Here is a 288,358-nt window from a genome sequence, read left to right as displayed (position 1 = left end):
GTTGTCATTTTCTTTTTGTTTTGATCTAAGATGATCTAAAATGATGTACCAGGGTACTTTGGATTACTTAGTCAGCAGCATTACAACACAATTTCGCTTTCAAAATATTTTGCATTGCCTAAGCATCTACGCTCATGTTGGATCAACCAGAGGATTCTATGTTATTCCTCTCTTACCAATTAATTTTACACTTAGTGCTAAATTTTAGTTTTTGTTATTTGTGTTCTTGTGTGTTTTCACATGTGTATTATTTGATTTGATTAATTTCATTCAGGATTGCATCTCAGTAAGCAAAGGATGAGAGGGTAGATGCACCCTAAATTAGTTGATCTCTAGATCATAACAGAGGCATTTAAGACAGACAACCTTATAGAGACACACAAGGCCAAATTGCTGCAACCAGCTAACCCAACATGGAGGCATTTGCACTTTATGATGAAATCAAGAGAAAGATTTGAAGGTCTCCCCTTTAATGGTACAGCAACACGTAAACAACCGACAGTCAATGGCTGGTTATACTCCCACAGCAGTGTGTGGGTGTGAGCTTGTCGCAGGTATGATGCAGATATTTTTGATTTATACCCCAATTTTGAAGCGTGGTCTGTGCTATGTTATTCCACAATGCAAGAGGGACAATCACGAACTAGCTGTGGGTCTAGATACGGTTGAGGTGCTCAGGAAATGGAAAATGGCAAGTTGGTACGACAACGGAGGGACATTAGGGCAAAAAAGAGCTGGGATCCAGGTGTAGAAAGGGTCACAGCGTTCAAGCGCATCCTGCTCTTCTAGCTGGTCCGTCTTCATTTTTTCGTTCATTTTTCACAATGGTGGTAGTTCAACCAAAACAAGCCGGTAACGTACCAAACAGGAAACATGCATAGTTTAGAACGCATGTAGAATTGACCAAACACCAGCGCTTTTCAATTCAAAGACGGCAGCATGGATTTTGTTCCGCTCCATTCGTTCTGATATTGGAATTCATGTTGACTTAAAGCCTAGGCCAATGCCTATGCTGTAGTGTGTGACTATAGTTTGTCAAAGTCTATGTTTCAACTTTACCATGGAATCCTTGAGACGAGGAGTGCATATTGTGTGATTAAAAAGTGGGATAAAATATCATAAAAACTATACTTAAAGGGGAACACCGTTTTTTTTTTTTTTTGCATTGGCCCCTTGATTTTAAGTTATTTCATGATGTTCTACTCACCCATATTAGTTTTGGGACGCGAGGATAATGTCATACAGACTCCGCTTTGTTTTAAAAAAATATAAATCTAAATAACATAACCGCAGATGTCTGGGGGACAGTGATTCGCCTACATGTTATGAATGCTGGCATACCATAAAGAATAAATTGTCAACAGTTTAGTTTGTGCCTTCAACTCATTGCCCATAGGAAGACCTTAATTGGATTACAAAACCGAATATCATCGGAACAGCTCCAAATGACACAAAACTAATATGGGTGAGTAGAACATGATGTAATAACGTAAAATTAAGGGCTCAATGTAAGAAAACCGGTGTTCCCCTTTAAAAATACAAAGTGGGTTTACATAAAATGATTGTTGTGGTAAGAGCGTTTTTTGGAAAATGGATCAAATTCATGCATTATGCGCTATTATCTCATTTGCAATAGTATGTGAAGTCACCTTTTTTAATGTAGTGTAGTGAAATAAATAATTAATTAAATAGGAAATAGGGGGCATCATGAATTGAGCTAAGTGTTACATTCACAGCTTGGAAGTTTAACAGCCAGTTAAGTAAGACAATACACATGTATCGGTCACATAATTAAATAAAACCCTGTGTGTCCCAGGGCCCTGGCATAGTTATATGAAGGAAAAATGTCAGTAAATGCCTTCTCCTGAAAATTTGAGCGGGCCTGGAGCGATTTCGCCGGAGCGACAGGAAAATGACGGTGAGCTGAGTGTCCTGGTGCAACTTTAAGTGGTGGAGCGAATGCGCAAACATCCTCCTGAGTGGGGAGGGAATGGCGCGGCACTCCACTCCGTTCACATGCTATTCTCCAGACCGACCAACAGATCATCGATTTCTGATTATTTTCCCTTTTTTTTTTAACAGGAGGGAAGAAATACGAAAGTGACTAAGTGTATTTAAATTGTCATCGTATATATTTTTCTGAATCAAATACATGCACTAAAGTCAGCACAATCAAAGTCGAGGGATAGCAGACGCTCACAGTGAAACAATTTTTTGAATAACTTATACGTTTTTGTTCAGCAGTCATTTTTTCGGAGGGCTTTTCCTGTCTCTCAACTGCCATCTTTTACATTGAAATCTATGTAAAATGAAGCAGGGGTGACAAACCTTTTTATTTGTTCTTCTCATTATGGTTGTGAATGAGCCACAGCCATGAAATTAGCCACAACTAAAGACAAGGGATGGCTGTCGCTCTGAGGGTTTTTTCCTATTCAAAAAAGCCTGATACTTAAGATCCCATAGTGTCTGCATCTGTAGCATCTTCTGCAACTGCACCCATCAAATGCTGCTTAGGTCTCCTCACGAACCAGTTTTGCTGGTATGCTTATGCACCGTCGGTCTGGAATTTCTAGGGACGGACAGCAGTTTCCCGCCAAAGAGTAAGGGCGACGACCACAGAGGCAGCCGGAAAGGCATAAAAAAGCTGCTTTTTATCTGTGCACTTCAGCTTGAGATCTGTGCGGGTTTGCGACGCGTAGTCAGGATTTTTTTTGAGGTGCGTGACGACGGTTATAGAACCTCTGCATGGGGGGGGCGTAGTCGCGCACACAGACAGATTTGACATTGCAGAGGCTATGAGTCAGAAGCATAAATTGGCCTTTACTCTTCGCTCGTTAAGCGTCGTCAAGGAGATGGAGCTTCAAAGGAATTCCTCCCTCTGCCCCTTTAATACAGCATACATTAATCTAATGAAGGGGTAAAACAGTGATTTAACATTTGGAAATGGATACTGTATCAGTGCTGGGCATTACCCTTCCCTTGACACACATCCAGGATAGACTTTCAAAATAAGACTCCATCACTCTACAAAAATAAAAGACTCTACATTATACTCATATATTTATTGCAGCATATTGCTCAGCATTATGTCACAAACTTAGCCCCTTTTTAGAAATTAGAATCTAGAGGGCCTTTCAAAACACACCCCATGGCAGATAATAAAAAAATAAAAGCCTCCCATTGCCACTTAATCTATTGACTCCAGCCGTTTCTCAATTCACAAGAATGCAAGTACGGACTCGTGTTCTTGGCAAATATGTTTTTTGAGAAGAACACAGGAAAGTATGGACTTGGTGAGAAAGGGAGCACGCAGAATAAATCTGGGTCAATTGGAACCGAAGCGTACTCGTGACGTCACCACATGCTCAGCTCGTTTAGAGCTGCATTTGACCTCCTGTTATTAATAGTCTCTAGATAATAATACATTCTGACTTTTTTTCCCTTTAGTGAGGAAATAATAATTAACGCAGTCAGATAAACACAAATCAAATGAACATTTTGCCAAATAAAACAAAAAAATTGCCATCATACTCGGCGGGCCTTCACACAAGGCTATGCCGTGGAGGGCTGCTGCAGACGGGCTGAGGTTAGCCCTGGCTGCCGTTAGCTTTGGAGCTCCGCTTGTTGCTACGATCTTCTCAACTTTGAAAATCTTTTTTTAAATTATGCATTAAATGGGTAAATGGACCATATAGTGATGCTTTAAAGCATAACATTCTCGCCTCAAATGATCTTAAAACATATTTTATTGAACAGCAACAGAAAAGAGAACTTTTAACTTTCAATGGAGCGCTCCATTGAAAGCTGCTGCTGCCGCAGTGCATGCTGGGGCAGTTGTCAATCTCAAGAACAGACAAGTCTGCTCTGATGCATACTCAATAAAGAGGGTGGTGCGTGAAAACATCCAGGGATTTGGCGCGTTCTCGGTCTGGCGTTCTTGGCAATTGGAACAGTGCTCTGGCTGAGTCTGATGACGTGTCACGAGCACAAAAGCACACAACAACGCTCAAGAATGCATATTGAGTAAAGACCCTAATAACAGGGAAAAAGACTGATTTAACAATTGGAAATTCTTTGTTTATCTTTACTGGGTCTGACCCTTTCCTTAATACACAACCATGATAGACTTTCAATGCAAGACTCCAGGGACTCTACAAAATAAAAGCATCTAATTTATGCACATATATTCATTGCAGCATATGGTTTAGCATTATGACCCAAATTCAAGCAGTTTCTTGAAATTACACTACCAAGGCCTATTTTTTACGCATCTGTTCCACATCTGAATGCACAGTTCTATATAAAACTCTCCAATTTCCTCTGTAATAAAGCATCCACTAGCCTATTAACAAGGAAAAAGGGAGATTAAACAATTGTAAACGGATTTTATATCACTCCAATGGCTGACCTTATGCTAAAGACACAGCCCTTCTAGAACTTCTAAAATAACACACAAGGTACTCAATAAACACTCAAAAACAAAATAAAAGCATAACAATGTACTAATCTATTTACTGTATTATAGGAATCTTTATCATGACCCCAGTTGTCACTAGGTGAGGCGACGCCATTCTCCATCAAGCATGAACAAGCAAGTTGCCCCCTGGTATAGTGACATATGCAGCCACAAGGTTTCAGGCTCTTACCCAATATCAGGTGAAGCTACCTAACCCCATGAAGCCTGTGGTACCAGTAGAAATATTACGCACACACAAATACGCACCAGGTGGCCTGCACCTTTTCTAATTACCTCTATACACTTTTCCATTTATGTTTCTTTTTCTTTATGTCATGTAAGGCACTTTGAATTGTCTTTCTACTTAAATTTGTCATATAAATAAATGACCTTGCCTTGCCTTGGGGTGGTGTCTTGATTGCATTATTAAAGGGACTTGCACACTGAAAAAAATATAAATAAAATCAACTTAAAAAAATATTAAATTTGTTACCTGTAATGTATTACTTTTTCTAAAATTTAATTTATGAGATCGTTGAAAGTATATATTTTGATTTGTTAGAAATATTTTTTTTTTTTTACCTTTAGAGAAAAAAAGAAACTGGATTCCTAAAAAGTAAAACTACAACTTATAACAGATTATAAACAAGTTTTATACAGTTTTATTTAGTTATTTTTTCAATTTGGGAAAAATATAATTTTTACTATTAAATAGTGTAAAGATTTACTTTGGAATAAAGTAGTGACACAAACTTAAAATTGTATTTATTTCTGTTGTCTAACTATATTTATTGATCCCAGAAACAGGGACAATGATTGTCTAATGTTATTGTTTTTTAACAAGCTAAAGAATCTGAAATGCTTCCGAGCTCTTAAAATTATCTAAGTATGATATCTGTGATATTTTCCTTAATGCCTGCCAATCATAAACATTTCTATTGTAAAACTGAGTAGATGGCTTTAGTTATAACGTCAGCCTTGCTCATGGTGTTGTAGTGCTGGCCACACCTATTTCGAATTAGTCAGGTAATTAGGTCACATTCAAGTGAGTTACAGCATGTGAAATGATAAAACCCTAGTGACACTATTACCTTTGACTTAAAGTAGATGTTTACTTGGAAACTAATTGTTTGGGTTGATTTTTACCATGATAAGGGATTTTTAATTCCAGGTAAAGTGAAATAATTGGTTTTAAACCACTAATACTTTTTTTTTGTTTGAACAATACAATATGGACATGGACATTTAACTTCTTTCAGTGCAGGAACCCTTTCAACTACAGCGACTGCGAGTATTCCAAGCTTTAAAATAGCAAAAGAAGCAAAGAATAAGACACAGTAGTAGATTGAAGATAATCACCTAGGAAGCAAATGTTGTTTGTGCTTGGTTGCTGAGGAAAGGCTTGAGCTAGATGGAGCAATCAATCTATAAAGAAAAACTATTTAAAGACTTCTCTAAGCAGATGAACCCAGACTATAAGGTGTTTATACTGTAACCAGAAAAACCTTATATATATATATATATATATATATATATATATATATATATATATATATATATATATATATATATATAGTGATGAAGTCACGGTCTGATTTTTTGCCTTCTGGTACAAATTCAGTGCTTATCTGATTACAAATCATCTTGAAAAAAACAGATGGTGATGCAAAGTCCAGTATGTGAATATCATGTTTAAAAACATATTTAAGCATTCAGGAACAATTCCACTGTTAGCATGCATTTTGCATTTATTTACCAATTAAAAATGCATTTAGTATGGATTTTAAAGCACTATGCAGAGCTGCAGTGCTCTTGTAAACAGATTATGGTCCTGGGGGACGGTGTGGTATTGAATGATTAAACAGGCCCACTACGATTTATGATAATGCATAAGCAAAAAAAAAGGGACCTTCTACCCTTAGTCCCTTACCTATACCAAAAGGGTCATAAAATTAGCATTTCCTACATTTCAATTTTCAGTAAATGTCTTTACTTTAATATGTCATGTGAGTCTAGTCTTTGTCCAAAATTGTTTAAGTTGATAGCTAATTCCATGGTCTGCTACTGTTATTTGAAATTACTTAAATAAGTTTGAAACAACATACATGAAAGGTTCGGGATGGAGTTTTTTGTTTTACGCACAAAAAATAAACACAGACATCAGGAAAAAAAATATTTTTGTACTCTGAATACAGTATATGAGAATCACCCTGCTTCTCAGTGGACTCATATGCCATGGATGGGAGCTATATAACCCATGTGGAACAAGCAATTGATGTAAGGCACTCCATGAGTGGGAGAAATGTTCATTAAGGCCTCTTTCAATTCTACTGACATGTTGAATGCTCTTAAGAGCAAAGGGAGATTTGGGGCTTCGCTTTATGTGACAGAGGAGATTACAGAGGTAATCCAACTATCTCACAGGGGAATCATGTAGTCTTGAATTTACTCATATCAAGTGCTTCTCATTCACAGTTGGTATAATTAAGAAATCTCTTAATTTGCAACTATTTGGTTCAGTTTCTGTATTCAGTAGAGCAATTGGACTTAATATATTTTATTCCATGGCTCAGCTGTGTCTCATTCTAAGGCAGAGCTATTATCCTTTTAGCTTTAGGTTTGCTAGACTTTAGAATAAGTAGTCTTTAGTTTTGTATTATAAAAGGCCTCACGAGCAGTACACCTAATTACAAGGGTTTCTATTAGAGCAAAAGTGTTTTCTTTTTTTTTTTCAGCCCACAGTCACATCAGACAGCTTAAGTGGTAAAAGTTTTTGCTTCACTGAGACTCTCAATAATTTTTTTACCTGATATTCTTTTAAAGCACTCTTAGGCACATATCAATATATTATCTCTAAATCCAGAACCGTGCTGCCATATTATTACTATAATACATGGGTGTTCTACTCCTGCTGGCCACGCTTTAGAAACCTTTGAAATGTAATAAGATTTTATCAGCCAGTAAAACAAACCCTCTTGTACAGATCAACAGTGCATATCATATGATTACAGTACCATGCTCTGATAAGATATATTAGTATGAATGAACATGTGGCCTTTGGTCCTGTGTGTTTTTGTCACTATGACCGTTTGTAATACTGTAGCAGGTATAAGAAGCAACTTCAGACAGCGTTAATATAAATTCAATTATATAGAAATAAAGACAGATTAGATGTAAACTAACCTTAGTTTTATTTGTTTGGATATCATTACTGAAAAAGTGAATGATCAGTGTTAAATACATTAAAGTAAGGCATGTTTGTTGTAGGTGGGTTACTTTAGATGAAAAAAACCAACAAACAAAAAAACAACTTAACAAGTTTAAAAAATAAGTTAATTTCCATAATGGTCAAAGATGGGGCGCATGGTTCTGGGTTCAAGTCTTGACAGGAGCATTGTGCAACAGACCAAGAAACATCCACCCTGCTGTCACTTTGAGATGCGATTAAAGTTGGTCTAGCATTACTTCAGGCTTTGAGAAAACCCCAGGTGCTTCCTGTTGTGTTCTCTTCGAGGACCTTTGGAAGTTTAGCCACGTGCTGTGTTGCTTAAAGGCACATTACTAAATAGTTTTGTAAATTGAATAAAAGTCCTACTATGTTCCTGTCTTTGAGGTCCATATATCTAAAAGGAGAGGAGATATCATAAAAGAACAAGTCAAATGACATAGGACAAAAAGGAAACAGCTTTACATATTTTGAGCTGCAATATTTAATTTTTTGACAAGCATTTCTTAAAGCCCTTAATAAAAAATCCAATATTTTTTTTCTTTTTTTTTTTTCTTTAAGAACTAGTTTGTTTGGAAGATGTTAACAAAATAATACACATTAAACTTCAGCGTCAATTATTTCTTAACATTATTGAATCCTTTATATTTCTTAATTAAAGTAGTCTTCTCCTCCCCACTTTCCATCACAGTTCTAAAACCCCTGTGTTGCAGGATTATTGGATTACACCAGATGGGTCCATGCCTGTGAAAGTCTTGTGTAGCAACCAGTCCACTACTTAGATTCCTATAGGACAAAGAATTCCAAGGTGGGATTCCTTATTTGACCAAACAGAGCCTTGGCCTTTATAAGCAGCACAGCAGGTCTCTGATTACATCCAGTAGCATGTCTTTGCTTGTCTGCCAAAGAAAAACAAAAAATAGCAAGGCAAAAAAGAAAGCTAATTATCATTTGTTTTATAATAATTTTATGAGGTTCAGAATTACAACTTGCATCTATGAAGATAATGTATAAGTGAGTATGTGTGCGTCTTCATTATATAGAACAGCTTGGTTGCCTTGGTGCCAAAATGAATAACACCATTACATCAGCACCTACAGCCCTGCACAGTACCTCAAATATATTTTTTGGGATATCTAGTGGTACCAAATAAAACTGTTATAATAATGTTCTTACTGTGTTGTAAGAAGGAAAACTGAGAGGAATCATTTCAACAAGCCTAAAACGATTTCTATAAAGAAAAAGCCATGGCCTGTCTGATGTTAGGGTTGTTTCCATAAGCAGAAAAAAGTGTCAAAGCAACCAAATGAGAAAAGTAATTTACCTTTTCGCAAGGTTGTAAATGAGGGGATGATCACCCTCTACTGTTTATTATATTGCTCCCATTAAAGGGAAGCCTGCTAAGAAGAAAAAGTCACAGTGGAGAAGTCTTCCACCAGTCAGAAGTGAGAAAAGGGAGAGTCGAAACCTAAATGCAGGTGTCAGGAGACTGGACACCAGGTTCACTATAAAATTTATAGTCTCTACAGTTATAATTTTCAACTGAAAAATAAATAAATTCATAAGCAAATTCTCAATTCATTAGGTGAACATTATTGAGGGTGACTCCTACTTGATAAGCTTTAAATGAATACATTGTTACAACTGGCTCCACATTGCAACAAAGCAAGGGAGATTAGACAAGGAACGCAAACTGGCGATAATACAAAGACAGAAAAAAACACAACCTAATAAAAAAAAGAATGAAGATAACTTAGAGGCGCATGATGATCTGAAGTCAAGGTGGGGACTGCAGCAGACGGCAGACCTGACAGAAGCTCGGAGGAGAATGACCGAGGCACACAAAGCCTCCTGCCACAGCCAGCTTTATCCTTCAAAAACACAGGCAGTAATCCGCATGCTCGCCCAGCAGGAGAGGCCAGCATAGGAACATGTAGTACCACCATGACCATAAAAATATTGTTTAATGTCTTGCTCCTAAACGATAACATCCAAAACCAAGATTCCTCTTCCTTATTATTACTTACCAAACTATAAATAAATGACCATAAATAATATGTGTATGAGTATGTAAATGTACATATCATACAGTTTCACATCGTTGATTAGACATTTATTAGGGGTTAAAGAATGTCTGAATAGATTACCCAGTCCTGCAGTGTATTAATTTAACAGGCAGTTAGGAGTAATTTGTAAGTTGTTGGTGAAGGAGAATCATCTCCCGTCTTTTGTTTTATTTTTTTCCTTTTCTGACTTTTTTTGCATTTTCCATATTCTCCTCCATAAGGCGTCAGTGGCTGGGTGGAGGAGCAGATATTTCAAATCTATCTAGTCAGGAATGGTGTTTCAAGAGAAGCCTGATACCAGGCTGTCTTCAAAGCTCTAGCCTTTCAGAGTGTGATTTGTTTCTAGTTTTCTTGTTGCTTTGTAAACATTGATACTCTTTTTCTTAGGTTCGGTCTCTCAGAGCCCTGGATTCTGTTCCAACTTTACTTCTGGTTCAGGTTCTCACCTACAAATGTCCAAGAAGCTGCTTGGATTCCAAGTTCCTGATGTGCCACTAGTGTGATTGTGTCCTGCCCACCTCCCTTGTGCTCCTTATATATAGTTATTCACTGCAAGATGTCTAGAACTCTTTATCGTTCTGGATCAAGTTATTGTTCCCCTCGGCAGATTCTACCTCGTGGATCAGATCTAAACGACTCTGGCTACACAGTCCTCCTGGACCTCATTCATCTCCTCCTGGCAGATCACATTGATCCCCCTCTAAGTGCTCCTTCAATAATCATAATTCAGAAAGCTTTCCCGATTTTCTAACCTGCCATCTCACTTCAGAACTACTGCTGCCAACCCAACCTGAGTTCCTGTTTCTGGAGTCCTGGATTCTTTTCATACTTTTCACAGTAAGGATTAAAGCAGATTAAGTTTGTCCTTAAATCCATGAAAAAAAAAAACCCTTCTAAAGTGAAAATTAAGTGAAGTATCCACAATTTATTTTTATACCTGTGGATATCAGATTGAATTCATCTGATCTGATTTCCACTGGCTCAGTGGAGCCAGGACAGGAACAGGACTCCTGGATCTGAGCCTTCCTGTTCTGAACCCTTTTCCTGACCTGGCTTCGATTCCTGCTTGTGCACTGGGGCTACAACATCTGGTTCACTGTGGGCGGCGCCCACAGGATCTCATTGGCTATCCACTGGTTGGATCCTGCCTCGCCCTTAGGAGATGGACTGAACTGTTAAACCAGGGAAGGGACTCACATGGATAATCATTCTCTGTCAGATTATCATGGTCACTTACCTGTGTTTTTCTCCTACCAGAATTTTTCAGTGATGGGCGGTGCCCCGACACAACCACAGCCTCTGCTGATCCACAGATCCTTGATCCTATGTTTTAATAAATGCTTTGAATTTTCCCGCTGTCTGTCTCGCCTTGAATATTGGGTCCTATGTTCTGAGTTAGCTTCAGGGACTGGAAGTTATGCAGCCACCATACAAACTATTATTTCCTCAGAAAAGAAGCTGAATGGATGTACTATTTATCAGAGGCCCTGATTTATATTTGCTACCCGTTTAAGAATATTTTCAGAAAAAGGATCTGAATCTGTAGTATTCTCTGGTTTCTATGGCAATGTTAAACATGCCTTTAAAATAAGACACCACAAAAATGAGGTGTATGGAAACAGCTTATTAACTACTCATAATAGCAGTGAATCAGTGGGAGCCCAGAGGTTGTTTTGCTGCAATAAGACGGTGGGGGTTTAAAGCGGGAGGTATGTCAAGACAGTCCAAGACAGATGTAACAAAGAGAATCTGGTCATTTTTTTCAACATAAAACACCCTTGAAACTGGAAAAATAAATCAGTCTGGAATAATGGAACTTATTTATTCTTTTTCTGCTGCCCGGTACCAAATGACACATGTTGAATGTCTCTAGCTTCACATGATATAGATTCCACTATGTCAGCCATGTATGAAGAACCTTTAAATTTTCTTAGCAGTGCTGTGTGAAACAAGGGACAGGCAATGGTGTTAATTAAATCCCAACCTGACATATTACATTAACAAATGTTGGAAAACATAAAACACATCACTACAACAGGTGAAAATAGCTGCTGTTGAGCAATCTGGAATAATAAACTCTAGAAACCACAGCAAGAGTTCAGCACTAGACAACTTTTCTGACTTAATGATCACTTTTTCCTCTCTTGTCTAAGTATCATGAGGAAAACACTCCCTCTGTTTGACCAATGTCATTAAAAAATCTTTCAACATTTTCAGTCAATCAGCATTATATACCATAAGAGGCTTAGTCTCACTGGAAGTGAAGGATATTTGCTTGTTTTCCAATCAGGTCCCTTCTTGCCCCTTCTGGTTGCTTCAATACACGCAGACTCAAGCCTAAACAATAGAGAGTGGCATTCTATGTCCTGCTGTTGCACAGCAGAGGGGAGGTTGCATCCATGAGCGGACCCAACAGTTGATTGATGTGCAACATACTCATGAAATTAAGTGCAATTTGGTGCCGATTTAATGCAGTTTAATGAATAAATTTGTGAAGTTAACAATGCATATTTGGCCAATTATTTTTCAACACTTACAGGGGAGGTTTAAACTCCCTAGTATTTAATGGTAAATCCACACTGGCTCTTATATATTATGGTTTTAAACTGTAAGTATTTGTACAAAACTATTCCACATTATTTTAAAACATTAAAGGTCCAGGTGGGTTTAAGGAAAATTTACAGTGTATCATATACAACATTTGATACATATATTTGTAACACATATATATGTAAAACACTTCTCTCAAACCTTTGGTCCCAAGTTGCTTCTGTAGACTTGAAGGAAGAATCTTACAAACTGCAACATACAAAAAAAAATAGTTTTGGGATTTTGGAACCCTGTTAACATGCAGAAACACAGTTGTGCAGATGCTTTTCGCTGGAGAGGTGGATATTGAAAAATTTGCCCAAGAACTCCTTATTTTGATTTATCAAAATAACTATTTCTCTCCCTCATCTATCCTTCCAGATCTTTCTTAGAAAACTGTAAATGGGAACCACTCACTCAATTAAGATATCTAGATTTTTTATCGAACAATGTTTATTTAGAAAAAAAATTATATAAACATCATAATCAGTAATGCAGATGTACAGATCTAAGGCTTGTAGGTTCTTTGGAAGTTGAGCTAGACAAGAAATATGTTTCTTATCTTTTCTACCTTTTCTTTTACATTGTAGCACATATATTTTATAGTATTCTCTCATTGAGCTCCAAGTTTTTCCTGGATACAAACACTCCTTTTAACCCTTTAGCCTGGGGCGTTTGCATATAACAGGAACATTTCTACAATGTCCTGATAACTAGCAGACTCCTTGATAAATGGTATGGAATAACTATGGTAAGGCCATCTTGCTACCATGGTTTCCTTGTGCATTGCACATAATCCAGTGTTGGAAACCAAGCATGCATGATGAAGTATGCTTGGTTACCAGCACTGGTAGAAATGTGTTCTCCAAAACAACCTTTATTTAACCTCCCATTCCATGTCTGAGCCGTTCAGTTAATCGTTGGGCTTAAAATCCAGGTGTGGAACATGAAATAAAGGTATAATCTGAAAGACACTTTTGATGACTGAAATCAGTAACGCACTTACTCTCGAAAACTTGTGTATTTATTATTTGTCATTAGTATGTCTTGAGCTTCTCATTTTACCACTTACAGCAAAGTAATGTTAGACAAAAAAAACCCCCCTGAAATATTGGAGCATTATGATCTTCCTGCTGCAGTAAATTTAATGATTGCAATTTAATGTTGAAAAGTGTAAAAATATTGATACTTGACACTCTTAGAAATGGGAAGACCTATTTATATGCATACAGTAGGTGGGTTTAAACAGGTTTAACATCTAAAGCATTCTGGACACTGGTCCTTTAAAACCATGTTTAGATATAACTGGTCTAAAAAAAAAAAAGTTGTGTCTACCAGTAGATGTGCTTCACTCCAAAGGTTTTACTGTGATATCCCTGGGAGTCTAGGTGATTTACTGTCTCATGCACCTTATAATCTTATCAACTGTGATGTCAGACAGACCTTCCATGCTTTATGGAGCCTGGTAATTGGCCCCTGGTTAGATAGAATTCCCCGCTTCTGAGGATTCCTTCATATTGTGAACTCTTTGGTTCTCAGTTAAACACTGCTGACGGGATTCATTTACAAGGAGCTGGTTAATGGTGCTACAAAGGTGCTGCTAGAGTGCTGCTAGAGACAAGTATCTTTGTAAAGAGCTATTAAAAACAATATACGTTTATTTTTTCCAGTATCAGCTGTTTGCTGTAAATAATTTTATATTCTTGAAAACATGTATATTTTGTTTGGGTTTACATATTTTAGTGTAATTTCTATTGAAGTTCATGTATTTTAATGCAGCACATACATCAGTACCACTAAATGCAAGTCCTTAAAAACTAATTTCAGATATTTCTGTATCCGTGTAGTAACTGATTAGTTGAGATTGAAGCATTTATGATTACCATAGCAAAATCAATAAAAATCTTTGCTACTGTACATTTATGAACAACAATGCATAACAATAAATAAGAGAAAAATAAGGGAAAAATTGACAATTAACACATACAAAACATTTTGTTTTAAAAAGAAGCTATTAAAGTGGGGGTAGTGAGTGTCAAGTTATTCTTTAATTAACACGTAAGTATCACACGGGGCTACAGCTTGTGACAACCATGCACTTGACCTAATATTGAACTTGAGGGTGTGAGGGCCCGAAAAAAAAAACTCTATATTCTATTGTTTTCAAAATAAAAGGCATCACATACCATTACACCACAGTGAGATACCAAATAAGGAGCACAATATAGATTTTGAAATCCATGTTATGTGGTTCCCAGAGATGGCAAAAGTACTCACTTTCCGTACTTGAGTAAAAGTAGAGATACTTGTGTTAAAAAATACTCTGGTAAAAGTGGAAGTACTGATTAAACTTCTTTACTCAAGTAAAAGTAACAAAGTACATGCTTGTAATTTTACTTAAAGTATAAAAGTAAAAGTAGAAACCACTTTTTTCATGCCGTTGCCTACATTTTAAATGGATGTCTGCCAATAGGACTAGATCTCCGTTGTGTTCATTTTCAATCATCTCGTCGTCCATGCTACTATGCTAACGCCACCGCCACCAAGCTGCAATGATTTGCCGCCAATGAATACCGCCGAATCTGTCGATTCATCTTGTAGTGGTGCGTCAAATGCAACGTAGATTCCCATCCAATTAGATTGAATTTGGTATTGATGACGTGAAAAATAATAACGGTAACTCCATTGAAATGATTCACAACTAAAGTAACGAGACAATTTTTTAAAATGTAAGGAGTAGAAAGTACAGATATTTGAGTAAAAATGTGAGGAGTAGAAGTAAAAAGTCGCCATAAAAATAAGTAGTAAAGTAAAGTAAAAATATCAGAAAAATCTACTTGAGTACAGTAACGAAGTATTTGTACTTCGTTACTTCCCATCTCTGGTGGTTCCTGAGGTATTTGGACAAAGAAAATTCATTATAGAATAAATAAACGTGTTTGTCCCATGGAATAAAAAAATCTACCATGAAATAAGTAAATGCAACATTTATTGTTTATCTTAAACATTGTGTAAACATTATGTAAGATTTTAGTGAAAAATATCTATAAAATAGCTTTTTTTGACAAATGGGACTAAAAAGAAGAACAGGAAATTAAAAGTTTAGCTGTAAGCAGCAGAAAAATGAAACCTCTCAGTGTGGAAAACATATTTTTTTGCAGTAATAAATCATATCTAATTTTTAATTTGCATTTTTTTTCAGAAATTCTAAAAATAAAAAGATGAAAAAAAACAGCAGGAAGTTTACAAAGGTTGAGAAACTGGGCAACAGCAATGATTATATAAATACTTTTAGACCATATAAAACAAAAACAAAATAAACAAATCATCATTAGCATGTGATATGTACTGCTGCATACTATAAATAAAGTTTGGATTAACTAAAGCACATATACTGTGATGTAGATATGTCCCTGTAAATACCATACATGGTAAATAACCACGTATCAAACAGATTATTTTGCTCAATTTGTAGTCTTTTGCACATCTGGCTCTCAAATTACCACTAGTGAAAACAAGGAGAAATTTACAATGGTCTTGACAGGGTTTCAGACTGGGCAAAGAGCCCAGTCCCCCTACCTTGCACAGCCTTAGGGCCTTAAACACACATGGGGGCTATTAATCTTAAAGTAGCTGCAGTGGCGCAAGTGGAAATTCTGCACAGTGTGTATGTGGATGTGCTTAAAGACAGTCTTCAAAAGTTTAGTCTCTATTATTATGTTCGAACATCTTCAGCAAATGGCAAGGGAAAAAGTGTCATGCTGTTTAAAAATAGACTCCCAAAAGTCTCCTTCCAATCTATCCTTAAAATAAATTCTCCATTTGTCTTACTTCCTATTTGGCACTAAAACTGTGCCAGATGTGTTTATTAAAAAGGAACTTGATAATTATGCACCAATGTTAATAAAATAAAACACAAAAATTCATATGAAAGTAATTTTTACATTGAAAAAGAGCTGCAAGCACCAAGTAAGAGCTAAAATCAAGGGAGAGCAGTATTAAACTTTTATTCATTCATGCATTCACCCATTCATTCACCAATGAATGAATGAATGAATTCATTCATTCATTCCTTTGTACTCTATAACGCGTAGGTCCACGATAATATATCAAGGCTGTACCTTACAATAATACCAGTTGTTGGTCATAGCTCCAGGCTCTAGACGGACCGTCTCCTCTTGTTACTTCGTAAGTAAGGCTGTGGTCTGTCTGGGAGGCTCTGTCAACCTCAGCAATGTGCTAAACCCAGACATGACTAGCCGCAAGAGATCGGTCTTCGGTCACCGGACTTCAACAACAAAACAGAAACACAAACAGTTACATTTCAAGTATCAAGAATGAATAAAGAAAGCAGATGTTAAATAACAGCAGAAACACAACATAAACAGTTACTGTACTATGTCCATAGTGACTCAACGGCTGAAGTTTTTACCTATTTGTTGGTGTTTCTGTTCTCTGACACGCAGTGATATTGCCACTAAATGGAAAATATATAATGCTGATTTATCAAAAAAAAAATCAACTTTATAGTCATTAGTCATAATCTAAAGTGGTATTAACACATAAACACAGATTTTTAACAAACTAAAGACATTTTATCAAGTCAAATTATATTCTGAAGCATTGGGCTGAGTTTGGAAAGGATTTTTTTTAGGATTGTTATAAAAACTAAGAATTCTTGATAATCCCTAGACCTGAAAAAATCAGTTACAGGCCTCAAGGTCTAGTGTACTGTACATTTTAGACAGCTGAACAACCTCTTGCATGCAGTCAACTCCTCCAGTCCGTTTAAAGACCTGATTATTTCACTCAGGTGTGTAAAAGCAGATACACATCTAAAAGATACAGGACACCAGCCCTCGAGGACTGTAAGTGAGGAAGTCTAAACTGTCCAAATAATTTAACAATAGAAACCCCTTAGAGCCATAATTAGAATGCAAGAATCCCACAACCTATAGTTTTTTTTTTTTTGGTTAAAATATTGATGCCAATATAGCTTAAGAAAACAAAAGATACTTTTTTTATTTAAAGAGTTTATTATGTACTCCAATAGTATTTAGATATAGTGGAAATAAACTACAATGAGAATGTGATGAATTAATACTGACAAACAAAACTGAAAAAAAGATGTTATGGTTATGATACTGTTTTGCATTTTAAGTGTTAAAAGATGGAATGGTTTGTCTACTTTAAAGACTTGAGCACTGCTTAGCCATGGACAAAATACCAAATAAAATCCCAGCTAAAAATACTAAGGTGAGACCTCTTCATTATTTGTTATTTAATAAAAGAAAACTGAAAATCATGTATAGATGGCTTACAAGTTGTACTTATAATCCTAGATGGAAAAAAAACTAGCCAAATTTTATATACTGTAAAGTACATTGAAAAGGCAAGCTGCAGCTAAACATTTCGGAAAGAAAACTCATTCCTTTTATCTGAAAATAATATATTCCAGAGGCGAAGAAAGTGACTATTCATGACCTTGATCGTGGGCACATTAAAGGGGAGAGTGTTTGCTAAACGTGAAATTATATGCTGCAAGGAAGACATGGCTACATCACTGTAGTCACCCCAGAGTAAACAAATGAGTTCAGCAAGCATAAGGGGGATTAACATATCTCCACTTAACTTATTTCATCCTGTGAGAATCATCAATATTAAAGGGTAAGGAGAAGAAGAGAAACTGCTGAGGTGGGCTTTTAACAGCAGGGTGAACTACTGTATTTAAGCAGGGAGATACATTAGAGATCCCCCCCGAATCTGCAATGAGAGTAAACTGCTCATTAATTAATTTATTTATTTTTACAATGGAAAAACTTCTTGTTTTTAATATGGTTTTAAAACAAACTTGATTCTTGTACTCTTGAGTTTATGTAGCTCCTTATGTCCTTGTTGGTTTGTATTTATGTCCATGATTTGATTCAGACATGGGCACTGATGTTTCTAGTTATAAATTCTTAATGTATTTATAACTCTTTTTCCCAGAGTAATGTTAATGCTATTCTAAATCTCACAGCAGTTTCAACAGTTTCTCTGAGCAATTCAAACTAAAGTTTGACCTGTTTTTGAGTGCATTTGGGATAAAATCACAGAATATGTCCTGCATATGTCCTGCCACACTTGCGTAAAGACCATCATATGGAGAAGGATATTGTCTACAGCTGTGAGACCTCACATGATGTTGTGGTCAGGTAAATACAGTTTTAGCAAAGATAATAGATTGTAGATCAACATAACTCTGAACAAACAAAGCTTAAGCATTACGACCATGTATACATCTGCATTTACCTAATCTATTGAAAATATGCCAACTAGGGTGCACACAAGCTGAATATGGGTGTTTTATTACATACCAAATTGTAATCCTGGCCTCTCCATTATAGAAGTTATCAATAATTTATAGGCTGCTTAAACATTTTTAAGAGGCAACAATTAGACAGAGAAACAAAGGAGGACTTTCATGAAATGTGGTCAAATAAGGTCCTTAAGACGCCTTTGAACCATTTTATTTGCTCATATAAAAAACCCTTGTTACACAAAGCTGTGTGGTCGGATATGTTTCATGAAAAGACATGTCTTTGTTCTCTTTCAAGTTCCCATGCCCAAGGAATAGGTAGAGTTTGAGTTAGGATAGGGAAGATATTATACAGCAATGCATTTAGTGTTGAATAGAAGATTTTTTAAAGGAGAAGTCCAGTCAGCCAGAAATGATTAATGGATAATTATCTATACCTAAAACTAATACGTTCGCTGTGAGTAAAAAAAAAAAATGCAGTAAAAGAAATAAAAATTATTATTTTTGTTGCGATCGCTGAGTCAGGACAGACCATTATTGCCTAAATATAGTAAGACCTTACTCCTGACATCTTCCCGCAGTGACATCACGGTGCGGTAAGCCTAGTGCCATTCTCCCCCCTATACCAGCAAAATCGATGGGAACTACTACACACATCTGCAATCAACAACAATTAATTAAGATTTCGAGAGGACTTCACGATTGAAATTCACTAGAGCTATAGTTGAAGTGGTAATGCCTACATCCATGGCAGTTGGATGTTGTAATACATCGGGTAAAAGTAAAAAAAAAAACTGTTATTTACCTTCCTGATCCATGATCTACCACGGAATGGTTCATCATTGGATTGCCAACTTGAAGAGGGAGGATTTGCCATCGTATTTCTGGCCAGAGAAAAAAAACGTAATATTTAACCAACATTTAAAAGAAGGATGTTTTGAAGATGACTTGGTGTCTTGTGGCAAACACCAGACTTGATTAACAGCCGATGCTGCACCATGACATCACAAACCGGTAGGTGGCACTAGTGTTCTTTGACAAACATTGATGTCTCCAGTAAAGCACAGTCAAATGAAATTGCTCTTTATTTAAAACACTTAATTAATAATTTATTGGACAGTATGTAATCATTACTTTAAGAAGTTTCATTTCTGAATATGACGAGACTTTTCCTTTAAAACTTGTGAATATTTTTAATACCATAACAAATTTTAAATACATTTGTAACCATATTAAACTTTAATGTTACTAATGTGATTCGTTTATTAATGAATCACATAAGTGATCGGTCATGGTCAGCCTAGCTGACAGCTTTGGCTGGGTCTGGGAAAAGAAAACCTCATAGGCTCCAACCCATGACATTTTGTAAAATATAAAAGCCATGCAATGATACATTTCCATATTTTTTATTTATTCAAAGATTTATTAATTACCATCCATCCATTTTCTGTCACGCTTATTGTTGTGGGAAAATTTATATCTTTCTCTCATTATATATTAATATTCATATTTACTCACTATAAAAGTTTTCACTCAGTCTGTTTCTCCTCTCCAGGCCACACCATTCCCTGCAGAATGTTGTTTGTAGACCAGACATAGCTTCTTCCCATAACAATCCAGATTCTTTCTCAAGGTTTATTCATAACATGTTACTGTTAAGCAAAGTGTGTGTAATTTGTTATGACTCTGACTGCTTTCGATTGTTGTAAGTAGGGGGGAATGAACCCTGCCCAGATCAGAACAGAGCAGAATGCTGTGCCATGATGACTGTTCTCTCTTTGCAAAGATATTAATAAATGTGCCGACTGAGTGAAATCCATCGATCTCCGTTTATTTAACTAGGATGAATAGTTGAATACTTTTTTCCCACGACACTTATCCCAAGAGGGGTCGCGAGGGGTACTAGTGCCCATCTCCAGCTGTCTACAGGCAAGAGGCGGGGTACACCCTAGTCAGTCCATCGCAGGGAAACACAGAGACAAACAGGACAAACAACCGTACACACACACACTCACACCTAAGGACAATTTAGAGAAACCAATTAACCAAACAGTCATGATTTTGGACTGTGAGAGGAAGCCGGAGTACCCGGAGAGAAGCTCAGGGAGAACATGCAAAAAGAGTAGAAAGAGCCGGGCCGAGAACCCAGATCTTCTTGCTGCAAGGTGGCAGTGCCACCCACTTTGCCACTGAGCATTACCTGATTTATTTATTTAATAATAGAGTATTATTTTGGGATATTTTTATTTTGTAAAGCTACTTTCATTTTTACTTTTTAACTCAGTTTTTCATTTTAAGCTCCTTTTATTGCAATTTCTTATATTCAAATGAGGGGGTGGAGTTTTATCTGTCAGGCGGCACATTTGTGTTATTTTTGATGAGGACCTTTCATTTAAGTTACATACGGAAGAGGTTTCCAGAATTTCATCTTTCAACACCGAAATATTGCAAAAATGAGAAATATCTTGTCCTGGGGTGATGCTGAGAAAAAAATTGTTTTTTTAATGTTTGTGTTAATATATTTAGGAATGAGTGATTGGATATGTTAAAAACAGAAAACAGTAAGGTTAGGGTTAGTTAAGTGGCATAAGCCAGTTTGCTATGTGTTGTTATTTTTTAATTCTACACAGTTTCTATGTGGTAAGGCTATTGCTGAAAGTGTTTGCACTTAGGAAAGGACATTTATAGAGCTAAATATACTATGCTGTAATTTTTAAGTTGATTGGGTAAATCCCCAAGTGGCACATGCCTCCCATGTTAAGATTTTAGACAATAACAAGTAATGAAGGTAACTGATAGATCAAACTTTTTTATAGATGCTGGAGATTGGCCTGTTTTCCAGTGTGGTCCTGTTTCTCTGACCGTGACTGGCTGGATGTGTTCTCTTCGTCCTCTGGCATGGGAGCTGCCTCAGAGCTCGTCTGCCTGGCTGTGTGTTTCCTGGACGGGGCCGCCTTTTACAGCTGCTTTTTGTGTCTCAACTTCTGTCTCCTTGAACCCCAGTCGGCCTCGGCAGATGCCCGCTCACACTGAGCCTGATTCTGCTGGATGTTTCTTCCTGTTAAAAGGGAGTTTTTCCTCTCCACTGTCGCTACAAGTATGCTTAATGTGATGGATTGTATTTGAGTCAATGAGTTAATGCAATCAACTGGTTTTCCTTAGATAGAAAACTTTGTATCAAACAGACTGTATGATCTGGTTGAACTGTAAAGTGCCTTGAGATGACATGTGTTGTGAATTCGGCGCAATATAAATAAACTGAATTGAATCGAATTGAAATTGAATTACCAAATCCAGGAAGGAGGAACAACCAAAACATGTTCTTTCCACAAAGGCACAAATTGTGTCCTTCTTCAAAAAGCAATAGAGGGTATTCCATCTAAAACTGGCGCAGCAATGTTTTTTTTTACTCCAGCCTTCTGCCTCTGGTTGATGTGTTGACGCCATACACATCACTGCACTTTATGGGTTCAAAACATTTCTGTATTGAGGCTAATTCATCTGTTTGCTTCATGCAGGATGTATTTCTGAAGTTTGTGAATTCACAAATGTCAAATCAATTCAGTTTATTTATATAGCACCAATTCACAACACGTCATCTCAAGGCACTTTACAGTTCACCAGATCATACCGTCAAATTATTTTCAAAGTTTTCTAAGGAAAACCAGTTGATTGCAACGACTCGTTGACTCAAAGGCAATCCTGAAAACTAAGCTTGCTTTTAGCGACAGTGGAGAGGAAAAACTCACTTTTAACAGAAAAAAAGAAACATCCAGCAGAACTAGGCTAAGTGTTTCTCTCATGAAAAAGTAGCTTTCTTGCAAGGTAACAGATAAGTAAGGGTAATGTAAAGTTTAGCACTGGTAACTTCATTTTTATTTTAATGAATATTTTTGATATGTCTTATTAGATACGTTGTCCAGTCAACAACTGATATTAGAGATCGACCCAGTGTGAATGCAGTTACTGTGAAGAGGAAAACTCCCTTTTAAGATAACAGGACCTGCAGAAGAACCAAGCTTAAGGTGAGCATTTTGTTCTTTCAAGGGCAACTGGAGTTCAAGAAGACAAAGGCAGACACCGAAAAAATAAGGAAGAACATATCCATGAATATGTTATATTTTAGAGAAGATAATGGTGAACTAGCTCTATAGTTGCATTTTTCTAGGAAATAAACAGTTGAGCAGATCATCCCCAAGCCAGCTACTCGGTCAAAAAGACCAAAGAGAGTATATACAGTAAGAAAAAAATGCAGCAATTGTATCATTAATAGTTGAAGCTGTTGATGGCAGAAGCACAGCTGATGCCTCCCTCTGAGATATGTGTCACAGCAAAACAAAGCAGCAGGCCAGATTTGGCCAATGACTAGAGCAGAGACATAAATTTAAAAGTTGAACAAAAAAATAATGCAAAATTGGAGAACAGTAGCATGTTGATACAGAGTGTGGAAAATCATATTTGAGTCCTCCAGCAGCCTACCCATGGATGTAGACAGATAGACACTGGGTGGTGCTAGAGAACCTACCCTTTTTTCTTTTGATAAAAGAGTCCTCCTGAAATCATTTCTTCATTCATTTATACATTCATTCAGTCATTATTTATTCATTATATATTTATATAATTTTGCAGTGAATAGTGTGTGGCCTGAAGTAGCGGTTTTATATTTAGATTGTGTAATTTTGCCAGACAAGACCCCTCTCCTCTACTCCCCACATGAGATTCCCCAAGGCATACCTTTTTTATGTGAATGCAACACATGCAAAGCAGATAATTGGACACGCACTGGTGAAGCCGTTAACACCTATTCTCTGAATGATCCCTGCCCTGGTGACTAGCCTGCTAAACAATCCAGGATAGCATGTAAAACAAGTGCATTTGCCTCCTGAAGCTCATATTAAAAAAGTAAACATTTCACCAGCAGGCCAATCCCTCTTTCTACACATGTCTTCTCTGGCCACTACCAGGCGTAAGAAGAAAGTTCAAAATGTAGCCTTAAGATTAAAATTGAAATATACTAAGAATAATTGAGCTCTATCCCATAGATTGTATTACATTTGATATGATGGGTCCTGATGACTTTTACCTGACCCATGCTTACATTTATAGCAATTACAGTAGACAAGCTACATCTGCCTGTTAAACAATTCCTTTAAATGCATAAGGCCTAAGCTGGGTATTGTTTGAATTCATATTCTACTAAAACCACATATATAATAAAATGATGTTCAGTAGGTACAAGTGGGGAATGTAGACTACAGTGTATTTTCTATTGCTTTTTTGTACATTTTCATAGAATTTATATTTATAATTACTTTTGTCGGCTTCAGGTTTATTTCAACCTGGAGAGACTCACACAGAGGAAAGTGCAGTTAGAAAAATATTCAATGTATTTATACAGGTAACACATTCATATCTTCAAAATATTTTTATCTAAGAAAAACCAGCTGATTGCCGGGATTCACTGACTCTCTGCAATTCCTCGCATTGAGCATGCATTGTAACCAGTAGAGAGGAAAATTCCTTTAAACAGAAAGAATCCTCTAGCAGATCTAGGCTCAGTGTGAGTGGCCATCTGCCAAGGTCGACTGGGGTTTGAGGAGACTGAAGGAGATAAAAATATGAATGAAATAAGTTCTTTGGCGCCTGGGCCACGTCAAAAGACTGCAATGCTGTGAATCAACATTCACTTGGATGAGGAACCTAGAAAAGGATTAGGGTGTTCTTCCCCCGGGGCACAGAATATGTATATATAGATTTGAATATTTTTTTTTATAATTTTTTTTTTGGCACAAGTGGCCTTTATTTGATAGTATGCTGAGAGGAAGATACCATCTTGCTAACCAGCAGTCTACAGACTGACCAACTTCATCTCTCTCCACTCCACCACTAGTTTCAGGCCTGGGGGGAAACAGCCCTTTTCTTTGCTCCTGCTCATGAATATCTATCAAAAAGAAGCGCTATGTTCCCTGCAGAGGTCTGAGCGCCAAAGACAAAGTAATTGTATCAATAAATTTCTCCTAATTGTCCTTTCTCTTCGTGTGAGTTTTTCAGATTGAACCTGCTGACTGAGGACATAAAACAGCCATTTGATTCAGGTGCGCCAGACTAAGAAAGAACACATCTTAAAGTTGCAAGACACCGGCCCTCAAGGACTGCAGTTGTCATTTCCTGATCTAGACAATAGTGGCTATTTGAGGCTAAATTGAAAAAAACAAAACAAAACATGTATATATTGAAAGGTGTGCATTTTTATTCAAAGTCCAAAAATGAAATAAGAACAAAGCTTTCTGCAGCTTGAAAAGACAGAGACTTGACTTTTACTCATTTCCATGTAGCTTTCCATAACATTCTAAACAAACACTATCTGCAAGACATTTTAAACTTACCTTTCATTAATATTGAACGAAATGCTTTTGAATTTGTAATGCAATACTTAAGATGGTATTATAGAAAAGGCAAAAAGGTTTTGTATATATTTTTACGTAAATGTTGATTTATGTTTTTAAAATGCTTATATGTGGTCCTGGTGTTTCCAGTTCTACATATACTATGTAATTGTAATGAAATACATCAAGAGCAATAGATAGCTTGTGACAACAGTTTCATTAGCCACATCCAGTTCACAATCTCATTAAGACTGTCAATTACTGAACTGAAAACCCTTAATCTCTTACTCGAAAAGCTTCTCTGTGGCTTTCCTGTGTGAGGATTAAAAATGAGTTTGCTGTTTCTTGATAAACCCGGACTTTTTCTTGAGGTCTTACAATGAACACTTGTTGTAACTGCTGTACCGGATGTAAGTCTTTGATGTCTTCCTTTTCGACACACTTGTAACCTCAATGAAAGTACCATTTGGGGTTGTGCAATACACTACGTAAAAACAAAAAAAATACAAGACACATATTGTTTTTGTCTTGTCAGTTTGATGCAAGAAAGTTGTTGCATCTTGCTGAGAATTGCTTTTTTCAGGAAAATGAAACGAATTGGATGTTTTACCAGTTCAAGAATTTTTGAAACAAAAAAATCAACATAAGTGATTTAAATTTTTTAAAATATCCTGTTTATCACAGTATGGGCTAATCAAATTTAGTAATGTTATTACGGTTAATTGTAACAATCTGCTCTAATAACAGAAAATTAATTTTTTTTAACCCAGAATTTACCCAGAATTTTGCATTACAAAGACTTGGGGGACATGGTAATTTAGTTAAAAAGATATCTAATAAAAGGCCTAATGTTGTCAATGTATGCATTTCTTAAGCCTAAGTATTTATGAGATGGAGCTCATATTATTACATTGCCAACAATGAAAATTACAATGTATCTGTATAAAGGTAACATTAATTGCCCTGTTTTTTTTATAACGATTACATTGTTTGCCTGTTCATAACTTGGAAAACACTTGCGTACTTGATTATTGTAATAAACTTCAATAAACCCCAAAATACACTGCATCCAAGGCAGTGTGGAGTCATGGTCTACAAATATTCATACAAAGCCTAATAATATTTTGGATAAAAGGCCTGTTTTCACCTTCTTTTGTTGTACCATATTCTCTCACCTACTTTTTTTACTGCAAAAGACACAACTTCATTTAGAGTCAGTGTGATTGTGTCCTTTACTGTTCTTCGTCTGTCTGTGAAAGTGTGGGCTATACTACTGCTTTTATCTATTGCTACATTGAAATAACTTGCCTTAATAGAGAAACCAATTTGGTTGTTTGTTTTAAGCATAAAGATTGGCTGATAGCAATTGTCTTCAATATTTTGTTGTTAAAACTATCCTGTGTTTAACAGCTTTGCTTTCTCATTATGGTTGCTGTTCTTTAATGAGAGAAATGTAGATGTAAACTGTAAAGAGAAACTGTAAATGTAGCTTTTTATGATCTCTCTGCCTGTGTTGGATAGTACTAAGGCCATCTATCCATCCATTTTCTGTCACGCCTGTCCTTGCTGGGGTCGTGAGAGGTGCTGGTGCCTAATCTCCAGCTTTCAATGGGCAAGAGGCGGGTTACACCCTGGACAGGTTATCAGTCTATCACATGGCAACACAGAGACAAACAGGACAAAAAAAAAACATTCACACACGCACTCACACCTAAGGAGAATTTAATGAAGCGAAATTAACCTCAGTCATGTTTTTGGACTGTGAGAGGAAGCCAGAGTACCCGGAGAGAAACCAAGCATGCACAGGAAGAACATGCAAACTCCAGGCAGAAAGACCCCAGGCCGGGAACCGAACCCAGAACCTTCATTCTACCCACTGCCACACTGTGCAGCACACATCTAAGCAGTGTTGTGCCTGAACGTGTTCATTGAACAAAAGTTCATGAACTCTTTCATATTTTGGGCGAACGTGAACTGAACGTACCGTATTACTGCCTGATGAACGTTATTGTGAACTCGTTCATTCTGGTGTCTGTGAACGGCACGCTCTCTCAGTTCAACTCCATTCAATAGGTTGCCAAATTTCTCTAAAGCCCTCCAGGCGAAACCCCGGCTAAATCACACCGTAAACAAGCCTTAATATGTAGCGGGAAAAACACCCAATCTGGCAACACCAGCTACCAGTGTCGTAGCCTACAGCCGTGTGCGTCATCAAAACAAAGTGCAGCGCGGAAGCCACAGCAGCATGGAGGCGACCGTGGAGGCGACAAAGCAGCAATATGATCACTTAAAACAGTTTTATGACCAGGTGGTCGGTGAGGATGATGGCAACAATCTTACATTTCTCTGCGAACTTTGCCCGCCAGCTTTCAGTAAAAAAATCTGCACTTCAGTAACCTTAAATTCCTCCCTCAGCCTGGTCCCTCAGTTTGTGTTAGTAAAATGTTCTTGAGGGTTTTACTATTCATGTAACTTGTTTGTTAAACCTGCCTGGTATAATTTTCCAGGATTCCAGTATTCCTTTTTAGTATGTACTGAAATGGAATTGAAAAAAATATTAAAATTAAAAAAAAATTTGCTCCTTAAAGACTACTTTCCTGTTTTTCTTTTAATAATTCCTCATAAAAAAGACCATTCAAGCAGCACATTTTTACTGATGTTTTTGAGAATATACTGTAGGGGTGAAAGCTGCAGCTGCTACTAGTGTGAAGTGAATGGACAGCAACAAAGCGTTAAAGCAACAATGGGGAAATGCTGTCCCCTCAATGCTAATGTAAACCCTGGTTGGATAAGGATTCAAAACTGGATATGAAGATGAAATCTGACGCACAGTTTCAGTGTTACAACTGATAAAATAATTGCTGTCTGTGGTTCTACAGTAGGCTATGGTGTAATTGAGCAATACATGAAAAAAAAAAAAAAAGAACTATGAACTAGTTCATTTTTTGGAACTGTGAACTTAGTTCAAAATTTTGAATTATGAACTATGAACTGAACTAGTTCATTTTAAAATGTGTGAACTGAACTTTGAACTAGTTCACGTAGAAAGAGAACTTTCCCAACACTGCATCTAAGGCATATAGCCGGATATTCTAATAAGGTATATGTACGAGTTTAAGTTTCCTATTCTATACACATAGCTTACAGTGATCCAGATACTGTAGATAGCATCAAGCTATATGGTTTACCTTTGTGTCACTTCTCAAGAAGAACTGATCTATGTCGGACAGTAAGAGAGAGAGAGCGTTACTTTTGTATATGCCACACTTGATGGAACCTTGCAGCCAGATATAAACTAGATTACAGAAAATCAGCATTTAGCTCTTGGTGACTCCTTATAGTTGATATGTTATAGTTCTAAGTATTCAGAACCCATTTAGAAAGTATCTAGTTATCGAGCTTCTGGTAGTCAATACAAAAGGTGCACAAAATGTGACAAATATTTTTGTCAATATGTGAACTCTGAAAGTGTTTTACAATACAAAAAGTGAAGAGAGAGGAGGCTCATCAAAGGGAGCAGGGGGGGGCACAGTGCAGCTGGCCTCTCCATTGTAGATGGCTTTAATGGTGAGTAGAAGAATTTTGACGATGATGCAAGATTGGACAGGGAGCCAGTGAAGCTGCTGCAGGACAAGAATGATGTGGTTAATGAAGGGGTTTGGGTGATGACACAAGCAGACGCATTCTTAACACTCTGAAGCTGGATAAAATAATTTTTTGGGGAGACCACAAGGCAGGGAATGGCAGTCATCAGTCCAGGATGTCACAAGAGCAGTGTAGAGATGTAACAGCATTAGTATCGGCTTAGTTTTTCATTTAAAAAGTAATTAACTAATTACTTTTATAAATACTTTTCAGTGCCACTATTAAGTTACTTGCAATCTAAAGCAGCAAGTTACTTCAACTAAATCAATCAAAGCAATTTATAACCTCTCTCTGCTGTAGGGAGAGATTTTTACTGCAGTGATGAGCTGAGATCAGCACACGGATTGGCTAAGGAGCTGTAATGCATGTAGGTGTTCACATTTCTTCACATTTTTCACTTTTTTTCTGAAACTTTACCTACTGTTTATTGCAATGTTTTTGTTAAATTGTTTGAAAAGCATTTATTTTCCAGCTTCACACCTATTTTGTAAGGTGCTGTAAGACTAAACCCTTAAAAAGATAAATTATTCAGTTATTTGAATTCATGTTGTTGGATAACACAATTTAATCCAGCATTTTGAAAGTGTAAAGCAAACTAACATTAAAAGGAACTATCCATGATCTTGCACAGGATGAAGTGTAAGCCCTCACTCCAACTGTCTTCCCCCATGAGAAACTTTAATTCTCTCACTAGACTAAACACCCCCGTAAGGTTGTGCAAAAGCCTCTGGAGCACCATTTTACATATTTAACCATAACTGATAAGATATTACTGACGTAAAAAGTAACATTAGAATAGAATAGAATAGAATAGAATAGAATAGAAGAGAATAGAATAGAATAGAATAGAATAGAATAGAATAGAATAGAATAGAATAGAATAGAATAGAATAGAATAGAATAGAGTAGAGTAGAATCCACACAAATGTGGACCTTAGAAAAAATGTATAAGAATAACATAATAGAGAAGGGTTAAAAGATAAAAGAAAAAAATGTACTGTTAAGTGTTTGAACAGTTTAAGAACTGTGCACCTTGAAAATAATTAACCAATATACAGCAATATACATTTTTAAAGTAATGGATATTTGAAAATACCAGCAACATCAGAGATAATGCAAAATTACTGCAGCATGTTATTTGACTGACGAAAAGTAAAAACTGTGCAAAATCAGCATGAATGTAACATCTTATCAAGGTTGTTGGGAACAGCGGTGGTTATAGAGTCCTAAAGCTGCTGGGAGGAAGGATCTGTGATAATGCTCCCTGGTGCATTTAGGGTGCAGCACTCTGTCACTGAGTGAGCTCTCCACTTCTGCAACAGCTTCATGCATGGGATGGGAGACAATATCCAACAGAGATGTTAATTCAGTTACTATGGTTTTGTTTCCCACCTCCTGCACTGAGTCCCGAGGCCATCCAATCACAGAGCTGGCTTTCCTGACCAGCTTATCTAACCACGTTCTCTCAGCTACAGGTAAGCCCCAACAGTCATAGAAGGTCTTTAGGAGAACCTCCTGCACTCCAAGAGACCTCAGTCTCCTCAGCAGGAAGATTATCCTCTGATCTTTCCAATACAGAGCCTCAATGTTGTGAGTCCAGTCCAATTTGTTATTCAGATAAACACCTAGGTACTTGTGAGAGTCCACTTATTTCAATATCTGTTCTCTGGATGTTTACTGGTGTCAGTGGGGTGGATCGGCTTTTGCGAAAGTACACCACTAGCTCCTTGGTTTTCCTTGCATCAATCAGAAGGTGATTCTGCTGGCACCAGACCACAAAGTTCTGGGTCCACTGTCTGTATTCTGAGTCATCCCCACCTGTGATGAGGCCAATTATGGCAGAATCATCAGAGAACTTCTGGAGGTGGCACTATGAACTGCTAATATAGAAATAAAAATAAATTACATGTCTAGCAGAACTACAACCAGTTTTGAGTCCAAATCTGGTCCCAGTAGTTTTATTTTTTTGTTTGTTTGTTTTTTTTTTTTTTTAAATCTCTCCACTTAGAATATAATGTGCCATTATTTATGTGGTCATTGTCACTCTTACAGTCTTCTCGGTGTCTGGGGTTGTCCACATTTACTGGTTATTCTACATATAAAAAGCCTAGACTCTTCTTAACTCATAATACATAGCCTAAAAATATTTTTTTAACCACAACAAAAATAATATAATTTTAAACTAAATGTAACATCTCAAAATATAGCATAGTTAATAATTTTTAAATCATCTACTATTTTTGTAAAGCATGACATTCAATATTGCCCCAAATGATAGAATACTTTTTAGTAATTGGTAAAAAAAAAAAATAATTCATAACAAAGTATTTTGTTTTAGGTACTGTGAAATATTCTTTCCATTTCTATAATAAAATTTTGTGTTGCTGTGGTTTTTAAAGAGATCCCCAGTTTGGAAAGTAAGTTGAGAGACAGCAAACCTTCAGACTAAAATCATATAATAAAGAGAAATCCATATTTGTTTATTTCTGAATGCCTGTGCATATGAGAGTATGAGCTGTCAGTCATGTCTCATCTGCTGGTTTGCACTCCATCAGTCAACGCTTTAGTAGTTTTCTAACAGTACATTGACCTTGAGTGCCTGGTATTGATTTCCTGTGATGTCGAGCTAAGAGAGGTCGTTACCACTAGGCCACAACCATGGAATGTGATCAGGAACAGATCCAGGAAATCCCACTGCTCTGGTAATAGATCCTCAACTTCTTCGTTAAAGATAAAAATAATTTAAAAAAAACCATTCCGGTTTCACACCTATATTAAATTTATCGATAATCAACTGAAAAACAAGCAAAGTCATGAAATAAACTTTGATTTAGCCCCCAACATATATATGGGTGACTTTTAAAAAGAAAATTTTAATTTAACCTTTAAAAGAATTTTAAAATCATTGATTATTCATCCTCTTCTTGTTGCTCCGTTAATGGCCCTTGCCTTCTGCCACATCTGTATTCTAGCTACCCAGAGTCTCGCTGTAAACCTTTGCTGTCCACAGATGATCTTCAAAGCTGGTGTAGTCGGATCCGAGATGCAACTCATGTAGTTGCCCCAGAGACAGACTTGTTCCCCACTGAGGGACAGCAGGTTCTCAAACTGGATCTTGGATAGTCAGGAGTATAGCTGAAAGCAACAGTCATCCAAACACAGCTCCTTGAGCAGCTGGTGGAACTCTCCAAACTGGTTCCAACTCTGGAGAATCTGGTGAATCCAAGGAGGTTGATGCTCACTGATTTATTCAGCTTTATATGATAAATAAAAGATGTTGCAGAATATTTCCTTGGCCTCCTGACTACCACTAGTTAACATTTGTCCTCTGTGGAGGACATTTATAAACCTGAATATCTCCTATCCACTGAATATCACTGTTTACTCCTCTAGGTATCTACAGAGGACATTTAGGGCTTTTCAATGATACCAAATGTGAAGGGGTTGGGTCATGGGCTGGTACATTTCTCTTCCTCACTCAGAAAGATGGTGTCCATAAGTTCATGCACATTTTATGGGAAGAAGAATAGTAAGTGCAAAATAAAAAAAAAAAAATATATATATATATATATATATATATATATATATATATATATATATATATATATATATATATATATATTATATAAGTGTCTTAACAACACATTGTTTAAAAATTGTCCTCGGTAGTGGATGTTTGAAGTTTTTCTGCCATTTTGTGTGTTTCTTTTTAAAAGAAGGAGTAATTCTCAGAAGCACAGACCATTTTACTGCAGATTGTAGATGAAAACTCAGATACTGAGTCGTCTCATGAGAAGATCAAGATCCAATGTTTGAGGGAGAATCAGAGGAAGATCATTCAGAGAGTTCTGAGAAAAAATTCAGACAGGGAAAGCAGATGCCCTGTCTGAATCTCCAGAACTTGCTGTAAAAAAGTGGTTGGACAACAAGCCAGTTGTTATTGCATTCTCTACCTATGGCATTAACACTAAAAATCCCAGAGATACGAGAATTTTCGTCAGCCTCCAGTCCCCCCAACAGTATTTCACAACTCATGAATCCCTTTTCAGATGTAAATGCCCCATTAGAACTGTAGCTGAAAAAAAAAATTATCGTATCTTTGGACTTTAAACCTCAAGAGACACACAGAAGATGGTCCAAGAAGGAAAAAAGGTGTTTGTCCAGTTGTCAGTGCCACTGGTAGTTGCTCAGTACAACAAAAACACGGGTGGTGGGGACTTGATTGACCGAATGTGGAGTTGCCACAGTGTGGCATCTCACACTCGGAAATGAACAGTACGTGCAATTTTCCCCTATTTTTACCTGACGATCACCCATTCATGGCTTTAGTGTAAGAGTGACAGCCACTTTCTGGGGAGGAAACGAAATAAGTTCCTTGACTTCTAACTACTCCTTGGTGAAGAGATGATTACTCTGGCCCAAACTGGAATCACAAGTGACAGCGAAGATGACTACGCTCCCCCTTATCAAAAGTGTTAACCACAACCAAAAGTGGCTCTGAGACACCATCCATCTTCCAGAAATGGTGAATGAAACAGATGCAACAAGGTTTCACACATCTGGCTGCAAAAGCAAAACATATGTGATGTGCAAGAAATACAGGTATTCCTGTGCGTTTCAAAGAACGGTCCTTTCTTTTTAAAGTATGATACTAATTAAGCTCAGCAAAACTAAACTAAAATGATGATGGAAAGTTATGTTGATGTGAAACTCAATGCGGTGTTGAATTTTCAAAGTCTTTCTTTCTTAGTAAATTGTTACCATCCGGGCTCAGTTCGAATTTATGGAGTTCTGATGTCCACTGTTGTAGACGTAATATCTAAAAAATAAATCCTTTTTTTTTTCAAAAAGAAAAGTGTCTCACATAGATAGAAGAATTGTAAAATATATATAATTGGACATTTTTTTCCTGGTAGTCAGTGTGAATTCGCAATTACACCTAATGTCTGTACAATGTGAGTGTCGTAACTATTATAGCTGATTCTAATTTTGTTGCTAAGCTACGAAGACGTGTGCACAGAGAAAGCCTTTTCAGAATCATTTTTCTAAATTGTCTAATATTAAAATCCCAACACAATACAGAGATGCTACCTGATAAAACAACAAAACAAGAAAGTATATCATATACATACTGTATAACTGTACTGTAACAGGTTATGTTTGATAGGATGTTTATTGATATTTTAATCACAAGCACATGTCACTCACAACATAAACAACTTAACTGATTTTGAAAGAGACGTTCCCTCTTTTTTTATTCATGTCTCCATTATTGTCTTTTGTGAGTGCTGTTTTGTATCAGATATTTTCTGTGTCCCTCACTTTCTCTCTGGGCAACGAGCACAGCTATTACTAGCCTTGTCTGAGAGAGAGCAATCGCTGGTGCCATCCAGACCACAGCTCAGAGCCTAGACTGTAGGCCCCATGTGGAGGAGAGCAGCTTACAAGCTTTACCCACCAGGAGAAAACTCTCTGCACAATGCTTCTTTTCACAGAGTTCCTCTGGAGGCATTACACTAAACCCCCACCACCCCTCCCCCCACAAGATTTTGTTTTAAGGGGTGCAGACACACAAACACACACATGCATGAATCCATGTGTAGGATCTTACGTATACTATCTCCTTATTTCATTAATTCTGACAGCTAAAGGGATTATAGCAAACCCATTAATATTAGTAATAAGGAGTACCTAGAGTCCAAAATGTCTTGATATGCAAATGCAATACTCTTAACATTCTCACAATAAGACGCGGATTAGGTTGCATCAAAGGAAAGGATGATTCTTTTTTGTCTTAGATCATCCAGAGTTAAAATATATTATTGCATTACAATTTTATTTTCGTTTTAAACATCTAAAACTTTTTAAAATGAGCTACAATGACAGTATTCAATCCTGAGCAAAGTACAAAGACTGACAAATTAACTGACAAATTGGCTAAGGGTAAACCCTTCATTCTTTATTTTTATGCTTTATTATCATTTATCTCTTATGTAATTATCTGTGATAATTATTTGTGATAATTGCATAAGGGATTTATTGTCAATACTTTGAGTCATATCTTTTAATCTACTTTTTTCCTTTAATTGACTTATCTTTTTGCAATGAAATTTAACCTTAAACAGAATGTTTGTGAATGTGAATATTTAATATTCTAACTTAATGATTGACCAATGTTTAAAATCTGCCTTTATTATTATTTTCAACTAAGAATTTCCATCTTTTAAATTTAAAATGATTTTATATACCAAACTCTTAAAGAATTATAGTGATTAAGATATAACGGCCAAGATTGATTCTAACAAGAAAACTGATGGTAAACCATAAAAAAATAGTCTGTAGTGGCATCACTTTTCATAGTTTATAGAGATTGGGGTATTTCACCCTGTTTCAACTTGTGGTTTTCTTTTCTGTGGCCTTGCCTCTGGCTATCATTGGAAGAGACTCTCTTAAAATCTCTCTGCACCACAAACTTCAGCTTGGGTGGTAAAGATCCCCCTAAAGAAAACTATGGGTGACACATAATTAATATACCTCAAGTTTACCTTAATTTCAGAAAATGTACTTGCTGAAGTAAACTCTAAGACAATCCATACAAATTAGATTTTTTTTGGACCTTTAAATGTTTCCTACTCCAGAGCAGTATTTCTTTGCTTTGCTCTTTCAAACTTAGAGCATTGACAGCATTGTCATTTGAACTGTCTTTCCCCAGAGTCTAATCATGTACTGTGCTTGCAGAATATGCAGATATTGATTAGTAACCAGCCCCTAATTGGGGCACAATCATTCTAACCTAGGTGATTCAAATCTATGATAGAAATGGCAGATAGTTGATAGCCTAATAATACTTGTAAATTGTTCCGATCACTTGCCCTGAAAACAATAACAACTCTCCTCATAGTCAGATTTTCAAAATGATAAAAAAATTAAGAAAATATTACATGATACAAATTTGAAGGACATTACCTTTGTTCAAAGTATTTTACCCTGTTTAACTCCATCACAAACTCCAACTTTGTAATACTATGTAGATGTAAATACATCTAAATCAGAAGGAAATGGCATTTGGCTTTTACATGTTTTAAGACAAAAGACTAAAACGGTACCGTGTTTTTTAACATCAGAATTACTAATTTCTAGAGCTCAATTTTTACTGCAAGCAAGGCTGCAAGTCCTTTGAGGTTTTCTTTTTCCAGCTTTGCACTTTCAGTGAAAATTTTTGACCATTCTTCTATGAAAATTAAATGCCCAGAGCTTTTCTGGACTGCAATTTTCAAATAATTCCACAGATTCCTTCTCTGAATTAGATCTGGAGCTTGACTAGACCATTCTAACTAGGAATTTATTTACACAACATCCACTCTGTTCTGCCCAGCTGCAAATTGTTTAACAATATGCAACTATAAAAATCAATAAGAGCACTTGCAGTGTCTCGACATGTTGGCCAAAACAGCAGAAAATGGATAGCACACTGGCAAAATTCGACCAAATTCTATTTTTGCTTCATGCAGCAAAAAGACTGCAGTAAATATTTACAGATCACATTGTTGGGCCATAAACCATGATAATAATTTTGGAAATTGTGGATCAATTTCCATGCTTCATCTTAACATATTCACTAGAATAGAGGTTGTCCCACAGTGCTCTCAAGGTTTCTGCAACCCTCCCCCAACTTAGGCCTACTCTAAAAGACACTCCTTAAGGCTAATTTATGGTTCTGACACATAGTGTCATGGTGTCTGTGTGTGGCTGAGACTACAGGTTTCCAATCAGATCTCCAATTGGAGGGTGTGCCAACCCGACAGGTGATCCACCTGTTTCTCATCTGGTGCAGCTCTTATAAGGAGCAGCTGGACTACCCTTCACCGCCTGATTGTCCGACTAAGTTGGCTCCGCTGTCACTCCGTCTGCCTGCCCGCTCTCCACCGTTTGGTCTCCAGCCCACCTTTGCAATCCACAAGCCCCCTCCGGGATCGGCTCATCTTCTGAAACAAAGCAGCTGAAGCAGCTGATCAGTCTGAACCCATCTTGGATTCTGTTTTCAGTACAATAAAGAGATTGATCCTTTGAATCCTGCTTGTGGTTTCCTGCATGTGGGTCAGAAAAATCCCCTCGATCATGACACATAGCCTCTGCAACTGTCAAATCTGTCTCTGTGCACGACCATGACCCCCCGCGCATAGCTTCTACAACCGTCATTGCGCACCTCAAAAAAATCAACTACCCGCGCAGACCTAAAGCGGAAGTGCACAGACAAAAAGCAGCTGTGATCGGTCCTTGGTATGCCTTTCCAGCTGTCTGCGTGGTCGTCTTTCGCCGTTTTTGTTTTGGAAGATAAACACTTTCACCGGCACCACCGAAGTTCTTGCGAGTTCTTGAAAAGGCACCCCTTGCGCTTTCGCAGAAAACTGCTGTGCGTTCAAGACTGACGGTGCAAAAGCATAGGGCCTACCAGCAAAACTAGTTTGCGACCAGACCCAAGTGACATTTGATGTGTGCGGTTGCAGAAGTTTAATCTGCCCTTTAGAGGTGGGCTCCATCGTAGTGGAGACAGAAAGAGCGCAGCACACAAGATTTCTTTCTATTTCTCTGAAGCTACTCCAGGGGTTTACATTGGAAGAGGAAGCCATCATGGAAAGCCCAGGCCTAAGGTCCAGATATCTAGACTGACCAAGGCTAAGTCATGATGCTTGACATTTCAGACTGAACTGCTGCAAGATTTGTCTCTGAGTTTCAGCACCTTTAGATGCTGACTGGAGGTGGGAGGCTCCAAAGGCAGACCTTCCCCTGATGTGTGGCTGGAACAAAGGAAAACCCATGCCGTTTAGACTGCCATGCAAAGCTGCTAGATGGTGGAGAAAACTTTAGCTTTCCTAAAGGGATATGTTCAGTATTTGACTGGCACAGTTAGGGGTATATTATCCAGTTAAACAATATGTATTTTGATTATTTTGATCATTTTATGTGTTTACTGGTGAGTAAAGCCCAACCGATAAACCGCCCAATTTATCTGTGTACTTTGTGTGTGTCTAACATACACTTAAAATGTGCAAACTTGTGGCAGCAATGTGATGGGAAAAATGTTTAAGGGGTTTAAATTCTTTTCAAGGTTCCCTAGGTGGAGAGAATAACATCCTTAGTGTAAGATGATGGTTAAGGTATACCACCATCTATTTTGTACATCAATTTAAATGCTGGAGTCTCTGTGCATGGTGTAAAAGTACTGACCTACATGCTTTATAACAAAAGAGGAAAATGCACAGTCCTCCACACTTTACAGCCTAACTATGCTCTTGGCTTGCCTTGCCTTAGCCTCACTGGAATACTTTGGGTTGGTCTGGCCACAGCTCCTGTTGTGCCAGAGCACGATGCAGAGTGAGGCTGGAATGGGAGTAGACAGTTAATGGGCACTTAGAGGATGGTGAAAACATTTTCCTCTGGAGAAGCAGTGGTTTGGAGGTTTCTCAGTGGGACAAACTGCACTCATACCCTATCACTCTCTGCCTCTGTATCCATTTCTAGTTTTCAGCATACCCACTTAGAGATATTTATTTTTTGATTACCAGTGGTATATTGTGGTTAAGGTAGGATAGGGTATTTATGGCAGGTAGAGCTGTATGATGAACTTTTTTTTGTCCTTTTTTTATGGCGATGACAGAGTGAATACAACATCTCACAATCAGTAAATAACATTGTTTAAATTTAATAAATCCTTTTTTGGTTATTTTTGCATAACACTTAATTTGCTAATTTGCTAAGATTTGAAACTTTATATCAATCCATGAAATGCCTTAAAAAAGATTAGTTTGGCAGACATCAAAATTGTCTGCTTTCAGTTTTAAGCAAGGCTTTGAGGACAGGCAGATCCTTGAGCTCAGTGCCCGACAGCAGTGCCCAGTGATTGGCATTGGCCAGTCCCCAAGCCTCATGTCCTGTCCAGACATATGAGAATGTCATTAAGTGAAGTGTCATTTTAGGAAAATCTAGAGACAGCTGTACATTTTCCACTGCAAGCTTTTGCCTGAATTGATGCACATTTCTGGGTTGTTCCAATTCAGGCAACACCTCATTGGTTTTGGACAGGAGCTTCAATTTTTATCTCTTGCTTTTACAGAATATATGTTATTTAAATTTAATATTTTTTATATTTTATTTTTTGAAGCTATATAGATAGGAAACTGATGGAATATTTAGGTTATATTAAAATTGACTAATTTCATTTTCATTTTCTTTTACTTTGCTGTATGTAATAAGCACCGGTTTACAATGGTTTAAACTATTAACCTATACTTTAGCAGAGGATGTATTCTTTTTATTTTGCTCATTCATTACAACGTATACATTACACGATGCCTTGCATCTAAAACCCTGTAAAATACTTCTGACTTGTCAGGTTAGAAGGGTGTTTTTGTGCCTTGAATGCATACTCTGCCAAACAGGATCAGATGAGTGTAGGTGCTTATTCTCTGAGAGAGAAAGGGATGTACTGTATGCACTTATGGAAGGAAGGAAATCTGCAATGTAAGGCGGATGTAGCCAAAGGCTACCTTCTCAGTAAAACCATCTGACTCCTGAGCCAATATAATAGAGAGGCTCAGGGTTTCTTGCCTCGTCTTATCTTGTCCCAGGCCCAGTTGAAGCCTTTAGATTGGATATAAACACTGGTTCAATACCACTGAGACTAGTTAAGGGATAACAATTATGTAAATGTCTGCATCAGCACAGAGTTACAGTAAGGCTTGAGATGGTACCTGATCAAATAAAATTAATTAAAACCTCTAACCACAAATGTGAAACTAAAAAATTTTTTCTGCACAAAGAAGTTTCAAATTGCCACACTGGGTAAGAAACTGTAAAATCTGTTATTTCTAGTTATATGCTTATGATTAGGGATAACATTCTATTCAGTGAGGGCACCACATCAGTGGTAAAATATAATCTTACCTTTTATGATAAAACAGGCTTTATTTAATAAAAATATTTTTTTTATCACATTGCAGATACGATGTCACAGGTAATTTTACAGATCTACAGGCACTTTAATAAAAAATGTATAGATAAAAAGGAAAATTATGATCCTGACACAAAAAAGAAAATAATTCTCTTGACAACTTATTACTAAAGAGCACTGCTTAAAAAATGTTTTTATCTATGTTTTTAGGTTTTTGTCCTTTCCTGTGTGGCTATGATTATTTTTTTAACTTTGAACTTCATGTTGTGTCCTAGATGATTAACGTTAAGCTCTCCTTCCTTGTAACATGAAAAAAAAAAAATTTTTTTGGAAGTAAAATAGAGACAACTGATCAACTTTTAGGTCTAACTCAAGGTTTTTTTTTAGAAAAAAGTTGTGGCATTGAGGTTTTGCTTACATTGTAAATACTCTGCCTCTGTATGGGCCTGTTTTTGTATATAATAATATAGTATATGACCCTTCACATTGGTTGAAACTTTAGGTCAATTCCTCTGAGTGTTTCTGCTGTACATGCAAACTCTCACTGTTTGGCTGCATCAAACTTCCCTGCAAAGAAAGTAATGGAACGTTTAGTTTATATTGTTAAATAAAAGAGAAGTGTTTAAAACAGATCTTTCTGAATTTTTTCCTTCTCAATGAATAACTTTATATTAGTTCAAAGACAGAATAACTGAAGGAAGTGTTTGAGACCTAGAATAATCTCTTTTCCTTTATGCTTGATATCCTCAAAGGAATTATCACCAAACATGTATAGGCTTTGGATGACTATTTACCAGTATCTAGGACCCATTTTTTTGTCCTTTGTTCACCAAGTTTGTGTTATTCTTAAACTAGTGTAGGTTGTGGGCAATAGAATCTAAATTTATGTGGGAGAAGCCATTGTATGAAGCCAACAACTGCTCATTTTGTACATTCCTATTACAAGAGCATTATTTACCAATGACTGGTTCCCCAGGGACAGACATAAAACACCACCTTACTGCTATGTCTATGCATTAGTTAAGTCTATTAATTCCTTGTTATTAACTTTTGGAAAGTGGACACTGTCTTTATACTATGCCCGTCTTTTGACTAAATAAAAAAAAAAAGTATAAAATGCTTTGATTCTGACATTTCAGTTGTCCGACAGGGTTAAGAGGCTCTGTCTGAATTATCTTCTTCTCCTCCACACTCTGTGGGGCCAGGCAGGGGGAGGGAAAGAGGAGATGTATGTCCTTCTATAAAACAAGCTGCTCTAGGTTTCATGTTAGTGGAAAATCTGATGTATAAGGACAGAGAGAAAATAAGGACCATTTAAAAAGCTATGCTTGTAAGCGGGATGGACAGTGGGTAGCACTGCTGCCTTGCAGCAAGAGGGTTCTGGGTTCAATTTTCCGACCTTGGGTCTTTCTGCATGGAGTTTGCATGCTCTCCCTCAGCATGCATGGGTTCTCTCCGGGTACTCTGGCTTCCTCCCACAGTCCAAAAAACATGACTGTTGGGTTAACTTGCTTCTCTAAAAATTCTCCTAAGGTGTGTGTGTTTGCATGAATGGTTGTTTGTATCTGTGATGCCCTGTGATGGACTGGCGACCTGTCCAGGGTGTACCCCGCCTCTCGCCCATTGACAGCTAGAGATAGGCACCATCATTCCTAGCAATCCCAGCAGGGACAAACGTGACAGAAAATGGATTGACGGATGCTTGGAAGCCAATATGACAGTATTATAACTAAAGTGTTGTATAAATGTTGTTAATGATGTGACTATAACATATTATCAACAAAAAATATTAATGCCACATATACTACATATTCAAAGGGGTTTTCGGCATTTGAAAATAACTGAAATGTCTGACACTGCTGACAGCTGTTTACGTTTCCTAATTTGACAGAGATATCCAGATTGCAATATTGAAAAGTTTTATGTGAGGAACTCCCCCCGGGCTTTCTCCCGGTGGGATGTGCTTGGAACACCTCACCAGGGAGATGTCCAGGAGGCATCCTAATCAAATACCCGAGCCTCCTCAACAGGTTCCTCTCGATGTGGAGAAGCAGCGGCTCTACTCTGAGTCCTCCCCAGATTACTGAGCTCCTCACCCTATCTCTAAGGGAGAGAACTGTAGATCGCTCCCTGATGAAGCCAATAGAACCACAGACGCAATCCTAAGGCCACCAAGACAGATTCCCTCAACACCTTGGCTGTGCCTAAAAATTCTGTTCATAAAACTTATTAACTGAATCTGTGACAAAGGGCAACCTTGGCGGAGTCCAACCCTCACCGGAAATGAGTCCAACTTAATGCCGTCAATGCAGACCAGGCTCTGACACCGGTCATACAGAGACATAACACCCCTCATTAAAGTTCCCAGTACTCCATACTCCCAGAGTACCCCCGACAGGAACCCCTGAGGGAACACTAGGTCCATTTATCTTACTCATCATAAGAGGTCTTTAGGCTGCTCTTTGCCTGGTCCCTCACCTAGGACCTGTCTGCCTTGGGTGACCCTACTAGGGGGCATAAAGCCCCCAGACAGCTCCAAAAGTCATTGGGACACCCAAACCCCTCCACCACAATAGGGTGGCAGCCCAAGGATGGCAATTCATATATTGTTTGGACAATATATGAATTCAAAATAGACGACCAGCTTATCTTCCCACTGTCTTCTTAAACACTGAAATCACTGTCAGGAAAATAGGCCCAGAATGCTTTTACCTACAGTCTGTGGGAAAATGAATTGGGTCATAATTTTGACATCTTTTCCAAACTAGGAGACACAAGGCCACAGTTTTCAGCCATCACAGTTAGCCTTTGTCTATTCAGTCAAGCATTCCCATTATGCCCACATGTTTTAGATGCCTTCTTCTTCCATGTTTCTTCAATTCTGTACTTGTTTACTTTCTAAGTCACTCTCTCTGCCCTCTGTTTGCAGCTTTGCTTCCCACTGCTCGTAGGAGAGAAACAAAGACAGGCACCATTTATGAGGCCTAAATTACTGTTTAGCAATAGGCTCTTCATCATTTTACTTTTATTTGCTCATAACATGTAGACAATTGTCTCTTGTTCAAACATGTTCAGTTTAATTAAATTGATTTCACATAACAAACTTGTCAACAAATTAGAAAGAGTAAGTTGAATAAATTTTTTTGATTCTAGACGCATACATAACATTCTTTGGGGGCATACATCTGACGAAGATGCAATCCTGCTGTCATAACATCTCTGGTATGTCAGACACAAAAATTGTGTCTTTAATAACAATAACTTTAAGACGAATATTTGTCTTATATTGATTGATTTTGTAAACAAATTCACATTTTTGTGAGGGTCACTTCAATTTACAATTTACCGGTACAAAGAAAATTCCAACTGTGTGTAGATTTGACTAAACAGGTCAGAAAATCTTGATCTAAGGAACAGCCAAACCCATACATCAAAAACCCCAGAGTAATAGAAATACAGGAACACAGGAAAGCTTTACAAGTCTACATGGAATCCTAAACTCTGTGCTGAGTAAATGTGCAGTTTTTCCTCTTTCTAATAGAAGAACAGTTGAAACACAAAGCATATCAAATGAGGGGTAGTCATTAATTATTGTCAAGTATTGTTTGTTTTTTTGTTTTTGTTTTTTTGTTTTGCTCAATTGACCTCCGGATTTCACCTAATGGACAGCCTTTAGATCCCTTATTTTTTTTTTTTTTACGGGCATTTTGCTTTAAGGGTTTTAAACTTAGGGCAGTTTGGTTTGAATCAATTTTATTTTAAGAAAGCATATTTCGGAATGGAAGTCCTTGATTAATGAATTAATTACACAAGAATGCTGATTTATAATGTATTATTTTGATTTTTAATTCACATCTGTACACAGATAAGAATCCTTAAAAACACTTTGACTTTAGCTTTTATCAACTTTGGACTTAAATACTGTTCAATGCTACTTTATTTTCATCATCTAGCTATTCTTTGTTGTGCATTTAATTTTTGCTTCACCAGGTTTAATTGTTTTAGAACTGACATGCTACACTGACTCTTCCAGTATATACAAAATAATTTGAACCTAAATTTTGTCACAACTACTGAATATTCTTCTACATTTTAAATGCAGTTACACTATATTGCCAAAAGTATTTGCTCACCTGCCTTGACTCACATATGAGCTTAAGTGACATCCCGTTCCTAATCCATAGGGTTCAATATGACGTCGGTCCACCCTTTGCAGCTAGAACAGCTTCAACTCTTCTGGGAAGGCTGTCCACAAGGTTTAGGAGTGTGTTTATGGGAATTTTTGACCATTCTTCCAGAAGTGCATTTGTGAGGTTGCACACTGATGTTGGACGAGAAGGCCTGGCTCTCAGTCTCCGCTCTAATTCATCCCAAAGGTGTTCTATCGGGTTGAGGTCAGGACTCTGTGCAGGCCAGTCAAGTTCATCCACACCAGACTCTGTCATCCATGTCTTTATGGACCTTGCTTTGTGCACTGGTGCACAGTCATGTTGGAAGAGGAAGGGGCCAGCTCCAAACTGTTCCCACAAAGTTGGGAGCATGGAATTGTCCAAAATGTCTTGGGATGCTGAAGCATTCAGAGTTCCTTTCACTGGAACTAAGGGGCCAAGCCCAGCTCCTGAAAAACAACCCCACACCATAATCCCCCCTCCAACAAACTTTACACTTGGCACAATGCAGTCAGACAAGTACCGTTCTCCTGGCAACCGCCAAACCCAGACCCGTCCATCAGATTGCCAGATGGAGAAGCGCGATTCGTCACTCCAGAGAACGCGTCTCCACTGCTCTAGAGTCCAGTGGCGGCGTGCTTTACACCACCGCATCCGACGCTTTGCATTGCACTTGGTGATGTATGGCTTGGATGCAGCTGCTCGACCATGGAAACCCATTCCATGAAGCTCTCTGCGCACTGTTCTTGAGCTAATCTGAAGGCCACATGAAGTTTGGAGGTCTGTAGTGATTGACTCTGCAGAAAGTTGGCGACCTCTTCGCACTATGCGCGTCAGCATCCGCTGACCCCGCTCCGTCAGTTTACGTGGCCTACCACTTCGTGGCTGAGTTGCTGTCGTTCCCAAACACTTCCATTTTCTTATAATACAGCTGACAGTTGACTGTGGAATATTTAGGAGCGAGGAAATTTCACGACTGGATTTGTTGCACAGGTGGCATCCTATCACAGTTCCACGCTGGAATTCACTGAGCTCCTGAGAGCGACCCATTCTTTCACAAATGTTTGTAAAAACAGTCTGCATGCCTAGGTGCTTGAATTTATACACCTGTGGCCATGGAAGTGATTGGAACACCTGATTCCAATAATTTGGATGGGTGAGCAAATACTTTTGGCAATATAGTGTATATAAGGCCTTATTGAAAGAACAAATGACAACCTAGAAAGCATGGAACTGATACTTTCTTCGAATTTTGCCTCTAGAGGAAATACTTAATGCTGTGTGTACTGGGTGGCAGACAAAAGTACAACTTACCTAAGCATTGTGTTTGTTTCAAAACCACAAAAAATGTGTTATCGCATCTGTGTTGGCCTCATTGCCATCAGACTTGTAGTCGACTATTACAAGATGGTTATCTCAGTCGGACATCCCTGTTCAACATTTCAGCCCTAGTTTAACCTCATCATTAAACCAATCAGTAATACAATAATAGGGTTGAAAAAACAAACAAAAAACAGCAGCTTCTCTACCTTCTGAGGACAAATCCTTTACCCTTTGCTTCCTGTCCCAAAGATTACGAAGGATGCTATATTGAGAAGAAAGAGAATTCTCTAAGCTTATTGTTATCTTCTTTTTGTTTCAAGAGAAAGAATGAGACTATAGAGTTAAAAAGAACAGTTGAACTATAAAGACTAAAATAAATGACAGCAGGACTAACATGAGTATTGGTTTTGATAGATCAGTTTTGTAAATTGTTCTAATGTGTGCTCAACTATCTGGCAGCTTTTGGTTATTTACATGAATTAAAACAGACTTGTAAAAAAAAATTATTAGATGATACAATGTATGATTTTAAAGATTATATCCTAGAATTCATGTTGTGGGTATACCACACAAGGCTGCCCTATCAAATCTCATCAAACAACCAATATCATATCTCTCTGTTTGGCACTTCATAGAGATGCATGCTGCCTTATTTATCCAGCCTGGATGAGATGTAAAATCTTCATACTAAGTTTAAATCAGTGTAAAAAGATTTGGTCCTGGAGAGACATGCCTGCCACAACACATTGATCACATGTGGAGAGAAAGAAAAAAAAGGAGGTTAGGAACGAAATAACAGAGAAAATATAACCAAGCAGATGGAGCTATTTGGAGATTCTATGGCCTGGAAGAATATACCTCCTATGTTTAACTCCACTTAAGTTGACAGTTGCCCAAATTATGAGGACAAATGTTATGTCTTCTTTGATCATGCACAGTTTTATCTGTGCACTCAAAGCAGGGCCAAACTATTTAAAACAATGTTTGGTTAGAAAAGCAGACACATGACCAATGCCAGCTTTGAGGTATATGTCCCAGAATAAGGCTGCATTTATTTAGATTCATACACCTAGTCCTTAAGCTTGCAGCAAATTTATAAACATCGCATTGTTCAGGTAGATAAAATTAGTCTGAAATGTATTACCCTGTTTTGCATTTAGGGTAATTATTTACATTATAAAATAAGATGCATCAAAAGTAGTGCTATTTTATTTTTCAAGAATCTTTCTTTAGAAAGTGAAGACAAATAAAATATTTTTTATATCTTCTGACCCACAGTGGGGTACTCTTGAGCAGGAGTCACCAACCTTTTCAAGGCTGAGGGCTACTTAGGGCTACTTGATGAATACAGAGTCATTTGAAGGCCTACCATTACTGAATTATGTATGGAAGAGTCTGTGTTCACCTAAACTGCACGCATAATCAACATATTCTTAATGCTCTCCAATTTTCTTTTAGATATTGTCAAGCTGCCATTTTTCTGTTCATATAAGCATTTCCCTATCTAAACATCTAAATGTCATAATACCAGCTAAGGAAGATATCAACGTGTTTACACGGCCTCAAATATTCTAACTTCCACAAAATCTCTATAAATCCAAGTGTGATTAAAAAGAAGAACACCAAAATAAAATAAGACTTCAATCTTAGCCCACTGGTGAGTTGTGCTGTTGATCAGAAGATGATGAGGGCCCCCCACATGACCCTTGAGGGCCCCTTGGTGCCAGCGGGCACCCAGTTGGTGACCCTTGGTTTAGGTGACCCCTGCTTTTGAGACAGAATTTACTGTTGCAAACATAATTGTAAAAGTCTTTTCTGACTCTTGAAGGAGGCAATCACATTTTCCTTCTGCTCCTGCAACTCCCTGCTCTGTCCTTGCTTTGCTGTATCTTGTCTTTTCTGAGGCTTCTCTTCAAGTCACCCAAATTCAAACAATGAATCTGGTCATCCAGTCTCTCAATGCAATTGATCAAATATGCTCAACAGGAAGACAGGGAAAAGGGGACCCAGCCTGTCCTGTCGGGACATACTCCATGGGATACACCATGGACTCATGGCAGGCTTGGAGGATGGTGTGTTTTACGATGTTGTCAGTGGAGTATGTTAAAGATGTATGGATGTTTGGATTTATGATACTCAGATTTCTTCTGTTTGGATTTGGAGGATATCTGATGTATCTACAAGTACAAAGGATGTCAGTGGCAATTTAAGCATTGATCAGGCTGCTGGCAGGGGTTGACACGCCCACAAGGGCTGTGAACGAGCAGGACCGTGAGCTGAGCCATATGCTAGGTGCGATTGAACGCAAGCTCGCTGCGGTGGTTGAAGCACAACCGAAAATTGTCGCCACAAGCTCATCCAGGAGGAGCATGTCTTGCAAGTCAATAACTGGATGCAATCAACTGGTTTTCCAAACCAATCTGACGGTATTGTCTCTGTAAAGTGCCTTGAGATGACAAATGTTGTGAATTGGTGCAATATAGTATATAAACTTAACTGAAACCAAATTTTGGCCAACTTCTGTATGGTACTATAAATAATGCCCTTGCTATTGCTTCCTGAATAAAATGAACTAACCTTCCCTGTCTTGGCAGAAGTCCCACATTAGAACCTGCCTGAGCATGTAGAGGACTGGAAAAAAAAAACATCTGCAGAGAAGTAATATTACACAAGCCTAACATACTACTCAACAAGTAAACAATAATGAATGGGCAATGTTTCTTTGCCTTCACCATCAAAATTCAACAGCTGTGCTATTCTTGTAACATATTAGTTACTATAAACCGTAGTGCAATTAAACTATAGATCCCTAAAAGAGGTACTGTAAGCCCTTAAAAAGGATTAAATGGTTGTATCACTACATGTTTTCTGCTCAAAATTCTTACTAAAATGATTTATCTACATGTAAAACTAAAAGCCAGTTTGTCTATTTCATTTGCCCCCTTTTTTTGTAAAATTTATTTTAAAATAAAAGTCAATGGTTATATTTGCAATAGTTTATAAAAAGAATGTGCTAATAAGCAGGCATGTGCACAGATATCCCTTGTGGTGCCCTGGATGAAAAAAGTGCCCTCTCTGCTACAGCCAATTTCATTCTTTTTTTTTTTTATCAATAACCAAAGATAAACGTGACCCTCGTTGTATCTAGTTACAAAAAAGATTGAAATCATCTTGTATTAGAGATGTGACATGCTTGCTTGCATCTAGGTGAGAACAACGCTAGCAGAGATGGGACAAAGTCATTATTTAATAAGTTTTAAGTATTTAAAGATAATTCTCAAGTTAAGTTATCAGTCAAGACTGGTAACTTAATTAAGGTCTTAACTTAAGGTGTTAACAAGTTCTTTAGCTGTGTCACCAAGTCAAGAAAAATAAGTCCCAAATCAAGTCCAAGTCTTATGGTTAAAATCTTAAGTGATTTACACTACAAGCTGACATGAGGTAACAAACAATTCTATTTTATTTTAGGATTATCAATTTATAGTTTTTTTTGTTTTATATTATTGTGAGAATCATTTTTTTTTTTCAAGTAAAAGAGATTAAAGTCCAAGTCACTTGTAGAAAAAAAATTTAAAAAAAATCTTTTGTAATACAGTATAATATAACCATATAATATAGTCTAATGACATCAAATCTATGACTCAAGTAAAGGCCTGCATCTCTGGAAACCACACTAGGAAACAAGGAAAAAACAATTTTTGTTTAATCCATTGCTTCTTTGAATTATTTGGTTTCAAACATGATTAACTTTAGACTTTGCTTGTTCGTTTTTATTTAGACAGTTACAGCATTTACAAATGTGCTACATATTTAAATTTCAAACACCTCTTGAAACCACTGGGGTTAACACATGGTAAAGTGACTGTTACATTCTCTCTTACTTAAGACTCAGTGACGTGCGGTCAGGGGAGGCAGGTGAGGCAGTGCCTCACCAGCCATCATGGAAAGAAAGAAAATATATAATCATAAAGTAATTTAAATTGTTATATTCATCCGGTGGTTTGTACTAAAAAATATTCATTTTTCATGTAGCTTCACCAATTTCGATTTTTATTTGTTCAAAATCGCTGAATTTTCTTATTTTCCCATTCAAATGCTTGGAAGCGATGCCGGTGAGGCAGCAGCGAGCTCTGCCTCACCTTGGATTGCGCAACCCCTGGCTCTGCGCTGGCTGCAAAGCGGAGAGAGCATGTTGCTGTACGGCGTCAATAAAATGGTTTAAAACAAATGTAATATGTGAACTTATTTCTAATAATTTGGCTTATGTATATAATGTACAGAGCTTTTTGTCACCAACTGTGTTTGTGTAACGTGTTTCGTGTAATGAGCGATTATAAACGGCAGAGAACAAGTTCGAGGTGAGGCAGGCAGTTCTCTTGCCTCATGGCAGGGGGTGCTCAAGAGACTGAAAACATAAGGCAGGAACAGGACGGATCAAGGAAGGCTTTCTTCCCTGGCAGTGATCTCCATTGAGACAGAGAGACTTTTAAAACTGAAGGAAGATAAGGAGGACTTCTATTCATTTATAAGTAAAGGTAAGACAGTAATAACATTTATTTTGTTTTGTTTTTTAAGGAAATGTGTGTTTTGTGAGCTACAGTTTGTATGTGTAAGGATGCAGAAGTGAAACATAACCTGTAAACTGCTGTCAATCTATGCATCTATTTGCAAATCTGATTCTGATGACGTCAGTGCCTCACCAGCTATGAACCTCACCGCACGTCACTGTTAAGACTCAACATATCGTCTCAATGACCAAGACCAAGGGCCACAGAATGCCACAAAGAGGTTCAGTTAGAGGTGCAGAGTCCAGTGGCTTGCTGAGATGAAACTGAGAAATATGGGAGGTGTTTTAATACAACTATATCTTTCTCTTCCTATTCTTTACTAAAAAAAGTTGCTGGGTTAGTTTATGCCTGCAGGGGTAAGTAACATGGATGGAATTACTACCCTGACAGTGCCACTTGACACACTCATCTTCTGCTACAGGTGTTTTGTCTGATCTGGATGTCTGAGGAAGACAGTTTTTCACTTTGTTCTCTCCCCCCATTATTTGGACTCCTTCCAGGAAAGCTGTACGCTTGCAATGCCAGTAAAACATCTTGTAAAGAAGTCCCACCCCCATCCTTTGACCCGGTACATGAGCTGATGTTATGGTTCAGTGGCTTACAAAACTTTCCCAAAAACACTATCAGGTGAAAGCAAGCAAAAAACAAAACAAAACATATAATGCTAAATGACACAACCTGATTTCACTGAAGAGAAACACTATATGTTGTAATAATAATTATTTTGTTGTTTTTTCTTTTTTAAATGCTGAGCAAGCTCCTCAATAAAACCGTTAAACTAATGCAGTCTTTTTCTTATTTTGGAAATAAAAGGGCATTACAAGCACTATCAGACTTATGCAAAGCACAAGTTAAAAGATTGAGTGCTGTTTACAGGATCGGAAACCTTTCCCAAAGACTGCTACTTCAAGATTATTCTAAAGCTGAAGAGAACAGGAAATTTTGAGGTATACTGATAGAGTTTCTCTAAGTGAAAGCCTAGAATGGGGATCCCCAACATCACAGGATGTTATGTATGAATATGCGGCAGAACATCCTGTCTTCCTCTCACTGCTTCAGCATGTCAGATTCAAGAAAAGGCACACCTAGAGATGCTGAGGTAGAGTTCCCAAACCATGTATGTTTTCAGTAGTTTCCTGTGGTGTTTCGGTTTTATTTTCTTTGCTTCAGGTCCTTTCTAGGCTTTTGTACTGTAATCCTCCACTCATGTACTTCAGCTTACTCTTTTTTTGTTTTCTCAGGATGGTGTTTTCATATTTGCAGTGCTTGTGTGAGACTCAGTAATATAGAATTTCATAAGAAGGACATATCACTGGACAGAGAGAAAGGGGCTAACACCTCTCTCAAACTCATCCACACACTAATTGATGTCTGTAATTTGATGGTTACTGTAACAGAGTTAGAAAGCAATTAGTGTCAGAGTCCATCGGCACAAACAGCACATAGAGGCTACCTGTGGGTTACTTTTTAATTTGGTGAAGTGCTTAGTGCTTAGCAAAGGAGTCTGCTTTTGATATACTCAGTAGATGGTAAATCCTTTTAGTGCTAGCTCCACAAAGTATCCCGCAACCAGTATCCATCTAATCCACTGGTTAGATAACACACCACTAGCACAATAAATTATTAGGGTGTCACCTGGCTCCGGATCAAAATCCACACTTATTTGCAATAAGAGAAAGAACAATTAGAAATGAAAAAGAGGGGAGGAAATGGATGGAAACAGAAGCAAGGCAATCATGGGGATGGGTTTAATTAGGGCAGCTGATTTGTGTTGTTCCTTGATAGACTAATTGTCTTTTCCCCTGAGGAAGCTGTTCCCTAAATTACACTTCATAAAATAGATCCTTGTTGGTGGGGTATAACATTTTACCAGCTACAAAAAAAAAAAAGAGCAGAAGGAATGTTTATTTAAAACAGCAAATTCTCAAAAGAAAAGAAAAGGATTATCCGCTATGTCTTGTGTCTTATAATTGGTACTGAGACTGCTGATCTGGTCAGACAATGTGCCTTCCTTTTTACCTGAGGAGTCTGTTTAACATGTAGATTGCAAAGAAAATAGTTGACCCATAACGACCTTTAAACACAAATTAAATCATGCTTGATTGCCATTCATAGATTCCTTGGTCAGTTTATCCAAGTTTCGGAGTTCACCCCCTTTAAAAGTAACATGTCTTTTGAGGAAAGCCACTCCTTATATAGAATCACCAAAAGATTTAGGGTAGTATTCATTGCGTTAAGGTATTAGGTTAAAACCTTTTTAACATAGCTTATAATTTGGGGCATTTAAAATATTCTCTGAATTATTGAATACATATCTATATACATATACATATCCAAATGATTATTTTGTATCGGGTGGTATCTAGGTAGAGTATTATGTAGAGTATTATTATCTAAATGAAAGGTTTAATTTGAAATGTTTTCAGTCAACATGTAAGCATAGAATTTGTAATTATAAGAACAGATGGACCCAGAATTCAAACCAGACAACCAGTGTGAAAGCTTAACAAAGTATATGGAAATGAAACTGCTGCAGGTAGTGTCCGCAACTAGGGAAGGAACCTATAGAAACTTTGCGATGTGCATCAATCACAAGTGTAATGGTTACTAACCTTCTCTTAGTCCTAAGTATGGGTAGAACCCCAAGGTTAGGTTCGAGCTGGGTGACAGTAGGGCTGATTTTGCTATCACTGGTCAGGAAGTCCCAGAGAATAACTCCAGAATCCATTGATGGGGTTGAAGTCCATGGTCAATGCCAGGTGATCAGAAGTCCAATGAAGCACCAGAGGGAAATCCAGGTCCGAGATCGAGAAACAGTTCCAAGTTAGGCAACAGGCAGGCAGACAAACAGATCAGGGTCAGGTAGAACGGACAGGCAGTCAAGTCAGACAGGGATCAGGCAAGTTCTGAAACAGGTCGGAAGTCAGGAATCAAAATACTGGAATGAATCTCACCAATGGTTCACAATCATGTAGCACTGATGTTTATTCTGAAGTCTGCTTAAATACTTATAGGTGCAGGTGGATCAGATCAGTAGTAATGTGAATGGGGCAGAGCTGAGCAGGTGTGTCTTGTGAGGAATCAGACCAGCATCCGTCCTGAGATCATGACAGAATTAAAGTAGGATAAAAAGGTTTCCTAGAAATAACCCAAACCAAAGCTAGAACGTTTAAATCACATCTAGCCATTTGCGATCAGGTGGATTCTTTTTGTGACACTGGATATCTAAAGTCATGATTCAAACAGAAAGCAACCCAGATGAGTACTCACTTTTTTCAGATTTCTTTTAATTTTATGCAACCACATTTCCATGTGTGAATCAGTTCATACCATACTATCAGGTAAAAGTGAAAAGCAGGGTCCAAGGTATGTCCAGTGTCAGTTTTTCAAACTACACTTCCAACACAGAGAGACTTAATAAGTATGAACATATTCAATCAGAAATCAATAACCCAGAGGGCGAAGCCAAAGCCGATGACATGCTTTGTAATAAGAATCAGGAGGTCAGATATCTGGTGAGGTGTTGAGGGGGAATCCAGAATGGAGTCAGGTCAAAGTTCCAGGTACAGTACACAAGCAGGCAGATATCTGGCAGCAGTCAGAAGACATATTAGTCAAACAGATCAGACGGAAACATACAGATTCAGAGGTAAAATGGCTGAACAGGTCAGGATTAGGTACTGTACAGTACCAGAACAAAGGGAATGCTGGCATAAGTCTCACCAAAGGCTCAAAATAATCTGGCACTGATAACTGGTCTGAAGGCTTGTTAAACAGAGACTAATTTGGGTGGATCAGATAAGCAGATAATGATAACTGGACAGAGCTAAGCAGGTGTGTGAAATGAGTAATCAGACCAGACACCAGTGCCAAGATCATGACACCTAACACAGCACTCTTTTGTCTGCCTACATTTAAAAATAGCATGATAAAGCTTATAGTTAGAATGACTTGGGTTAACTTGAGCTTCCTCTATGCTACTATAAGCTTAGGCTGCTGGAGACCACTTGACCATATATTCCTCACTGTTCTACATCCTTCTGCTACTCTTGAAATTTCGTTTGCAGGTGACAAAGAAAAGTAAAGTTAAATTTGAAGTTAAAGTTATTTCCGATTTTAATTTTATATTCCTTTTTGCTTTTTTTGTTATGTCTGTTCTATTTAGCTTTGACACAGATATGTTAAGTATAAATATATATTTACAGCAGAGTAAAATTAAATAAGAATAAAGTTCTTCCCTTTTGTGGTAGTTAAGATTGCAATCTCTTTTCTATTTCAAAAGATTTTTTTCCAGTTTTTATAATTTCCTCAAAATCCAAACTTTATAAAAAAAAATATATAACTATATCTTTAATCTATAGAGATTACCAAAATGATCATATAATGAAAACTCAATGTTTCATATACTACTGTTACAGCAACATTACTATACGAAACACAAAAAAACTATTTTTAAATAAAAAAAAACTGCATTGATTATGTATAACCATCATATACAAATACACCACCTCTTTAGAATGATAGAGTCCTACTTTCTAACATTTGCAATAAATAGTAATTCTTGCAGATTGTTTTTGCATTAGAATTCACTTAATAAATGGTATGTTGAACAGTGTTATTCTGTTGCCATGTATCATTTTATTGGAATGAGTTTCAAGTAAGAAAATGTACATTTGTTAAGAAATTTGAGACTTAGAGATGTGTGTACTGCTTCAGATGAAGCAGCTATCCATTGTTTTTTTTTTCCAGTACATATCTAAAGTCAAAAAGTCAAGTAATCAATTTGTTTTAGGATGACTGAACTTTGGTTGTTTGCTATTGAATTTCAATTATCAGCATATATGATTATTAATGGATAGGAACAATGCAGGAGACATAACTTCAATTTGTGCATACATGTCTAACCCACACCTATGTTCCTGTCAGCAAATAAAGGTGGATTTGTGGATGAAGATGAGCACAGAATAAGTCATGCAGGCTTGGGATTGTTGCTGTAACACAGTAAGTTAGGAGCTGTTAAAAAAAAAAAAAAAAAAAAAAGCAAAACACCTACACATACAAAGACCAACTTCTGGCCACCACTTCACCAAACAAAAGAGGGCAAAAGCATGACCAATGACACATCATAGCTTGGACATGTATGAATGTTATTATGTAACCAACTGACATGAGATATGCCAGTATTAATCGGTCTGCAAATAGTAACAAAATTATGCTGTTTTTGAATAACTTTTAGAAAAAAAGATTGGAAGCTAATTGCTTTTCATTTTTACCTGAGCGATAACATGAGATACAGTGCTGCTTGAAAGTTTGTGAACCATCCAAACATGGCCATTGTTTTCTAAAGAAAAATTATAATAATCATGTAAAATGAACATCCAAAGCTCAAATTGTAATGCGGACCTTCCAGATAAGGAACACAAAGACAAAAAAGATGCATCTTTTTATTATTTATTCAACAAAAGTATTTTATCTGTCAAAGACAGAAAATATGCCAAGTGCAAAAGTATGTGAACTCTTTCAGTTCGTACCTTGTGGCACCGCCTTTTGCAGCCATTACTTCAACTAAACGTCTTCTGTAACCACAAACAAGTGTCTCACATCTGCTTTTTGGGATTTTTGTCCAGTCCTCCTTGCAGAGCTCTGCCAGTTGAGAGATGTTGGAGGGACATCTGGCATGTTCTGCCCGTTTCAGATCTTGCCACAGCATTTCTATGGGATTGAGGCCTGGACTTTGACTGGGCCAATCCAGAGTGCAAATCTTCTTTCTCTTAAGCCATTCTTTGGTACTTTTGCTGGAATGCTTTGGGTCATTGTCTTGTTGCATAATCCATTTCCGTCCCAGCTTCAACTCCCTGACTGATGGCAAGAGATTCTGATCAAGAATTTGTTGATAGCCCTGGGAATTGACGGTTCCCTGGATAATATGGAGTCGTCCAGGTCCAGAGGCAGAAAAGCAGGCCCAGACTTTCACATTTCCACCACCGTGCTTCACTGTTGGGAGGAGGTTCTTCTCTTTAAATTCAGTGTTTACTTTTCTCCAAACATGGCACCTGTGATTGGGGCCAAATAATTCAATTTTGGACTCATCCGTCCAGAGAATGGACTTCCAGAAAGCCTCTGGTTTGTCCAAGTGTTCTCTGGCAAACTTTAAACGTGCAGCTTTCTTCTTTCTTGAGAGCAGAGGCTTCCTTCTAGCAACTCTCCCATGAATGCCATGTCTATTGATATTTCGCCTGATTGTAGACGCATGTACATTTATCCCAGATGCTGACAGAGAGGTCTGCAATTCTCTGGAGGTGATGCGTGGGTTGGCCTTTACCTGCATCATTATTTTTCTGGTGCTTCTTTGTGAACGTTTTGACGGCCGTCCACATCTGGGCAGAGTTGTAGTGATGCCTAGTGCCCTCCATTTGTAAATGATTTGTCTTACAGTGGATGGATGAAGCTGGAATCTTTTGGAGATGGTCTTATAGCTTTCCCCAGTCTGATGGGCTGTCACCACCTTCTTCCTGACGTCCTCAGATGTCTCCCTTCCTCTCGGCATTGTTGATCTGGTCTTTATGCCTTGACACAACAGTGGTTTGTTTGGTTTCGTCTCCCTTTTAACCAGTGCACCTCCAAACTTTTCCCAAGGACATCTCATTTGATTGGTCTGCTTAATTGATTACTAAAGCACTAACATGTGGTTCACCTGAGTCTTTTACCTGATTGTCTTTACCAGTGCAGCTGTGGTTCATTTACTTTTGCAGATGCTCTGATTCCGTTTTTCATTTAGTTTGCTTTCAACTCCCACATTTTCCTCAAAACAAATAAATGGAATTGATGAACATAAACCTGACATTTCATATACAAAAACTGGTGATGAAAAAATAAGAAAATCATGGTAAAAATAAAGAAAAATCTAAACTACTCAACTAGTTCACAAACTTTCAAGCAGCACTGTACATGTTAGTAAAATATTAACTGTCTTTTGGTTTCTATAAAAAAAAAAAGTAATAATAAAAACAGTAAAAGCTGGATTTGATTCAATCTAAACTTCATTATAGTTACAGGGATATCAAATATTAGGTACTTGTCTTTATAGAATGTATTCTACTGCTGCTCTGATGCTAAGGGTTTTTTTGTAAGTGTGCAGACATGTGAGTCTATTTGGCAAAGCAACAATATTTCCAGTCCAGACTAATGCCTTTACCAGTTAAATGCAGCCTGAATGGAGTGCAGCAGGAAACACATAGCTGTCATCAAGACAAACTCCTGTGGCCAGAGGTCTAGATGACTAAAAAATATGCTTAAATCATGCATCGACTGAGCTTTCATGAGTCCCGAAAAGCCTGCCAAGTCGCAGTCATAAAATTAGTTATATTGTAGTATTCTAATCTTTTGGTAAGAGTGAGAACATAAAAAGAAAAAAAAAAACTCTGCTGCAACATATTTTGAGCACAAGTCAGTCTTAACTTCAGTGAGCTGCATTCACAGATTGAGAACAAATGTCTTTTGAGGCTGCATTGCACAAGAATGGGCTTGTGCACAACCCAGCAGTCAGCTCACTTTGCTGGAAATACTTTTAAAAAGCAGCCACCAGCAAACACACACACAAGACAAACATTATTTGTCCATCTGATTTGTGACACAACTCACCACACAGATTGGGATCTGTGTTTGCTTTATTGTATCTTTCACTTTGTTTGCAACTGAGCACTTGCCAAAGTATTTTACACATTGATCAGAATTGATCAAAGAAGCTAAAGCATGACCTACTTCAATGGGAGCTAATCAGCTCTAATATTTCAACATCGTCACTTTTAACTCTTTTAAAGAAGCTAGGGTTGTTATAAAAGCAATTTTATCTGCAATGCCTATTTTTACAATAAATCAACCCATGTCAAAGTGTTAAAGCAGCCAAATTGTGGAACGTAAACATATACTGTTAGTAAAGAAAAAACAAAGTCTGTTTAGAATAATATTTACAATCACATATTGGGATGATTCAATTCAAAATACAGACTTTTCATGTAAACATCTGTACAGATTATCAACACATAACTTTGTGCTGCATAATAATGGTTATGTTTGCAACCAGCAGGCAGTTCAGCAACTTTTTTAATTTTCTGAGTGCTTTTAAAAAAATTTAAAATAAATAGGGAATACAAGGAAAGAATAAATAGATGAGTATGTGAAAAGAAGTATCATTTTATATTACTTGGGAAAAGCGAGTTCTCGTTATTTGAAAGACATTGCTTCATGGATTTATATTTTCTTCCACATATCGTTAAATACAAATGTTTGTATAAACTATATAAAAAGACAAAGTCATTTTGTCCAGGTCAGTTTCATTTGCTGAATGAGCAGAATGTTTCAAGCTGCTTCCTTGCAGTAATGTCTTGATATTGAGTAGAAATTCATTTTAAACTGTACAACTTGGGAAAATCTTTAGGGTATCTGTCTAAGTAAAATTTTGGTGGATTTTCCACCCTTTCGTACTGATAGAACTGATCTGACCAAGTCATGTTTGCACACACTTTCAGAAGTGTTTTCTCATGGGACTGAGATAGGGGTTTTATGAACACCATAATAAATAATTTAGTTTACTCTTCCTTAAGCCACTTTCTTTTTAACTTAGTATGATTTAAATAATTTCATTACCTGTTTTCAAATTTCCTGGCCAGCCACACTGATTTGCAATGGGTGTAAGTCAATCTGGAAAGGAAACCACAGGGTTTAAAAGTTCACAGCTCACAATGTATAATCTACACATGGAAGGTAAGTCGGCCCATAGACGCTCATAGCTCTGCTTTAACAACAGGATTTGCCCATGAACTTCTGACACCGATTGAATATGAAACATGTCTGATTTTCCTCCCACCTTACAATTCCTGATCGGCACGTGGTCATGAGAGGCTAATTCCCCCTGGCTATCCCCTGTATACTACACAACGCAGGATGCAAGATGGTACTGAAACTCGGCCAATCCAAAAAATTCTTGCACAACTGGAGAATCGGCCTGACAAAGGCAAAAACTCGTACAGTGTATGCCCGCCTTTAGGCTTAGACTCTCCGTTCTAAAACAGATTAGACAAATCACATTGCCCATAATGCAGCAATGCTAGTCTGTAGCCGTAACAGTTAAGATTGCAAATGCACTGATGTGGTCTGATTGATTCTAACTCACACTGTTAGACCTGCCTTTGAAATCAGGCTCTTCCAGCTCCTTTCCAGACTAATGTGCCATGTAGGTCAGTCTGGCTGGCCAGGCTAGTTTTCCCAAGCTTTATTTTGCTGACTAGTGACGAGGTGTAGATTCATTATTTCTAGAAAAAAGTTCCCTCCATTTGTAGCAATATATTTTCCGAGGTACCCATACCTTTTATAGCAAAATAGGCGAGATTATTTATTACAAAAGAAATTCTTCAGGACGTGCAACTTTGTTGATTGTTTCAATATTCAATGACTGTGGATGTTCTAATGAACAATTTACAAATAATAACATGATTGCAGTGGGAGCAGAGGAGAATGGAGACAGAGGAATGAGAGTTACCCTTGTGTGTGAACACTGTTGCCATTGTTTTTGAGAGTAGGTGTTTCAGTCTAGATTGGACAGCCCAGTGCTGTAATTGTTGATTGGAATGTCAGGCAAGTTAGAGGATGTATTTCAGACTACTGGGAGTCATTGTCCATGAGCGCTTCAGCATCAGGACGCTAAGTTCATAAATTCCAATTTAGTTTATCAACTTTTCTTGACCAATTTAGTTCCTATGCAAGCATGGGAAGCACATCCAGAAACAGATAGACGCTTAACCAGTAATCTGAAGGCTGTGGATGTACAAAAGCCACGTGAAAGCTGTCTGAACAATAAGCTAAGTCTGAGCTTCATTCATACCATATGTATATTTTAAAGTGAAAGTTGGATGATTGAGATTTTATATGTGATTATTGTTTTGCTAAACATTCCATCCATGAAATAGGATGGAAACGCGTTTCCTCGTTTCATCTTCATATTATTATCTAAAACATCTTTTTTTATGTGTCTTTAATTATAAGGAGTCTGGCTTAAGCTAAAAAAGCTGCCCCGAACCATGACGCTTTCACCTTCAAAAGCTGGATGGATTAGGTGAGGAAACACTTTGTTTTGGGTTTGCACAAGCTTCAACAGTGGGGCCACTATTAGTCTTTATTTCTAAACACATATCGAGAGGAAAAACCTTTTAGTCTAAGCAAATATGGCTTCATCTTTACTCGTATTAATGGCTCCTTACTAACCCCTCCTTTAGAAATAATATTTTTAGAAAGCAAAATCTGACCCTGAGGATAACTCAAGGTGCATTTTGTGTTTGCACAACTGTCTGTGTCACCAACAAAATTTTATTTGTCATTTCAACTTATATTTGAATTTCTTATTAAACCAACTATTTTTTTTTTTTACTTCTCAGTCTATTCTGTGTCCTTACAATAGGTCTAACAACCAGACGCTACACAGGCTCCTCGGTTCTTATCGAGTCTTTCCCATTTTATCAGGAATTACTCTGCACTTCAGGGAAATGTTGAATTACATTCCACTGGTAATTAAATGCTCCATATATCAGTTCATTGAAATCATCTCAATTTGGACCTCATTTTTGGTCCTTTTGGTGAATTCAACCAGAGCTCAAAATAACATTCAGTGCTAGAACCATTGGGTATGTTTGAAGGCCTATGCAAACGATTACACTTACTGTACATGTAATTAGAAATACAATTTTAACAGTCTTAGCATGATGTCATCTACAACGCTACTAATATTAAAAGGTTATTCAGACTGCATATTTTTAACATGCTGAAGTTCACATATTGTTAACAGCTCACTGAAGTTGGTCATGCAATTTTGCATGTGTGAGGTGGTCAGATGATTCACATTATTCCATAACAATGCCTAGACTAATGCAGCTGAGCCTTTTGGCAATGATATGACATATATTGCATTAGTAAGCATGCAAGGCAATAAAAAGCTGAATCTAAAACCTCTTAAATTTCCTTAAAAAAAATGTTTTGCATCATGAGACTAACATTGCACAATAATGTGATTGTGTTTGTAAGATATATTATAAACAAATATTTATTCTTAGATTACAATAAAGATTAAATGTTTTGCATAAATGTAAGTTATTTATGCGGAGTACTTGTCCAGAAGATGCTTTTTTTTTTAGGAAATAATTTTCTGTCCTATGAAAGGTCAGTAACCAAGAGGTATCATACTAGATTTTGCTTAAACATGCCAAGAAGTCTTTCCTTCTGGCCTTTCTCTTTCATCTGTAGACTTGCTCTAATTAGCTTGCTGACACTGTAATTGTGAACACTGCAGTTTATTGTTACTGTAAGATCCAGGTGACAATAGCTGAAGGGCATCACCAGAGACTTACCAGAAATTTGAGCAGTGTAAACCTGAAAAAAATTGCTGTGTTTCTTTAAATGTTAAAATGTAAAGTGCACATGGTGTCCTGATTAGTGCAGCAACACAAATTCTATAAAATATGTTGTATCCTTCCATGAAATCTTTGTCTGTCAAAGAAATGTGAATTGAAACTGCACAGTAATATTTCTGTAACATTAAACAAAGGCACTGCACTATATATAAATCCATTATTTTTGTAAGTGCTACAGTTTGTACATCTAAACTTTCTAAAACCAGAAATGTCTATGCAAACACATCCAAAAATCCACGTAGAGAGATAAAGGAACCAACTAAGTCACTGCATGCATACAGGTAAAGATAAAAGTCTAAAATGTGTGAGAGCATCTTGGAGATAACCTGGGAAGCTTTCCAATAGTTAATATATAATTTAGCTGTGATACACATTAACCTTACACATGACAGTAAACCAATATTTTATGGTCATGCGAATGTAATTATGGCTAATATGCAAACCCTTCTGCCAGCTCTTGTGCAATATTAACCAGTCCTCGATTACGCTACATGAGAAGAACAGTATATACCACATATACAGACCTAATTTTAATTTAATTTAATTGTTTACCAGGGGCAATTCTAGGATCAAAGGTTAAGGGGTGATGAGCACCCAGGGAGCTGTCTGGCAAGGCAAGAGAAATTGCAGCTTTTTCTACATAAATCATACACATTATTTAAACTTGCTCAGTGCCTTTTACAAATCAATCACTAATGCATCCTCTCTGAGATTTTTTCCAGAAGTGTACTTTTTTGGGGAAGAATATTAAAACTATTTAGAGATTTTGAACAATTGCGTTTTGAGATCAAAGGGCAGATTTTTAGATACTTCGGATATATGGCTGCCATGCTGCCCTCTCTGTGTCTCCTCTTCTTCTTTACCTGCTCTGCTGTCTCATCAACCTGTTTTTACTCTCCTTGTATAATGAAATGAAGCAAGTAGTAAAGCAAAGAGATAACTATGAAAATATGAAAAACATGTATTGTTTCAACAAAGGTACACTGATATTTTAAATGTATCGGTGCTTCTGGAAAGCTTTTAATATCGGGCGATCACATAACTTTCATGAAATGATGTACTCAATTGAAGGGTTCTCTTTGTCAGCTTAACAACTGCTGTTTGGCATGCTGCTGTTCTGTTTGTTTTCTTACCTGTTTTTTTCTGACCTTGCACTTTGCTCACACCTTGCTCCTCTCCTTCCCCTTTCACAATTCTCCCTCTTTGGACTGGCAATCATAAAATGGATTGCATTTAACCAGATTAACATATACAGTTCTGCTTGAAAGTTTAGACACACTCCCATTAAAGAAAAGGGTTAATTCACAACACTATTTCAAATAACAAGAAACTGAAATAAAGACAAATAAAGGAAGTGATTCATTTAAAAAGTAAACAGGTGTGATGAGGATCGTAAACTAAAATGTTGAAGGAATCACTACATTCATAAAACCTCTGAGGGCCGGATTTATCAAGATCCAATTTTGCATGCAGTAATTTGCACTCGCAAACTGGAATTTTGCGCGAGGGGCTGGACCATGGTTTGTGGGTGATTTAACAAGAGCGATTGCGTAACTGGTGGCAGGTGCAAAACTGTTGGAGACGCCCTATTTAAATGATGGTTTTGCGCGTTTTGTGGTTTGCGGCAAAGTAGCTTGTAGTTTCTACAAACTAGTGCATTAAGAAATTTAAATCTTACAGTGATATATAAAGAAAAAACTTTGGCAACCTTTATTCCCTAAGGTGGTATGTGGCTGAATTTCTACTTCACTGCAGTAAAAAAACAACAACAACAAAAAAACAGGTGTTTTGTATTGGCCTGTAGAAAAATGCACATACCAAATGGCTCACAAGAAGTGACTGTGGATGAGATTACGCATCCCCGCAGCATTGGCATGTTGCTCCACAGGCGCAGGGGGAGAACCCCGACCCCGTCGGACAGCACTTCTTGAAAAACGAGATTGGGAGATCCCATCTCTCGCTGCAACTGTACGCTGGAATGACCCAGATGCAAAAAAGTGCAACGTTGCAAGGAGTTTTGTGATATCTGGTATTGCGTGGGTCCTCCTTGTGGCTGGCTCCAAATCCATTCGGAGTTCCCCCAACAGCTCCAAAATGGCAATGCTGGATAAACGATATGTTTTGATGATCGTTTCCTCGTTCATTCCAAAAATATTCACACGGAGTGAAAAAATGCGTTCTCTGCGTCTCCTTGCTTCATTTCGATGTCTCCTTCTTGCGACAATAACCGCTGCCATGTGTGCGCAATTACGCATACAGACCATTTGCACCTTCTTTTGAAACGTGTTAAATATAGAGTCAGATACCGTTAGCAAAATTGTTTTTAGGTTTGATAAATCACTTTGCGAGTGCTAAATTAATATATTTACATGTTCTCCTCCCACAAGACGCACTTTTGCGTGTAAACGCCCCATATTGCATATTCATTGCAGAAAAAGTACTAAATGGATAAGAGGCGCTATTGAGCACGTTTTAAAGACCAAATCCTTTTAGCACGCTGTTGATAGATCCGTTTGTAAATTTTTTAGCGTGCGCAGTGAAATAGCTCACGTTTTTATACACGCAAACCTTTGATAGATCCGGCCCTGAATGTAGTGATTCCTTTAACATTTTAGTTTAGGATCCTCATCATGCTTGTTTACTTGTTGTTGTTTTTTTGTGTGTTTGTTTATGATGAACATTCCAGGTAAACCGCAATTTAAAATTTGGTTATTATTACTTATGTCAACTTATTTCACTGGCAGCTGTCCAATCTTTAGTGGGAGAGTATGTCAACATTCAAGAACAACTTTACTCACACACTTAAATGCAAGATGAAGAATACCAATAAATGAAGTCGTCTCTCTGCTGCTCGAGGCACATAACCAAACAATATGTTTCAGATTTATTAGGAGACTCTTACGTTGATATAGGGTACTCTTACCTTACACACACTGCAGGATTTTATGGTTAATGGGCATCCAGTTATCTGGTCATCGTTAGCACCTTGGCTTTTATGAGTACATTCATACGACAGCAGCTAGCTTTTCTCATATTAGTTTGAAGGGACAACAGACAGGCTGGAAAACATGGCTACTTCATGGCTACTTCTAATCTTTGCAGCACTGTAACACATTTACTGGTTCACTGTTGCCCCTCCGCCTGGGAGCCGATTCTGGCTTGGTTTTAAACGTCAACATTCTCCCTTCAGGCCCACATTGGCTGCAGGCAACTACATTTTTTCCATCAGTCTCAGGGAGGCCATCCAAAATCGACCTCAGACTACAGATGTGCTCTCTTCCTGACCTTGTTTTGTCTGTTCTGTCCTCTGTTGCACCCTACCCAGCCTCACCCTGCTTCCAACTAATGGATTAAAGTAATTATGGCATGGCTGTGCCCACATTCTGTTAGTAGGGTGAAAATTGATATTCCTCTTTTGCTATTCTCACTAGACTGTTGATGAAATTGAACTGAGCTTTAGAAATACCGGATTTTCCTGTCTGTAGTAACATAAAGCAGAGATTTTGCTTATGTGTTATTTATTTATTTATTTATTTTATTTAAGAATAATACTAAGAATGAGACCATACCTCCTTCTGTTAACTATGTGCTGACAGGAGCTATCACTGTTAAGGAATGTGAGAAACCTGATAAAATTGACTCATCAGGTCCCAGCTGGAACTGAGTAACCCCCACAAACTGCATCCACACAAAACAATCTAAAAAGCAGATAACAACTTAGTGAACTCTGATCACATTTCTTAGTTCATCTTTTTTATTAACAACACAGAGATTCCTGTTGTAGCGACACCAGTAAGTTAACTACTGTACTTTTGTGTAATTAATGCAAGTATAGAATCAATTTCACAATTTACAAAAAATAATCATTTGAACCAATTAAATGTAAAACACATTTGTTTTTTCCAAGAATACTTTATTTTAAACAAGGATTTTTAAAATAGTTTTTAGCACCTTTCTAATTAAAGAAAGTGTCCTGGGCAGTTTGGAAGACAACTTCTTGTTGTTGTAGAATAAATAATAAAGTCAGAGCAATTTAAAACAACACATATTTGTAATAAAAGCCAATCAGAAAATATAGATTTGTCCATCTCTCTCAAAGCTCCTATTTCAATTTTATCGTTATGTTCTGATATGTTTGAAAGAAAACTAAATAAGTAACTTACATTACTTACAGATGAAAAAAGACCTTTTGTATTTGCTAAAGCGTATTATGGACCATATGTAAAGATATAGTTGCTATTTTTCACCTAAAACATACTTGTGTAAATTGATGTGAGCAAACATATTGTCATCACTTTCTACATAAGCGGCAAGAAAATTACTTGGAAGGAAACTAAGACATTTCTCTTCCTGGAGCCAGAACCAGCTACTCCTGTAGCCAGAACCGGCTACTTGAAATTGAAATATCTTCTTCTTTTGTGGTTTACTTAAAAAACATAAAAACTATCTTGACCCATGTACTAGAATTGTGTTATATTTTTTGAGATAGCTAACATTGGGCAATCATTATGTCCTCTCACGAGGTTTCACAAGTTCTCCCTTCTGCAGTTAAAATTTTCTTCAAGTAGATAGAGACTTAGACTAAGACAAACTTTATTGTCATTTTGTTTACACCAAATGAGTGTATACAAAACAAAATTCCCTTTACAGTATACAGATTTCAGACAGTGAATGAGCAGCAGCTTAGCAGTGAAAAAGAACATTTCTATCAATTTCCAGATCTCACACTTGTTTACATTAATAAATTCAAAGGCACAAAAGTAGCAAAGTAAGGTTCACCACATTCTTCTGCAATGACTAATGAGCTCTCCCTTTATAAGTACATTAGTCTTGCTCTGGTATAGCGATACCGAGGAGGACAGACTGCTGCTCTATGTTGAAATGAAATGGTAAGGCCCAACAGATAACATGGCAAATAAACTGAAATAAGAACAACTGTTGTCTCTTTTACTTTTTTTTTACCAGATCCTCATATGTTAGCATAAACATTCAAAAAATATAAATGGATCAACGGTATTACTAAAGTCCTTTACCATAGTATAAGGTGTGGCAGTTTCATGTCTGAATTAGTTGTCTTTCCCTTTGTTTGTCTATTTTTTTTAAGATCAGTTAAGTTTTAGAGTATCTTTTTATTTCAAATCATTTTATTATAAATCACAAACACGTTGAGTGGAAAATGTAAATTTTTTTTTTGGTCGATGTGTATTGTTTTTCTCAATGTTTAACCAGAGTTTTTTTTTTTTTATTTAACAGGATTTTGTATCCCAGGATAACATAAAATAATTTTTTAAGTACTTTTTTTAAAAATTTTTTTACACATAACAGCCTATGGTGTGGTGTGCATTTGTATTTAACCGTTACTTCCAGAGTTACTTTGAGCCTCTTTGCTATTTCTCTGATTTAGGGTGCTTTCTCACATGGAAAGTGCAAAGGACTTTAATTGAATTTGCCAAAAGTTTCACACCTTCGGTTTGTATCATTTTCATACCCCACCTTAGAAAGCAAACCAAACCACCAAACAAATGATATGCTGTTAAAAGACCCGTTTATTTATTGTGAAATAATTTGCCCAGTATGAGCAGCAGCTGAGGAAAAAAAGCTATGCCTTGCTTTGTACAGTGGAGACAGTGGAGATTGATAAACTGTGACTCTTTGATGTGGTTATATAGACAGAGCAATTATAAATATATATAAATAAAATTCAACGTTTTTTGATCACATATTTATCTGTAAGTGGTACCCGACTTTCTCTTCTTGGTCATCTGGACACATTGCTATCCTAGCTACAATCATACTGTACTACTGCCCATGTTTTCAGGTGGACTACCATAAGATTATTTGACTGCAACAAGTGTTTAAGTTGATCAAACAGCTTTTGGTTGTCCTTGCTAGGTCCAAAGTTGTGCCATACTCTTGATTTTACCTGTTAATGCCTGTAACATCCCAATTATATGTCCAATGCATTTTATATTGTTTTATTACTGGACCTTCCAAACGACTTATCAATTATTCTATCCGTGACTTTTCTGCATTAGTCTGTCATGATGCTGTTTATTCATTAATGTTTAAAAAACTAAGGAACAGTTGGAATTAATCTGCATTTAGATTACAAACCAATGGGTTCTTTTCACAAATTCACAGGCTTCTGAATGCAACTGGTCAAGTTAGATTTTTATTAATGTGCATTAGAGTAATAGGGGGCTGAATTCAGGTGTACCCCATATTTTTCAGATACTTGGTAAAGAATTTCGGAAGGAGGAGAATGAAACAATTTTGCAAGGCCCTTTACACTGTACCTTTTATACTCACCTTAAAGCAATGAAAGCATTGATAGTTAAATGAAGTTTCTACAAATCTTAAGGTCAGAAGAAAAGAGCTTAAAACCTTAGATACAAATGACAAATAAAGTCCTTGTGATTGTGAACAGATTCAGAAATATCTTTCTAAGGCTTTGGCAGTGTTCACGTTTGACTATATGATCAATCTAAAAAGCTGCAAAACAACAGGTAACTTAAAAAAATATTTCCAGCATGTAATGAGAACCAAAACATCTCAATTTCATGTTATCCCTTCACATAGAATTAAGTTCAGCCATAAAAAGATAACAAAATAAATACTTTATAGCCTTGTCTCCGGATCTTTACCAATGCATGCCACTATAAAGAGATAGGACACTCAGAGATAGGGTTTGCATAAAAGATCCCATACTGTCTTATTATCCTGTTGTACACAAGCAATTTTAAGTTTGCAACCTCTGAACAGAGATAAAGTTCAATATACTGGAAAGGTTTATATGACACCTAAAGCAACGCCTGGGCCAAAGCTCAGATAAAGTGAGATTTTATTACTGTTGCACATAATGACTGTTTGAACCGAACACCGGGGTCACTGGAAATCATTTCTTCGGACATGACGTCTTGCACACAATAAAACTTTGTCTTAAAATTCATAAACCAATGCTCCTGAATCACCTGTTTGTAAAGGAAGAAAGGCAAATTGAAATAAAAAAAAAGGTATTTAATACTATTATTATAATTATTTAATAACACATATGGTCTTCCATTCGAATTACTTTTATCCCGCTGAAGACGTTAACCGACTGCAGGAAGGGTTAACATGACCAAAAGGTGGCAGTGTTGAGTTTTCTAAAACTGACGGGACAAACCTCAGACTTCAGTCTTTACATTATTTACATGACAGATTTAGAAATAATGCTCAGAAAAGAATCCCCATGTCAAATCTAATTAATGTCTACTCAGTTTATGGCACGATACAGACATTTAACTGAGAGAAACATATTATTAAAACAAACAGTATTTAATAGCTGTAGGTACAGAATGCTGCAAAAAGCCTCCTAAAATACAAAATATATGTATCTATCTATCTATTTTTTTTTTCTTTTAACCATCAAATTGTTAGTTTATTCATACAGAGGGTGCTCTTTGGATGCTTAATGTCAAAATTTACTTTCTTTAAGACCAATGAAAAAAAAGTTTCTGCTTAATTAAAAATAAATGTCATTCACAAAAGCATACACGGGCGTACAGTCAGCTGGTGGCCTCTGTCATTTGAAAAAAAAAAAAAAAAAAAGAAAAAAAAAGTTTGTTTCTGAGTGCTCCTGATATGTTAATTAGCTTTGCGAGTGTGCGACCCTATTGGCTCTTCGTCCGAGTCAATTTCCCGTTCCCAGCTTTACGTCAGGGCGGCTACAAAGCTCTTAAACTCATCTGCTGTGTGATCCCAGTAAAAAACCGTCCCACTAGGTACTCCGCGGCATCAAACGTCCGAGGCAGACTCTCGGCTTCCTTCCCCCTCCACCTCTCTTCGCTCGCGTAATGTATTCCTAAAGAAGGCGCAAAGTGTTAAATGTTTGAAACACCAAACTGCCGTGTTTCTCATGCTGAAAGAGGACTCCGCTGCTCGTGCGCGCGGCACCGCTGCGTCTGAGCAATAGGTTGCAAAGAAAAACTCTTCTTGCACGTGGCTGCGCAAAAAGGGAGGCTGCAATTCTTCCTTTTTTTGTTTTTGTTTCTTATTTTTAGTTTCCAAACAAACGCTTAACAAAAATCAAACTGGCTCACGTCCTTCACAACCAGCCCAGTTTGACAGCTGCTCTTCACCCCGTTTGGAGGACTGTCAGCAGCAGCAGCAGCAGCAGCAAGAGGATGGCATCAGAGCTGGCAATGAGCAACTCCGACCTGCCCACCAGTCCCTTGGCCATGGAATATGTTAATGACTTCGATCTGATGAAGTTTGAAGTGAAAAAGGAGCCGGTGGAGCCCGATCGCAACATCAGCCAGTGCAGTCGCCTTATCGCCGGGGGATCCTTGTCGTCCACCCCGATGAGCACGCCTTGCAGCTCGGTGCCTCCTTCCCCAAGCTTCTCGGCGCCAAGCCCGAGCTCGGGGAGCGAGCAAAAGACACACATAGAGGATTTCTACTGGATGTCCGGTTATCAACAGCAACTGAATCCAGAGGCGCTGGGTTTCAGCCCCGAAGACGCAGTCGAGGCGCTCATCAACAGCAGTCACCAACTTCAGTCCTTCGATGGCTACGCAAGGGGCCAGCAGTTTGCCGGGGCGACCGGAGCAGGAGGCGCCATGGCCGGAGAGGAGATGGGCTCCGCCGCTGCCGTAGTGTCAGCTGTGATCGCTGCAGCAGCTGCCCAGAACGGGGCACAACACCACCACCACCACCATCACCACATCAACAGCAGCCACCACCAGGCGCCGAGCGTCCAGTCCAACGGCACCTCTGGGACGAATCACTCCCACATGCGCCTGGAGGATCGGTTCTCAGATGAGCAGCTGGTGACCATGTCGGTGCGGGAGCTCAATCGGCAGCTGCGGGGGGTCAGCAAAGAAGAGGTGATCCGACTGAAGCAGAAGAGGAGGACCCTAAAGAACAGAGGCTACGCGCAGTCCTGCCGGTTCAAGCGGGTCCAGCAGCGGCACGTCCTGGAGGGGGAGAAAACGCAACTCATGCAGCAGGTCGAGCATCTAAAGCAAGAGATATCCAGGCTGGTCCGGGAGAGGGACGCGTACAAGGAAAAGTATGAGAAGCTCATCAGCAACGGCTTCAGAGAAAATGGATCCAGCAGTGACAACAACCCTTCATCTCCGGAGTTTTTCATGTGAGTTTCGAGCTTAACGCGAAAAAAAAAAGAAAGAAAAGTCACCCCTATTAAAAGTTTTCATTAAGAGACTTTTTTATTGTCTTTTTGCGCAAAGCCAAATAGACTAAGAACTCATTTGTCACGTTTTTGTTATGATTTTATACTTTTTGTTTGTTTTTTTTTTTTGTTTTTTTTAATAAACATCATGAAGCCTGTGACTCTTTCAGATGTAAAAATGGTTTGCATCCGTTTTTTTATTATTATTATTATTATTTCAAAGAGTCAAAATGAGAAAACTTTCATCTATTTGTTTGTACTTTTATTAGCAGTATGTAGTGCATAAGCTGTTTGTCAAGTTTTTTTTTTTTCCATCGCTGTTCATCAGATTAACATTTTTTTGTTTGTTTTGTTTTTTGAGGTTGACCCGACATCCCACAGCACATGAAGTAGCCTATGCATGCATGCACTAAGTATAAAAGTTCATCATTGTGCCCTTCTACATCATTTTAATTTTATTTCAGTGTAAAAATTGCTGTCAAAGTTGCATACATGGGCTATTTTTTATTTTATTTTTTTCATCTGCAAACTTGGAGGATCGCAAGTCTGCCGTTTGACGCCACTCCATCTCATGCGGTTGTTTCTCTTTCTGCTGAGAAACGAAAATGACTGTATCATTACAAACTGAACGCTGTTTTAGGAAAATGTATTGAACTGCCCTGCATGCTGGACATGTATGGATTTTTTTTTTCTTTTTTTTTTCTGTGTTTGAAGATTTCTATTTTCCTTTTATTATTTTTGGTCGGATGTATGGCATTCATATCTTAATTTAGGCCTCGTCACTTTTTTGGGGGGGCGACTCAAGAAAAAAAGTGACATTGCCACTCCACCCCTTCAAATCTATACAAGTGCATTTCAGCTGTGTTGAAATGTTTCTCCATGGGCTGCCATTCTAGGCTGCGCAGAGCATTACTTCATGGGACTTTTATTTGCGGGGTCCTGCTGCGAGAGCAAGACAAAAAAAAAAAAAACAGAAACAACTTTACATTTATAAGAAAACCACCAGTCCATTCAGTCTAGTCTGTTGCTATAAACCTGCATTATTATTTTAATATATATCCCACCGTGCGTATGTCAACGTTTGCATTCTTTTACAAACTTAATAATGATATTTTAAAGTTTTATTATCTGAGCTGCAAACTATATCAGGTTGTAACATAGATTGCGGAACAAAGGAGATCTTTTTTCTTTTTTTTTTAACAATCATTTAGAGAAATTGGCTCGTTTCCAGTGTATAAAGTGATTAGGATTGTCCGGGTTTGAAACCACGCTTTTGCAGCATGCATTGATGAAGTGAATTGTGCGCTCTGGCCTCAGCCGCACAATTAATTATTGTATTTTAAGAGTAATTATTAAGTTAATAAAATTAGACATACAATTTAAACTGTATGTAATTTATAAAGAAATCTGTTTCTTAAACAAACCGAGGTACTGAAATGCACTATAGAGGATTTCGCCTTTTGTCATGGAAGTCGGAAATAAAAAGTTCATCCACATCCCTCATAAAGATAAGATTGACTCCCTATTATGACCTAATTGTAATGTTTTAATATGTAAGGATCAGTCAGGGAGGGAATGTTGTTTGTCTTAAGATGAAGTCAATATTTGCAAAGCAATAACTAATTATAATTATTATTCGAATCGATGATGTCTGGACATTGTTGGATCTTCAGGGATTGTTACCCTGCGTGTAAAAAAACACCATTCGCTAATAAATCTTAAAAAAAAAATGTTAATTATTCTTTCCTCTTATATAAAGAATATATATATATATCTAAATATATTTTGCTGTGCAAAATAATACCACTCACTAACCATATGTGATGTTGATATGTGCTGTTTTGTTTTCATTTCATACAATTAAAAGATATGCCATAAATGTATGTAACTGTCTTCATTCAGTTTCTCTTATTTTTGTCTTTTGACTTGTTTAGAGAAGTTTTATTTTTTGTGACTGAGGCATGAATTGCAGAAATAAAATGGACCTAACAACTGCCAATTTACTAAACGGCCATTTCAAATCAAAACATTGATCATTATTTAACCTCAGAAAATAGTATTCTGAAAGGCACATTAGGCTGACAGAAGCCTTGCTTTCTAGTACTAGTAAAAACACTAATGTTAGGACACCACATCATACCTCTTATCCTTGTTTCATTTGGGAATTTGAATACATATTTCAAATGAAATAAATAGTGGTGCCCACACCCTTAGCTTCTAATCAATTAAAGAATAAACCCTGCAATATACTGTGTTCCCATTTGACAGTCATCATCTTATTTTCTACATACAGTATTATATGAACACATCTATTAACTCCATTCTAAACTAAGGCATATTTCATTGTTTTCTTCATTTTATGCGTTCTTAGCTGACAGTTTCTATAATTTTTATAGAAAACTGTGACCTTTGATATAAAATGTGTGTGTGTTTTTGTGGAGTCTCTCTTATTGTCTTTGTGCTGTGCATTTGTGTGCTTCGAAGTGTTCATGTGTGTAAATCTCAAGCCAGCATGTTGAAATTATGGATCCAAATGTGGGTGCATTTCCCTGAATGAGAGTATATTTTCATTACATCTTTCATGCAAGTTTCTTGTGGTTTTGCATGTTTCAGATTTGCTTCTCCCTTTTGTTCTTTCTCATTGTCCTGTTTGCTCCTGTGTGGTGCCCTCGCTTCAGAGTATTTGTCATGAACATGTCATCACTTGGCCTACCCAGTTTCACTCAGCCTTGTTCTGTTTGTCAGTGGCTCTGAATGTTGGCCTCACGCGGACGTGCTCAGGTCGAATGGTTGCAATGAGGGCATAGCTGTTACAAGCATGTGAGGGGGCGCACTAGAAGGTATCACTATAAGTCACCACTGTGGTGTAGCAGGAAAAGCTTCTGCGCTGCTCGACCAAATCTTTTCCATTTTTGCTATGTTTGTACATCTTTTGTTGACCTCCTTCAGCAAAGCCATTTTACTGCACCGGTTCCTTGGCTGTAAAGACGTGTTTTCAGATATACAAGAGGAAAAGTTATTTTGGAAGTTCTGGAATAAGGAGTAGACATGTGTGTGCATCTTGTTTTACTGTTCCAGAACAATCTTTTTTTTCGAAACTGGATAAACTTTGTGCCAAGATAAACTTTGATGAAACACAAAAGGTGTCAGAGAACAGGTTCAGACTGGGGTTGTGAGCTTTTTTGCACTTTTAGTAACAGTCTGACACCTACTCTGAGTAAAGGACAATCACAAAACAAAACTTTCATGAGTGAACTGCTCTTTCAGGGTTAACAAAGCGCATAATGAGCTACTTTTGTTCAAATAACGTAGAGTTTCCAAGTACAAAGTTAAATAAAGACAAAGACATAGACAATGAAAAAAAAAAAATTCTCTCCACCACCTGCAGATTGTGTCACACCAACATACTGTTCCTCGCCAAAAAGCAAGAGGAGGAGAAAAAGAGGCATTTTTAACCCACCACTTGTATCTCATTTGAGACGCGTGTGCTGCTGCTGTGGTAGCTGATTTGCCCCAAGTGAGCAGAGAGACTGAGACAATAGTCGGTCTTGGGCAGAATTAAATGATTTTGTTGATGATTAATAGTGGTGTGGGCCACTGGCTCCTGCGATGTAGAGATGATAAATCGTGAGTGCAGCTCTGTGCAGCTGTGCCCGTTTTGGGTCTTAGCGTGCACACACCATGCAATTTACAACCAAGCTGCTCTCCTTCTTCCTCAATTTATCTAATTACATCTATTTGATATAAGCTTTAGGACTGCTGTATTTTGATGTTTCATATTAACCACGAGACTGAATTAAATCAGTTCAAGGATTCTAACTCTGGTCTTTGTTGTTTTCCAACTTAAGAAGACTTCTCTGTTTCTTATTGCAATTTAAAAAGTCAGTTTTGCCCAGAGGTTTGGCTTTGCTCCTCTGAATGTCATACATATTTTTTCTTGGCACTTTTAAATTGCATTAAGTAGTATAAATAAAATAGTAAAAACTATTTCTTTATTATAGATTCTTTTATTTTTTAAATTTATCTTTATTGGAATAGAGAACAGGGCAGCCGAAAGAACTTAAACAGTACCTTTTCCTCATTACGTTTGGACATATGTGAACGTTACATTATATCTCAGTTAAAACAAAACTACATGGCAGAAACACCCCGTCTTTAATCAACCTTTAGATTCTTCAGAAATTTGCCCGTATGTAACTTTGGGGATTTGCAACCTGACTTTACAAAATGTAACACAGTTGAAGTAAACATAGGTCAGTTTAAATGTGTATTCTTATTGTTTAAATTTTGATTGTACTAAAAGTACCAAAATAAATCTTATTATTGCTGTTTTTCTTAAAATGCTTTATAAATTTGTTCTTAAGTTCTTTTTAAATTGACCCTGTCCTGTCTGAAAGTTTACTTGCTTTTATACAGACAAAACATGTGAATGTGTGTGTAAACTTCTATGACTGAGTTTGCTTGTATGTGTCTACATAAAAAAAAAAAAAGATGAGCAAAGGTCATAAGTTTCAGTACACAAGGCTGCTCTTAAAGACATCAGAGCATCCCCTTTCCTGGGGATCTCATGCTTATTTTCTCTGCACATACCCCACTGACTAAGATGTGTACACATTTTTGGCATGGCACAGGGTGAATTCATCCACTCATACAATTTCTTTTACTCATGTCCTGTTTTAGACCGATTTTGTAACTAATTCATCCCCTTTAAGCATCATTGAAGTTCATAACATTTCTGAACAGCTTTTCTCTAAATGTAACACCGATATTACAGGGATAATTTCGTCCACCTGGATGACAGGTATTGAAATTAGATTAAGGCTGATCAACTGCAGTATTCTGTCCAACTTTTCTTAATTTACTTAACTAAATACTGTGTAGTTTAGTTTTATCCTGGCTGATGTGCTTTTCTCTCTGCAAAATTCAGCAGAAAAGAAACAGCGTCACTGTCGAGCAGGAAGAGCACTGGGGATAACTCATAATGAATGTTTTGTCCTCACAGCCACATCCTTTTTGAGAAGAAAACAAAAGAAAGAAAACTAATTTAACCCCCTAAACTGGCACTAACCATCACAGAGTGACTTGAACTATTTCTGGTGTCCTGTTTTCACACTTCAATTAAACTTAATCAAGATAAACATAGTGTGATAAAGCTATCAAACACTTCAGAACATTTTCAGTTTAGTTAACAGTGTTCTCTGTTATAGAAATAACAGAGAACATTGTTTTATTTATTATACGCTTAATATTTGCTTTTAGATTATGTTTTCATTCCATCAAGCTCTTTGAAAATCAGATAAATCAACATCTGATTTAAATAAGCAAATGTTTGGCTTGCTTTTTGTTATGTGGAATGGTAAATTCCCAAGGAAGATTCCAGAAGACGTTCAAATGCCTACCAGTAATATGGTACCATACATAAAGACAGCATTTACATCAGTAACTCCAGTGCTTATAGAGACAGCACAAATTTATAACTTATACCAGATATATTATTTGAAAACCTTTTTGAATAATAAAAATTAAATGATTTCCATGCAGCAGTTAAAATCTGTTTGTCCGATCATCAGAGTTTATTTTGTACACCTTTTTCCTTTGTGGCAGAAAGCTTGCCTCAATTAGATATTAGGAGGTAATGTGTGGTGTCATTAGAGAATTGTCCTTGAAAGACTAGCTGGCGGTTATGTTGTTAATGAGGTGGTACAGCTACTTGCAGGAGTAATTTTATATGTCTGTAAATAGAGTCAAGCTAAGAGCCTGTGACTTAAAATAATTTCAAGATCATCTGTCAAATGTCGAAATACTGTAGGTGAAAAAATAAAGACGGAAATTATATTATCACTATATCTTATTAAATAGTTTTGAATACTATTCAAATCATGAAAGAAAATAGCTCAATTCAGTAACTCCAAAATAGTCTCAAGCCTTTTTTATATAAAATGATTGTTCAGTTACATGGTATGCTAACACAAATTTTAACATTAGAATGTAACATAATAACAATAGAATAGAATATAATTGAATAGAAAATCAATTTATTGTCCCACAATGGGAAAATTGTGTTGTTACAGCAGAAGTAGTCACACACTATGGACCTTAGAAAAGTGTATAAAAATAACAGATATGAAAATAAAACAAAACAATAAATAATAATAATATATATATATATATATATATATATATATATATATATATATATATATATATATATATATATATATATGTTTATATATATATATGTTTACATACATGTATATATATATATATATATATATATATATATATATATATATATATATATATATATATATATATATATATATATATATATATATATATATATATATATGGGCATAATAAAAACTATATTCAACTTTGACCAAAAAAAACATTGTGAGAATGCATGTTCTAATAATGTAAGCCTGTTTGAAGTGTGTCAGAATTTGTAGGGGAAAAAATACACTGCATTCGATGTTTACAGTATATAAACTTGAAAACCTAAATTTGAAAACATCATATAAGGTGTAATAAACAAGTAAGAGACAAGACTGGATTAAATCTTTTAAAATATTATTAACAATACTTTACACTATCTGTGTCTTTTTAATCCGATGAGCTGAAGCCCTGCTGCTTCTGTTTATATGTCTAGGCATGAATTGTGTGGCATTTATTTGAAACTCCAGTGATTTAAACTTTCCTTCACTGCAGTGCTTTGGCAAAGCATCTCCACAACAGTCACTTTCCTAAACTGTTTCTTAGGATCCTGCTTTGGCATTAGTGCACATAAGCAAAAAGCTACGCCTATGCTGTTACTTCATAGCAACATTTATAGGGGTTATAAATAACTGTGTTAAAGCCCACCTTACACCACATGCTTGCTCTGTGTGTTTTACTGGCGAGGCGAATTAAAGTTCCAGTTTCAAGTTATTAGTAGAATTTAATCAAACCACAATTTGCTGGTTTTCTTTTTGAGAAAATGTTAGATTTTTAAAGCAATTACTTATATCAATTTTGAAAGTGAGCAGATATAAAAACATTTTCTTTTTTTACTTTGTACCTTTGTTCTGATAGAGCATTGCACAATAATTTTTTTCTTATGTGCTTCCAGTGTTTCTGATGCATGGCTCGTGCCTGTAGAATCTATTTGAATGCAAATGTTTACATTCCCCTACATCTCCTATGCTACATGCACTGTTTTTAGCAGACAGACATGGTGAGAGTGAATTTCACCCATAGTGTTCCAATGTGATTGTTTATGTGGGTCTGTATGTGCACCAAACAGGATGGCAGAAGGAGCGGACTAAGGTCAGAACTCAAAGTAACACAGTGTGCGTTTGTAAAGATATTAATGTATCCATGCTGATGAGTTTTGATCTATCTTATCTGCTTCTTTAGGTCATCAAGAAAATTCCTGCATCTGTGATTTCATGCCTCTCCCGTCATCTTTGACCTGGGTTCTTTAAGGTAAAACAACCATTCCAATTCTCTCTTTGTATTTGTTTAAACTTAAATGCAATTATTTACAAAAAATTATGTAGAATAATATAGAGTAGTCCTTGTAGGTTTATACAATTCTAATGTATTGCTTTTCATATTTTGGAAAGTCATTTTGGTATTTTTCCTTCATTAAAAAAACATTGATTTCTTAGTGTAATGGTGTTAAAGTGTATATCATTCTTGCTGTGCATAAAAAAACAACATATAACATATATTACCATGCCTAATATTAATTAGCAAAGGACATTTTGAATTTCTGTGAAATTTTTCTTAGTCATGTTTCACAGTTGTGAAAATAATACATGACAATGTATCCAGCCGTCTTTGCAAGTTCGCATAAAGTGAAGCCCCACACATTCACAGACTACATGGCTATCAAATTTTGCCACCCTACTTCAAGAGGACAGCTAATGGATTATAGCCACCATTCAAATGTAAATTGAATATTAAGATTTCTCTTTTATCTTGGACTACAAAGGAAAGGAAGAGTGAAGAATAGGCTGCTTGGATTGAAATCAATGCACTGTGAAAAAGAAGCTGTGTGTAGCTAAACGAGGAGAGATAAAGTATATGTTTAAGTAGAGAATATGTGACCTTAAGCAATATTTTTCACTGAAAGTGCAGTGATCTTCTAAACTCATGGTTTATATCCATTCTCAGTTTGTGAGCTATAGTTAGATTGAGAACCCATTTTGTATTTTTTTATTGTTTTAATTTTTTTCTCTTTTTTTAAGAGTTTAAGATACAAAAAGTAAACAAATTTAGCCTCTAGATTAATTAATTTTGAAGTCAATATTTACATTTTCTTTAGTGTGTTTTTTTTATTCAACATAAGATATTAAACAAAATTCAGAATCAAATAAATAAAAAATGGGTAGGAACTGTCCTCAATTTTTGGTTTCCCTTATGTACTTTTTATGCGAACTACAGAGAAAGTAAATCAATTAAAAATACCTATGCCATTTTTTTTAACAACATATGGAAATCTTAATATTTCACTTGATGACTTTTCATTCTCTTTAGATAATAAATTACAAGTATGTATACTTTTTAGTCTCCTGAGTACTGTTAACTACAGATTACCAGTTAGCTTGGAAAGTTTATGAAAATCTTCCAATGACAAGTATTAGTAGATATAGTGAAATAAAGTCAATATCTCTTAATCCCAGTTAACTTGAAAGTCAAAGTTAGGATTTGGTGCCACTAATCTCTTAATCATGCGGTAGTTGCTGGTCAGATAAACACTAGATTATTTCCTTGACTTTGCTATAGTTGGCAAAGCAGGTCAAGATCGATTAGTTGATCGTCATGTTTCAGACCTAAACAATATAAGCAACTTACTATGATGTTTTATAGCATTATGCGTTGGATTAATCTAAAATTAAATTTTTTACCATAGTATTTCTATACATCTGGTTTTGCTTTTGTTTTAACTGCAATTTCTAAATGTAACACACTATCTTCATGCATGCTTTGCTTTCCTTTCAATCAAACTGCCTAAATACTTTAGTAATGTTGTGTTCATACTAATTGCTATATGGACACATATAGGCCTTTTTAAACAGTAAGAAAGTGTGGAAGGATCAGGTAGATGCACCTCTAGCACAGTACCAACTAATTGAAAATAAAATCTTCATATCTAAGTGGGATATTTTGAGGAAAATGGGTGTTAGGCTGGGTAAGATAATTGAATATAAAATCTTTTGAGATCACTTGCTACATTTCTTTCTCATTGTTACCTTAAATGGGGAGGAATTTATATTTTGGTGTTTTTCTTTTGTGAGAAATTAAGATACTATATTAAACGAGATGATTTAGAGCTAAGAATTTTTGTGGGATAGTTACACTATAACATCACCATGACTCTTTAAATTAGTAAAGAAATGGGCTCCAAATAATATACAAATGTCAAAGAGATTTGTAGACTTTCATACAATGAGTATTTCTTTTAACCCATCAACTTCATCTCCTGTAATTATTTGTCACTCACTCTCATCCACAAATAACTGGATAGAATAGAAATTACATTTCTAGGATTAGAAACTGTAATATAGTTAAAATGCTTTCTTAGCCTAAAATAGAAAATTTTTCACTTACCATCCTTATCAGCCTTATTTATTGCTGTATTAGTGTTGAATTCTCACTTCTAGATTTTTTTCTGATTTATTATTAAGCATTATGATATCAAATTCTCCAAGTTTGTTTAAATCCATTCTCACTGTTATGCAAACCTAACTTAGTTGCAATATACAGTATGTTTTCTTTATAAATATTTTTAGACACTGTAACCTTTTTAACAAAAAAATATCAGATTTATTTGCATAAAGTAAACTTCACAAAATTCTAGATTGTTTGAGGGTAAGTTAAATGTGTTTGGTGTTGGAGTTCAGTTTCCTGAAGTCCTTGGGAAAATGTCCAGACTAAAGAGCAAGACAGACTAACAATATTTCATTACTGTTTTTGAAAAGAAGGGATGAGTGTAACGCATTCATGTTTGTCTCAATTCATAAGTTTAAAACACAATTTAAAGGTCTTCATAAAACCAAAGATTTTAAGATGCTTTGTCTTAGAAGCATACATATTAGTAACAATAACAAAACTGTAATTTTTATAAATACAATAATTGTGCATGTCACACCACTGGACCCCCTCATATTAAGAAGATGTCACACTTCCTAACCTTAACTGTAACCATGTTAGCTAAATGAAAAAAAAAAACCTAAATATAAAAAACAACAGACACACATAAAACCTATTAACTAAAGGGATGCTTAGTGTTACATAAAAATTTTGTTTAAGTTCTTCCTTTCTGATTGTCATCTTTATCATGGCATTAGTGTTATGAATGGCTTGACAGGATCTATGGAAATAAAATTCTTTCCATTTTTATTTAAGGAGTATAACTCTTCACACACAATGTGAAACAGCATATTTTATCCAGAATTTCTGTGCGATCAGTGTGAATATCAGAGAGTATTTTCCCCTGGTGTATTTCTAAAATATCCCATCTGAGATATTTTAGTTTTTTGTAAATGATAAACTAGTATTATATGAGTCATGAAAAGAGGGAAGACAGTGTGGAGACATGTCCATGTATTTGGGTTGATCATCATTTCCATGTGGGAGCTGTGGCTGGCCTTATCCCAGAGCCACTTTATCAGAAAGGAGAGTAGGACAAAAGCCATCCAGAAATACAAGGACAAATCATCTTTAGATTAAGTGTTTGAAGTGCCCTCTGTTCACTGTTAAGGAGTGTCAAATATAAACAGTGCCAGGAGAAGGGATGTTAAGCAAATGGAAGTGGAAAACCATGAGTGTGTCTATCTTAGTCAGCCTCATAAATCTCAGTCCCCAGCCATTCCGCAGCACTGTTCTGATGAAGCACGTTGACAGCTTTGGCTCACTTTCATCTGAGCCAAGGCAGGACAAGTGCAATGTGGTTTGGTCTGTCCTCTTGGTGAAGATTTTATCCATAACGGAAGCAGCTGGGAATAGCCCTCTCTTTTTTTATTCACATCCTAGAATATGAGAAGCGAGGTAAGGAGGTAGTGAGTGATGAGCAATCAGACCACGTCTCAATGTAGAGATCCAGCTGTCCTTGCCTGGAGAAACAATGCTGACCCCAGCCTGGACAACTGAGAACCCACCAGGACACTGTATCACCATACCTCAACTACACCCCACAAAAAAATGAAAGAAATGGATAAAGACACAGCTAACAGTGGTGTGAAGCTGTCATCATATTTCACCTGCCAGTGGTTTAGAAGGTGTTGTAAAGGCAGACTCACCTAGGGGGGTTGCCACTCTAAGCAACGGGACTCTAGGCTTCAGAGCCCTGAAGGGAGTTGAAAGACCCAGAATATGCTGACAAAGACAAAACTCCAAGAGTACTGCAGGAAGCCTAGCATATATATAGATATACACATTTTCTGGTTAGGAATGCATAAGTGAGCTCCAGTGCACTGCACATGACAAAAATCATAGTGAAATCTATGGAACCAGACACCAATCTGATCAGGAATGAATTTGAAGTCTTCAGAAATGCATTTTTATCCCTGCGGTTAATTTAAACATGGTGTAAATTAAGTCCTGTGCATTTTTTTCAAATGGGCTAACAGTAATATGTGCTCTAGAACACTTTTAGAACAGCATGCTCTATTTCTGGGTACCAGGATGTTGGTCTCAGTCATAGAGGGCAGATGAAAATTGATCCAGATTGAACTGTCATTCGAATGAGAAAGAGAAGAAGGTAGAGGAGGGGTTTAAATACCATATAGAGTAAGGGGCAGTGCAGAAGTCTAAACACCCCTATGAGTCCATATGGGTCAATGTAGAGAAATGATTTATTCAAGACTCTGTGTTACACCTCCTCTTCCTTTCCTCGTCATTGCTCCACCTGCCTCTGGGAAAGGAGCGAGAAATTGGAGACTGCTCAGGAAGAGATTACTATATTTAGCCTTAGTGACCAAAGACACTGTGGTCTAAGTTTAAAATAAAAAATACAGATATCCTTGTTCTGTCAGATGATGCTGTCTTTATATTGCAGAGGCAACAGAGCGGTTCCCTGCTCTGAACAACTAAAACTCCAAAAAAGGTGCAAAACTTTATCTAGGCTCCGTTCTAAGTGTAATTCTAATTATACCATCTATAACTTTTATGAACATTCAAATGACTAAGGTTTAACATGCAACCATAAGTGCAGAATTTTAAAGTATAGAAATACAACTCTTAGATTTAGTTATTATGGTAATTGTAGCAAAAAGGTTAAAAAAATGGTAATAAATAAATAAATAATTGGAATTATTTTGTCTGAGATTAGACTGAGCAGCTCTGTTAATTATATTTTTGGGGCAGAGATCTCAGCTTGGTGCTACTTTCTCAATTGGTGAGGAAAGGCTCAGTGGGAAGTGCTTAGTCAGCTGTGCCCTGGGGTGTGAGATACTGCATGGCCTTTGGTGGACTGTAGGGGATGCAGAGCAGCATGGGACAAAAGCTTAAGGTTAAGTCCCTCAGATGAGAGTGGACCCACCCATCGGCCATTAGTGAAAGGAAGCAGTGTAAAGAACCAACTTTTAGCACCATGGACAATTTCTTGTTTTGTTTTTGTGTAATCAGAAGTAACGAAAGGTTAATACTATGGTACTCTTTCATGCATTTTTATAGGTTATTGTTTGTTAGGGGATAACTGGAAGCCCTCAGCAGAAGCTGCTCTGATCAACTCATAGCTGGTGATTATTCTGTGATATCCAACACAACTTCTTGAGTCACGATGATACTGAAGAAAAGTATCTTTCTTAAATTGCTATTTATGTATGCTCCAATGTCAAACAAATTGTCTTACTGTTACTTGAGATATTTTGCTATCATCCAAATGCTTCGTGTCCTTCTATTTTCTTTTTTAATCACCAGGCTTATTTTTTCAAACCCTACCTTCACCTCATGCTGCACCTGCTTCCCTCCTTTTCTTTACTCCCTCTCCAAACGTCACTTTTCCCTTGCTTTCCTCCCCTGCTTTATTCTTCCCCTCGTTAGCTTGATGAATGGCTTCACTGAGGGGAAAGTGCTGATTTTCATTTCTCTGTCTGATTTCTGCTGGCTGTTATTAATTTCAAACACTCTGAGAAAAGCAAGTGAGTCAATAAATAAGGAAATGAACACACTTCATTCTGCCATACTGCAGCTCTCACAGTCATTTACTTCGGTAGTCGGTGCTCAGGTTTGTGCAGGCAAGGTTTGCAGTTACACACCGAGTTGAATCCAAACACAGTATGCTTTATGATTTTCTACATTGCACGTACAATTTTCTAAGTATCTGGAAAATATCAGATGTTTCTTGCAAATTTTTTGTGTCCTGCTTTTAAAAATATGCTTAAATGGAGACAAAATGGTACATAGCAAACTGCTGATAGGAGCATCCTTTGTCATTTAACCTAGTGGGCCATCTAAGAGATTTAAACAAAACGTGACAATGGGAAGAATACGAGAAGTAGGATCTTAACAGTGTTATAGCTGCACAATAAACAATGCTGTGCATGTAGTGAGGATGGGACATCAAGGCTAAGTGCACATTACTTACACCCCAGGCTTAATGCATTGTTTTGGCTTTTTAACAATGGACACAAAAAGCCTTTGAAAACAATAGAATTATATGAGTTTCTTTCTGCCAGAGGTAAATTCTTGGAATAACTTATTTTTCATTAATTTATTTAATGTATTAAGTAGGGGCATTTGACAGTATTGATCATACTAGGCTTGTCTAAAAACACAATTTTAATAAGAATACGAAAAAGAAAAGGCTGTATTTCTACACTACATACATAGTATAAGGATATATCATTATCATAGGGTAGGACATGGTACAGTAAGAGTTTCATTTTATAGACAGAAAAAAAGGGTAAAATGCAATATCATACTCCTCTGTATATGATATATGTAGGGCGGTGTAAAGCTCAATTTTCGGCCTTGCATTTCATTGGTGTACTAAAAAGTAAACTAGAATCTACCATAGCATTTCTATACATCTGATTTTTCAGCATATGCAACATCATCAGTTCTGCCAGTCTGCCACTTTTCAAGGCCTGTGCAAAAATTCAGTAAAATTAAAGCAACACCATAGACACCATTTATTCTAGATATGCACACCTCTGCTAAAAAACCTGTGCTGATCCCATGCAAAATTCATAGCAGTGATCTGATTATGAGAAGTTAAATACTTAGAGAGGTTGACTAGTAAGAATGTTGCAGTTTTTCTGGAGTAACTGAGCTGATAATGATATAAAAACATGATGCAATGATACAATAGACTGTGTATATAACATAGAAAGTGCAGCTCAAATGGTAAGTTCAAAACCTAAAACAAGACACTAATGTTGGAGCAAAACATTTTTTAATCTTTACTTACACAGTAACCCTACATTCCCAAACATTCATCCCTATGTACACTCAATCATCCAAACTGCACAGGTTAATTCACTCTGCAGATTGGACTCACCTGGTTCAGTGGCTCGGCAGAACAAACAAATGACTTGTTGACTCCAGATCCCCCTTCTCTGGTTTTGAGATGGACAATCTTGGATAATATGTCAATATTAGTTTAAATGACGATGTAGCAAATAAAAAATGGCAAACCTGTGACAAAGTCCATGGCTAGGTGGGACTAAAGGCACGATGGGCTAGGAGGAAAGCGCAATAATTCAGAGGTCGACGTGAGGACTTAGCTTGGTTGTTTAGTTCAAGGATAACAAGAGCCAACTTTATTGCCAGCAGGTGCTGACCTCTGATATCTGTTTATTCACTGGATGAGTGAAGCCACTGGCTTCCATATTGGTACTCCCCTCTCATGGAGATGCACAGTAAAAATGCCTATGTGTGCAGCATTTTACTGCAAAAACAAGCAGTTTGCCGGCTTTGGGAAGACGTTTCGCAGGCCATTTCACATGTACTAACCAAGAAAATATGTACGCCGATGTATCCCATACTATAGTATGTAACATTAGTCTGGCTATTTCGGACTGCCTGGAAGACATTTAATGAGTTAGCCATCGACATTGTGTCTAATGTTAGAAAATAGAAAGTACAGTAAATAGAAAGTAATTTGCTGAAAATGTGAAATTGTGCTCCATTAACACATTGATTTTGTTGTGATGAATTTGTATAATATGTTATATTACATGATTTATAGACTTCATTGACTTCATACTGACTATGCAAATGTGATGTGCCTATTTTCTTTATTATAAGTTAAAGTAATCTACTTATGCTATGAAACACCAAGTGTGTCAAAGTGATAAATTTATCTTTATTTTTTAAGTCTTAAGCCCCCCTGAAATTTAGAAAACCGTTGTTCGATGCTGTAGTGCACGTATTGTTTACATTGTGACCGCTCTAACTACCAATATGTAGTACCAATATGGCGGCAGGTGCCTTCACTTCAACCCCGTACAACCAGCGGGCTATCAGCAATCCACTAAATAAATAGAGATAAGTGCTGCTTACCCCTATATACTATTTTTTTATTGAGCACTTGAAAATATCCTGGAGAATAAATCACAGGACTCAATATGACCATAAATTGCTCTTTGGCTAAGCAGCTCATACCCCTGCACTACAGTAGAAGCATCAACCTCAACTATGAACTGTTTCCTTAGGGAACAGAAAACAGGAATAGATGTAAACAGATGTTTTAGCTTATAAAAAATGTTTTTTTAGCCTGATCATTCTAGGAAAATTGAACCTTAAATGAGACCGGGAATAAATAAGTGGAATGGCAACCTGGCTGTAGTTATGGATGATAGAAGCAAGTGAATTCAAGGAACTCGGTAGCTGTTTACAGTCAGAAACTGCAGTGGTCTTTAGGTGATCAATTTTAATCTTGTTGGGTGAGATAATAAAATCAAGTAAAGAGGTTTAGTGGTCACCTCTGTGGTAAGTGAGTTTACAGGTTTACAAACCTGGGGTTTGGTTTGTTTCAGTGGTCTGGGTTAGAAAAACGGTTCAGTAACTTGGAGAACCTGAGTTAACTAAATTGTGGGTGAGGCTTTGAATGATAGTCGGGGAACAGAAACAAGGTCAGAACCATGCAACAGATCCAGGCAGGCTAATCTGAGGTAGAGGCGAGGATCCAGATCTGTTAGACAGAATCTTGGCAGAAAGCTGTGAGAAAGTTTGACAGGGCAAGACAAAAAAGATCCTTGAAACAGAGCAAGGGCATGAACCGTCAGGTAGGTAGGTAAGGAAGGATTGTTAGATATCTACTCGCAAAAAAGCTTTCAGGAATCTGCCGCCGTCTGCCTGGCAAGGAGCTGTATTTATCTGCAAAGGAGCAGGTGCATGTCATAAGCCTGATTGCACAGCAGCAAAACATTGAGCTATTGGGACAGATGAGCTTGATTTGGAGCAGAGCATAGCAGAGCGGACGACCAGAATCAAAACACAATATAATATTTTGTAAAAGAGTGATTCCCCTTCATGCCACAAATAATTTTGATGAAGCTCTGTTTGAGAGATTACATATCCTAGTGTTAATCTCAATATAAATATATACTATACTATAAACAACAATAGTAACTTTCAATATAAGATGAAAGACTGGCAGAAATATAAAGTGTTATTTTCAACATGTGATTTACGGGTTTTACCCTAGTTGACATATTGGGTCTTGCACAATTTATATTGAATTAATTTATATTTTTCAGAGAGGAGCTGTAAGAATCATTAGTAGAAAACACATAAATACTAAAAAGGTACTTAAGTTAGTAAATATGTGAAGCTTTTGGGGAAATACGTCTAAAGACTTGCAGTAATATCTTCAAAGAAAGAGTCGGTGTAAGGTCCTATCTTACATTGACTCAGTATTGAATATATGCCCTACTTTTCACATATATCACTTTTCACTTTTCACATATCAATTTCTCTCATTTATAATATATGCTTTGCTTTTGTGGATCTGTAAAAGGAAACCAATTACAATACATAGGAATTTGTAGTTACAGTCAAAAAGTTTAAAATACCTTTACAAGGTGCCATAAAACACCCAGGAAATTTTTGAAAATACTTTCATCCAAAAGAAATTACACTCAAAAAACCCATTGTTGAATATAGATACAGATAGATATTTTTAAGTAGTTCAGAGGTAGTATTACAGAGGGCATCTGTTGTGGCTTTGTAATTTATTCCTTATCAAAATCTGAAACAGGCTGATGATTGTAATCATTCCCATATTTTATCTCATGCTTTCTCACCTTTTATGTTCTGCTTTACAAAAATAAATACAGAAAATCGAACAGAAGTAAGCTTAAAGTAACAATGTGAGGTAGGGAAAGAAATGAGAACAGAGGGTAGCCAATATTACAGCAGTTTTCGCTGTAAGGGTGGTGGAGCCTGTATGTCTGCTTCATGGCTCTGTGAGCACAGACATAACTATTGTGTTTACAAGGCTAACTTGCTCTTACTGGTAAATATTGAAGTGGGGGCAGTTAAAGTAGGAGGAACAAAATGAGGAGGGTTAGGGGGAGTAAATATTTGTTCTTATCCCTCATATTTATGGTTAACGAGACTTAGAAATGCTCTTTGATTTTTGTAATTACAGAGTTAGTGGTAGTGTCACCCTTGGAGAGAACATGGCCTCAGAGACCTCAGAGAGGAGGGCTTTCTGTAGACAATACAGAAAGGGCCTTGAAGTGTTACAAACTCATAAGTGGCACATGCAAGCCAGTGGCATGTTTGGTTAATGGAAGAACACAAACACAATAAGCCAGACCAAGGCAGGGATTTTGTTGTGCTTCTTGTTTTTGCATGTTTTGCCTTGAAATGAATCTTTAAAACCATCTTTTGGTTTTAAGAATGTGAATGCTATCCCTGAAAGAACATTTTTTTATGTAAGGGGTAATCATGGGGAACCACATGCAACTTTTATTTCAGTTTCTCTAACCGAGTGCCTAAAGAGCATGCTTCTTTAAAGGTGCATTGCACAAGTTTAAAAAATGAAAAAAATATATTTCCTTTTCTTTTTCCATGCCTCTTACAATAATGCGATGTGTAAAATGAGCTCAACTCTGTTTACTGAAGTTTATAGGCTCCATTAGTCAGTTCATGAGAGAGTGAGCTGGGTCGTATGTTCTGCATAAGGGTGTGATGTGCTGTTCACTCTCGTTCACCTGGGTATATTGTTACCTGAGTTTCTTCCATCAAAGCAACTTTATATTCCTAACTTCACTTTTCCTTAGATGACATTGAGCCACTTAACAAAAAACTATGCAGTTGCACATGCAGAATGTGGTGCTTTTCTTTTTTCCTATGCAGGCGCACAACACTGGTGTCATTTCAACTTTTCACCAGAGGGGGCAAACATCAGCAAAATCTCTGGAAATTGAGCTCACTTAACAACTCTCACTGACTGGCATGGCTATGTGTATTTAACCTTCTTTCAGTTACATATGTCCTACTTGGAGTATGAAAACATTCCCATTTTCAAATATCCACTGAGCACTCTGTGCAATATTATGAATTGTCCTAGAAGAAAAAGACTTACATTTTATGGTGTTTTAATTTTTCCTCAACCTCCACTCTGATGGAGGTTGAGGTTTAGCCATCCTCTTGGTGGCTAAAAAATTCCATGGTGTTCATACTTGCATATTAGGCATGGGCCCGTTGCTGGTTTCAAGGTATGCCCCATACGAAAAAGTTCTGGTTTTGAAACTGCTGAAATTTTCCATTAAATGGTTCCTGCAATATAAGCATTTTTTATATATAAATTCAGTCAGAGATGAAGTGATCAGATTCTTCAGGTTGAGCTTCTTAATTACCAACCTGCTTGGCCGTAGCTTCTAACAGTAAAGTTAGAATGATGGCTTAAGAAGGGAAGACCCTTAAGACACATAAGTACACATTAGTAACCGTACTGTAGTCTGCTATATGGAAAAACTTTTACTACTGCAAAAAGAGGGACCATAGCCACGTGATGGAAAAATGTTGCCCTACTGTACGTCTGTTTGGACAACGGCAGCCAGAGAAGGCAACTAATAAGTGCCTTTTGCGGGAGCTTATCCCAGGCAGCGTCATTTGCTAAACGTATTAAAGGTTATGTTTATTCCATCTAAGAATAAACAAGCTACCCATAGCATCAGTTGTTAGTGAAACAAATACTGCTAAGGCAGACTGGTTGATGATTGAGCTGCTTAAGTTTCATATGAAATATGAGTTGTTGAATTTAATTAGTTTTAAGTGATGTTCCCACCATAGCTGTAAATATGCATTTTATGTCCATCCATTCACACTTGAAATTTCTATTTCCTTTTTTTTTCATATAACATTAGAGCAAATATATACTGATATAAACTTTATGATGAACTCTACTTTTGGCAACACAAAAATAATTTGGAGAGTAATACATTGGGTAAAAAAAAAAAGCGTTCCTGCACAGTTTACACTGATTTGTCTTAGTACGGGAAATTCAATTCAAATTCAATTCAATAAAAAAATTATGCATTAATCCCAAAGAGAAATTAGATTTCATAGTCATCAAATTATATAAACTCTGTTCATCACTATGGTTTGAATTAATTTGGCACAAAATTATTGTAAGCATAAATACGCTTCTAAAGGGGAGTGAGATCTGTAAATCAAAAAAAAAAACTCACACGAAGAGAAAAGACAATTAGGAGAAATTTATTGATACAATTACTTTGTCGCTCAGACCTCGGAAACACAGCCCTTAATTTTGATAGATATGCATGAAAGGGAGCAAAGAATAGGGCTGTTTACCCCCAGGTCTGAAACTGGTGGTGGAGTGGAGATAGATGAAGTTGGTCAATCTGTAGACTGCTGGTTAGCGAAACGATATGCTGAGTTCTATGGGGAGATCCAGTGGATTGCATGAGCTGATACTAGAGCTTCACTCAGGGACCTGGAAGATGGAAGTCCAGCTTGGATAACACAGGTTGAGAGAACCTATCCATGATGAGCAAGCATGAAGCAAGAGTGGAGAGGAAAGACTCCCTGTTGGGAAGAAACCTCTGCCAGAACCAGGCCAAACATGGTGGTCTTCTGCTAAACTGTTTGTATGTTCGAACAATCATAATATGATTTACTGAGCATACAATGTCCAATGTTTTACCTTCGGGCAAACAAAAATTCTACCTAATTGGGATTGTGCACATTCTTGCAGGTCAATAGCTCTCTTCCTTACTTTTGAAAACATCCATGGGAGTAAATCAAATGACCTCAGATGTTGTAAATTGAAGAACCAGAAGTTCATAAAGCCATTAAAACACATGTGATAAGGCTTCAAGTTTCCTGATTTATTCCCGTAGCAAGACCCTTTGTATACAGTGGCCACTGACAGAAGTTAAAAAACACTATTTTAGCTTTCATTCAAGCTTTTGCAAAAAACAAAGAAAAAACTTTTCCACATTTCACCTTTTGTATTTAAACCACAAGAAAAATACAAACATTAGATATACTAAAAGCGTTTCTTGCTTCCATTACATAAGATTAACTTTCTCTAAAGCTTCAAAAGCAATGGTGCTGTTAGCTAAAACTTTGACCTAAAATACATGAGCACTTTTTACTTTTCCTCTGCATCTCACAACTCAACTAGATTAAAAATACATTACATTCTAAAAGCATTAAATATTGGCAATATTTCAATGCACTTCATGTATACACAGGATGTTGTTTTTTCTACCAACATTGTGCCAGCTTTTGAAAATCCATATAATGAGCACAAATGCCTTGACATTGTTCTTTATCTTCTTATATTCGCATGCATTTCAAACATTGCAGTGTATGAGACCTCTCCTAGACACTATCCCAGAGCCTTAGTATGCTGGCTCTTTTTTCAGAAAATTGTATTTCTTCTTCCTCTCATACAAGTGAAGTTCATTTATTGAGCACATATAACAGCTTCAGTGCTGTCAAAGCTCCCCAGTTATTTTTTCTTACTTCTTCCTCTCTTTGACCTGGTCTTTAAAGGAGAATGATGAGTTCACAGCTGATAGTGTCTGGTTGCAAGGAGCGGAGAACAGTATAGGATGACATTATCGGAAGTGGCTGCATATAGATGCAACGAGAAAAAAAAGAGACACAAATAGAGGGAGAATACTATGGTGAGCATCTCCTGGTATAAACTTCTGTCTACTTGGATTACACTAATGACCCCTGACAAACCATAATAACACAGATGCATAGCATTGGAACAGAGCCACAGCCAAAGGAATGACAGTGTTTGAGCTCAAGTTTGACATTCTGCCAACATAGTTTTGTCATAAACTTAGAAATCATTAGGGTTGCACTATAAGCATTATAATTAAAGGAAATGTAACACACTGTAGAACCTAGCATGAGTAAAATGCCATTAGTGAAAGGGACATGATAGAAGAATGATGGAAGGGGACAAATCTCTTCCTCCGTCCGTGCAGCCAAAGTAGAATAGTTGCGGTGACGAGCTTTGACAGCCGAGGGAGTGAGGGAGCAGGAGGGGAGTGTTCCGCCAAAATCCCCAGAAAAAGGAGAGGAGGGAAGAGTAATTTGGGAGGAGCTGCCAGGAGTATGCACTCCAAGAAATTCTAGCTCTCCTGTCTTTCTAACATTTACATGAAGCCCATCCAAATTTCTTTTTTTCATGACATGAATAATTTGGTTAATGGATATTTGCTGTATGAATTCTTTTAGTAATTTTCCATTCACGACATTATCATAATGATATAGTCAATAAATGTAGCTACAGGCTCTTCGGCTGGATCTCCGAGGTCAAAGTTAGACATACGTCAAATACATATATCAGACAAAAATTAGATGCGCACAGGAGCAGCACACCAACTCTCATTTTCTTTCCTCGTCTCTTGATAGTATCCCTAATCGACCTTCCTCCCAGTGGCACTCTGCTGTTGCAACACTCACCTACTATTGCTTTAATGAGATATCTCTGCTGTTTTCTGTGCTTGTTAGGGTGCAAATGTATATGTTGTTACCATCTATGTGTGCCTGAGGGCAATAGATTTCAATGATCCTTGTGGCCCTGCTTATCTCCACCCTTCTAAAGGGAGGTCAGAAGGGAAGGGAAGGCTTCATGTATCCATCTTCATTCCCACAGCTTAACTGAAAAAAAAAAAAAAAAAAAATAATAATAATAATAATATATATATATATATATATATATATATATATATATATATATATATATATATATATATATATATATATATATATATATATATATATATATATATATAATCCTACTGTAGTATATCAGACACTAATGTCATTTTAAAGTAAAAATAGTTAACGGTATGATACCTTGAGCTACCGTTGCCAGAATATTAAAGTAATATAGCTGAAGTGTACAAGACATTACGGTATAATACTTTGCCAAATGTCCCTGTCACAGCTAAGAATGGTAAACTATTTATGAAAAATGGCTATAAACATGACAAATATAATGTAAACATTATTAGGCTACATCAGTAAGCACAAGCACTAAGCAATAGTAAAATATGGTGTAGAATTTTATTGTCAGGAAAATCAAAACATTACTAGCACAATGGTCACCAAACTTTCACCATAAAAAATACAGTACAACAAAGATTTAAGTTTCAGTATGGAAAATTAAAAATGAAATATGGAGAAAGTAGACAAAGAAAAGTTTGCCACTTAAAGAAAACAGTCAGAAAGAAAAATAAGAAATTCTGTTTCCAGTTCAATATCCACACAGCACACAGCTGAGATCTGAAAGAAAAACAGCATGTGCCCACAAGAAGGATACCTTGGTGAAAGAAATTGATTTGAAAAAATTACTCTTGCTATGGGTTGATCTACATTAACAGAGTAACAGAGCCCAGATGTTGCTGAGGAGGATGGTATGACATGGACATGATCTTCAAGTCACCAGTTGAACTCATATGTTGTCCATGAGGTGTTCATTGAAGTTGGAAAACAGAAACAGCAGCAAACCTTATGATAAACTCAGCAGTGGCCGGGGATTTAGACTCAGCTTCTATCCTACTGGTCAACGTCAAGATCCAAGTTTCGTGTGTTTAGCTGCAGTTGTGCAGCCATTGCTTCCTTGTCCCTTTTCTAACATGTATATTAAACATCTGCCACTAAACAGGAGAGAAAAAGGGCAACATTTGAAGAAGTTGTGATAAACAACAGTAATGTGACATAAATCTTTACATTCTGCTTGCCATAACCACACAGAGTTCATGATTGCAACAAAAGTCAGAGGCCAGCATAAGAGGTAAAAAAAATAACCAGGGTTTAAAAAAAAACACAATACAACAGAACAATAACGATTGATCTGTGTGTAAGCTTGCACCGATTCCGAATCCTATGCACTTGAGCTAAGTGAACTGGAGAGCTTGGGTTGGATGTTTCCGGATTTTGGCTTTAAAAAGGAGCCAAACTGCCCTCATCTTCTGTCTGATCATCCTGCTCTAGTGTTAGAGGGGGAGACAAGAAAAAAATCCATATTCTTTACATCCCTTTTTGACCGCTGTACTTGGAAGGCTGCATTTGAATTTTGAATAGGTATTGGCTCACAAGATATTGTGAAGGCACCCAGTAATGCTGACACCAGTAGCTCTGTCACTGTTGGAGATAAAGCAGCTCCATCTTGTACATGTCTCCAAAGGGAGTTGGAATAGTGAACTTTGCAATCTTTCCAGATTAGTGGAAAGATTAAAAGATTTTTTTGAGGTTAGCAGTAGTCAAGCTTAGCATTCAGTTACTTTATTTAGGTCTACTATTCAGGGGACCCCTGATTTTTGGAGCAGTCAGAAGGACACAAACAAAGACAAAAACTCCATCCAGTCTTTGGGCACCATCCCCAAATAGGAAATGTGGTCCAGAGTAAGGCTCTGATGCCTGGGTTAGAACTGCTTAAATTACTTTTATGTCAAGAAACTAACCTGTGTTTCTCAAACTCAAATCTGTCTCATAGCTTAGTGATACCAAAGATTAAATCTAAACCATTTATTAAAGTTTATAGTGGACAGTAGGTTTGTGACTTAAAAGTTTAGTTATGCAAACAATGTATTCGAGCTTCAGTATACTACGCAAACATCTGTCAGTAAGCATATCCTGTGTAAAGTGTATTCAAAATCAAAAAAGTTTAATTAAGAACTTTAAGCAGCATAAAATATGGTAAAATAGTTCTCAATAACAGTCAGAGTTCATTTTCTAAAACATACTCCTTTTCAGAAGGTCAGGAATGTCGAATATCTGTAAATGAACTAAAATAGAACGGATATGGAAGTTGTAATTAGGCCCATACAACAAGAGTCCTGCAGAATGGGAAAAATTACCATTGGAGGCATTTGAGAGAAAAGACCAACGGGTGGTCAGCCATTTTGGGTCCTAGGGTAATCTTGAGGATTTTAAAGAAATTCCACAGATTGAACTTTAGATTACTCCATCCAGGGGTTTTAAAGTATCAACAATACCTATGGTCATTATCTCCATATGGTGGGGGGGATTAAAAGTTAATAAGATGTTACATTTTTATTGTTACACATACAAGCATTCTTCAGAAAAAAAAAAAGAAAAAAAGAAAAGTAAGAACTGATGTCACTTTTATATAGAAAGGCATAATTACGTATGATGAACTTAGTGTGATTCATCCTTTTCGGTTGCCCAAAGATGCAACGTAGAGTACTTCCAGTGACAATTTCTAGTGTTTTCTGTAGTTACATGATCAATAGATAGAGAATAATACCAGAAAAAACTATGTTTGTGTACAAACAAGAAGTTTACATAAACTGTTTCTCTGTGTCCATCGCGTTTTTTGACTAAACCACCCATGTTCCACCCAAGTGGAGTTACTCACACTATGATTCAGTAACTATAACTAGCTACTATAAACCACCTTAGACTTCGAGGCTACTCCTGCAGCTTTCCAGAGAATCCAACAATATTCACATCGGAATCCTTTCTGAAAATGAGGAAAAGAGGCCCTTTGGGTTTGATACTTGATGAGATATTCATTACTCACACGATCGCTTGAAACCCCAAATATATTTGTTCTTCTTTTAAACTATCTATTTGACTAGAAGCCAGATTTAGCAAAGATGATAGCCCACCTAGCGTTCATGCAAAGACAGAAAGTTAGAAAAGGTAACTGTAGGTTTAAAGACACCCTTAAGACATTATATCTATCAGAAATGTGCATAATATTGAACAAGGTCACAAGCACAAAAAAAATATATATATATTTTCTCAACTAAAGCCTTCAAAACAGGCCAGATGCTAGTGTCTCAGTTGGGTCTGATTTCTTCCTTAGATTGAAGCTTTATGAATTTTAGGCTTCAAGCAGTTTGAGATGATATCAAAACGAATTGTTTATTTTAGAAACCAGACTATATTTGGGAAATAACTTTTATATTATACCATAATTTTGTCTCAGTAATGAAATTCCATTGATCATTTAAAGTAACAAAGAGAAAAATAGTGGTAGAAGATTAGAGATCAAAAGTCATCATTTTACTAATGTTATCAGCCACCATATTAGGAAACACAAAATACTTTCTTCACTTCATAGCATGTGAATAACATTCTTGTGTGAAAAATGTAATAGACAAGGGTGAAGGGGGATGTTGAGCTGTGCTGCATTCGTCACATAAGCAGAAACATGATAAATGCCAAGCTCTTCTAGCTTCATTAGCAATCAAAGACTACTTTTGTGTAATTTGAAAAACGCCTAACCAACCTTACCCAGTTGAAAAAAAAGCTTGTTGTTTGTTCTTTTCTAATTCTTGGTGAATGCATTGGATGCCCTGATGGCAAAATGAATGGCACTGAGAACTGCTCTGAGTACTCTAAGAGCTGCAGCTTATACGGATATTTGCACATTAAAAAATCTGACCAACAAGACAGTAACTATCTATATCCTAAGCTGAGCATGCAACAGAGGCAACATATCAGCTTTGATTAGGTTTTATTATGTCTGCATTTTTTTTTCAGCTTTTAAAATTAGAATGTTGTAAAAAATATTTTGATTTTAAGTTATCCTTTTTTTTCTGCTCTCAATCTGACCTTTAAACTCATCCTTTGTTTGTTGAAGGTTATGGAAGGAAGCCGCACTAAAAGAAAGACAGGAGTGCACGAACAGAGAAAGTGTGGGCGTCCTGCAAAGTGAAACTAGAAGCCCTGAACTTTAACGTTGTCTGTATTTATAGAGTTTTTAAACCCCAAAATAGCAGTAGATAAAACTCACGATTCATGTGTGGGCCAAAGTTTGATAAAAAGAGATGCAAATGTTTTAAAGGCCAGAGCAAAGAAGGAGCATGCTGAAGTCACGCAGGCTTGCTTGAAAAACAGAACTGTAGAAAACTAAAACAGCGGTGGGCCACCTTAACTGTGTGCCATTCTAGTTTTATGGCTTTAACATTTTAAAATAAAATAAAATAAATGAGATCAAGAAAAAAAAGCCAAAAAGTAGACTGTTAAAAATGTCTACAGTTAAAATATTTTACTGTTAGATTTGAACAAACAGATATTAATGTTATGACCAAGTTACAGAATGAACATCTTTTGTTTTGGGATGTATCAATTTACCTGTATGTAGAGAAAGAAAACTGTGGACACAAGAGCAACCTGGAAGAGTATCTAAATGTTGTGGCAGGTTTGTTATAGTTTTTTTTTTCATAGACACACAGAAGGCAACCTTATAGCGCACTAGGTGAGTACAGTGACATAAGCAGGACACAGTGCCCCTTTTATGTGTGATTCTATTACATGATACATGTGGAGTGGTCAAGGTCGGATGTCGTTCCTACACACATTTGATTTTGAGCTGTGAAACATTGATGGCTTTACACCATCTTTCATTTTGAGATGCCTTCACTTGTAACATTCCCTTGCATTGTCATTGTGTATGCTATTTACAGTGAATGCAGTTTTTTTTCCAACTGTTAGCATCTATACAGTACTTCTGGTTCCACACACTTGGCAGCATCCTGCTCACACACTGTGTGATTGCTGTAAATAGCCAGAGTGTGTCGTGCATCTCTGCTGTGTTTGGACCTATTTTAGAGCTGACACAGGAAACAGGGCCATTCTGACAGCCACCCTGCCAGCCGGTACAGCACACAGCAGCCCAAGAACCTTCTGTCTCTCTCCCATAAACACCCAACACACACACAGACACACAAACATGTGTGTGTATTCAAAGACTCTATACCTCCATTTTAACAATTTACGCATACTTTGTCTGCTTCATGGGTTTGAATTTTAATTTCAATTTTGATTTAGGACTACTTTGTATTCACCTGTTCTTCTATAAACTTCAACCTTCTATAAACTTCAACCTATACTTACCATACACACCTTCTATATTGATTCCAGTCTTCTTCTCAGACCCTGATGAAACTTCCCATTTTTCTTGTTGTTTTGTTCAGTTCTAAGGTTGCTGCACAGAGTGTGTTACACTTAACTGCTAAATCATCGCTCCGTCAGTGTGGAGCTCAATTACCCAAGACACAGGTTTCTTCTCTCATCTGCATTAGGCAGCAGGAGACCAAGTTAATTCAGCGTTAATTTATGGAGATAGCTATTTGTATTTGAACCCTGTTTTTATGTTGTCAAATAAGATGATGTTAAAAAAAAAAAAAACTAAGCATCTCCATAGCCCATATAATGTGTGAAAAGTTTAGGAGACTAAGTAATATGGAAGCAAAAAGCCAGTGTGCTTAAATCTAAATAGAGCTGTATTTTAGTGATTTGACAGTGGTGCCTCATTTAGGGACTGTTAGCATACAGATATAAACGCCTCTTCAAAGGAGGTAGCATGATTAGGGCGGAAGATAAATTGGAACTGCTTTGCCTTCGCTATGCAATTATGAACGCAGCATTGAGCCTTTACAGCCTGCCTTATATTCAGAAATGATCTCCCAGAAATGAAGTCCAATTAATTGTACCACTTTCAAGGCTTACCTTTTTGCAGAAACGGTGTAATGTTACTAAAAAATTAGCTCTTGCTGAAAAAACTGTATGGATAGGATGGTGAAGCAACCGTGTGATGTATGATACTGACAAATCTGCTTAATGTAATTTTACTGATTCGTTCCTACAAAAGCCTAAACTCAAACAGATTGACAGAAGGACATTTCTGCTGCTACAGACTCCAAACTGGATTTAGGTATATGCTTAGGGTCAACTTAGTGCTAATTATTGAACCTACTGCTCAGTCTATAGTGTTTTGCAGCCTTTTAAACTTTTTTTCTTTCAGGCTGGTTGTGTACTTACTACTAAGGCCCAAGATAGAACTCACAAAGAATAGAATAGAATAGAAATACTTAATGTCATTGTACACAACAAACCTAGCACTGGAAGTACAAGGAAAATATATTGTTTCATTTCCTCTCCTCCCTTACCTTGTTCTTCTCTTTGTCCCTCATCCTATTTGCATCATACTTTTAACTTTCTTTTTCCATCTTGGAACAGGTTTTGGAAAAATTATACTGCAAATAAGTTATTACTTCTGCCAAGGAGGTTGTGTGTTTAGGAGAGTGTGTGTTTGTCAGTCTGTCCGTCTGTGTACAGAATAACTTGAAAAGTTATGGACAGATTTAAAGGTGTTTTTATCACAGGCGTCCTTCATGTCAAGGAACAATGTATTACATTTTGGTGATGATCTAGATCATAATCTGGATAAAGGATTACTTTTGAAAGATTCTTTAACATAGTGCGATGATTTGCAGAACAAGCAGTTCCCCACTAAACCAGAGGATGGCAGCAGTGATTATTTACGGCTTCAGCATCGGACTCAAAAAGTCCAGAGGTATTGCACTGAAAACAAAAACACAACAAAAGGGTTTATTAGCAGAATCAATTGATAACTTATGAACAGATTTTATGGAACATTTCTACCAGAAGTGTGCCTCATGCCAAAGAACAATTCATTTAAATTTGGTAATGATCCAGATCATATGCGGGTTGTAAGTCACAATTTGGGCTTGGCGGAGGTCTGCGGTCTCTGAGTGCCTTTCTAGTTGAATATGTTTTTATGTGATAACTAAAAATATATTTCATTATGAGTCATTACATTACATCTATAACATACTTGTATTGTAACCTATTAATCAATGTTAGTATTGTTAGGAGTGTTTTAGTTAAATTGATAAAATCTTCATAGAAAACCTTCTTATATATTTATATATCTTGTGCTAAAATAAATGATAAACAAATGCACATTAGCTGAGCTGCTAACCTATCACTTTTCCTTAGTATTTCCAAGACCCCCCACATACTTGCGCGTACATGTGCACTGTTTGCAAATTGGCGACTTTATCACTATATTTGGCAACTTTTTAGATCCTCTTGCAACTTTTTTAAGGCAACTAGTTACAAATCTATCAGTTGTTTTCCAGGAATTGTGTTATTGGAGACTTTGGAAACAATGTAAATATCACGGATCACTCTTAGTTTACTGTTTTCAGCTAGCAGTGAGGGGTGCTGGAAGCCCATTCAAAGCGTTGATAAAGCAAAGACGAGAGTGACTCCCCTCTGTTTTCATACCGAAAATGAGTCATTTTGGAGCAAGGACACATAGACCAGAGAGGTCTGGCTGTAGTCCGTACTGTAGGTGGGCCATATCTGTAGCTTGAGGCCTCAATGTATTGTGTCTTTAGTATTCAAATTGATTCAGCAGATGCCTGATCGAAAGCGAAGGGACATATTAAATCAGTACACCTTCCTCTCTGTGCCTGCATTTCAACAGGTATGATATACTTTAGTAACTGTAGTCAAAATGAGAAGTCATGTCAGTGGCCATCCAATTTTAGTGTTTTGTGGGTGGAGGATGGGGGTCCTCTTTTTTCGCTGCGGCAATAACAGTTGAGAAAAAAATATAAACGGTAATGTATGTATCCTAGATATTACGCCTACATTTTTTCTTCACAAACGTGCCTATTTATGAAATGAATAAATAAGTTGATGGTTACCACAACTCTATGGTTGCAGTTTTGATCCGGATCTATCCAGGTACCAAAGACAACTCAGTTGCCCCTCTCACCTTCACATTGCTGTGGCTGTGGAATCTGGCCAATCAGAAGGAAAATTATTAATAAAAATTCTATATGCTTAAACTCTTGTATTTGCTTAGATTAAAAGTAATAGCTTATGTCTTATCCACAAAATCCATTATCGTACAAAGGTATTCCTGAGTGTCATGGTGCTAAATTCATTTTATTGGTCATGGCTGTGCACTTTCAGATCTTTTAAATGCATGTCATTGCCCAGATGAATCACTTTTTGTCAGAAATGCAGGGATTCAAACATAAAGCCCACTAGTCTTATATATTATTACTAGTAATTCTGATGATTAAGCTACCTTTTCACCTACAAAAGTTTGTATGAGGTCAAATTCTAATGCTGCCATTTGAAAATTAACAATTATAAGGTAATGCAAAAGAATGGTAAAAACTATCCATGTTAAATAGATATACACAGCATATTTGTTTACCGGGATAGCGACAACAGCTATGAAACAAAAACATTTGTTTGATCTTGTAGCAAGTGGGCTAATTATATAGCCATTCAGCTCTGCAATATGGCACATAAATGGAAGCCGACTGGTGTGCTGGAACATGAGCTTGGCAGGGTGTAGCAACGCTATTAGCAAGCGCTAACATTTTTATTATCAGAAAATAAACTAACCACTGCAAAACTCTGAATGTTATTAACACCTCGCCATCTGGATCTGACACCTGTGAGCAGCCTTCACCATGGCTGAACTGCTAAAAGGCAGTATCTGAAATCTCCTGGCCTTATCTACAGTACTTTCATTCTGTGTCTATCTGTCAGTGTGTGTTCTTCTCTTACTCTTGTTATCTCTCTTTCTTCCTCTTGCTGTTTTTCTTGCAGAAGTACTGATAAAAAGCAAGTAAAGCTTTTTATTATACAATTTCTCACGCACATAATGTATATCTGTAGAATCTGTTACAGCTTTTCAATGTGTCTATTTTTTTATTGTACCATGGATTTAGTCAATGAAATGTTTAGCTTTTGCATGGCTATATTTCAATAGTGCAAGTTAACTGAGACTTCCTAAATCCATTGTAATAAGCAAGCCTCTTCTCTTTTTTTGTCTTTCAATGAACCAATTGCAGGTTTTTTTGACACAGTTCTTCCATCAATGGTACAAATAAAATACAAAAATGCTACTTAAAAAAATAATGTAATATTTGTTCAGTTGTGAACATATGTTTATCAGTTAATATCTATTACTTTTTATGCACATGCTGCAGTGATAGATTTTTTTTTATTCTTCATTTGGATTTACTCTCCCCAACAGATAACCTGTTATCAGAAGCATCACCAACACCTGCTCACTCAGTTTCTTGCCATCTAGTTTCTAACAACCTCTGTTTCAAGCAAATTTCATAAAAGTTAACACACTTTGGTGCAGAAGGAAATAACAAAATCATTCCTCCTTTATTTTACTTTGTGTAGTCCTGTGGAAAATGCTTTTATTGCACAAAAAAGCAAACTGTTTCATTGGATGCATCTCTTATGCTCGACCTAATCTACATGAATACTTACATTCTTTTAGGTTTAGGAGCATTGCAACCAGGAAGCATGAAGGACTCTGGATATCATTAGAATCTATTTCACATCTAGCTGCACAGGGTTAGTGCGCAAGGAAAGAAATAGCATGCTTTTAGTTTCACTCCGTGTCTTACACCATGGTTATACATTGTCTAAATCTACTTACCTTGGTGTTTCTTAACTGTATGTTAGGGCATATTTGATGTAAATATGTTTTATTCCATATCTGAAAGGAGATTTAAGAGAATAAACAATTTCTCTTTAAATCCATATTGACTTCTAGACAATTAGAGTGCATACACAGTGTTTTTGAGAAACATATGTGGTCACATTTTCGCATTCTCTTTTTCAGTCTATAAATATATAAATCTATTGTAAGAAAAGTGAAGAAAGATCTCATAGATATATACATTATCGCATTATGAGCGGTTGTCATTGGTTTTCTAAATTTATATGTTGGCGCCAGATACACCCATCAGCTCACCTTCCATTGTGTTGATCGAAAGGGTGTCAAGTCTCTCTTAGGGTGAAAATAGTAGCAGCATTACTAGTGTGAAATATTGTCAGGTTTGAAAACTTTTACTTGGAAAAAAAAGCAGGTTACTTGCCTAAATAAATTAACAATTTTGAAGAGTGGATCTGCACCCACACAAGAAGTGTGTTTCAGTTACTAACTACATAACCAAGCTGAACTTCTTTAATTTTCCAAAGGCTTAGATTTACTAAATCTTGCATCTGCTGCTTTTGATGTGCTGTATGATCATCAGATGCTTAAAATCTTATAACACATAATGGCAGAAGCATTAAATGTCCTGCAGGACTTATTCACCAAAGATTTTGCATGGTAACCAGACACCCCAAATAGTCAAATCATATTCAAGCTGGAAGGATTGTTAGGGCTCAGACCAAATCTGATGTCAGGAGCTTCGTGCTGTAAGGATAGAGAACAAACCATCCCTCACCATGTTTCCTTATAGTAACTTTTCTTTTCCTACGTACATGGAACAAGAAACTTAGAGCAGTTGGGGCATAACTCTAACTGAACTCTGTCCCGACTTAATTCACTTAATACTTTTTTATGTTTGTCTGAGAACCCCCCCCCCTCTGCACTGTATTCTTTAGTAATGAAGTTGAATTAATTCACCTTTAAGTATTCAATTTTCATCAGAGAAATGTAGAACAGTTCCAAATTTTGTTTGATTTAGTCCTGTGTTTTTTTTTAGGCTCTCGTGGCCTTTATTTTTTTGTCAGTTTTTGAAAGTAGGCGGACAGGAAATGGGATGAGAGAATGGGAAGACATGCGGCAAAGGTCACCATGCCAGGATTTGAACCTGAGGTGGCCGCTTTGAGCACCAAAGCCTCTGAACATGGGTCTCACACTTAAACCCTGCACCACCATCACACCCAGTGGATCTGATGTTTAAGTAGATTAAAGCAATTCATTGCCATTTTCTCTTGTGTGTGTGTGTGTGTTTTTTTTTTTTTTTTTTGTGAAAATTTGCAGTTTTTCTTTTGTGAGGTGGCATGTGGTCATCGTACGATGAAACAATGTAAATGTTCATATGTAAGGATTAAAACAACAATTAGAATTTTTTTCTATATTTCTACTGGTAGGTTTAAGACTAGATCAAATCTCTGAGAAGAATAATTTTATAGTTCAATTCCAATACAAGACATCTAGTTATGAGAAAAGAAAGTAGATCTACATGCTTTTCTAAGACAGAACACTATGATACTAAGTCATTTTAACTGCAGGGAAAAAAAAGTTAATACACTAGTAATAGGACAGCACACTGTTAATTTCTTCAACAGGCCATATCTAAACAATCAGCTTGTGAAATGCCCTTGAACACCTGACAATTTAGCATGCTAATTTCATTCTGTGTTAGGTTTGCAGATAACTATTTTGTTCTGATGGTTTGGATGTTGGTGTATGTTTATGCAGCTAAATGCATCTGTGTTCTATATGGTTAATGCACTTCACTTGAGCCTGACCACAAATCAAAGTGATGGTTAGTGAGTACCACATGAGAGAAGAGAAATGAAGCAGATGAGCTTTGAGATCAAACAGACCTTCCCCCTGTTGAAAGCTCCTCTAGATGGGTTTGGGGGTTGCATAGAGCTACTTAGTGTGTGTCTCCTTTAGTGGAGCCAGTACCGCAACCTCTAAAGAGGTGCTAACACAGAAGTTATTAGAGGATAAACTGAGATTTGTTAAGTCGCCTTGTTCTCTTATGTTCTATCTGTCCTTTATACTTTCTGTCCTGCAGTACAGAATCTTCTTTCAGAAGAAATCCCCAATATGTCAACTGTTAAAATGCAATACTTTATTGTATGTATTACATGGTGGTTTGTACTTAGATCAGAGCTTGAAGTACTCCAAATCTAGCCGACAATGGGCCTCTGAGGACAGATGAATAGTGGCATCGATAAGAGGGTTCTGTCACAGGGCTGGCTTGCAGCCAGTTTCAAAACTGGATAGTGCAGTGATGGGCTTTGACAAGACAATTTTTTAAAGTGACAGCAAAATTGTATGTAAGCTCACACCACAAATATGATACATCTCAAGTTTGTAATTTTAATGTTATATGCCTAATAGAATTATATTATGTCATTTATATACACAGAATCGTTATAACTATTTCTGTTAGCTGTTGATTGTATATCTACTTTTATTTCTTTGGAGGAATATAGTGTCATGTAGGAATTCGCATTGCCTTACAAAACTATTAAAATCTTTGAACTTTTTCACATATTGTCTTGTAAAAAACAGAGACCTTGATTAATACAACTAAGTTTTTATTGTAGACTAAATCAAAGTTGTGTAAATATTGTGACTTAAAAAGGAATTTATAACATTTGTTTGTTGCAGTAGTATGCTGCATAGTGTCTATATTTTTGCAGAATCACCTTTTATTTGGGTTAAGGTTACAAGTTGTTTGCTGGAGGCCCCAAAATGTCTAGAGACTAAAAATGACTAGCCAATCATTATGTAGAAATACCTCAAGCTCAGTCAGATTGGATTTGGAGCGATCTAAACCTTCTACATTCTATAAGTAGATCTGGCTATATGTCTGGGGTAGTGGTAAGACTTGGGAGTGAGGTTTCGCTTAACTTCAAGGCTTCTGCATCTTCTAAATACCGTTTTTTTTTGTTATCTGTTTGATTTTTTTTCCAAAAATGTTTTATCTTTTTTAATTTTCCATAAATTTTGGATTGCTTGACTTAGCTTGGCTAGCCAGAGTAATTCATGATATTTGCATGACACGTACAGAAAGGAGTGGATAGAGCCTGATTGTGAATGCGGGAATAACAGTCAGCAAAAACATTTTAGAACCAATAAGATAACTATGGATGTGACACGAAAACATTATTTTTTTTTTCAAAAAACATCTGGTTGTTAAAATTTTAACGATATAAAAACACTTTTGCAACATAATAAATGTATGCCCCATTGCAGCTGCAATTACCTTAGAACTGTTCATTTTCCTTATTCTCCCATTATTCAAAGTCTCCTGAATATTTAAATCATCCACGCTGTTATCTATGGGTGATTCGGCAGTATTTAAATGTTTATAGCATGTCAAATTCCTCAGATTTTGTTAAAAATAATATAATGATCTGTGGTACCCTAGTATAACCCCATTCATCACCAGAGAGGAGTGTAATGGTAAGGAAATGTTTATTATATGCATATTATTTCAAAATATGCTTACACTTAAATGTGCCAGACTGCACATTTAAGTTTATTAAAGTTTATTATTTATAATTCAGAACCTTTGCGTGGAAGACTGTCCACACAATTTCCAGGCCCCATTTTATGCGTGAGACCTCATATTTGTGGAAAGCACGACCCATATTACATATGAATGCACATTGACTGTGATTATGCTTTCTTTGAAATAATATCTGCAAAAACACTTTTAAACACATTTTTAAACATGTTCATCTAGGGGGGAAAAAAAACATTGCCTATAAGCATTATTTAGTTTACCATGATAGTGTGTGACCTCTTCTGTTATTGTCTAATTCATCTATTTCATTAGGAGTTGAGTTTTTGTTTAGTTTGGTGGAAAATTCCAACAGAATTATGTAACTTGTTATTTTACACTGATAACTGTAATATACCTTGGGATGAATGTTTCTTATCTTGCATATTGTCACTGTGCAGTAAACTCAAAGAAATGAATACAAGGAAAGACACCAAACACAGTTTACTGAGATCTATCTCTGTATGTGGTTCACAGTTTAATAATCTAAAAACACCCTTAAAGGTATTAAAGAGTGTATCTTTGATTAGCTGTGTATCTTGTGAAGGAATTTTGAAGTGTGTGTTGGTTATGAAGGGTGTCACATGTCAGGGGCACTGCATCAAGGAAATTTTATTATATAAATGGACTATGCACAACAAAGACTGCGATATTATCATAATTAAAAGTGAACCCCACCATATGGTGAGAGCAAAGAGCTGTGCATAAACAATTAAACTGAAAGCCTCTCATTGAGCAGAAATACATGAAATGCTAATTTTTAAGCTACAAGAACTATCTGAATTTACACTTTTCCATAACCCTCTGCTTTCCTCATCTTATGCATGTGTGAGTACTTGGACAGTGCCCTGAGCCCGTTAGGGGTCTACTGTACAATCCAGGAATAGTCTGCTCACGTGGCTGCTCTGTGGGATATGTTCCTCAGGCAGGAAGCTGTTATATGGTTACAGTTATTTTTGTTGTCTGGGGATAGTTTTTACTGCACTCCAGAGGATCAATAGTCATCATAAAAGGACTGCGTCACCCAGTGCCCTCTTTGAGCAGAACACTCCGAATAGGTTATAAAGGTTTGGCTGTGTGGGTATGCAAGTGTGCAAATGTGCATTCAGGTGTGCCATATTAATGACACAAAATTGTGACCGTCCTTCATCTGTGACATTAGTTTTTTTTTTTCTAAGAAAGACAGCCACAATTGTGCTACTATTATGTGTGTAGAAGTGAAGGTTCTGAGGTGTTTTTAGAGAGGATACAATTCTAATCAGAATTTGGCCACACACAGGTTTCAAGCATGTGAAAATTCCAGTTCTTGTCCTGTTTTGATACCCTGCTCTATCTTTCCTCTTTTGTCTGAAGGCCACACAACATACATGCCTAAGGCATGTCTGCTGACCATCACTGCCAAATGTATAACTTGTCTACACTACACAGACACTGTGCTACTATAGCCCTGAAGCTGGAGTCTGCCTCAAGGGTTTAGTAGAGGGAAGGTTCTGTAATAGCTAATTGGTTCATATGTTTGTGGCACACACGGACAGTGTCAGACTCAGTGCTTTTTGTCCCTCTTTCTCGTCTTTCTCTCTTTTATTTTCATCCTCTTTTTCTGCCAGCTTCAGATCCTGCAGATCGCCACCCCTTTTGGACCATTGCATAATAATCATAATCGTAATAATTGAACTTTATTAATTTCACACTGGAGAAATTCACCTCTGCATTTGACCCGTCCCCTTGGGGAGCAGTGGGCTGCCATTGTGCGGCACCCAGGGAGCAATGTGGGGTTTAAGTGTCTTGCTCAGGAACTAAGAGCGCAGGCTGTGGAGATCAAACTGGGTACTTGCAACCTTCTCAGAGCACAGGCGCACTTCTCTCAACCACTAGGCCAACACTCCCCAACCAATTTTGCAAGAGCTCATATGTGTAGTGATGAATGTCTACATATGAACAAACAAATAAGTTTGTGTCCCTGCAGTAAGAAGACTGAGTCTTGAGTCAGTTCACATGGTGGCTAAATAAACCTTCTAAAAACCTTTTTTTTTTTTTTTTTTTTACTTTTATTGGATGATTATGCACCACTTTGTGTTGGACTGTTACATAAAATTCCAACAATCTATATAAAATATTGCAATGTGACAAAATTAAGTAGTGTAAATACTTTTTTAAGGCTTTTATTATCTGTTCTTTGCTTGCTCACTCCACAGCCGTGATCTTTTATATAATTTTTTTCTGTTGTTTGTACAAAGACCCTGCAGACCATTTGGCAGATAATCGAAGGTCACTGTGCTGCTCTGTGTGAGTTGCATTCTCTATTTTTCACAAATTGTCTCAATGACAGAGGAGGTAGAGTCTGGTCCAGGTAATTATAGCTTGTATGTGCATGGAAACTAAAATATACACAGGAGCTTCCTCTGTGAGTGTGTGCAGCCAGTCACACTGAGGTGAATCCAACTGAGTTAAAGTGGATGTGATCACGTAGGCCTCATCCTCCCCGATCACAGATTAGGTCCCTGGATGGCTACAGCCTGATGTTATGTTTATGTGTTTCTCATCTCAGGTTGTCCTCTTATAAACAGGCTCAAACTTTGCCAGTACACTCTTCTATATAGTATCATCCACTTTTTGTCTAGACTCCAGACACTGTTTAGGTGCATTACTAAGTGCAGTACAGTTAATAGGAATTCATTCTATACTGTTTGTGTTTACAAATGGGGGTTATGGTAGCAAGTTTTTGCATGACTGTGTAAAGGTTCATAAAACACTAAAATGCTGTCCCATAAACTTTTGAAAATTTTAGCATTTTTTTGTTCTACAAAAGCAAATTGTACTCACAATGTGAGTAAAGCACTGAGTGAAGATCTTTACCACCGTGTCTATACTGTACCATTTTTTACATTTGGTATTTTTCCCCAAAATCTATAACTGAATGAGGAATAATGTGGCCATACTTGAATGAAGCAGAATGAATTCCTTTGATGCTGTCAAACACAACTGCACATTTTGGCTTTTGATAAAAAAAAAAGAAAATACCTACATGAAATGCATTTTGATTGGATGAAACAATTTAGTAAAATGCTTATTTCTTCGTCACAAAAATGATCCCCCCCAAATAGGTGCCTAATAAGCTGGATTGTAATGGTAGTGTGTCTCACATAGGGCATTTTGTGTGACAGACTCTTGTCTACCGTCAAAGCCTTTAAAACTGCTGCATTCAGCCTCCAGCCAGTCATCTCCAGAAATGACCTTCTCTGTAAGGGTGGCTGGCCCAGCTTGGCCCTTTCTTTGCTCCAATGCATTAAACATTGATGGATCTGTGAGAGAAGGCTGGAGCCTGTCTTCTGCTGTGGTCTGGCCCATGCCTATAGGAAGTCTTTCCTCTGGCTGCAACATGTCTCCTTTCAACTTCTCTCCCTCCTTCTCCAATTTGATAACGTTTGCTGCTGCTGTGGTTATTTCTGTGTGGTCAAATTAGGCTGTCTGCACCATGCGCTGCTAAGGCTATGGAGATAAACCAAATCTCAAGAAACGAGAGTGATAAGTGTCTGCTACTGCGGCAGCCTGTGGTCACTTGCACAACAGTGAGAGATGACTTCCTGGAAATGACTCTGAGTATGTATTTGATTCCTGTATTCGCATCATTGTGCACTTATGTTATGCATTATGACTTACCACAGAGCACATCTATATGAAAGGAAGTGGTAGGAGACAAACGACGGTGATACTTCCTTTATCTGTGGGTGACTGCATGTTTCAGTGCTGGATGTTCTTAGCAGTATTGTCATATTTCTTTTCTTAAAATTCTACACGTGTTGTATTAATTAACAAGACAAATGTTAAATAATTCTGAATACTTGTTGATAAAGTTTTCAGAAATTTTCCACAACAAAGTGCTAGTTGTTGAATTATTCAAACCTCCTTGAACCTTTTTCATATTTTCTCACAACCCCACATTCAATGCACTGTATGGGGTGTGATGAGACAGCCCAACAAAATGTGGCACATCATTGTGATGGAAAAAAAAAAGAAAAAATGCTTTTCAAATTCTCAAAAAAATGTTGAAATAAATGCAGCCTGCAAATGCATTATGTCTCCCCTAATTAGTTAGTTAAGTAGTTCAATTACAGCTTCATATCCTTTGGGGAAAGTCTCCAACTTTGGTGTCCTTTTGTGCTATTCTTCTTTGCAAAATAGCTTAGGCCCAGGCATATTGGATATACCGAGTTTGTGAACATTATTGTAAAAGTCAGGCCATCAAATCTCACTGGCACCTAAAGTTTTATTATACCTCAGGAATTTACTTTGATCCAGTGCAAAAGGTCAACCCCTTCTGGAAGTCTTAAATATTGTGCAGCATCTAACAGGACTCTCTTGCAAAACTACCCCATATTTAGCTTCATCCACCTCCATATCAGCTCTGAACAACTGTTTTGTTCAATAGGATTATCCCCTAGGCATGATGCTGCCACCAACAAATTCAATAGTGGGTATGCTACATCTTGGCTACCTCTCATTAATACTCTAATATCCTGCTTTTGATATAGGTCGTCAGACACATCTTGATATGTTTTCCAGCTGTTCTACATCGTCTTCCTTCTAAGGTATTCAACCAAAACAGTGCTCAGTGATTTGTTTTAAGCCTATATTGAGTTTATTAAAGCAAAACTGTGTTACTATGAGCCAGTAGGGGGTAGTAGACCTGTAACTTCCAAGTTTAGACTAGAGAACAACTGGCACACTGTGCTCTGTTTTGGAATCCAAGAGCATACTATTCTGGGCCAGCAGTTTGAGAAGTTATGGCGCTTCATGTACTTGTAAAGATGAGGCCACCAGAGAACCAAAAATTGTCTGATCATGTAAGTGACATATTTTTCGGTGGTTAAAAGCAAATATTGGCGTCCTGTTCATAAGTTATAGGAGAATGGAGCAGGAGGTTGATAAACAGAGTGGTGTGGCTGCTGCTATAATATAGATGCTGCGCCAGTCAAGAGAGCTGAGTGAAAAGTCAAAGCTTGTGATTTACCAGTCGGTCCATGTTCCTACCCTCATCTATGCTCATGAAATCTGTATCGTCAACTAAATAACGAGATTCTGCATACAAGCAGCTGGAATGAGCTATCTCCACATGGTGGCTGGGTACATTTTTAACAGACATCAAAAGAGTGCTTGTTGCATTGATGTTTGCTAAAAGTATAATGCATATTTTTACAGGAAGTAGCTCATCATATTCTAACCTCTTGATTCCCTTTCCTTTCCCTTTTTTAACAATAATATTAATTATATATTTTTTTATCTCATTGTTTGAAACATCTGAATCTGTAAATGACTTTATATTTTGTGTATCTTTACAGTGTTTATTTTTTAACATTACACCAGAAGTAAAGATTATGAGTAAGACAGAAGTGCACAGTACACAGTAGCCTTTTAAGGAAATACTCAGCTACTTTTTGTTTTTACCACAATACAAATACCATGAAGTTGTGCTACTCTAAGTCCAGTTTTTGGGTTATCTACCCATCCACATATACATGTGTTTTGACTTGATCTCTTGATCAGGATCATGTGTGAATAATTGGCCACAGAACGAGTGGAGCATCTAGGTAAAATACTGTTGTTATATCATGTTCATGAATGGCAATTCATGAACATGATATAACTGAAGCTGAAGACTTAGACTTCTATTGTTATTTTCTATATATGGAGTGCATACAAAACAAAATTTCGTTACAGACATTAAATTAACATTTTCAGTCCATATAGTGCAGCAGTGCTCAAATGTAAACAGTGTGGGAGAAGAAAAACAAACATGGTGCCAAAAATGCATTGATATGGAAGTTCAGAGCATTAATATACATGGTGCAATTATGCAGTATTTTTGGTTTGGTGTTATCAGTGTGATCCAGAGTCTGTGACATGAAACAACCACTACTGCTGAAAGGAAACTTCAGAAGTTTTAGCCACAGATATAATGTGGGCCCTTTCACACCAATCTACTACATTACATACCTATGCAAAGCACAGCAATGACGGAAAACTGTAATGCTAATCAATGATTGGGATAATACAGAAGAAAAAGCAGATGGTGTTGAAAACTAAATTCAAACAAAATATTTCCTTATGCTGATGTTAGACTCCTCAGAATGATCAGAACTGTTTTTGTTTCTGAACATTTGTGTACTTAAAATGAGAACCACACGATAATGCTAGCTGGTTTAATCACAGCTCTAGGCCTCAGCAAATGGGGATGAATAAATAAGACTGACTAAATAAATGATCAGTGATTGTTTGGCTCTAAGTGGTGCTGCTGTAGCTTAGTATCCTGATTTAGACAAAGCCCTCAGCCATCCTTCAGTGGAGCCGTGGTCTTAGCGGAAGAGAACTGGCTAAAAAGCCCCATTCTTCTTCATACCTTCAATATTCAATGAGTGTGCTAATTGCACCGTGCTGAAAGAAAGAAAGAAAAAAGGGGAAGGGGGAGTAGTGAGGAGGAGGGATGGAGGCATCTACTTGTTAATGGTCCATGTGGGGCGGGGTGGTTTGAGGGATAAAAAAGGGAGAAAAAGAAGGGGATTTAAAAAGTTAGACGTATCCTCAGGAGGTTCCTTTCTATGTGTTTTTTTTTTTATACCTGTGTGTCTCTTAGCTATAATGTTAATGCTCATTAGTCAGTCTGTGTGATATCCGCTGAACTGTGGTAACAGTTAGCGACCATCACCAGGAGCATTCTGGCAAAGTGTGTGCATTGAACAGGTACGCATAGGGCTGTCTTGTTATCAGCCCGGAATGCCTCTCTTTTTTCCTTTTTTGTTTCAACTAAAAATTTGAAAAGATTTCCTGGAATGTATTTGCTCAAGGTGCACCCATTTCTGAAAAATTGGAGGATGCATATGCATTAAAAAGTCTCTGCGTTCATAAAGTGCTAGTACAGCACTTTAGGCTTCCCTCATTCTTTCAACTCTGTTTCTTGCTATTATCTTTTTTATGATTTATAATGCAATGAGTTCATGTAATCATTGGATCTCCTTCTCCTGCCTTACCTGGAATTAATGTATGGGTTGGGGAGGTAACAAAAACTGGAGGAAATTTTTAAAAAACAAAAAACAAAAAAAGAGAGCAATTACAAATAAAGCTAAAGCATGGAAAATAAATTCAGTTATCGTTAATCTTTAATGCTTTATACTGTTGAATGTGATACTTCAGAGGATATCATAGCCATATTTTTTATGTTTCAATTTCTGGCTTTGCCAGCTACTTTTCCTCCCCCTTGCAGTCAGCCCTTTTGCTGTCCCATGGCATACGGCACCAGAAATACTGCTGAACCAAAGTTTTTCTCATAAATCATGCCACCCACCAAACAAAGCAATAAAGATGTTTGTTTGCATTATTGAAGGAAATGTATTGCCTTAGGTCAGCTCTCACAGAAGTGGGTGTTTGTATGCAAGTGTGGTTGCTTAAACATCCAATCTTAAAAATACATAGTCACATGTTTTTTTGCTTTTTGGATGTGCTAATGTATTTTGTTGTAAAAGGCTTATTTTGTTGGCATTTAGGAAGTCACAGAAAAAAATCTAAATAATGTAGACATGGTGCTGTGAGGGTGTAAGCATACAGATTCTCAAAATATATGTTTTTCATGGGGGTATGTCAGTATTTGATAGAGTTATATCCCTAAGAATTCATTTCTGTCCCAGTTTTGTCTTTGGTGCAGTTTTAAAACAATCTGTTCCTGCTTTTTATGTTGATCACAAAGACTGTTGAGCTTCAGTTTGGAATAAAGGCTTTTCTTTTTCCTGGGCTTTAAGCTTTTTGTTCCCTTTATCTTTCTCTCTTTCCCTTCCTTACTTCCTTAGTTTTGTTCCCAGCTTCTTTCTATCATCAAAACATGATCAGTACATATTGCATTTGGAATTTATAAGAAGGAAATGCTTTCTAAAGCCTATTCCTTAACCTATATAAGCCACGTAGATCCAAGACAACAATGATTTCGGTATTAAAGCTACATTTAAAGAGATCAGTCATGACATATGATTCTAGTCATAGCTTTAAATGAAAGCTATTTTTTTTTATCTAAGTTTAACATAAAGAGCTTAATTTTTGGTATTTCATTATTGATTAAGCATGAGTTGTAGTAAAAAATATTAATAATGTGCAGAAAGCTCAATTCCTACAGGGCCAACAATATAAAGATTACTATATATTTACTCAAGCTCGGGTCCTCTACCACAGGCCTGGGAGTATATATATACTACCGTTCAAAAGTTTGGGGTCACATTGAAATGTCCTTATTTTTGAAGGAAAAGCCCTGTACTTTCCAATGAAGATAACTTTAAACTAGTCTTAACTTTAAAGAAATACACTCTATAGATTGCTAATGTGGTAAATGACTATTCTAGATGCAAATGTCTGTTTTTTGCTGCAATATCTACATAGGTGTATGGAGGCCCATTTCAAGCAACTATCACTCCAGTGTTCTAATGGTACAATGTGTTTGCTCATTGGCTCAGAAGGCTAATTGATGATTGGAAAACCCTTGTGCAATCATGTTCACACATCTGAAAACAGTTTAGCTTGTTACAGAAGCTAAAAAACTGACGATCATTTGAGAAGATTGAGTTTCTGGAGCATCACATTTGTGGGGTCAATTAAACGCTAAAAATGGCCAGAAAAAGAGAACTTTCATCTGAAACTCGACAGTCTATTCTTGTTCTTAGAAATGAAGGCTATTCCATGCGAGAAATTTCTAAGAAATTAAAGATTTCCTACAACGGTGTGAACTACTCCCTTCAGAGGACAGCACAAACAGCTCTAACCAGAGTAGAAAAAGAAGTGGGAGGCCGCGTTGCACAACGGAGCAAGAAGATAAGTACATTAGAGTCTCTAGTTTGAGAAACAGACACCACACAGGTCCCCAACTGCCATCTTCATTAAATAGTACCCGCAAAACACCAGTGTAAACATCTACAGTGAAGAAGCGGCTGCGGGATTCTGGGCTTCAGGGCAGTGTGGCAAAGAAAAAGCCATATCTGAGACTGGACAATAAAAGAAAAAGATTAAGATGGGCAAAAGAACACAGACATTGGACAGAGGAAGACTGGAAAAAAAGTGTTGTGGACGGATTATTCCAAGTTTGAGGCGTTTGGATCCCAAAGAAGAATGTTTGTGAGACGGAGAACAAATGAAAATATGCTGGAAGAATGCCTGACACCATCTGTTATACATGGTGGAGGTAATGTGATGGTCCCGGGTTGCTTTGGTGCTGGTAAGGTGGGAGATTTGTACAGGGTAAAGGGGATTCTGAATAAGGAAGGCTATTACTCCATTTTGCAACGCCATGCCATACCCAGTGGACAGCGCTTGATTGGAGCCGATTTCGTCCTACAACAGGACAATGACCCTAAACACACCTCCAAATTGTGCAAGAACTATTTAGAGCAGAAGCAGGCAGCTGATATTCTATTGGTAATGCAGTGGCCAGCGCAGTCACCAGATCTGAACCCCATTAAGCTGTTGTGGGAGCAGCTTGACCGTGTGATACGCAAGAAGTGCCCATCCAGCCAATCCAACTTGTGGGAGCTGCTTCTGGAAGCGTGGGGTGCGGTTTCTCCAGATTACCTCAACAAATTAACCGCTAGAATGCCAAAGGTCTGCAATGCTGTAATTGCTGCAAATGGAGGATTCTTTAACGAAAACAGAGTTTGATGTAAAATAAAAAAAAAATGTTATTTAAAATACAAATCATTATTTCTAACCTTGTCAGTGTCTTGAGTCTATTTTCTATTCATTTCACAATGTATGGTGGTGAATAAGTGTGATTTTTCAGGAAAACACGAAATTGTTTGGATGACCCCAAACTTTTGAACGTTCATAACTATGACTACTCTACTCTACTCTACTGTACTCTTGGGATAATCTGTTACTGTTCTTTAAGCTGGTCTTTCTTGGAAAGAATAGGCCAACATTTGGACCAGTTTAGTCTATTCATAAAAAGATTATATGAAATTATAGATTAAACTCTGGGTCCACTATAAGGCTGTGAAGGAATTTAAAAAATACTAAACAATCACAAAAGTGTTGTCATAAGGGGAAGGGTGCTCTCTTGGGTGCTTTAAAGACATTTAAGGGATAAATGATTTGTTTGCCATCTACCTACCTTCAAACTTTTTATGATCCTGTTTATTTCTACTCCTGCTGCCTTTTTGTCATTCAATGAGTGATAGTGAATGGCTTCCAAGAGGATGCAGCAGACTGAGGGGGTGAGAAACTACCTTCTTTTGTTATCTTAACACCCCACGGCACACAAGAGACAACCATTAAACATCCTGCGGCACACTTGACATAAGCAGACTCCACTGATATGTAGGGACCTGAGAGTGACATGGTTGGTTGAGTGTGCTGCATCCTGGGCCTGGCAGCTTTATGAGTCCAGAGGGACCATAAAGTAAAAGGGGGGCGTCAGACCCACTGATGCTCGATGAGCCAGGGTTGGAACAGTATAAGGGACCAGTGACAGGGTGTCTGTTTGGTAAAAGTTCTATTTGAAGAATTGCTGAAAATTCATGAATGTCACTTTCTTCTGAACAAGTCTTTAATTTATGTAAGCAATAATAAAAGTCCAAACACTGAATAAAATGTAATTTACTTCATGAAAGCAATAACTGAATGCATACAAGCATGAGCACAATGAAAGGGACAACTATTTCCTGGTTTTACATACCTGTGGCATGTCTGGTCCTGATGCTCCTTCTAAGCAGCCAGTTCTTTAGATGACAGTGGGCAATTCTGTAGGACTTCTATCAGTGTTTATACAGATACCACTTATCTCTCAGGCTTCTAAAATACTTCACATAAAAAAAAAACATAATACCTGCAAAGGATGTTATGTGTGAATTCCAGTTGGTGAAAGATTTAATTTCCAAATGTTCCACTGCAACTGATTATGCCAGCTAACACCAGCATATCTCTAAGGAATCTATTGGAGATATGTCAGACCAAACTAGAAATATAGGGTTTGGATTTGCTAACCCAGAATTTGTGGTAAATTAATTTCTCAGTGTGAAGCAGCCAATTAGACATAGGTTTTTTTTTTTTTTTATAGAAGCCGCCTAAATCCTGCTTACTGTGTTTGATAAATGAAGTTCATAGTTTATGATGATTGCACTGGGTGAACTCTATAAAATAAATTTATACTCATTGAAATAATTGGACGTATACATAACTGATTTATTAGAATTGCTTTATTGTCATAGTACATTGTATTACGTAAACAAATGCAACAAATCATTATATTTAAACGGACATCTATTGGTGAATAGTTATTTATATATTTATAATTGCTAATTTTGGCTAGTAGTATTAGTAACGTCTTATGTGTCCACCATTGTGTTTACAAAATTGTCAGTTAATGATGGAAATGGTTGTTGAACATGAACAAAAGAATTCTACTCCTTAAGAAAAACAGCTGTCCGCCTTTCCTAAATTTGATAGCCACAATTAGGAAGAAATCAATAGAGGGGGGATTTCCTGAAAAGTACTGTAATTCAGGGCCAGCTTACCTTCTCAGGTTGGTTTCTCCCTTAAAGTGAAAAAGTTGACATGAAAACACAGATATAGATCCATACGAGAGTAAGAGATGTTCTACAGGTGCATAAAAGCAATGATCATGCTTGTGACATAGTGGGGGTTCCTATTTATGTGGAGAGTAGTTTAGGGGATTGTTTTTGTACAGTAAATATAATTTACGACAAAAGAACATTTACTGAACAGTTATTATTAATAATCAGATTAATCAATTGTGCAACTTAGCAGGCTCGTTTAAATATTGTACAAAATGTGCATCTTTTTTCAAATATAAAAAACAAGAACATACTAGTCAAAAGAATGAGGAAGCTGTTCTAAAACAGCAGGGATGTTTGCTTAAGTCATTGATGGTTATAAAAATACTCTATAACGCCTGCTAGGAGAAGGGCTCAGCAATAAAGCTTTTTTGCTCATTTAGCATCCACCAAATTTTATTTGAAGTAGCACTCCTGCCCTACCAAAGCTTTATCCATAGGGTGTGAAACATTGTGGAACGGTAATGTTAATTTTGCTGGAGTTCATCTGGCCAAAAGGGGCATCATTGACACCTCTGTCCCCTCCTGTTGAGTTTATCTAATCCTTTCCTTTCAGCTGTACATAAACGGCAACAAACTGCACCACTAGTGCCACAAAATAGTTAAATGTATGCATAGACAATTGTTAATTCAATTAAATTCTTTCCAGGACATTGTTTGATAGTTTTTATATCAAAACCTAAAGGGACTAGGCTGTATGTTGGTTGGTGAGGCAACCAGCCAAAATCAATGTCAAAAACATGGGAGTCTATGACAACGTTGACGTCTCTGTCGAAAAAGGTTTCCCTTTGTATGATTGAGTGTTTCCTTGACATACTCTGGCAGTAAAGTGTGAATCATCAGTTGTTTCATCATCCTCAACACACTCCTCCTTCAGGGATATGGGACGGGGGTTGCGACCGCTGCATTCTTGTTTTCTAGTAATGCGTGAGCCGAGTAAGACAAATGTGCAACAGTCACATCTCTCTGTCTTCTAAACGCCCCGCCTCTGGTTCTCTGTCACTGTCTTGATCTCTGCTTAAGGTTGCATAAGCTTACATTTTATTTCTTAAGAACCTGGTAATATGAGAAATTGCTTTGTGTGATTGGTATATTGCTATATTATAGTCTTATTTGGATTAAAATTATAAACAAAACATTTTTATAAAAAGGCATGAAACAGAAATTAAAAGTTTAAAACGATACTTTTAGCAACTGAAAATCTAGTTTTCTTGTCAAAATCTCCTGAAGCTCATATGCAGAAGGAGTAGGGTGGTGGTGGTTGGGGGGCTTGTTGGGGCAGGGTCTATAAAAAAACCTGTGGTAAAAGTGGTCACACTGAGGTTCACAAAGTGTGAGAGTAAGAGCGCTGTAGTGTTTATCTGAGCTTGGGTATAACAACAGGCACAAACCAACATCCGAGAGGAGCCGAGAAAACAGAGATAGAGAGAGAGAAAGAGAGCAAGACAGAGTGGGAGGCAGGCAGTAAAGTTTCTGTTGCATAGATAGCGTTTCATTTGTCACCACCTCAAAAGTCACCGGAATGTGAGACTACTGCAGCTTCTGCCATTGCTTTGCAGTAGAAAAACACAGACTCTGTACATCTAAAATGCCTGCTGACATGTTCCACTGAGCAGGCTTTCATAATGAATGTTGGTTTTCAGCAAACTGTCTTGACGATGCATTAACAGGATTTATTGCATTGGTATGTGGTAACCCGTGCTCTCTGCTGTTAGGAACAAAACACTAATGCATCCGGTTCCACCAATGTATGATGCAGGAGGGTGTTTTACTCATACTTTTGATTTTCGACATTAAAATTATAAAGTGAACGGTAAAAATGGGGAGTGATATGAAACACTGTGTCTCCTTCATGTAAGCGAATGGTTGTACAGGTATTCAAAATAGCATTAGAAAGGGGAGTTGTATTTGTTCCAAACTGCCAGCACAGTGAAGCTGACAGCATATTTTATGCGTCCTATTGCTATTTAGCTAAATATGAACTTTTAATTTATGCAAGCAAAAAGAGAATTAGCAAGAATTTGAGTAAAATTTGATTTCTACCTTCATTACACTCCCCTCTGTATCTACCCGTGTTTAAAAGCCAGTGGAACCAATCCTACCTTAAGTATATGATGTTACAGCATTAACTTTTTATGTACCTAACATTGTAGCACATAATTTGCACGACAACCCTTAAACAACTGCTATTTAATTATTATAACAATGTCCCAATAAAAACACTGTTTAATGTGACACTATGTCTGCACTGATGATGATTTTTTTTTTCAGTTTTACATGACCAATATTTCAACTGAAGGCAGAAAGAACTTGTCATGCAGATGAAAACTATGTATTTTACATGCATGATCCAAATGCACATGCACCAATTAAATTTAGTGCATAAAAAGTATTAGACATGTTTTATAATATGTGACACACCCTGGTGTTCCAGAGTCTGCTTTATGTCCTCACTTTTGACTGGAATAGGATTTTCAGTAGACCAACAGAAAGCAAGATCCAAAAGAGAGTGACAGCAAAAGAAACATATGTGAATTAAAGAGATCAAATTATTAAACAGAGGTAACACTGGTTCACTCACTGCTAAAATTAATTGAGAATATAGAGAAAAAAAAGTATTGCTTTCAAAACAAAATTATTTGAACAGGTGTTTTAACTCTGTGATAACAGGGGATTGTCTATACTTACTAGTCTTTATTGGTCCACTTGATCTGTCAGAGATTGCAGATGAAAGGATGTTTATGGCTACTGTCCCAAAAAAAGATTATTTGCATTCAATTTCTGTATAAAAGAGTCTTCAGATGTCTACTTTCTTGTCATGTAATTGTGTTTGTTCATTTATGGTATTTTATTGTCCGATATGAGGCACACCTTCAAACCATTACGGAAAGTATAGTGTCTCTTTCTTTTCCTTCCTGCCACAGCCTACAGCAGCCATCCATATCTTACCATAACCCCAACACAGCTCTCTGGGTGAATATATTTGTCAGGCCACACAGAATGAAACACTGTTTCCTGTTTAGTTGTCCAAGTTGTTCCAGCTTTCTATTAAAAACAGATCTTATGTGCTTGTTTAACTTTGACTCTACTTAATCTAAAACCATTGTTCCTTGTTTGCTTTACTTCAGCCACAGGACGTCATGCTGTAAACTAACATTGCAGAGATGGCTGCAAAATAATTATTTCAGAGCATTTGCATAATTTAAAATATAAGTGTTATAGTAATTTATCTTGTGCAACTGAGACCTTGCAGCATCTCTACACTGACAGTTTAAATGGCCTGTAGAGTTATTCATATATACCGTATTTTCTGGACTATCGAGCACACCTCACTATAAGCCGTGCCCAATAAATTATTTGAAAAAATCGGAAACTTACATATATAAGCCGCACCAGGCTATAAGCTACTGGCATCTACTCAACTGTCAACTGTCTAACCAGTAGGGGGAGCTCTACATATAGCTACTGGATTAGGGATGAAGAAAAATATGACCTCCCATTAGCTGTTTGCTCGTGTTAGTAAGAGCTTCTACTGAAAAACTGGGCTTTGTTGGCACTTTATTTTAGCTCTGTAGGAGATGAGTCCAGTCTCTTCATTGGTTCTGCAGCGTTAATGCAGCAAATAAATGTCAAAATGTGTGAATTCAGGACACTTGTTCTACGTCGTGCCTGCTGCTTGCCTGTTCTTGTGCTAAATGAAAACTAGCCCCTTATTAAACGGCAACAAACTACTCAAACAAAACAGACCCCTTATATAGGGTTGAAAAGTGCATGTACTTCTTGCGGAAGACGAGGAGAGCCGACCTACCCCCACCCATCCTCACCACCTTCTGCAGAAGCACCATAGAGAGTGTTCTGACCAGCTGTCTCACTGTGTGGTGTGGAGGCTGCAGAGCCTCAGACTGGAAGAAGGTGAGAAGAGTGGTGAGAACAGCAGAGAAGATCATTGGGGCTCTTCTTCCCTCCATTAAAGACATTTCATCCCAGCGCTGCGTGTCCCAAGCCCGTAACATTATAAATGACCCCTCACACCCCCACCATGGACTGTTCTCCCTGCTGCCCTCTGGAAAGAGACTTTGAAGCACCCGATGTAGGTCCAGCAGACTCCAAAACAATTTATTCCTCACTGCCATTAGACTGCTAAATGTTATGTAAAATGGGTATAAAAAGTTCAAGTCTATGTCTCATTCTTTCATTTGCAACTTCAACTTCCCCCCTCTGGTGCTTAGGAAAACTCCACAGAAAAGCCACATCTTCTTACAAGCCAGCTTGTAGAGACTGAGTCTCATGCTGGCTAAGGGAGCTAAATAAGCCCTGAAAGTTTTTTTTTGGGACTAAAGACCATGTAGAACTGTGCCAGCCATGTTGAGATCACATCAATGTAATGACTTAAGGGCTGGTTATATTGCCGCAGCAGTGTGTCGCAGTGGGCTTGTCGCAGGTATGACTCAGATATTTTTGATTTATACCCAATTTTGATGCGTGGACTGCGCTATGTTATTCCATGCTACAATGCAAGAGGAACAATCACAAACTACCTGTAGGTCTAGATACGGCCGAGGTGGTGAGGAAGTGGAAAAACACAAGAGGCAATTTTGTGCGACAACAGAGGGACATGAGTGTGAAAAAGAGCAGGGTGGAAAAGGGGCCCCAGCGTTCTCGCGCACCTCGCTTTTCTAGCTGCTCCATCTTCACGAGTCATTTTCACGATAGAGATCATACAAACAAAACAAGTTGGTAAGGTACCAAACAGGAATTATGCATAGTGTAGAGTGGATGTAGATTTGACCAATCAGAGGCCTCCTGTCTGTGGCACTCTCTGCGACCACCTACAATTTATGAGAGGTGCAACAGAGTGTCTGCAGAAGGGGTGGGGGCATATCTGCTTTAACTGCAACACACACGCAGACGACCTGGTTTCTCAGTATAAACCAGCCTTCAGTGTGTTACAGGCAACATAAACTTAGATAACATTATCCCCACCAGAAGAGTGAAATGCTTCCCCAGTAATAAACTCTGGATTACAAGTAACCTGAAGAAACTGTTAACCAAGAAAAAAAAGAGGTTCCAGAAAAAGAAACAACGAATAATTGAGTTTTCAGAAGCAAATAATGTCAAAATAAGGAAAGTTAGGAGGTAAACAGGAAGAAGCAGGAGAGATTTTTGGTCAGGGATGAAAAAGCTCACGGGCTTCAAGCAGGCGGAAGGAAGTCTGGACAGGGCCAATGAACTTACCACATTTTTCAATAGGTTCAGCTCAGCATCAAGTTCTGCATCCTTCTCTCCTGACGACACTGAAGCTTCTCTGATACTGCTGCAATATTTCATTTTCCATCTCTATGAACCCTCCTGCTTCTATTCAAATCAGAGGATGGCATCTCTATAAACAAGTTAATAAAGAAGCCTGGCTCTGTTCAAGAAACTCCTCTAGAACTTTGGAGATGATTTAACAAAAAACTATTCATAAAATGGAGAGCATTATGGACAACAATGAGCATCCTCTTCTTTAGACTGTTGAACAGCAACAGAGTATGTTAGTATGTACACCAGTCTTTACATAAGACTGTTGTAAGACAGACTGCTACAGAAGATCTTTCTGGCCTAAAGTTATCAACATCTGCAACTCATTGATAAAAAGCCAATGAGTTACTACAATATTTAATCTCATTTTAGGATCAATAAAGTATTTTTGAATTTGAATTCAATATAGTTCGGTTAAAAGCACTACAAGCAGCAGGAGCAGGTACAAGGAACCTTAAAGGTATTGTGGAGGATTTTCGTGATTTTTTTTTTAAAGAACCACCCTCTCCACTTTAAAAAAGAATGCACATGCACAATCCCATTTCTCCTTGTGCACGTTCTGTTTAAAAGTTGCTCTTCACATAGCCCACACAAGCCCCTAGATCCTATGTAGTGGACTATATAGCAGACACACTTAATGCTGCGTTCACACCGGGGGCAGCTGGCGCGACAGAAGCAGCGAGTTTACATGCAAAGTCAATGGTTGACGCGCGTTGAGGCGCAGCAAAAGGTCCTGCGGCGCGTTTTGAGCAGCAGACGCAGCGCGTCTGAGCAGCTGAAGCAGCACGTCGGGCGCGTTTTGGCATCTGACGCGCGTGACGCGCCGCAAACGCGTTGATGCTCGAGATGGAAAAATTGAATTTTTGCTGCTCGATGCGCCGTGTCAACCAATCAGAGAAGCTGATCTGGGAGCTGGCAGGGAGAGAGACACAGCGCTGATGACACAGACCGCTCTGATTACTCCTCTTAAACAGTTTATTAACGCATAATTAACTTAAAATATATACATCTGCCGGCAGAATAAGTTGGCTTTTATTATTCTGGTGCCTGCAGATCGGATTATTTAGATGAAAAACACCTACCAGCCGCCGCGGTAAACCGCGAGGAGGCGACCCGTCCAGAGGCTACTGTTGAAGGGATTCTTTCTGTCGGCGCACCGTCGGTATGTGGGGGTCTGAGCGGCTCCGACAGAAATAACATTGGGAGACAGGATTGTAATCTGGATGAACTGACTGCACTGATGAAGTTTTCAGGTGTATTTTCTCACTTAAAAACATATTAAAACTACTTTATTCCCACTGATCACAGCAAATATAGCTGCAAGGCAGAGAAAGGATAGTGAAGCTCCGCCCAACGCGCGTCAGAGTCACCTTTGCAACGTGCAGCCAGAGCAGCAAAGCTGCTTCAGCCGCGCGTCAGAACTCACTGGTACAAGCAGCAAAAATGAAGCAGCAGACGCGATTTTGCTGCTTTTGCAGCGTCCGGTCTGAACGTAGCATAACTTACCGTTCGGAAAGACGATCACTGCTTTTTTCTCCCCGTAGGTTATGTAACTCCTCCTTCATTGTGCAATGCCTGCGCCATCTGTGTATTAGTCGCTGCTGTCGGGTAGCAACAGCCTATGGAGACAGCAGGCCGCTGTGACAGCAAATCCCATAATGCTGTGCGAAGAGAGCTCTCCGTGCAAAGCATTCTGGGATATATCTGCCTCTTATGAGGCCTTTAATTTCTTCTCATACACTTCGTAAACACTTTTTCTCTTAAGACCCTCTTCCATTTTCAAAGAACCGCAGTGAAAAAGGTGGGCTTCAATGACTGTCTGAAACCATAGCTCACCACAGATATACACCTGAAAGTGTTAGGTATGACAAGTAGGACGTTTCCGGAAAAAAGAGGACGTGCGGTCACCCTATATTAACAATTTGATGTTTAAGCGAGTGAGTGCTTGTAGCTATTATGATCTTTGTTCGGCAGCTTCGCTCATTGTAAACCAACCAATCAGCGCACAGCTCATCTAAATATTCATGAGGATTCCATAAAAGGAAGAAACCTATTGTTTCATGCTGGGACTTTTACCCAGGCTTGCATTAGGGCTCATAGAACAGCAAATATGCCATTTTCGGCCCACACAATCTTACATACCCTATTAAGAGATCTTAAGGACCAGTATAATATAAATAATAATAATATAAATACCCTATATATTCATTCTATGACCCCTTTAAATGAGAGCATATCAGTGGGAGTGTATAAGAGTCAGTCTAAAAAGATTAAAGAACTGGAGTTATACATGTAAAGCTTGGATACACGTTACTGCAGAGCAACGATTCTCTAAGAAAAGTGAGTGTAGAACTGTTACTATCAAGCTTAATAGAAAACTATCTAGCCCATTATGGATAGGTCTTTTAGGACAAATCCTCTAAGAGAACAACTTTTAAAGCATTACACTGTCAAACATATCAAACCCACATCTGTTAGCATCCCCCTTCCCATTGAGCTCTATGCTCCCTGTACTCCCTCCCTCAGTGAGCAAAGCCGTTTACCGCCTCAGGCAAGGGCTGGGAACAGAGGAGCAAAGTCAGAGCAGAGTAACAAATTTAAATCTCCACCACTGTCTCCACTCAGAACACCAGTTTCCCTGTGTGAGGGCAGGCAAATGTGAGCTTAACACTCTAGCCTAACTCACTAAGTCAACCCCCCAACTTTGGCCTCAAAATTATAATTTTAAAGAAAAATGTTGAAGCTTTTTGGAGCAACATAGGAAAAATAAGATATTAGTCTTTGATGTGACCACAGCTGGAAAGAGTATGGATGAGAACTGCTTTCCTTCTGTCTCTTCTCTGTCTGTCACAAAGGGTGGTTTTCACCACAATGCATATATATTGTCCTTCTGGGAATCATAAGGCCAACTTCTGAAACAAGTTGGCAAATCAACAAATTGGCCACCACAAAGAATCTGACTGCCAGAAAAAAATGTTTCAGGAAAAAACAAGGCCGGTTTTTCCTTTTATATTACAAAAAAAAAGAATTCTCACTACAGGATTTTTATTCAAGCAATTAAGTTTGAGGGGTGTAAAGTTGTATCTACCATTTTATCTTCATATTTAGATGTACATTGTAAGAGCTTAGCGGTGCATCCGACACATGAGAACTGTTTCACACAGCTCTGCACTTCCGTTCTCACTTAAGGACAAGCCCCATTGATCGGTTGGGATATGGGGCCTTGTGTGTTTTTCCATGACTCCCTCCACCGCTGAAACAGACTGATGTTCAGGGTTGCTATGACTGAGATTGCTCAAGCCACTGATTGACATGGCTGGATAAGGGATCATGTGTCTACCCTCAGTGCCAGCGCAGCTAGAAGTGATAAACACTAGAAACCTGATCCAGAGACAAGAGACGCCTTTACCTCCGACAGAGCTCAAACTTAATGCACTTCTCTTCTTCTTGGCCAAGTCCAGATTTGCCAGGCTCGCTCATTCTGTGTCCTACACATCCTGGCCATACTGAGGTCAGTGGAAGTGGGATTGATTTTTTTTCAATCCTCTCCTGATTTGCTCTCCCTTTTAACACTTGATTTATATAAAACACTAAGAACTGCAATATTTTTGTCTCTACCTTATTTTAAAATGTAGTATAACTCAATACTTATTTTGCACCTACAGGACCTGGGTATTCTTTTGGATCAAAATATTTATGAAAAGTTTTTCATTACTACTTTATTTTTTGCTACTCTTTGCAAATAGTTCCACACAGATTCCCTGGTCCCTGTCTTTGCAATAATGGCTATGTAAACATGGAAAAGTAATTTGAATTCTAACAAAGTGGAGATTAGCTGGTGACAGTTTGTGGCATGGCCGATTATTCCTAAAATAATCCTGTTTTGATATGCATCTGCGTCCCGACAGGGATTTTCAATTTGTTTTTCCATTGCTGCATGTAAACAAGCTCTAGTGTCTCCTTATCGTTGCGTCGCATGGACAAGGAAAGAGCATATGCCTCCCTCCCCCTTCCTTCCCCATCTTCTATCTCACTACACAACCTGCCTCCTATGGCTTACATCTGGCTGGAGTCACTTAGCAGCCCCACCTATCTGGGTTTCAACAAGTCTTTATGCATGTAACTGCAAGTCATTTGCAAACATAAAGTCCCAGAAAAAGCTCCTCTAATTCTTTCCTGCTTGAGAGATTCTATAGCCTATTTGCCTATTGGCAAATTTGCAACATGGCAAAATGGCCCCCTGTCTGCTAAAAAAAACATCCTTCCCCTAGTCCAGGGCCAATTGACCCAAATTCAATATATTTCTAAAGCACATTTAAACACAGGGAGTTTGACAATGAGCTTTATATAATAATACCACTAAATGTGACCAAAGCTTACCTAAGATAAATCTCTGACAGTGTTTGATGCTTAGAATGATGATTTCACAATGTGACTGTTGCTGGGACGTATTTCTACTGATCAGACAATAGATATTTAGCTGCTGCTTGAGATGCACCAAATGAGGATTAAATAGCAACGATGAATGCAAGGTGTTCTGTTTTCAGGATTTTATTAGGGGGGAGTGGTGGAGTAGTGGTTTGAGCACTATGCTTGTGCTCTGAGAAGGTTGCAAGTACCTGATTTAATCCTCACAGCCTCCACTCTGGGTCTCTGAGCAAGACCCTTAACCCCACACTGCTCCCCAGGCTCTGCACAGTGGTAGCCCACTGCTCCCTAAGGGGATGGGTTGAATGCAGAGAGTTAATTTCTCCATTGTGAGATCAATAAAGTTCAGTTTCTATTATTCTTTATGATCCAAAGCTACTAGTGTATAAAATCATCACAGTAATCATCTCAAAAATGTAATGTTGTTATATTGGCTGCTAAACTATTTGCAAAAATGAAAATAATATCAGTAATATTTTGTGCAATGTAGGCTAAACAAAAAGATTTATACATTAGTTTGTAATCTATAATGGCTTAATTTATTTACTATTATAATAATCTGCAACCACAGCAATTTACGGTATATAAGGGAGAGAAATTTGGTTAATGAGGAGCAGGACATGTTTCTCATGGACGAAATCTCCCCCTAATCTGTGGGTTCCAAATGGCGCTGCCCTATCAAATAAGAAAAAAGTTAACAATTTTGGATGCTCTATCTGTTAAAAAAAAAGTAGTTGGTCAGCTGATCCAAAGTCCCTTGAGGAAAAGGAAACAGCCATAGATGGCATTTTGCAAATATAACCACTGAATCATATGATCTCATAAATAGGACTCCCTTAGCTTTAAATGTTTTTAATTGCAACAGTACTTTCCCGTTAAAATAAATTATTTAAGTATAACCTAAATAAAAAGCAACTGCATACACACCAAAAGTAATAAAGTTTAACTGATCTAGTGTCAATTACGAACTGAGACTCTAATATAGGTAATGCCTCATTAAAAACCTGAAAGGGATAACAGCAGTTAGAAAACCTCAATTGATAAATATTTGCAATGTTATTGTCAAATAAAAGTTAGACAAAACTGGCTTTTTTTGTAGATTCATTTTGCGTTAAAATCCATTTTCATTTAAATTACTAATCCTCCTTAAAAATAGTTTCTAAAATTTGCAGCTTTATAAAGATTAATTTTACGTATTGTGTATTTTAGAAAACAAGGCAGCATTTCAAATGCTGAGATGGTGAAACCATGTTGACAGATTTCACCTTTTAATGCAAGTCAAGCTTAAAAAAAATTGTTTAAGTGTAATTTTAATCAAACTGAAAATTTCATAAAATTCAAAATCAGTATGAAACTCAAAATATGGCACAATATCTAGATTTAAGCCCACAAAAGCCTGGCCGGATGTTGGCAGTGACTCATTTGCACAATGGTGGGCTGTGACTGGGGAGGTTAGGCTGTGGTCACTAATGTGGCTGAAGCAGGTTTTTTTTTACAGAAAGAGATAACAGGCAGAGGTGAATGTCTAGTCCATGCTGACAGTCTAGATCAATCAGGGACAGATCACTTACAAGCAGCGATCATTACAACCCCACCCCTGTGCGCAGGTGGAGCCATGCGGTGACTTACAGAACCACAGAGATGTGTTGGTCTTGAATGGACCATGGCCTTGCAGTTTCTCGCTTTTTCTTTGCCAAATGCATTATAGAATGTTGTTGTTAAGCTTGGCATTGACTTCGAGTTTCATGCAAGAGTTTGTTTCTCCAACTGAAAAATTGCATGATTGATGAAGCTTCTCTTTACATACCATTAAAGTAGAATAATAAAAAAAAAAAGGATACAGAGTGGCCTAGCTTTCAGTGCGAGACACATCTATATCCTCCCCTCATTAATCTGCTCCAATATATTCACTGCAAAGAGCTGTTTTCCTGGGGAAGAGCAAGCGGGCCTTAAATTACAATACAGAAGAGTGGAATCATTACTACCTTTAATGATCCCAATCTAATTGAAGCATTAATTTAAGCAAAGTCTCCTGTGAGGATTATTCATAACTGCTTTTTAATTTAGAAGGGTGATCAGCAGAAAAATTCCCACATCAGAGGCAAGGTTTTCTTGTCTGTTTTTTTTTTCCATCTGTTTGTTTCAAAGCAGTAGGGATATACAAAACAAACATAATGAAGCTCAGTCAGTGTATTGGTTCTGTCTAAAATGGCAACCAATATGTTTTTTTCTTTTTTTGTGTGAGTGTGACTGAGCAGTGTCCCTGTGAAATCTGTTTATTTAAACTTAAATTGGTGCCACTGCTCAAGAAACTCCTTTTTTGTACATGTTAAGTCTGAGTAGCTGCAAAAATAGTTTACAGCTGTATTGTTTTATTACAGAGAGAACCGCAGTATAATAGGACAAGACCTGCAACCCTTGCTCTCTGAAATCAAATTGTTAAACAGTGGGGGGGGTCATTGGAAATAACTATTTATTATAGAACTTCTTATAGAATCATAGAAAACTGATGTAGCCAAATGGGAGAAATCAGAACTCATGAGACAAAATCAATTTATTTGTGATTTATCTAAAGCAAATAAATAAATAAATAAATAAATAAATAAGAAAAATCAAGGAACAAGTAAACATATCTATGTGCACAACCTAAAACAACCCCACACATGCACGCATGCGCATGCCCTGAGGCATTGAGTCACACCAGTAATGATACAGTCCCCCTGTGGCACTAGAACCGGGCATGACATGCCATCTGGAGAAAGGAGGAGTGTTTATAAGAGGGTTGTTGAATGCGAATTGTACATGCTTTGACCTTACGGCTGACCATCTGGCTTGGCATGCTTTGTAACAGTAACTTTGAGCAATCCTAGAATAGAGGGAAGCAGAGGAGATGGATTGAAGGAAACTGAGGGCTGTATGGCTGAATCGTTGAAAACAGCCAGAACACGGTGGCACCAATTGCGAGTGTATCTTATATCTTGTTGTATTTGTCATTCTTTTCTTACTTTTTACTTTCCTGCACTCAAAAGTATGGTAAAACTTTTCAGTGCTTATATTATGCTGTCTGTGCCTCTAAAGTGGACATTCCATTTGCATAAGAAATATTGTTGTGATTTGAACATACATGTTAAATGTTTTAGTTTTTTATTTGTTGTTTTCCCTCAGTTTTGAGTCCTATATAAGAATAAGCAATGTTGTTTGTGCATTTGACTCAGGTCCCTGCCTTGCTGTATCCTGCAGAGAATAAGCAGGAGCGATTAGAATAGAGCATACATACCCCCTTGTCAACTCCTTTCTGGTTCTGAGGCACAGCACAGGCTCCAGTAAGTGGCTGCCCCGTTGAATGAGAGAGACAATCCAGAGGAACATTTTAAAGGATGATGCAAATATTAAAATCTAGCTAAAGATCAGGGTCTGGAGAAAAACAATACTTAATGCTAAAAAGTCCAGAAATTCGGACTTTGTGCACACTTCATCAACTCCCTAAAATATTAGTGTATCAAAATCCTGGTATCATATTGTTTTTTTTAACATGCACTTTTTTAACATGCACTTTCAACATGCACTTTAGGAAACACATTAGGAGATCCTATTACAGTGGCAGAGTATTATATTATATTGTATAATCTGGTAGAATCAAGGCAATGTTGTATGACCCTTGGCAGTGTACATAAAGTGTAAATTAGTGAATTTGAACTGATGGGGAGCAGCAAATATTGAACCTGCAGACAATGTTTGTCAAACATTACCTTTAAAGTCTAGTGAATGTTGCCGAGAAAATGTCAGTGAAAGGCTTCATCCACCACCAGGGAACATTCGGCAGATGCAATGGAAACATCAGCTGGCGTTTAAAATTTACATTGCTGTATTATTCCTACAGCAGTGGTCTCAAACTCCTCCCAGTGTCCTGAAACCTTTAGTTGTGATCCTTGCCCTTCAGACTTGAATCAGTTGGCTAACCTACTCAGAGGTGTCAAGTAATGAAGTACAAATACTTCGCTACTGTACTTAAGTACACTTTTTAGGTATATATACTTTACTCCATTACTTATTTTTCTTCCTGACTTCTACTCATTATATTTTCACACAAGTATCTGTACTTTCTATTCCTTACATTTTTAAAACAAACATTATTTGTTACTCTTGGCTTTGGTTTAATACAGAGGTCACGGATTAACGGACCGCGGTCTGGATCCGGGCCCAAACTGATTTAAGACATTTATAAATTATGTTGTCTGAGGACAGTTTCTAAACGTCACTTACACCACTTCTCCTGTTACCCCGAAATCCCACATCCTCCATCATTGCTCCGCCCCGCAGCGCTCCAGACCTCCTGAGTAAAGCAAAGCCTACAGCCTCGGCTGTTCCTCCCAGATTGCTAGGCTCAGACTTATCCTCTGAGCATTAGGAGAACATGCGCTATATTATCGTTAAATTCAGGAGCAAAACATGCAGAAATGAGCGCTTCATTTAATATGACATACTTAAAAAATCCCCATCAGCATCCGGTGTATGTTTGGTTTCTGAAGTAAATGAGAAATTTGCTTCCTGGTATGTTGAACTAATTATTTGCATCCAATCAATAAATAAACGGTGTTAGTTTTTTTGAAATATATAAGAATTATGCTCTAATTTGTAGTTAACGATTTGTTGTTACTATATTTTAATTTCACAAACCGGATTTTCTCGCCATTCTTTTTTTCTGTTTGGTGCAATTGCAATAGCGGATCTTGACCTGGCCGGACCGGAGCGCAGCCTGAACATTTAGAGTATGTTTGGCTCAACCTACTGCTGTGAAGCAGGATTCTCCACCATGAACATAATCAAAAATAAATATGGATCCAGGCTCAAAATTAGCACCTTGATATGTGCTTGAGAATGGCTTTGTCGCCGTTCAAACCCAGGTTTAAAGCCTTGCAGGGTAGCCTAAAGCCCACGGCTCTCATTAAGCCATAAAAAAGAAATAAACATAAAAAAAACAGCCAGTGCAGGTGTTTTCCCGATTCACAAAAATATGTGAATCGGGAATTTGTCTATATACCATACTGAAAGATTGTTGTTCTCCACTTCAAAAAAACACTTCAGATTTTAAAATGGAATATTTGTATATATTTTTTTATTTAAAATTTCAATGTATAACATGAATGCATAAACACCTCATTTTATTTCAGTGTTAAAATCTGTTTAAAGTAACAGTTCATCAAAAATGTCTCCAGACCTTTACTGGTTGATAATTTTCTATATCCAGACCCCTTTGATTTTTAATTGGTTACCCCTGGTTTAATTTTTATGAATATTTATTTTACCTCATGTGCGCCATCCAATGCAGATCATTGGCGCCATCCACATCTAGTGAAAATGAGTGTAATTGGATAAATCATATAATGCAAACAATCATCGGTTAGCTAAAGGAATTATCAGAAGCAAGCAAGCAGGTGTTCTTCAAACTGCAAACGTGGATAGTCTATGCCATGCTACAATGTTGGATTCAGAAAAAGATGTCGAAATGTCTAAAAGGTTGAACACAGACGAGAGCGTATCGGGAGACCGAGACCAACAAGACCTCCCTCATCCTAGGCCCTATCTCAAAGTATTTTTTGAAATAGTAAAACAAAAATGAGCTTTCAATTCATATAGTGGCATCTAGATATTTTTGTAAAGATTACTTTATACTTTGAGTAGTTTTTGGAGCACATACTTTTTCACTTTTACTTGAGTAAAGAGGTCAGGTTGATACTTCAGCTTTTACCAGAGTGTTTTTTTTAAACTGCAGTATCTATACTTCTACTTAAGTAACAAATGTGTGCACTTTTGACACCACTGAACCTACTGGAGTTAGGTGTGTTGAAACAGAAACACCCCTAAAAATTGCATGACTCAAGAGCTGGAGTTTACTTCAGCTGCAAGAGTAATTTTACAGAAGTAAACTTCTGAACTCATTTAAGGTAAATTGGGTATAAATTTAAATCACAATTTATATTAGAAGACATGATGTAGTCACACTTATAAATAAACAATGCCAATAAAACATGTCATGATTCTGCACTTTGTGGACTTCTGTTTAAGTTTCTCTCTTACACTTTGATTTTTGTCATTCTGTCTCATTTAAGCAGTGTTGTATTTTTTGAATCTCTTTTTTCTCTTTTTTCTCTGTCTACACTTGAACCATATCAGCTAATTAGTCCTCCTTTTGTTTCTGTCTACCATATATACACCTCCTGTTCAGTTCCTCATTGCTGGATCCTCATCATTCTTTTAGTTTATTCTTCCCTCGTATCTCCTACTTTTTGTTCCTTTAGTTTCCTTGTCAATCAGATCTGGACTTTGGACTGGATTTTTTATTTTTACATTTTCATCAAATTTTGCAAGCAATCTTCCATGCCTTCTTCTGCTCTGCTTTTTGGTCCACAACTACATCCCCCAACCCTGAGAGTTTTATATACACATAAAAAACAGGATGTTTTTTACAACAGCAACTGTATTGCTTGCAAAAAGGAACTACATAGCGGGGAATAAAAAAACATATATATATATATATATATATATATATATATATATATATATATATATATATATATATATATGAAAATTTAATTACAAAAAATGTATACAACTTATATATAAAGGTCTTTGAAAAAAATCTTTAAAAAAGTATTTTTATTTTATAAAGCTTTCTCACGGGCACATTCAGGATGCACAACAAATTACATGTTTTAGCAACCCATTGCAAGCTTCATCCAATACAAGATGACAGCCTGGTGTTCCTCGTCAGATATTTATCTAGTTTTTTACTATATATATATATATATATATATATATAGTGTTTTACTGGTCTGGAAGGGGATTTTTCAAATATTTTGGCAGCAGCTCTAAGATCCTTCCTTCCACAATAGCCAGATTTATCTAAAAAGGTAACGTCCCGAGTTGAGATACTGTAACCGATGGAAGGAGTAATGTATTTGAAGGTAAATGCTACATCAATGACATAAATGAAATGGACCCTCAATAACAAGGACCATCATCTTCGTCCAACTTTATCTCAGTCCTTACTAATTGCATAATTAGTTTCATGATTTTGATGCATGAATTGATTCTGTCTTCAGCAAGGTTCCCGCATCCTTTTGGGATCCATAAAATATTTTTGAATTTGAATAGTGATATCCAGAATTTCTAAGAATTTACGTAAAACTGGAGAGAGCAACATGACCAAAACTGATATTATCAACAAGCAAGCTTCTTGGTCACTATCTGTGTCCAAGGAAGAATAATCTGTAGATCAATCTGGTTCGGATTAAGAGTTATGGCCAACGTTAACATCCAATTTAAAGGGTGGCGGGTGGGGTTAGATATAAATTAGTGATAGACCTCATAGGGCTGGTTGTGATTGGTAGATTAACTAGCTGTTAATATTCTGGGTTCTCGTCATTCAGAATCTTATTGATATCTTAAATCAGAGGAAGTGGTTTGACGATACGTTTTTAGACTATGATTTTACATTAATTTGTATTTCACTTATGATTTGTACACAGCTGTATGAAAAGTATATTTTTTCAGAATGTTAATTTGAGATGGATAATTTTTTTTGCCTTAAAACCATTCGTGTGGCTTGAAAATTCAAGGCCTGATTTTGTTTTTGTTTTTTAGTCTGTAAAAAATCTGCTTCCGGTATTTATTCCTGATCATTTGAAATACATAAAACATTGAATATGAGAAAGAAGAGAAATTAAAATCTTCTAGAGGCAAATTATTTGTTCCAGTACTCAAAGTACTGAAAAAAATCATTCCATCTTGAACTTAAACTAAACAAACTCTTAGACCATTTCTAACATGGAAATTAAGCTTCTAGTGGAAGCACCAGGATAAGGGAAGGAGACAGCTTAGTTAGCTTGCATGAGTTAAAAGATTTCAAGAACACTAAGAGAAAAAGCCACTTGCCTTCTCAAGACTTGTGGAGATGTGAATCCATTGTGTTGGTTCCTAAGTGAAAGCTGACGGCAGGGTGATGACGTCACCTCAGGCAGCGCAACAAACCCGCTCTTTTCACAGCAAAAGCTCCTGACAGAATGGTCTAAGGATGAGGCTTGAATTGATGGTCTACCGCTGTAGATTCAAAAAGATCCAAAGGGCTGAGACTTGAAGCAAATAGTCAGTGATCAGAAACAGGGTTGTGGCCCTGAACATCAGAAAGCCAGGGAGAAAATACAGCAAGGACATGGCAAGACAGGGAAATCTGGAAACAGAAAAAGAGGCAGGAGAAGAAAGATTGTAGGATAATCTACTAACACAAGTGCTCTCAAAAATTTTGATTGGGGATGGGCCTGGCTGGCACAGGTGGAAATACTGGGCACTAAGCTTGAGGAATATGAATAAGCCAACAACAGTAAACAACAGTGACCTGTCCTGTCAATTGAAAAAACTTTTGCATCAAGGCTGTTAAGATTAAAAAAGTTATGCTATGCTGTTAGGGTCTTGAAATCCTTTTGTGAAAAAATTAAATAAAAAGATGATATAGGGGGCCTCTATTGGGCTTTATTGTGCCCATGTAAAGACAGATTAGATTGCTTTACATGGAAAAAGTGTTTTGTAATATTTCAGTTTCCTTCAAATATGCTCTTTGATAAATACTGGAAGTGTTCATAGAAATAAAAATATTTAACCTGTTTCATGACCCCATTTAATGGCCTTATCAGCTTGCCACCTTTCAATCAGAAATCCTATATTTCTCACTAAGTATGAACCTTGCATTTTCAAACTATTTTAGCTTAACAAACCCTAGTGAAGGGTGTAAATAACTCAACACACTAGAGAGTTTTAAAGAATAATGAATAAAAAGTGTAACATGGTTAGTTTACTGACAAGCAGATTTCTCAGATAAAAAGGGTAGAATTTACACAAAAAACGTCAAACATTTAAAGAAAACACAGAAAGTATTCTGTGTATTTACACTGGTGCCCAATTATGCACTAGTCAAAAGGACCCAGGGTTTCTGAGAAACGGATGAGATCTGATATTGCTTTAACTTCAAAGCCAAGTGAGGGTATAGAGTTCCTAAACACATCATGAATTTTGCAAGATGTAAAGTCACTCTTTCTGAACTGAAAGAGAAACTTTTGAGGAACCCTACCCTGCCTCTCTAAAGCCTCCAGCTTACAGTAGCAAAGTAGTTGGGTAGTCCATTAACTATTTAAATGCACACTGAGATATGAGAAGAAGTGGTCAGCATTCTAATGAAAAACAGGCAACGAATTGGCTCTTGACTGAACCACTCTGTTTTTGATCAACATTACTGTGGCCCGAGTTACATTTATGGGTCTGGTTGTGATTAAATTTACATTATCATTTTCTTTTACGTGTTTCTGTGTCTGCAAATGCACTCTCTTACCTTCTAAGCCATAAGTGTTTCCTTTCCATTAGGGGCTATTGTAGCAGCCCCATTTTTATATCTACAAGTAAAGACAATGACAAAGTACTGCTAAATCAAAATAGGGCTTGTGTAAACGCCAAAGTGTCATTTGTCTTTCCTGCTTTCCCTGAGGGGTTTCTCACCTACACTACACTCATAGTTCTATCTTTTGCTCAATGGTGATAAGGAACACCCTATATTAAATATGGGTAAGGCCCTGTTAGGGATTTCTAGTTCAAGGCTATGCATGCAATCAAGGAGACCCTGCCAGACTGCAACGAGATGTGGCGAAAGAATATATCACACCAACTGCAGCTACTTATAATTAGGCTGGGGACTTTTGATAAAGGGTCTAGACTTCCTGTTGTAAATTAATTTCAGATTATTATCAGTCCAATCTACAAGCAAATACAACAATGCACCACTTATTTCTATTGCAATAAACATTTTAGAAACAATAAATTCTAATTGGATCAGATTTACATTAATTATTTTTCCAATGGTGGGCAGTATTGGTTACTTTAGGCATGCGAGCCTGAGTTACTCTTAGATTTCTTGTGAAAGCACATGGCATGTGAGAGATAACAGGCTTCAAACTAGTTCTTAAAAGATTGTTCAAGGACTGTAAGATTACTTAGCTGCTTAACAATTACAATCTTATGGGTCTAAAAAAAACATAAATTGCATCTTGTTAATACTGTTTAATTGCTGCTTACAATAACTCTCACAGCCTTGTATTTGAATAGGATATTTGGTTTGTAAATTCAGTCCCATTTGTTTGTAGTCAACACTTTGAGACTCCATTATGGTTGATATAGTTGTTTGTAACAGCTATACATTTCTTTATTTTTAAGAAACAACAACAAAAAAACAGAAAATGTCCCCTTTTCTCATTGTAAATAAGAACAGCATTTGCATTTTTTTTTTCTAAGCATAAGTTTTATTTTCCATCCATCCATCCATCCATCCATCCATCCATCCATCCATCCATCCATCCATCCATCCATCCATCCATCCATCCATCCATCCATCCATCCATCCATCCATCCATCCATCCATCCATCCATCTTCTTCCAGTTATCCAGTGTCGGGTCGCGGGGGTAGCAGCTTCAGTAGGGAGGCCCAGACGTCCCTCTCCCCAGCCACTTGGGCCAGCTCTTCCAGGGGAATCCTAAGGTGCTCCCAGGCCAGCTGAGAGACATAGTCCCTCCAGCGTGTCTTGTTCTCCCCCTGGGTCTCCTCCCGGTGGGACATGCCTGAAACACCTCATAAGGTAGATGTCCAGGAGGCATCCTAACTAGATGCCCGAGCCACCTTAACTGGCACCTCTCGATGTGGGGGAGCAGCGGCTCTAATCTGAGTCCACCCCAGATGGCTGAACTCCTCACCCTATCTCTAAGGGAGTGCCCAGACACGCTACAGAGAAAACTCATTTCAGCCGCTTGTATCCGGGATCTCGTTCTTTCTGTCAGGACCCAAAGCTCATGACCTTAGATGAGGGTAGGAACGTAAATCGACTGGTAAATTGAGAGCTTTGCTTTTTGGCTCAGCTCTCTCTTCACCACAACAGACCGGCACAGTGCACGGTTCACAGCAGAAGCTGCACCAATCTGCCTATGGTTCTCCTGTGAATAAGACCCTAAGATGCTTAAACTCCTCCACTACGGGCAGTACATCCTCCCCAACCCGGAGAAGGCACTCTACCCTTTTCTGGCTCAATACCATGGTCTCGGATTTGGAGGCATTGACCCTCATCCCGGCCGCTTCACACTCTGCTGCGAACCACTCCAGTGAGAGCTGTAGCTCACACCCTGATGAAGCCAATAGAACCACATAATCTGTGAATAACAGAGAATCCAAACGCCTACCAAAACAGATCCCCTCAACACCTTGGCTGCGCTTAGAAATTCTGTCCATAAAAGTTATGAACAGAATCTGTGACAAAGGGCAACCTTGGTGGAGTCCAACCCTCACCGGCAACCGGAGTCTGACTTACTACCGGCAATGTGGACCATGCTCTGACACCGGTTGTGCACAGACCTAACAGCCCTTATTAAAGGGCCTGGTACTCCATACTCCCGGAGTACCCCGCACAGGACCCCCGGGGGACACGGTCAAATGCTTTCTCTTGATGCACAAAACACATGTAGAGTGGTTGGACAAACTCCCATGCACCCTCCAGGATCCTGTTTAGGGTGTAGAGCTGATCCAATGTTCCACGGCCAGGACGAAAACCACACTGCTCCTCCTGAATCCGAGATTCGACCATCCAAAGGACCCTCCTTTCCAGAACCCTGGAATACACCTTACCAGGGAGGCTTAAGAGTGTGATTCCTCTGTAGTTGGAACACACCCTCAGATCCCCTTTTTTAAATAGAGGCTTCACCACTCTCCTGTACCCCCCTTCCCCCCCAAATAATCCAAAAAGGGTGGGTAATCTGAACTGCTGTTTGGTGCACAAGCACAAACAACAGTCATAACCCATCCCCCCCCCACACGTATGTGGAGGGAGTGAACCCTCTCACTCACCGGGTGAGCCCCAATGTACAGGCACCAAGACCAGGGGTAAGAAGTATGCCCACTCCTGCTTGGCACCTCTCACCAGGGGCAACTCCAGAGTGGAGGAATGTCCAGCGCCCCTCAAGGAGACTGGTTCCAGAGCCAGGGCGAGGGAACACTAGGTCCATTTATTTTATTCATCATAAGAGGTTTTTAGGCCTCTGATCTAGTTATTGTGAGTGGAAGAGCTTTTTTGTCCATTTATTTTTATTTTCCTTTTGTGCAGCAAATATGCTTTTCATATATCTACTGCATAGTGATATATTTTCTCACAGGTATCCTGTTACTTATTTATGTTTATTTCAAGTATATACCATTTCAAATATTGAGTGATGTCCAAAAAAGTTTGGTCTAACCTTACCATTTCAATTAGGGCAGACCAAAAGGTTGATAATTGAAATGAAATTGATTAATAAAGATTAGAAGTTTATACAAAAATGAGCCTGTTAAGAAACTCTGTTAAGACAGTCGTCCATCTCAGCTGTGCTGTTTTCCAAGTTCTTGAAAGAACTTAGAAAGACCCAAAAACCGAAAAAAGACAAAGATATGTCTCTAAAGACATCTGCAGCTTTGTCCTCCTCTCACTTCACTTATAAGCACAGAGTTGATAAACTATTTGTTTGTCTCATTTCATTCACCCTGTGAATCTCTTGAATAACTGTGATAATAAAATGAAATGACTCTCACTCTCTTCCTCCCTCTCTTAAGTAGCCTCTCAGTTTTACCCAGCAGAGCAACAGGAAGGTATTTAAGGCTGCTACTGTACCATTGTTTCACTCAGTTTCTTCCAAAAAAAAAAAAAAACTTTTTCAACTTCTACTAAGCACTCTGTCAGGGTTTAATTCATAATAATGCAAACTGTGGTGAAAATGTTAACTTTGATTGATGGCAGGGATACTGCAGTTCCCTATTTTATCTCGAAGAACCTTACTTAAGCTTTCCTGTTGCTCCTGCTTTCTTTCCTTTTATAATGGAAACATCTGAACTCAAATGTCTTTCATACTACTACTGCAGCTAAAAAAAGTTAACTTATTGTTATTCTGAAACCATTAAAATTGCGGAGACTCTTGACTAAAGCCCACAGCTGATAAATTAGTGCCTCTTCCCTACGTCTCCTTGAACAATTGATAAATCTGCTGTTTTTGTTGGGGTTTTTTGTCTTCAAAGCTTAAAAATATAAATGAAATTCTCATACACAAAAAGTATTGGTATCCCCTCTAATAAAGGATTATAACATTATTACTAATTCACCTAATGTGTTTGTTTTTGAACTACAGGAAAAAAACAGATTGTCCCATGAAATCCTACACATGCGCAAAATAGAATGATTACACTTCACACTAAGAAGACAGTCTACACTGCTATTGGAGATCAGGCACAAGCCACAGGACTCTGCACCGTCCAGAAGAATGGCTTCCAGTAATTTGACCAATTCCCCTGTTTTGATTAGCCTCAAATTGGAATAATCAGTAATGTTTCTTCATTTTCTGTTCACCTTAGTTTTTTGCTGAAAAAATTATCAAGAAATTGACTTGCCATATCAATGTTCTCCTTATTAAACCATCATAATATATGTAGAGATAACAAACGTCTCAAACACAACAATCCAACATTAAACTCCCCAAGATTTATACGCTGACCCCAGTGCAATCATATCCCATGTCAAATGTGTTCTTGAATCTTTAATAACATATTCAGGGTCCTGCAGCCTTTATTGGAAGAGATAGATTCAAATACTCATTATACAAACAATAAACAAAGATTTATTGTTTGTATAAAGAGATTTTTCTCTTTAATTATAATACTTTTTGAGTGAATCAAAAGGTCCTAATCTAGTCGTTTTTATCCACAGTGTCCTAGTTTTACATGTATGTTTTTAGCTAACTCTACACAGTGACAGCAGGAAACGACATTGCTTACCAGAACTGCTCTGATTGTGATTTGTTCATTTGTGAGCTCTGACTCTGTTCAAATAAACATTAGAATTGGGATTATTGGCATTATAATTGGGATGCTAAATCTGTTGTAAGTAAGTTGGGTATATAATGTCAACATTTGTCACCACTACTGATTTGTGGAGGTAAAGGTGCCATAGTAGATGTTGGAAAAACGGTTCCAGCAAGCTATATTTTTGAAAATACACAACCACACCTCTCCCTTCAGACCACCCCTTGAAACCACGTCTTCAAAACACATGAATGCGCATGCTTTCTGTCAACGTGTTCAGATCTTTCCGGGATCAAGAACGAAACAAGCCGAGGCCGAGTGCTCGTAACACGAGCTTACAACAACATAACAACAACATACCGCTTTCCTTCCGCTGCTATCGAGACATTATGGAAGACTGAGCTTAGTAATCCGCAGACCCACCATGGCTTTGAACTAGTTAACGTGACTGAGTTCACATGACATCACTGGTCCTCGCGCCTGCATGAGCATTGGGGGGTTGATTCATTCATGTGTCAGGGTATGCGCACAGGGGGAGGGATAAGCAGATGACCCTGATTGACGTGTCTGAAACCAATAGTGGACCACGGACCATGTTTTGTGATTGGTGAGCGTTACTCATTGATTTCTCACTGGGACCTTTTTTTTTTTTCGTTTCACTTCCATACATTCTATTTCACTGCTTGCTACGCGGCTGTGGGGAGATCGTCAAACCACATGCTAAAAAATGCATCAGAAATGATCTCTTACTACACCTTTAAGATGATTTATAATCTTTTCAGTTTGGAATATCATTAACTACTTTCTGTGCTTTTTACAATATTTCTTTTTGACCCACGATTCGTTGTAACATATTCAAAACATCCAATTTATAGTGCCCTAAGATAAAAAAAAAAAAATGCACCTTATTTCACTGAATATCATGAGGCTGTGATTTCTAATAATGTTTTTGTATTTACATTGTTAAAAGCTAGAATTGTTGCATTTCATACAAAATAAAAAAAAAAAGAAAATAGATTTCAAGCACTTTAACATACACTGAAAAATGCAAAACAGTTCAAGTGCAATTTCTTCTGTTTTCATCTGTTTTTTTGGTGTTGAAAAGTGTAAACTGTTCCATGACCTTTGCTATGGTAAGCTACTTTTAGATAATCAATAAACATTACTTGATGATAATTGCCATGCCACAATGTCACTGACAGCACAGATAACAATAACGTCTGTGTGTATAGTTGGGGTGGGATTTGTAAGCGGATTATAGGGACCAGATGTCCCTGTTTAGCTTGGGCTATAGCCCATACTATTTCAGGTCAGATTTACTGCTCCAAGAGTTCTCCCAACAACAAAAATATGGTAGAGATGGGTAAAACAGGACAATGAAGTTACATGATATGTAGAAAAGAAAATGCATCCGATTTTTTTCATATTCCATGCTGAGAGTCAAAGTAATTAAAACAATAGCCGAAAATCATGGGGTGTGTTGAGAATTGGGAATGCACTAATTACCATGTTTGATCAAAGATTGTAATATATAAACAAGATATAAAATATTGCCTTTAAGCATTTAATTTTTTCTATAAACAGTAGTTATACTATAGTTCAATTTGTTAGAACTGACAACAGAACTATATGTATGACAGTAAAGTTATTCAACATGTATGTTGCTATTGAACATGCAGCCTTTTGTCAATTTAAAACAAATATATCATTGAAGTTAACATTTCTCCTTAAGCCAGTTACGAAGACAAAAAAATCCATGTGGAAGCCCATTTTACCAGGGAGTTGTATAGGTCTCCAAACATGGACTTTACATGTTGGCTCTGAAACTTGTCATCTGCTCTGATGTGGGTTGGCTGCAACTGTAGATGCCAATATAAGCATTGCGAACATGTACTTGCCATGAGTCTTGTTTCATTCCTGCCTGTTTAACCAGTGGTAGTAAAGAAAGTGGATAGATGCAACTCCTTGCATACGGTTGAGGTTCTAAAGTCAACAGATTGACTTTCCTCACATAGCCCACCTGAGTATTACTTCGCTTAATAAAACTTGGGAAAGTAAGTTCCGTCTCCTGGGATTGGCTTGTTGACAAAGTTTAGAGTGACCATTGCGACTGGCAGCCATCCAGAAATTCATTACATACATTGAGAGAGATTTTAAGATTGAATGCCCCAAGTGGACCAAAATTTGTGACACTGCATTTGAATCAGATTTACAGGTATACAACCAACAATAGCGAGTATACAAAAAAATGCAGGTAATTGCTTTAAATGCAATTCATTAATGTGTTAAAAACTATATAAATAGTTTATCAAAATTAACACCTTAAAGTCTTCGCCCTATTTACAACCAGCATGAAATACAATGTTAACGAGCTATAACGTGTTTTTACTGATACACTTGTGTAAACCATTAAGCCAATAAAACTTTGAAACTCACCGTTAAGCACGTAATAGCTACTACGGAAGCAGCAGCATCTTAAAAATGTGACAATGTCAACATCCGGCACAAGTTCATGTGTCTCATCGCCTGATAAGGTACATAACTTATACATAGTTCTGTCTTTTTAATTTAGATTATTTAGTGTGTAAATGCTTGAAGCTCTAGTGATGATTAAATGAGTAACTGGTTTTATTTTCATTGTATTTCAGACAAGAAGTAAGTCCTTTCCAGCATTTTATTGTCATTACGCTGTTACAAGTACAGAGCAGCAAAATCAACTCTCTGCATTTAATCCATCCCCTTGGGGAGCAGTGGGCAGCCATTTTCGTTGCTCTGTACTTTTGACAGTGTAATGACAATAAAATGCTGGAAACTCCTCAACCCCCATTGTCTTTCACAAATCAACTACAATAAATGATGAAACACATGATAAATCTCCCAGAATATATGGCCTTAAGAAGTGTATGGACGGCTACTGAAATTAAAAATAACTGCAAGTAATAAATGTTGTAACGGAGCTTGTCCAGTGTAGGATAACAAACAGACTTGCCGTCTTTGCCAGCAGGAAAGAGTAGTTGCTAGACTACACTGCCCTGCATCTAACATAGAAACAAGCCTCAGTATTAAATTCATTTATTTTACCTGTTTTGGAGCTTTTCCACTGTAAATTTTGTGTTTCAACTTGGCTTGTTTTTACTTTGAAATCTCAGTGGCAGTATCTGCATATCAAGGGGTGGGGATACCCTATTTATGAAGATAGAATTGAGAAATGTCACGCAGAACAATCACTTCTAATTTTTATCCAATCTGACCGAATTGTCGCTCTAAAGCGGAGATGACATGTGATGTGAATTGGAGCTATATAAATAAACTGAATTGAATTGAAAACCAAATTTAAACCATCAATGTACCGTGACTATTGTTTAGCTTGAACCACATACAAGGATTTCTGCAGTCATTGTGGCCCAAGGAAGAAATTAGATTAAGAAGAAAAATGGGAGAGAGACTCTTTACACATATGACTATATTTAATATGTCAGAAAAAACAATAACAGACAAGTAAAAAAGTTGTTTGTGCAGTCCAGTTATGTTGTAGCTAATATTTTGAACTGTGAGGTGTTGGTGGAGGTAAATCCAGCTGTTTAGTGCTCCATCTTGCTATCTTCCTATTATCATTAACTCAAACTCTAGTGGTTAGAATTTCATCTTAATTTTACAGCCTCTCTCAAACTGCCACTAACACATCCACAGGTTGCCCCTCCCTAAATGCAGAACATGTTTAGTTCTATAAATAGCACACATTGTACACACATGAGTCCAGATAAGAAATGCCCTGCGTTGCGCTTCTTTTTTCAACAGGGGCCACATTTTGAGCAATGGATGAAGACTTTTGCACAAATGTGCTATACAAGAAAAGACACCACTTGTAATCTGACTGTGCATTGATTGTTAGCAGTTTACATCTGACCAATTAGATAGTGAGTTTGCATGCAGACAGGATTTCTCTTGTAGAATTACAGAAGATGATTTTTCAATGTTTGTCTAAGCGAAGTCATGTATCTGGCATGACCAACAGAAAAAAAAGGGAGAAAAAAACTCATGTTTTGCCCACTTTCCAACATACCCACGTTCCCTTGAAAGTGGGTTTGTTGTTGATATAAAACTTTGTGGCACAGACTCGTTAGATAGGGATCTGTATTTCCAGCAGCTCTGATTAGAATTTATTGAATGCCTTTTTATTGGCCTATGCATTCACCTCTGTTAAGAAAAAATGGTAAAAAAAAAAAAAGTGCAGTTGATGGTTGTGTATACGCTATACATATTAGAGCCTATGTATGTAATATAGTGGCTTTGTATCAATTTAAGCTGTTATGATGATTTTGACCTTGTAAGGAGAAAAAAAATCACTATTTGTCTGTAATTGAATTTGCAACAGTCTTCTTTTGAGACTAAAGAGAAACACTGATTACAATGAATTTAACTAATGCATTTGTGGACAAAGGTAACAAAATAAATGTACATTTTGGTATTAGTCTATTTAAACTTGAACTATTAGGTTTGTTGTACATAAAAATACTACAGCAATCATTATTATAAGAAAAATTGAATAACAGTATAAGAGGAACCAGTGCGAGTGGCCAGAAGAGACAGAAGCATACATAGAGTAAAGCAGAGACACGAAAGGTAACTGTTAACCAGCTCCACAGGCAGCCCCAGCCAGGCAGACGAGCTCCGAGTCAGCACCCATGTCAGAGGATGAAAGAGAAAACATACAGTTAGTCACAGTCAGAGAAACAAGACTGATCTTAAAAAGCAGGCAAAGCTCCAACATTTATAGAGAAAGGTGTTGATGGCAGCAGAACAGCTGATATTTCTCTCCAGCATGGTGTCACAGCCAAATAGGAACAGACCAGATGAACCTACAACGAGAAAAACTAAAGAGAACATACAGTTATGGGTGGAACTAACAAATACTGCAGAATGGGAGACTAGAGATAGAATGAAGCAGAATTCTGAAAAATTTTCCTTATGGTTACCTAGTAGAAGTAACAGTAGTAGTTTTATAGTGATTCTTCTTCATTTTATTATTATTATTATTATTATTATTATTATTATTATTAGTAGTAGTAGTAGTAGTAGTAATAGTAGTAGTAGTGGTATTTGCGTTAACTGCTTTTGAATCCTTTTGAGGCTTGTATTTACATTAATTTCATAATATAGTTTAGCATTAAGACCTAAATATATCTTAATCTCTTTTTATTGTCTGGATTTCTAATCAAAACAGAGTGAATGCTGACATTTGTCAGCACATCACAATCTTTACATGTACTGGTGCTACCCCAATTGAACAAGAATTTATATGCATTTAGTCTTATTAATCCTGATATAGAGGTCAAGTAAATGTTATGTTGTTATACAGTCATTTTGTACATACAATTAATTTGGGATGCCCCAATTTGGTCATGCAATTTACCCTTTTATACTACTGACAAAATCTTTTTAGATTACCAACAACACGGCTACTTATGTACACACAAGTGTATCCAGATAAGAAGTGCACTTTACAGTAGCGCCTCTTATCTGGAATATTTGAAGATCAGGCAAATTATTTTCAAAGTAACTAATATGGCAAGTAAAAGATGTAATATCCCTTTGATTAATAACTGTATTTATGTGAGAAAATCTGTCATATTTGTGATATTCCTTAGAACATGAAAAGCATATTCATTAGATACACAAACAATTGTTATAATTTTAAATATAAAGAACAACTCTCTCTCCTAAAGCAAGTCTTGTTCATTTCTGTTAAAAAAGCCCTTTGTAATCAGTGTCAAGTATCTACTTCTAAAACTTCCTATCTTATATTTTAATTTTGTTCACACAAAGCTGACAGCCTCTCATTCGAAAAATGGGCTTCAAATCTTGCGGCTTCTCTGTAAACAAAAGGCTATTCACTACTTAATCAAAAATAAGAAAAAAAATACTGCTTCTTGTAAAGAGAGGATTGATCCCTAACAGTTTAGGTCAACAGAGAAGTTTTACAACACTGGCCTTAATACAGTACGCAATGATATCTGAGATGGACAAATAGGAGGACATAGGACTGCACTGCATCTTAGAACTGAAATGCATTACCTGCAGTCTATATATAACATGTTGTTGTAAGTGTTTTATAGGTAGCACAATGACATAACATTTGTCAACACACTTAATGTATGGTCTCATGAGCATTTCATGTGTTGCTAAGATTTTTTTGAACCAGTACAATACATTGAACCAAAACGGTGTTATTGGTGACAGCACTGAGTGTTTCTCGCCTAAGGATGTAGGGACTTTCTATACACATGTTCACACCTTTAACGACTTCTTAAATGTCACAGAATGTCAGGCCAGGGGATAAAAGCAAAGAACCCCGTCCTGCTTGCCACTGATCCTGAGTAGTTTTTTTACTAGTCTACATTGCTGCTGGGCAGGACATATCCACTCAGGTGTGGCCATAACCTATTTCGACTGGCTGGTGACATGACTTAATATGTTTTATACTAAGGAGTAAAACGCACTTCTTGACAGTGGAGAAACACTGAGTGAGCACAGGATGCTTTGCAAATGTAGCTAGAGAGAAAATACCAGATCTTTAAGTTTTTATTTTATTTAAGAATTTTACTTTAGATTAAAAGCTTTATTTATAGTTGTCCTTGATAATCCACAAATACATAAATTAATTCTGGGTCCAATTGATTGTACTCTGACTGTTATTTATTTTTCCTTATAGGGAAAGCTACTGCTGTGATGAAATATATATTAATAAGCATTAATTGCTCAATTTTCCATTCAGCTAACCACAAGGCTCTTCTCCACTAGCATTAGTCTAATTAGCTCTGCTTTGGCTTCTTTAGCTGTGACGTCAATCGAAGCCTGCTGAGTGTTATATGTAGTGATGTAAGCTGTCTGTGTTTCTGCAGAATCTCTGTGCTGTGAGCTCTTGAGTTGAGTTCAGCTGAGTGAACTTGTACCATTTATTCTGCGATAGCACTACCGACACAATCCATGGTTCTCAAAGGCAAGGACTTAGGGCTATCCAGCATCTCAGTTCCTCCTGACACAGTCAGCAGTATGTCTGTAGATATTTTATTTTTACTGAATTCAATTAAAGTCACAAATCACCATTGAAGAACTAAAGATCCTGGCATTAACTTAATTATTCTCCTTTGCTTGTTTTCGTGATTTCTCTGTATTTTAAACACATTCTCCATTGTTTTTTTTGTTTTTTGTTTTCATTTATTTCTGCATTGAAATATCTAGTTCCATGGGTGTAAAAGAGGCACTTCCTGTTGCCTGCATGGTGACTAATCGAATCGGTGCGCCACTTATTATGGGTTGTCATACTTGTTACGCACATGCTCAACTCTGAGTGAAGCTACTCGGAGCTAACTAAACTAATTCACAGTAGCTTTTAGGAAAATGAAAACTCAGTTTCCAACCTTAGGCTAGATCAATTCAGAGTTGAGGATTTTAGTCTGAGTTTGAAAACCTGCTGTGTGAAACAGGCCCTAAAGAGTAAATCAGTGCAGTTCTATACTTTTCTTAAACCTCCTTTCCAATACTTTTGTACCTCTGCATCCAAAAGTTCTCAAAAGATGAGTTTAAGCCTTTGAGGGCTCCTCAGTGTTTGAGAGAACCTGGAAGAAAAACTGACATGCATAATTTGCATGGTATTTTCCCTCTGTAGACTCCTGGTTCAAGAAATGACTGCCATATCAACCACACAGCTGTGGTCTGTGAGAGATGTGTAGGTGTTCGAATGGGTGTGTATGTCGTGGTAATGAATTAAGGTAAATGGCAGGGTATGAAGCTCTTCCTATCGTAATTTCACACTTGTCAGCTCGCGTGACGAAATTTCACCTTTTCACAAGGATAGCAGAACAGGCCGGGCCTCAGAAAACACAGAGAATACATCTTCTGAGAGAAACTCTGAATTCAAAGAATTTCCCTTGCAAATATATTCATCTTTTAGTTCCTCTGAAAAAGATGTTGAATTTTGTCCAAAATATGGAGTCTAAAGAAACTACCTTAGCAATCATTTATAACAATTTTTCCTAAATTAATAAATACATCAATAAAATAAAAAAAATAAATATTAATTAAGTGAACAGGTTTCTTCATTTGCATTTCTCTTTTTTAATTTCATTATTTGGATGCAGAAACATATCTCACACAATTAATTTCCTGGTACCTGTTTAAACTTGAACACCATTAACAAGACTTGGATCTTTCAATAACATAATGTGTACCAGTTCAAGCCTCTTAGAATAATTGGGACATCGCTGTAGCACAGAGACGGCCCACACGGACAGATCAGGTTGTTTCTGGTATTCTATTTTGTATTAACATTTTCTGTATCTTAGTGTTCAGCAAATATAGTTACCAAAGATATATGTGTGTATGTTAAGAAAGACAAAGCGAACTTGGAATGTATAAGCAGACGGGATATGAGAGCTTTCAACAAACTGAATTAGGTGGTCTTTTTTCCTGACCACTTGGAGAGAGAAGAATATTTAGCATTGCTAGAGACACCTGCATAGAAACTAGCCTCATACTAGGAATGTAACTGCCTCTGTACTGGGCCATATTTCTAACTAAGTCACACTAAAACAGAGAAGGCAAAAAAGAGCCACAAAGAAATGCACCTCAGGTATCCTCCAGTCCACATGCTTTTTGTACTTACAGGTGCACAGAGATGTTCTTTACAGCATGTAAACCAATAAGCACTCCGTTCTGCACAGTTGTTTCTACGTGGGACAAAGACATAAACTCACACAACCCACAATACCAGATGTACTGCCATGTCTCTGAGGAAAAGCGGTAGATAATGAATAGACCCGTTACAAATTCTGGTAAAGTGCTACATGTGACTACAAGGAAAATATGTTTCCACTGAGGAAAGCCAGTGACCTTATTCCTTCTGTGTACTCCTGCAAAGTTTGCCAGCATCACCAGGTTTTGCCCAGCAAGGATGAGCTTAAATTTAGACCCCATGATGTCAACACAAACACAGAATAGAAAGTTCATTTCTAATTAGATATTCCCCCTCTACCCTCGTTTTTTGCTAAAGTTCATTTCAATTAGTCCCACCTCGGCCCCACTTTCAGGTCTCAGCAATTTGTCAGTGCCTCAAACTCTACATAGTGCATTATGGTCACAGCGAAGAAGCCTCGGAATATGTGTGTGTTTTCTGTTTGTTGTTTATTTTTTCATTTGTTTTGATACACACTATTCTTTATTCAGTGTGTGACCTTGACAAAAAATGGACTCCTGCACACTTGACATTTACTTTGTGTTGTTATGATGAATTGCACAGGTTATTTACTTGTTCACAGGAGAGATTCTTGTTCATGTCCCCAACACCCATGCAGGATGCAGGTATTCTTAGAAAAATTATTCTGGAACATTCACTTGTATCTATTTTTCTTACTAGCTGAAATCTTATTAAAATGTTTATATAACAAGGTATTATACAAATACAAATATATTTTGCTTAAAAAATACTTAAAACCATCAGTGTTTGTATTATTTGTCTTGCTTTAGGTATGTTAGGTGAGTTATAATTGTAAAAAGCTATTTAAAATTAAATACTGTAAAATCTCAACTGTCTAAATGCTATTAAGATGATGAGCTGTTCTCAGCTGGCTCATATATGTGCCAATTTTAGATGGTCCATGTGTCCAGTGTTGGATGCTAAAAAGTTCTGTCTCCATCTCTTGACACCCTCACGTAAGATGATCAATCAGCTGTAATGAAACCCATCAGGTCACCTTTGGAATTTATTATTTTTGTGTGCGTAAACTAAAACCTTCCCTTGATGGTAAGGGAGCTAAATTTAGGTTATCCATATGCTAACATATCTTTATACCTCCTACCCTTGAACAAAAGATACATAAATTATGTTGAGATGTTGGGAACATACACTAATGCAACCACTTAACTGACATTTTACTGTATTTGTTGGGTTTTTCGGGATATAATATCTTTTGTACAGAGTCTAAAAGTTTTGATACTGCTCAATTTTTTGTTCATCAAAATTCTGGCTTAGGTTTTGGAGGGTTTTTTTTTATGTTTTGTCGCTTCCTGAGATTTTAAGTGTTTTAAGTGTTTAGCGTCTTTTATTTTTGCACACATCCGGCCATAATTATTGCCTGCGTCTCAGCTTTGCACAAGCTAAAACACCTTCATTAAATAGCTGCTTTATTTGCCTACAATCTGTTTTATTTTTTGTTCAATGACTTCTGGAATAATTAGAGGTCTGATTCATGGTGTGTTAAGATGAGCAATGCCAAGTACATGTTGTGCTGCCGTTTATATCAATAGTATATGGGGAAGTGAATTGGTTCTGAAAGTAAAAAAAAAAAGACTCACATGTGCTTTAGGTAGTTTCAAACACTAAATTGTACACGTTTTTTATTGAGTATCAACATAAAATAATTCTAAAGTATTTTCATGCATGAGTATGCTCGATTTTCTGCATACAACACAAAAAACCCTTATTCAAGCATCCAAGAATAAAAAAGGGTTATGCGTCTTGTGATTTCTTTATTTATTTTTTTATGTTTTGTCATTGTCACTTTTTTTCTTGCTGAACACAGCTGCTTGGACCCTACCAAGCAGAAAGGCCCAATATGGCTCAGCCTGTAAATCGGAGTCCAGGGGCCACAGACAAAAAAAAACAAGGGAGAACCACCAGGCAAAATTTAGCACACGATGGCTCCCAACGGGCATCATTTGGGGACCGGAGATCTATTTTTTTTTTTTCTCATTCTCTCATTTCTTTTTTCCTGCATGGTGAGCAACTTGGAAACACCAGCCTCAATATTGCTGCTGACACAACCACTCAGGGATGGCTGTAACAGCTCTCTTAGCATGGCACCTGTTATTGAGCTTTCAGAAAGAAAGTGAACGAAGAAAAGGAAAATCAAGCAGGGAAGTAGAACAAGGAAGGGAGAGAAAAGACAGAGATATGGCAAGAAATAGCAGAGATTTTATTTTTTATTTACAGCATATACTTTATTTTCTTCTCTTTTTCAGAGAGTATAATAATAATAAGATTAACATCAAGTTACTTCAGCAATTATGGTATGTTTGTGCATAGTGATTCTCCTCTTTGGTTGATCCTAATTCGTTAAGTTTCTGCTTATACTTTTCATTAAATGTAAAAATTTTTAAAACAGTGTGGCTTCTATGTAGCTCATTTCCATCTGTCTTCATCCTCTGACTACAATTGGCATTAGTTTTAAGTGATTCATAATGCTTTCAACAAACTAGCAACGATCTTAAACCCTCCCCTCATCTCCAGCCTTACAATGATAAATGACCCGAGTGGAGTAAAAGGGGAAATATTAAGAGATGGCTCTCTATGCTTTTTACTCTCCATGTATTTTTTTACTCACTTCCAAGACATATGGGATGAATATTAATATTAAGGTTAGAGTGGGGGTGTTTTATTGTGTGTACAGTGACTGAGATTGTTGTGAGAAATACCCCTAACATAAGAGAACAAAGGACAGAAGGAAAACTGTTCAGCCTTTTTCCTCCTCTCAGCTAATCATCAGAGGTACACGGCAAGCTGCTGTCCATTCAACCAAGGCAGCTGAATTCCTCTGCAGAGCAATCAAAATGGATTAAACCAATCACGCTCCAGCTGCCTCTACGCAAATCAGATATGCCTGTGATAATGATAATCAATTCATAATAAAATAACACAACATAAATCTGATAGTGTTGTTCCAATTGTTTTAATAACATAGATTTGAATATTGCCATGTGCACTGGAGTGATTTACCGGTGGAAAAATGCCATCAAGCTTATTTACAACCTATTTCTGGTGGGCAGCCAATAATACCATTAAGTGCATTGTTCAGACTCATTATGCGATGAGAAACACAATAATAATCACAGGACTACAAACGTATAGTTTCTCCTATTGAACTAATCACTTTTGCCCAGCTTATTAGGCTCTCTTCCTCACCATCTCCGGCCAACTGAATTTCATCATAAATCCTACAAGAGGCTGCTGTGTAAATCCCTAGAGCTGAATTAGTATTGTAATTTCTGGTATCCATTCATGCTTCACTAACACAGACACTGAAGTTATTAATCTGAGGATGACAGGTGTCACAAACAGCAGTTCAATACTGGGCTTAGCTCACTCCTTGCCAAAGTGTTCAGTGCCTTCAACATTACGAAGTATGGATTAGAAAATAAAAAGGGGGTTCTTTATTCTATCAGTTTAAAACAAAGACAACAAACACTTTTCTTACTTGAAAATCACTGTACACTTCTTCTATTCTTACAATGCAGATGTAAAAAGTACTGAGAAGAAAGAAAAAGCTTATTTCAATCAAAACGGAAAATTCAAAATGTTCAATTTTAATTGTTTTATATTCAGTACAAACCTTTTAAGAGCAGGATGCTCTTACGGGGTTTGTGGGTTGCTTTTTAAAAAGCTGTTTTAATTTAGCCCTAAGAAGGACATTTGAATTATTAATAAATTTGTGTTCATTTTGAGCCTGCCACCTCTGCTCTTTGCCCTGTCTCTTGCTTTGCGTTCCCTCTGTCCTGTCTTAGCTCCTGAACCGCTGCCTTTTGCTCGGCACTGCGGTGCTCCTCCTTTCCTTACCTATTTTGTGCAGGTGATCCACGGGAAGTACAAAGGGATGTAGCTCCTGAAATTCCCAAACTGGGAGCTTCTCAGGAGGATCTGGTGGACCCAGGGATGCTGATGTCATTGTTTAGCTTTCCACTTTAAACAACATCAAGGTGACTCACTGTGTAAAATCCAGGTCTGTCATTTTGAGTTGAAGTAGATGGAAGCTCTTCCTGTTCTTCCTGAATTTAACTCAGTGTTTTCCCTATAGTCCATGAGAAAGAAAGAAAGAAAGAAAGAAAGAAAGAAAGAAAGAAAGAAAGAAAGAAAGAAAGAAAGAAAGAAAGAAAGAAAGAAAGAAAGAAAGAAAGAAAGAAAGAAAGAAAGAAAGATTTGATTTTTAACACCACATTTATTTTTCAATAACAATACATTTTAACCTAGCTCAATACATCTTTCACACAAATATTGAACTGAAAACTAGCTCCTCATCAACCACAGAACACACAACATTATTAAAACACCACAACAACACAAAATCAATTAAGTTATTCATCATTGAAAAAAACATAAATTCTGCTTTTACTCTACTTTTTACCAACAAAATAAATATCTTATCCACTCTTTCCCCCTGACCACCATTGACTTTATTTTTCCTATCAACATAGATGGATAATTTTGCTTGTCCAATGAGAAAATTTAACAAATTCCACTTGCTCGACTCCTTTTTAGTGTAACCAGCACCAAAAATAAAAGCTATGTCAGACCAATAAACACCACATTTTTTAAAAACATTCTCTAATAACATAAACAATGGTGAGAGTCTCTTACACTCGAGAAACATGTGAAAAACGGTTTCTATCTCTTCACAAAAAGGACATAACTCACTCATATCTTTCCTGAATTTAACTACAAAACTGTTTACACCTATAGCACCGTGCAAAATCCTCCACTGAAGGTCCCCCACCCTCTTACTCAAGGGGGCCTTATAAAAAAACTCTCCAGATTGGTTTCCGACTATCTCCGACTTTAAACTTGGCTCTCCAAACCGTATCAGTTCTTCCACTTAAATGTTTCTTTTTCAACCCTTGAACAACTAATTTATACAAACATTTTCCATTCAACATACAGAAATTAAAGTCTCTTTGAGTGATCAAAAGAGGACCCGTTAAATCCGAGAAATCAATGTTCAGTCCCATTTCTGGAAACGGATCTGCAGAATTAGGGAAGTCTTCTCCATTACTCAAGTCCTCCAGAAACTGTTTTTCACCCAGCGTCAGCTTTCCAAGCCACTGGTCCAAAATAGTTCTCATAACTCGGATCGACTTTAAACCAAGCAGATGAGCCGTCGCTTCTGTGTTTTTAAGTCCTGGTCCAGCCGTCTTCACAACGTGTCCAAATTTTAAAACTTTATTCTGAAGCAGTCTTCTTGACACTCCAAATCCATCCTCTAGCGCCAAACGAGCTTCGAAAATTAAAGGTTCCTCTAGAAGCCAAAACAAGGATGCAGTTGGTTCAAGTCTTTTCCATTCGAAAAGTGTCCAAGCTCTAAACAAACTTTTATAAAACACCGGCATTTCATACAGAAATAATGACTTACAATTTAACAAAAACAGAGAAGCATCTAAACCAAAGCTTCCAATTCTCCTCAGAATAATACTTGTTATTGGCTTCCACAAAACATCCTCCTCCCTTCCCATTAGATATTTTTGAATAAACTGCAACCTGAACGCAGCAGTTCTGCTTTCCAGGTGAACTAAACCTTGTCCACCCTCCTCCTTAGGTAAGAAAAGCACGGCTTGGGGCACCCAATGTTTATCATCCCAAAAAAACGTAATCATACAAGACTGAATTTTGTTCAGCAATCCAGCAGGCGGTTCTAAACAAGCTAACTTGTGCCACAATAAAGAAGCAATTAAATTATTTAAAATTAGCACTCTTCCTCTATAAGAAATCTGCCGTAGCAGCCATCTCCATTTTGATAACCTTTCTTCCACTTTTTCCATCACTCCCTCCCAGTTCATTTTTTCTGTATCTTCATCCCCCAAATGTACCCCAAGGTACTTTAAACCCCCTCTTCTCCATTTTAAACCACCTGGAAGTCGAGGAAGCCCACTAAGCCAGCTTCCTATTGCTAGAGCCTCACTTTTCGCCCAGTTGACACGAGCAGAGGACAACTTACAAAATGACTCAACAATTCTACTTAAATTATTCACTTCTTCTTGATTTTTAACCATGATAATGACATCATCAGCATACGCTGATAAAGTAAAAGACACATTACAACTAGGAAACACCAGCCCCTCAAAGTTTACCCTAATTTTTCTTAACAGTGGTTCAATAGACAAAGCATATAACATTCCAGACAAGGAACAACCTTGTCGAATACCTCTTGTAACTTCAAAAGGCTTACATAAGCAACCATTAATTTTCAGTACACTCTCAATGTTTTCGTATAAAACCATAATCTTGGCAATAAAACCGAAGTCGAGACCGAACCTTTCCAGCACTTTCCATAGGTATCGATGCTCGACTCTGTCAAAAGCCTTTTCCTGGTCTAAAGAAACTAAACCAGCATTATATCCCAAAAAACTGGAGACGTCCAAAATATCCCTAACAAGGGAAATATTATCAAACATTGATCTGCCAGGGACACAGTAAGTTTGTGTTTGATGAACCACCTGATCCATCACCTTCTTCAGTCTGTTTGCCAGCACCTTTGACAACAATTTATAGTCCGTACACAACAGAGAAACAGGTCGCCAGTTTTTAATCTCCTGAAGATCACCTTTCTTTGGTAGCAGTGTAAGAACTGCTCTCCTGCAGCTCTGAGGTAAAGAACCTACAGCAAAACTCTCTTCAAAGACCTCCAAAAGATCGATACAGAGGACAGACCAGAACGCTCTGTAGAATTCACTGGGAAGTCCATCGATGCCTGGTGCTTTCCCTCCGTCCATACTTCGCAGGGCAGCATGAATCTCCTCCAGCGTCATGGGTTCTCCCAACTCCTTAGCAACATCTTCAGAGACCCTTGGGAGATCACTGCAAAAGTCATTGAAATTATCGTCGTCTTCAACGTATTCAGAGCTGTATAGATCCGCATAGAACTCTGCAGCTCTCTTCCTGATGTCACCATCAGTAGTCAGAAGAACATCCTCAGATGATTTCAGTCCATGCATAAACTTACACTGTCCTTGCTTTTTTTCCAAAGAGAAGAAAAACTTTGTCGGTGCGTCCATTAAAGTGACTTTCTGAAATCTGCATCGAACCATTGCTCCTTGGGTTCTTGAGCCTAGCAAATCAGCCAAAGCGGCCTTTTTCAAATTGAGGTTCTCCAAATCACCTCGATTTCCTGTGGAGTGTGCAGAAACCTGCAACTCCACTATCTCAGTCTCCAGATCTCTAATAGATTTGGTTAAATTCGATGAAACATTGACCGTGTACTGTTGACACAATTCTTTAATTTCAATTTTCCCCCGATCCCACCACTGTCTTAAAGACGCAAAGTCATCTTTTCTAGTTTTATGCATTTTCCAAAAAGAGACAAACACATCTCTAAAATGTGCATCTAACAACAAAGCAGTGTTAAAATGCCAATACGCTGATTTATGTTTAATATTGGCAATAAAAGCATTGCAGGAAACCAACGCATGGTCTGAAAAACTTACAGGATGGATACTACAGTTTTGAAAAATTCCAAAATTATGTCTAAAACTATATATCCTGTCTAACCTAGCTGCAGAAAAAGAAGCATCTGTGTTTCTAGCCCATGTATACTGTATTTCATGACCATGCATTTCTCTCCAAATATCAACCAATGAAAATAAATCAACCAAGTGCTTTAAAAACATTGTTGAGGCTGGATGAGGCTCAAGATGATTCCTGTCCAACTGATCATTCTCTGTACAGTTAAAATCCCCACCCAAAAAAAGAAAATCATCGGTATCACACTTAGACAATACATCTTCAATTTCATGTAACAAATTAATTCTCCCCACTCTTGTATTGGGGGCATAAACATTTACAAAAACAATATTAAAACACTCGTATTTTGCTTTCACCACCATTAATCTACCCTTGACTACTTCCTCAAAATGATAAGACACTGGAAGAAAATTCTTCGAAAACAAAATTGCAACTCCCCCACTGGCTTGGTTTAAATGGCTCAAAATAATTTCTCCTCCCCACTCCCTCCTCCAATCTATTTCATTTAAAGAGTCACTATGTGTTTCTTGTACCATTAACACATTTATATGTTTTAAATTCATTAACTCAAAAACACTAATTCTCTTCTTGACATCTCTGGCTCCATTTAAATTTAATGTGGAAACTCTGAAATGACTCATTTCTGCCAAAGATGAAAGAAAAAACACTAAAAAATAACACAGACATCTAAACCTCAGATTCATCATTGTTGTTGAATTCTTGCTTGATTTTTCCAATCAATTTTTTTAACCGGTAGACTTCTTTATCATTATATCCTCCTTTTCCCTTGTTCTTCAACTGAGATCCCACATACATGAAGAAAAGTTTCTTGTCAGGAAAAAAGTCCTCTACTTTTACATTCTTCATATTCTTAGTTACTTTTAAAAACTTTTTAACATCTAATACACCATAACCTTTCATTCGTTGAGCTGGTGTTAGGGATCTGCTAGATGAGGCTAAACTGTCTTCTGTCCAGCCTTCATCTTCACCGTCCCCCTCCTCTTCCTCATCCAAATTACTTTCTGATTCCAGCATTTTTTCTGAACATTCCAATTCTGTATCCCTGTCATCATTTTCAATTTGAGAAACAATAGAGCCTTCAGAAAATTTCCTTTTTTTGACAAGTTCCCCACCATCTTCCTCCATGGTCTGACTAGAACCCTCAATCTCAGTGTCTGTTTTCTCAAGAGGAGACTTTAGCAAACTCTGGCTCTGTCCCTCCTCACTGCTGTTTTCTTGCTTTTCTTGTGAATCATTTACCGTTCGACTTTCCAAGGCCTGTTCTCCATCCTCTAACACATATATCTCCTGCACTTCCCCTTCGCTGCGGACATTTATCTCAGATATTTGCCCTTCTGTTTTTTTGGCCTCCGCATTCCTCAAATCTGAATCTTCAGTTTGATTCGTCAAATGTTCGCCTTCTTTATTCTGATTTTGAGAATCATCAGGAGAAGATTTTTTTCCCGGACACGCTCGAACTAAGTGACCAATTTCACCACAACCGAAACATACCAAAGTACCAGAGTTTACGTAAATGGCGTAATCAAAACCATCTACCCGCACATTGAGAACAAAATTCAGATCTTCATCCTTTTTATTCAAGATCATAAGAACCTGTCTCCTGTGTGAAACGACGTGTTTTAACTGCGGTGATTTGCAACCCGACGGTAATTTCCTGATCGCGGACACAATTTTCCCATGACGCGACAACTCTCTCACTAACAAATCGTCACTAATGAAGGGAGGAATATTCGCAATCGAGACCTTTTTAGCTGGATTACTCAATGGAGAAACAGACAAAAAAACGTCATTGACAACAATGCCTTTTTCGATCACTTTGTTTGCCTTCTCCACGCTGTCAACAAAAATAACCACAGCGCTGTTCATCCGAGCAGCGGATTTAATGCTGCTACAGCCTACAACTTCTCCCACCGCTAGACTACATTCCTCCACTGTCAGAGTGGGACTATTGGGTATGATCTTCAACCCATGTTGTCTCGTTAATTTGGTGAAATTCATTTCCGGCATTTTGAGCCAAAAAGGCCAAAAATGCCGGAACAACCCACAAAAATGTAATCAAATACACTCAGTCTCGCTCCACAACCACAGTACTTAAAGAACAATACCCATACAAAAAGCAAAAGAGGTGAAAAAAGCAAAGTTAGAAGTTCTCAATCTCTCAGTCCACTCACCACACGCTCCTCCACCAACCCCCAGCATGCAGTGCGAAAGAAAGAAAGAAAGAAAGAAAGAAAGAAAGAAAGAAAGAAAGAAAGAAAGAAAGAAAGAAAGAAAGAAAGAAAGAAAGAAAGAAAGAAAGAAAGAAAGAAAGAAAGAAAGAAAGAAAGAAAGAAAGAAAGAAAGAAAGAAACTTTACGTTAAAAAAATCACAATGTGAAAGCAAAAGATTTTTCTTCAAAGTCCTTACAAGGGGATTCACTTTTTGGTGGGCTTAGAAAAATAAAAAGGATTTCCACACAAAAGCCATGCTACTGCACATCACAAAAAAAGCATTTTTGTATAAAGGCCATCACTTCTGTTCTTTCTTTATATTCATATGAAATTTTCCAGTCCTGAAATACAAATTCAGAGGCAGCTAAAAAGTGTGTAAGGATAGCTATTCCTTGAGCAGTACCACAGACCATGAATAAAATTACAAATAGGAAACATTTTATCACATCAAACTAACATACAATCTAAAAGGATACAAATGGGATTTGGTCTAAAACACTTAAAACAATGTTTTATAGAGTGTTTCTGTGGATAACTAGATTAAGGATGTGTTTTACAAATTCCAGGATTAAGGTGTGCCAGATGCCTGCTTGTTGCTATGGCCCCATAATCAATCATCCACTGAGGTCACTTATCAGTTTCTCAGTTGTGCATTTGTACAGGGCATTTCTGAGGCTTGTAGGAACACCAGCTGCTCTGTCCCATTCTGTCACTGATCTATGACAGGAGAGTCGAAATGGGAGGACACATATACTCATCATCCCATTGATCACAGAGGTTATCTGTGATGTGTTGGGGGGGGGGGGTGCTATCAGCTATTGCTACTTGTGTGCAGTGTAAGGATTGGTGCAAAACCACTGACACAAAGTTGGCATCAGTGATGTGTTGACATGTAAAAAACTTCATGCAATCTGCTAAGTTTCCTTGTATAGAAAAAAATGTAACCGCTCTATGTATGGTTTAATGGAACTAATTGTGTGAAGTTTCACAGGAAAGGAAAATTTTTATGAGATCTCCAAAATATTTTAAGTACTTATCCTAGAGAACTATGAGATATGTGTGACACCAACATGAGACTAAGGTTTATTTCTCCATTGTCTAAATTTTTTCTCTGGACCAATAAGATGTAAGAAAGCTCGACTTAGCCTCCTTGTAAGTTACTGAAAAGATCTCAACAAGCTCCAATGTCATTTTCAGTTCAGTTCCTCAACTTTTGTGTGTCATTTTGATCCCAAACACAGAAATCAGAGAGTTATCTCTATTAACCAAATCTAGTATCATCCAGGTTTTGGCTTATGCTTCAACAGAGCAAAGGAAGATCTCTCCAATAGCACTCTGTTCAAGTTGTAGAAAAGCTCTTAACAAGATGTAATATCCTTATAGTTTCTCAGCTTTTGTGTCTCTTTGTGATCCGATACAGAGACTTCAAAGAGCTCTCTATGAAATTAGTCCATTTTGGAAAGCTCAAAATGGACTAATTCAAACTCACTGCGGAGTGACTCCATAGGGCAGAAAATTAAACCCTTAGGGTATTTTGGCTTTGTTGAAAGGTGTAAAAAAGTGATATATTAAATGAATAAGGATTTTAATAGTTCAGTCTTCCTCAATTTATTTTGGCTGCAGAGTTTGTTGGCGGATTTTCTTAAGAGCAGTCAAGACACTGAGCCATTGAATCGATTTGGTTATCCTCTGATACTAACTCAGCTCGCTGATGATACTACTGTTTTTCTGAAAGAGGAAAAAACAGATCCCCTTAGTTACTGTATAAAGAAGATAAAAAAAGTTTTCCTAGATTCTCTGGACTATATTTAAATTTAGAAAAATGTAAGTTAATGTCAATACACGATTATCAATAAAGCACCTTACATGGGAATCCAGTGAAAGAAGAAATAAAAATATTTATGCTAAGATAAGTAATTGTGAAAAGAGTTCTAGTGTAAGTATTTAATCTCCTGTTACAATTTAACCCTTTCACATAGATTCAAAACACAAATGCATATTAGAACATGAAAAATAATTGCTGTCCCTTTTGACATTTCCAAAGTTTCTAAAAAGAGTTGCTAAGTACTATGCAGTGTAATACTGTTTGTTTACTTCCTTTTATGAGTAGGCAAACTGACAAAATGCACATATGGCCTACTGGCAAACATGACAGAAGAAACAGTTTGCTCGTCTTTGTTTAGGCAATAGCTCTTTAACTAATACACGCTTTTAAGTGATCAAAAAAGGCTGGTGGTATTTGATGTTGTTTGTGAAGCGTAGGGGGGAGGCAAAGGAGGTGTCATCTTGTGAAATACAGCTTGAGTCTTCTGTCACACAGCGCACAGTCTGTTGGGAAATAATCTGACTTCTCACGTTTGACACATTCAAGCAAAGAAGAGGGAAAAAATTGAAGAAAAGCGAGGAGGTAAAGGCAATGCGATGGCACAAAGAGGGGAGTTGGGGGAGTTAAAAGAGAGAGATACTGTAGGGAGACCACAATCAATTCACCTACCCAATCTCCATCATGTCATTGCCTGTCAGCATAGATTTAAGAATAAAGCTTTTGAGAGACCTTACAGGGGTATAGTCTGATCAATGTGTGTTGGCCCAGATGTCACTGACATACGTCACACTATCCTTAAAAACACAACTGACACTTTGGTGACTGAAACACTGGGAACTTTAGTGCCTAAGTTTCATATGCCTCTTCTGTTTCATAGCAGGATTCAACATTTGTTGGGGAAAGGTTGCGTGAGTTTATCAGAGGCAGGAAGGTAAAGACAATTACTAAGACAAAATAAAAAAAAAATGCACTCATGGTAATATCATGAAAAGCATTTTTTTTCTTTTATTTAAAACCAATGAAATCTAAATTGCGCTTAAACCTGAACGCAAAACTGAATTCCATACTCATTCATGCTGCAAACTTATTAAGCGATTATAATTACAAGTAATTAGATGAACAAACGTGAAGATCACAATAACGTATTATTTATGTTTTGGTTTGCAATATTTTACTTGTATATTCATAGAGGAGCAATAAGCATAATAAGCAGCATTAAGCAACCACTATGCAGGTTGTTTAGCACTGTTTGAGGACCAAAACAAAAAGTGAGACAAGCGACATCTCCTTTTCCCAGCCCTCTTGGTGCAAAGGATAAATACACAGCAGAACAACATAACCTTACGGTGGAACAGGTCTTGTGAAAAATTAAATTATAATGTAAAGAAACCATATAAATGATAAAGTAAGTTATAATGCTGTCAGCAGGAGAGCTTCATTTTGCAAAATGATTATCTTCAGGTGAACGCTTCAATACGCTACATGAGCTTTCCTCCATTTTGCCCCTATGCTGCACTGCTCTCTCTGGGAAGAGAGGGCCAAAGTAGTGAGCAGCAGTTTCTCACAAGCAAGCACAACCAGCCTGGCTTGTAAAAATAAGACTGGTGAACAACGCAGATAGTTGTTGTGTGACGTCACACCAAATTCGACTTAAAAACATACATTTAGTTATAAAAAAAAAAAAAAACTCCATTGAAGATGATGGTTATTGATGGTTAGACAGGTTATTGTGCCTTTAAATTAAATGATTTAGGGTCTATTTTTAAGATGTTTGTTGGTGTTTGTTAATGAAAATTTTTTGTTTGCACCTTACATGTTGTGCTAAACCAGGACATCTTTGTAAAAGAGATTAACATTTTCCATGGATTTTCTTTTTAAGGAAAACAATAATTATAATAGTTTAACAATTTCTATAAATCTTAAATTGCATTTAGCCTGTTTCCAAAACTGTTTCTACTCGTTGCGCATTACAGATCAGATATAGAATGTTAACCTTTTTCCATATAACTTTCATGAAGAAAGAAATTTGGGAGCACATATGGACAAAATCATTAAAAAAAAGACAGACAGCAAGAAAAAGATAGTGACAAAGTGAATAAATCGAGTCATTAAGCATGTATTTATGGGACCTGCCTGGCTCCCATATGACAGTGAGGGTGGCAAGATGCTTATGCTGCCTTTTTACCATCAACAGAAAAACAGATTGGCTCAATTGCTTTTTCTCCTCTGGGCAACTCTCACACTCTACTTTCTGGAGAACATTTAGGAATTGTTTTTTCTCCCATGGGCCTCCACACAGACAATTGCATGTACTTTGTTTCAAATTACAGCACTGCCTAAATAAATGGGCAGCTCTGCTAGAAGCAAGTCTAAATTGAAAGCAAATCCCAATATATTTACGCTGGAGATGCTCTAACTGTGATTAAAGCTTAACTTATTATGAGTTTTAATAATGAAATATCTTTTTAACCAAATAAACGTATCTATCAAAATACCTTAACATTTTTCTCTAAACATAATTTCCTTTCCTGGGAAGAGCTAAAATTACCATCCTTAAAGTTAAACTGATTTTGCAAACTAACTTTGCAATTTCTTTAAGACACAAATCTATTCTTCACTCTGAACCAGCATAATAAAGACAGAATCTTTTTACATCTTAAAGGTATAGAGGAAGATGTTCTTTTTCCTTGTAGATCATCATAATTTGTAATCCTCCTAACTCTCAATCATTCTGCTGTTATGTTTAAAGGGGTCATAGAATGATTATATAGGGTATTTGGTACTGGTCCTTAACGTCTCTGAATAGGGTGTGTAACATTGGTTGGGCTGAAAATGCCATATTTGCTGTTCTATGAGCCCTAAAGCAAGCCTGGTTAAAAGCCCTGGAATGAAATGACACGTTTTCTTTTATGGTATGCTAATGAATATTTAGATGAACTGTGCGCTGATTGGTTGGTTTATAACGAGCGAAGCTGCTGAGTATCATAGCAACAAGCATTCACTCACTAAAACATCAAAATTGTTGATATGGTAGGGTGACCAGACATCTTCTTTTTCCCGGACATGTCCTAGTTTTCATACCTAATTCCGGGGGGAATTTGAAAATCGTCCGGGATTTTGGTCGACTACAGTGCAGCAGAACTGAGCCATCAGCTTCGGGGCTGGCCCAGGAACCCCGGTGGACTGGGGCACAGTGCCAGTGGGGGACCGAACCCGACCCGGTGACGGTAGCCTGGACACCGGCGGTCCCGTGCTTACTGCCTTACTGGGCAGGCATACCGTCATCGGGTCAGGTTCGGTCGTTTCGTCCCCGGCTGGCTCCCCGTCTGCCGAGGTTCCTGGACCAGCCCCGGAGCTGACGGCTCAGTTCGAATGCCCGGTCTGGTCCAGTCATTGGCCCAGCCAGTGAACCAGTGGGCTGATCTGTATGTCAGTTTCGGGGCGTGACAAAAGTACAGGCCATAACCAAATAAGGCAACTTCAATTCAGGGCTTAGTTTGAATTCGCCCGTTTTATGGTGGAAGTTTAGAATTGTACAATTTGCAGAGAAAGGAGGTGTCGATGGGGTTTGAAATTCTCTATATGTTCATTTCACCCACTGAACTATCGTTATTCATCTAGGACAATGTAAACTCGGTTTTGCATTCTATGACCCCTTTAAGAAAGGCCATCCTACCTGCTTGTGCCCATTTTTACTTACCTGTGGTGAGTCTTAGATAATGAAAAAATTACAAATATTCTTAAGGAAATTAAGCTTGTACGAGCGATGCAAACAGCAACTTTTAAACATAGTGTGTTGAAATGGGCTCTCACACACGTTTAATAGGCATTCCCTCTCGGGAGCGGGTACAGGGTTGTGCAAGTGCATTCTTTTTTTTTTAAGTGGAGGGGGCAGATCTTTTCAAAAATTATGGAAAATTCTGTGCTATACCTTAAAGACAGGAATTTTAGAAAAGAATGGATGAATTCCAGAAGAATGAAGGATCCTATTTTTATTTCAATACAATTTTTTTATTTATTTATATCAGTTTGTAAAGCAAAGAAGATAATGTTGTTATAGTTGTAAAATTATACAGCAATTCCTACTTCAATTCACTGCAAAGTACAATGTTGTGGCTTTCATTTGGTAGTTATTTTAAATCAAAATGTCTTAGGAAGTGTAAACTAGCGGTTTTACACTTCTAAATCATGCAGTTATATCTAAAGAAAAATTTAATATCTTTTCATCTTATAGAAGACCATGAAATGTATTATTTTCCAACGTCTCAGCTGTCACTTGGAATGCTGTATAATTAAGCAAAAAACAAAAAAGGCAAAACAGATCTCCCTCAAGACGCTGGGATAAAAACACTTAAACATCTTGCGCTTTTTTTTTTTCTCCTTACAGCTGGTTTGAATGTTTAATTACACCGCAAATATTCTCTGGTTTCAGATTTTAATTGTTGGGCCTCATTTGTAGTATATTGTAGCATAAGCTATATCTGTGCAGTTAATCCCCAAAGCTATGCTGAATTTAACAGTACCTGGCTTTGCTTCCTTTGCTCCATCTGCCAAATATGTTCTGACAAATCGTTACGTAATGCATTGATAATACAATCAGAAGTCAAACATTATCCAATTTAAATTGTGTTTTGATGCTCTTATCAGAGAACAAACACTTTTTTTAAACACTATTTTTTTTAATTAATCAACATATTTGCATTATAATATAGCCCTTATGTAAAAAAAAATCTCCCACCCCTTTACGAGCACATGTGTTAAAATATTTTAAATACAAGTTGAATATCAGGAAACAGTTCATCCATTAAACAAATATATATAAGATATAAACCCATTCAGTATCAGAGTGCTTAGAAAGGTGACTGGCTCTGTGTCCAAAAGATGTATGTATTTTCATAGAAAGAATTAATTATTTATGTAGCCAGGAAAGAGTAATTAAGATTTAAAATCCTACTTACAATGCTGACCTGGCGCAAACAATTGCACTTTACTAATTACAAAACACACATAATTCAATGTGTACGGTGGGGGCTCAAACCAGTGACCCATTGGTTACAAGGCAAAACCCCTACCTCCATCCCAGCTGTCAATTGTGTGAGGGAAAACATCATATGTTGATGTGTTGCAGCAGGAGAGACTGATTCACTCCACATAAAACATTATGTGGAAGATTTTACAATTGTTAACAGAGTATACTGAAAATACCAAAGTCAATGTTTTATGAAAGGCCACCACAAAACCCTGAACTCAATTCAATAGTAACATTGTGAGCATAGATGTAGAGGTGCTTTACACCAGTTATGAAATGTGCTAAAATTTCAGCAATGGCGCTAACATTTTTCATGAGAAAAAAGGGATCTATAGAGGCTTGGATGGTATATTAGACAGCCTAGTGAAGGAAAGAAACTAAATAAGCATATATGCATATTGGCCTTGAGATCATGACGTGGGACAAATAGATGTGTTGGGACTAATTTCTGCCTGCAATGGATGTTGCCAGTGGAATCTGTGTGGATTTTTTGTGCATAACGGCTAGAGAAAAATCAGAATCTAATCTCTAAATTTAAATAGGAAATTTGTCAGAAAAAGAATGTAAAGTTTTAAAGACAAAACAGATAAAATATTGACTGTTTCTACTCTTTCAATGTGCCTTAGACATACACACTGCTGTATTTTCTCTGTTGCCATTACTGTTGTGCTTTCTATTCTCTACAACCCACTGACTGCTTTGTCTTTTGATTTTAGGGTGCAGGGTAATCATTATGTGAGTGATGGTATCCATCAGTGTAGTGCATGTGCTGTAAAACTGTCAGCTGTTGACAGATTGACTGACACATTCAAATGTTCGATTAACAGTAGAGAGCAGAGTGGGTCAGGGAAGAAACTTGGCAGGGTAAAAGGGATGAACATAGTAAGAAGAAATGGCAGGTGCAGATTTTTATATTTTACATTGCTTCCTTCTGTGATGACTATTCAAATTTGGAACTACACTAACAGCCTAAAATTAACTTTTTTTTTTTTTTTTTAAAAGAACACAAAGGAAGCGATAAAATAACTCTGTTATAAAGACAGGGAGCATTCCCTGTGTAATTTCCAACAGCTGTTGATTCAGAGGGAGAAACTTTATTTGGTCCAGATGGTCTCAGTCAGTCACAGAATGAAAAAGCAGACTTCATTGGCTCCAACCATGTGTTTTTCTTCCTGCATGAAATAAAACTGGTCGTTCGTTTGTTACCGCTCACTACACATCTTATAATGTAGCAATGAAAGTTCCATGGTGATAATGCACCATAATTACTCTTTATGTGAAGCACAGGAAGGGCAGGGGGAACACTTTCTTAAGAGGAGATTTTACACCTTAGGGTCCACTCAGTTCTCTACAAAAAATAACTGTACCAAGTATTATTCTCTTGGAGGTGTTTAATATCCATAAAACTGTCTTCTCTTATTCATATTCAATATTGACCTTAAACTATACGGGTTAAAAGTGTTGTTCTTTTTTTATCTTAGCAAATTTAATGTTATTTGTACAGTAATAAATACTGTAAAGAAAAAAACTGAAAAAAAAGTTTTCTTTCAAAAGGAGCATGTCATACAAATTTTCAATATGTGATACACAATTATTTTCAAGCAGTTTGATAGATATTAAATGTTTGTGGGTTCCTCTGCAGAACAGAAGCACAGTAAAAGGGAAGAGCCTAACCCTCGTAAAGGAGGTGAAAAATCACTTGACTGCAGTGGAATGGAAAGCTTAACGGTGGCCTCTGACATGTAAAATCAGTCATTTATCGGAAATAAAAGTAAAAGCATCTTCGCAGCTAAAAAAGGTGAAAGATGGTGGCTATATACGAGCTGAGTCACAGAGGTTGAAACTTACATAGTTGAAAACCTGCATAGCCACGGACCGGTTTTAAAGTCTACACTGCACATTCTAAGATATATGCGTTGGACGGAAAAAATATGTGACCTGTGATTCGTTAACGCATATTTCCACTACATCTATTTCCTGTCCCTGGTTGGTGAATCATGAAAGAAGATGTTTGATTGTAGATGAACTAAGCCAGGTTCACACTAGTTATATGGCTTTGCAAGAAAAATGACAGACATTCAGTTTCACTATAACGTTTTCTGATCGTTTGATCTCAACATCAATTAGCCTCTCACTTTTTATAAAATTGTGACAAATGTTTGATGAAGTTATTATAGGACCTATAGTAGAAAGGCTTTAAAGAATTAGAATGCAGGTTTTTGTTCTTTAAACTTAAATGTTCAAAAATATGACAGAAAAAAATTAAATCTATGCTAGAATAAAAGACATGATTATATATTATCAGTAAGTTTCATAAACTATACTCAATGACAAAAAGAATATACCTTTGTGCTAACTATTTTTCCAAACTAATTTAAATGTAAAATCTAAGAAGTGTGACATGTATTTGTATTCATCTGACTAGAGTACCTTATTTTTTGTTTTGCCAGCTTTTAGCCCAAACAGCTTTTAGCACAGACCCCTTGGGTCTGTGCTAAGAAGGTGTTAGGCCAACTATTGCAGAAATATACAGATTTGCATTAAAATGTGCAAAGAACAAGTTTCTGATTGGTTTAGTTACTCTTTAAAGCAGCACTGAATAACTTTTTTAATAGCTTAGTTTGAGATGTATTTTTCAGGTTATAACAGGTATAATTTCAAGTATACTTCAATCACTGGATGTATCAATGCTCTGTTTGGGCTGCCCTTCCAAAAACGCGCTTATGGAACTTGAGAGGGTTGAATACCTCACTCATTCCATCATGTGACCCAGAGAGCTGCTTTATGACAGTCTGGGCACCCTGAATATGGATATCTAGCTTTGCTAAAATTTGTTAGGAAACAAAACAGTTATGACACTTAACTGATCAAACAAATTTTTGGTTGTCTATAGTAGGATTTAACTCCATTAATTCTCAATATGCTTGTCAATACAGGTTCTTCTATCAAATTCCAAAACACAGAGGGAGACTGTCTTTTTGCAACAGCGCATTGTTACCTGTTCTTTTTAGGGGTGCTTAATCTGGAAGTCTCAGGCTTATAACTCCTATGCGCTAAAATATACACAAGTTTGCTTAAATGTTTTGGACTATTGGAAATTCCCATAGTGTTCACACTTGCATATAACTGTTTGATTAAAAAAAAAATGTGTGTTTAAGCACCTGGAAACTTACTAGAAGTAGAACCAGACTTCTTGAGGCCCACCATTCCCAATATTTTCACAAATCCCCTTGATTCTTTCATGATGTCAGATATTGTGTTTAGGGTTTATCTTACAAGACATCCATGGGAATGCTTATGATTAACGTAAATGCTGATTAATCAGAGACATTTGAAAGAATGCTGTGATAAATTTGAGGCCACTGGGGACATTAGATGTGTAACATCCAAGTTTAGTACCTCGAAAAGCAACTGGCAACACTTAACTGTCTCTAAAGTGAACAGTCTCCTTCTGTGTTTTGAAATCTGATAGCAGCACAACATAGTTACCTGTAAAAACACATCCAACCCTCTAGATTAAATCTTACACCAAAGAACCTAATATATGGCTGATCTGGTAAGCATCTTTTTTTGTTGCCTAAGACCAATTTCCTGCTAAGTTAGCTCTCGTGTTTCTGGCAGTTTACACAGGCAACTTTTTGACCCACAAAGAACATCAATCAGCGATCATAGATATATCTCAAATTAAGCTAACACATGGTTCAATCATTATGCAGTGTTGCATAACACTATGACATCATCTAAGGGTATGTTTAATTTGTCCAAGACTAAAAAAACCCTAATCTTATTATTCACATTTTAAACAAAAGAAATAAATAACAATGGGAACAGTGGTAATCCAAAATGAAGCCATGTAGATTAGGATTATGTAAGGGTTTTGCTTGCTTTATTTGAACATCCTAAAAAAAAACATGTGTTGCACAACTTCACAATTTGTATTGTCTGTTTTGTATTTTCTGTAATAAAATACATAACATGCTTCTAATATGGAAAGATCAATTGATATGATTATCTTTTATGCACACAGTCACTGAGTCGTAAACACATGAAAGAAGATGGTTCTTCAGCTCAACTTTTCAGTAGGTGTAGCGCAGACCTAGATTATGAAACACTAAATGATTGCGGCCTTGGTGTCATGCTCTCAACAAAGGATTTGACAGCTTCATTTTTTTCTTTCCACTTGTCTATCTTTAGCACTATCTTTACCCAGATGACCTACGGATTGCTTGACAGAATAATGCCCAAAACATCCTCCCAGATAAGACCCAAGTTGCTCAAGTCATGTCTAATATTAAGAGGGGAATTTCCACGACAGCCCATGATGAATAGCACTTTTAATCCCTTCTAGTGTATAACTTATGTTTTATTAGATTTTAAAGGTACTTTTCATTTACATATCAGGCGAAAAACAGATGTATTTGACTTCAACATGAGTATGCTTGATTTTAACTTTACACCACACTATCACATGGTGTATTCCTAATTCAGCAAGAATAATTGTGAAATACATGAAAATGAACACTAAAAAAAACTCTTTTGAAGGACTATTTTAGGAAAATAAACAATAAAATCCTGTGCATATCTTTTCTTTAGGTTGGACCTGATCTCTAATATGAAAATAAAATTTTAATTTAAAGGTTTAAAGTGAAAAGGACCTATATATGCAAATTTTTGTAGACCCTGACATCTACACCCAAGAAAAAAAAAAATTTAAAAAATGTTTTTTCAGTATGTTAATCAAAAATATTTTTGACTATCATTTTGCATAGATGTTAACATTTTAAAGAGAGTCGGTGAATCTGCTGTAATAGAGAGTCTACTGACAGATGAAGATACATTTGCATTTCAGGAAATGTGTCAGTCAAAAGGGAAAGTCCCCAGACCCTAAACTTTGGAACATTTTAACCATATTTTGTACTGACAATGCAATAACATTCTGTTCAGGAAGTATAGCATAATTGTGAGTTTTTTGTTTTAAACGTGAATCCCAAAGTCTGCAGTTTTTCTTTTTTAACCAGTATTTTCATCATGTTACTCAATGTTATATTATCTGTTTCCTTTTTCCAGTAAGGTTGCATTAGATTTCCAATAGTTGTGGTGTGTTTTTCCATCTTTCACAGATCAAGAGTCCACAAGCTTTTTTAGATGAAAAATTATCTATACAAGATGAAGCATCAGCAAAAAGGCCATGACATATTGGCAACATGTTCTTGCTTCTGTTTCCAGTATCAATAATTCAGCCACTGACTCATAACTATATTTTTAATGTATTATTTAAGCCATCCAGTGATGACGGTTCTTCAGCCATTTATACGGCGAGTGTTTTTTAAACAATATGCTGAAAAGCCATTAGGCTTTTAACATCAGCTGTTTTTCCCACTCTAGAAGATGTAAGAGTGGGAAGTATGGGCGGATGGTGACCTCTGAAGTGTTTCACTTTCTGCGCCTTGTGTAATGATGTTAGCAGTGGGCTGTTTTCGGGTAACATTTTCTTTGTAGTTGCAGCCATTTTAAACATGGAAATCCTAAAATGATATTTGTGGGGAAGCTGTGGTGAGGAGAGGAAGAAGTGTAGACTCCACATTAAAAAGAATGTGGTTTGGAAAGGAAGAGGGTCTCAGCTGAGGTGTAACTTTAGCTCATGGATTCCTGAATACATAAAATGTGTGTTTACCCCTTTAAATGTTGTTTGATATTTCGTTTTAGGTTTTTTTGAATAAAATCATTTTCTGTGGCTATAAATATTGGTTCTTTGAACAATGCACTAAGGTACTCTAAAAAAACACTCCTACAATCAAATACTGCCATTTGTTTGTACTATCACTTGATAAATATTGATTTACTATGCTAATTACATCTTAATGTAAAAACAGAGCAGCTAGGGTTATGACTCTCTCAGGTCATACCACATATTTCCTGATTCAAATTGTTTTTTTGTAAATAATAACCTGAGTCCTAAAAAGGAACGGCAACAGATATCTGCCACATGATTTCACATTTTGGAGCATACATTGCCTTACATTATTTAACGGAATATTTATCAGAAAAATAAAAATAATAATAATTTTAACCATTATCAATAAAAAAAAACAAACACATAAACAGTTGTGGTAGCAATAAACACATACTGGCTTTAAGACCAGATGCTTTTGGTGAAAATAAGTAAATCTGTTATTGCATATTTCCTTGTGTTACAAAATGCAGCTATTTGTCAATTTTTACACTTGCAGTCTACAACCTTATACCCAAAACCTAGGGCAAAACACAAAACAGAAAAAAAATTGAAAAATAAAAAAAATAAAAAGGCTGCATCACACACCTAACCAACCAACAGACTGCCAGACCTGTCACAGTCTCTCAACACTGCACTGAGTTTACAATTTATTAATAAAACAAAATGCAGATCCTCAACCCCACAAGTAAATCCAATAGTGGAGCCCCCACTTTTAACATGACTCTTAGGCTGAAAAAAGGAGACAGATGAGGTTTAAAAAAATGTTAAGTAATGTTTACCTGCCTAGATAAAGCTTAATCATGGAAAAAGTTTGGCAATACAAAAATCCCACTGCGGGCAGGAATGAGTAATCAGGCAAACAGTGAGATCAAAAAGAAAGGCTCATATATTTTCTGTGTTGTCTATTTTTGCTGTCTTTTTTCTTATAATTCTCTTTTTTCGTGCACTGTTTCCGGTCTCTGTGTCTTTCTCTGCCCCCTTAGTTCTTATACCCTGTTTCTTTATCAACTCCCTTTCCGTCTCCGTGTCCATTTTATATAATTTTACTCCCAAAATTATGTTCTGTAAAGTTAAATATACAAGCACCAAGCAGGACCAAATGGCAACAGTCATAATGCTCTTCTTGTGAAAGCAAATCTGTTGGGCTATCATCTAGCTCTAGAATATCTATTCCAAAGGTATATTGGCAAAACAGAACAGACAAAAACACTTACAAAAAACAAGACTTGGTGTAACTTGGTGGAAAGGACAGTTTCAGCTCATTCAGGCTGACCAGCCCTCTGACTAGCTACCTGCAACAGAAAAGATAAAAAAAAACACAAACAGGATAACTAGTCGACTGAAGGGGTTTTCACACAACCAACAAATAGGTATATGAGTTGCCTGCTCCTGGGGAGAACTTCTCTGACAGTTTTTTATGACAGCTTTTAAAATAAATTTCTTCCACTCGTCAACTGTAAAAATGCTCTGCATGACAGTATAAAGAACTATATAAACTTATACCCAAATTTGATGGGATCTTTGACCATCCTTCAACTCCCTGTCAAAGATATACTAATTTAGACTTGAACGTTTTCCTGACAGAAAGACCAAAAAAGATGCATATAATGCACAGATATTAGTAATCCTATTAGCCTCTCCTATTTATGTAGCTCTTGTTTTATATTTATTTTCGCAAAAGATGATAGTGATATTAATATAATAGTGAAATTTATATGACTTAACCTTTGTTGTGGACTACATCTTGAAGACCCACTCTCTGCAAACGAATCTGTCTTTTTATATTTATTATCCTTTTCCATTATCTATTGCCCTTTTTACCTTTTTTTAATTTCAATTTGAGATCTTCAAATTTAGAGCAATAGTGCATTGTGTAAATCAGGTGGAAAAAAATTAAAAGATACCAATGGCTTTCTTTCCTTTTTTCTTTGTAGGGGAAATCAGTATAAAACCAAAACCATGAGTAACTGAATTTTATTTGCATTAAACTTGAATTAAGTGGTCACTTAAAAAACCCAACAGTTTAACGGCAACGTGCAGGGTGTGTATTTGAGAATAATCCATGCTCAATCTAGTATTTGCATGGCTTGTTCCTTGGGATCAAGGTGGCTGGTTTAATTGAGCCTCCCCTGGACCTGAGCCTAGGAAAAACAGGCAGATGAGCATCGATAAACTATGAAATGGTTCCAATATAACCAATCAATGAGGCGTTGTGAGCAGCTCCCACAGGGCTTTGATTTTTCTCTCAAACAACAATCCGGGAGCTCTGCTTTTCAAAGGCAACCCCGACTTTGCCGTTATTGTTGTTCCTTTCCACATGTTTGAGTGATGTCAACCAGGTCGATTTCATCTGTGTCCATAAAGGCTCTCTCACACTTTAGTCACCTGGGAGACAACTTCTGTCAGTGTGTGCAATGGTAACAACCAATAAAGGTCAATCTCCCATGGCAATAGCCAATTGGGTTGGTTCCCATTATTGCCCCTCTGAGTTGTGGTCAACAGATGGAGAACTGACTTCACTGAACCCTTTACAAACAAACCTTTAGAAAATATAGCTCTATATGTATGCATGACTGCCTGGCTTTAATTAATTTTGTTGGGTGTTGGTCTGCACAATAGTTGATCATATGCAGCTTCTGATTAAGGGGGGGGGGGATCTTAGTAAAGTTATAGGAGTACTGCTACTGTGGGCTAAGCATCTAACCATTTCATCTAATTGCCTCATTAATGATTCACTGGTGGTAGGCTGCTGTAGCGCCTCGCTGTGGTGAGCAAATTGTTTTGATTGGTTTGCTTCTGTCAATTATTGATGAGGCAGAGTGCTGAAGTGCTAACACCTGGCTTTGGAGGTCCAAATGACCCTGCATCCCATTGCATTGTTATCACAAAATCAGTCTTGAAGGGTTTGAGGCTCAGTGATTGTTGTTCTTAGACAGAGGTTAGAGAATGTCCCATATTAGATGTTATTAGATTTTAGCGCAAAGATGAAGAAAACACCACTATTTTTGATTGGGGAAAAAAAACATAATTTATACAGTGACACAATACCATCATCTATCCCTATGACTTTGAAAATATGTGTTCAATAAATAAGAATTATAAGAAAAATAATATCATTTGTAAAGTTGTGTACGATAAATATGGCTATGTACAGTGGTTGCAAACAGTATTTTCCTAATTTTAGGCTTCTTTGGTAGTTTGTCACACAGAAACTATTTGGACCTTCAAACTCATATTAGACAAAGATAACTTAGAATCAGTTTTGATGTGATGATTTGATTATAAAATGAAAATAGTGGCTTATGCCAATTGGTGGCAACAACTTACTATCCCACTCTTAACTGCAGAACAGCTATAACTGCAGTATTTTAGGATTTTCAAAAAAAAATTGGGTTTGTCTCAGCTCATGCCTCAATATTATTAACTAGATTGTTGTCCAGACTTTGATAAGGACTTTTTTAGAGAATGATAATTTGCTTCAGATCATTGTCCTGCTGCATAACCTCAATGTGGTTTGATTAATTGTGGCAAGTCATCCAGCTTTTAAAACACAATATTTGTCCTAGTCCATGTTTTCTCTGCACTGGTGGCCTTTATACCAAGTATTCATAGAGCATATGAAGAGACAGAGAGAAGGGGAATATTGGAGCCCATTATAATCAATCCTAAGCTCTGCCCATGAAGTATTTTCTATTACTCAATAATAAAGACCAACCTGAATTACCGGTAACTCTTTTTTAATTTGTAATTGAAAAATTGTTATAATAAGATTCACTTCAGGCTTAAAGATCATTTACCTTGCTGCAATTATAATATATTTTTAGCTAAATGGTAAAAATGCTTCAGAGAAAATTAATTCACTGTTTTTCAGTTACATGGGTTATGTGCACTTCAAAACCTAGAAAAACATATATATTTTTATTATTTACTTCCTTGTTTTCTTTTTTTGTAAAAATGTGGTGTTCCTGAGTTTTGAGTGTAAGATAAAAAAAAGAGTAGAAATATAAACAAACGTGTAAGTATGTACCATCTCCTGCTGCTGAAGCTGCATCTCTTCCAGCATCTAGTCCTGTTTTAGCACAGAGATACTTCACAAATCTATGTGTGGCTGGCAAACATTCTATAACTCCCTACCAGATCTAAATAATACTTGATAATACCCTCAAAATTCTCTTCATCAATGTTTCTTTTCACAGAAACATTACAGCCTTCTCTTTATGTTTTCAATTTTCTTACATAGCGATTTACCCCCATCAGTGCAGTTTTATATTTATATATATATATATATATATATATATATATATATATATATATATATATATATATATATATATATATATATATATATATATATATATATATATATATATATATATATATATATATATACTGTTTATCTATTGGTATATTTAACAGCCTGAATATCAAATTTCACAGAAATCCAGGAAATGACTCACCTGCAGTGGCATAAATCCTTTCATAAGGCGCACATCCAAGAGGCCTCATTCATGTGGGTCTCACAGCCAACATACTGTTCTAGGATCTGTAGGATCTGGTATATATATACAAGTCCGGCTCTTGAAATCCTGTATTGCTCATATTGTCATAGTGATCAAAGAGATCTTCTCACAAGTTCTTTTCTCACAAGAAAAGAAACAAGTAAATGCCAGGTGTGTATAGGGACATTACACATGAGAAAACAAATACAGAGTGGTGAAAGGTTGGTATGTCAAAAAGGAGGAAAATAAAAATAAATTAATACATTGATAACTTCAATCTGTCAATAACATATTCTGTTTGAACTGCTTTTTGGTTTTCATTTTCCTTTATTAGGATGTTGTTATGTTCTTTTCCCCTCTGAATTAAATGAGGTCTTCATTAAAAGGGCACATAATTTTTTCCATAATGGCTGATTGGCTGCAGGTGAAATGCTTTCTAGGATTAATATCAATATAACCTGCACAAGAGCAGGTTTGCAAGTATGTTACTATGATGACTAGCCTCACTAAGAATAAATCCAGGTTAGTTCATGACAAAAGTAATTGCATCTTTAGCAAATATGAATAAAATACTTAAAAAAAAACATTACATGGATTTTCCACCTACCATGTTTTCTTTTATAATTACACAAGGTGTGCAGTTATATTTTCGGATGGGATCAAGTTGGCTTAGATACCTTTTTTCTCTAATGTGGGAAGTCATTATTTGAAAACTGCTCTTTGTGCTTAGAAGGGTCATTTTTGTATATTGTTAAACATAGTTTGATCTAAAACATATGACAAAAAGCAGTAACACATGAAATGTGTAATACTTCATCTAAGCTACATATTCAGAACTGTGCTTGAAAGTTAAGATACCCTATTAAAGACAGAAAAAAAATCAGCTGCCCGTAAGATTAATTAAAATTTAAGAAAAGTAATAATACATTTAAATAGAAAATGGAAATCATGACATTGATTTTTAATATTTATATGTATACATACCTATGTATGAATTGATAAATAAGTAAACACGTCTAATAGAGCTCCTGAACAAAAATTTGGCTGAACAACACTTTGAGGTAGTCAAACAAATCAGGTGTTTTCTGTAATATTCAGGAAATGTTCAGTGAGTACTTTCACTTGTCTGGGACAGCTTGTTTTTTAGAATTACTTTTGAAAAAAAAATTCTAAATCAATATTTTAGTCTACAAAATTATAATTTACTAAATTTGCATTTATCATTACTTTTTTCAGTTTTGTGTTATTTGAATACTAGTGTGTTTCTATCTTTTTCTTTAATGGGGGGTATGCAAACTTTGAAGCACAACCGTATATATTCATGATTTACAGGCATGAGGGGAAAAGTGCAATGCAACGTCAATAATTTCTTTGTTTATGGTGATTTATTATAGGTGCAGAGAGAACCTTTAGAATCATTTAATTGGCTCTCCAGTTAGCTGAATTCCACTGCAGACTAGAGTATGTGTCTAAAAGCCCACCCACAGGCATGCTTCCTGGCAACATGAATTATCCTGGCACTTTGTAGATTGTTAAATAGTCTTTATTTGAACGGTTCCAGACACAAAATTAGTCTAGTAAAAACTGCATTTTCAAATTTTCTTTTAAATATAAAAACCCCAAACAGACTGACCGATATAAAGTGGATTAAATGTAGACATGCTGTGCAGGAATTTGCTCATCTTTGCTTGCCCTTAATTGAAGATGATTATGGAGTCACCCTCCATGCTGATGCCACTGTCACCCCGAATCTTAGCCAAGCTGGCTTGCAATGTACACTCACAGGGTGGTCACTCCGTCTTTGCTTCTAAACTGGCACCGGTCACAGCAGAGCCTACTCCCCCTCTTCAAATACAATTCTTGTGACTCACTGTATGTGTGTGAGAATAAACCCTTACAGACAAGGCAGGAAATATATAAGGGTCCTAAAAGGGTTACAATGTTGATTTCACTTTGTTTCATATTGGATCTTATGAGTGTGCTTGTTCCTGCATGTGTGAATGGTAGTGTAATGTATTTTGTGTCACAATTTATTGTTTTTTGCCCTCTAACCTTTATCCTTTTTTCCATTTTTGTTTACAGATAACACAACGATAGCGATTGCATCCAAGCGGTAGACCACTTGCACCAAGAAACCTACAAAGCACAACATCAATGATGAAGAACAGCAAAGAGGACCTACTAGAATCTCTCCAACCCGCCCACTGAAGATCTTAAAAGTCACCTTTTTTTTTTTTCAATTTTCCTCCTTGGTATTTTACCTGCAGCTTTTCTACAAAACAAGAGAAAATAAGAAAAAAATAAGAGACTCATAATCATGAGATGATTGAGAACAGCAGATAAATACTTTAGAGAGACTATTTTCTTTCGAGTGTGAAGATCAATGATGCATGCTTCTGTAAATAAATCATGACAACACCCTTTTTCCTGAAATAGGCAGCATATCCGGTTGCTGTCACCAAATTCATAAACCTTATTACTGTGGAGTGAGTACTCATAAATTGATTTACCTCACAAAACCTAAACACTTTTTATCAACCCAAAGCCCATGAAATGTTCATTTGAAATAGGATTTTATTGTCTTTAGTATTATTTTACAAGAGACAGCCAAATCTTCCTGTTTAATATCCACATAATTATATGTACATAGAAATTAGTGAAGACAGCAGCATGGACAAACCTATAGTGTAACTGTAAACTAGTAAACCACTCAGTATCTCATTATTGCATAACTTAGTTAATGAATTTGGGTTTTCTTTGTCTTCAGTAAATTTCATATGTTTGATATTAAGTAATTTTTGTTGTATTTGAATAGATACTTAAACATAGGCATTAAAAGCTGGAAATAATCTGGTTTTGTCTTTTTGCTATACCTGGAAAGTCAGGTGAATGGGAAAAATTATTGTCCTGACAAAAACTAAAATGTTTAAGAAAACACATATTTTTTAATGTTAATGTTGGACCTTTTTTCCTTGTATATAATTCCCAATGCAATAACTGTGCCCCCTCTAAATGTCAATTTCTGCTGTAAGCAAAGCTTCTGAGCGTCTGAGTGGAACTGAAGCTTTTTTTTTTTTTTTTTTTTTTTTGCACAGTTCCAAACTGTGCTCTATACCTGAGCCTACAGATGAGGATCCAAAATGGAATTCCTCCCTAACTGCAATATGGATATGAGGACTTATCCCCTGTCTTCCATGAACTTTGATAGTAACCAAATGCACTGAGAGATAAAATACCCAGCCAACGAACAGATGACCTCAATGATTAGTCCCTTGTCAATGAAGGCAGAAAATATTTGCATGAACAGCAGGGGAAACCTATTGTAGCTTGTTGGACAGATATTCTTCGCCACTGCACACCCTCTCTACCTCTTGAGATATTTATGTCCTGTTAATGGCTCCTTCAGTTATCCCAACAGTTCACGTATCTGTTGCATGTTCCAGAGTTCCACAAAGAAGGTTCAGCACTGAATCCTGTGTAGTGATGTGGAAAACATTGATTATTTCCTTTGAACTAAATACACCCATTGCTTGTTGCTGTATATATGTACACTAGGATGAGTATGTGTAGTCTCAGATGCTGTACTCTGCATGTTAACTTGTAGATGGAACATAACAACTACTCATATATAAGGACATGCAGATTGAAGCACTACGTTGGTTTAACATCCCCTTATTTTTGTCCTGAGAATGTACAGTACCATGATAACAACAAATATTTTAGTTTCTCTCATTATTAACTGGATAACTAATTATCTTTAAACCTATTAAAGTGAATCACACTCTTCCTTTTAATTTCTGAGACCTGCCCATAGCAAGCTCTAGGAGGAGAATGGAAGTGGGAGTTGGATTGGGGTCTCTCACTTACTGTAAGTGCCAGAAAGCAAATAAGCATGTCACATCTTGCCAACAATTGTGTATTCATCAAGTGTCAAAAAACGTATACATTTCTATGAGCCTACAGTACACACTGGCAGACAGGTCCAAGAGCAAAGAGTGAGACAGAAGGCAAGACCTAAGAGAAAAAAGGAAAATAGTGGCTGAATTCACTAAGACAATATTGAAGTATTTTAGTGGCCTGACCAAGTACGTGATCACTTATTTCCTGACCTCCGTGGAGAGCTGAACAACCCCTTGACCTCAAACTGTTATACCATAATGTAGCTCTCTGGGCTGCTATGACCTCACGTCCTGTCTGAGGTTAACTTTGTGTTAATGAGAAGACCCCTTAGCTCAACCAGATGTTCAGCCTTCTGGTTAAATACCTGTAACCCTCTGTGATTTAAAAAAAAAAAAATGCTCACTGCATCTGCTTGATTTCTAGAAATATTGATAAAAATACTTCCCCAACTAAATAACTGAATTGATGCAAACCTTTCAATCCCTCTTCTAAGATCAAAAGTGGTTTCATTCTGCCAAAAAAAAAACTACAAGTCTTACTTTAAATCCTGCACATGAAATCAAAACACATTCCACACACACATTACTGTATGTCTTGCTGTATGTTGTGAGGACCATGTACCGACTCCCATAGACTTCCATTGATTTTTAATTATTTCCAATCCTTTCTATGTTCTAACTCTGAAAATATCCCTAAATCTAATCATTACCCATGCATCCTTAACCCTATTCTTAACCTAAACTCAGTTCACACCTTGGTTCTAAACCAAACCTTTTCCAATTTTCCAAAAAACAAACAAAAAAGACAGGAAGTGAGGAACAGCAAAATGCCTTGACTTTGGTACAAACCGTCCTCAGTTTGAAGGTGAAATTACCAAAATCGTCTTCACTCTGATGCCAAACAGGACTACAAACACACACACCTTTTTCATCAGACTATGTCCTACAGTACTGTGGTGCCAACGATGAAAATATTTTTTTGTTAAATTTTGCATGTCAGATCAAGTAAAAATATTTACAGTCTGGTAAGCAATTTAGGACTTAGGTCTTAGCTGTGATTAGTTAAAGAAGATTTAAAACTCAGAAAAGGATGAAGATGCCACTCAAAAAGGATACACATGAAAACAAACAAGACACTGATGGAGTCTCTCCAAGGCTTGCTTAGACAAGAAACAAAGTCCTTTTACTTTTGAAAATTTGTCAGTGTGACTGGTAGATATACTTTTTTCTAATTTATTTCGGTGAATACTCTTCATTTACCTGACTAGTACAAAAATGCAGTGTTTAACACTTCTATATGTAAAATGGGTATTGATGCACAAAAATACAGACAAAAAACACTTCCCTGGTCTTTCGCTTACACACACTCATATACACACATAAAAAAAAAAACAGTATGTTAATCAAAACAGAAAGGCTGTATGTAAACAGATCGCCTACATAAGGAGATTGTTCAGTGTGCAAACAATAGGCTGTTAGCATAATCACAGGTCAAAGATATATTACCCAGAGGGCCATGCTGTATGTATATTACCATGATGGATATGAAGAAGAGAGGAGGGGAGCAAGGGTAGTTCGATACTGAGCCTCACTAATTCCGATTTACCCCCTATCGGGCCTTATCCACCGCCCTCTATGGTAAGCTGTCCTTTTTAGACCACACTTAATCAGCCTCTCATCTTTTCCTTGTATTCCTATCTGCCTGTTTCTCAAAAACTTGGCTCCCCTTTCTCTTAGCCCCAGATTTCTTCTAATACCTAATTATCTAATTTCAACCCTTACCTACATATTTTCTATCCTTTCATCTCTTTTTCATCACCGTCTTTTCTTGGACAGATATAATCAGCTTCAGTAAAGTCATCAAATCCCTTTCTTTAGTCAGTGGGGTAACCAGATAAAGAAGCCCCTGCAATCTTGTTTTACGGATTTAACAAACAGAAGCCTGAGTGATACTAAGCTTTTTAACCTGCTACACACGTGTCTAATAAACAAGAGAAAGAAGCAGAAACATGTTTTGTGGGTCCATACCGGGTGATTCAAGATTATTTCTACAGTCAGTTAATCAAAAAGCTCACTGCTGATGAACATATCTCCATTTTACTTGACTATCATGTAATTCGTTATAATTCTGGATCATTAGGGTCATACTGTATGCCTACTTAAGCTTTATGCATCTCTTGACCCAACGATACATATTAGGCCAACAGTAATCCTGTCATGATTAGTGTTTCCTGTTTATAGTCGGAAGACAAAGAAGTCAAATTCCTGGTTAAAAAAAACCCCCAAAAAAACCCAGCAAAAGCTCCCCTTGAGGTTGAAATTGTTTCTGGGGAAGTTTGTATAGTAGCCCTGCATATATTATTCTTTGTTGCTAAAGAGAATACTTTAATGCACTCAACTCAGGTGTTACGAGAACTTTAGTTTTAATGTCCAACGTAAGCAAAAGGCATTTATTCACCCATGAAAATAAACAATAGTAGGACTAACTCATGTGTAGTGGCAGTTCTTTACTCAACAGCAGTACACCACTTATCTTGGATAATCAGCTTAGAACAATTTTTTTACCAGTACTTGCCAGTTAATATTTTTTAATCACTATTTTGAATAAAATCTGAGTTAAACTATTTATTTTAAAATAATTCACAGTGAAGTAACCAATGTCAATGACTTTTCTGTTTTTAATCCAAACCAACAGGGTGATGTACAATGTCTGATAAATGACTCAGACACATAAGTACAAAATAAATCAGGTACTATACTGTATGAACTGACACATTAAGGTGTTCATTCCAATTCTCTAAATCTGAGTAAAAAAAAAAATATTTCATACGTAGTAGATTGTGATGCACATATACAATGGATTAGATTTGTTTAAATAGCCAATCGGTAGCAAAGTCAGAGAAGGCCTCCTTATCTGACAGAGCTAATAACAGGGATGAATAACACAGCTTGTAAAGTCCTTGCACCCATCTTATTCTAGCCCATGCATAAGCTTGAGCTCTCTGCCAGCTTCACCAAAATGAGATGGGCTCCCAAGAAGATTGGGGGTGAAGGCAGGGGTAGAGAAAATCGGATTAACTACAATGCCTCAATTGTAAGAAATATCTGGGCTGACTCCAGTTAATTCCACTGACACATGTTGTAAACTAAATCCTTAATTTCTGACTAGGGATTGTTTGAAACCACAATTAACCGTGGTGAAATTGCTTAAATCAGTATTTTTTTCATTTTCAAGTTTTTCTAAAAGAGTTTGTACTGAGGCTAAATATTCTTAATGGCATTAGAAAAACAAATGATCAGCACTGGAGCCAGACAACCGAGAGCAAACTAAAAGTAGGCTAAATTTGACTAGATTCTAGTTCGCCTTCTTTGAGAAACAACTGATGCAGCAAATGTACATGAAAAATAGCGACTGAAGTCTTTGGTCATTGTTTACTTTACTTGAAGATCAAGTAGAGCCAGCCAGCAGGGTAAAAGGTAACAGTGATTATGTTTTAATCTTTCCCTGCCATCTGATGGGCTCAGATGGCAAGACTATGAGGATGATGATACTTAGGTTTGTCTTTAGCGTTTAAAATAAAGATTAAAGGGACTCAACTACTGTTGTAATGGAGACATGCTGTTTCTCCCTGCTGTGAGCAGGTTGTATTCCTTCCTTTTTTGAAGTAGTGAAAAGTAAGAGAGTCCAGAAAGTTACAAATATGGCCCTTCTGGGCTCCCTACAAAGCAGAGAAAAAAATAATGTCTTCCAATTGTTGTTTAAAGCTACAATTTTTCGCTTTATAAATTGTATATCATCACACTTTCCTGATAAAAATAGGGGACTGTAGTTATGCCTCTCAACATGCAAAAGAAAGTTTAGTTTTCAGCTTAGGTTTCTCCAAATGGCGAAAGGGAGCAACTTTCTCTACTTTGCATCCATCCATTGCATCAGTCAGTTTATCAGTTGTTAACATGCATTTAAGATAACTATGCTGATAAACAATTACAGGTTTATGATTACTAATCACAACTAGGGTCTTTATTGTTGCCCCCCTCCCATTTCAATCATTCTGTTGTATAACCACATTATTTCCCACATGTGCCTGAATGAGGGGTTTGATTTAAAAAAATCTGACCTTATGGCTAGCTGTGTTATTACCTGAGGGGTTGTAAGCTGCTGTAACAGATTCTGGGGTCTTATTACTAGGGCAATCAGCCCCTTGACACTTGGCCTTTCCTGACCCCAGTCAGAGATAAGCTTTATGGGAAAGTACATTAACACACTCTGGCAGTCACCCCCCTCTTTATAGAAAGCAGTCCTCAGAAATTAAGTGCTTATGGACCCCCAGTGAGAGGACAGTTCTGCTGATTGCCCATATTAGAGGCTGACTGTAAATGAACTGGAGATGGACAAAGAACTCGCAGTAGTGGGGGAAAGTGAGGATAGGATACTGATGTTCTTGCTAAATAAGCAATAGTTTTAATGACCTCAACATCCTTTGAAGAGGTTACCAGTCCCTACAAACACTTTAATGATAAATAAGTAGGAAAAACAAATTTTCTGACATCAACTTCATTATTTAAAAAAATGACACATAACAGGTTTATGATCATACAAAGTTATAAGTTTTTTTTCCTTTTCTGTTAGGAGACCTATGAACCAAAAGGTTCACCAGATACACTTTTTTAATCACTACTTTTTAATTCTATTATGGAAGTTTTACTGTAGCTATAAAAATGCAAAACATTTAAAAATAAAAATTCTATGTTAACCATTCTGAGTGCCTGCTTACAATCTGATTGTGTGTGTAAAATCCTCTCAGCATGTCTGCATTGATGGATGGTGATAGGCCCGAGTCTTTGTACACAACAGGGGGGGCCTACTCTTGTCACCGGACAGATACAGGGAGTTGCAAAGAGAAAGATGTAACCACAGCTTAATGTCTTTCTCTGGTGCTGTGCATGCTCTTTCCTATTTGCTTTTCCCTTCACGGCACGGTTAACATCGTAAATTAACCTTTCCAAGCCCCCTGTGCTTACAGACTAAGGCAAAACACAAAGGAAAAAAATAGTTCTTTGTTATGCAATATGGCGAGTGCTGGTCAGAGACATAGCCTGCTACATTGTTCAGTTTTTCATTTTTTCCAGTGATTGGGGATAAAACAATATACCTTGTTCATTCAAGCATATTTTATGTGCATGTCCTGTGTACTCGAATCCATACAAGGCTGCCTTTTGTTCTCCATCCTAGAAATGTAAATGTCGCACATGGAAACAAAAACCATATTAGATCCTTCTTTTATTGGTTCAATCCTGTAAATATGATGTAAATAGCAAACAGCTATGCATGCTAATATACAAACAATTTGTTCAGGTACTTTTTTAATCCAGACTTCTCATATGGCATGTAATAATGACAAAAAGCAAAAATTGAAGCAGCATAAAAATTGTAAAAAAAAAAAAAAAAAAAAAGTATATACATATGGTTTGTAATGATGTCAAAAATGGAAAAAAATGCCTTGGGTGGTTATGTTTTCTTACTGATAAGTAATGCATCAGTCGGCCATTTACTCCAGTGCTCCACTCATGTTATTTAATGTATTTTTATGTTCCATAAGGTGGGGTTAGGGTAAAACATGACCGTTGACTACTAGTCTGTGAAATAATGTCAGTAGTAATCACAGTGCGGACAAAAATTGTGTTTCTGTTGTTATATTGCTTTAATTTTCCATTGTCACTGCATGGTTACATGCATACTACTGGGTATGAAGCAACAACAAATAAATGTTTTGGAACGTATCTGCCATTAGAATTATCTCAGCAAGAAAAAAGGCATTTCACCAGCTTTACTAAGTTCAATTTTTGGAAAGACATGTTTCTGGAAAATAAATGCAAATTATAATAACAGAACAATTATTTTCAGCGATTAAAAGTTTTCCATGTATTACTAATATGGAAAGAGGACTCAAGTAAATTTTTTTTTATCAGATTTTTTTCTACTTTTGTAAAACAATGTACATTAAAAAAGACATGTATATCCAAATAAATCCTTTTGCCCTAGCAGCTTTATTGTGGCACTGCATGAACGAAGAAATGGAAAAAAACTGTATTTATTTATTTATTTTATTTTATTTTTTATTTTTTTGTGAGGGGTGGGTGATGGGGTGGTTTTTAAGAGTGTCGATTGTAAGCCATGCTAGACCATGTTAAATCCCAAGGCGCTCATGGTAGAGGGACGTATCTAATTTCTAACCTGTGCTAAAGATATTTTAAATTTAATAAATAAGTATTGTAACAAGAAATTATGTCATGTTGTGTGATGTTTTTGGATCTATAACTAGCCTTTCATAATTTCCATAAAGACTTTACTAAATACAATATATATTAAAACCTAAATTAGTTATTAGTTATATATATATATATATTTTATTTTTTTTTACTAAAAAACAGATTATATATATATATATAGTACATATTTAATCAAAAAACAGTATTGTTATATATATATATATATATATATATATATATATATATATATATATATATATATATATATATATATATATATATATATATATATATATATATATACACTCACCGGCCACTTTATTAGGTACCCCATGCTAGTAACGGGTTGGACCTTCTTTTGCCTTCAGAACTGCCTCGGTTCTTCTTGGCATAGATTCAACAAGGTGCAGGAAGCATTCCTCAGGGAGTTTGGTCCATATTGACATGATGGCATCACACAGTTGCCGCAGATTTGTCGGCTGTACATCCATGATGCGAATCTCCCGTTCCACCACATCCCAAAGATGCTCTATTGGATTGAGATCTGGTGACTGTGGAGGCCATTTGAGTACAGTGAACTCATTGTCATGTTCAAGAAACCAGTCTGAGATGATTCCAGCTTTATGACATGGCGCATTATCCTGCTGAAAGTAGCCATCAGAAGTTGGGTACATTGTGGTCATAAAGGGATGGACATGGTCAGCAACAATACTCAGATAGGCTGTGGCGTTGCAACGATGCTCAATTGGTACCAAGGGGCCCAAAGAGTGCCAAGAAAATATTCCCCACACCATGACACCACCACCACCAGCCTGAACCGTTGATACAAGGCAGGATGGATCCATGCTTTCATGTTGTAGACGCCAAATTCTGACCCTACCATCCGAATGTCGCAGCAGAAATCGAGACTCATCAGACCAGGCAACGTTTTTCCAATCTTCTATTGTCCAATTTCGATGAGCTTGTGCAAATTGTAGCCTCAGTTTCCTGTTCTTAGCTGAAAGGAGTGGCACCCGGTGTGGTCTTCTGCTGCTGTAGCCCATCTGCCTCAAAGTTCCACGTACTGTGCGTTCAGCGATGCTCTTCTGCCCACCTTGGTTGTAACGGGTGGTTATTTGAGTCACTGTTGCCCTTCTATCAGCTCGAACCAGTCTGGCCATTCTCCTCTGACCTCTGGCATAAACAGGGCATTTCCGCCCACAGAACTGCCGCTCACTGGATGTTTTTTCTTTTTCGGACCATTCTCTGTAAACCCTAGAGATGGTTGTGCGTGAAAATCCCAGTAGATCAGCAGTTTCTGAAATACTCAGACCAGCCCTTCTGGCACCAACAATCATGCCACGTTCAAAGTCACTCAAATCACCTTTCTTCCCCATACTGATGCTCGGTTTGAACTGCAGGAGATTGTCTTGACCATGTCTACATGCCTAAATGCACTGAGTTGCCGCCATGTGATTGGCTGCTTAGAAATTAAGTGTTAACGAGCAGTTGGACAGGTGTACCTAATAAAGTGGCCAGTGAGTGTATATATATATATATATATATATATATATATATATATATATATATATATATATATATATATATATATATATATATATATATATATAATACAATACGTTTTTTCACACATTGGAAGTCCAAAAAAAAATACATTTAATCTCTAACTGGGCAAATTATTATTTTTTGTTCTATTTAAACAAGCACTCATTTTGCACTATACAAAAGACATATCTTATGGTTAGGTGAAGGTTATCAGACACATCCTTTAATCAGCTGAGCCACTCATGGGTGGTAAGTTTGTGTTTTGCTCGTTTCTATAAATTGTTTACAAGGGGACACATTCAATTAGTTATTTCATTATCGCCTCAGGTGTAATCAATAGACAATGCCGATAACAAACCCACATCAATTTGTGAGCCAACTCCAGTGCATTTTTCAAAATGAGTGAGGGCCACATCTATTTCAGGCACCTGTGAGTCTTTGACTGATGCATCAGTAAAGCATGTACTTTTATATAACGGTCCGTTTCATCCTAAACCATGAGACTCTTTAGTTATTTGAGTGTTGTGACCACAAAGTCCACATGTAAAGTCTGTTTCACATCTCACAGTGAAGTTACACAAAGAAAGAATGAAGCACTGTTTTTTTTTTCCTGTCATCCCCTCTCTTTCCCCTTCTGTAGCACAGATAAACAATGCGACTGACAGTCTCTCATCACTCAAGAGGCTGAATCTCTGGCCCTGACCCGATAACATCAAGTGTGTGTGTCACCTGTCAAGTGGCTTCTGTCACACTTCAGTGGGAACTCAAAAACAAGACTCCCTGTGCATTTGTGTGCCTCAGAGACAGACTAAGTGTGTGAAGTCTATCGGGGGGATGGGGTTGTGGGTTTAAGAGTGCCTGTTGGCATGCAAGTGCATTCGTGGCAGGCTTGAGTGGCGCTCAAAGGGGTGGGGGTGGGGTGCGTGTGAAGGTAAGCCACATTATAAAAACAAAAAAAGTAGGGGGATGGCATAAAGACCCAAATGGGAAGGACTTGTGCAGACAGTGTGAAACCATCTTACTTTGTGGCTCTACTGGTCTCATTCTGGGGTTTGGAAGGGGAAGGGTTATGTGGGAAAGCAATTATTCCCCCCTATAAAAGGCAACATATGCCAAGACCATAAAAATTCGTACTGGACAGTAATTTATTAAAGCAAGTAATAGTAATGGAGAGTGTAAAGGCACAATATATAATACAATGGTGTCTTCCTGCTTCACATTAAGGACCTGGGTGTCAATGAAATTCAGAATTGTAGGTGCCTGACATTTAAGATTAGCAGAACAGAAAGATGTGCTCTCTTTAGAACATTTTGATTAATCTGGAAAATTTATAGTCTTAATATCTTTACTTAATTCTCCATTTGTTTCATGTGTTGTGCTAACTCATAAAGTCATAAAGTGTCACCCTAATTTAATGTAATGAGTGCATTGATTATACATGGGGTGTCTTGCGTGTCTTTCTTTTCTTTTTATGATGTTATACTTAAAAACAGCTTTTCAAATACATCAATGGCGAAGCTTTGAGGCCAGCAATAATAAAAGTAGTCCAAGCAGCCAACAGCTGCTACTGAGCCCAACAGGCATAAATAGATGAGTGATCTGAAGCAGATTGCTTTTTTTTTTTCTCTCAGCTGCAAATGTTTAAATCATTGTTGAGCTTTGAATGAGCAATAATAAACCATCATTGTGATCCTCACAATGGTAAATAATGTGGATTAGCCAGTAAGGGTGAAGGCTTTATGCAGGAACTTATCTGCATCATCTCATTATCTAATACACCAAGTGGAGGCGGAGATGATTCTGCAATGGCACAATTTTAACCAGAACAACGGAAATGTGTGCAAATGAGCAGGCAGATATATTCCATTGTCTGAGGTAATTGTGATGGTAAAATACAGGTTTTGTTGTTGTAAATTAGTCTTCGTTCAGACAAAGCAAAGTTTTTGTGTCTGTTTTTGAGATGAATACCATTACAAATGAGGTTGGACAAAACAACAGCAGAAAAGAGAAAAAGGCTCTGAGTTAGAGAGAGGGAGTGTTTGTGTAAACCCATTGTATAAACCCTAGCATGCATTTTATGCTTGTTGTCACCTTCATGGTGACAACCATGTTCTGAAAACAGCTAAGCAAAGTAAAAACAGGCTCTGCAACTGTTGTAAACAGATGTCATATCGCAGTGAGTTTGATGACAAATAAATAACTCAAGTAAATAACGTCAATAATAAGAGTAACATCCGTTTAGATAGACCCTTCCTTGGCACTAGCTATTGGAAACAATAGCTACAGAAAAATATCATATCTTTGGGACACAATGTTGCACATATTGAATTAGTGCACTTTCACAAAAGAGCATTTTTATCTTTTTTGCTTTTTTTTGACAGAAAACCATGATGTCTGCAAATCTTTAGATTCAATGTCTAGCCCACTGTGGGTAGCAAATACTGTTTGTGATTTAATCAAATAACCTTTAGACGGTCATATATTGTTCTGTGAACACATGCCCAACTATATGTTTGTTAGAAAAAGAAATGAAGGCATTGAATGGAGCTCAAACAGTTAACTGTACTCTCATGGAATAAACCCATTAGTTTAACTGAAACTAAGCTACAATGTAGACAAAGGATAGGAAATAAAAATGGTCAAAACCCATGATCAATAAAATTATCCAATTATATCACAGTTTGATATGAATATATGTTCAGGAACTAAGATCTATATTTAAGAGTTTCATATACGGTAATGTTAAACTAGTTTTAAAGCTCAATTCAGAGCAATTGGGATGTGTTCAAACCAATCGACAATGACAATCGAAGGATGTTATCGTATGATTTGCTTAATAAGAAATCAGTAACCTCTTAGTTAATTGATTCTTAACCTTGTGTAATTGCCCCTTTTTGAATATCTCTAAGATAAAACCAACCTAGCTTCTTTAGGCTTGGCTCATTAAACAGGTGAGCTAGTAGCTTGCAGACTTATTTAAAAGGACTCTTCTCATCATACTTTGGCAGTCAAATGTAATAACCATATCAGAAAATACATAAACTTAAATATTATATTAGTGCTTAAACCTTATTGAAAAGAGGACGAGTCAAGCATGAGTCAGCTGCTTTGTCCCCAAGCACAGTGGGGGGAAGGCTCTCATGTTCCCTGTGGGAATGCCTTGTAATTGTCCTGTGTGGGAGACAATATCAAATTTTTTTGACAACGCCTAAAAATAGTCTAGTTTAAGAAACTTTCTATTTCACCATAGGTTTTATATTATGCAAAATCATTATATATTGTATTGCCTGATGAAAAACAGCAACAAATTTAACAACACTCATAAGCTTAAGTAAGGACAGGGACGGGGGACTGCCTAGTGGTTCGAGCATGGCACTCATGTTCTGAAGGTTTCCTGGTTCGAATACCCTCTGGGCCCTCCAGCAAACCCTGAATGGTTCCCCGGGTGTTGCACAGTAGCAGCACATTGTTATCTTTGAAAGAATATTTCTTTCATTTGGTTTTATTAAATCCCTACTATACATTTTCCCATAACCTTTGTGATCTTTTCAATCAAGTATTGATCCAAACATGGTCAAGGTTGTGCAGTCCAGCTGGTCAAACTGTTGAGTATGGCCAAATCATGTCTGCTTAACACAAGAGAAAATATATGAGGGTCAAATCTCTAGTGTGCATTGGGCTCAGTATTATATTGATCACCTGTATTATCATGTCCGTATTAATAAGACACTGAGTTGATTTTTAGATATCCTTTTGTAATATGGTTTACAAATAAAAAGGTAACATACATTTAAAGCAAAATAAAGGAACTACTTTCCCCTAATTTCTGCCATTTTCTTGCCAGAAGGTAGAATGAAAAAGGCTATTTGAAGACCCAAAAGGAACTTCATTAGTCACAGGCATGCACACTTGAACATAAAGATGTGCATGCAACACACATAGCTTGAATTGTATTTATGAACGGATACACATATGCAGATATCCATGCATGCATACATTCCCTCAGACATGTCTCATTAAATTCAGGTGAGCAGATTAATTAAAATGATATTTAAATCCCTCAGGACTGTAATCTACTCCCCTCAGGAATATGTCACACTTATGCACACACATGCCCAATTGTGTACCTCCATTTTTGGATGCCAGCAATGTATATGAGAGGTATTATGAGATTAATTGTTTATAGGACATATAACCCATAAGAAAATCACAAGTAAGGAATAAAAAATGTGGAACAATATATATTTTTTACACTAAATATGACTTTGACATATTATGGATATATTTGGGTATATTATGGATATTTTATTGGTGTGAAGAAGAATGGTATATGTTCTTTGTGAAAATATGAAAAAGACAGATGTTTGAAATTTCAAAGAATATTACCAATAATGATTATCAGAAAAGCCTTCATAGATCCCTTTTACTGCATAAGTAAGTCAATTTTAACTACACCACTCCACTTTCTTAAATTGAAATAAAGCAAAATGACATTACCTCCAAGGTATCTACATTTTCATTCTCACATGATATTGATAGAAAGTCACTGCATATTAGCACAGGGACTAAAAGTGTTAAGTAGGTGGTGTGTTTAACATAAAAACTTGCCAACTCTCCTACCGATCCACCTAAGATAATAAAGGAAATCGAAAGCAGAAAGTACATTTGTACATGCTTAAAACTAAAAGTGATGACAGTAAGAGTAATTCAAATTGCTGTTCTTTTTCATCTTAAGGCATGTTTTTTTTTCGTCAAGCAATTGACAGTTTTACTACCCAGGAAGAACAATGCTTCCAAGTGGACAAAAAGAAAAAAAAAAATGTTAAGAGTGAATTCAAAGAGGAAAGAAGCAGGGGGCCATCAAATATTGTGCTGCGGGCCTCTTCTTGACCTTCACCTAGTGGAGAGGCAAATTGCATTAGAAAATGACATGCCATTCATCTGGGCTGTACTCAGAGGATCATTTAGCTAATTTGATGATTAATAAGTTTAACACCTCTTAATAATTTCATTTGGCCCTGTGATTGAAATCCTGGGTTGAGCTCGGCAGGAGGCAGAAGAGGATGTCTGGGACTAAGTCTGTCTGTCTGGAGCTGAGCAGAATGACAGAAAATCTCCCTGAGGACTAAAGATCAGTCTATTACCACCGTGACCTTTCCCTTCACTGGATGTGCCATTAGAGAGGAAATCTGAAAGTAAAGCCTTGATTAACACAGTTATTCAACATGTTGAAAGAAAAATGGAAAATGAAAAATATGTTCCTTCATTAGGAAAATGTTCTGCATTATTAATGTCAGAGAATACCAGTTAAGTGGACCTCAGAGCATTATAAATTATTGGTTTAACCAGATGTGATCACTGCAGAGACTCACAATATGATTCTACAACTGCCTCTAGGAAGCATTAACCGCAGTCTTCCCAGTAGTGAATGAACAATGATTAATTTGCATATTTTGTGACATTTATATAAATTTCATTAATGCTATGAATTTTACAGCTCTTTTTCAACAGCAAAATGCTCCTAAAAAGATGAGAATGCTCATTTTCACCTGTTGTGAAATTTCAGTACTCAGAAGTTTCCATATGATTTGTATATTCTTCCAAGCAACTTTTTTCTTTCCATGTTCAAAACATTTAGGTAGTACTGTGTAACTTAAATAGTATGTGAGTTCTCACCATCTAGAAGTTTTCACAAAGAGAACTAGATTGGAAACAGTGCTCTCCACTGAAACTCGAGACAATTTCTTGCGGGGGTGAAATCAAAGCAAAGCCATCTTGAGTTGTAGTGAGAACATGGTCAAACCTTATCACAGAACACTGGCAGATATGTCGTAGGTGGTATATGTTGAGCTCTAAGCCATATCCAAAACACACACACACACACACACACACACACACGCAAAGGCAAAAAAATCTTGTTTCAACTGCTTTATTTCAGAAGTCATGTCTCCAATATCTTTCCTGATCAGCTGAGTGTCCTTGTAAAGTATTATCTCTACTGCATTATGACGGAGTTGCCACAAAAAGGCTAGCTTTTTTTAAATTAAAAACTAACAATAATGATAAAAAGTGCAATGTGGTTAAAGACAAATGAAGATAATTTTTTTTTATTTCAAATGTCACATTACTCTTTCTTATCTTTGTTTTCATATCTCCAGAACTCATTTGGAGTGGTTCTTGTTAAGTGACCATATAGGGTCATCCACTCCAGAAAGGCCATGACCTTATCTTTTGCTTCTTTGAACAAAATATCCCGACCCCCAGTGACCAATGGCACTCAAGGTCATGACAGTACCCCCTTCATTTCTTTGTGGGCCCTCAGAGAAGGGGGTATTTGTGTGTGAATGTGGAGCTGAACATAGAAAGACCTCCAGACAACCTTGAAGAGCCCACTCCAATCTATTCAGTCACAGTTGATGCTTATCTACAGTATGACAGGAAGGAGACCTTTCTAATTGTCTAAAGCCACATATTGTCATGTGAACAAAGAGAGTCTATTAAGGCCATGCTACAATGTCCAGGTGAGGCCAACTAAAGACGTTGACATCTGAAAACCAGGCTAGCCACTACTGGCTTTATACACTTTAATTATTTAATAATTGATTTTATAGACTTAAACACTCTTGCTTTTAAAATGTATAAACATATTTTAGTAATAAATCTAATCAATAAATAAATAAAGATCTAAGAGATTATCACTTTGTCACAACTGTTAATATCAATATCAAATCTGATTGCCTACAACCTTGGAGATTTTGTAAAACTTAAAAATCCTTAGCTCTCTTTTTCACTTTTTCTCTAAAACAATCTTTTTTTTCGACATTCCAACGAAAACCTGGCCTTCAAAATAAACTTGTGTGGCTAAAACATGCAGAGATCTGTGCAGAGCTTAAATGAGTAGAATCTCTGTGGGGAATTTCATTAGATGTTACCACATCATGCATGTGCTTGAAGGAACCGGTGAAACTCAAACCTGTTTAAATTTTACTTGAGCAAATAAGCACAAATCCTACTCCAAATAAATCTCTGTCTGAAATAAAATGCTAGACCAATATTTTGGATTTGGTTAAAAAGAAATGAATACATTTGAAAATGGAATTTCATAGAGGTGGACCTCACATTGAGGGTGATACAGATCAAAGGTTGTGCTCTGCCTGTTTGTTAGGGCGGTCTACCAACAGACACATTACTCCTGGTCCACCTAGAGAACACTATGCATATTTTTTGTGGCTGCAGTGTTGCTTTCATTGCATTCTACAACCTTTAGAGAGCAAAAAGAAAACCTTTAAACATCTTTAGGTAAGGTCCACATAGTACGATTTTATGCCCATCTGGGTGTGGGTGGAAATGATCACAGCAGATAGATGCATATAAAGGCAAAAACAGAAATCCATTCTCATTTTTTTTATTTCAATATAGTTGGAATGTTTATATATAAGGCTTCCTTTTAAGAGTTGTAAATTTCACTTGGAAAAACGTGATTACAAATTTTATTTATTAAATACTTTGCCAACTTCTCTTCTATGTTTTATTTTTTATTGTTGACTCACTTAAATCAGTTAGCTGCACGGGCTGTTTTTTATGTCTTCACCACAGTTTTAATTGCTTGTTTCCACCTGTGAAGAGCGAAGTGGAGAGGTTTTCCCCTCTCACTGACAAACACAGGGAAGCTATGAGATGTTTTTCTAACGGGCCAATGACAGTTTCCTCCTGTCACAACTCTGACTTCCTGTATGAGCATAACCTCATTAAAACTGCCATGTGAGTCTGTGGGCGGGCCTCTTGGCCCTCCCCTCCAATTAAGAGCAGCACAGGATGTCGTGCTGACAACTCCCACTTTGAGTCAAAATCTTGGATTTCTTAGGGGCTAACGCCATGTGTCAAAACATAATTATGATCTCACCCATAGCTCTGCCCAAAAGAGTGAGTGTGTGAAAACAAAAGGTAGAAAAGTAAAGTGAAGGTGGAGAGAAAGATAGTAGTAGGGTCAGGGATTGGAGACTAGGGAGGGAATAATGAACTCAGCTGAATAATGAGACTATTAGACTACATAACGTTATCCTTCTCCCTCACATGACAGTGACATAAATCTAAAGTGTGATTCTGTATACATCTATGCTGGGCAAGTGCATGTTAATCACCCGTCTGCAGGTGCTGTCTCCACTGAGCAGCAAAGGTGAAGTTCACCAGATGAAATGTGAAGTTTGCTGGTGTTTAACAGAAATGAAACACTTTTTTTCACTCTCTTATCCATTTATGTAAATTTACAAAACTCAGACACAGATAGACAGATGCATTCTAATGAAGGTGAATTTACACACATTGGCCACTATAAAAGGTAAACCTGTTCAGTTAAGGAGACAATGCGATACTGGTTAAAAATGACTACCCAAATGGTCAAATATTAAGTTGTTATTGACTTTAAATGTCTTGTAGTGTAGCTCAGAAATGCATGTCTGAGTATTACAGAAACTGCTAATCATCTTGAATTTGTAATCACAACTATCTCTCAGGTTTATACAGAAAAGTCCAAAAGATAAAATATCTAGCGAACAGTTGTAAGAAAAAACAAACATTTGTTGATGTCAAAGGTCAGAAAATAAAAATGCAAACTGAGATAAGAACAACTTATTAACAACGTGCATAATACCAATTCTAAAAACAGACTATATTGACCGGAAAATGTTACTTGCTAAGATAAGTCTCTGTTTAAGCAACATTATTCAAATGGTATAGTAACATATTGGACTGAATTAGAAAAATGGGTGAAACCCTTCTGCCTTGTGCCAATAGTTGAGACTGCTGGTTGTAGTGTGAATGTCTAGAGTTTATCTTCTTAGCACTCTTTGCCCCTCCTAAACATTTTCTAAATGGCACAACACACTTAGTTGTGCATACATATTCATATTCATCCTTTGCAATGTTCACCATGGCCTATACAGTTCTTAAGGGCTCTTTAGAAATGTTGTGGAACTGGTGCCTTTCATCATCATGGATGTGCAGGTGATAGATCTGCTACCACCATTTGGTGCTTAATTAGTGTAGCTAATCCAGATGCTGGTAAGCTACACTGAAAAATGTCTACCCTTTTAGAAATTTTATCCCAGCATGGGAGACAGATTTCAATTTCAACTGATTCTCTCACAGCAAACCACACATGGGGTAAAGAGGGTAAAATGAGGAAGGAGGTTAAAGAAGACTGACACCAAAGATGACCTCCTGTCTGCAGCTTACAGTGTCCCAACAAGACCTCAGTGACCCTTACAACAGGACGCTGCAGGGGCCAACATGCTGCAAGCTGTGCCAACTGTCATAGCTGCCAGTCAGCAAGGTTTGATCAGTTACAAATTATTTCAAGCTACACTCTAAAATACTTAAATATTACAGTAATATGGTTTGCAATTAAATCTTTGTTTTAAAATATTTATACATATTTTTTAATTACCTTACACTTAATGTCTTTACTTAAAATATACAGCATATTTGTTTTTTATTAGGTTTTCTGCACCCCTTGAGCAATTTTTGTCCTCAACCTTGCTTTTTGTTATTTAGTTAATTTTTTTTATATGATGAGGGTGACAGAGGCTTGCAGATAGAAACAGACAGGTGTGAAATGTGAGATGTTTGACATACTCACACAGCATGCGTTCATCACAGAGACAAGACATGTTTGACAGCAGTGACTCCCTGACCATGACTACATTATCTCTAAGTGTTGCTGAAGGTCAGAAAAGAAACCTGTGATATTGAAGGAAAGTAAACATGAGGTGACTATAGAGGACAAATGAATGAAAACCAATAAAGAATAACAGATATGTAATAAATATATTACAATTTAGACTATTTAGCACATAGCTTGTGACTGACAAAGTATTTTATATGTATTAAAACCACTTAGTCTTCAAGGAGTGCCTGTATTCTAAATATAAACATTCATAAAAAATGTTTGCAATGACATGAGCTATTTTTCATTTTTCACTACAAATGTGTTAACTAAATGCTTAATGCCTAATTAACTTTACAACCTATTCATGAAGAAAAGATTGCCCTGGAAATGATAATGTTATTTATTTCTTAGACTTATACAACTTTTGTTGTCATTTTGTATGCACAGAGTGTATATACAAAACAAACATTAATTTTGTACAGCTTTCAGACAGTAAATGAGCAGCAGCTTAGCAGTGAAATAAACATTTCCATTGAAAAATGCATTGATATGGAAGTTCAGAGCATTTCAAGACAAATATATACGATGCAAATATGCACTACTTTGATTTAGTCTTAACAGTCTTGTTTTTGTCAACAATGAGGATGAGGAAATTATTTTGTTAATGCTTCTTTTTTTCATGACGATAAAGAAAACTGATAAGCTAACCATGGGTCTTGATGACTAAAAAAATTACTAAAACCTGATTAGTCATAGGTTTGAGTTTTAGTCAATGAGAAGAGACAAGACTAAACAAAAATCATCTGCATCATAATGCTTTAATCTGCTAAGCAGTATCAGCCGTGCTGTTGCGTCTTGTTTGGTCCTGCCGCCCACCTGCCACGCAGCATTGCACATCCTGCAAGAGCACAGATGGATCACGGCATCAGCGACAGGGTCTGGGAAAGTAACGCGAAATGTTCCAGTACTGCGTGCTCAACTCTGAGGAGCTCTGATCTTCCATCTATGCTTGTGCAGAAATATGTTTTTGCGCGGCTTAGCTTAAACTCAGCGCTTCACGCTCCACTCTGAGGGTTCTCTCTCAGTGGTATGGCTCTTCCTGCTCTCACTACTTAATAAACTATATGTGGCTAATCATCCCCTGTCAAAAGTAAAACATGCCTCTACTATCAATATTTTATTTCGTCCAACTCACAAGAGGTGAAACTAAACATTCTTTAAATTCTATCAAAAGGAATCCCTAAATCATGTCCAAATAAAAATTTTTATTGCATTCTGTTTATTTTTGGATAAATAGCCTGATGAAAAGGTACATAGACCTTTCAATATTTCTCTCTCATTGTTCTAATTTCTATCTATCTAAATATGACAAATGATTCCTTCTATTTTCATTGAAATATTTCCTATGTTTCCTTTAAATATGTCAACATTTTAGTTAATATATTCATTCATTTTAGGTATGGATTGCGATGGTATTACAAGGCAATTATGTAGGTTCTCTCAGTATTTTTTTTTATATGAGAACCCTGTAAATTTGAATCTACTTTGACCCCTGAGCAGCGGCAAGTAAGGAGAAAATTCTCCGAAATAAATCAAAAATTGCCAAAGTAGAAAGAGGAATGTTTTTGTTCTTTGCTTTTTTAGAGTAATTAAGATTTTGTTGATCTGTGTGTAATGCATAATTTATAGTAGATCAGGAAGTGTTTGCTTTACAATGGAAACCTTGTATTTCTAAAACCATTCCTTTATTGTACATTTTGTTAGCTTGTCTAACCAATATGATGTGTTGAAGTAGATCTGCTAGATTCATGACTTTTGTGAGACACCTTTTTTTATAAAGTAGGACCTTCATTCATAAAAATTTTGATTTGAATTCTATAAATCAAAGTTTTCTGCCCAACAGTAATGATTAACTGTACAGTGGGATCTAGGCTAGAGTTGTCAGTCTGGTAAAGAATCTGGTTGTTATTCGAAATTGTAAAGGTTACTTTTTTTTTTTGCAACAAAACTGACTAAAAGTACATTAAAACCTTTTAAAGTTTTAGTCGACTAAAACCGACTAAAACTATCACTTATTGTAATGACTAAAGTGCCACTATGACTAATAATAGTTTTCTTCCTGAAGACTAAGACTAAATCTAAGATGGCCGTCAAAAACAACACTGGGTGTTATCAGTGTGACGTAGAGTCTGTGACATGATTTAGAGTTTATTTCAACAGGTCAGCAGTCTGATGGTGATGGGGAAGATGCTGTTGCAGAATCTACAATCTTCAAAAACTCTCAAAGTTTGTCCTCAAACACCAAGAATGTTAGTGAACCAGAATTTAACATTAGAGACATCTCCCTCTTTCTCTGTATGGTCACTACATTAATTATCATAAAATAAAAACTAAATTAATTTTGAAAGGAAAATAAATATATTGGAGAGAGCAAATTTTCACAACAATAAGAAAAACTGATGTAGTTTGAGACTAAAAAAATTTGAGAGAAAATATTTTTTCAAATTAAAAGATAAATTAACATCTGGAAACACTCTTTTTGTAATCAGAATGAAAACATTTTCTCTCAAAAATAGATTTTTCCCTGAAAAACTTTTTCCTTTCCCTCTCAAAAATGTCCTTCCTCTCGATTCAGGATTTTTCATCTATGTGAAATTATGTCATGGGCAGGCCTGTGTTCCTATTGGCCAATTTGAACATAATTGATAGCTGAGTTGTGATATTAGTTGCGTTTCAATGAGCAGCGCCTCACCTGGAATTTGGACAAAAAAAAAAAAGTCAGCTGTGAAGCTGGACAGAGCTGTCTGCAACTGGATGACATGGCTGAAATCATGTTTGTGCACAAACGCGATGTCTCGTCCAGTTGCAGAAGTGCTGTTGAGCTTCACCGACTTTTCACCCCACCCATCAGCATAGCCCTATGATATAATCTTAAGAAACACATATAGAGGTTTTTGAATGCACAATTAACATCTGAAAACATTTTAAATTAAGAATATATATATACTACTACTAAAGGAAGCCCCCCCCCCCCCCCCCCCCCCCCCGCCCAGTGGGTTTTAGTCCTCTAAAGGATATGCAGTACTGGTCTGTCTTTCTCCAAAACTGGAGAAGGCTTTGTTCTGATGGAGTCCCATCTCCAGCTTCTTGCTGTATGCCTCTTTACTTTTCTTTTAAGTGCTTGTGATAACTCCTCTATAGTTCCCTGTCTTCATTCCTGAAATTTCTTTTTTTCTTGGTTAGTAGTATCTTTAAATTGCTGGTGATCCAGGATTCATTATTGGGAAAGTATAAGTTTAAGTAGTCAGTCACACATTAAATCATTGCATTGGTGTCATCTTAATGTGACTGGCAGAGTGCATCCCAGTCTTTTGTCTAAAAAAAAAAAAATAGATAAAAAATTGAAAGGCTTCTTCAGCTTCCTGTTACCATCCATTTACAGTTCTTTTTAATGCAGCTTGCCTCTTATAAATGGTCTTATACTCTGAGCAGACAAAAACAGATTGTGTTACGACTTCCCAAGACGAGGTTTTACTTTAGAGATAAGAGCCCTTGATACTTGCATAAAACATGTCCAAAGCTTTTTTTTCTTTGGTACATCAGACAGCTGACAAACTGTTGAAAAGAGAGCAGAGCAGCTGAGAGTGGGGTGTGATTAAATTTACCAATTAATGACACAAATACATTTGCCTGTTGTCTCTTGTTTAGGAACACTGTAAAAAATCCTAACTAGTAATTGTTGAAGTATAGTTATATATATAGTTCAATCTAGGCAACTGGATGTGAAGTTTTCTAGAAGATGTTTTGCCTCTTCTCCAAGAGGCTTCTTCAGTTCTAAATAAAAAACTAAAGTTTTCAAATTAAAAACAAAAAAATAAACCATTCGTTTTACAACCTACAAAAACTTGTCTGAACAGCAATTTTTTTCTCATTGTTTTCCAAACTAAGGTTATCTAAACAGCACAACATGGAATATCAACTTTTCATTCGATTTTTGAGGGAAGTTGGGAGCTTTCCCAGCATGCACCGCGGCAGCAGCAGCTTCCAGGGGTGTTCTTAGAGATATTATAGTAAGATTTCACTTTTCCTTTGCTGTAGTTATAAAATTGTGCATTTTAAAATCATTTTTGGCAAGAACAATATAATGCTAAGTATCACTAAATGGCTACTTACTTATTTAGTGCATAATGAAAAAAAGTTGCAATGTTGAGAGGACCATGGCAATCAACAGAGCTCAAAGGCTAACTGCAGCCAGGGGCTAACATTAGCCCGTCTGCAGCAGCCCTCTCCCAGCATAGTGGTGTGTGTTTTTTTTTGGCAATTAATTTTTTTTTATATGTGTTTATCTGACTGTGTTAATCATTCATACCCCACTAAATGAAAAACATTTTCTCAAAATTTTTATTGCATAATAGTGTATTGAAATTTGTGTAAGTTGTTTCCTTTAGAACCCCCATTGCCTAAACTGATTGTTGGAAGGAGACAGCATGAATTTCCTTCCCCCATCTCTTTTTGTTGATTCTTCTCTTAATCCTTGCTTCCTCTTTTTCAACTCAGCTGTTACTTGCGGAAGTATTGAAGTATTATTTAATCTTTATAGGTGTTAATGAGCTGCTCTATTAACAACATGCAAAAAAAAAAAAAAAAGGAAAAAGACACTCTTGTCCACAAACAGGTGAACTAAAGTCCTCCTAAAAAATCTAAAATGGCGGGGCCACGATGGCTTCTGATGATGGTGTTTGACTGGAGGGTTGTCGGTTTGAGCTCCAGCTCTGGATTACATTTTTGTTGTGTCCATGGACAAGACACTTCACCTGCATTGCCTACTACTGATGGTGGTTGGAGGGACCATCAGTGTGTGAGTGTATCGGTGAATGTAGGTTAAAGTGCTTTGGTCAAGTCCTCTCACTTGAAGAGCTACTCTAACATGCAGCCACCTTGAGCAGCACAATTCTAGAACTATACACATGGTGTCACACATGTAAATGTAGAAAACGTCATATATTTATCATTTTTTCGTAAATATGTCATTCCAACTTCTATGATCAATGTGCATTTTCATCATGTATTGATGTAGAGAGGCTAGAGGCAGCAAGTTTTACTGGGCAAAGAAATTTCTAGATAGGGTATGAGACAGGAATCAATCAAAAGATAATATAATAATTTAAAAGATGTTTAAGTTCTGAAAATAAAAACAAAAATTCTGCATTTTTCTATTGCTTTTTTAATAGGTGTTCCCTTTTTGTCAAGCTTTAAGTCTTGGTAGAAAGACTTTTTGAAATTACTTTAATCTTTAGCTCTCCATTGATTTTCTGTGAAATGTAAGTTTAGATTATAACAGGGCCACTCCAAACCTTTAGTATCACTTCCAGTCAAAAGCAACATGTTACAAAAGATTATTTGAAACCTAAGTCTGGAAAAGAGTGACATGAATTTTGCACTTTACTTTATCTAGCTCTTTACTCTGTGTAAAACGTGTTAAAAAAAATTGGGATCTTTTATTTAAAAACAATTTCACTGTGGAATCTGTGATGCTTAGTCTTAGGCAAATATGAGCATGACAGAGCTTTTCTTATAGCTCTTTTATCTGCTTGTATTCATCTGAAAAAGGAAAACATTTTTTGTGGAATTCATGAAATAATAAAAAAACTTGGAATGAATAAAGAAACTAGATTTTTTAGTTTTTCTTCTGCAATGTTAATTCGATTGGAGATACCAACTAGACAAAACAAAAAACATTAGAACATTGACGCCAATTACAGCAGCAGACAACCATAATGTGGCATTTCCTCTAAGGTGGCAGTATGACTGGAGAGAGAAAGAAAGTGGGGTGGGGGCATCAGGATAAATGGGTCTAGTGTTTGTAATGGAGAGGAGTGTGGCTGCCTGCCAGGGATTTGAGTTAGCGGGCCTTGTCCTGGAGAGGAACACTTCACACTCTGCCAACTGGCGCTGCCCATGCAAGGGATGACATGGAGAGACCTCTCTTTTCTCTCCCGTCTTTTCTTGTGTGCGAGTAAGTGCACATTCTCTTCAAGTGTGTGCCTGTGCTTGCATGAAAGTGATTATGTAGAGTTACCTGGATCACGCTACTCAGTCCTCCTCCCTTATGAGGACTAACAAAAGGAAGCTCAGCTTAAACCTATTTGTGGCAATTCAAGCTTCGGCTGCAGTTTATCCATGGCGAACTTGTGCTGAAATATCAAATACTGGAAACCGCCATCTCTCCATCGAGAAAGTATTTTTCAGCTTTAAAACAATACATTTTTACTAGTTGTTTTTCAAAAACAGACTGACCAGTTGCCTGTTACTTCCACATACAAACATTTACACACATATAAGCAACCCAGAGAACACAAATACACACACCCTAATTGCTGTAAATGAGTGAACGTTTGAAGCGGGTGGACAGGTCTGGCTGAGTGGACGGTTTCACGCATTCATGCACTGCTGCTCCAGCAGCATAATGAGGTGTGACGCATCAGACTAAGTGGCTAATGGGGTGTGAAGTCATTAGAACACTGCCTGTATCCCCCTAACCCTCCCTGTCTCTAACTTGATCTTCCTATGCAACTCCATCTAATTTTTTTTTGCTTTCACAACCCTCCATCAGTTTTACTGTAGCACATTTTTTTGCTTGCTTCCTTGCAGTGTCATGATTATCTGTGCTTTTTTTCTGTCAACTTTATCATTAACAGTGAATAGGTGTTATAACAAACATTGCTCTTGTATATATGGCCACAATATTATGTCAGCCAGGGAGCTCAATGCAATGCCTCCATTTCAATAATAGGCAACAAATCATTGTCCATCAATAAAAACACAACCTAAAAGAAAAAAATAATTTTAAAAACAAATTTATAAATAAATTGCATTTTCTTTGCATTTTTTTTTTACGGGTAGCAGGTTTCAAGATCAAGTAAATCATAGATTTTGAAAGTCAAATTTAAACATAAAAAGTGCTACACAAGCAAACAAATACAAATGTAAAAGAAAGGGTTAAACATGTGAAGAATAAGACCAGCTGAATAGTATGCATCTGTACACTGGAATCAAACACATCTGTATTAAAAGATAACAAAATGCCACATTATAGTAGATGTCTTTGTCCTACTGTCATTTTATAGTTTGTCCCTTCTAATCATTTGTTCTCTCTGTTGTAGTTTTACTCAGATATATTATAGTAAAATTTGAACTTCTTTAAACAAGGAAAATTGGTTTTCAACAGTGTAGTGTCCAGTAGTCAGTTTGCAATGGTTTATCACAGAGGCATGAACTGGTAAGCATGCACACACACTTAAGGGTGATCTAGACGTGCTAATACCCTGCTTGTTTTCCATAACTTTTCACGATTTTGGACAACATAAATAGAAAGGAGTGCGCCATGGGACCCAATGTGGACAGAGAGAACATGCACAAAAGACTGTAACTTTATGTGCTGTGTTAAAACATGCAATTGTTTATGATAGGAGCTGCAGAAATATTAAATGTTTAAGGGGGGGCAGTGGTGGCCAAGTGGTTAGAGCAGTGCACTTGTGGTCTGAGAAGATTGCAAATACCCAGTCCGAGCCCCAAAGCCTGAACTATGGCTTCCTGAGCAAGACCCTTAGCTAACGTTGTACCAATACCAGTATCGGGCAGGGCCCTGATACTGCACTAAAATGGTGGTATCGGCGAATACCGACAAATAGGGCACCGAAACCATTTTGAGAGCCAAAAGTTTATTCAACTATTGTCACCCATTCCAGGTAAAAAGTTCTACTGGATTCAGTTTATATTAGTCTTTTTTTCCTGCTTCACAAAGGTATGCAGCAGCTTGACTAAGCCATGATGTTAATTATTTTACATCCAAGTAGTATTCAGTTCTTCATAGATGCACACACACATCAATTTCAATGGTATCGGTATGTATTGATACAGTGGCAGCCCACTGCTCCCCAAGGAGATGGGTTAAATGCAGAAGTACATTTCTCCATTGTGAGATCAATAAAGTTAAATTATTATTATTATTATTATTATTATTATTATTATTATTATTATTATTATTATTATTATTATTATTATTATTATTATTATTATTATTATTATTATTATTATTATTAACAGTACTAAGATAAGCTATAAGGAAAGCAGTCAGGTTTTCTAAACTTCAAAAGCAACCTTTTCACTGTTGAACAAAAGCAGCACGATTTACTACAAAGAAACAAAGCTTATTCTTCTTTCCGATGCCCTGCTCCTTTTGTGAGAGAGCAGAACAACATAGCACTAGTCCCTTGTGCAATTTCATTAACCTTTACACAAACCAGTGCATGTACAGAAACTGCTTGCAGATAATAAGAAGCAAATTTTCCCACACATCTGCAGAAAGTTATTGCCTTGCTAAGTCAAAGTTGAAGACGATAGTCCGTAACCTTTGGTTTTATCGTATAAACATGTATATGTAACACCTTCCTTGCTGATAGAAAGTACTCAAAATACCTAAAAAACAAACTAAACGTCAAATTAATTAGTAGTCCAACAAGAGGTTTGTGATTTTTCCTTTTTATTTTGAGAATCAATTAAAATCTTATTTTTATAGATTAAATTAAAATGTTTAATTACCAAAATTGCATAATGAGTTGTGATTAATTAACATGTTAAATCTATAAACATTTTCATTCTGGCCATTCTCAAAAAATCTCATTGTAAATTTTGATTCATCTTTGCACTCTATTCAACTCTGGCAGTAGGACGTGAACCAGTGAACAAATCAAACACAGTTTGGGGATCAATGTCACACCATAGAAAGTCTGAAACTGATATTTTTGTAAAATTCTTTGGGCCAGATCTTCAGAAAATCTTAAAAAAGAGCAATGTGTTTGACTGCGCAGGGCAGATCTTTGAAAAAGAGATATGCAAATGTATACATTTATCATTTGCAAAGTGATTTTCCAAATCCAAAACTCAACCGCCTGACTGACTTTTAGTATTTTTTAGTACTTCTAAAGTCCACGGCAAACTGAAATGCAAAAAATGTATGGTCATTGTTGCCACAAAGGAGGCATTGGTATAGTGCTAGAGATGGATAGATATCATGTGCAGAGGAAAATATATTTGTACCATCAAAAATGTCAGTAGTACAATAATATTAATAAGAAAAAAAAACTTTACAGACCAATTCAAATGAATGCAGTAGGATGGCAGACAATCCATATACAATTAAACGGAATAAAAATGCCTGAACTGAATTGCATTATGACATTCTTTGTTTTTAACACTTTCACATAGGCTACAAGGTGCACTTCATCTTTCATTTACATCCTGACTCAAACTTCCTGTAGAACTGTTAATTTCAATAGGCTGAACCAAACACATGCAAACACTTGCACAGCAATCTTTGTAGATCCCCTGCAACACCCCCTTAAACATACTTAAAAAAAAAATGTAGATACAATCTAGCGCCTTTTATTTGGAATCTTTGAAGATCGGGCCCTTAACTTTTCACCTTTCACTTTGAAGCAGGTAACTGTAACACTTCTTTTCTCCATGGTGTGAGAAAAACAACTTTACCTTGTGGATAAAACAGCTTTATCTACTTCCCAAACAATTTTTTTTATATAGTTTTATAAAAGGGTTTATCTCAATCACCTACTAACAAGCATTTGAAGTAGATATATGGTTATGTGCATTTCACATTCCTATTTGACATGTGGAAACTATGGACAGAATCATCACTGGTCTTCTGTGTGTTTGGACAACTACTTTAGCAGGTGTAAGCACTGGCATAACATTTTTAATTTACGAAAGTTTGTCAGACAAAATAATCGCACAAAAGACCTGAACGCCAGGGGGCATCCATTAGAGAGGGGGTGCTGACCTACTGCAGGTCTGGTGTCTCTCTTCTCTGCAGGGCGTGACAGGCAGGTTCGGTTCATCTCCGTTAATTAGGAGCCTACCTTTTTTATCAGTCTCATTAATAAAACAAATTTATGGTAAAAAGTTAACCCATGATTAAAATAATGTAATATATTTCTTAATCTTGATAACATTATGTTAATAAATGCCAAAGAAAATTAGTTTCATCAAAAAATAAAGTTGCAATATTAGCAATTCACTTATAATGGAAAAATTTGAGTGGAATTTAATAGAAACTTTCAGACCTAGTCCCTAATTGAATTTCTCCCCTGCCTTTCTCACCCTCGTTGGATCTTGTACTGTGTTGCATCTCACTACAGGTCACTATCTCATTTCTGAGATAATTGTGATGCTTTTTACATTTTCTCCATTAAAAAGCTTGTCTGACATCATCATCAGACATGCTATTCCTGCAAAATATGATTTAACCATGTTTATCTGCATTTTAGTTGTTTCTTTCTGTAGGTTATGAACTATATACGATTATGTTAACATGAAAGGAAAACATAAGACTAAAAAAGAATAGATTTACAGTATGTTTAAATCCAAAGCTGGAAAAGTTAGCTCCCGGAAGTAGCGTAGGATCCCATTTCCGGTAGAGATCGGGCACAGACAAGTGATTAAAAAGAAAGGATTTTAATGCATTTATTTTCTCAGGAAATACATTATTAACATTTAGCATGTTATATTTTAGTACAGTTACTATTTTTCGGGGTGGGAAATACGTAATTTAGGTCTTTTTTATGAAATAAAATCGAGGGTGACCCGGATGTATATCTGGGTGTGCATGCGCAAATGAGCTTATGGTAGGGATCCTGCTTCGGGAACGAATCAGGTAGTGACACTGCCTTGATCCTCCGCAGTTAACCTATAGCCTACAGCTAGCCTCTATGAGCTGTAGCTTCTCCCCACCATGGTGCTGTTTCCCTGGTAGATTATCTCAAAATTTTCATCATATCTTCCCTTATGTTTTCGTAGAAGGTCTTTGTATTCATTATGACTCAAACCACGTGCAAAATTTACGGAGTACTGTCATTATGACTCAACCCGGGTGCAACACCTACTATGAGTACTGTCTACCTCTGTGCTTGCTAAGCAAATGTTTACCTCTCCTAAGATTGTAACGATTATTACTAGGCTTGCACTTCGATGTTAGATGTAACTGCGATGTGATCCACAAGTAATTGCTATAAAATGTTAATAACTGTCTAAAACAAAATAAACATTATACTGAGGAGTTAAAAGCATACAATTATGACTTTAAAATAATCCAAGAAAATTCATGAGATTTATTTAACAGGCCCATTTCAAAAAATTCAATTAAATTCAGTTTATTTATATAGTGCCAGATCACAACACATGTCATCTCAAGGCACTTTACAGATACAATCCAACAGATCATACAGTCAAATTAATTCAAAGTTTTCAATCTAAGGTAAACCAGTTGATTGCATTGAATCAATGCCGCGAAGGCAATCCCTCACACCAAGCATGCTTGCAGCGACAGTAGAGAGGAAAAACTCCCTTTTAACAGGAAGAAACCTCCAGCAGACCCAGGCTCAGTGTGCGCAGCCATCGGCCGAGGCTGACTGGGGTTCAAGGAGACAGAAGCAGACGTACAGTAAGAAGCAGAGATACAAAAGGAACTTGTCCACAGTCGGCGCCATCTAGGAAAGACACAGCCAGGCAGACGAGCTCCGAGACAGCCCCCACGTCAGAGGATGAAAAGAGCACATCCAGGTAGTCACAGTCAGAGAAACCGGACTACACCGAAAAATAGGCTGAGCTGAAACATCTATAAACAAAGGTGTTGATGGCAGCAGCGTAGGTCTACAGAAAACTCAAAGTTTTTAAAACCTGAAATTAGGGACATTCCGAGGATTTCCTCAATTAACTCGTACCATGTGTCTCTTCCCTCCTTAAAGCCAATCCCGTTGTTTTATTTCCTTTTTATCCTGCATTTTCTTTCTGCCTTAATAAGGCGATTTTTATTTCTGTTCTAGCTTTGTGGGAGCAATAAAAAAACAATCATTGTCTGTTAGACACAGTAGGTGTTAAAAACACAAACACGGCATGTCCTTTAGACAAGGATCCAATTAAAGAATAAGCATCATTAATTCACAGAGAATTAAATATTCATAGAGAGGGTTCTCAGACCGCATATAGATATCCTTTCATATTCAGAAAGTTATTTGTATGAGTGCTACCCTTTCACCTCACTTCATCACACATATCCACAACTCTATCAGTCCTTATATTTGCAGCATTACACAGCCTTCTTGTAACGGGTAGTTAATAGCAGATGATATTGGTGAGAGCACATTAATCTATCTATAACAGCATTATAGAAAAAAAAAACAGCACAGTCAAACAGCCACTTATTACTGTGTAATGAAGATGGAATAAAAATTAGGAGAGGCACCCAAAGAAAACTGAAGGGGAACACCATCTGGGTTAACCAAATAATTAAAAACAGAGTAGATTTTCTTTAAAGCCTTGTTATATTAATGAAATAAGTGCATAGGCTTCCTGATAATGCTTGCCTGGACAAATGAAGTCCTGACAAGATCAGGCAATCATTCCTCCACTGTAGACTTCGATCCTGAAAAGAGAATGTGGGTCTGAGGGGTAGAAGTTAAACCAGAAATAGGAAATCAGGCATACTGTTTAAGTCATTTATTTATGGTCATGGATAAGCTACACATTTACTGCAACAGAATAAGCAGAAAATATCACCTTTCTGTACTCAGTTCACCTCGCAATTTAGGTACCAAACTTGTGAAAATAAAATCACGATTTAAGCTTTACATCTTGCTTCCAGTTGTTATGGTCCAAATTTTGACCAATTTATTTATTTTATGGCACAATCAAAGCATGATACTCAGAGCCCCTCTTGGCATTGCAGCTGAGTGGATCAGAGCACATTTGTACAGAAACAAATGTCGAAGTTTGGAGCCCACCAAAGTGTAGCAGTGTAAATTTGGGGTTAGCTTGGTTGTAGGTACTGCTGTACTCATCAAAGGCGCTATCAGGTGATGCTTCTTGAACGTGTATGTGGTACTCAAGCCAGATACTGCATTATGTACACAAAATGTGACCAAAAAAAGAGTGTGACAAATCTAACTACCTGCTGATATTTTGGTCATTTTCTGACTCTGTTTCTTTAGGCTTGCACTGCTTTGGCTCTTACTACTAACAGAAACCAATAATGGCAAATGAGTCAGACATCAAATATATTACTCCAATAGTTCTCAATTCTATTCCATGTATTTCTATGATATACTTGGTCATAACTGAGAGAGTGAAAATGACTTGCCATCATAGTCTTACTGTAGTAGATATGTCAGAAGAAGGCTTTATGGCCTACCTATTGCAGACAGGTCAATCTCTCAACTCTAATGGTGTCTTTAGATCACATGACAGTCAAGTGTTCTGCAACAGCCGTTACAGCAGATAGAAGCAGGAAATAATTATCAAGAGGTCAATTTATGCAAGAGTGAGGCAGAATGACTGAGTGAGAGGTCAGAGCGCGTCCATATCTCCAGGCATTAAAGATTGACGTGTAGAGTCTGAGATGGCCCCCACACTGGCTCACTCTTCAGCACACACACACTCCTCCATTTAAATATCTGACAGACAATGAAAGTGCAGCCATTAAAATGTCCGCCGAGTGCCTCAGGAATGAAATGGGGTAGATAAAAGAATTCCCTTGGGTAATCAACGGGGCTATGAATTAACCCTGAGTTTTAGATAGGGAGATTAGAGGATTTGATCCATGTTTTACTCATTTGTCATCATTCCTTTTGAAAACATAGGGCCAGACAAAACGCCATAACCTTAATGGTCTTGATCTATAAGGTTGAGAGAGAGGGATTTTTTCTTCTTTCTGGATGAAATCAAGGAACAGGGGTAGAAGAAATTACCAGTAAAAATGTATTCAAATTGAGTATAGTTTATTAAACTTCAAATACACTTCACATTCAAACTTCAGAACACTTGAGGGATGATTTTGTGGGTACCTACCAGGTTAATAGTGCCTGCTTCACTCACTAGATCCCACTCTGCAAGAAATCTTGACCTTTTAGAGATCTACCAAGAAAGGCAAATCCCTCCTATCCCCTCCAGTAGAATACTATCAGCCTACTCTGTGTCAGGACTCAGCTGACAGGGCCGCGCAGCCTGCTGCCGGTACTGCTTTCTCTGCTTCTTCCACAGGTGTTTGTGGTTTGGCTGGTGGGTGGGACACCACACCTGCAGGTGGTTCTGCAGCACTGGGGCAGCACTATAACAACTGCGGTCGAACAGTGAAAGGACGCCAGAGTGTTACCGTTGTGGTATGCCTAATTGGTCACTGCCTCTCGTCTGCTTACCTTCCTAGCATTCTAAGCCAGCTTTCTGTGTCTCCTAGGTTTCTTCCTTGTACTCCACTCGTGCCTCTGTGTCTAACCTCAAGATGGCTGTCTCCCGGGTTCCTCTGGTTCCCTCAGAGTCGGTTTCCCCGGCCCTGGACACAAGGCTCCCTTTGAAACTTAAACCTTTGAAACTTAACCTGTTTTTCTCCGAGTGTATTCTGCATGTGGGCCAGACAACTTAAGGCAAACATGACACTCTGAGCTCAACCCATTTTTATCTTCTCCTGGAAATCAAAGGAAAATAATGGACAGATCCCAGACTATTTCATCAATAGCTGGGTAAATTAGTTTTCATCTAAATTACCTCCCAAACACTTACATGTACATGAATGTAAATAAAACTTTAATGGCTATTCTACTTTAAGCTTTTGATTTTATGTGTGGGTTGGAAAAACTTAATTGTACTACTTCATATTAAGGAGAATGGGTCTCCAGGCTGGTGGAAGTTAATGGACACACTGTTTCTAAACTGGTCTAGATTAACAGCACTCCCATGTCCTTTCTGCTGCACCTTAGCACAGGGTGTTGACTGGAGGCAGAGTGACATGAATTAAAAAAGGCAAAATTTTATCCTAGGTATTAATAGAGGACAATAATAGAATTTGTAAATATGAAGATTTCATGGATACAAAGGCTAAGCCTGGGATGTATTTCCCTCTGAATGACTGAATATGTATTTATGATATCTGAAATACATTTATTCATAGTCAATATAGATGCTGACCAGTAATAGGAATATGGAGATCTGAAATACATTTCTAGACATCCAGAATCTTTATTCTAGATGTGGAGGATTACATTTTGTTTGCAATGGTAATTTGGACAAAGTAAAAAATATATTTTTTTTCAGATATCAGGAATATATATTCAGTAAAACTAATACATATCAAAACGGCTTACCATAATATGTTGTGACCGCAATTACATTACGGGATTATTTCTTGAATGGTAGTAGATCAATGTATTTATTTAGGTGAAATCCTCAGGCAGCAAGTGAAAATGAAGTCTTTAAATATATAGAAATATATAGAAACTGTGCATCATCTTATGGGTCCCTCCTCATGTCGATTCAGTCTTCTTTTACACCGTAATAATAATAGTAATTGAATTTATTGATCTCACATTGGGGAAATTTACCTCTGCATTTAACCCATCGACTTGGGGAGCAGTGGGCTGCCATTGTGTTGCAGGCAGGGAGCAGTGGGGGGTTAAAGGTCTTTGCTCAGAGGCCCAGAGTGGCAGTTTGTGGAAGTGGGGCATAACACTCAGATCCTCAGGATTCCAAGCTCTGTGCCCTAACCATTTGGCCACCATTCCGCAAAGTAAATTCTAAATACTAAGTAGCTGTTTGCAGCTGTGCTCCAGATGTTATCATCCCAATAAATTGTCGTTATTAGCCGCTATCAGTCCCATAGTGTCATGTTCGGATTAATGTGTCTAACCCACATGCAGAACACTCGGAGGCAGAAGAAAAGTTCAAAGATTTATTTACAATAAGTGTACAAAGTTTGATCAGATCCAAGAGGGGACTTGACTGGTCACGAGGGGGTTCAATAAATGTACACAGTTTGATTAGATCCAAGAGGGGGCTTGACTGAACACGAGTGGGTTCACTGCTGAGGAGGACAGAGAGATTAGTGGAGGTCCAGGTATTTTGCAGGTTGAGAGTGTTCAGGTCAGTACCTGTTCTGGAATGGAGCAGAGCTGCAGAGGGGGGGAACCTTGAGTGTCCAGAGGTTGTCGGCAGGCTGAGGGCAGAGGCGGAGGCAGAGCTTACAGAGTGCAGGGAGATCACAGATTGAGTTTCCTTCCAGTAATCTTCTGAGAGCGGGCAGGCAGATACTTGACAGAGACAGCTCTCCAGAGTTCTACTGAGAACGAGCAGACAGATCACCGGCAGAGAAACTCTCCAGAGTTTCAGGTATTCAGGCAGGATCAACCTGGGAAGCAGAGAGGAGAAAACTGGATCAGGTTTGGTTCACAAAAGTCAGAGATCACAGACAGGCAGGTTGGCTAACACTCTGGCACTGGAGTGAAGCCCTCCGCCTCCTTAAGTACAGATCTCCTGATGAGCAGATGGGAGACAGGTGGTGCGGTCGGCTCAGGCTCCAGGAGATCTTGTACGCCCTCTGGTGGAGAAAGTGGACAAACCTCCAGATCCCAACACATAGTATTGTTCAGATTGTGCCAGTAGACTCAGTGGGTTGTTATTATCGGGTAAATCCTAAACCTAAAGTTATTTCTTTCCCCCCGTGGAATTAATGAGTCTATTTATGTGTAATCTGAAAATAATTTCAGTGGTTCTCCATGTAATGTAAATATGTATTAATAAAAATAAAATGATCTGCATCTTGCTCATATTAAACAAACCAAAAACAAGTAATCTAATGTCCTGTCAACTGAGTTGTCGAAACATCTCCCTATAAATATTTAATTCTCTATGAAAAAATGCTGATCACTATCTAATAAGATCCTTGTCAAATGCAAATGCAATGTTTGTTTTTTAAAACCTAATGTGTCTAACGGACTTAGACTTAGACAACTTTTAAATTTGGTTTTGTACAGCTTTCATAACCTTTACATTTCTTAAAGTCCAGCAGTGATCAAATGTAAACGGTGTGGGAGAAAAAACCTGGTGCAAAAAACATTGATATGGATTTTCAGAGAATAAAAAATGTATGCTGCAATTATGCAGTGCTTTGGTTTGGTGTTGTCACAGTCAGATGCAGAGTCTGTGACATGATTTAGAGTTTTCTCAACAGGTTAGCTGTCTGATGGCAGTGTGGAAGAAGCTGCTTTGGAATCTACCGGTCCTGCATAGGATACTTCGAAGCCTCTTCCCAGAGGGCAGCAGGGAGAAGACTCCATGGCAGGGGTGTGTGGGGTCATTGATAATATTACGGGCACGGGACACGCAGCACTAGGATTAAATGTCTTTTATGGAGCGAAGAGGATCCCCAATGATCTTCTCTGCTGTTCTCATGGACCAAGTTAATGATTTTTTTTTTTTTAAAGCACAAACCTATGACAAAAATTGGACTAAATCTGGAAGGTTACACATGTCTAATTTAGAGCAAGTGATCTCTCTAAATTGCCCATTGGAGTGAATCATTGGGTTTATGCATGGCTGTCTGTTCAGTGTGTCCCTGTGTTACCTTATGAAGGATTGAGGATCTGTCCAGGACATACTCCAGCTCTAGCCCAGCGAGCATTGGAGATAGGTAATGGGGGCAGGATAGATTTAATCCTTTCATGGAAAATGGAATTCTTCTAAAAGGAAGATTATGGTATTCTTTACATTTCTGGATTAGTCCATCTGAAACACCATTTTAATAGTTCTGCATTTGTCTTTGCAGCAAATACCCATTTATTTTAGAATCTAATTTCTGTAGTCTATGATTTAATTTTCACTCATAGTGATGGAAGCCACCATTGCCATGAGTATCAATACGTGAAACCTCAGAGAAACCTGGGTCTTTGAAGGTCTTTGGTCATAGCAGACCATGCATCTTATTCCAAATATAAAAAAATTCTTAGAAAGAATGCAAGAGACTAACCCTTTAAGATGTGAAAATGTGTATATAAGGTGAAACTGGATTTCCAAAAGAATTGGTCTGTAACCTTATTAAATCCATTTTCACTACTAAGTAAATATTTTTTGGAGCCACAAAATATTACATGGATGATTTATTAAAACACAGTCGTTTATTTGGTGTAAATATCTGCCATAGGAAATCTGTTGATATTTCAAACAACCGACAAACAACTGTAGCATTAGATTTTAAAAATAACGAAAGGCATAAAAAAATAATGAAGATGAACTAAGTATTTTTTCTTGTAGTCTATTATCTGATTTAAACAGAAAAAAAATAATAAAACACATAATTTCAAAGGTAATTAAAAGAAAAATAGCTCTAAAAAACATGTTTCAGTTTCTTTTAATGTGATTTTGTAATGAAATCTGACTCAAATATTCTTTATAAAACACATGCTACTAAGACTGGATTTTTTTTATTAACTACAGTAGTTAGTACTTTGTATAATTTTTAGCCAGTAGTGTATGTATAGCTTCCAAAGAGCCACATGCAGCTCCAGATCTTTGGCCTAGAGGGTACTGTGCTGAATACATTATATGCAACGATGTAGTTGATCTTTGCAACTATGTCAGTTAGTCAATCATAAAGAATGACATTTTCCTTTTACTAATATTATATATGTGTTCACATAATATAATATTTTACTTGAACTACAAATAGTAAAAGTATGGAAGGTGAATTTGTATCATAATTAAATGTTTTTTCAATCCATAGAGGTTATGGTGTGGTAAATTTTAGGGTCACAAAAAACTGTTAATAAAAAAAAAAAGAAAGGTGTTCCAAGCAATTTTTTAAACTAATATTGCTTACCAAGTTGGCCTTTTGGTGAATGTTTTTTTTTTTTGCGAACCCAATGTTTGGTGTGGCTGTTACTGTTGACAGAAGGAAAAAAAAATGTTTCTCTGATTTTACAAAACATGAAACATGCATTGAAAAGACACATATTTTCTGCGGTCCATTTAATGATAAAGTGCTCAAAAATATACAAAATAATAAATACCAGGATATATGACATGAATTGTCATATCCTTTGGCCCTAAATATGTACTTTTAGAAGATATAGTAAAAGATGAAGATTACAGTATCTCTTAGGTGGGCTGGCCTGATAATAGCTGTGAAGAATCACTGAGGTGAAGGGGTTAGGAGGAGTGAGAGCAGCTACAAGGGCCTCTGTCCCAGGCCAGTCTGGGAGCTGCAGCCCTGTGCTGATAAGACTGTAATAGTCCTCCTTAGAGGACCGAGGGCTCTGCTCCCCTTATTAGTCATTTATCACACCTGGCAGCCTTACTGAACCATAATTACTCTTCCCTTATCCCCCTGCACTGTCATGTCCATAAGACTGGATGGGGAAGAGGGGGAAAGGGGAGAGAAAATAGCAAGAGACAGTGTTTACAGAGAGTAGACTGAGAGGAATTGGGAAATGGAAGTAGATGAAGGGGAAATAACTGGTAAAGAATAATTTTATTTTTAATGGGCATACATATGTAACACTTGGTAGAATGCCATTCTACAATACACTAATTTCTCTAAAACTAGGTAGGTCTAAATTTCTCCTATAGTTATCATTAAAACAACTTGACAGCTGCATTCTTCCAGGAGGAAATATTGGGTTTGGATTGCTCCATAATTTTTCTATATCGACAACTTAAAAGCTTTGTACTTCCCATTGACCATTGACAGTAAAATAAAAATCCTACTATATAAAAGCTATGTAAACTTGCCTGAGCAGTGGAAGTGTATAAATTACAATGTATGAATAAACCAGAATGTGAAGTCAAACAGTGGAAAACCTAGAAATGACTTAGAGTTAGACAACTTTGTCATTTTGTATACACAGAGTATACAAAACGAAATTTAGTTTTGTACAGCTTTCAGACAGTAAATGACCAAAATAAACATTTTAATTTCATAAAGAGCTGCACTGATCAAAATACATTGTGAGAATATGCATTGATATAGAAGTTCAGAGCATTTCAACGCAAATTTTGCGTTTTGTATACACAGAGTATACAAAACGAAATTTAGTTTTGTACAGCTTTCAGACAGTGAATGACCAAAATAAACATTTTAATTTCATAAAGTGCTGCACTGATCAAAATACATTGTGAGAATATGCATTGATATAGAAGTTCAGAGCATTTCAACGCAAATTTTGCGTTTTGTATACACAGAGTATACAAAACGAAATTTAGTTTTGTACAGCTTTCAGACAGTGAATGACCAAAATAAACATTTTAATTTCATAAAGTGCTGCACTGATCAAAATACATTGTGAGAATATGCATTGATATAGAAGTTCAGAGCATTTCAACGCAAATATATATGTTGCAAATATGCAGTATTTTGGTTTGATATTATCAGTGTGATTTGGAGTCTGTGACTTGATTTAGAGTTTTTTCCAACAGTTCAGCAGTCTGATGGCAGTAGGGAAGAAGCTGTTGCAGAATATGCTGGTCCTGCATCAATTTCTGCGAATCCTTTTCCCAGAGGGCAGCAGGGAGAACAGTCTATGGTGGGGGTTTGAGGGGTCATTAATGACGTTACGGGTTTGTGACATGCAGCGCTGTGAGGAAATGTCTTTTATGGAGGGAAGAGGAGTCCCCGATGAACCTCTCTGCTGTTCTCACCACTCTCCTCACTTTCTTCCAGTCTGAGGAACTGCAGCCTCCACACCACACAGTGAGACAGCTGGTCAGAATGCTCCCTATAGTGCTTCTGTAGGAGGTCCTGAGGATGGGTGGTGGCAGGTGGGATGACAGAAGTCTGTTTGCAGTTTAACTCTGTCTAGTGGAAAATAAGCTTTTCCAGAGGTTGTGATGGTGTGAGCCAGCGTGTGTGAGGATGGCTGGAGATTCCCCAAAATGTTTTCCCCTAGAATTCCCTTTGGAGGGTGTTTGAAACAGGGAGGAAAGATATATATTTGCTTTCTACCCTCTTAAACAGAGATAAAATCAATTAAAACAATAGGATCAGTGGATCACAATTTTGTCTAAAGAAGGGGTCTTGTGTGATTTAATGGGACAAGACCCAACCGCCACTAACTGAACTAGTTATTTGGCTACTTTAAAGGTCTCATATGTAAAGTATACTTTATAACCATTTCCTAACAGTCATATGTGTCCTGAAGCCTAGATATGAGGTGCACAAATGAAAAAAAAAAAAAACTTTCTCCTCTTTCACTGCCTTTCTCTACCTCTCAGCTAATCTGTACTCAAATTGCTCTGTTTGAAAAGCATGCCCTTTGTGATCTCATGAAGGGAAATTAGCTTATCAGAGGGGTCTGAAGTAGCCAATTGGTCAAGTTTGTTCCTGCCTTCATCTTATCTGTCATCCCACACTCCTAGGCTATCTTTACAAACACTGACATTATGGTTACGGGTTGTGGGTGCGGCCTTTAGGACTACAGGGGTGTGGAAAGCCAACACAGCTTTTACAGGAGATGGCAGAATTAGGAGATTTTTTGTAATGGCTAGTAAAGGGCCTAATCTGAAAGGAATTTACCTGCACAACTGCAAAAACGTGCTTTGGAGGGCTTATTGGTAATATTTCTTTTAATTTTCAAATATAGATTATAAGGGACCTTTAAAGAATAGACTAATACCAAATCCTAAAACCAACTGAAATTTGTGAAGAACAAAAACATTAAAAAGAGGTAATCAAAATTTCAGATCTGATGACAAAAATCAACAGATGTTTTTTTCACTGATTGCTCTTCTGATATTTCTACATACAAGGTCAAGGTGATCCCAGACAACCATGATGGAGGAGAGATGACTTCCACTGCTCTAGGAGGTAAGAGCGATTTTTCTCCCACATTAGCTACTGCCCATATGCTGGTGAAGTGAGGAATGCTCTGATCTTTATATTGGTGTCAAGGTTTGGTTGTGGTTTTTGGACCCAAATGCAGAAGCTGAGAGGCAGGGGTGAGCTCTTGCAGTTTTAATAAGTGGTAACAGTTAACAGAGGCAGGAGTCCAAAATCCAACTTAAAATTTAACACAAACCAGAACCATGGAGACATTAGGGGAAAGCAATCACGAGGAGTCAGGGTAAATCCAGGAAAGACAAAGTAAGATGACAACAGCGACGAGGAACCAGCAAAGAGTGAACTGCACAAACAGTGTATTTATGGTAGACTGAACAAAGAGAGGACTAACGAGCAGATTGGGAGCAGGTGTGAAGAGAGCAGTCAAGGAAGGAGCCAGGGAAAAGGAGACCAACACAAGAGGGCAACAGAGGGGAACAAATAAAAACTGTAGAACTCAAATATGTCCAGAAAGTACAACAAAAAAGGAATTAAACCAATAAAACTAGAAAACATGGAGCAAAATAAAACATAACAGAACCAAGAACGTGACAATTGGACAAAACAAACAACCTCTCAACAGACGCATGGCTAGACACAGAAGAGCTACCTACTCCAGACAGGACTCTGGTGTTCACTTGCAGCTTAAGGACAAGGAACACTCAATTGAGAACCAGATTGTTCACATTTTGGACAAAGAAGACAGGTGGTTTGAAAGGAGTGTGAAGGAAGCCATTTATATTAGAAAGAAAAACTAACCTTAAACAGAGGGGGTGGACTCATGCAGGGGCGGTCTTACCATTAGGCAAACATAAGCCTAGGGCCCCAAGTTTCTGGGGGGCCCCTTAAAACTCCTTTGAAATGTATGGTTAATACAGCTATTACTTATTTGTACACATAAATGATTTTTTTGATAAAATTATTTTCTTTAAAATGTCTTTAGAATGCTTATTATATTAAGTGTGTCTCGCGGGCCGCCCCTTCAGTGTCCACCTCATTGGATCAGTCCATTTGCCGCGCATGTCCAGAAAGGTCCAGACACATGGAAGCAAAACAGTTGCAAACAGACGGCAATAAGAGACAAGACAAGCAGAGAAGAGAAGAACAGAAAAAAAAAGAAAGATGAAAAGAAGGTAGCCTAGAAGTGCTTTTTTTTTATTGTTATTATTATTATATATTACTATTATATTTACATATATATATATATATATATATATATATATATATATATATATATATATATATATATATATATATATATATAAATCAAAACTGCTTAAAGCATGTTTCTTTCACTTCAGCTATAGGGACATTTTTTCTCTGCAAAGGTTTTATTTAGTTGCCACGTGCCCGAATGTCACAAAAGTGCCCCTGCTGACACTGTAAGCAGATCCAGATGTGAGCTGCATGCTTCAAATCCCTAGCTGAAGCTCTCCAGCTATACACCCCAAAACGGCTCAAGCTTAAACAACTTAAATGGTCTCTGACACAGTTTCATTAGAAGGTTTCATCTTTCACAAAGACAACAAACATTTCAGAAAGTTAATTTTTAGAATTGTTTTAACTTTTCTTACTATATAAATCTAGTCTTAATCAAAAACACTTTGTTTTTCATAAACACCCTTGAAATCCAAAGAAAATACCTAGGATCCTGCAAGACATTGGTGTCATCACCTTGAGTTGTTCACCCCTAAAGTGAAAGAGTCTTAAGGCTGTGGATAAAAGTTCCACGAAAATATTCATGAAGAATCTTTAAAACTTTTAATTGCCTCAGTTTAGAGTGTAATATAAACACTCACAATAGGCAGAAACAAAAACCAAAAAAAATAGATACACACATATATCAGCAAATGACAGTTCAGGAGAATACACTCGCTGGATGCCCTGTCCAATGGTGGATGTGACACGAGAGAGATATGCCAACAGTTGTGTCGTCCTTCACAGATGGGGACCACATCAGGACTTAGTCAGAGAAGTCCAGATGTGTAAAAAGAGGGGGAACAGAGGGCCTGCAGCAGGGAGGGAAGTGTGGAAAGCAGGAAGAGAAATGGGTTTGCATGAATTTTGCTGTCATTAAAAAAATCCAAACAGATGTGTAAGTCTCACAGGAGAGACATCTGGCTTCCTACTCTCCCCCTCATTCATACACGCACACACACATGCACAGACAAGCTTTTTATCAACCATGTAAGGTGAGAAAATGGATAATGTGCTTGGCTTCTTAAGATCCATACTGCTGCCTTTCTCCATTTAAACAGGTATTTTATGAAGCAGCTTCCTTAATAGCCATACACTTATAAAACAAAGCCGTAATGACATGCAAATGACTAACAGGAAAACACTGTAAAGAGAAAGTGATGTATGGGCCGTCTGTACCTCACAATCACACGCATACTGAGCAGAATTACACAAACAGCCAACAAACAGCTCAGAAATCACTTTCTTTTGTCCTATCCCCCATAAAGCACATTCGTATTTAAATATTTTGCCTGCAGTCTGACAAAAAAGATTTTAAATTAATTTTACTTTATTTGACAAAAATGTGTATGACTAGATCATTGCCCTAAAACACAGTCCCAATGGCAAACGTTCCCTGTGAGCTCCAAACTGAATATTTGCCTGCATGATAAACTGATTTTATTTAGTGTTTTTCCCCAAAGTCGATGTGTTTTACTTTGTAGTCACATCTTCTTGTCCAACGCATTAAATTACCAATGAACTGCTGCTTGTTTCGAGGAAAATAGACCTGGGATCTATCTCAGTTGGACGTACGCAAGCACCTTTGTGTAAAATTGTGTTGGGTGTGATCATCCTCATTGACTTTAATGACCGCTAAACTCCACAACGTCGTCCGACACAATTTTCTGCCATACAAGTCGCAAAATTGGATTAGGTGTGTTCTGGAATTTTCATTGTTTATATAGCATTTAAAAATGACAATGTCTACAGTAAAATTTGAACTTAAAATAAAAAATTAAAATCTGTTTATAATGTATGAAGTTTGGGTGAAGACTCACCCTTGAGGTTCATTGGTCAGTATTGGTGGCTCTTCCTATGACTCAGTAGCCTTGAAGTGATCTTCAGCCTGAAAAATGTTGGTGGCCCCTGATCTAGGCTGTGAATTGAATCAAGGAGCTTTTTGCTGCAAGTTGACATTTCTACAATCTTCACCACCTAAAAAAAGCTGTCTTAATGGAACAATTGAAAAGGCTGTTTTAGAATAATCTTAGTTAAAGGAAACTAACAGATTCTTATCTCAAGTCTTCAAATCTTGTCTTGCCCTTGTTAATAAAATACCCTTAATGTATCCTCCCACTCTCTTGTCTCAATTTAGTTGATAGAAATCAAGTCATAATATATTAAACTTCTCTCATGCTTTCAGAGCATCTGCATACTAACTCAAATTAGGAGAACAAACCACAGGATGCTCAATTAAAAGGTCAATCAAGATGAAAGAAAGAAGCAAGGCTGCCAGCCAACAAATAGATTGTAGAATTGAAAGAGTAGCAAGAGTTTTTTTTCCCAGTAAAACTAAACTAATAATCTCCCTCTTTGTTTCTTTCAAGTTTGTGCTTGTATGTCTCTGTCAGCTCCTCAGTCTCCTTCTATCCATGTTCTTCAGTTTTGTTCTATTTATGACTTCCTGTGAAATCTGGGTGTCTCTTGCACACTTATGGGGTACATAAATCAGGCTCTTAGAGGGACAGCAGACAAGGGGAGGGAGAGAGAGATGGAAAATTAGAGGGAAGCCTTTGCTGTTGTCTGAGCAAACATTTAAAGGCCCACCTGAGAGCTTTAAAACTGAAACCAGCTAGAAGTACAGTATTAACCAAGGCATGAAGACTAAAGAACAAGCTGGGTTAAAGCATTAACAAATGCCATCGTGACAAGTTGTAAATGTCAACTATTCTTTGTGAATTCGTCCAAGTGCTTTTAATCCTTGTCAGATAAGATTTCATTACAATTTCTTTAAGATAATAATAACCAAATCTATTTTTTTTCTCTTTTCCACTGCATATTAAAATTCTATTCAGTGTTGCAGCAGTTTGTTCAGTGGCATCTGGCTCCACTGTGACTGAATTTGGTCAGAGCAGTTCAGTAGATGCATGCCAGAGATTTGTATTGGACTACGGGGTGATTAATTTTTGAAGTGTGTTGTAAAGAGCTACGAGATCCATAAACAGCAGAGTACACAGTAGGCAACCCTTGGATGGCAACCAGCACAACAAAGCTCACAAATAGCTATGGTCACATATAACTACAGCCAAGCATAATTTTCCAGGTTACTGTTAAATCAATATCATTGTTAACATATAGGAAATATAATAGCATGGTATGGGAAGGTAGCTATCAAAATAACTACACTTGTTGATTTTTGTTAGCTTGAAATTTTATTGCTGCTTTGCTATTGTTGAGGGAATCTTTTTACTTTTTTAAATTATAAATGTTGGAAAAAAATCTATCACAGTATATTAGACCCATAAAAGTAAAACGTATTGTAGGTATGACAACAATAAAATACAACTGCACGTATTGGTTTTTAAAGTCAATACATAGCAATGCCTATAAAGGTACCTTTCACCCAGAATCATGGCCAATGTTAATCCACAGGTAATTGAAATTCAATGTAAATTTAAATTCAAAAATCCATTATTAATCCCAAAGGGAAATTAAATAATAGAATATATGGATAATGACAGACTATCTGGAAATGTCTTATGGAAACAACAGACGAGACCATTTTTTGAACAAAAATTAAAGGAAAAGTCTGGTCATATTCAGAATTCAAACTTTTGAAAATACTTTGAATATGAAATTATTACATATTGCTCAATAAATGTTAAGAGTTTTTATTTAAGAGTAATGTCATTTGAATGTGCCTTACCGGAGAAATCCATGTTTGTCAAAGAACACTACTGCCACCTACCGGTTTGTGACGTCACAGTGCGGTATCGGCTGTTGATCAAGTCCCAATGCTGTATCTGTTTTTTGCCACAACGTGCTATTATCCAAGTCATCTTAAAAACATTCTTCTTCGAAATGTTGGCTACATATTACGTGTTTTTTCTTTGGCCAAGTCGTCCCTCTTCAAGTTGACCATCCAATCATTGAATCATCCGTGGAGGATCATGAATCGTAAAGGTGAAATAACAATTCTTTCTTTCACTTTTACCCGATGTATTGCAACATAGAACTGCCATTCACAAGGGCATTGTCAGTTTAACTATAACTCTTGCCAATTTCAATGATGAAGTCCTCTCATAATCTTAAATAATTGTTTTTGATTGCAGATGTGTTTAGTAGTTCCCATTGATTTTGTGTGTAAAGCGCAGAGAATGGCGCTATGCATACCGCACCGTGACGTCACTGCCGGAAGATGTCAGGAGTGAGGTGTTACTATATTTGGACAAAAATGGTCGATCCCACACTCAGTGATCACAAGTTTTAATTGATTAACGCTAAATTCATAAAATCACTGGGAACGTATTAGTTTTAGGTATATATAATGATCCACTGATCATTCCTTTCTGACCGGACTTTTCCTCTGAACAATTTTTATTATGGGAATATGTTGAGTAGATCTGTGGTTATGTCTTTTCAACGCAGAATAACAAATCCATTAGTGGGATTTAACTATAACTAAAAACATCCTCCCTGTTGAAAACACTGTTTTGTCCCTTAATGTCCCATATAATGATGCAATCTAAACTACGACCCAAGGAATAGATTAAAACAAAGGTGAGATACCCTTAGCTATATTCGTATTTATCAGGTAACAAAACACTTCCTATACATGATAATTTACAGTGAATGTTTCTTTTTTTGACTTAACAATATAAAAGGATCAGTGTGTACTGTAGATATAGTCTGTGTATGTCAACTTCCTTTAAAATCTCTGTATATGGGGCAGTGATAAAACTTACTGTCAACAGACTTACAGTTTGAATACTGTGACTGAGGAGGTTGCGACAATTTAAATTTCGTTAGCTACGATGATTTAAAGGAAGTTATTTTAGGTAAACAAAATAGAGTAAAAGCCAGATTTTGTTTGATTAAAAAACAAAAAACAAGACTTGGGTAAATAGTCTATGGCTGCCCTTGTTTGAAGGCATTCTGTTGTTTCAAGAAATGGCAGAACCATAACCCTTGGGGATCAATGTAAAAATGCTGGCCTGAACTGAATGTGAAAAGAACATCACATTTTACTTGAGTGTAGTCAGAATTTTTGTACTAGGAATTAGAGTTTTAGTCACAGGCTATCATTCACCCCTGTGGTGAATCACAGGCAGACTGGTCTCACAACGAAGCAATATTAACTTCCTTTGTAGACTGTGGACCTGTGGTGATGTGAAGTATGGCTCTTTCAGAGAGACTGCTATTTTGGCATGCCTCCCAAAGAAGAGCCAGCTCTTTTGGATGCCAAATTGCTCTCCATTATCTGTGAACTCTTGTCTTAGCTTAAGTTGGAAAATCTTAAAGTTTTGTATGTTAACCAATCAATTTGCAGTTTATGAAAAGCCTTATACTTCCTTAATTGTTTGTGATTTTTCTGTTCCGAAACATGTAATATTTGATTAAGACTTTTAACTTTTTCCAACATAAACATAAACAATAACAGAAACAGAAGCAAACTTCACACGGCTGTCGCCTCTGTGCCCATCTCTTTTTTGATCCCATATCTTCAGAGGTGATTGAAACAAGGCTACAGTGCTGTCAGTAAAAAAAAAAGTTCTGCCACAAGCTGGGTAGAACCATTGAGTGAGAACTGTAAAAAAAAAAAGTAAAAAAAACTGGGGGATCCGGCTCTCACTCAGTGGTAGATGGTTCTTCTGATTCACTACAAAACATCTTTTCTGAGAGCTGAAGCTTAAGAGCATGGCCCATCACTACTGGCTTGTTCTTTGTCCATTATTCTTTGTTTTGGATAAACAGTAAGTTATGCATTTAATCCCTAATTTAGCGATTCAGAGATATGGTCATCTTCCTTTAATGTTCTCTTTTTTTTCTTTTCATTTATTTGAATGTATTTCTCCTTTTCTAAATTAGAAATACATGTTAACACTGCTAATGCTAATCCTGTATGTAGGTGATAAAGACACATTGTAACAATTATGAAATATGCTACTCAAGTATTATTTTTAAGTTTAAGTCACATGAGGTAGTTAAAAAAAGTAATATGGTGCAGTATGGTGTTTTATTCATTTCTATGCCCTAGTGGCTGAGGCAGAAAAAGGGGTGGGGGTGTGTTTATCAGCATTCACTGAAAGCTCCTCCTGCCTCCACTTCTCTTACTAGAATGTGTGTCCATCAGGCCTCATTACTCTAATGGCAGTGGCAGTGATTAAGGCTTCCTGGCTGTAGATCCCTTTGTTTATTCACTTGCATTTCCCTTCCATAAAGACAGCTTTCAGGATGCCTGCAGACCTACTCCCCCTTCCTCCACCATTCTCTCAAGGGGTTGCAGTCTTACCAGTGCAACCCCAGACCTTGGAGTTATCACATGGGGGCTGGGACAGGTTATCACATTTGAAGAGGAGGAAGCAGTTGAACAAGTCCTGTGCAAATGCTGATAATATGATTCACTGAAGGTATTAATCCGCAACAATAGATTCATAGATTGTATTTTTCTCACATACAGACAGTAAGTAAAGCTTACTTTAGTATGCACATATAGTATAGAAGCACACAAATACACATGCTAATTATCCAGAAAACATGAAAAAACTGGACACAGAAATAACTAGAACTGAAGTGAAAGGGTAGCAAAGGAAAATACATTATTTAAAGATATCGTGTTCATGCAAAAATGACAAATTGATGTTTCAAAGACATTTATTGTTCTGTAAAAAGTAAATGGACTGTTATCAAATTTCTGTCCTTTACCTCTTCATCAGCTCACAAAAATAAGATCTTATTTGGTTGTTTGTCTGCCTGAAATATGTATATATTGTACATGGCAAAAAAAAAACTTTTCTTAGACATTTTTATCTTTTCTTAGAAATGTGTATCTTTGCCCCTTTCTATTCTTTGCACAACAGAGAATAAAAGTGTTGACATGCATTATTCTTTATACATCATTACTAAACCAATCTTGTTTCTGGACTCAAGTGCTCATTGATGAGGAGCACTAAGCTTGCTGTTCTTCAATTTCACTGTATTCAGTCGTTTTTCTTGCAGCTTCATTCATAATGAATAGCTTTCTGGGTTAGTGCCACCAGAAGTATATCAATGGATAAAAACACTGCTATGGATCTTAGATAAAACAGTATTCTGTCATAGCCACAAAAACACAACTTTTATGTCTATGAGGAAGTGAGACAGAAGTAGGAAAAAATGAAATGGCCAATACGTATTGTTGAACACAACTTTTTAATATTAACACATGTAATATTAGTTGCCTCTCAAATAAGATAATTTGAATTTCTCTGTTGTGCCATATGCCATGATCATGGTTTTTGGACATTGGGAACCAGTGTCCATATTTCACCTTGACATGATGACCAGAAAAGAGGTTAAATGTTTAGCTCATAAGCGGCTGTAAGACTTCAGCAACCCCCCACTTTTCAGCCAACTGCCTCCAAAGGCAGTCACAGGCAAGTCACATGGCAAGTCACAGAGGTGTAACTTGCCACCCCCCTCTGTGTTGAGGACAGTGAAAACCACAGAACACACAGGATTTCACACTCTTTTCCATGAAGCTGACTTGGATCCACATCGGGATGAGGCTCCATCAAAATTAAGATTCAGGCAAAAAGACCAGATCTCCAGAATGATCTGACTTTTCAGAACCAAACTGCTGCAAAACAGACTTTCTGCAACACATTTCTCTTTAGTTTCAGAACTTACAAGGCCAGACTGGATGAGAAAGCTTGCCTTGGTGTGAGCCACACGGACAAAGAAAACCCCTGGTTGCTGGACAAAGCTGCTGCTCGATGAAACTTAAGCCTTCCAAATGGACATGGAATAAAAGGTTTGCATGTCTGGCCCAATTAGGGACAGAACAAGCAATGTGTCTTTTGTTGATTTTGATCATTTCATGTGTTTACTGATGAGTAAAGACAAAGCTAACAGTATGGACTAAATGCTATGCTATGCTACATTAATATGTTTTGAACAGTTGTTGAAGCTTGGACAAGCTTTATTTCACTAAGGGTTTAAACACTGATATAACATTAATGTTCATGCTCTCCTCATATGCTTGTTGCATTTCGATTACCAAGTATGACTCATGTCTATTTGCTGCTAGCTATTTCAAAGAGGGTAAAGAATCATTAAACTACAGGTTATTGGTTCCTGATTAAGCAAATAATGTATTAAAACATTATGTGACCAAATAATGCTTTATTTGCTTAATAGATTTACACAAAATCCATCTTTAACTGTTATATGGTTTTTAACCATGTTTCCTATTCCTCTTTCTACATAGTAGTTTAGTTGAGTTTCACTAGTTTAGTTAAGAGTTTTATACTAAAATATGTTTGACTTGGAGCTGAATGGTTTTTGTTAATAAACTCATATTTTGATCAGAAGTTGTGGTGAATTTATTCCATGTATGTGCATAATTAACTCTTTGACCATGATTTGAGCTAAAATCACTCTTTCATTTACTGTTCTAACTCGCAGCTAGTAGGGCATGCGTTCATAAACAATATATAACAGTCAAAATAATATGTGATTAAATAAGATATTTACCACCCCTACCAGGGAGGGCAAGGAACATCTTAAAGTATCAGTAATATAAATTCCCGGCTGGCTGAGAATTGAATATCACAGTTATTCACAACATATATACGGAATCCAACCTGGGAATTTAATAGAAAATAAATCAACAACATCTCCATTCCAAAGCAATTGCCAAAAATATCTAATAATGAAGAGCTAAACAGGAGTTTTCAGGATATTTGGTTGAATGCTTGGCATAGACAATTCATGCCCTTTAAACTTCACTCAGTTTTGTATTAAGTTTAGCTAAACACCTCAATACCTATTAAGAATATGTGAAAAATTTAAATAAAGTATGTTAACTAAAAAGGTGGCATATAATTGAGTAGAAAAAGAAATGTCTTACTATTTATTTTCTTTAAGAATGTTGTGCATGTGTATTTGTGTCCCTTTAAGGCCAACGCAAACCATTTGTGACCTACTCTACAAGCTCTAATTCATTTTTCCTACCTGTAATACTGGCTTTGTGAAGGCTCCCTCTATGGACAACCAGCAGTGCTAGACCAAGTCACTGGAGAGCATGTACAGGTAATTCCCCCAGTATAAACATGTTGGGTAGTGAACGTAAATCTGTGGGTGCTGCTCTAATAAGCTCAAAAGATCACGTCACTGTATCTGTTTTCTGTTGTCCGGAACTTCTACAATACGCAAGTACACTGTCTATTGAAATGTTTTATTGATGGTCTATGTCCAAGTCAGTCCCACTTGAATATAACCACTGTGTTTTTCAAGACAAACATAATTAGGAACAAACCTAACTGGTTTACCTTGCAACTAAGAGACTTTAATTTTTATATAAGAATGTGTTTTACTTGGCCACTGTGTCTTTCTTTGTGTCAGACTCATGACATTCAAATCTAATTATTGCAGAGGTTCAACCAACATAGACCAGGGGTCCACCTTGGACACTGGTAATTAGTTCATTATGCAATGGTATCCAAAATTTTAAACTCAACTGACATGCTTATTTTGTGTATTCATTTATCTTATGATGGATTCTTTATATCTATCTATTTTTTTAAATGTATTTTACAGTGAATGAAATGTAACATGTTTCTAATATGTACGTCTTTTTCTTATAATAGAATTTCTATAGCCGTATTTTTATATTTGAATGTAGTGTGACACATAGTTTGGACTATGTAGCAGCCAGAGCCTGTACCCAAGAGAAATTACCTTTGGGACAATAAAGTATATCATATCATATATCATATATCATCTGGGGAATTGTCCTCAAACCACCACCAGTTTTAATGCGACCAAAATTAAACCAATATTTCACTAATGCCATATAATAACATATCTTTCACCTACCAGTTTTTTGGATTAGGGACACTGTGGTGTGTTCTAAATTTTGGAGGTTATACCATATTATATGTAATTTTCATGAAATTGCATGTAGGTGCTTAAAACTGTTTAAATATAGACTTTAACATTAAGGATATGAACACAGAACCAAATGCCTGTGTAAGGACAACAAATCCAATTTAGATTGAAGCTCAAATTATGGTTAAACACTAAACTTTGCACACATATGGTATAAATTCACAATGTCCTTTTAAGACTTAAGAATTTATTAACAAAAAGCGTTTAACTCCATGTAAAACAAATTTCTGTTAAAAAAACTTTTGACTAAACTAGTGAAACCCAACTAAACTAAGCTTTAATGTACACACAGAAAACAAACAAAAATTAAAGAAATTCGTGATCATTAATATTATGCAATGAAATCATAGTTCAACATAGTTCATTTGGAGTTTATGTTTGAGAACCAAAGTTTATCAAGAAGAGTTTGGAATGAGTAGGCTTTACAATAATTTAGAGCAATGGAATATGTTCATACCAAGTCACTACTAGGATGTACTTCCTGCAGCAGCTGAAAAAATTCTATGTGCCAAGGACAGTGATGGAGCACTTCTACTCTTCCATCACTGAGTCCATCCTCACCTCTTCCATCACCATCTGGTATGCTGGTGCCATCCCCAAGGACAAGGGCAGACTGCAGCATGTTATTTGGTCTGCAGGGAAGGGTATTGGCAGAAATCTTTCCAGGATCTGTACGCCTTCAGGACTCTGAGGCGTACAGTGAAGATTGTGGCTGATCCCTCCAATTCAGCCAACAGCTATTTCAGTCACTTCCCTCAGGTAGGAGGCTGCGGTCAGTCAGGACCAAAACCTCCCGCAAGAAGAACAGTTTCTTCCCATGCGCTGCCAGCCTTATCAACAGGGCCCAGAGACCCCTGTGACACTGACACTACCTCTCCCCCTACCCCGTTCAGGACCTAGAAGCTACACCATCTTAGCATCTCCAGACCTCCTGCCAGTGGCGGCTGGCCAATAGAGGGTGCTAGGACACACCCAACGACCCTGATTAAGTCATGAAAAATGAAAACTTGAAAAAAAAAAATTATAATTAAATTTCAAATAAAAATATAAAATATTTCGATATATATATATATTAGATGTGCAAGATAAACATTTAATCTTTAAGGACTAGTAAAGTGTTATTCAGTTTTTTGTCAGACTGGTGATGTATTTCCGCCCCAGGGCGCAAAAACCATTGCCCATTGACTCTTATTAAAAGTTGTACATGTGCAGCAGCTCCTCTGCAATACAAAGATATAGAAGAGCTCGGGGCGCAGTTTTGGTGCACCCTGAGGTGACAGGAAGTGTATTTACTCACCATCTCCCACCACAGCGCAGACGTTTTGCGGGTGATTGACAGGTCGAGTCGCAGTAGTTGGAGACGCATTGGAGAGAGAGAGAAATGGTGCAAGAAACGTCATTTTCCAGGACCTGCTTTAGCAAGAAGGCCTGGCTAGTAGCATGTAGTTTTATTCTGCTCTCCCTGCCTCCTTTTTCAATCGTCAGTATCTGACCCAGCATGAATAAAGACAGGTAGGACTGATTTAAAGCATTTTTAGAAAACGCAAAGAAGAATTAACAATCTAGGAAAATAATATTATATAGTGTAAGTTTTCTAGATGTTTGTTAATTTATATAGTTGCTCTTAAGTAAAGACATATATATACAAATATAAAGTGTCATGATGGGTCAAAGGAAGCAAGCCCATATGCAGAACACACACGGAGGAGACAGGGAAAAAGTTCAAAGGTTTATTTAAAGTTCTGAACACAGGATAATAAAACAAGTTCTGAAACTGGTTTGGGCTGGTTCACTGAAGTCTTGACTGGGACTGGAGACTGTTGGTTAGCAGAGTTCATGAGAAGCTAAGCATCTAGCTTCAGGCTTGGCAAGGCAGACCTTGATCTGAGCTTCCAGCTCATTGCAGAGAACAACAGGGAATATCCACATAGGAATCTTCAGGTAAACTCCACATAGAAGTCTTCAGGTTAATTCCACATAGGAATCTTCAAGAGGCTGATTCCACATAGGAATCTTCAGGTAACTCCACATAGAAGTCTTCAGGTTGAATCCACATAGGAATCTTCAGGTTGGCTCACCAGGGCAGATTAGCAGGTTAAGCTCACCTAGAGCTTCAGGCTAGGGACAGGTTTCCTGTGAGGCAGCTCACCCAGAGCTTCAGACTAGCAACAGGTTTCCTGTGAGGCACAGACAAAGGAGAGATTAGAATCAGATCTCACACTAGAGACAACTAAGGTTCTATCAGTAACAGAGGCTCAGGTTGCTAACCAACTAAGATCAACACTGCGGCGTGGAAGCAAGGTCTGGCAGGAGCTTATAAAGGGGAGGTCTCCTGATGAGTAGATGCATAACAGGTGTGCTGTAAGACTCCAGCCCTAGGAGACCCATGGCGCACTCTGCTGGAGACAGAGGGTAATCTCCAGATCCCAACAGTAACTCCAGCCCTAAGAGAAAACAACAAGAGACAGAAGAGGATCCTCGGCGCCCTCTGGTGGGCAAGCCTGAGGACCCCAACATAAATCTGACTAAAAGCTTCTCCATTATTAAACTAGTACATTGTTTTTTCAGGTTTGGATCATGCAAAACACAGATTTGCCTTCACAAAGGCTTGGAAAGGCAAGATTCATGTACAAAAAGTAAACCTGTACATGAAATTATGTTTTGTTTTTATTTTAGTGTTTTTATGTTTTTTTTTTTTTTTGGCATTCATGTAAATATACTGGTGTGATAACTAAGTATATGTTTGATTGTATTTAGTATACGTCTATTTTGGAAATTTTAGCCCCCCCGGAGAAAACTCCAACAGCCGTCACTGTCTCCTGCGTTACATTAACGCACAGCCTACTGTGTATATAGTACATAGTTATATACTATATATTGTATATGGTATATTGTGTGATATATGTTGTATATCATTACAGATCCTGCATTCTGTATATATATCTAATTTGTCTGCACCATCAACACTAAGTCAGATAACTTTTAAGAGCAAACCTACTTGCCAATAAACTTGATTCTGATTCTGAGAATGTGAATCCAAGGAGGCAAATTCAACATTATTTGGTAAAATATTATTTATTAAATGATTTACATAATCAGAAATCAGTATCCTTTTAGGTCATTAATTCTTAACCTTCTGGGATTACTTTTGAGGGAATAGTTAAGGGTAAAGACCACTTAACCTCTTAAGCTAGGTTTGGGTTATGTCTGAAACCTGATCTCAAACCTTGCTTTTTTGTTGTTACTATTTAACTGTTGAGCAACTCTAACTGTTGTACCGGAGTCACAGACATGTGGTTTAGATTAGCATATTTTTAGACATGTCTCTTCTTTAAAATAGTGGAATCAAATAATTAGGTCATCTGCAGGACTTGGCTGTGTCTTAACGTATGTCCTAAACGCCTAAATCCCTCGATCACTATATAGAGTGGGGACTACAGAGTTAACTTTATAGTGAACTCATTTAACTGACCGTTCGGACAGATGATCACTACTTTTGATTCCCAATTGATCATGTAACTCAGCCTGAAAGTCAGTGTTGTTAACGTTGAGACAATGTACGGAGCTTCATTATATTAAGCTGCTTGTAAACCATGTGGATGAATTATGGCTCACATTTGCGTTTGCAGTTTGAAGAACACCTGCTTGCATCTGATGATCTACATTGACTAACCAAATGAGGGTTTGTGTTATATGACTCTTCAAATTACAGTAGTTTTCACTAGATGTGGATGGCGCCAATGATCTGCACTGGATGGCGCACATGACGCTAAATAAATATTTATAAACATAAAACCAAAGCCAAGGGTAACGAGTAACGTTATCCTTGCGTATGTAAGGAATAGAAAAAACAAATACTTGCGTAATGAGTAGAAGTCAGAAGTACGAAAAAAAAATTAGTAATGGAGTAAAGTATAGGTACCTAAAAAGTGTACTTAGGTACAGTAACAAAGTATTGTACTTCGTTACTTGACACCTCTGTATGTTTGCTAATGTTAAAAAAATATTAGTAAATCTCAGATAACAAAAAACTCTGCTTGCAATAATTATATTTATCTCATTTTATTTCAATTTTGTTTTTCTTTATTCTACGTTTTTGACAGCTTGTAAACTTTTTTATCCAAAAGAAAACAGAATGACCTCTCTTCAAAAAGACCTAGACATCAGGTGCAGTCCTGCTCAATAATAGGACTGAAATATGATTGTCTTATAAAATGCTTATCGTGGCGTGACTCAAAAGACCCCAGGAGGACCATCAGCTGCCAGACACAAAATCTTTCTTTATGATGACCATGCAGAACAATGTCTGTCACTGGAGACCATCAAACAACAACATATTCAAAAAGCAAGCAAACAAGCAAAATACATACACAAAGACCAAGTGTAAACAAAGAGCAGTACATGTTTGTCTCACATCTGAGCCACGAGTGCCAAAGATGAGGACCTGTGCACAGCTGTTCTCTCCTGTTCTGTCTGTAGGCTTCACCAGACAGGATCTGTCCCAAAGGCCTGTACTGGGAGGCCTGCACACAGTCTGACATCTGGACTACACAGGAGGGAGCGATTGCTCCCAATCTCTGACTTTTTTTTTATCTTGCTTCCTCTCGTTTTATCTCACTCTATCCATCTTTGTCTGTATTTGTAACTCGGGTTCTCATTCCTCCCCCTCTCTTACCTTCTCTATTCTGCTACAGCAGGGTCCACAGGTCGCAGCCACCAGGGAACAGATGATGAACAGCTCTAAAACTGAGCCAGCTGACTCTTTAGGGCAGTACTTTCCCCTTGTTCCTTTCATTCTCTCCTCTGTCTTGCCATCATTCCTTTGCTTTTTTAACTGTATCTTCTCAGCCCACACACCACACCTCCAAACCTGCCAGAGCTCCTTGAGCAAAGTGCTAAATGTACATCGACAGAGATGCGCAAAAGACTAAATGAGTGCAAGAACAATAAGCTCATGAATCATGACCTAGTGCTCAAAGAAATTTAATATTTTTAGAGGCAAAAATATTCATTACGAAATTTAAACTTCACAGTTATTTAATGCATGATTCTATAATAGATTATACCTAATAGCATCTTCAGTTTGCAGCTGTTTTCCAAATTTGCTTTTTTTTTTTTTCAAAATAATTTTTTAAATCTTTTTGGGTTTAAATGAGTTTATTGATCAATCAGGTTGTGGGTGATTTAATAACCGGCTTCTCCTTTCTACAAATACTTCTTGCAAAATATAAACAGCACATGCCAGCAACAGTCTGTTAAGTAGAAAGGACATCCATGAATGAATTTAATAACATTTCCAACATCTACCTACATAGAACACTTAACAGAAAAGTTTTTTGGGTTTGTTTTGCTAATTGGTGGAAGACAAAATGTAAGGCAAGCCAAGTTTATTTGTAAAGCACATTTTGATAAAAAGGGATTTATAAGTAATGCACATGAACAGAGCATTGGGAAAAAATGGAGAAAAGTACACTGTAGAAGCATTATACACAGAGGTAAAAAAGAGCTGTATTGTTTAAGTTAATGATTTAAACAGAAGAGTCAGAGCCCATTCTAAACAAGTAGGTTTTTACCATTAATTCTAAGCCCTTATGAAAATAATTTTTAAGGTGACATAATTAAAATGATTTCACTTTATATGTTTAAGGCTTGAAACGGGCCATGATCTTGCAATGCGTCTGTGTTATATTTGCCATTTCGCAGGGCCACAGCTTTAGTTTACACTGCTGATTTGGGTGTCACTGACAGAGGAGTCACAAAGTGGTTGAAAAAATATTCTGTCCAAACGATGAAACAAAGGTACCAGTGGTTCACTGCCTTAAAAAATCTTAAATATTGTTGGAATTGATCTGTATGAGAATTATAACTAAATAACAGTATCTAAATGACCTGCCGCTGTTCTTAGAAGCTTAACATGCTTTCTACTCAGTCAGTGGAGTTACCAGCAAAGAATTCAAACGATTATCTCATGAATTAAGGAAGTTTGGGTGGATCCAGGATCTCTAAATGTTCAACTCAAAGATAAAATTGGTGTAATTTCATAGAGATGTAGACAGCATACCTTCATATTACAGTGTTAAAATGTCTTTACTTACATAGCTTCTTTTCCTTAGATAGAAAACTTTGTATCAATTTGACTGTATGATCTGGTTGAACTGTAAAGTGCCTTGAGATGACATGTGTTGTGAATTTGGCGCTATATAAATAAACTGAATTGAATTTTCAAATCATGGCACTTCAAAACACTGTACAGTACATTACGTCATATACATATTCACACACTGATGGTGGCAAGCTACATTGTAACCACAACTGCCCTGAGGCACACTGACAGAAGGAGGGCCGCCAATTGCATGTGCCATTCTGCCCTTAGACTATCGTCAGGAGACGATGCGGGTGAAGTGTCTTGCCCAAGGACACAACGACTGATTAAGACAGACAGAGATGCAGTCCAAATCAACATTCCTCCAGTTACAGAATAAACTCCTGCATCCTCAACCAATGTCACCCCAAGTGCTCCACCTCTTCTCCAGTGTCTGGATCAGTGTATATTTTGATGACTTTCTCAAATTAAAAGTCATCTGGTTCATGTCAACCACAAAACCGGCTTAAATCGACTTTTGCTTAGTTTTTTACAAGATATTTTTGACATATACTCAGTTCTTTTTCATTTGTTTCAGCTCACACTAGAGCAATCTGTATTTGGAGTGCTGATGTTTTTGGGCATTTTCGAGGTCCCAAGTCAGATTTAAATTGAAGACCCACCTGTCCTTCTCCTTGATTTTTGAAGTCTTTTGCTGTGTATGGGCTATGTATTTAGCCATTTCAATCATGATGACAGTGCTTGTTTTATTTATTTATTCTTTTAATAAAATCCATGGTCAAATTGTGCGTTTGGGGGTTTTAGAAATTACAATATTTTTGTGTCTCTCTGTTTTCTTCTCTGCCTTACGGTAGATCCATTGTTGTTACTTAAAGTAATTTCCTGATATGTTTCTTCTTTTTGTTTTTCCGCAAATGAGGGAACATTTTCAATCTGATAATTCACAGTACTGAAAACATAAAGTTTGTGTTCTAGTTGATGATATAAATCAAAATGCAAATATACTGTAAGTGTAGGTTTCTGGTACAGGTTACAGCACAATTCAGAAAGGGAAACATGTCATTCTTGGCATCCTCTCTGGTGAACCAGTGAGTGGTTATATACTGTTGCATGTACTGAGTGCTCTGCTCTCCAGCTCCTCTATGTAGATGTTAGCCGTATTAGGTAAACTGGTGAGCCCATAGCATGTACATGTTTCTGTCAGTAAAAGTATTTGAAATATGTGGTCGATAGGCAAAGATCCATCAGGTCACAATGAGGTGTTGATGCATGCACATGGTGGATGCACGCATGTTTGTTGCGGCTTCTCAATGCTGCGGTTGCTTCAAGCCGTTTTCTCTTTTTTCCTTTGTTTTCTGATCACTATCCTGCAGGGTTGTCAACATGTTCACCATGTGACTCCATAGTACATATGGTCTTCAATTTGTTAGATTTTCATAATCTTTTTTCTCAAACCTGGATCGGGTCTTCTTCAGCATACAGCAGATGAGCTCCACCATTTCCAGCTGTCTGAGCGACCGCCAACAACTCCATATCTTTACCCAGAAATCACATTCCTACCACACTAGAGATACATTCCCGTGGGTGCTGCCACATTTTCCATTTCAACCACTTCAAGACGTTGAAATCCTTCTGGTCCTCCTCTCATCAATCTCGCTCAACAAAAAATCAATTATAAAGTGCTAGCTGCCTAAAAAGGATGGCCAATCCTCCAGTCAAGCGCGCCAACACAACAACTAACTTTGGCCTTCTCAACATACTGTTTATCCTGCCTGTAAAACCTTCATAGATTTTTCCAGATACATAAAATGATTTAATCTGGTGCTCCGATTTTAGGTCCATCCAGCTGCTCTGCTAATTAACATCAGATAACCTTGTTGTCGTTGTTTAAGAAGATTTATCAGCCCCTGGAAGTAAAAAAAAAATCTGCATTATAGAATTTCAGGAGTCTGTAGAGATGAGGTAGAGGGGGGCTCTACCTCATCTCTACAGACTCCTGAAATTCTATAATGCAGATTTTTTTTTATCAGAAAATCCACATGCTTCATCAACATCTGTCTCCTAACTCATCATCTGTATTGTAATCTCTCCCCTCTCCAGTTGTCAGCTTCCAAACATCTTTAACATCTCAATCTTAAGATCAGAATCCAATTCCAACAGCCTTGGCCAAATCCTGTCTCCAGCCTTGACTCCCAACCTTAACTATGATTATTCACTCCTCTCTTACCTCTGAAAATGTTCATTCCCTGTTTAAAACTGCAGTAATCAAGCTTGAGTCCATAGCCCAGTAAGGGGCTTGATCAGAAGAGGAGCAGGCAGATCCAGGGTTCCAGGAGTGTGACAGAGAGTTCAGGCAGAACGTTCAGATGGAAACAGGTAGCTCAGTAGTTGAGAGGCAAGAGGCAACAAGGCATGATAACAGGAAAACTACGTAACTTTAAATCTTGTTCCCTCCACTGAACAAGAACAGGAACAGGGTATGCTCAGTGGATAAAAGACCGGACAAGACCAGGAACACCAAGACTAAACAAAAAAAAAAAAACCTCTCTTACCACTGGCCTCCAAGAATGAAAACATGAACTAAGAAATCAGAAATTATCTCCAACTCAACCTCAACAAACAACAATCTGGCCCTGATATCTGGGCTGAGCCATATATACAGCAGCAGGATCAGGCAAAATTAAGCAGGTGAGTGAAATGAGCATTCAGGTCATCTATCAGTCATGATCATGACATCCGGGCAATCAGCTCTGTTTCCCGACTGGCCTCTCTGAGCTAATGCTGTGCCCCTCAGCTCTCTTCTTGAAATAGCAGCTGCGAGCTGCCGCCTCTGCCACTGTGGTTCCTTAGCCACAAAGGGTGGCATAGCTGGCCCCGTTATGAAGCTTTCTCTCCCACTCTTCTTATAGTGATTCCCTGCTGTTCCTGTCTGACCTCAGGAACGCTGTCTCCCCTTACCTCTGTTGTCCAGGTGATTTGTTCCCCTGTTTCCGGTGCTCTGACCAAAAAAAAAAAATAAAAATGAACTAACGCTCATAAAAAACAAATAACTGCCTCTTGAAATTGGCTGTCTTCATAATAACCAGGCTGTTGCCGGTTATGGCCGGTATAAGTCCAGTTTACATAGATAAACTAATGCAAACAAATTATAAATAATAATTTGTAAGGTAAGGCAAACATAAAGATTGAGACTTTCAGTTCATAGGTAATAATACATGACATAGGATTTACGTATAGATAATATATTACACTTATGTTACAAAATTCATGTAATTTTTACATAGTACTTTTAAGACACTTTTGTCAGTTCTGGTCTGGTTTGCACTGAGCTTTTTCTCTTCACGTTTTTAATATATTATTTTTAATATGTCTTTTTACAAATGCCATCCTTTCATACATAAATGTGTTTATAATTAAGCATTTAATTTTAACACTTTTAAACTATATATATATATATATATATATATACACTCACCGGCCACTTTATTAGGTAACCCATGCTAGTAACGGGTTGGACCCCCTTTTGCCTTCAGAACTGCCTCAACTCATTGTCATGTTCAAGAAACCAATCTGAGATGATTCCAGCTTTATGACATGGCGCATTATCCTGCTGAAAGTAGCCATCAGAAGTTGGGTACATTGTGGTCATAAAGGGATGGACATGGTCAGCAACAATACTCAGGTAAGCTGTGGCGTTGCAACGATGCTCAATTGGTACCAAGGGGCCCAAAGAGTGCCAAGAAAATATTCCCCACACCATGACACCACCGCCACCAGCCTGAACCGTTGATACAAGGCAGGATGGATCCATGCTTTCATGTTGTAGACGCCAAATTCTGACCCTACCATCCGAATGTCGCAGCAGAAATCGAGAGTCATCAGACCAGGTAACGTTTTTCCAATCTTTTATTGTCCAATTTCGATTAGCTTGTTCAAATTGTAGCCTCAGTTTCCTGTTCTTAGCTGAAAGGAGTGGCACCCGGTGTAGTCTTCTGCTGCTGTAGCCCATCTGCCTCAAAGTTCGACGTACTGTGCGTTCAGAGATGCTCTTCTGCCCACCTTGGTTGTAACGGGTGGTTATTTGAGTCACTGTTGCCCTTCTATCAGATCGAACCAGTCTGGCCATTCTCCTCTGACCTCTGGCATCAACAAGGCATTTCCGCCCACAGAACTGCCGCTCACTGGATGTTTTTTCTTTTTCGGACCATTCTCTGTAAACCCTAGAGATGGTTGTGCGTGAAAATCCCAGTAGATCAGCAGTTTCTGAAATACTCAGACCAGCCCTTCTGGCACCAACAATCATGCCACGTTCAAAGTCACTCAAATCACCTTTCTTCCCCATACTGATGCTCGGTTTGAACTGCAGGAGATTGTCTTGACCATGTCTACATGCCTAAATGCACTGAGTTGCCGCCATATGATTGGCTGCTTTGAAATTAAGTGTTAACGAGCAGTTGGACCTAATAAAGTGGCCGGTGAGTGTATATATATACATATATATATATATATATATATATATATATATATATATATATATATATATATATATATATATATATATATAAACTTGGTTGTTTACCATTTTAGCAAATTTTCTTTCCAAAGTTGTTTATCAAATAGTGCCTCATTTTGGCTCACACTTTTGTTAGCCCTTGTTAAGCAACACATTGATATTTCTGGCTAAGGTCCACAGTCCTATTCTCCCACTCTGGCTTCATCTAATGACCTGAGCATCCGTAGCAACGCTGACTTTGTTTTTTTTTTGCTTTCGCAACAGATTCCACTTATGCTAACACCTCTGTAATGCTTTAAAGAGCTGCCATAACCTTCTGTTATTCCTCAGGTTCTTTGTTCTTGTTTCTTACTTGATAAGGCATGGCAGCCGCCAAGGTCACAGGGATAGAAGAGAGAAGAAGAAGGAGGGAAAGAAGAAGGGGGTGGACTGGGGTTATTTCTCTTGTGTAAAGGAATACTTATATCTTTCACTAGATGAAGAGGAAGAACCTCATCAAAATGTTGTCTCATCCCTTCACAAAACGAGACCACATTCAAGTCAGATAAATGAGAATTGTCATGCGCAAAATCATAATTACAAGCCAGTATATTCCCTCCAGCACTGAGGAATGACTATATCAAGCACCCATTGGTCTCTTAGCTTGGAAGAAACCTCTAAGCCCTTCTCTTGTCTGCAATCTGTGATTGTTGAATTCCAAAGGGGCTATCAGGGCTGAAAGGACTGAATTTAACAAACCTAATTATCATGCTTTAATTAGTATCAGGGGTAAACCTCAGTGGGACACCTGCAGACTTAATTTATATCCTGACAAGCAGGGAACAAGTGTTAATGTGCTGTATTTATGATAATGCCCCAAAGTGAGCAGGAGGTATTGGAGGGAGCTCACCTTAACTCTTCCAGAACAATGTGAGAGGTAGGTAATTACAGAGAAAGGGTCTGAAGTGCTCAGGGATCAACTTGATCCCCATATTGATATGCTGTTATAAAAGCACATGCCTTCTTATAGAATGGAAGAGGGGTGTTGGACCTAAGGTTTTATAGGTTATGTCATGAAATTTGACACTGCAATATTAGCAATACACTGTAAGTATGAAGGATTTACTGATTCCAGGCTGTAATGGCTAATATTGTGAAATGCATCTTACTAAAGTCTTATCATACATATACAAAAGATATTACTTAAAGGATTTTAATTATTTCAAAGTTATGGAACAAGAAGCCAAAGCTAAGCTTAAACAAACCAGAGAAAATCACTTTTCAAATGGAAAATATAGTTAAGCTAATTATCCTCCACCTTTCTTAGATCCTCATCTTTTGTCCTGTTATGAGTATTTATAATTCAACTGTTCAGTCTGTATACTTGAAATTGTATATCTGTGTTTTTTTAGGTGAATCTGTATTCTTCATTTACTTTTACATGTAACAAATATTATTAAAACAAATAAGAGTTAATTAATTAATAATACATAAGTGATCAATTGCTAGGATTAATTTATTTTAAATATGGCACCTTAAACTCTCCAAAGCTGTACATTTAGCAAAGGAAATACGGCACAGAAGACTGCTCAGTAGGTGTTCTCAACTGTTTTTAAGCAAACATTTTTTGTCAACCTGCAGAAATGAGAAAACAATGTGGTGATATAAGGGACCCTGTACCTTTTAGTGACTTTAAATGTTTTGATTTTTAGCTGAGATAAAAGTCTTTCTTGCTCCTGCCCCTCATCACCATTTAATTTCTTGTGAGATAAATGTATAAGTGAATAGCTGTTAGTTATACTCAGCCAGTTCTAATACTAACTTCCACGTGGGTTCTGCTGCTTCTACCAGTTCCTGTGCCCAAACACTCACCAGGTTTCGTTCCTTTTTTGGCTCTGTGGCTGCCCTGAAATGGGCTGCATACCCTGTAGTCCTTTTTAGATAATCAAAGAAGTAGGCTGACATTCTGGGGCTGCCAGTCTGCCTCTGCCTTGGTTGTAGTAGAGGAGACACAGAGCAACGTGGGCCAAAATATTTTTCTAGGCCTTTTTTTTTTCTTTTAAATCATTGTCAGGTGGTGGTGTTAAAGCAGATAAATAAAGCAATTGTTTTGTCACACTTACTTGCCACTCATTTAGAGTACTTTTTTAAACATTGCAAGTAACACGCAGTTTGCATTCTGACCATTCAAACTGCACATAAAGGAGACGCAGTTTCATGGGTATCATGACCAGTTTGGCTGACATGAGAGCACACAGAGCAGGTATTTGTGCCATGATTTAATTTGACTTTAGATAAGATGAACAACGCACCTCAAAATATGAATCAATAAAGACCAAAACTGCTAAGGTGGGAGAGGGGCTTAAGGGGGCATACCCCCCGTCGCAATCCCTTTCCTAACGCGGCTGGTCACGAAGCAAAGATAATGCTTCTTGATTGGAAGTCTAGAGTTTCTGTAATCTGGGATAATCAGGAAGTCAGAAAGATTGAATTTCCTTGAAATTATTAAGAATCTGTTACATAAAAATGAGATGCATGATAAACGAAGGATAAAGATTCAAGAAATAGAAGACTTAGCCAGCAGCTCTTGCAGGGGCCCATCTAGAGGCCCTACTCTGTGAGAAACGCTAGCCTTCACAGAAACTTTTACTCGCACAAATAAATGGGACAATTGTTGTCCTATTAGTCAAAAATAGATGTGCCGTTTGTCTGTTTTGCTACCACAAGCAAATCTTTGCAAATGACAAAATAGGTTAGCAGGGCGGGGAAGAAACCTGGAAAAATTATGCACATGCTGTATAGAGGTTATATACTCTGCTGTTAACCTCAGCCTACATCCGCCTGGCCTGAGCACTGTCCGGAAAGAGGAGAATGTATTTGATCAATTATAAAGGTCACACCATGTTGCCCTGACAAAATATTGCATTATACACAAAAACGCAAAACATTTTAAAATTATATCAAAAGCATAAAGGGGCTCTTAAGAGAAAAAGCTTTTATAAAATAGTTATAATTAAAGACACTTAGAGATGATACAATGTTGTTTAAAAAATCATTATGGTCTAAATTAAACTATGTTTGACATTAATCAGCAGCCAACATCACAAATTGGTAATCCAAACTTTAAATATATCAGTATTTGAAATTTGAAAATTAACCCTTATATAATTTGTGTTCTGATGTTTATCAAGTTTAACAACAAAACTTCAAAACATATTAAAAAAATAAATTAATACAAGCAACAGTTAAAGTAGTTCTTAAGTGGAATAAAGTTGTGCATGCATAGTACTGACCTGTGTGAATGGCTGGATAAAACTTTATTTCATTTAAACAGAGAGTTCAGATTCAGACAGATTTTTTGAATTTCTAGGAGTGATTTAATTATGCTAACTGCCTGATTTTAACTCTTTCATTAATGTGAGGAATTTAAACTTGTGTTTTCTGAACCTAAAGCTCTTTGATTTGTCAGCCTACAAAGGAACCACAAGAAAGGTGTTTTGTTTTTAAATACCATATAGTGACTAAATACTAAAGTAACTGGCTCTTTGAAGTACAAAGGAATTTTTAAGTGAAAGAAAGGCATACTTAAAGCATGATCAATTTCTAAATGAGTCATTATGGCAAGTGTGTAATGATGGCTAAGAAATGTGTGATTGCTCTTTTGACATTTTTTAAGTGAATCATTCATTTTCCATTTTTATGTAATCGTGTAAGGCTTTAAATCTGACTTCAACAAAAAATATGATTTATAAAATCATTCACTATTTTTCCAAAAAAACTCTTCATGTGTATTTTCAATTAAGTTAATCTGAACTTTATGCATTTCTGTTCACGTAATTTTGGTGAAACCTGAGCGCTTTAGTTCTAGTGTGAGCCAGAAACATTAATGTAGTGGATGATCAATCATACGCATAAAGTCGAGGTCATCAGACTTGGAATAATCAGATTGGTTGATATGTGTGTGTTCATATGAAGGGTTAAGGGATAGAAAGGGGAGTTTGTGAAGGTATTTTATTTAATTAGAGAAAAGCGTAATGTGTTGCAGCTCACTCTTACAAGGGGGAATGGAAAATGTATGAAATCAAGTTGGCAAACCAAATTTTATTTTACCAGCAACTTCAATCCAGCCGGAGATTTGTAAATATCTGACCGGCTTAGGGCGATGATACTTCTCTGATCTCCTAGTCCATGATGAATGACCTAGAAACCCCAGATCCTAGGTTTGGTACTAACCAAATGCATTGAGGCTGCATTGAACTTTTATGCTCCTCATCTGTGGATCATTTTAGATAAAAATATATTTAACTAAATGCTCCACACTACTCCAAATAACCAAGCACCTCGTAGTTTCTTGAAGGGAATAAAACATTGAAGCCTCTCTCAATTTGAGCTTCCATGTTTAACACTCAGCAGACTTGTAGTAATCAAAATCCTCTACTGAACCCCACACTTTCTTGAGTCAAGAAAATTCCTATTAAAATGGAGTGTAAAGTCTTTTAAATGCTGGATCTTATACCTAAACTTATACCTGATAGTTTTCCAACAGTCTAGACTGTTGCTCATCATAACAGCTTTTAAGGAAAGTCATAAGCTTTTTAAATTAAATGAGTTTAATTTTTAGAAAATATGATGTGTTTATTATCATCCAAATTTCAAACACATACATTAAAACATATATTCTCTTTTTATTGTATTAATGAAAGAATACAGAGTTCTGTAAATCTAACACCATCTATGAATTATTCTGTCTGACACAGCAGACATGCTTTCTATATGCGGTACATAGTACAGTTTGGCACTTTTTTTGCAGCACATCTTACAGGAGTTTGAGGTTGCACTTACTGTAATTTTTAAGCCCCGCCTTAATTCACACTTTCAGAGGTTCCGAAAAATTCTTGTCAGGGTAGCTACACCATAAACCAGGATTTCCTAAATGAAAGTTTGGTTATTAGTTAGATTCATTCCCACAGCTACTGAAGTGTTTTTTTTTTTCACACTGTAAGATCTGATTTTCATCTCTGGAAGTTTACTTGTAGTCGTTTCTTTCCAGCTGGCTTGCAGTTCTGAGAAGCGGAAGAGCAGAAGGTGTAGATAGCGTGCAACCTCTGTGTACCATCTCTGTGAAGCAGCCCTGGTCATGCCAGTATCAGGTATTGGCCAGTAGCTTCGAGGCCCAGTCCACAGAGGTCTTTTAGACCGATTGTCTGCAACAGAAAAGCTGGATTGAATAATTAGGCACTTGGCAGACAGGCAAAAGACTTAAGTAGAGCTGAACTGCTTTAAAAGCTCCAGATACTGTTGTTCCCCAATGCACTTGCAGCTTATCACCCAGGCAGTTTTTCAGGAACTTTGAGCCGTAGACAGTCCTCCCTGACTCTCCCACTCAGTGTAAACCCCCTGCCTTTCTTACAGCATTAAAATAAAAAATAAAAAACATTCACTCACCTTGATGCTTTCTGTGTCATCCAAATGTCTGGCACTGAGTAAAGGATGGATTTCTGAACAGAAGCTGGGAAGTTTACAGTGCAATAATGATATTGATGATTCAAAAAGGGAACAGGGCCAGAATTGTGATCACTCATCCCTGTGAGTGGTTCCACGTCGATACCAGAAACATAAACTCCCCTTCTCTGTGTGTTGGTCCATGTGCATTCATCACCTGGGCTCTGAATCTGCTCCTAGATAATCTCAACATTAATTATTGACTCTTAGTTTAATTTGAGATGCAAGCACACTGTAAACCTGGGGACACTGCTTTAAATAATGTATACAACAAACTCAGAGGTAATCATATTGTCATTGATTAATTTACATCAGTGCCAGAGAGCATACATGATGTGTGTGGGAGTCAGGCCCTGAGTATTACAAAAATTGGCATTGTTAGGGTATTTTAGGCTGTGAGTATCTCTAGAGTCTCTTCCTCACTGTCTGATTCTACAATCAAGGCTTAGGAGCTGTGATGCATGGAGGCAAAAAATTCCTGATAACTGACTGGATAACATATGATCTAAAGTTTCTAAACTGCAAGATGGAGTAGAGATGTTTAGAGACAAATAAAAAGGAATCTGGGATTGGAAGGTGAAGATAAACACCTACCTAGAAAGACAAGGGTAAGAAAAATTTAATCAAAGAGCATCAATTTCAATTAATCAATCAATCAATTACTTTACTGTGGTAAATTGTCCACATTAAAACACAGAAAACAACAAATGGAGAAAAAAGAAAAGAATAAAAAGAAACAATAATTTTAACTCAAATTAGGAAACTTTCTGATGGGATATTTTAGGGTTTTGAATTAAAGTTATTTGCAAATGTTATGAGCAGGTAATAAACATCCAATAGAATCATGTGACTTAAGTTAGTATAAATTAAGATTAGTTTCTCTTCAAGACTAAGGCAAATATTCAATCTAAGATGGACACCACAAAACTGGACATCTTACAACACTTCCAGTCTCCAAATGCTGTTTGATGAACCTTTAAACCTTCGTCAGAACACAATAGTCTGTTATTTACAAAGTAGTTGAGGACTGTTACAAAAAAGAAATGAAGATAAGTGGGATGCACAATGTATAGATTTTCCTCTGTTAAACATAGACTGGAACCAGAATAAGTAAAGCATTTCTAGTGAAAACAAATGTAACAAAAAAAAGGCAGCATAAAAATCAGTAATATATCATTTGCTCAAACTGCAAATACCCTTGCCTTTAAAACTGCTTTGCAATAATATCTGACAATGATTCTCCCAGAATTGCCTTAAAAGTTCAGTTTGCAGTCTGCAGGTTTTAAGTGACCATCAGTGTTGGTGCACCTCCTTCTACTTCCAGTTTCTTCTATGAGTCTTTTGAACATTGGAGTTAATTTAAAACAATTGGAGTCCACTTTGTTCTTTGGAAAGGCTCCATGATTTGGCAACCTCCGCAGTTTTTTATTTTATTTTTTTACTGCAGGTAAGATATACTTATAACCTTTTGGCACAACTTTACTTAAAAAAATCCAACAGAGGGCTTTTTAATGAAAAATAATATAATGAAAATATCAGATTGATTTGTAGTAACAAAACCTTTTATTGTATGAGATTGAAAAGTAAGTACTTCAAATCTGTTTAAATTATAAGCAGATATGGAGAGGGTAGAAGGTGTAGAATGAAGCTGTCTCCAACAACCACCACTCAAAAAAAAAAAACACAAACACACCTGCACATATACACACTCTTGTCTTGCTATATGTAGTAAGGACCATGTGTTAACTTCCACTGACTTCCATTGCTTGTCAGTCATTTTTAACCCTTTATATGCCCTAACCCTAAAAAATAACCCTAAAATGCATACCATCTCCCCCACCCAATAATACCCCCATACTGCTAACACAGACAAGATTACACACCTCAAGCTTGGCTTAGAAAAACAGATCTGCCCAGAGAGGTGAGAGGAACCAAGGCTGCTCTCAGTGATGAAGAATTCATACACTGTTGTTACCTAAATGCCATTCAAAGAACACAGTTATAAAAGTATGAACCAATTACAGGCTAAACTCAGCTGTCTGGACAAAAACATACATTTTGACAGCTGTAAACTTCGACACACACTAAAAATAAGAAGCCATATTTAGCTCACTCTCTGTCTCAAACACACACACACACACACACACACACTGAAATGCATATCCTCACTTTGGATTAATTCTGTCCAAAACTCCCCTTCAACAGATTTTGAAAGCTTGGCAAGCTTCATTAAATATGTTGTTTTTGTTAATACATAAAGATTAGGGAAAGTATCTCTTGGCCCAATCTCTCCTGTCTTTCTCCTCTTTCCTTTCATCTTCCCCCACCTTCTCCTGAGTCTGGCAAGAGAGGTGGTCTTGTCAGACACCTCTTCTCCTACATTCGGAATTGTGAGAGGTGTGGAGCGAACATGCTGAATTCTTGAAGGCTTCTGTCTTCTTTTCTTTCTTAAAATTGTTTTGAGTGCTAGAAAATAATCTTTGACAGTGGGCCTGTATGTGTTCTGCTGTCTGTTTGACAGGAAGGGAAGAACAGCCTGCACCAGATACAAAATAGCACTACATGCAGTAACCATTTTGAGGCAAGTTTCATAGGTTGAGTAAGAAGCAATATTCTATAACTTAGAGGTGACAGACCGTTATATGTGGTTTATTTTATACAGTTAATAGCCCTTTTTAACTCTTGCCAACCACAGTGAAATGATAAGTATCGAAAGAATGTGACCTAACAGAGGCAGATGGTTCTCTTATCTGGATCGTGTGGCATTGCTACTATGAAGGTATGCGTAAGAGTAAGCGTGTAAAAGTGGAGCATCAGAGATCAGGCCTTATTTTACATCATCAGACAGTTGTTGAAAAATATCTACAAAGAGCTGAACCTAGAGAGACTGGACTGCTCATAAACAACAGATCCCTCTACGAAAATACTTGTGTATTTGATGGCATATTTTGTTGTTGTTTTTGTCACACAATAGTTTTCTTAGCGTAAGTGATATTTCTTAAAGAAATGTCTTACCAACAAATGGGTCTGGCAGTTAGCCAGTGGCAAGAAGTCCATTGAGCCTGGTATGATAGGAATGATAGGATTCATCAAATTTATAACTAACGTTAAGCCAGTGAATCCCACAAATGTTCTTACTCAGCCCTCCTCAAACATTTGCAAGACATCAAAATTACCCTCTGACCAACTTTTTCAAAAGTTTATAAAAGAAAAGTCAACTGGAGAAAATTGTCAGAGGATAAAAGAGAGCACATCCAGTTAGTCACAGTCAGAGAAACAGGACTACATTGAAAAACAGGCCAAGCTTCAACATCTATAAACAAAGATGTTGATGGCAGCAGCACAGCATTATTTCTCTCCAGTATGGAGTCACCGCCAAACAAAGCAAACCAGATAAAGCTACTATGAGAAAAAACAGACAGAACATAACATTAGAGATTGAACAAAAAAATTTTGCAGAATGGGAGAATAGAGATATAATATAATTCTGCATTACTATCAGTTGTCACAGTCTTGGTTCTGTTAAGTTTTCCTTTGAGTATTCAGTTTTACTTTGCACCATGTTTTCTGGTTTTATTGGTTTAATTCCTATTTTGTTGTGTTTTCTGGATATATTTAAGTTCTTAGGTTTTTAATTGTTGCCCTCTTGTGTTGGTCTCCTTTTCCCTAGCTTCTTTCTAGACTCCTCTCTTCACACATGCTACTAATCAGCTCGTTAGTCCTCTCTTTGTTCAGTCTCACATACATGCTCTCCTTGTGCAGTTCCTGAGTGCTGGTTCCTGGCCTTACCCAGGCTCCTCATGATTGTTTTCCCCTGATGTCTCCATGGTTCTTGTTTTGTTACATTTTAAGTTGGATTTTGGATTCCTGCCTCTGTTAACTGTTATCATTAATCAAAACTGCAAGAACTCACCTCTGCCTCCCTGCCTCTGCATCCTCAAAACTACAACCTAACCTTGACATCAATGCATTTAAAAATAACTAACTATATAAGAAAAAAGCAATATTAAGTCTAATCACAAAGATATTTTGTATTTTAAGCAGTGTGTTTTTTGGGACAGCAAAAAAAATTTCATTTTGGATCATGTTTTGATCTTTTTTTTCAACCAGGTACCAGAGTAGAAATATCAGAGAACGCCAGGTTTTATGTTTAAGTATGTTAATGCAAGCTGCAACTTTATTTAACTGTGATGTAGCTATGCCTACCTCTACAACCTATATTCACTTCTCATGAGCTGTCTGCGCATTACCAGGTTATCGTTTAATAATTAAATAGAGCTAAGGCCAGAAGGGAATTTGATGGAAAAGATTTGAAAGATGTTTACAGTTGCAGTCGTTTCTGACAAACCATTCAAGTTTTCACTCTGTGCAAATGTTATTTGCTAATTCAGCTAAGCATCAGCATTAGATCAACAGGGAAAGACTTAGCGGACAAATAAATAAACAGGGTGCAGTTGCATAAAAAGAGAGGGTTAGATGTGATTCACTCGTTTCCACCCCAAATGCGAAGCCTGACACTTTATAAGATGAAAGATGGCTATTTGGATATTAATGAAGCTTTTACCCCCCTGAATTTTTTTTTTTTTTGTAGATCAGCAAAATCAGATGGTCCTTCGCTGCAGTACATCAGCTGATTCCTATCGGAGCCTCAGCAGCTGTGCTGTGTCTTATTTTGGGGATCTCTCTTTTTCTCCCTTTCTTAATCGTACCCTGGATATAATTGCCCTAAGTTACTGTAGCCGTACATAATTATTTTGTACAACTGAAAGCTTTTTATTTAATTCTATTATTTTAGACAGAGTGACTATCATTTCATTTCTTCATATTTATGATAAAATGTGATAATACCACATCCAATCAGGAAATGTTCCCCAGTCTCTCTTGATTAACTGTCAGTTTAGTATTTGGACCAGGGAACATCTAGGAAGAACACGATCTCTATTCCAACCTGCTGTCGTCAACTTAGTTGGAGCTATTTTCTCCTCTCTGAAATTTCATGGATTTGAATATGCTTATGTTGTTTCCTATTGAATGTCTTTTTTATTTAATATGACTCACTGTCATACTGTAGTTGATTACATCAGTTTTTTTAAGTATTTAACTTATGAGATCTACACTCACTAATGTTCTAGACTAGGATTTATTGAAAGTGGGATTGAAAAATTTAACTTTGTAACAAATAGCATTCATTTAAACTTGCATGCAAAGGTGAATTGAAATACAGAAAAAAATTGGAAGCAGGGTTGAAATGCAAATTATTTCAAAATTTAGAAAAAAAATAATAATAGTTATTGTATATATTAGCATTAATAATATTATTACTTGTAGAAGTAATTATAGCATTTATAATCTGATAATAATGCATGTAAACAAAATACCATTCTAGAGATTTCCCACAGTAATGTAAATTAAATAGACATAGAACATAGAATTAAACGTTTTAACCTTTTTTTCTCGAAGAAGTAAAAAAAATATATCTTTTTTTTTTTTATTCAAGACTTAGAATGTAGAATTTAATTTCACAAACATAAAATAAATTTATGACATTCAGGAATATGGTGAGCTTGTGTTTTTACTCAGAGAAGTTACAGGGCTGTGAGGATGGAAATCTGCTCAAATGATTGGCATCTCCTTCTCTGGCTTCTGCAGACCTTTGTCCCACATGGAAAGAACCTACACTATATTGCCAAAAGTATTTGCTCACCCATCCAAATTATTGGAATCAGGTGTTCCAATCACTTCCATGGCCACAGGTGTATAAATTCAAGCACCTAGGCATGCAGACTGTTTTTACAAACATTTGTGAAAGAATGGGTCGCTCTCAGGAGCTCAGTGAATTCCAGCGTGGAACTGTGATAGGATGCCACCTGTGCAACAAATCCAGTCGTGAAATTTCCTCGCTCCTAAATATTCCACAGTCAACTGTCAGCTGTATTATAAGAAAATGGAAGTGTTTGGGAACGACAGCAACTCAGCCACGAAGTGGTAGGCCACGTAAACTGACGGAGCGGGGTCAGCGGATGCTGACGCGCATAGTGCGAAGAGGTCGCCAACTTTCTGCAGAGTCAATCACTACAGACCTCCAAACTTCATGTGGCCTTCAGATTAGCTCAAGAACAGTGCGCAGAGAGCTTCATGGAATGGGTTTCCATGGTCGAGCAGCTGCATCCAAGCCATACATCACCAAGTGCAATGCAAAGCGTCGGATGCGGTGGTGTAAAGCACGCCGCCACTGGACTCTAGAGCAGTGGAGACGCGTTCTCTGGAGTGACGAATCGCGCTTCTCCATCTGGCAATCTGATGGACGGGTCTGGGTTTGGCGGTTGTCAGGAGAACGGTACTTGTCTGACTGCATTGTGCCAAGTGTAAAGTTTGGTGGAGGGGGGATTATGGTGTGGGGTTGTTTTTCAGGAGCTGGGCTTGGCCCCTTAGTTCCAGTGAAAAGAACTCTGAATGCTTCAGCATACCAAGACATTTTGGACAATTCCATGCTCCCAACTTTGTGGGAACAGTTTGGAGCTGGCCCCTTCCTCTTCCAACATGACTGTGCACCAGTGCACAAAGCAAGGTCCATAAAGACATGGATGACAGAGTCTGGTGTGGATGAACTTGACTGGCCTGCACAGAGTCCTGACCTCAACCCGATAGAACACCTTTGGGATGAATTAGAGCGGAGACTGAGAGCCAGGCCTTCTCGTCCAACATCAGTGTGCGACCTCACAAATGCGCTTCTGGAAGAATGGTCAAAAATTCCCATAAACACACTCCTAAACCTTGTGGACAGCCTTCCCAGAAGAGTTGAAGCTGTTCTAGCTGCAAAGGGTGGACCGACGTCATATTGAACCCTATGGATTAGGAACGGGATGTCACTTAAGCTCATATGTGAGTCAAGGCAGGTGAGCAAATACTTTTGGCAATATAGTGTATATGAGGATATATGCGCATATATGAAACCTATATGCGTCATATATGTGCATATATATATTCATGTATGCACATATATGCTGTATATATGCGCATATATGAAACCTATATGCGTCATATATGTGCATATATATATTCATGTATGCACATATATGCTGTATATATGCGCATATATGAAACCTATATGCGTCATATATGTGCATATATATATTCATGTATGCACATATATGCTGTATATATGCGCATATATGACGCATATAGGTTTCATATATGCGCATATATACAGCATATATGTGCATACATGATAATATATATGCACATATATGCTGCATATAGGCTAGATTGAGGTGCATATATGTGCATATATTTGCATATATATGTACATATATGCTGCATATAGGCTAGATTGAGGTGCATATATGCAAATATGATTATATATATATGCATATATGCTGCATATAGGCTAACTTGAGGGGCATATATCCACATATATGATAATATATATGCATTTATATGCTGGATATGCAAAATTGAGGTGCATATACAGGCCATAGGTCTCCGGTATTGCCTCTTTATATTCACATATAAGCCCTATACAGTATGTGTATGCAAGATGTTGACAGGATCTGGTCATTTTGTAGCTCATATCTCACTTTGGCAACTGTCATACATGATGACTAGCTAATTTACTATAATCAAGGCAAAAATTATGCAAGGACTTATGTATGTGCGAACACATGAAATTGGTATCTCTTGTAATTGGCATGTTATGGAATTTAACAATTGTGAGAAAAGTGAGAGGAAATGGAAAGCTATGATGTCTACATGTTTTCCTGAAACATTTACTAGGTCAATTCTTCTGTAAAGATAGTGGAAAAGAAGAGAATGTATAGCAAAACGGTTTGTCATTTTTTTATTTTGTAAATCAAGGGCCCGCCCCCCCATTTCAAGTCACTTCCAGATTCACATTACAGCTCACACATATCCACAAATTCACCATTACATCCACCAAATGCAATGCAAAATGAAATGTTTTCTGTATTGTTTTGATGCATTTTATAGATGAATTTTGCAGAAAGGTCATTAGAGTCTAAATGTATGACAAAAAAAGAAAGTACATAGAACATACATTCAAGTAATCATCATCCCACATCTATCTGAGCATTTCACTGTGGTTAATGAATTTGAAGACAATGTCAACATTTCTGTTCACAGTTTTAATGAACAGACACTTTTCTTTTATCTGAGATGCTTGTACAGCAACTAAAGGCCCAATACTTTTTCTTACAGGGATGAAATAACAAGGATTCTTAAATTGACTGCAGATGTCTTGTTTCACTTTTTGGTAGTACTTCCCCACTGCATAACATGTCTCCCCCTGCCCCAGATCACAGACAATAAATGTCTTCACAGAGAAAATACTTTCCTCTCGATCAGAAAGAATGACAGTGTATGAGTTTCTCCGAAAAGTCCGCGAGTAGTTTTGTGAATGAACTATTTCAGCATTAACAACTACTCTGCTAAAATACTTCACAGTGACTCTATTTTCAAGGTTGCTGATGCTATTCAATGCCAGAAAATCATCATTTCTGATCATACAAATCTTAGGCCTACCCAGAGATGTAACACCATGAGAGCGACTTACTTCCCGCACCATTTTTTTCTCAACTGAAAAAGACTCTAAGAGAGCTAAGTAATCATCAGAAGCTGCCACCATGTTTTTTTGGGAAAATGATGGAAATGCAACCTGTAGCCAAACTGTTTTCATTATCTGCAGAGAAACTCCCTGGCTGCTCTTTATCATATCTAAAAGGATCCCATTGTATGACTCAAACACAAATGCAGACTGTGCCCAGAGGGGACCCCAGTTTCTCACAGTATTGGGCAGATGAAGGCACAAATGTACATTGAAAGTGACATTATTGATCCCATAAAGGGTCTCCATTTCCTGAACAAACTCTGTTAGCAACCCCTCAGATTCTGATAAGTGCAGTGTTGATATATTCTCACCAAGTAGAAGAGAAACCCCCTTTACCAACTTAAACCAGTGCTTCAGATATTTTTCAGGCAAGACCTCTTTCAATGTTGGTATGCTGTAATAAAACAACCACATGCTCCACTCGTGTGCCTTCCAGAACTTTTTCTCTTTCACTGAGCGGGGAACACGGGAAACATTACAGGGGGGTTTAATAGAAGTTAAAATGTCATCAATCTGTTCTGTTGAGCGTCCGATATACCATGGTGATTGGTGGTTTTCAGAATTAAACCACAGAGTGGTGATGCTTCTTGCTACACCCAGCAGCACACTGTGCATATAATCTGGAACACAGCCATCAATGATATTAAAATCAGGTAGGCAAGACAAAATGCTAGGCCCTTTCACTCCCTTAGTGGGGTTTCCAGCAATCGCTTCTTCCACCAGATCATCAGTCTGGGAGGGATTCCTCAAATCTGTTTTTTCATAGGGATATGCCCTTACACGTCCCCTGCGTTTTAACACACTTGTTCCTTTCTGCATACAAAAAGAACATCCAAACTCGCCATTAAACTGTTTAAAGTTCTGAATCAGTGGCCGAGCAACTGAATCTGCCACCATGGTAGTAACAACTACTTTACTTGTTACAACTTCCCCACTTTCCCTTTGCCATATAAGACCATCAGAGTACAACTCTATGGATTCATCGACAAATGGCTTCATGTACGTGTTCATATTTGGTTTGTTTTGACCAAACCACAGGCCACAAAGCATAACATGTTTTGCACGTAGTTGTATTGGCAGTTCATTCATAGTACACAAAATTGGCCACAAACTTTTTGTGTTTGATTTGTGCACTGGCACTCCGTCACAGTTGAATGTCAGAGATATGTTGTCTGGGGATGCAAGGTGTGATTGTTTTTTGTATAAATGTCCATCGTATATATCTTTGATGGAAGCATCCTTCTTCTCAAAACGGTGTTCCAGGTGTTTCCCTAATTGGTGGTCCTCAAGCAGTTTTTTTAATTTGGTATTTTAGTGGCAAGTACAAAAAACACTGGTCTTTTTGTGCATGCACTTTTGGTGTGTCCTGGTCACAGACAGGGCACGTGACATTAAAGGGACCTTCCTGCACGCTTACATTGCAAATCTTGCATACATAATGTACTTCTAATATGTCTTTCACTGAATCAAATGCTTTATAGAAAAGGTACTTTGAGCCACTAACCACTTCCCCACCAGGACCAGCACTAAAGTTGATAAGATGCATGATGTCCTCCAAGGCTCTATTTGTCAATCCGTGTTTGAGTTTTAAAGCAAGCAGCAGGAGTTCCACCTGTTCTTTTGTTGGTTCCTGGTCTAAAGTTTGACTTGTGGGGTCTTCTAGATGTTCCTCTACTGGCTCCCCGGGTAAAGAGCTAGGTCCAGGTATGGGTTGGTTCATCTGTGAATTTAAAACATTGGATTAGCAATACCAAATTTGCACGGACTCATAAAAACATACCATTTCATGTGGTTGGTAACCACCTGCATTTGAAGTTTTGTATATGGCCAATTGAAAGTGATAATGCAGAACAAAGACAAAAACATGGGTATCGCTGCAATATGGAAAGGACAAAGTAATATGGTATTTTCAATAGGGATGCACGATATTGGATTTTGGCCGATAGTCGATATGTTCAAACTCTTTTTGGCCGATGTCGATATTTACACCTCTTTTTATTTCATTCAAGAGGAAGCCCAGTCTCTCATTTTCTGCTTGTATACTATTACTCATTTGTTGTAGATACATATTAAACAAGCATTCGATTCTAAAAAACTAAATCAATTATTTCACAAATGTAAATATAGCCATTCACCTCTGCAAAATAAGTAAATTATTTATCAGTGTTACATTTAATTTTTATGTAAAACATTTACAAATAAGTTCTACTGTATATATATTTTTTGAGCTGCAAACTGTAACAACAGTGAGTTGTATAATGTAGTCCAGACCGCAGTCCTTAGGATGTGCTTAAAGCATAGACAGGCTGAAAAACCCCAGCTGGTTTGTTTTGTTGTATAATGGTAAAGTAGGTGGCGGTAATGCAACATTTTTAATGCAACAAACTCACAAAGAAGAAGAAGAGGAAGAAGAAAAAGAAGTGCCGTGCACGGCCAGCTGCGGTGTGAAAGCCGCTTAGATTTAGCCATGTTACGGGCATTTTCGCGTAAAACGACAAGCACTCGCTCCCATTATTTTCCATCTTCCAAAAAAACTGTGAAACATGGATACAAATGCAGTTGCTGTGTGAGAGCTGTAGCATTCGTGTGAGCGTAGAGCAGCTTTTTTAAGAGGGAGGTCTTGACAGGCAAAACAAGACATGACTAATATGAATCTAATATGACTAGCGTCGGAGAGGAGCTTCTCAATGTGATTGGCAACAACACTGGAGTTCAGAAAAGTAGCGCCGGATAGTTAACATTATATCAATAACATACCGTAGCTATAGATACATCATTAGCCTGTGGAAGCTAACGCCTTCCACCTCGCTAAACGGCTAGTTGCCAATAGCAATTCATTCAATGATTTTGTCATTAAGCTCTTTAATTTGTAATACATTTCGGTCATCATGTGCGTACAGTCAACACGTGACCTTATCGGCCAGACTTATCGGGAGAAATGTTCATATCTGCCGATGCCGATGATGGTCATTTTAAGCTTTTATCGGCCGAAACCGATGTCGTTCCGATACTGTCGTGCATCCCTAATTTTCAATTTGTACTCCACTTTAAGCAAAGTGGAAGTTTGTGTTGTGGAATTATCTTATGATGATTTACAGTAACTAGTGTGCATACACAAAAACAAAAACAAACAAAAAAAATACCTAATTTGAATATTTTTGCTATTTTTTGTAACTTACTATGTCATCAGAAGCTGTAGACACCAGGTCATCCTGACTGTCCTCTTGGGTGAGATTCCTAAAATAAAAATACATAAAAATGAAATATGTAAAGTTATGGCTACATGTGTTAGGGGTTGGGGAAAAAAAAGATTATTAGATGCATCGCAATTCGGACATGCAAGATTCTGAATCGATTAAACATCAAGCATCGATTATATAATTTTCTTTCTAACGTAATGCTGACGGAACGCAAAAGACGGAACTCGTAAGTGCGCGACTGCAGAACACGGACGGTCTGCATGCACACACTCACCACACGAGAGATGGCTCAGCAGGAAGTTCGACCTGCTCCCTCAGGATTAAAAGCAACTGTATGGAAGCACTTTGGATTCTATGAAAACCAAGCGAAGCGTTAGTTGGACAAGAGCTATGCTGTACGCAAGTTGTGTCAAACTACCTCCCGGAAGAAGAAAAAAGCTGCCGGTTGTAACGTTAGCTGCGAACCAGACGACAATGAAGCAAGCGATGTCAAAGCTTCCACCCGGAGGAAGAAAAGGCTAAGAGAATTACACATTCGATTGCAATATTTAGTGCCAGGGATTTGCGTCCTTACTCGGTTGTTGAAAACCAGGGTTTTTATCTGAGCAATTCATATGTTATATATTCTAAAATCAGACGTTGTAGACTCTTATTTATTATTGCATATGTGCAATTTATATTATTTATTTAATTTAAGTGCAATTAATAAGTTATTCAGAATGTCACATGCTTGTATGAAAGCAGTACAAAAGCTTTGTATGATTTTTGGCTCAACAAAATTTTATTTTTTATCTGATTTGACTTGCTAAAATGCTTCCAATTGTTGTATAAATAAATATTATTGGGAGTAAATTAATCGTGAATCATTACAAATATTTTGCTTTAAAAGTACAACGCAGTCGCTGATAAAATTCTGTATTGGAAAAAATGTATTCATCAAGATGCATTGATAATCATCTTATAATCGAATCGCAGTCGTCAGAATCGTAAATGCCCAGAGATTCCCACCCCTAATGTGTGTGCGTGTTTTCTACTTACGGAGTTGTAGAAGAAGAGGCCACAGCTTCTTCATCATCACCAATATCTTCAGAAAAGTGCCTAACAAAAAAGTTGTGTTAATGTTAAAACACTTCATGCATCACTCAATATAATAGGATAAAAATGGCTGATTGATTAAAACTATAAATGTTTTACAATTAATTTGGAAATTATGCCACATACGTTTAAATAGTATAAGAAATGATCTGTAACTTTAGCTGGTAATTAGCTCTTTAACTTAGCAAGCTAGCTTCTAGCACGTTTTGTTAATACTTACTTTCGTTTACGTCTTCTCTCTGTTCTTTCTGGAACAGGTGCTTCGTCGTCAACGAGGTACCTTTTGTAACGTAATGGATCCATATGTACTACTTTTCTTTAAAGGCGTCTTATTTCCTTTACGTTATTTACCGTTATACTTGCAGGCTTTTCTCCGCTCTGCTGCTACCTTCTTCTTCTTCTGTTGTTTTATGGCGGATTGGCAGGCCAACGTAAAAAGCGCATTTCCGCCACCTACTGATCTGGAGTGTGGAGTGCACAATTTTGGAAGACTGCGCTATACCCAAAAGAAAAAAAGAAAAAAAAAGAATCCTATAACTAAATCCTATTAATTGTTCCTGTATCTTTTAGATATTTGAATAATATTTCATTAACTCTTGTTTGTCTTATCTCGTTTCCTAACAATGCTTTTATTGAATTCCCATTAATCCCTATTTATCTCAACTCTTGTATGAACTTCACTTTCTCCCTTACATACGCATTACACTCAAAAATAATATGTTGTACTGTTTCTGGATCTCCACATTTATCACAATTTCCTGTTTCATGTTTCCCTATTTTAAAAAGACTGTAGTTTAATGCTGTGTGACCTATTCTTAGCCTTGATAATTATATCTTTTTTCCTATTTCCATATCTTTTCCTCTCCTTTCCAACTTTTGAATCTGATATAAATATCTTCATTTTGACTCATTATTCCATATCGTTTGCCATTTCTTTCGAGTTTCAATTGTTATCAATATTTTAATTTCTGATTTACTTAAAAATACATTCATTTCTATTTGCTGATGATTTAATGCTTTCTTTGCAAGCTTGTCCGCTTTCTCATTTCCATCTACACCCACATGTGCTGGCACCCAGAGAAAGTATACTAGTATTTTTAACTGCCTTATTCTAAATAGACTTTGCAATACTTCAAATATTAAATCTTGCCTAGTTTCAGATTTTCCACTTAGAAGACTATTTAGCGTAGCCATTGAGTCTGTACATATTACAGTTCTTAGTGGTTGAACTTCTTCGATCCACTGTAGTGCTAATATGATAGCTAATACTTCAGTTGTAAATACTGACACATGATTAGATATTCTTTTTGCAATTTTTATTTTGAATGCCTGATTTTGTATAACTTCTATCTTATTAAGTAAGGTTTTATTCGCAGAGCTATAAACTATACTACCATAATCTATGTTTGACCTAATCACTGCATAATACATTCTCTTCAAAGACTGACAGCTTGCTCCCCAATCAGCTTGCTGCTACCTTCTTGTGCTGCTACCTTCTTCTGATGCTACCTTCTTCTTCTTCTTCTTCTTCTTCTTTACGTTTTATGGCAGTTTGCAGCCATAACTTTTGAAGGTGCATACCTATACTATGATATATCCCTATATTTTTCAGGGACTGTACAACTGCTGTCTGCGTATCCTTAAGCCCAGGGCTGTCAAACTCATTTTAGCTCAGGGGCACTGTCTATCTCGACACTGGCATGGGAGCTGGTTGGTGTGGCTTGGGAAAGGGAAGTTTAAGGTCCCCTGCTGGACCTGCTGCCCCCTGCGATTATGGATAAATGGATGAGAATGGATGGATGGATATACAAAATGTTTGTTTTTAAAACATTTAATCAAATAATGTGATATCTTTCATTTTACAGGGGAAAAAAATCCAAACTATATTGATATTATGATCATTACTTCAACCCTGTTATCATTTTCAACCCTGTTATGCTGAGTTCAACCCTGTTATTTGATAGTTTTTAAATAATATTTTTGTTATAAAAAGACAAATTAGATCAATGTTTGTTTTGCTGTGTGTAGAATTTACAGGACAGTTGGAAAAAACATGAAAGCCTGATTAAATCCTAATGCATATTTTTAATTCATATTTTTTGAAAATATATGAAAACCAAGATACTGTTTTCATGACCTGATTTGGTATTCAAATGGTGGGTATTTAAAAATAAAATTCTACATGCAATAAATTATATCAAACAAGGGACATGTCATTAAAAACCTTCTACATGAATGTACTTGAAAATCTTTTAAATTCATATTCACACAGGGTCCAACTTGTCTGTGACGGGGTTGAACTCAAAAACAATTTTCACTAAGAAAAAACACTAAATAACGATTAGAATTTCATGCCTGAGGTGGGAAAACATATTTTCTAAAAGGTTTGACTAATCCACTATCACATGAAAAGATCAGAAATATAACTATTTGATTTAAAAAAAAAAAGAAAAAAAAAAAAGAATGAGGCCAAGGGCCCAATTCAGAGAATCACCCCAATGGGCTCTATGCACAGCTCCACTACTTCCTGAATTTAAGGCAGCTCCTTTGTTTCCTGTCTTTCATTACTGGACGAACTGATTAATCCAGGTGTGTCTGGCCAGTTACTTAGGTCATACACACCTGGATTAATCAGTGCATCCAATCATGAAAGACAGGAAACAAAGGAGCTGCATTAAATTCAGGAAGTAGTGGAGCTGTGCATAGAGCCTATTGACCGCTACGGCTTCACGTAGTTTCATGACGTCATCATCCACTTCATCTGATTTTGCGCGGAAAGATAGCGGTTGGGTGCAATAATGGCGATATCAGCGGGAGGGCTCCGTTATGTTCTTCTAGAATGGACTGAGGGTGAGGACGGAGGGGCGCATAGTATTTTGCCCATCGACTGTGTCCGAAATTTTTCATTTAAAGAATTTCTTAAGAGGAAGGAAAAAACTGAGAAGCTGGTGGAATGGAGAAAAGGCCGCCAACCGTGGTGCACCGAGCCAGAATTATTGAAGTGGCAAGTAAGTTAAGCTAACTTCATCTGATGTTATGTAGTTAACGTTATATGACTATACAATATTAAATGGCTTTGCTCGCACTTGAAAAAGTGTAAAATGGATCTTGCTATGCCGGCTTGCAAGGCTCATATGTGAGCTAACATTAACATTACTTAATTTGCTAATGTTAGCTTACTCCAGTTGGGAGTTAAAGTACTTCTTGATTCTGAGATCATACAAGTTGCTATATATTAGAAAGTTCATATATCAATATGACCTGAGTAAAAAAAAAAATTAAAAATTTCGATGACAATTTGGATTTTTTAGGCTTTTTAGCTCAAGCCTCCTTAAAAAATTTCGCCGCCGTGTCACGTGACCGATGACGTAGTTCGTTGACAAGCGTTGATCTGTTTACATGGCAACACGTTACTTCCTACTTGCAAAACTACCTTTTCTTAAACAAAAATAGACGGATAAAACATGGTTAAAATTAGGGCTGCAACTTACGATTATTTTAAAAATCGATGAATCGGCCGATTATTTTTTCGATTAATCGATGAATCGGACAAAAAATATTTTTTATATTAACCTCTTTATTCCAAAATAAACATTTTAGACAGAACAAACAAGCACACAAGTACAGGTTGCTCATTAACTGTACTGGTGCAATATGAAAAATAAATGTTTGTGTTAAAACTACGCAAACTTACATGAGAAATGTAGCTGTACATCCACTAAATATAGGGTACTTTGTTTCATAAAGCGCAAAAAGAGACAGGCATTTTTGTTTTTTAAAGCCCCTAAGGGGTTCAAACAACAGGCCCCCCCATTTCAACGAATGAGTTTTTTTTTAGACTAGAAGAGTTCTGCCTTTTAAGACAGGAAAGTATAGCAGTTAAAGTTGCTACTTGAGAAAATACTTAACCATAGAGATAAAAATAGCCCTGTGGTTCAAATTATAAATTGTATTTGGAATAAAAATGAGAGAACTAGGGGTGCTAAAAAACACATCCTCCAAAGACAGATATTTACATGGGAATGTGGCAGATAATTAATTGACATATTACTGATCTTTCTGGATTTTATTATGCTTTACTTCCATAAATTGCAGGATCTTCTTTATCTTTGCCAGAAGATTTAAACTTTAAAAGCCTTGCCCTCATAATTTGCAAGTTAATTTATGTATAAAGAAAATATAAACGCTGCTTAAGCTAATTCAAATGAAATTAAAAGTAAAATAAGTAGCCAACCTTATCACTGTCTGTAACCTACTAACACGGTAAGGAAAGCATCAGATGAGCTACCTGAGAAACTGTCTGGCAGAACCACGATTATAAAGCCCGATTCCAGCCCATTTCGTTTAATCTTCTTAAATATGTTTTATTATTATATAGTCGAATCGTAACAGAAGCTTGCGCTGTATTTCATGTTAAAATCATCACTTTGTGAATCCACATGTGAACTTGTCATTGTGTCCTCCATTGCACTCTATGTAGCTTAGCTGGAGCTAAGTCAACGAACTATGTCATTGTACCACGTGACCCAGATGTGGATTTTCCGCCTAGCGGTCGCCACGGGGCACTTTTTAGTCCAAAAAAATATCTTCACCAGCGCAATCCCGATCTTAATGCCACATTTTCTGAAAATAAGGTCACAAATGCATGTTTTTCCAAGTTGGTCGATTTTAGAAAAGTAGTCAAGAAGTACTTTTTAATGTTTGATTTGGTAACGTTAAACTGATTAGACACGTTTGCAGTTCATGAAAACGTTTCTATTCTTTGCACCAGAATTTGAAAAAACTCTCAAAATCAAACTGCGTGAGATCGAGATGGAGAAAGAAGACACACAAGGGCAAACAAAACGTCCTCACATCCCAAATTCTAAGTACAGTGACCAGCAGGGGCTAACTGAGAAGGCTTCAAAGAAAAAGGTAACATAAACTGACTTCACCAATTGGTGCTATGCTTAAAGTTATCTCCCCCTCTCTCTCTTGTTCCTTAATGTGTATGCATGTGTGTAGGTTTGTAATTGTCTTATCTATGATGATTTCATGTGCTTTGTTGACAAGATGATCAAGTGCAAGGTCATGTAACATAAGTTAACATAAGAGTTGGGATAAAAGTCAGTCCGTCTCTCTGTCACTCAAGGTTGACAATCAAAAGGGAGGGGCTTCCAAATCAAAGCACCAGGAGGGTGAGAAGCAGGAGGGTCATGACATACTTTCAAAGAACAAGGTACACAACCAGTCTGCATCCTGTGTGTTTTGTTTCATTACAAAACAGCAGCTGTTATAAGGTATGAAAGCAGCACAATAGGGAAATTTTTCCCCTTTGTCCCGAGAAGCAGGAGAAGGTGGCGGAGGAGGAGGAGGAAGAGGAGGAGGGTGTGGAGGAGGAGGAGGAGGAGGATACGCTTGATTACAGCTCTTCAAAGAACAAGGTACACTAGCAGTCTGCAAGCAGTGTGAGTTATTACATTGCAATACAGTAAAGATAAGTAAGACTTTTATAATAAAGTGCTTTACCAGTAGCTGTACCAGGTATGACATCAGCCCAGTAGGCAACTTTGTCCCCCCTCTCTCTCTTTCTCTTTGCCTACCAGCGGGCCAGCGAAGAGAAAGAGTGTATTTGGGATGAAGAGGACATAATACCACCCTCTAAGAAAAAGGTAGCCTAAATGATGACATCCATTGATAGGTGTATTACATACATACATTACATGAAATACAAGATGTGGAAATTTCAAATTGTGTTTTAAGTAAGGAATAAGTACAAGGAGGCCTGACAACCAGTTACATATAGCCGAGGGGAGAGGTTTATGCCCTAGACTCCTAGACATCCTCCCAGCCAATCAGAATAAACAAGGGCTGCACGATATTGGGGAAAAAATGCATTGCAATATTTTCTCCCCAACGATACATATTGCGATATTGTGAGCCATATCAATTCAGGCTAAAGTCAATAATTACCATTCCGTGATATTAATAATTGAATTAATAAGCAAGCTTCATTACAGTGCAAAAGTAAAACACTGTTGGCCATCATCATAATTGCCGTTTTAGGTGTTCATACAAATTGTCAGCGTTTCCCAAAAACTCCAAGCAAAGTAACGTTACCTCTTTTTGGTGAACATCCTCCTTTTTGTAGCCGAAATGGTCCCAAACAGTGTTCCTCTAAGCTGCGCACCTGTGTGCACTGCTCGCACATTCTCAGTGCACAAGTATAACTATGTAGCACATAAAATGTCATTCACCATAGACGCATAAATTAATATTTAATTTAGACCTAGTCTAATCAAAGAAATGACACTAAAAATGTGCTTTTCAGGACCGTTTTTCAACGTAGCAGTGAGTGACAGGTGTCCAGCCAATGATACGGTCTATTTATGCTACGTAACTAATCATAGCATTGATAGTGCTTTTGTATGTGCCCTTCCCGTACGTGCCGAGCAGGTTAGCTACAGCTAACAACAACACAGCGGAGTTATCCGCCGTTATAGATGTTATAATAGATCATAGAGGTTATAGACACAACCCACACACAAAGCTAAAGTTAAAGATAACGAAGTGTGTGTGTGTGTGTGTGTGTGTGGCGACAGCGTGCACATGTTGCTCGCAGTGGTCCTCAGTTTGCTCTGGGGGCTTGTGAATATCGTTCAGCCCTAGAATCAACCATCCATTTTAGAAATGAAGTTATAGAACAATTAAATTTTGTTCTTTTCTCTGTCTCTTTTCCGTAGACAGCTGCTGAAGTTAGAAAACACCTGGACGAACAGATGTGGGAGAAAAGAAAATTCGACCAAATGCAAAGAAATTTGCAGGAGTTGAGGAATGAACTCCAAACTCTTAAAAAGGAAAATGAACGTCTGAAAGACATTATCATCAATCGTAAGTTTTTCTAATTTTATTATTATTAGCAGGGTTTTTTCAGGAGATGGATTTTTTCGTGGCAGAGAAGTATAAACTTAGAAATTTTATGGGCTGCAACACATGTTTGGAAAAATAAATGCTATGTTGTTAGCTGGTGAGGTAGTGATAGTGCTCACATAGCCACTCATAAGATTCAAATTAGAATTAAAGCTGCAAGCAGCGATGGACGGGCCCTCGCACGTGCTGGGTGCTATTTTGATTTGAGGATTGTCATTTATTCTTGGTATAATTTCATTCTAGATATCCCTCAAATTCAAAGTGACCTCTCCATTATTGCTCAAAAGGTAATTTCTTCTGATTGTCATTGTTTTTTAAAATTGTTTCTCAGGCAGAGCTGTAGAGAATTGTGATGTTGAGCTAATTTATAGTGTTAATTATTTCATGTATTTGCACTTTAATGTATTGAAGTTACTAACTTTATTTTTCTTTTATGGACAAGACTGGAAGGACTCCTGTGGAAGATCTTGATTCCTCCTTGACTTTTGTGCAACCGGTGGGTAACCCCCTCGCATTTTTATTTATTTATTTAGTGTACTGGTTACTTAAACAACTGTATGGATTTGATTATTTTTCGCTGATTACTTTTGCATGTCACTTTAATTTATTGACATGTTTAATGTTTTCCAAGCCCGTAAATAAGAATCTATTGGCTTCCTTGGATGAATAAAAATTGTTGTAGAGTTTTACTACCGTATTTTCCGGACTATAAGTCGCTCCGGGGTACAAGTTGCACCAGCCATTAAATGCATAATAAAGGAAAAAAAAAACATATATAAGTCACACTGGAGTATAAGTCGCATTTTTTTGTTGTTGCTTTCGCGCGTGCATATAGTGAAATAACTGGCGCTCCGCTCCACTCTTCTACCCCAAACCCCCCTCCTCACACGCACACTCGTCCGCGCAAACCATGTCTTCTTCCACCCGCTACGTGGGTTTGTTTGGTTTGAAAATAACAGGTGTAATGATATACCGGTAAAAATGTGTAATAATTTCACACACAAGTCGCTCCAGAGTATAAGTCGCACCCCCGGCCAAACTATGAAAAAAACTGCAACTTATAGTCTGGAAAATACAGTATGTTTCTTTCTTCTCTAAGATTCCAGAAAGGAGATTGAGCACAGAGGAGACCGAGCCCTTTAAAAAGAGTCACATGGTGACTGAGCTCGTTGGAGAGACATCCCAGGTGTGTGTAACCCTTTTATACCTCAGATTTTTCTGTACTTATTTCACTTAAGGCTCCAACTGAGCTATAAGGATTTTTATGTTGGGATAGTTAGTGGTAATATATAATTTACTTGCCCCACATGCATAAAGTTGTTGAAGTTTTACAATTGTTGAATTTAACAATGTTTTTCTTCTCAAACAAGACTGCATCAAGAGCTGAGACCTCAGCAAAAACACAGGTGAATAACATATTATGTAGTAATACATATTATGTGCTTTGTAGTAGCCAATTAGTGTTATAAGTTTAGGGCAATGATTATTTTGATTCATATCTTTATCATTAATCTGCATTTATAAAACCTATTTACTATTGGGAAACTAAGCATAAGAATCAATATGAAACATCAAAAGGTTTCTAAAAGTTGCCAATAAATGAATATTGTGATTTGAAATTATTTTTTTTAGATTGAAGTTATAAAGGGCTCTGGAGTGTTTTGTCGGGCAGAAGCATGGAAAGCAGCCCGCCTTGCCACCTCTGCTACTGCCATGGTGCGGAATCTGCTGCTGGGCACCTTTGACCTGGAGACTTTGCTGAAAAGCAACCTAAATGGTACAAAATAAAATGTTCCTAATCTCTTCTGTCTTGGAAAAAAAGTTAGTCATAGTCTGTGGAATAAATTATGACTGTTATGTTTAGTACCTCAAGAAAACGTGATGTGTATATTAAAAAACAAAAACTCTTACTTTCTCCACCTTCATTTTGAAATATTATTTTAAGGTGGGAAGCCAACCAGAGGGGATGGGGAGCAGCTGGTCGCCCTTGACCAAATTAAAAAGGCAGCCATTATTGGTGAGTAAATGCATAATGCGTTGACAAGGGAAAACAAAACTTTAAAGACTTTATTTCACCACTTTAACCATAGCATACGTGTATCAATGTTTATTAGGCATCAACATAGACTGTATAAGGTAAGGCACCCATTATTTTTACTGTACCTGCTTAGCACCTATAATACTAATTCATCGTTTGCTCACTTCTTGATCCTACCTTTTGTCTTCTTAAGCCACATTTCTGGGGTATTGCACTGTAAGGTGTGTTGTCCTCTATTTTGTAGGACATATAGTGTTGCAAATAACTCCATTGCATGTTGTCGTCTGAAGGGTTAATAAAAAATCATATTCACCCCTCCTTCACCCTTAAACCATTCTGTCCTGTGTTTGTGCCTTAGTTTGTCTTTATCGGTAATGGATTTGCTTGATTTTAATGCGTGCCTTATTTCTCTTTGAGTAAACCTATCATGGCAGCTCGCCAGTGGAGTGGGTCAATGGGAGGCCATTGTAAAGTATTTTGGGTACGGTTGGGTGCAGGAAAAATTCTACAAAAGTGCAGTTTTGACAACGATATATGTTTACATGTGTAAAGTTTCTTACATCAGATTAAAAATTTGAGGGATTAGAAACTCTGAATCACTTTACATGTTAACAAATAATCCAAAGTGCATATGCATCAAGCCTTATTCAGAATAATAGCATGTGATGTTTCCAATCAGAATTCATTTTAGATTTAGAGTCCAATCAGAATCTTTCAATTGACATGTTTACATGACATATTTTTTATCATGGTGAGCCCTTTATCCAAAATATGTGTCCAATTGCAGCAAGCAGTAAGCACTTTGGGTTCCTGATGAAGTGGTATTTTAATAATATTTTTTGGTCTTCTCTAGATGCTACATTGAAGAAGTGGCCTGCAGTCAGCCGAGGGCAGCTAGGCACATCTATTAATTCAAAGCTCACAGAGCTGAGAAGATCTACAAGATAATTTCTTGGGGGGTATTTCTGTAAATTTTTTTGTTCTTGTACTTTGATTGTTCTTAAGTAATAAATAATGTTAAATTTCTGCATTTTGGGCTATTATTTATGTTGCCTAGTAGCTATGGATTTTTATAATTTTGCTAATACATAGGTAAACAAGTGCATATATGTGTGGATTGATATAGGTAAACGTATCAGCGGATATAGCTACATGTATGCACATGATCTTCACATATAGGTACATGTATGCACGGATATAGGTACACACATATATGTACATATATTTACATATAATATAGGAAAACGGCCAATTTTATATATGTACATATATGTGCTATTTCATATATGCACATATATGTACATATATGTGCTATTTCATATATGCACATATATGTACATATAATATAGGAAAACGGCCAATTTTATATATGTCACATATATTTAAAACCTATATCAAAACCTATATTAAAACATATATGTTTATATAGGTTCTTTCCATGTGAGGGGCCAGAGTGACAATGCTCTCAGTTTTCATCACATGCAGTGTTTTCCTGGTGGATGTCATCTTGCACCTTTTGAGCAGCCCTTTTTAAATGTCCTTCCTGAAGGTATAATCCTTCCCCACCTTCAGTGGTGTCACTATATTCTGCTGAGCATTCTTGGAATACTGGTTGTTGCTCCTTCCCTTGCTTTGTTTTTACTGGCTCCCTGTTCACATTACAGCTGTGATCCAGTGCCACAACATACAGAGAAGCCTCAAAACTCTCACTCAGGAATTTCTTGCTTTTTTGGCAATTTTCTTGTGTACAGGGAGTGAAGACATTCATGCTGCCCTGTGTGAAAGCTCACTCTTCTAAAAATTTCAGGAGCTGTTTTGTCCAGGTCAGTCTTGAAACTGAAAGGCAGCACTGCTTGTTATGAGCCATGGTTGTTTTCTCACCAGACACCCAGTGATGCACATTGGTGATGTGATGCAGGATCAAGGTCCATTTCTCCTTTAACTTTGTCACACTTCCTACATTACATGGGGCAACATTGGCATCGGATGCAGGAGATTGCCCTGCAACCGAGGGGTTGTTGGTTCAAGCCCCTTTCAGTTTCGTTGTGTCCTTGCTTAGTGATTGTGGTCAGAAGGCCTGGTGAGATCTTTGTACGGCAGCCTCGCTTCTGTCAGTGAGTCCCACAGCAACTGGGGCTACAATGTAGCTCATCAACATAAGTATGAGTGTGTGTCTGAATGGGTGAATAACTTAATTTAGGGTAAAGTGCTTTGGTCAAGTGCAGAGGTGCCATGTAACGAAGTACAAATACTTCGTTACTGTACTTAAGTAAATTTTTTTAGGTATCTATACTTTACTCCATTACTTATTTTTCTTCCTACTTCTGATTTCTACTCATTACATTTTCAGACAAGTATCTGTACTTTCTATTCCTTACATTTTTAAAACAAACGTTACTCGTTTATCTTTGCTTCGGTTTAATTCAGAGGTCACGGATTAGCGGACTGCACCTGATTTAAAACCTTTATAAATGACCGCATGTTGTCTGACGACAGAGTCTACACGTCACTTCTCCTGTTACCCTGAAATCCCACATCATCTTAGCTCCACCCCGCAGCGCTCCAGACCTCCTGCGCTAAGCAAAGTATTGCTGCACTCCGACTTATCCTCGGAGCTCGAGGAGAGCATGCGCTATATTATCATTAAATTCGTAGGAGCAAAACATGCAGAACTGAACGCTTAATTTAATATGACATATTAAAAAAGTCCCCATCAGCATCCAGTATGTGTTCAGTGTCAGATGGGGATGACAAATCAGCTTCCTGATATGTTGAAGTACAAATAGTTTGCATCCAATCTTTTAAATAAACTGTCTTAGTTTTGTGAAATATATATAAAAAAAAGCTCTAATTTGTAGTTACCGATCTGTTGTTACTATATTTTTGACAAACCGGAACCTCTCGCCGTTCTTTTTCCTGTTTGGTGCGATTGCAAATAGCGGATCTTGACCTTGCCGGACTGGAGCGGAGCCTGGACATTTAGAGTATGATTGGCTCAAACTGCTGCTGTGAAGCAGGATTCTCCACCATGAACATAATCAAAAATAAATATGGATCCAGGCTCAAATGAGCACCTTGATATGTGCTTCACAATGGCTTTGTCTCCATTCAAACCCAGGTTTAAACCCTTGCAGGGCAGCCTAAAGTCCACTGCTCTCATTAAACCAGAAATAAGAAAAACAAATAACAAATGGTCAGTTCAGGTGTTTTTGTAAAACATGTGAGTCAGGAAATTGTCTCTATACCAAACTGAACGATTGTTGTTCTGTACTTCAAAAAACACTTTAAATTTTAGAATGGTAAAATTTTCTATTTTTTTAAAATATTCTTTTAGTTAATAATTCTGTGTAATACATGAATTCATAAACACCTCATTTTATTTCAGTGTTAAATTCTGTTTAAAGTTACAGATCATTAAAAATGTCTCTGTACCTTAACTTGTTGATGATTTTCTTTATTCGGACCCCACTGATTTTTAATAGCTTACCCCTGGTTTAAAGTTAATAAATATTTTTTTCATGTCATGTGCGCCATCCAATGCAGATCATTGGCGTCATCTACATCTAGTCTAGCAAGTGAGTCATATAACGCAAACACTCATTGGTTAGCTAAAGGAAATCATCAGAAGCAAGCAGGTGTTGTTCAAACTGTAAATATTAATTGTCTATGCCATGCTACAATGTCAGATTTAGAAAAAGATGTTGAAATGTCTGAAAGGTTGGACACAGAGCGTATCGGGAGACAGAGACCAACAAGACCTCCCTTATCCTTGGCCCTATCTCAAAGAATTTTTCGAAATAGTCAAAAAATGTTGCTTTCTCTTCATATAGTGGCATCTGGCTATTTTTTCAAAGGTCAATTTATACTTTTATACTTTAAGTAGTTTTTGGAGCACATACTTTTTCACTTTTACTTGAATAAAGAGGTAAAGTGGATACTTCAAATTTTACCAGAGTGTTTTTAAACTGAGTATCTATACTTCTACTTAAGTAACAGATGTGTGTACTTTTGACACCACTGCTCAAGTGTCCTGACTTGAAAAAGTGCTATATGACTACAGGACATTTACCATTGTGTTTTGTGGCACAAAAAACAGAGATGATTTCTAATCATTCTGATACACTCAAACAGCTCCTCATTTTGTCTCTTTAGCAAACAGAAAGCAGGACTAAAGTGAAACTTTTTGTGCTGTCCTACACAGATTGGGACATCTGGTCAATCTATGTCAGACATACTTCTTCACTCACAGCCAATATGACTTGGTGTTCCCTTTTCTTTCTCTGTCTTTGGAAAGCTTTAGGTTTTAATACTGATAAGTTGCAGCCTTAAAATAACTTCAGTGACTTGTTGTACATAATTATTTGCCCTGTTGTGTCTGCCTTATGGTTTGCAACTCTTGTATGGTTTCAACAATGACACTAATTTATTCCTAACCAAAAATCTGATATTTGTGAAGGCCCCCCAAAGACAAGAAAACATCAGTGAACAAGCAACATCATGAAGACCAAAGACCAAGCCACCCTAGGTAGAAATATTGCCATGGAAGTCTTGAAAGCTGCCTCAGGTTGTGAGACAGTATCCCCAAGCTTTAAACATCTTGCAGAGAGCTGTTTAATCCATTATTGGTAAATGACACATGCCACATGACAAAACTGCAAACCTTTTTTTAAATTGAGCATCCACCTAAAATGACATGCAAGATGTAAACTAGTCAAAGAAGGACCTAAAAGTAGCTGCAGAAATCCTGATAACTCTTAGTAATGGCCTCTACAAATATGGCCTTGATAAAATGTATTTATTATATATGTTTTCTTTTTAAAATGTTATGATCTAGGTTCCTTTGTGAAGCCTGCTAAAAGCCTTGCAGGAAATATAGAAAAAAAAAGAAAAAAGAAAAAAAAAGGTGCTCTGATAAGCAAAATGCTATTTTAGTGTAGAAATACAATTGCTTAACACCCTAAGAACACAATCACCACAGTGAAACATGGTGTTGGCAGCATCATGTAGTAAAGATGTTATTGTTTTAATCAGAGGCATGGAAGGTGGCCAATGTATAATGGAAAATTAATGGAAGGAAAACTGTCAGACTGAAAAACAGCTGGAAATTCTAAAATAAGATTTCCACGTGATAAAGCCCGATATAAATCAAACTGAAGATCTGTGGTTGAACTTGAAGATCACTCTTCTGAAGGTTGAGGTGATTAGTAAAAAGCACAATTTTGAGAGCTGTTTAGTTTAAGTTTTCCTTTTTCATAGAACACGTTTATTTTCAATTCCCCTTTTTTAAAACACTAGGTTGGAGTTAAAACATTTGATGATGACATTTGGTGATGTCACCTCCTGTTCACCATGATTCTTCAGGTAGCTTTCCAGTGTGCACTTGTATGTCCCACGCATACCAAGATTTTACATCACAGGATGCCCATGTTTGATGCCATACCATGTTAGCTTGCTTGATATATATTCCCAAAAAGGAGAGTCCCGCCTATATGGAAGGAGCTGCTCATCTACAGTTACATGGGAACCAGGGCTGTACTACAAATTAAGGTCTTCTACACACTCATCTAAGAGGACAAACTGTATCTCCCTTTAACACACCTGTGTCTGAATGTATGCCAAGGCAATCAAAATATTGATAAATTGAATGATTGATTGAACATGAATTGATATTTCTTTTTTTTCTATCTATCTATCTATCTATCTACCGTCTGTCTGTCTTTCTATCTGTCTGTCTGTCTGTTTATAACTGATATTGTAATATAAGTGGTTTATATTCAACTGATTGCCCAATTACTTCAAAGGGCAATAAGTATATAAATATTAAGTACATCAAAGAGACCTGTTTATTTTGGATCTGTATAGCTTCTTAAACCTATTTAAGTGTGTGGGATAAGACTTACCTGCAGCCTAATCTTTCTATACAAACACTGCACAAATATACCACTACACATGAAAGTTTTCAGATTTCAAACACAAATTTATTACCCCAGATGAGGAAAGATCACAAGTTTTCATGAAGATCGAGAGAGGATAAGCTCTCTTTAGAAAGCACACTGAAACGGGTCAAACTGACCCGAAACATAATAACATAGATATAATATGAACATAATTTGAAGGTTAATGCTGGAAAAAACACTTGCTCCTTCCACAAGTGAAGTCAGACTTAAGAAAAGGCAATTGTGCTTAGCATTATTTTGAGTATGATACCACACTTATTTAAACAAACTTGCGAGGTACCCCAGTCAACCTTTTAAAAAAAGGTTTTTATCAACCTAAGTGAGGATGAGAGAAAGGCCTAAATCACATCAGAAGCAACACCAGCTGCGCATAAAAAGATCCCTATTCAACAACCGAGCTGCCATGAACACCACCTCCTTTTCCCAGCTGAGCCGCACAGTCAGGGATTAACCAATCATTTAGGTCAGAGCAGACGCATGGGTGACCAAAGTGCAACCACCATAATGTAATTGTCATTGTACTGCTTTCCAGTGTAAAAGGCATCTCTTTTTGGATTAGAGTGTGGATGAATAGGTCCCAGGCTCATGCAGGCAACTTTAAACTGATTTAAAGGAGACGAGTATGGTATTAAGATGCACTTTGGAGTAGTGGTGTTATTCAGGCATCACAATGGTTCTCTGTAGGGATGATGCACTGATGCAATCAAAGTCCAACATCTCAGACTAATACCAATTCACCTGTGTCTTTACATACACTAATAGAAGAATAGGCTTAGAAGTGGAGAAGGTCTGTTTAGAAGAGAAAAACAAACACAAACCTGTTATGGCAAAATTAAACTTTAGTTTAGCTCTCCCTACTATAAAAAGGAATAAAAATCTTCAAAATCACTACAAATTGAGTAAAAAAACAAACAGCAAAGTGAAACAGAGGGCAGAGGGAGGGACCACAAGAGAAGATAGTTTAAACAGTTTCAAGTGTTTGAGACAATACATTGTCATAGATGAAGGTTCTGTATAAAGTGTGAGTTTATTTCCTCTTAATCTTGAATCAATATACAAGCAAATCAAAAACAAGCAACACAAAACATGCAATTCACGACTAATAATTTTGATATGATCAGTTTTGGGTTTTTGTTTTTTTCAGCATGGTATGTGTTGAAGTCCCTTATGATTAAACATTTAAAAAGCCCATCCCTAAAGCTCTTAGCAACATGACTTGATAAAACACTTTATGAACTATGTTTTCATGTAGATTAAAATTGATCCAAAACCTTAGCAGTTTAAGTTGTAAAAATGTGAAGTCAGAGCTCAAATAACTGATCATGTTAATAAGCATTGTTTTTTGTTTTCTTTGATTATGTATTAGCTATTGTACACCCAATCTAAATATTTTCTCTTTTACTCAATCAGATTTTTTTTACATCCTTTTGAGGTATGTAGATTAACAATGTTTCCCCTTTATTTTGTGCAGGTTAAGTACATCATATCTAGCAAGCCACTGTCAGTATACTTCCATTTTTGTTAGAAAAAGGAACATATTTTTAAAATACTCCACAGCAGCAGCACCTCCACAATGCCACAACCCATCAACACTCAGCCACGGCCTCCTCCTTCATTAGCCAATGACACCTTTAGCTTATGGTCACAGCGGCAGCCAGTGTCTATAGTGTAATGAAATTTACGAAGAGGAGCCACTTGGTATGCCAGTGATGCGGCAGCTGGTCCCTGTGCTCAGTAAAAACCACACGCTTGCTTTTATAGATTGCATAATGGCCTGCATGAAAATGGTTTCACACTAACATAAATCAAATGTCAAAATACAACCAGAGCAAGACAATTCCCATGGTGGGCACATGGACACACAACCACTCTAACATACACACATAGCAGATACACATGCTCAGAAGAATCAGGCATCCAAAGAACTTTGCCTTCTTTTGCAGATAAATGTAGTGCCTAATAGCATACATAATAATTTATTAAGAAATGTTAAATATTCATAATATTGAATTAATCATTTATAACAGATCTTTAAATTAAAGGTTGTCCTTGAAGTTTTAGTTGTGAAATATATCTTACAAAGAGGCAACCCCCAGTAGATATATTAAATTAAAGATCTGCAATAATTAAATAGTAGTTTTATTAGTCTTTGAAGAGAAAAAAAACTAAAATTAACATATGTGGCACATTGGAAGTGGCTGCATGTTGGAGTAGCTCTGATGCTACTCCAGCATACATGTGTTACTTCAATGCTGGACTATTGTAATTCTTTACTATCAGGAAGTCCACAAACTCCAAAATACTGCAGCCAGAGTTCTGATGATAATTAAAAAGAGAGCTCATATCTCTCCTATCCTAGCTTCTCTTCATTGGCTTCCTGTTAAATCAGGAATAGAATTTAAAATCCTCCTCACAGATAAAGAATTCAATGGCCAAGCCTATCCAGCTCTCTCTGCTTTCTCTGATTGTAGCTTCACCTCATCTATTCCTGTTTAGCTGTGACACCATCCTGGAGAGAAATATCAGCTGTGCTGCTGCCATCAACACCTTTGTTTACAGATGTTGGAGATTGGCCTGTTTTTCAATGTAGTCCTGTTTCTCTGACTGTGACTCGCTGGATGTGCTCTCTTCATTCTCTGGCTTCTGGCTCTGAGCTCGTCTGCCTGGCTTTGGGTTTCCTGGATGGGGCCACCTTTTACAGTTGCCTTTTGTATCTCAGCTTCTGTCTCCTTGAACCCCAGTCAGCTTCGGCAGATGGCTGCCTACACTGAGCCGGGTTCTGCTGGAGGTTTCTTCCTGTTAAAAGGGAGTTTTTCCTCTCCACTGTCGCTACAAGCATGCTTAGTGTGAGGGATGACATTTGAGTCAATGAGTCAATGCAATCAACTGGTTTTCCTTAGAAAGAAAACTGGTATGATCTGGTGTAACTTTAAAGTGTCTTGAGAAGACGTGTTGTGAATTGGCGCTATATAAAAAAAACTGAATTAAATCTATATGTTTTCTTAAAAAGTAGTTTGCTCCTCTGTTTGTGAAACAAGGTGTCTTTTTTCTGATGTTTACAATCTCTGGTTTTGGATTCTAAGAGGATTTTTGCGGAAATGTTATTGTTATTTGTTATTATGTGTGACCATAGCAACCATAGCTAATGGCCAAGTTGGGTCTTAGCACCCTGGAACAGCTCACCAAATCATAAATGGATGAATAGGAAACTTTGACAACAAAATAGATGTGCTCGGAACCACTTGAGGGACTCGGACAAAAAAAAAAAAAAAACATACCAAAATACAACCTCCAAACAAACAGATGTCAGAGTTAAAAAACAGGATTTAAAAATGAAGTTGAAGGAATAAAAGAGAGTTTTGTTCTCTTTAATCTCCCTTTCAAACACATAGTCTTACAGTATTACTGTTGGGAGCTGGAGAAATTCCACCTTTCTCCAGCAGAGTCCGCCGTGGATCCTCTGAGGGAGCCTCCTGCACAGCTGCAGCTCATCAAGACCATCAGAGGATCCACTACTTAAGCTGTCTTCAGACCTTGCCTCAACGCCGCAGTGTTGTTCCAGTTGGTCAGCGCTTAAGCCTAGATCCTCAGTGAAACTCTTTGACTTTGAATCCAGCCTGGATTCTAATTTTTGTCTCTGTCTTCCAGGAAACCAGAGCCAAACCTGAAGAATCTCAGAGAACCTCCAAGCAGCTCTGGACTAGAGCTGGAAAACCCAAACCAAGGTCTGTTCATTATAGACGTGAGACGCTGAAGCAGCAAACGGACTCTGCTGATGAACTCCTCTCCAGACTCAACAGTGACTCTCCCAAAGCTAACCTCAAGAACCCTCAAGGTACAATCAGTGATCATCTGGAAATCAAACCTCTGTTGGCAACGCTAACTGAACTGTCTCTCACGCAGACTCCGGTGAACCAGTATCCAGGCCCCGAACCAGAACCAGTACATTCTGTGTGCTTGTGCATAATAAACTTGTTAAACTTTCATCCCTGTGTCCGTTAGTGGTGTTCTGCATTCTTGGGTCGCTTTTAGTGAACCCATCATGACAATTACAGAATAACAGTAACATATATATTTTTAAGTAAGACTCTGATCCGATATGGTTTCTCCTTTATTCGACTCTCTCTAGCGGTCTGGAGCACTTTTTCTTTGCTCCACAAAATTGTATGTTGGTTTTACTATTTGCATCATTTCATTTCTGTGATTGTAGCACTTTGTCTGGGGTTGAGGCATTTTTTGAAGCCCTTTAGGGGCTTACAGATGGAGCCATCATCAGGTCCTGATAAGAAAGCAAGCAGAGGTGCTGGATAAGTGTGGACAGGCCAACACAAAATTTGCTTCCAACAGACAGCCATAACGTTTCCATAATTGGAGGGGAAGTGAAAAAAAAAAATAGAAGAGAGTCAGAGTGCATGACTCCAAAAAGCAAAAAATTTGACAGAGTCAGTGTTAAAGTGGATCTGGTTTGGTTTGGGGAACAGCGAATCTCGTCCCTGCTTTTTGCGGATGACGTAGTTTTACTGGCTCCCTCCTGCCAAGACCTACAGCGTGCGCTGGGGCGGTTCGCAGCCGAGTGTGAAGCGGCAGAGTTGAGAATCAGCTCCTCCAAGTCCGAGGCCATTGTTCTCGACCGGAAAAAGGTGGCTTGTCCCCTTCAGGTTGGAGGAGAGTCCCTGCCTCAAGTGGAGGAGTTCAAGTATCTTGGGGTCCTGTTCACGAGTGAGGAAGAATGGAGCGGGAGATCGATAGACGGATCAGTGCGGCTGCTGCAATAATGCGGACGCTGTCGTGGTGAAGAGAGAGCTGAGCGAAAAGGCAAAGCTCTCAATTTACCGTTCAGTCTATGTTCCTACCCTCACCTATGGTCATGAAATTTGGATCATGACCGAAAGAATGAGATCCCGGATACAAGCGACTGAAATGAGCTTTCTCCGCAGGGTGGCTGGGCTCTCCCTTAGAGACAGAGATGGGAAGTAACGAAGTACAAATACTTCGTTACTGTACTCAAGTAGATTTTTCTGATATTTTTACTTTACTTTACTACTTATTTTTATGGCGACTTTTTACTTCTACTCCTTACATTTTTACACAAATATCTGTACTTTCTACTCCTTACATTTTAAAAAATTGGCTCGTTACTTTAGTTTTGAATCATTTCAATGGAGTTACCGTTATTATTTTTCACGTCACTGTGAAAACGGAGCCGTTTTCCCCCTCTGTTCCCAAAGTGTAGCCGCTGTCTATCACGCACAGCGTCACATCCTTCCCTACATTTCCCAGCATGCACCACAAACCGGCCATCATGGCGGCGGCAGTTCCAAACAATTCACCAGGTAATTTACACTAGTTCCGAAATTACAACGTCACCTTTCATTCAACACTTTACTTACTCACCAGCGTAGCAAACTCTGAAGGTAACCACTGCGACAGCTTTAATATACATTCCGTAGTCGGTAATAAAACTTCCCAGTCAAATTACACATTCTCTTCCCTTAGTCCGTCAGCATACTGGTCCGTGTGGAAACACGTACCGCATCGGAGCCAGTCTCTTATCCATTGTCCCAGGGCATTGAAAAAGACTATTAGGGGGCAGGGGTGTTAAGTGTGATTTCAATGAATGTAATAATTGTTTGCATGGTAATAAGTAGGTGAAATGGTAATGTTAGCATGGTTGAATTATTTCATTAATATGTATGTTTTTGTATGAATGATGCTATTGTCTGTATTTATTTTTCTACAATGTTTTTTTTTTAAATGAACTTTATTTAAACAAGGTGGGTAGAAACAAGTTAGGCAATAAGAACATTAGAATTCTAATTCTATAGAAGGCATAGTAGAGGCAGATTTCAGAATGAAAATACAAAGTAACTTTGATGAGGAAAAAAAAATGCGTGAGTAATGCTAATAATACAATAAAATAACATAAAGACAAGGGGATTCATATGTTAGGATTAATGTACATCAGTGGGCAGTTCCATTAGTATTTCAGTCAGGTATTTGTAAGATTCGATACATTCAAGAGATGTCAAATATAAATTAAATTCAGATAAAAAAAATACTAAAGATAGGGGAGGATCTCAAGACTCTCTGTTTATGAATAAAGAATTTTGCTAAACAAAAAATTAGGTTACAACAGAGTTCTATTGTTTTGTCTTTCAATAGTATTCCAAAAACTACCATATCTCTAGAAATAGAATTAGGGAGTGCAATTTTTGATTTGATCCATCTTTCTAAACAATTCCAAAATGTTTTAGTCTGACTGCATTCATAGAAGACATGGTCTATAGTTTCTACATCACTTTCACAGAATGAGCATTTATTGTCATCAATATTCAAACGGATTCTTAGTAGTTCTTTTGATGGGTAGATGGCAGTTTCTTTAGCTTTTGGTTGTATAGGAAGTTTAAAAAAAAAAAGTTCTTGGTATTTCAATTGATTTTTGTTCAAATTTGCAAAGAATGTTATTTTTATTTATTTTCCCAGGGAACAAAGTTTCATTTAGATAGTTTCTAATTGTGTGGTTATTGAATTTTTGATCAGTGATTGATATTCCATCATTAGATAAATCGGGTAGTTTGGGGGTAATTGGATGATATATTATTATATTTTGAATCTGATTAATAAATTGTTCTGGCAAGGCGTTAAGTAATCTTGTAAATTCATCTTTTGGAGGAAGGAACTGATATTTTGTACAGAATTGTTCGTAATTTAATATGTAACCATTAGTGTCCATTAAGTGTATAATAGACCAAATATTCTTCTCCATCCAATCTTTGTAGAATAATGACTTATTGCGATGTAGAATAAATCTATTATTCCATATGATAGAGGAGTGTGGCGAGTAGTTATGAACATATATCATTTTCCATTTTTTCTACAATGTTAACTGTGCTTTATTGGGGATTTCCCTTCCTGTTTAGATGGGCTGTCCCAATTGGCTGATTATTGGTGGGTCTATTTAAGGGGCACACTCCCAATGGCTTAGGGGTCTGCTTGGAGAGACTGGTTGGAGAAACTGCTCTTGAAGGTCTGCTTAGAGAGACTATATTTAAAGTCAGCTTGCTGTGAGGCTGTCAGTGTTTTGTATTGCCTGCAATGGCCGGTTTTGTTTTCTTTATTTGAAAGTATTTTGTTTGTTTTGTTTTTTTTTGTCTTCACCGTTGCACCAGTAAACCGCTACACGCTTTTGAACTGGAATTTTGTTGTCCGCTGGTTCTTACCACCTTTTTGCAAGTCATCTGCTTACTCCTCCTCTGACGTGAGACGGGAGCTGGTGAGCCGTTTTCTCACAAATACCAAATTCAGTCTAATTGGATGGGAATCTACGTTGCATTTGACGCACCACTACAAGATGAATCGACAGATTCGGCGGTATTAATTCGCGGCAAATCATTGCAGCTTGGTGGTGGTGGCGTTAGCATAGTAGTATGGACGACGAGATGATTGAAAATGAACACAACGGAGATCTAGTCCTATTGGCAGACATCCATTTAAAATGTAGGCAACGGCATGAAAAAAGTGGTTTCTACTTTTACTTTTATACTTTAAGTAAATTTACAAGCCTGTACTTTGTTACTTTTACTTGAGTAAAGTTTAATCAGTACTTCCACTTTTACCAGAGTATTTTTTAACACAAGTATCTGTACTTTTACTCAAGTACGGAAAGTGAGTACTTTTGCCATCTCTGCTTAGAGATAGGGTGAGGAGCTCGGTCATTCGGGAGAGGCTCAGTGTAGAGCCGGTTCTCCTCCACATCGAGAGGAGTCAGTTGAGGTGGCTCGGACATCTTCTTCGGATGCCCCCTGGACGCCTCCCTCGGGAGGTGTTCCAGGCACGTCCCACCGGGAGGAGGCCCAGGGGACGACCCAGGACACGCTGGAGAGACTATGTCTCTCGGCTGGCCTGGGAGCACCTAGGGCTTCCCCCAGCAGAGCTGGAGGAGGTGTCAGCGGAGAGGGAAGTCTGGGAGTCTCTGCTTAGTCTGTTGCCCCCGCGACCCGGTTCCGGATAAAGCGGGAGACGACGAGTACGAGTACTATGGTTTTAGCTAAGAACCTTTTTTCTCTCAACATCCCAGAAACTTCAATCATTTCTGGCCATTTCTGTATCAAGGAAATGACAGTATAATCAAAACTGTTTTTTTTTTGTTTTGTTTTCTTAAGTTAAAATGTGCATGAATACATATTGGCACAATGTATGCTGATCTGACAGCGTATGTTGTTCTGACAGAACATCGACTTAGTAATTTCTTTCAATACATTTTTGACTTCAACCTACAGTAACTATCTCATGTCTTATTCAAATATATATATATATATAGCATGTTGTTTTTAGCAATACTTACGTCATATTTTGATGATGATGAAAACATGATGAGCATACCTGCCGAGGAGGCGATACATAGATTAAAACATCTGATTGTTTTTTTTACTTTCAGACTGAATGGCAAGCATTGGTTAGAGTTTTTAGAGGCTTTCAGCTCTCACAGGCATCTGATTTTTTCGTTCCCTTTTCTGAATACATGAGGTATGGACTACTCTCAGAATGGAAGGTTCATTTTGCTCAATATAACAAAAAGTACTTCTGAACAAGATTACCAACAATAGCTTTAAGGGCAATAAATTTGAGAAGAACCCCACATACAGCACTATATCCTTGTGAAAAGATGTTTTTTTTTTATCTTAGTTCCCGATTCAGATGTCGGCAGCGTCTTATTTTTCTAATTTTGATAACTCAGTTAATGTAGTAAACCGGATGACCAGTGTTAATAATGCAAAGAATGGCTAAGAGTGAAGATTGAGTGCAGGGTTAAAAGAGAGAACTCCATCATTAAAAGATTAAATACCTGTAATAGTATATAACCAGCTAACTCAATGTGTGCGCTTACTCTTACTGGTCCACTTATTATAGCTACAAAACTAGATGTAAGTCATCTAGTTTTGTAGCTGATGGGGCATTTTCTGTTGTTTTGAATTTCAGCACCATATAGCAGAGACAGCAGACTGATAAAAGGTAAAATAGAATAGAAAATAAAGTGTTTTATATCTTTGTAATTATTTTATTATTTAAAGCTGGTCACAAAGAGTAATAGTTCTTTTAATGGTGAGTTCTAGCTTTGCAAACCTAACCATGCCTGTTATCCAGATTCTGCTGATTTACAATTAAGTATTTTGCAAACATAATCTATCGAATAGTTTCAAAAAAAAATTGATATAAAACACATTATTTAGCTGACACATATTTAACAGGTTTTGCTGCATGTCAACAACCACCCCACCCCACCTTACTCCCTACATTTAAAGAAAGATCTGTTTTTTTTATAGCAGGATGTATGCTGTTGTGTCTGTTTGTATCTTGTACTTGTGTACTTGTACCTGCCTCTAGCTCTTTGACATTTCAGTTGCCTGTCAGGCCCGTCAAAACGAACACGAAACGCTATTATTTTCCAGAACGTTTGTCTTAAAGACGGAGACGTACAATAAATGTGATCGACCACATGAATGCATGAAAACGCTGCAAAATGTATGCCAGGCCTGTAAGTGGCGCTGTAGTGCCAAAGCAAAAATAGGCGAAAACAGGCAACGAAATGTTCGGCATGCACAGTAATATTTATACAACAACCAAACCGGAAAACCCCTAGAAGAAGAGCCAAATCGAAAAGATGGCGGCAAGTACGAATGGGCGAACATGTACAAGTCTGGTTTGGACAGATGATGAAGTGGAACTGCTGCTTCGAGTTACACTTGATTATAAAGTCAAAAGACTACAAGAAAGTGTCGATTGGGAGACGTGTCAGTCAAAATACAGCGATATCATGATGGCTTTCCAGGAGCAATATCCACGTGACTCTACAGACCGTGAATTTCCTCAGGACTCCACAGCAATTACTTAAGCACAACTGACCGCAAAGATAAAAAAATATCAGGGGAAAATACAGAGCAGCGGTGGACAGTGGACGAAAGAGTGGCTTTGGGCGTGTGGTGCTCTTGTTTTTTGAAATCTGTGAGGAGATCTGGGGTGGATCGCCTGCTACCCGCTCTATTGAATCTGGAGTTGAGATGACGGACCTGGACGAGACTTCGACGCAGATGTCGGAGACTTCTGAGCAGCCCGCTTACTCGCCGCAATCTGCAGTCTCAGGCGAAAGTGTGCTGCCTCCTCCAGTAATCAAGCAGCGCAGACAGATGCTGCAGGTAGGTTACATCAACGCCCTACATGTACTTATTAGAGTAATTTAAAAATCTTAAATGAGTGAAAGACCAGTAATGCATTACACGCAGTGGCACTAAAAGACACCAAACAAAATGGTGGTTATGCTCCAGATGTGTATCTCTGATTGTAATTGGTTGTGTATTTACAGTCTGCTCCTTATTTGTATCGACATAATAGATGTAAATGACTTGAAATACCACGTAATGTTCCTTTTTAAATCAACAAACATATGCTAAACTGTTGTCCGTTATATAACGTTCTTATTTCATTTAAGGCCAAGCTGAATAGCCACAGAGGGGACAGGCTGAAGAGGAGGACTCCTGCAGAGACCGCAGAGGAAGATATCCAAATTAAAAGAAGAATACTTGAGCTGATGGAGCAGACATCAAGGCGCAATCAGGAAAACATACAACAGATTAACACTAATATAGCCAACTTCACCAACACCATACAAGATGGATTTTCTTTACTGAGGGAGCTGTTACTCCAGCCTCCACCTGCACGTCACCACAATAGCAACACTGCTTATGGACACTTCCAAGGACACCAACAGTCACACTTGTACCCAAATCCACCATCCAATACAACAGCCCACTTTCACACACCAAGTTAAGCACTCCACTCAGGGAAGATATACACAAACACCCCCACAATCACAAGAACTCTCACAACATAACACACCCTCATTTTCTTACACTCGATCACTTTTTCAAGATGAATAAGTTCATCTGTTGTACAGTTATAATTTAGCACAACATCACTCGGGTGAATTGTTCAGTTCTTTGAAAAGAACCAAGTTATTTTGTTGTTTTGATGTTGCACAGCATGGGTTATGTGACCCAGCTTTAACAACTGTTTCACTTTAATAAAAGCCATTCTGGAGTGTGAATTTGTTTCATTTATTGAATTTAAAGATAACATTCAATATATCTATATTTGTCAATATACAAGTCAAGTGGAACTTTAAGATCACCCACAAATATCTTGAACTAGGAAGTGGAATCTACAATTTGTAGTTATCAACCTTTTTTTTTTTTTTTTTTACTCTGGCTAAAAATAACTTTACACAGGTAATATGAAGACAGGACTAGTTGTCATACAAATTGTTATATACAAAGTAAATGTAGGAGCTGTTCAAAAGCTTACAAATCTTTTCCCGAATGCAGATCTTGAAGTAAATGTCTCAATGCAATATAGTGTTTTTGCATTTCCACTATCCTAGTTTTTAAGGATCAAGGTACTTCATGACAACTTTTCTCACTCTCTTTCCTTCCCCCTCATTGCAGTCAGTGACGTAGTTGTTGCTCTGTGTGGGAGGCTGAGAGTTCATCTCTCCTTGCATTGTTCCCAACACGGATACTTCGTCCATGGTGTCCTTGGTGGCTTCACAGAAATTATGAAGAACAAAGCAAGAATATATGATGTAAGGCAGGTCAGTCATATTTATGTCCATCGGCCTTCTGAGTGCAGCGAACCTAGCTTTCAGGTGGCCAAAAGCACACTCAATAACCATACTTCCCCTACATAAACAGAGCCCAAAGTACTGCTCTTGTGGCGATGATCCACCATTGGAAAACTCCTTCATCAGATAAGGCAGAAGCGCATGCTGGATCTCCAAGGAGGAAGATTGGTATGGGATCTTCATCATCCACAATTTGCCGTTTGAGAGTAAGAATCTTGCCGATTTTCATGAACTGATTTACCTCCGAGTTAGCAAACACGCGTGCGTCATGCACACTTCCAGGCCACTTTATAACAACCTCCATAAATCGGTACTTATAATCGCACACCGCCTGGACATTTAGGGTGTGTTTACCTTTTCTATTTATATAGTCCGTGGAGTTGACCGATGGCTGTTTTATTTCAATATGTGTGCCATCAACTGCTCCTAGGCATTGGGGCATTCCATGAGCACGCTGAAAACCGTCGACCAGATCCGTGGCGTCATCCTCTGAAAAGGGTAGTCTGATGTACCGGGGACCAAGGTGAATGGAGATGGCCCTGCAGGTCTGCCTGACTGTGACGGAAACAGCCTGCATGCTTTACACCAAAGGCGTTAGCAGTCTTTCGGAGCCTACCCTCGTCACTTAAATAATAAAGCGTCATTGCTACTTTTTTCAGTGGCTCTATAGGTGCTCTCATGTTTGTTTCTTGGCCTTCAATGTATGGGCGTATTTCATCGGTGAGCGTGGCAACAGATTGTCATGACATGCGAAAGTTTGCCTTCCATTCATCGTCCAGAACAACACCATTAACAAAGTTGTCCCACCAGCTACTGGTTCTGCCGGGCCTCACCCAAAACCTTCGCCTGGTTGCCCTGCTGGTCCATTTTCGTGGTTCAGTCAAATTCAGGTGCTGAACTATGTCGTCGATATTGCTCTGTTCTTCCTGGAGATATTCCAGAAGAAGATTCTGTTGTAAGCCCGACAGCAGGGTGAGTAGCATGAGCAGCAACCATTCGACACAGTACAGCGCCATTGTTGTTGTGATACTGTGTCGCGCATGCGTGTTTAGAGGCGACGCTATGACGCATGCGTGTAAGAAAAAAAATGCGGTCAGAGCTTAAAGATGGAACCGCGAAAACGGTGTTTCAAAATCTTCCCACTCTGAAGGCTTAATTAAAAAAAGATTGTTTACAGACCCCCGAAACGCCGGCTTCGTATGGATGAGAGGCTGGTTTGGTGAAAAATTTGTGAATTTAGGCCAGGGTTTGACTTCGTGTGGACGGGGCCTCAGTGACAACACAATGCAATTCTGCCTGGCAGAATTGCATCAAGTGAGAGGAGCATCTATAAGCCTATGATATATTATGTGCCTAAGCGACATAAGATATGATGGGGCAAATGATGTAGTATAACACTGGTTCCTGTTGTCTGTTCAGCGTATCATGGCTGAACCATGGCGAGTCAGTACTGTAAGTGATATAGAAAGCCGAAGTATGACATTAGCTTAACCAGATCTTCTCCTAGTTTGGCCAATAGCACCATTTGCTCCAGGAGCTGTGCATCCATCTCACTTATACTTGGTTTGTCATTCTGATCAGCACATATGTGCTTGAAACTTGTGCTTTGCGTTTTTGATGTTTAATCGCTCCAGACTACACCTTTACATAGGGATAACATAGAAAACACTCAGATAAATCACCCTATTAGTGTTCAGTGTGACTGTACCTTAAAGTGTGCTTTGTTCCACTTTTCTGCTGTGAATCCTACGGCTTTTCACCAGAGAAGAGCCCATGAACATCAATGGAACACCTCAGCAGATTTCCCACTTATCTCACTAAATGAAAAACAAGCTGACAAAGAAACTGAAAGAGGGAAGAACACATCAACTGAGTAATATTGGTAGGGAGAGGTAATCATCTGTCAAGGTTGTAGCTGCAAAAATTGTAGTGGATGTTTAATGTTGTTGGTGTCTTTTTTCAACAGCTACTTAAAAAATGTATATATATATTCCAGCAGTTTCATGGACTTGGCACAACAACATTCAAAGTTTGTTCAGTTGTAGTTGTTGTTTTTTTTTTCCTGCAGCTTATATTGTTTATATCAATATCATATTTATCCACTGAAATTAAGAAA

General features: G+C 37.3%; 3 protein-coding genes across 7 annotated transcripts; 2 read left to right on the top strand and 1 right to left on the bottom strand.

Annotated features, from left to right (window-relative positions):
* Window positions 1-68,855: 68,855 nt before the first annotated feature.
* Window positions 68,856-186,636, top strand: mafa (v-maf avian musculoaponeurotic fibrosarcoma oncogene homolog a (paralog a)). Of its 3 annotated transcripts, none has more exons than XM_038306713.1 (3): window positions 68,856-70,269; window positions 77,704-77,772; window positions 178,536-186,636. In XM_038306713.1, the coding sequence occupies exons 1-2, from the start codon at window positions 69,302-69,304 to the stop codon at window positions 77,729-77,731; spliced, it is 996 nt and encodes a 331-aa protein (XP_038162641.1). In that variant the 5' UTR covers window positions 68,856-69,301; the 3' UTR covers window positions 77,732-77,772; window positions 178,536-186,636. The 3 variants fall into 3 exon arrangements, with proteins under 3 accessions (XP_038162641.1, XP_038162642.1, XP_038162640.1); XM_038306714.1 differs by lacking the exon at window positions 178,536-186,636 and adding an exon at window positions 87,893-87,909; XM_038306712.1 differs by lacking the exons at window positions 77,704-77,772; window positions 178,536-186,636 and adding an exon at window positions 70,670-72,191.
* Window positions 186,637-254,560: 67,924 nt separating this feature from the next.
* LOC119797564 lies at window positions 254,561-260,094 on the bottom strand. Of its 3 annotated transcripts, none has more exons than XM_038306682.1 (4): window positions 259,885-260,092; window positions 259,608-259,667; window positions 258,549-258,606; window positions 254,561-257,089 (listed from the first exon to the last, which is right to left on the bottom strand). In XM_038306682.1, the coding sequence occupies exon 4, from the start codon at window positions 256,456-256,458 to the stop codon at window positions 254,824-254,826; it is 1,635 nt and encodes a 544-aa protein (XP_038162610.1). In that variant the 5' UTR covers window positions 256,459-257,089; window positions 258,549-258,606; window positions 259,608-259,667; window positions 259,885-260,092; the 3' UTR covers window positions 254,561-254,823. The 3 variants fall into 3 exon arrangements, with proteins under 3 accessions (XP_038162610.1, XP_038162611.1, XP_038162612.1); XM_038306684.1 differs by having other exon boundaries at window positions 254,568-257,089; window positions 259,885-260,094; XM_038306683.1 differs by lacking the exon at window positions 259,608-259,667.
* A 2,523-nt stretch (window positions 260,095-262,617) lies between these two features.
* On the top strand, window positions 262,618-269,561 carry LOC119797589. Its single transcript, XM_038306731.1, has 14 exons — window positions 262,618-262,672; window positions 264,436-264,578; window positions 264,796-264,882; window positions 265,250-265,315; window positions 266,387-266,534; window positions 266,817-266,860; window positions 267,016-267,069; window positions 267,673-267,759; window positions 267,944-267,979; window positions 268,206-268,350; window positions 268,519-268,590; window positions 268,688-268,709; window positions 268,805-268,832; window positions 269,465-269,561. Exons 1-14 carry the CDS (start codon window positions 262,618-262,620, stop codon window positions 269,474-269,476), a joined length of 999 nt encoding a protein of 332 aa, XP_038162659.1. The 3' UTR covers window positions 269,477-269,561.
* Window positions 269,562-288,358: the final 18,797 nt, after the last annotated feature.

Source organism: Cyprinodon tularosa, unplaced genomic scaffold, assembly GCF_016077235.1.
Source record: "Cyprinodon tularosa strain WSP-4 unplaced genomic scaffold, ASM1607723v1 ctg59, whole genome shotgun sequence".
Taxonomy (NCBI): Eukaryota; Metazoa; Chordata; class Actinopteri; order Cyprinodontiformes; family Cyprinodontidae; genus Cyprinodon; species Cyprinodon tularosa.
Note: the sequence above shows the minus strand (reverse complement) of the source record. Positions and strands in the feature narration are given on the sequence as shown.

What these genes read in the sequence shown, in the direction of transcription:
- LOC119797564 (XM_038306682.1), bottom strand. Translation starts at nt 256,458, where the DNA reads ATGAATGAACTGCCAATACAACTACGTGCAAAACATGTTATGCTTTGT.
- LOC119797589 (XM_038306731.1), top strand. Translation starts at nt 262,618, where the DNA reads ATGGAGAAAAGGCCGCCAACCGTGGTGCACCGAGCCAGAATTATTGAA. An exon ending in CAGAATTATTGAAGTGGCAA is followed by an intron (nt 262,673 to 264,435) that starts GTAAGTTAAGCT and finishes TCTTTGCACCAG; the next exon opens with AATTTGAAAAAACTCTCAAA. An exon ending in TCGTTGGAGAGACATCCCAG is followed by an intron (nt 267,760 to 267,943) that starts GTGTGTGTAACC and finishes TTCTCAAACAAG; the next exon opens with ACTGCATCAAGAGCTGAGAC.
- mafa (XM_038306712.1), top strand. Translation starts at nt 69,302, where the DNA reads ATGGCATCAGAGCTGGCAATGAGCAACTCCGACCTGCCCACCAGTCCC. An exon ending in TCATCTCCGGAGTTTTTCAT is followed by an intron (nt 70,270 to 70,669) that starts GTGAGTTTCGAG and finishes TTGTTTTTTGAG; the next exon opens with GTTGACCCGACATCCCACAG.